The sequence below is a fragment of the Micropterus salmoides genome, unplaced genomic scaffold (genome assembly GCF_014851395.1).
Source record: "Micropterus salmoides isolate LMB-PRFRI ecotype aquatic unplaced genomic scaffold, ASM1485139v1 Ms_hic_scaffold_14, whole genome shotgun sequence".
Lineage (NCBI taxonomy): Eukaryota > Metazoa > Chordata > Actinopteri > Centrarchiformes > Centrarchidae > Micropterus > Micropterus salmoides.
The window spans coordinates 28368962-28612754 of NW_024040485.1; the positions used below are offsets into that span (position 1 = coordinate 28368962).

General features: G+C 39.8%; 5 protein-coding genes and 1 long non-coding RNA gene across 15 annotated transcripts; 3 read left to right on the forward strand and 3 right to left on the reverse strand.

The window, feature by feature from the left end:
* Positions 1–17334: 17334 nt before the first annotated feature.
* On the reverse strand, positions 17335–88918 carry pappa2 (pappalysin 2). Its single transcript, XM_038718850.1, has 27 exons — positions 86846–88918; positions 82198–82430; positions 81493–81720; positions 80711–81309; positions 73295–73443; positions 70588–70727; positions 70103–70256; positions 68973–69165; positions 67656–67789; positions 59941–60123; positions 58944–59247; positions 55094–55222; positions 54899–54984; positions 49151–49347; positions 47266–47379; positions 44882–45017; positions 44552–44726; positions 43455–43520; positions 43268–43364; positions 42279–42456; positions 39681–39894; positions 37266–37434; positions 36784–36916; positions 35428–35549; positions 30538–30609; positions 22457–22555; positions 17335–18932 (listed from the first exon to the last, which is right to left on the reverse strand). The coding sequence occupies exons 1-27, from the start codon at positions 87804–87806 to the stop codon at positions 18798–18800; spliced, it is 5400 nt and encodes a 1799-aa protein (XP_038574778.1). The 5' UTR covers positions 87807–88918; the 3' UTR covers positions 17335–18797.
* LOC119902570 lies at positions 59084–60317 on the forward strand. Its single transcript, XR_005444340.1, has 2 exons — positions 59084–59153; positions 60179–60317. It is a non-coding gene; the product is annotated as an uncharacterized LOC119902570 (long non-coding RNA).
* Positions 88919–94191: 5273 nt separating the features above from the next.
* cop1 (COP1 E3 ubiquitin ligase) lies at positions 94192–108945 on the forward strand. Of its 3 annotated transcripts, none has more exons than XM_038718852.1 (20): positions 94202–94900; positions 95019–95078; positions 95653–95750; positions 95930–95994; positions 96153–96254; positions 101332–101400; positions 101637–101696; positions 101877–101956; positions 102156–102219; positions 102399–102513; positions 103032–103167; positions 103386–103529; positions 103955–104063; positions 104239–104320; positions 104446–104562; positions 105415–105532; positions 105908–106032; positions 106175–106335; positions 106587–106631; positions 107783–108945. In XM_038718852.1, the coding sequence occupies exons 1-20, from the start codon at positions 94551–94553 to the stop codon at positions 107798–107800; spliced, it is 2118 nt and encodes a 705-aa protein (XP_038574780.1). In that variant the 5' UTR covers positions 94202–94550; the 3' UTR covers positions 107801–108945. The 3 variants fall into 3 exon arrangements, with proteins under 3 accessions (XP_038574781.1, XP_038574780.1, XP_038574779.1); XM_038718851.1 differs by having other exon boundaries at positions 94206–94900; positions 96135–96254; XM_038718853.1 differs by lacking the exons at positions 105415–105532; positions 105908–106032; positions 106175–106335; positions 106587–106631; positions 107783–108945 and adding an exon at positions 105127–105386 and having other exon boundaries at positions 94192–94900; positions 96135–96254.
* Positions 108946–112910: 3965 nt separating this feature from the next.
* On the forward strand, positions 112911–140156 carry xrn1 (5'-3' exoribonuclease 1). The gene is given in 42 exon segments (XM_038718854.1): positions 112911–113161; positions 114416–114648; positions 115161–115258; positions 117263–117372; positions 117527–117637; positions 117735–117820; positions 117939–118026; positions 118167–118335; positions 118598–118665; positions 120901–121038; positions 121188–121357; positions 121691–121780; positions 122117–122273; positions 122473–122592; positions 122700–122869; positions 123340–123457; positions 125377–125472; positions 126176–126279; positions 126777–126911; positions 127625–127787; positions 128311–128424; positions 128641–128739; positions 128881–128996; positions 129283–129429; positions 129527–129616; positions 130250–130385; positions 130533–130589; positions 131164–131296; positions 131429–131498; positions 131715–131910; positions 132066–132152; positions 132279–132362; positions 132766–132810; positions 133148–133228; positions 133405–133542; positions 134091–134226; positions 134353–134525; positions 134753–134866; positions 135603–135708; positions 135945–136126; positions 136307–136429; positions 136432–140156. Coding segments are annotated over 42 exon segments (5148 nt in total). The 5' UTR covers positions 112911–113086; the 3' UTR covers positions 136654–140156.
* A 272-nt stretch (positions 140157–140428) lies between these two features.
* col15a1b (collagen, type XV, alpha 1b) lies at positions 140429–195872 on the reverse strand. 7 transcript variants are annotated; one of them, XM_038718862.1, is made up of 45 exons: positions 195715–195872; positions 195361–195425; positions 171414–171601; positions 170886–171095; positions 170400–170552; positions 167066–167140; positions 166476–166571; positions 165593–165707; positions 165184–165224; positions 164924–165097; positions 164809–164835; positions 164659–164721; positions 164413–164490; positions 164146–164208; positions 163905–164057; positions 162882–163043; positions 160394–160447; positions 159926–159961; positions 159676–159804; positions 159414–159473; positions 159292–159327; positions 158960–159001; positions 158619–158681; positions 157930–157965; positions 156957–157040; positions 156551–156616; positions 156075–156110; positions 155705–155767; positions 155459–155548; positions 154708–154743; positions 154448–154501; positions 153200–153256; positions 152541–152600; positions 151924–151968; positions 149245–149326; positions 149087–149112; positions 148327–148425; positions 147960–148104; positions 147808–147866; positions 147345–147476; positions 146997–147095; positions 145244–145318; positions 144479–144676; positions 144131–144246; positions 140429–143161 (listed from the first exon to the last, which is right to left on the reverse strand). In XM_038718862.1, exons 1-45 carry the CDS (start codon positions 195732–195734, stop codon positions 142939–142941), a joined length of 3984 nt encoding a protein of 1327 aa, XP_038574790.1. In that variant the 5' UTR covers positions 195735–195872; the 3' UTR covers positions 140429–142938. The 7 variants fall into 7 exon arrangements, with proteins under 7 accessions (XP_038574790.1, XP_038574785.1, XP_038574783.1 ...); XM_038718857.1 differs by lacking the exons at positions 195361–195425; positions 195715–195872 and adding an exon at positions 175009–175794 and having other exon boundaries at positions 165593–165704; XM_038718855.1 differs by lacking the exons at positions 195361–195425; positions 195715–195872 and adding an exon at positions 175009–175794.
* Positions 195873–201038: 5166 nt separating this feature from the next.
* On the reverse strand, positions 201039–242474 carry LOC119902573 (solute carrier family 12 member 7-like). 2 transcript variants are annotated; one of them, XM_038718863.1, is made up of 26 exons: positions 241654–242474; positions 228542–228627; positions 227629–227760; positions 222950–223096; positions 220748–220802; positions 218977–219107; positions 218755–218879; positions 217986–218090; positions 217300–217511; positions 216996–217160; positions 216489–216587; positions 216203–216260; positions 215700–215874; positions 214090–214208; positions 213837–213935; positions 213592–213711; positions 213097–213201; positions 212208–212376; positions 211428–211623; positions 209753–209919; positions 209061–209192; positions 208765–208872; positions 205934–206103; positions 205502–205516; positions 205102–205235; positions 201039–203433 (listed from the first exon to the last, which is right to left on the reverse strand). In XM_038718863.1, the coding sequence occupies exons 1-26, from the start codon at positions 241799–241801 to the stop codon at positions 203342–203344; spliced, it is 3264 nt and encodes a 1087-aa protein (XP_038574791.1). In that variant the 5' UTR covers positions 241802–242474; the 3' UTR covers positions 201039–203341. The 2 variants fall into 2 exon arrangements, with proteins under 2 accessions (XP_038574791.1, XP_038574792.1); XM_038718864.1 differs by lacking the exon at positions 205502–205516.
* Between the last annotated feature and the right edge of the window lie 1319 nt (positions 242475–243793).

The following is a 243793-nucleotide window of genomic DNA, read 5'->3' on the forward strand; positions in this document are numbered from 1 at the left end:
GCCCACGTGAAACTGACTAGTGAAGGGATAGATCAAAGAGGCTGAAAAAGGTTTGCAAAGTGTAATGAAATACAAAAAAGTATTTTTTGTATTTTTGAAATACAAAAATACGGTAGTTTATTTGGAGTTTTTATGATATAAAATTAGGGTATTAGGTATCTTATTTTGATGTATCTTTGCCCATCACTGGCCAATATGATAATTTTTCCAGCACAATTGCAAACACATCCTACAGAGGCTCACACATCCGAATCTGCATGGTATCAGCCCATTCAAAGCTCGGCTGTGTCCTACTCTTGTTTTGATTCTCAAACGTGGGCAGATGTTTCGCTCCCAGCTTCCAAAGTGATTCTTGGCGGTTGTTTGTGTGAATTAGAATTATGGGGGAGATTCATTCAAACTGAAGCTGAGTGAGCTTAACCTCTGTGACATCACCAGGGCCATTTAGTAATGCACAACCAGGGAGGGCCCCAGATTTCCCCCCAAACTACGGATAAGTACCCATAACATAAAATTGTAGCTTAATGTTTTATAAACAGAGCCATGTGTCCGACGTAAAATCTACGTATAAATGGCAGTCTGTGGTACATGCTTGCACTTTGGCAGGTGAAACTGATTAGCCAAGGCTCCCTTAATTCTCTCTGTTTCTCTCTCTGTCTGTGGGTTCCCCCGCCCTAAATGAAAGGTTGTTTTTAATGGGGACCATGCTGGAAAGAGTTGATGTAATTGGGGGAGTTGCTTCTGAAGTGTTCCATTAAAATACACTTAGATTAACAGTCCCCCAATTTAGTTAAAGGGAGGGATGATTAACGTTAATAAAGGCACCTCAGAGCTGGAAAAGCAGTAGAGAAGTGCATTCAAGGTAAGGCCTAGCAACAGGAAGTATAAACATGTTTTGTTTAGCTAAGTCATCAAGTGAACATTAGACTTTCCTATGTATCTGGTTTGGTGTGAGGAAAGACTCTATAGTGAGCCTAGAGATTAGCTGTATGCTGTCTATTGTTACTTACAGCTCCACTGCTGTGTATCTAAGTGTGGTGATAACTTCCCCACGGTGTCATACACACTGTTCCGTTATTTATATGTTGGGAAAAACAAATGCAACATATTAATGGTTGCAGGACAAAAATACTACTGATACCATTTTTAGCACACCAAAATAAGAATTTACAACGTTTCTGACTTTACAAGCATCCACTATTGATGTTGGCCAGGTTCTGTAAAAGCACCTAAGATCATTTTGATCATTGTCATTCAGTTGGACATAGGTTGACTCCATCAGATGGGTCATGAATAGCATGAATAAACATTCTGGTCATCTTAGATAGTAGGATAAAGATTATATTCTTGGTTTGTTGGTATAAAGTATCACAGCATAGTCAGGTTGGTAGACTTTGTGGCAGTGCGGAGATGCTACTGTTCATTCAACCTACCAGATCACTAGGGGTCTAATCATTTAAACTAACAATTGAAACCTGGTTGTTTTTGTTGTGAGATGTTTTCATCTTCATCCACATCCAGCAGTGAATCCAAACCCGATTCAGGCAAAGATTTAGAAAAGTTACAGACTGAATATCATATTTATTATTTTTAATACATCATCACAGCCCTTAGACACTTCAAAATAACTTGTTCAAATGGTGACATCACAGGCCTGTGACATCATCAGCCAAATAATAATTGACTGCCAGCGTGCACACCTAGTATTTATTAGCAACTGATTCCTCTACCTGCCTCTTTTCTTTTTTTTTCTTCTTTTCTTTCTTTTTTGAAATGTTAATCTTTTTTGGAGATAACTTTACTGTTATTCTTTTAACAAAAGTTATGTTAACATTCAGTGTTAAGGCCTTTGCACACCAAATCCATGTTTTTCGTTTGCAGTTTTTAAATCTGTCACCCGATTTAAATTGCTACGCACAGTGACCCAGCACACTGTGTCCAATGCGATTGCTATTCACAATGTGAGACACAATGGAGTCGTCAAGCAGTGAGAATGATTTTGTGGACACCTCATCTGTCCGCAGCTCCTGATGCTTCTGCTTTTTTGTCTATCGCTCCTCTCTCATTTCCTCCCTCGCTTCTTTTAAACGTGTGACAGTTTTGGACGAAAAATACAGACTTTGTCTGCAAAGGGCTTTACTCATCAAAACATATTTTATGGATAGTGCTACTAGAGGTCTAAAATTTCACAAAGAACCTATAAAAACACCCACGACAGCAAAGTCTGCCCAAACACTAGACAGTTCTTCTCCATAACAGTTCCTCTTTAAGTCCCATTTGTTTGTGGTTTGTTCTTAAATCACCATCTCTTTGGCCACTTGAGAAGGAATATACCTTTCCTATACAAACAACACATCTGTGGTACCACCAACAGTAAACAACAGAGCAGACAGTCTCCCCTCTAGAACACACACACATACCACATACCGCACATGTACAGACCACAGACACACACATTTCATCTTCCCAAATCCTCTCAAGGTTTTATGAAGAATTCCCCAGTTTCCCTGTCACAAACACTGAGGACTGAATAAACTAGATTTTCATTAGCTAGTCAAAATATAGATAAGTCAGGCTCTGACTCAATGTAAACTCATAGCATCCAAGTAAGCAATATCTGGAAACAAATGAATGAACAAATGTGGCTTTATCGTTCTTGTGGCAGCAGATATTCAGATTTGCTGTTTTTAGAAACATATCAAGTCTCACTGACAAGACCGCTTGGCATCCTGTGGAGGACATTTTTGTTGCCTTTTTCAATCAACATTGCGTGACGTTTAAACTCGAACCATAAACTCACTCAAAGGCTGTCTCTCCAAAACTTGACACTTCTTTCCCGAGGGCCAGACCTTGTCATCGCCAGGGGAGTACCCATCATATAAGGCACGCCGCTTGGTTGTTATAAACGCTAGATGTTTTGGCTGGGCTGAAAGAAAATCCTTCGTCCTGGCCATTTCAGTCCTGACCATGTCCTTGGTTGGACTCCATGCCCTTTGATGAACTGAATAATATTTGATTTTTCTTTCATATTTTCTTTCTGTTTTTACATGACCGTCTCTCTAATCAGACGAGTGCTTGTGATAATAAGTATTGTTATGGTTGGAATTTCTCTCAGGAAATCTTAATCATAATCACAGCAGACTGTTTACTTTGCTCTCTGACTTTTTATAGTTGAGAGGACAAAAATACACACAGTGAAAAGTCGATCACATGATCCGTTTATAATCATCACAAGAGAAAAATGTTTTTGTTGAAGCGAGGCTGTGAAGTGACATGCATTGCTATTCTTTTTGACCGTGGCTGCTTGTTAATTGACAGCACATAATGCTGCTGCCAGTGTTTGTGTTTCATGTTTTAATATGCCAGTGGGGACTAACCTCAATGCACACTCACTGATGAAAATTTAGCTCCCCAAAAGTAGAGACTGCTTTTGAGGGTAAAGACTTGGTGTTAGGGTTCAGGTTATAATTGAGTTAAGGTTAGGGGTAGGATAAGGGTTGAGGTTAGGCATGTATTTGTGATGGTTAAGGCTAGGGTAAGGGGCTAGAGAATGCATTATGTCAATGAGATGGCCCCACAGGGATAGAAGAACAAACGTGTGTGTTCTCTCTCTTTTTGAATCCGGTCTAATTATTCTCATGTTTTTTCGGATTTTTATTTTTGAAAATAATATAGAGTTTGGGTGGGTTTGCCTCAAGTCTGTTTCAGATCAGAATGAAGCCATCTGATGTGTGTTCATTGTTTGAAGTAATAATCTACAGCATTTCTATTGAAACGCTGTTCTAACACCAGAATTTCTGGCTCACTTAAAATCAACCAGAGACAATTAATCAATCTACTCAAGCATATGAAGGAAAATGAAGTATTTTTAGTAGTTGTAAAGTAAGTGTGTTTACGTTTATTCATTTAGCAGACACTTTTATCCAAAGCGACTTACAATTGCTATACATGTCAGAGGTCGCACGCCTCTGGAGCAACTAGGGGTTAAGTGTCTTGCTCAGGGACACAATGGTGGACGGTTACAGTGGGGAGTTGAAACCAGGTCTCTCACAACAAAGGCATAGTCTTATCCACTGCGCCGTCACCAACACAGGTGTGTGTATTCACTTTGCCATGTGTGTATGTATATATATATATTCATGTGTATCACATATGACAGTGCACATGCGATTACATACCTGCTTCCATGAGCACAATCAAAGCTACACAAACGTTTGGGGTGGGTTTTTTTTAAGGAGCACTCACCTTGTACCTTGGAAACCATTTTCCACTCCTATACATGCACGAGGTGTTATGGTGACAACCGTTGCTTTTTGGAACCTGTTAAACGTTCTGCTCCCCTAAAAAATGAAAGCATAAGAAACCAAATTTTTTTATTTATTTATGGCAAATAAATATCACAATTTCCTCAAACCAATAAAATATGGTGCAAAATATTGAGTACATAAAGAGGTTTCAGAAAAATGATATGATCGGCATTATGGCAGCACGTTACCAGTACCAGCAAGAGTGTTTGCAAACAGGCTGGCTGACACGACTGGCATCATTAAAATTATTTCTTTCTCCATGCAGTTTTCAGAGTTGAAAACATTACTGAGGCTGTAAGTTGCCGTTATGGATCTGTCATTATGCAGTTGCAATAGGGATGTTGTCCTGCTGAGCATCCATATGTACATGCAACATTCAAAATATACTCCAATTCCAAAAACAGTTCAGTAGGATTCAATAGGACTACTTCAACCAGCCAGGTAAATGCTACGAGGATGTTGCATCTCATCTCTATATGTAAAATGGTTTGCAAATTAGAGAGGAATGCCATAAAATGTATTAACACATAGCAGGAAATATGGTGATATGCTATACTTTTACAGAAAAGCAGTTGATTTGGAGTGAAAATGAGACACTATTATTACAGTGCGTTGGTCAATGCCAACTTTAAGTTCAAAACACTGAAGAACTGCAGTTTATCAACACAATCAAAAAGGTCTTGTGGGTCATCATTTGAATGGGTGTTTGACAAGAGGATATTAGTTTGCCACAAAGACTGGAATTCACACATTAAAAATAAAAAGCATATTTTCTCGCTCCTAATGGTTGGTTTTAACAGGACCATGGTCCAGAACCAGAACAAACTGTAAATCAATGTCTTCTCTAGAGAAATTGAGAGAAATAATTTAGATTTGTTCTCCTGCAGTCGGGTAGGTTGGTAGGTTGGTTGTTAATGTTGTGGTCAAGGCATATGTCTCTAAGATTGCATGTTTTCTAAGTGGTGCAGTGATAGTTTCAAATCGTCTATGTGCTAAATGGTTCATGTTGGTAGGTAAGTAGGTAGGTAGATGTTATTTTGTCACAATATAACAGGTTATATAGTGAAACTGAGTTTGTAACTTCCTTCTGCTACATAGCAGACAATATACATTAATTAAGAAGACAGAAATAAACTATATTCAGTGGAGTAGCGCTGAGGATGAATTTGAGCTTAAGAGTCCCTCTCTCTGTCAGTGTCTCTTACAAATCATCTATCTAGAATATCTAGAATACCATACAACACACAGGGGTGGACAGTGGCTCAGTGCTCACCTCAGATCAAGAAGGACCTGTGTTTGATTCCTGGCTTGTTGTGCTGTGTATGATTGTATAGGATGCTAAACTTGATTTGATTTTAGCATGAATTTAGCATTGTCCTAGGAACAGAAAAATGTAATCGCAAAAAGTTTTTAGTCTGTTATTTTCTAAAAGTCTAATGTTCACTTTCTATACACTTCTGTCCTTTATGTCTACATTGGTGATGTATGTATTGTATTGTTAGAGCAATTCCATCTGTACTGATTAATTCCACCAGCCTAGCCGTGTTGTAATAAAAACTTATTTCTAAGTGTGTACTTTGGTGTGTTTTGTAAGGAGAAGGAAAAGGAAGTGATGTGGTCAGGGTTCCCACAGACCAATGAGCCAATCAACAACAAGGAGCCGTGGGCAGTTCTGTCTAGCCGCATGCCATGATGTTTCACATTGCAGCACGCACTAGGTCCAGTGTCGCCTGCAAGAAGCATGCAGCCAGCTTCAGTTTGCTGACTAGTGCCACAGTGGAAGTTTGAATATGCCCCTGTCATAGAGCAAAGCCCCCTGTTGTTTGCTAGAAAGTAGTTCCTATGAAAATGGGTGACAATGAGTTCTGTGGATTATCCAAAGTAGTCATGAGGCAGATGTGATGAAGATATCTGCATTACATCTGCATCATTACTATAGGGTGAGTCCATGATGATTAGTGGAAGTATAATTGTATTATATATATATATGCATATATTCTCTGTGGTTTGCTGAATATTTTGCATTCTACATAAACTTACATTGATCATGCAGGAGGGAAACCTCATAGCTGCAGGTGGGCTATGTAAAGTAATCTCCTGAAACTGGTCTGCATGTGAAAAGGGAATCTAGAGAATTAGAGATGTGGATAGGTAAAAACACTTAGAAGCAGAGAAATTTTTTGTTGCTTTTTTTTCTTTCTATTAGTATGGTCATTAATTTCATTTTACTGGTGCATATTGAATGTTTAGCCTGGGGGCTCTGATGTGTCATCAGTTCATCAGTTTAATGGCCTGTGGCTCTGGTGACTCTGCTGCATCCAGCAGACTTGTGGCTTGGCAGACTGGGGGCTCTGTGCTGTAGAAGTGCTGGTTTGGCTGTGTGTATATGGAATGAATGAAATCTTTGCTACTGCCATTTTCTGACTTTAGATAAACACTTGACAGAGTTTCACTACAAAGGCCAAGTGGGCTGCATCAGGCTTAATTATTATTTCTGCACTCAGTGTCCCCTTGAGATGTATTTATATGAATGTGCATCATGTTACTAATGGAGATGATTTTTCAGCTGTTCAAGTTTTCCTCCACAGGACTAGCTCTGTATGTGCCACGGCCATTTATTTTTCCACTGTTTTACTTTTACCATTCTTACCCAGACCTTCAGCAGCCACTAGGTGCTTTGGGTGAAATTTGGAATGTGTTAGTAAGAGTTCACCTTACCCTGTGAGCGCCCTCAGACAGGAAGCAGTGGCGGATGGTAGGTTTTAGGTTCTGTCATACAGTGATGTCACTCTAAAACAACAGCACAGCCACTGTGTGATTTATGGGCTGTAGACGGTCAAGTATATCTCAAGGCTTACGTGCATCAAAACTGAGATTCCACCTTCCTTCAGATACTTGACAATAAGTGTTTCCCACAGTTCATTGCATTTCCTGTTTGCTGACTGCCTGCTTGACTTTTGTGATATGAATTACTTTAAAGTAGTTCATATCACAAAATTTCAAAGCCACAGAACAACCAATGTAGAGGACTCAACAGTGTTGGGGGAGATATGGTTACTAGCTTTAATAGAAGCTAGTAAGTTGTACCTTTTTGTTAAAAACAACTTATTGTCACAATTATGCAAGCAGGGTAGCAGGAACACAAGGGACTGGACCCAAATGCAGACACCGGAGGCAGAGCAGGTGCAGTTCAAAGATTTAATGACAAAGTCAAAATACAAAAACGCTCACAGGAGGGCAAAGCATGCACAGATTAAAACCAAATAGACAAACAAATCCAATAGGGAGGTCCAGGGAAATAAATATCCAAAAACCACAGAGAACAAACACTAGAAATGGCTGGAACCTTTGACACAGGGATTAAGACAAGCTGGGACTGAAACAAAGGAACACACAAACTAAATACTCTAGTGAGGTGAGGCTAACTAGAGACAGGTGACACAGGCCCGGGCAGACATTGAAAACTGTTGGGAAAACACATAAAGTAATGTAATCTAAGACACATGAGGAAGGATTCTTACAAATAAGACAACAATTATGGCTGTGCACCACAACATACGCACAAGTAGACATTGAAATGAGATATTTATTTGAAGTGTAGCAATGTTTTTTCTCCACTTGCTCCCCTGGTACACTTGGATGACTTCCTATGTGCCAAAGTAATAGAGGAGCTGCCCAGTAGTGCAGTGCAATGTGGTGTCAAGGAAGACAGTTTACACCATGTACCGGCTGCTGTACAGACCAGGGCCCAATACCCAAATATGAAATAAACAAACACACAACGCTATTGGGGCGGCTGTGGCTCAGGGGGTGCTTTGAGTGGTCAAGAAGATTAGAAAGGCGCTATACGGAACATTTACGTTATTCCAGCCAATCCAGCAGTGATGTGTCTCAGGTAACGCTACAGTAAATGACTTGCCTACAGACATTCAGCTTGCTTTCTGCGTGGCCAATAAATGCTGTTGCTGTGATGTTAGCAGGAGAGTTGTGAGTTTCGTTGTCTGGAGCTGGAGTGCTGGCTCTGGGACCGTCTCATCCCCTCTGCATGTTAGCTTTGCAGCCGCAACCGTAGCATCAATTTTCTGACCCATGACTTACTGCTAATATGCTCTATATTATGGTATTTGTCATAGTATTGGAAACCCACATTTAAGATGCTTTTTTAGAAAAGGGGTCACAAGTTCAGTCAGAGACACTCAACATTTTCAGACTTTTTCAAAAATGGTTACACAGTTAGTCTCTGCTGTTTGGGGAAACTTAAATTAACCCCACCAAAAATACCACACGAGGAGGACGTCAGGGTGGTGGAGGGAACTGCGGTAGCAAAAGGGGGTAGAATACTACACTTTAAAAAATACTCTGTTACAAGTAAAAGTCTTGCACTGGAAATGTTTGTACTGTATGTATAATCAGGAAAATGTACTGTATTAAATATAAAAGCTCTCAATGTAGAACAATGATATTGTATCTTAAAGTGTCAGAAAATTGTAGTGAAGTAGAAATATAAAGAGGCATTATGTATCTACTTCCCTACTAAGAGACAGAGAGAGAGAAAAATTTAAATATATTTGGCTGTTTTGTTGACTTTAAAAAGGCATTTGATTCACTTTGGTATGATGGACTCTATTATAGCATCCTCCAATGTGGTATAGGAGGAAAGGTATACGACACAATCAAATCCATGTACACAGAAAACAAAATTAAATTGGTAACAAACACCAATTTTTTTACTCGGAGGAGAGGTGTTTGCCTAGGCTGTAATTTGAGTCCTACACTGTTCTACATAAACCAATTAGCAGTGCAATTGGACCAATATATAGCACCACGATTCCAACTCCAGAATAGTGTAGTGAAGTTTTATGCAGATGACCTGGTGCTGCTGTCGCCCACAAAAAAGGGACTACAGCAGCAGCTAGACCTCCTACAACAATACTGCCAGTCTCCTGGCAATTGTCTCCTGGCAGTAAACCCCTCAAAAAACTCAGATCATGATCTTTCAAAAAAATGCCACAAAAACAGACACCATTTAATTTCTAGGAAGTATCCCAATCAAAATCTGGTGTAAAATATGTGACAGTGTTATTAAGCCGATTGTGCTATATGGAAGAGAAGTTTGGGGTCCACTCAGTCATCATAAGTACAACAGATAGGAGAAGCATCCCATTAAGACCCTAAATGCAGAATTAGGGCAGTTTCCACTGATAATACATCCCTAAAAAAGAGCACTAAACCTTCTGATGCACATCAGCTCAAGTCCCCAAGTCCTCTCCAATTCAAAGCTCTTAAAAACCAAGAGCTGAACCCGGTGAAGACTAACTTACTAACACCAATTAGAGGAAACCAAATGATCACGCAAAGCAAAAATGCTTCTTTGGAACATTGGGAGGAAGAGACAAAAAACCAACACAAACTAGAATCTTATCTGACTCTAAACAAAGATTATGAAATGGCTGGATATCGCTCTACTATCAGATATCAAGCAGAGGCAGCTTCTTACCAAGTACAGACTCATTGACCCTTGCAATTGAAAAAGGGAGACATAAAAAGTCCTGGTTACCAAAAGAATACAGAGAATGTGAGCACAGTATGACAGGTGAGGTGAAGACAATGACGCATTTTCTCCTGAAATGTGATAAATATAGTAAATAAATATATATACATTCTCCATAGTCAGTCAGATATTAAAAGGTCAGCTCTGGGACATAAAGGGTTACACATCACATCCTTTGTGCCTGTTTAAATCCAATCTTAGTCATATCTTTAGACATTTTGGAAAGAAATTACAAATGGAAACTCTTAATGTGGCCAAAACTGATAGGGATTGTGACTTCATAAGAGAGCAATAGTTTGAGAAATTCCATTTCAAAGAACTTGATGATAACAGTAAATTAAGAATAATCCTAGCAGAGGGACAAACGGCAAACTTTGCCGCCAAGTATGTGTCCCTGTGTCACAACCTGAGGGACAGCGAGTGACTCAGCCAACTGTTGCACTCAGTGTGCGTTGCATGGCAGGTTATATCGTGTTCACTTTTATTTGTAGTTTGCGTTCTATCTATATTTGTTATTTTAGTTTTTGTAATGTATAACTGCTAAATTGAATGGTCTTGATTTGATTAATCTTGTTTGTCAAATGTAAACTATTTTTGATTTTCTTGCAAACCGCTTTGGACATTCATGCCAATGAAGCACACCGAACTGAACTGACACAGTACTGTAAATAAAGGGCAAAACTGCATATATGATATGAGAAAGCGCTACCTGAACTTACTGGCAGAGCAACTGTTTTTCAGAAGTTTGCATGCCAGAATATAAAGCACAGTAAGACATTTTAAAATCAATTACAACCAGTCCTGCCTGTGTCACTTTTGTCATCCTAGTGAGAAAGGCTGGGAGTGTCTTTTTCAGAGAAACAATATACTTACTTACATTTATCAAAACCTACCTTGATGTAGACTGAGAAAGGGCTGGAATTGGATGGGAAATGTTTTCATGTTTACCAGCTGAAGAAAAATGGGTGTATTTCTGTTGAAAGTCTTTCTATTTTGTCGTAATGAAAAAGATTTGCCAAATATTATCTTTGACATCAGTGACTTCATTATATTAACCATAGACTTTGTATAAGAAGTTGACGTAGTCATCGTGACATCACCGGTTGGTTTGTGAACTGCCATTTTGAAGCCTCGAGTTTGGCCGATAGGGCGCTGCCATGTTGAGTTTTTGCAACCAGCGGCACCGGACGTGACCATATTTGGACGAGACGTTGTAGCTAACGGCCATGTGTGGAGCTAGCTAGCTTGCTTAGCTAGGTGCATCTGTAATTCACCTTAACTGTCATTTTAACAGGGCTGACAATTTTGTTACTTTTGTTTGTAAACCTAATGTACTCACCAGAGAAATTCCTGCCCTGAAGCATACTCTGCTTTATGGTCCATTTTCCTCTAAATGGGACCATTATTTAGCAAATAAACATCATGTTCTATTGAAGATGACATGAAACTAATGATTGACACCATAAACTCATTAGGAAAGTGTTTACTGAGGTAATAAATACCATTATTTCTAATGTAACCAGACTTCTTTTTGCAACCAGAAGTGACGCCTCCTGCTCGCCGTTCAAGAGAATGCAGGTTTAAGGGACTTCCGCATTGGAATTACATCTCAGACCGGAAGCTTGATATTAACATATAACAATCATCACCACACACACACACATAGGTGTAATTAGAGTTAATTGTATTGTACAGGTTGTTTTTGTTGAGTCTACCCACTCTACTAAGAAAGGTTTCATTTATATTTTTAGTGTTTGTTTATGAATGACAATCACTCTCACTCTCATTCTCAACAGCTTTATGGGTGTTATCAAGTTCTTGAAAACCAACAAAAACACACGTTAACTATTTCTTCCCTTTGTTCCAACAGGAAGGCCGGCCTCATTCTCTCCCAGTTAGATGAACTCTCCCCATGGTGTAAGGGTCTTCTTCAGGAGCCAAAGATTGGCCTCCGCAGGATGTCCCTCAAGTTCCTGTCCTGCCGTTACACTGACACAAAGGCCTTTGGGCTGAACTGGCCGGACATGGGCCAGGACGTACACAAGGCCTGTGATGAGCAGACGCTCACTGTCATGTATAATGACTATGGAGAGCCCAAGGAGCTGTAAAATTATTCGGTTTCAGTTTGGATGTCTGCAGGAATATGAGATTTGTCAAACCCAACAAAGAAACAGATAAAATGCAGGATTCACATTTTAGTTTCTATAATAGTTTCTATAAGATGTATGCATATATGGTGTCATAAGCGAATTCGTAATAGTATTTGAAATGACATTTACTCTATTTAGCCACACAACATTATTGGTAAATGTATTCAAATTCTGATAATCATCTAATAAGCACGGGCTTTGTTGATCCATACCTCTTTGCTGTGCTTTATTTGCGCCAAGCTGAAGTCCACTCCTCCCTTGCAATAAGTGAAAATGAACAAAAGGGACACATTCAACAGATGCTTCACAATAAAAGCCCTCTCATTGGTCCGTCTTCATTGCTGACAGACTGCATAACAATGATACATATTTTCACTGTTATGCATCTGAAGGACCATTGGAAGCCTGAGGAAAGACGGGAAGCAAATAAAGCCTTACTTTACTCATCACAGGGTTGGCAGTTTGATCACAGGTCTACTGAGTGTTTGTGTCAATAGGAAAATGAGAGGCAAATTGAGCAGTGCTTTGGATAAAAGTGCACTATAAATGCAGCCATTTACCATTTACTGTGATGCAGCTGCAGGCACAAGATAAACTTGTTTACTCAGCCACAAAGGCTTACTTTGAGCTTTTTGATTAAAAGTTGGTATGTTTCTCAATTTGGATATTTTTAGTTTAGTTAGTATAGGTGTGAAATATTGCAAGGCAGGAATGGATGAACCTAATAAGCATGGAAAACCGAAATTAATCAGATATCAGCTTTTCAAAAACTCGGAGCACCTTTTGCAGTTCATATTTTTATTATTTAAATGTCATGAAAGAAATCCATCTTACAGTGAAAAGTAACACAATTGGGGAAAAAAGCTAAAAATATGTTATTTTACATCTTGTTTTATATTTGATGACATTAAATGAAATTAACAGAAATTTGTCAAATTAACAATATCTTAGTTGAACTAAACATAAGACCATGCATTTTATTTCTTTGTTGGATTCAACAATAATTGTTTTAACATTGATACATGAAGAGCCTATTGCGAAAGCACTGACATCTTTGTAGTGTAGCATCTAGATGGGAAAGCGCAATTTAATTTGCCTTCTTCTATAGTCAGTCGGATATTAAAAGGTCAGCTCTGGGGCATAAATGGTTACACATCACATCCTTTGTGCCTGTTTAGATCCAAACTTTGTCATATCTTTTGGTGAGAAATTACAAATGGGAACTCTTGATGTCAAACAAGTGGCCAAAGCTGATAGTGATTGTGACTTTTTATGCCTGGATACAGTTGCTATAGTTGAGTTCTTACGCCTGACTTTTCTTGTTAAGATTTAACTGTTAAAACCCATTGTAGCTTCATGTTCACTGGTACATTCCAACCATTGCTTAATATTTTACAGCTTCTGATGCTTGTTGTACGTATTTCTGAATAACTGCAGCACACGCAGCAGGTGAACTTCATGGGCTAAAACATCTCTGCAGCTATGATTTGGTATTGGCTGCTGTCTTGTTCGCAGCTGCTTATACATCAAGTCTTATCAAGAGTTGCAGCTTTAGAAGTTATCACATCTTGTTTTACATTTTTAAATGAAGTGCTCCTTGTGAACTAGAACATTCAAACATGTTGAAACATTTAATCCAGTGTAACATATTCAAGGAAATGTCATGTAGCGACTGGGGAAAAAGCCAGTATTTTACAGTTATCCATGTTTCTGTGAGAAAGGTGAGGTAGCATGTAAGCAGTTGAAGCTAAAGAGATTTTACGAAAAAGGTAAAACAAAGATTAGAGAGGGTGGCCTGCTGGGAGGTATTTTAGTAGAATAGAAATTCAAAAAACATTGTACATAGCATTATCATAAAGTTTTAGCTATATAACCTGCTGAATGTAGTATTGATAGTTGCATTTAAAACTGTTTTACTAAGTAACAGGTATCACAGAGGAAGGAAGGAAGTAGACACCTTGGTTCATTTTCTCTACTTTCAGTAAAACCTGCCAAACGATTTGACAATATTTGCTTTTATCATTTAACCGTTTTGACATCATTCACAATCCAACTAATGAACGCTGTTAAAAGTGAAAATTTTGTATTGAAACTGCAAATTAACAGTGTCTTAATGTTTTCATCTGCTTCTCTGTATGTTTAAACTTAATTCCACAATGTAGGTCTTTGGAAAGACTTTTCTGACATTTCCACTAATACTGTGGTTATTGTGAGTATTTTTTAAACTTTTATTTTACTTCAATTTGTTATCTTTATTATTATGTTATCTCTGTGCAGTGGGCATGTTGGAGATTGATGTCAAAGAAATGCCAATGTATATTAGTTGTTGGTTTTTAACAAAGCTCATATGTGAATACTAAAATGGACACTTGTAGATTTTTGTATAGGCAGCAAAGTATTTCATAAATGCATCACATTATAGCACAGTACAGTGTTTTTCTTCTGTATATAAATGTATAACAGGTGATATTTTACAATGTTATTTTACATGTGCTTTAGTAGATACAATATTGTACTGTAATATCTGCTGTGTAGCTTAGTCTAGCAATTGGATTAATCTGCTGATAGCAGTTCTGATGTAAAGAGCAGAGGGTTATCTTTACCTTCTTTGATCTGATGTTATCCAATATCTGAGAGTGGACTGGACCTTTGTCAGAAACTGTAAGTGATTGGTTGATTTAAATACTAAATGACAAACTAATTCAGTGGAACTGAACATAAAATAAATAAGATGGAGACCTTTTGACCATTGAGAGAAATGTGAACCAACCATCTACTATCTGCATGATATTATTGTGTCTATACTGTATGTGGCTATCATAAACTTTTTCACTTTGATCTTTGCTACTTCAAAGAACAATAAAGAATATATTGTGAAATGTGGCTGCATAGATATTCTTCAGCTGAGTCCAACAGAGCCTACAGAGAGACCAACAGATGTCAGTGTGCACTATTTAGTTTTCCATGCTCTTCAGTTAATTTTTTGTAGCAGTCTGTATGTACACTGAACAAAATTATAAACGCAAGACTTTTGTTTTTGCCCCCATTCATCATGAGCTGAACTCAAAGATCTAAGACTTTCTCTGTGTACACAAAAGGCCTATTTCTCTCAAATATTGTTCACAAATCTGTCAAAATCTGTGTTAGTGAGCACTTCTCCTTTTCCGAGATAATCCATCCATCCACCTCACAGGTGTGGCATATCAAGATGCTGATCAGACAGCATGCGTATTGCCTTAGGCTGGCCACAATAAAAGGCCACTCAAAAATTTTGTAAACTTAAAATGTCTGCCATCACTGCTGGATGCACAAAATACATTCTGGGTACTTGGGTGTGGCGAGATCTCTTGCCACAATATTTTACAAAACTCAGAATAGTAGTGGCAGGTGTGTCAAAATAGTGAATTAATTCTCTTATATTAATATAAACTGGCAGCTGTTTTGTTTTTTTTAGTTTCTTTTATTGTAATTTTGGTGAATTGACCCATATTCACTTTATATCATCTTATATGTGAATGTATTATAGTGGTATTTGCCCTCTGTACAGATACAGATCTGTAATCAGACCCAATCTAAAATCTTGGCTATACTGTAAACATTCTGTTTATATTAGACCAAGTAAATGCATTTTCACATCTAAACTACTCATTGGCATTGCTCGGCCATACTCCATTCAAATAAATGGACCCTACATGTGATAGCTGTCTAAAGCTAGTAATGGAGCCTGAAGCCACAAAAATAAGATTTGTCTCCTCTTTCAAAAACAATTTGATCTTCAATTCTCTACTAACACACAAACAATATAGAGTATGTACGTATGGATGGATCCATTAGCAATTCAGCAGGGGCGTAGGTATAGACAGTGCAGCTGCACTGGGGCCCATGACGGGAGCGGCCGTTGAGTTATGAGCTAGACTTTGTCAGTTACATGGTAAAAATGCATGAAGACTCTTATGTCATCACTAAACACCCATATACATCTGCTTGTTTTTAACAAAGTGATCAAGTAGTATTATATATACAGGTGCATTTCCCCATTTGTCGTAGTGTCAGACTTACACTACAGACACAAAAGTCTGTAGCAAGCAGTAGGCTATAAGGTATACAGTGAAATATGAAAAATTGATTCTACGGAATGAATTTAGTCTTATTTGCTTTGCTATTTGTTTCACATAGCCCACATATCCAGTGATGATTGCTGGGTAATATGTATATAACCCAGTCTTAAGTTTCTATTTGGTCATGTGACAAGACTCCAGAAACCGGGTGAAACGCAAAATCTGCCAAGTAGACTAGCAGAGCACACGTGCAAGCAAGCTAAGATTGTTTTGGATTACTGAGGATATTATCAAAGATTTCGCTCAATGCAGGCTCGTCGGATACCTTTCAAATAGGTGAGTAACTTTACAAGTGGTTTTTCAGTGAATTTGGTGTGGCTGATATCATTTCAGGGACAGGTCGCTGCTGAGCACCTGTTTTTGTGGTTGTGCTTGTGGGTCTTAAACTGTGTGTGCGCCTTAGCGGCCTGTTTTCGGGACATGGTATTGTGTTATGAGTAAGGTTAGGCCTCTTTTCTGTCTTATTCACGATAATGAATGCCTCTCTCTCCAAGGGGCATGTGGTTGTCGTGATTCGGGAGGTTATTGTACTGAAATGTCAGCACTGTGGACACCTCCTGAATTGAGCTGTTTGTAGTGACGTGTCAGGATTATGACAATGACAGCACTAGCCATGCTCCGTTATAATTTTCTTTTTGACTTTGCAAATACAAAAATCTAGGTGACACAGTCCAACTTTAAAATCCATCACATGATGGTGCTTTAGACTGCTGCGTCCAGGCGCACGCAACATAGCTGCTGCAACAGCGTGTGTTGGAGAGAGATGCACAAAAAGAGAACTGTTGAATGTTAATATGGAAAGAAATCGATTTAAGGAGCTTTAAATTAGGTATTTACTGCATCTTATCTTATCAGTTGTTAAACCGTGCAAAACAAGGAAACGAGGCACACAAATAGACAGATATGGACACAAACGTAGTGTGTGTGTGTGTGTGTGTGTGTGACTTCGTAAAGGTGTAGCCTAAGGGCCCATCTTAACAGCCTGCACTGGTGCCCATTGTTACTACCTTATGCCACTGCAATTCAGCAATCCACAGCAATTTGACAGTAATGTCAAAATAACACAGCACCTTTTTAGTCTTCATGAGGTTCAAATATCTGTTTGAAAGATAGCAATTAGGATATTTTGAAATTATTTTGGAAATTGAGCCTGTGATGAAAGTTTAAAACACTTCTTTAAAAAAATGGAAATCAAGACAGACATCATAAGGGTCGATATAAAGTTGCTATTTATTTCATATAGAGTATAAAGTACTGTAAAATAAAGAAGAACATGATTACACTCATATAGATACAACATTTGCATGGGGTACTTCATCATTGCTGGCAACTGGACACCAGAACCTTTCTGATATGCAAGCATGCAAGCGGGAAAAGTCTGTGTTGATGCCCAGGCTTCCCAAAAGTATTGTCTTTTTTTATTTCAGTGTTTGCTTTCTCCACTTAACCTTTCTGCAACATGACAATTTATGTGCATCTTTGTTTCAGTGGAAATCCATTCTGGTTTAGAACAATAATTCTGACATTAGTGTTGCACACTGTACAGTCAAAATTGGATTGGATTGGTTACTGAAATAATTTATATATTTGAGTGTTTTGTGTAAATACAACTGATCACACTTACAGAAAAATGACTTTTAGGAAGCCCTATGCACATGCTGTATGATACAGATAAATGTTTGTATCACTGGATTTGTGATATAAATAGTGTTGACTTGTGTGACTAATACTTGATGTAATACATGTGTCAGGTGATCCAAATATATTAGTCTATACATGTTAGTCTTTATGGATACAGTATGTTTCCCTTTACATTCCTAACAAGCTACATGTCAGAAGTGTATGTTGAAGGATCTGATGCACAGTAATGAAGAATGTAACAAATCTTAGTATTTTGGTCTGCAGGGAAGTAATGTTTCTGCATGGTGCAACATAAATCTATAAACTATTTGCCTTTGCCCACTTGACTTAAATTTGATTTGACTAGTCCTCATTTGGTTTTGAGTAGCCATCAGACAAGTTACAAGTGTTTTGGCTTCAGTATTATTTAAATACATTAGTATATAATTATATAGAATGCTAATGTTTCTCTAACTGGATGCCACAGTTAGTAGCAGTAGCCCTTACTTTAAGTTATGTGCATGTACTGAACAGTTTTCACAGGCAAAGACTGTTCTTTTGGATTCTTTAGCCTGAAACTAATCATGTCCACAAAAGTACTTGAATCCATATGCAATAGGGATTTGATCCAATTATGATGACTTTATTATTATTTACAGGAGTGGATAAACTGCTTTTTAACACTGTTTGAACTAGACCTCAAGGTTTTCTCAGTTTGAGTTTCAATTTCAAAATATAATTTTCTGGAATCTAGCAGTAAAGATAACCCTTAATTTGTTAACAGGCAAAGAAGACAATATATTCCGGTGTGGATGTTTGCCTGGAGTGGTGCAGGAACATATAAATAAAATTTTCAAACAAACATGACTCATATGTGATGGATTTTAACAGGAAGATCGTTTATGATAAAATAAAAATGGCCTTTTATTGTATGAAGCACATTCTTCGCCTTACAATGTTAAAAACGTGTATTTTTTTTTTGTTTGTTGTGGTGTGTAGTCTGTTGTTTGACTCTGTTTAATACAAGTTCAGCCTCTTTCTTTCCTCTATCTTACTGCATTCCTCCTACAGCTCCAGCTCCACCTCCTCCTCCTTCCAAGTGCTTGGCTTTACTTTTATTCTCCTCTGCGTCCGGATCACGGCAAGTGCACTCATCCTGGTTGCAGTCCGCCCCAAACTGAATGACCTGTAGGTAAACAAGCAAAACATTTAGCGCTCGACTTCCCAAAGCCATTATAGGTCACTGGATTCAAACAAAAGTGCAAGACATGACTTTCCAGACTTGTCTGTTGCAGATGTGATTTTTTTTATCAATACTAAACTGACAATACACACATTGCATTTGGTTTGATTCCCTGTTTGAGTCTGCCTGACATGGTCTTAGATCAAATCTGATCAAAACCTGTGCATATATATTGCCTATTCCTGTGTAAGTAGATGGAACAAAAGCCTAGGAAAAAGGCATGAATTAGAGTAGGGTAAAAGGAAATATTACATCAGGACTTTCAGTAAAAGCAGAGTCACTGAAAAATGCACTAGTTGAGGAGGCTTCCCAATAGGGTTGTAATATTTCAACTGTAGCAAAGAGCACAGCTTTGAATGGCAAAAACAGACAATAAAAAATAAATTTGCTTGAACTGCCCTAGCAGCTAGTGAACAGTTTTGCCCCCATTTCTACAATGTGCTGAAAGATAAGTACCGCTTAGCAACTCGAGCGTGGTCTTAGTAGACTTGGTGTATTTCCTCACAGTTTCAAAGAGGTCTCCAATGGCCCCTCGGAGGCCGATAAAGCGCATGATGTCAAATGGTTCAACGTGGCCTTTGAACGGCGAGAAACCTTGAGGGTCTTGGGTGCGGGGGGGGGGGGGGGGACGCACTGCCGTGGAGGTGAACGGATGAACACATGTTAAGAATCAACAACAAGAGGCTGCCAGCTCTTGTCTAGGAAGCGAGCCATCACCACAGGTTGCAAAATAAACACTGGTGCCCCGCGAAGCAGTCTGTTGCAAGAAATGTAAACATTCGCTCCTGGAGAGAAGGAGTGAGAGGAAGATTGAGGGAAAGAAAGCGAGAGGGAGAAAGGAGAGTGGGAGGCAGAGAAAGAAAATAAGGATGACGGCAAGCAAGACGAGAAGGAGTGTGGGAGGTAGCAGCTTGTCGGCCTTCACTGCTGATTGCACTTTTTAGAGAGGGAGACGGGGTTGATGGCAGGGTAATAGTCTCACTGATGGCTCTCAACAAGCTGCAGAAGGCCCAGATTCAATTAAAATGCCAGCAGTCCCATTTAAGACGAATTGGCGCGGCCGTTAAATGTTTCCTTAACAGCTTCATCTTGATTCATTATGCAGGCGCAGAACAAGCCAAGCAATGATCCACCTTTGATGCCTTCTAACAACCTTTGGAAGGAAAGAAAAAGCTTGTTTTTGCCTCATCATAAGTCTTCTTGGCTGTTTCTGAGTGTTCAGATTACTTGCCTCCCTGCTGTTTACCACAGCATATTCATGAACACAAGCCCTGTGACAAAAGGTTTCAGAAGCAATTAATTCAACCTCGCATGCAATCGAAACCAAACGTCAAGTCTAATCTAAAAAAAATCATGTCCTCTTTGTCCTCCTTCTGTTTGCTCTTTGCTGCTTTTACTACTTTGGCCCTTTGTCAGATTAAAACACAGACTCCAGTTAACAAATCAAAGGAAGATTGTATGTTTCCATAGATGGTGTGGCAGCTCAGATCTTTTCTTCTGGAGCTTTTCTCTGTTGGCTAATCACTGAATCCCACCTGAATCATCTCTCATGTATCTCTCCTCCCTTGTCATCGCTACTACTACCCCTTTAAATAAAACCAATACTGCCTGAGCTCCATAAAAAGGAGGCAGCTGGCCCCGTTAGACTGATCCAGATACAAATAGATTTGATTATCGATTCAAATATTTGATGTAGTTCAGATGCGGGTGACTCATCCTGCCAGATACTGGAACAATCTGTGAAGTGGTCATGTTACTTGCAGAATAAGGTAAAAATCAAACTCACCTCATGGTCACAAGTTTTTTTTCTTGTGTGGCAGCAGAGGAAATATGTGATGCGGGTCATGCTGTGTAAAAAAACCCTGTAATTTCCTACACCTGCACAAGTCGAATCCAAAGACATAGAGTTCTGTAAACAAAACCCTCCATCCACTGCTCGTCATTACCCCACTCTGCTCCATCGCTCTGCTGGAGCCGCGGTGGCACTAAGGATGCTGACTCTCACGGCAGTTTAGTTCACTTCCTCAGAACGACCCCCGCTCGCTGCTGTTTTACAGCGTCCGAGTAAACCGCAGACCATCAAACACCTCGCTGCTCCCACCCTCATACCCCCACCTCCCCCCACATAAAAAAGCAGTTAGTGGCAGTCTGGCAGCTCATTTATTATGATGGCAGCTACAGACTCGCTGAACTCCTTCTCCATTTAGGAAGGAGTTGCCGGTGAGTCATGGCGTGCTGCGGACATGAAGGAGACAGCCAAGGCTCGGCCAACTGTAGGCCATAGGAATTAATAGGCAGGGCCCCTTGAATGAGTGTCATGAATGTGTGGCTGTACAGTAGCCAAATAGGGTATAGTGAGAGGGATGGTGGTGGGGCGGGGGACTACTTCCCAAATGTCCACATGGGAGAGAAATTCTCATGAAAGCACAGAAAAATAGGGGGAAAAAAGACGTGTTTATGCAGAAGCAGTTGGGGGAATCAGCGGCCCGGTTTCTGCCACTGGCCCGACGTGCTCATTATTATTCATACCATTCCTCTTAGCCACCCAATATATACAGCAATCATTTAGAGCAATTAGTGTAATGTGATGCATTTGCATTTTGTAGCAAGCACGAATAAGCTATCACCAGGGGGAGTTTGTTAGGATGGATAAACACAAAGATATCCAACATATTTGTCAAACTCATTAGCCCTGCATTACAAGCTTTATTTTAAAATGCAATTAGATTTTAGGCCAATATCAGTGTAGAGGTGCAATACAAACAAAATTCTCATCTCCACTACAGAAGCTTTAAAGTTGATGTTTTGGGGACCCCCACCAAAATAATACCGTGGGGGTTTTCATTGTTGTAATAGAAGAAAATCTCATCAGGAATTATTATGCTTTGTTATTAGCTATGCGTTGTCCTGAACCCTGAATAGTTCCTTCTGCAATGGAGCGATAGCTTGATATGAGAGGTGAGAAAGTGTAAAGCAGCGTAGGGTGGTGAAAACCTGCTTATTTACCATTTGAGTGGAAAAGCTGGAGGGCACAAGGTTGTTTTAAGTACAGATGAGCGAGACTAAATAGGAGCAGTCGTTAAAAGGGAGAGAGGGGAAACTAGCAGGGATCTGTGTTTGTTTGCTTAGTAGAAGTCTCCTGCGTAGCGGCACAGCGCTTGTGCCAAAAGAGACGGATTTCTACTACTGTAAACAGGAAGAATCTGGCTTTGAATCCAGCTTCAGCATCTAAGCTCCATCTTGATTGCAAGATGTGAGCGTGGACCAAGTCAAACAACATGTTGCCACCTTTTAAACAAAGCAAATTGTAGGCTATTTTATTTGTTAAAAGAATACCCCAAAATAGTTATTATTAAAACAAAAACAGATAAAGAACAGAGAGCAGAAAAGTGATGAAAATCAATCTTTCTCTTCATATGTATATATCGCAGACAGGAGGTGCAGAACTGGAATGTCTGTTTGTGTACCTTTCTGGTTGAGAGTGTGGATGGGCAGCAGTCTCCTCCATCATACTTGCAGTAGGCCCGGTTGTTGATAGTGTCACACCAGCCATCCCCTCCAAAAGGCTAAAAACAAGTTATAAACAAGAAACAATATTAATGTTCTCCCCAAAATTACTATGATACATCACACAGCATGGAAGGCCAAGAGGGCCAAAAAAAACCCCATCTTCCCAGAAAACAGATTTTCAGTAAGTGGCAGACATTGTCATATAATTACATTGTTTGGAACAAATGACCATTAAACAAATCATAATAAACACTTGTGCAGCCTAATCCAAGTTCAATCCAAGTTGTACGCTCAGTCATAAAAGGGAGTGAGTTGCATGCTCATTGGCAGCTCTGACAAACCACTTACAGAGGGCGACGTCTGTCCATAGAACAAGCTTCAATTCAACGCATGTACTGTAATTTTGGGTGGGGTACACCAAAACTTTCCCAAGTAGGTGGAGTTATAATAAAACATAAAACATAAAACAGCACCACATGTGCCTGTTGAGCTGCATGCCAATTGCACCCTGCAAGGACAGTTAAAGATAACTTCCTAGATTAAAAATCAAATAAACTGAATCTGTGATTATCCAACGCAGCTGATGACATAAGTGTTACTGTGAAATGTACAACTAAAAATGATAGTTTTTATTTTTAGATGAATGATTTCTTTGCATGCCACTGTTTGCTGTGGAGCATGCGGCCCGGTGCTTTTTGCTCTGTATTTTAGTAGCTACGTGCACTCAGCCTTTGCTGCAGATGTTAAACCTGCAAGACCTCGGGGGTGAACAGGTTCAGAAAGAATGGCCCCAACTGATAAATCCAATGATGTATCCACAGCCGTTCACCTTGAAAGCTAAAGGGCTACGGTACTAAAGAAGTATGACTTTGTAGGCTGATATTTGCTATGGTAGCCATTTGGATGGTGGAAGATCATTTGTTTAAAGTCTGAACTGCATTATGGCACAGGTGATAGAAACATATTAAATGTACTGATAAAAGATCCGAGACCAGCCGCACAAGTAGAAATGGCTTTCACTTTTAGAGTCATTAAGAAGACATGGAGGGAAAATTGTTTCTTTTGGCATTTTAGGATAAACAACATGCCAATTTGATGTAGAATCAACACAATTAAGCAAGAAATGTTCTCGTTTAGCTAGAGTAGAGATAGAGTAGACAGACAGATGCCATTTAATGACTGTTCAGGTACAGCACGGTTCACCTTACTTAGAATATCTATTAATGACAATTCCTAAAACAGTTTTTTGCAATGCTCTGGCCAGCGTGGGAGTCCTTCTGGAGAAACACTGAAGTGGCACGCAAATTTGTGGAATTTAAGTTACATAGAATCTCAAACTGATGAAAGCCTTTTTAGTGTTTTCAACTAAACCTTTAGGGCTTCCCTGAAGTGCCAACAACATGAAAATGTGTGCTGAGTGCCAAAGATACTTTTGGCTTTCTCCGATGGGCTGATGGAGTCATTTCAAAGACTTAGGATTCTACCTAACCTGCGCAGGGGGAGAGAGCAGCTGCTGAGAAGATTTCTGCAGTTTTCTCTTCACATCAAAGAGCTCCCTACTTGACGAATCCCCTTGCCTTTCCCAACTAAACCGCTATGGCATAAATAAATCTATTTAATCGTTCTGTTTCTGAGTAAATACTTTACCAGCAAGTGCACCAGATGCCTAACCCAAATCACTACTAGTATGTAAATCTTTGTATTACCTTTATAGCAGTACAGCTTAGCCTGCTGTCAGTTTTATTAAAATTTTAAAGATCTCCATAGATGAGCTTTAATGTGGGTTTGATCTCCATTACCCATGCATCTATTTATTTTCTTAAGATTGTTAAAATTAATGGACCCCACACTTTGCCAACACGAGGTTAATTTTGAGGTCGGGGCTCATGTTGAGGTTAATTATTATTTACATTCCCCTCCACGCAGCATAGACCTTACTTATGCACAGACCCATGAAGAGTATTCAGCGAGCTTTGGTTGGCTACGTAGCTTAGTCCCCTGTGGGTAATTAAAAGGTCACCTGGTTTGTGTATTACCATTACACAGTAACTCCCGTCAAATCAGTGTTAAAGAGACATACAAAGCAGCAGCAGCCAACCCCACCTCTTAGCCTTGGCTGTTTGAGGAGCATGTGCTCTCATCAGCACCAGTCAAGCTCTTTATCAGAACTTTATAAAACACAGATATGAATTCTAGTGGACACCTTCCTGTCAAGCAGCAATATATTGGTGTATATTTCCTACCAAGTATCTCTATCATTCTTTTAAAAACAGATATTTTATCATCTCTCTGTTCACCCTCTCTTGCCCAGCGCTCTCTGAAAACAGTTGAGGCAGTGTGAGGTTTGCCCCTTTTTTTTCTTCTCCATGTGACTCAAAGTGCTTTTCCTTTTGATAGGGAAGACAGTTCAGGGAGTTCAAGGGAGGTCTGTGCATTTGTCTCATCGTTTACCCTGTTTTTGAACCATAATTGGCATATTTTATTGTAAGTTTATTTTAAGTTAATGTGTTATAGACTATTAGAAAGCATGTTAAGTGGTGAAACCTGCTCAGTAATATGACACTGCCTCTTTTTATGTGTGTGTGTGTGTGTGTGTGTGAGTGAGAATGGGATTACTTCCTGTTTCCTTTCTGGTTAGCAGTTGGCACCTTGCATGGCAGCCACTGCCATCAGTGTATGAAAGTGTGTGTGAATGGGTGAGTGTGACATGCAGTGTGAGGATCTTTAAGTGGTGCGAAGACTAGAAAGGCGCTTTTTAAGTACAATCCATTTACCATTTGGCCACATCTATTACATCTATTTTCTTGATCAAAAAGAAAAATACAACCGTACACCTTCTGAATTCTCTGAGTTTCGCTTTTTCAGTGAACTAACTGTAACTCATTGTAAAACAAAACCTCCTTCAAACTGGCCCGTTTCCCCCCTCAACCCATCTGGACCAAGCAGTTGGCTGCCCAGTCTAGCCTCTGTTTCTACCTGTTATAAGATATTACAAAGAGTACGGTCTAGACCTGCTCTATATGAAAAGTGCAATGAGATAACTTCTGTTATGGAATGGCGCCATTTAAATAAAATTTCATTGAAAATTTAATTGAAATTGGAAATTTCTGTCTCATCACGCCAATGCTGCCTCTCCAGTCGGTGTCGGAGGCTTTGTTTGGTTCACAGGGAGGCTGCTGAGCCTCATTCCGTTGCCGTCTCACCCGGCTTGGTTTTGGAGCCAATTCGAATTCAGTCAGCTCCTTGGAGAGTTCGCTGCACGGATAAGTGAGCTACCTAGCTAATGTCAGTGAGCAGCAGCTATGACTATGATATGTGATATGCTTCCCCATTATTTATGGTGGGGAGAAGTCTTAATTCTTACACATTGTACCTCTGAGGTGATTCTTAAGCCTCCTAAAACACATTAAGGTAAGCAGCACAGTTAATCATGCCATTCTGTTGTATGGAAATACAAGCATGCAGATGTCTAACCTGTGTGAAAATTCAACATCAGATTCATGACTTCACACAAAACCATTGGTGTGGGTAGCAGCTGGTAGATTAGTTAGAAACGGTATGAAAATTTCATATCACGATTATAGTGACCAAAATTATCACGGTTATCAGTATTATCACGGTATTGTAAAAGTGTGCCAAAAAATATTAAAATGTACTGATACAGACACTGAAACCATTTCACCAAGTTGTATATTGAAAACTACAAATACAATTGCCATTTTGTTTGCATAAAAAATAAAATAACAGCAAATACCTTTTGTAAACATATGAAAATCATCTAAGTGTGCATTATCAAGATTTTATATTTTATAGGTAATACAATGACCCCGTGCACAATTATTTAGAAGACAGTGATAGTGACCGCAATGAGCCCAAAAACTGACATAAATACAGAGGAGTCTGTAGCGTTTCTAGATATGCTGGTTGGTTGACTAAACTGCGTAACGTGTTCTCATGTGCAGTGGACAAACACAGCAACAGAACAACATGTAGCGTTTTTACAAGAGCAGCAACACTGAGAGCTTCAGTTTACAAGCTGTTAGCAAGTCAGAGAGACAAGCCAAAGCTATATATACCCTGCGTTCACTGTAAAGTCATTTACTTCAATCAGGTTTCCCTCAGCGCTCTCATAAAAACTAAAATACGACCGGATTTCAGAGTGAGTGAAAAATCTCTGCAGCGTTGTCTTCTGCAGTGTTGTCACTGACCCAAACAAACCCACGTTGCATTCTGCGCATGCGCGCCTGCTTCTGGGAGACGCTGGACAGTGTTTGTCATGAGACTATAACAACGTGATTAACCGTACCCGGTTGTCATAGTAATTAAAATGTGTACGGTAATAACTGTCTTTTACCATGGTTTACCGTTAAACCGGTAATCGTTTCATCCCTAGTAGATTGTTCCAGTGGTTACCTTCTGAGTAACTCAGTAAGTCGAACTGGAAGATTAAATGGAGATCCCAAGGAAACGCCAGAACATGCCGAAGAGATATTGTAAACTAAATAGCCTGTGGAGTAGGACTGTCCCCGACTAAGGATTTACATAGTTGAATCAGAATCGTCAAGTCCTGCCTATAGTCGAATCATGTGTATTTTTGTGTGCGGTGATTGTGAAGAGTTTTGCGTGCATGCCATGCTGCCAAGAACTGCATGCACGTCACGGTTCCTCCAGACATTGAGCACCCCCATATCACAAAAATGGCACTATCCTCGTTTCGCTGCGAAGCTTCGACTGTAAGATTGACAGTCAGATTAGGCTCCGCCCATCGAAGCATCGAATCTTCGACTATTCGGAGTCAGCCCTACTGCGGACACAACAGGATTCTGTTGGAACCACTGGAAGATGTGGCAGAGGCAATCCACATTTTGCCTGTTCTGTTTAGTCTGTTGCCACGGTAAACTGGATCCAGGGAAGTTACTGAGAAGTAATGGATGGTAAGCAGGGAAAGAATTCACCCAAAAGTGAATCATTTTAATGTAAAGTGTGTTCTGTCAGGAACAGCAGGAAACTTTGCTCAAAGTACAGTGAGGGAACAATAGTCCTACTAGGGAACATACAGTAGCTAACAAACATGCTAGCTAATGAGGCAAAGTACAGCTTAGTAAAATCAATCTAATCAATCCAAGGGGCAGAATCTGAAGATGGTGCAATCACACGTTTCCAACAATCCATGACTCTTGATAAACAAGCTTTGTTTTTAGAAAGCTAAGAAATGTACCAAATGATTTGCTCTATAAAGAGACCTTTGTTTTTTACTCAACTGGACTGCTTTTATTTCTATTATTGAAAATTCAGCAAAAAATCATTAGTCTTGAGTTGAGTTGAATTTACGTTTGGTCCACTTTGTCTTCAATTCATGTCAAACCCTAATCTCCCATCTAAAGCAAAAAGCAAATGGTCACCCACTTTGAGCCAGTGGAGAACTTCAGGTGTCAGATGTGTGGCTGAGGTTAGAATCTGAAATGTTCTTTGTGGATATCCAGCCTTGTGCAGAACTATTGTGACATAAACACAACTATCCCTAATCCTCAAGGTGTAACTTGTTCTTACTCGTTTCAGACTGGAAAGCTACGATACAGTGCTTCATGATGTGATCAAGGGGATTAACACAGCATCCACCAAACCAAATGGTTAACATAGATGGATTCTATTCTCTTTGTCTAAATGCCTTATATTAAATGAAGCATGAGTCAATGCATTTAATTGGCTTGCTGTTACACACACTTATCACATTCTTTGTCCTTATTGGTCCAGCAAATCTTTTATTCATTGAGAACATTATAAGAAAATGTGAGGACACTTCTAGAAGGACACAGCAGGTATTTTGTCACTGATATAACTATTTCTGCAGTTAAAGAGTGGATACAACCACTACAGAACGGCCTCAGCCTGGCAGTTGTACAGGGGCTGCTGTGCTGATAAGACGCCTGAGCTGACTTTGGCGCTAATTGTCAACCGGGTTTGAGAAAAGAATGGAAAGAGAGGCTGGGTAGGAGAAAGAGAGGGAGCAATGGCATCTGGATGAAATCTGGCATAGAGCATTTGCAGCACATGTGGTCTGGTATAATTTACAGTGTTGTCATGGAGGAGCGGGTTATAAGCAACTGTTTTGCCTAGCAACATTCACGGGAAGGTGGAAGGGGAAAATGTAGTGCTGGCAGGTAGGAAGAATATTTTAATACCGTGAGACATCAACAGTTTATGTGTTCCATCGGTAGTTCCAGCCTTTTCTGAACCCAACAGATGAATGCCAAATAAAAGCTATCTGGGTTTATGATTTTAGATGATTTACTGTCACTGCTAAAATATTACTGAGCAGAGCTAGACATTAACTTGCAAATTAAACTTACTCATTTATGATACAGCACATAAAATATGATGAAATTGAACAAGCCTATAAGTCGGACGTTGTGCTACAGCGGCCTCTCTACAGGCTGCAATTTTCATTATAGCCCACAATACAACGGTGTTAGAACAAACAACATACTGACCCCTTTGCTATTCCTGTCAGCAGTTATAGTTAGAGTAATGGGGAGCTTATCTTGAAGTTGCTAGGGGGAAGCCCATGAGGTTATCAAAATCTGTGGAATTTATAACCCTGGGGAGCTTGAATGCGCTATGGCAAATGCATGGCAATCGGTCAGTGAGTTTTGATATTACATCTGTAAAAACGGAAGTTTTGGCCTGATGGTGGCATGAGATGAACAGTCAGGGGTCCCCTCAAGCAATAAAATTCATGAGTGTTCATTCTTAACCTTGGAAATAGTTTGACAAAATAATAACAACTCTACTTACAAGCTTTTTTTTCCTGGCGCTTTCTACATAATCCCACGGTTTTGCTCGGTTGTTGTGGAGATGGCTCACTTGTCTAAAGAGTATCTTTAAACACCAGTTCCATACTATCTCCATGACAGCTGAGGAAACTTTAGCTGTTATTGGAGAGCATTAGATGAAGTTACACTGGAATAAAGCTCGGAAGTGGACCTTAAGTTTTGTTTTTTTTAAGAATTTATCCTCTGGGAACCATCAATATCAAAATACTACTTCACAGAAACCAAATTTACTGTAATATATGACATAAACTTAAGTTACCTTGTCACTAAGTAGGAAACCTTATCTGGCTCCCTATGTTAAACAATAAGAGTTCAAGCACACACTAGGTAGGCTGTTTTTAAACTAGGCAGAAGATTTAAAAGCCTTGTGTCAGCCTAAATAATTAATCTAAATCTAACATAATCCAGTGATTAATTTATTTTCCTTCCTATCAGATAATCTATTAGGCTTGGCAGGCTTAACAACATTTGGCAATGCCAGGATCCCTGGAAAAAAAGGTTCTTTGGACAGATTTAAAAAGAATTCTTGTAAAGTTTGAAGTGTGAGGATATCAATTTCTGAGATTTGTCGTCATGAAATGTGAAGCACATTGCACACTGGCTCTGGTATCTTGAGTAGTGATGACAACAGGGATACAGCATGTTATGCTTCATGTTTAATATTATTGGAAAGGTCTGGCTAGGGCAGTAAATTTAATGCGGTTATGCCCAGAAATGTTGTAATTGTTTTAAGTATCCCCTATCTCAACGTTAATAAAATATCTTTTGATAGTAACAGAACGAAAGCCAAACTGAGATCCTCCTGACCTTGAGGCTTTAAAAGCACACATAAGTACATACTAGACATGTTATGTAACGACAGAATTACACTTTCATCTAAGCAAGCACTGTATCAAACACTATGTACACAAAGCGCCTTGGTGCTCATTTACACTAAGTGGAAAAAGGTACAATCGCTTCTTTGAACTTGTTCCTCTCACCACACAAAAAACATCAGATCTTTGACATACAGAAGCGATAACTAGGCACTCTCTCTCAAATCCTTTTTTGTAGACCATGGCCAGATACTGTATCAGTCATAACTACAATAGATATTCACTCTTTTAACAGCTTCAGAGACCTGGGTGAGACTGATATCTGGATGAAAAGTATTTGTATATACTCCTGTATTTGATGCAGGACCTCTTGGCTGGTTGGACTCTTACCTCACATGACTGGATGCAATGGATGTGTTGAGGGTCAGGGTACCACTTCATCATCCCTGTGCAGACTATGCTCTGGAAAACAAAGCACGTAAGAAACGGTTGAGAAACACAGTCATAGGAAATGGATAACCACTGTGTTTGCCATGAAAAAACATATTACACTCGGTCACAAAATCATTTTCATTTTTGTGTCGTTGAGGCTCCAAAGTAGTACTAGTTGAGAATAATTTAATTAAAGTGAACATAAGTAGCCATACTGTAGATGGAGGATAATGCCAATCTGCTCGCAGACCACACTAGTGTGTTTCCGTATTAAGATTAAACAGCTTCTAACTAAATGCTTATGCAAGTTTCACGGGATTCTGCCCATAATTTCTGTAAAATTTACACTGTAAACACAAGAACAGAGGTCAGCGAGATCACCAAAGGCACAAATTCTCAGGAACCATGAATATCTACAGCAAGGTTCATGGAAATCTGAGTATTATTATTATTATTATTATTGTAAATATAGGGATGTTTACAATAAAGGGGAAACATCATAGTGCAGAAATGGAAAGGAGTCAACATGAAATGCAACCAGCATGTATACAATGAATAAACACTGTGCCTCGTGCATGCTTATAGTTTATTGTATTTTAATGATAAAACAATGAGTAACATTTGTAATAGTGTTGACAAAATCCTTTTTGTCAATGATCCACTCAGATTTGGCCTCCTTTACCATGAATTATTACATAAAAATGCACATATTGCACTCATTTTGATGCAAACTTTATGTCCTACTGTTTTCATGGACATATGCAAAACATTGTAACAGCTTTTGCTGCCTTTTTGTAGTATTTGTTTGTGCATGCTTTAAAAACTTTGTGATGGAAGAATAATAATTGCTTTATACAACTTAAAAATCAAAATTCTGAGTTCTAGATACTGAGTGAGGCTGTGGGTCTTCTCTCATTTATTTGACCCCAGAAATTTGGAAGGTGGTTAGCAGATAGCTGATTGACTAACAAATATGGACAGCGAAAGTGGATCCTCCCCTGTGATTTCTTGGAGACCTGATTCTGAAGTATTTGAGATAACACAATGCCTTGAAATCACAAGGCAGTGTCAGAGATATGGCGTAAGTAACCAGACCTCCATCCAACTATTTGACCTTGGCAAGGGCGGATTAACTGGCTGGCTGGCTGGCTGGCTGGCTGACTGACCACCCAAAAGTAAGGTGAAACTGGAGCAGTGTTTGCGACAGCGTTAACGTAGAAGCGATTCCTGAGATATGATATTGGGTAACATGACCCACCTTTAAAGCAAAACAAAAGCGCTCTAACTCCGACCCAAGATCTGACATTCCTACGAGTGTGTTCACTGTGAACTGTATACACTGTGTGTGTGAGAGATGTGTGTATTTCCTAAACGGCTTGACGTCAACTGGAACCTTTACTCTTGCTATCTGCCTGGGATTTCCAGTAATTCTAAAACGCTTGAATGATAACGAATGCACATTCACATACACATGAGACAGCATTGGCAGCATTTTTAAGTACTTAGAGAGACTTTTGAAGCCATTTGAGATGATTTTTATTAAAAAATAAATTCTGCAATTTATGTGTTTTTTATTTACTACACTCACTGCAAAATTTATTTTAAGTGCTTTGGTTTAAAATATTACTAGAAAGGTATTGTTTACTTTTTAAAAAAATGCAAATAGTAATGATATATAAGTCCAATTTTCACTGCAGTTGTGTGGCTGGTCACTTCTGTAGACTAAAAAAACATGACACCTGAATCCTGAAAAGAGTAATTAAGGATATTAGAAAAAGCTGGAAATGATCTCACAACATTGACGGATAGACTTGCTAAATGTAAATAGACTGTACTTGTTAATCGCCTTTCTAGTTTTCTGACTAATCAGAGTTCTTATAGCTACATGTTACATTCACACATTCATACAGCAATGGCAGAGGACCCCGTGCAAGGTGCCAACTGTTCATCAGAAACACACTGATGGCATAGCCTTCAGGAGAAATTCAGGGTTCATCGTCTTGCCCAAGAACACTTTGACATGCAGACTAGAAGAGCCAGGGATCGAACCACCCATATTCCGTTTAGAGTCTACAGTTGTCCCTCTTCTACTGTCTAGAGAACTATTAATTGATTATCAACTATTAAATTAATCTCCAACTATTTTGATAATGGATTAATCGGTTTGAGTAATTTTTTAAGAAGAAAGTCAATATTTTTTGATTCACGCTTATGTGATTACTTAAATGTGATTATTTCCTGGTTTCTTTACTCTTATGAAAGTAATCTGAATATCTTATGGACTAAACAAGGCATCTGAGTACGTCACCTTGGGCTTTGGGAAACATTGATCGAAATGTTTCATAATTTTCTGACATTTTATAGACCAAACAACTAATGGATTAATCGAGAAAGTAACATAACACTGTATATGCAGTATATCTTTTTTTTGTTTGATTTGCGTGATTTTATTTTTATACATATTGTTTGAGCATTTTATTGCCAGTGACTGCTTCACTTTAATTATTGTGCACATGACAATTAAGAACTTGAACTTACCATACATTTGTTAAAACTCAAAAGGAATTTCTTTTCCCAACTTTGGCTCCTTTTGAAATTTGAATGTGGTAATCATTTATTTCTAATGTAAAAAGAGGTATTAAGGTGGAATGAATCTACAGGGAGTTGTTGTGTTGCAGCTAATGACCATGTAGTTCATTTCCATTCAAGCTAAACTGAAAGTTTCAAGTCACCATCTCCTTTTATCCATCCTATCACTATCACTAAACTAACAAATTACAAACCCTTTGTGTTGTCCTTTTGTAGTCCTTTTTCACAGGAGTAGCACTTTTTGCTCATTTTAAAACAAAGCTTGAAATTCTTCGCAATCAAGCAAAGAACACCTCTCTCAGGGGATTTAAGACATAAAGACATACGCAGTCAGAGATATAAATATTAATTCTGAACCTAACTGGGAGGTGGTGGGGGCAAAGTCTGGGGTGGACAGTTGGTCGTCAGTCATGACGCCCAAGTTTCACATGATGTTGTGATGGATTAAAAATAAAAAAAGAGGAGATGTGTCTGATGAAGTCTGATGCAAATATGTATGGTAGCAAATTGTCAGCTGTCCAAATTAGTTGTCTGTCTTTAACTGTAATAACTTGGCTGTGTACTTATCAGTAAAGGTGAGTCAGGCTGGAGCAGTAGCTCGGTGTACTTCATGCTGTTATTCAGACCACCAGATGTTTGGATGCATTATTCATTCGGATGGGTGTTTTTGTGTAAAAATCCCAGCGCTGTTTGTCAGTGGATCGGCTTTCACCGCGCCATGGACTGGTCGCATAGCAGCAAAGCGAGCAAAACATCAACTGTTCTACAAAACCCGCCAAGAGTTTCCAAATGGTAGCAAAACCATAGTGCCTTGCTCAGTTGCGATTATTTAAACCAATCAAGCTCTCTCATTTTTCACCTCGTTACGCCTCATCATGCAATATGAAACAGCTTAGCAACAGATGCAACCAGTTCTGCAAGATGATCTGTACAGCCCCTCCTATATTTCACTGCTCTGTATTTATTGAAATGGACACTGACTGTAGCCCATTACTATTTTACGAGTTTAAGTCTAATTTTGACATATATGGATTCATTTAAAATGCACTTTAGCTGCCAATAGTAGATATTGTCAATTATGAGATATCCAATATCAGCACAATGTTCATGCCAGAAAGCCAAAATTACAAGGATTTGATGTTTCTTCAAAAATTATGTACTTGGAAAATTGTCTGAGCATTTAGAACATGATGGGATGGAAATATTTAAAGTAATAGTCATCCAAGGTTCTGAAGGTTGAAATTTAAGGGAGTACTCCACTAATTTCATATGTGAAAGTCAATATATTAGTCACAGGGAGTACCGCGTAGTTATGTATGTACTTTTTGCCAAGTGTGAGAAAATTACTCAAGTGACATCATATGAGTAATGTCAGGGTGCACTTGATCATTACACATTTTTAGCAGAAAGCATGCATTTCATTTACAAGAGGGTCTATTAAAAGACATTATGGAAAAAATCCTGTGTTTTTAGAGCTTGAGCCATACTAGAGGTGAACAACGTCATGACATCGCAGCCTCTGCAGCTTCAAATTTGACAATCATTTTTTTAACCTCTATTAAGCTTCCCAACACATCACCAAATTGCTGGAATTACAACAGTGGTTATGAGGGAGGCAGCAGACGAATGTAAAGTAAGACGTAAAGTAGATAAAACATCAGTATGAACCTTTAAAGCAGAGAGGCAGGCTTCATTCAAAGTTTTAGAGACTGACCGCATTTAGGCCGCTGTCGTAAAAGAGAAAAATGTAATGTAAAATGTTATGTAAGCAAGCAATCGGTCAAGGCCAGCATGAAGAGGGAGAGAGCAGAAGATTTGTTGCTACAGTACATGTCTCCTGTCCATGTTCATGCACATGTGGCAATGTTACTAGTGAAAATATAATAGAAAACATTCCCCTTGGCTGGCTGCTGTTTTTTATTTTTCAATTTGTGGAATGTTTAGTTTTGCTTAACTTTAATTTATTAAATAGAAGTTAACTAAAGTTTACATAATATATTTTGGTTAAATCGCTGTGTATATACATATACATAGATGATTTGAACTATGCATATTAAAAAAGTACTTTGTTGTTTTTGAGATATTTAGTATTTGATTAGTGATGGTACAGAACAATAGAATTGAACTGATCTTCAATTAACTTAAATAGAATCATTAGAGAAACAAGACTCAGGGACAGACTTTCGCATTTATAGGACTGGCCAGGCTTTTCGGCGGTCTAGCCAAAAACTTAAGCAACTGACTCCTCAGGTGTCTCACCTGGACTTTGGTGGCCAGCATCCAGTGCTTTAAAGAGTCAGCTGTAGTGCCATTGGGAAGGACCACAGGGTCACGCAGATCCATGTCCAGAGCCACAATGCATGTTGGGTAGCAAACAGCACCTGCAAGGAAAAGGAAGGGGGGGGGGCAGTTATCAAAAGCTAGAAGGGCACTCAGAGAGCCCCATCATTCAGATCCTCTCCAAACCGAATGGGTTCTTTCTTGGCCCAACTTCCACCAAGTTCCATAAAAATCAGCCAGTAGTTTTTCCATGACCTTGCTGACAAACTAACAAACAAACAGCACTGAAAGCATAACCTTCTTGGCGGAGGTAATAACATCGCTAACCCTCACTAGCATCAGTTGAATTTATTCATGTTCAAACACTGAGGAAGAAACTTATAACTAACTAATAACGTTAGACCATGCTGTCATCTGTAGTCCACACTCTTGGTAACCGTCACTGTAGGAGGGTTTCTACTGTTTGTGTGTGCTGTGAGCCCGTCCATTGGTTCAAGTCCTCAGTCAGTAGAATTCAACTACAGCTTGACAAACTCCCATAACACATTTTTATCTACTTGCCAGCATGTAATGTTATGACTTCCTTATGAGTTTGATGCTGTTAAGCTACTATAGCTGTATATATGTGTTTAACAAACATAAACAAACATTAAATGCAAAGTAATTTAAATACTTTTGATTTAAAAGAAACAGGCAGCCAGTGCAAGGATGCTAAAACAGGGGTGATATGGACACAAAATAATATATATTTAGTTAAAAGCTGACCTGCAGCCTTTTATCCAAGGCAGTGGATTGATTTCCGACTCAGACAGGTATATAGAGACAGTCACAGTACTAGAGGCAGGAGGAGGTAAAAGAATGGATGAATTTCTCCAAAATTGCACTGTGGTGCAAATAGCCAGTTACACTTTAATACCACCATTACTCTGTGGTATCTGTGCCCTAGTTACCCTCTCTTGTTTAATATAGGCTCTTCATTTTTTATCAGGTGAGAGAAGAAGCTTTGCTGTTGTCGTGGCTGGGTAAATAAGACATTAGTATTTGACACTTTAACCGTAGAAGGTAATAAATCAAGCGACTGTATCAGACCTGGTTTGAGATTCAAATGATGGTGTTATATATCCACTAATATCTGGACAGGATTTAAGTATTGTATATAATGTGAGCTAGTCAATGGCTCAAATCTAAGTCAAGGAATACCAATAGAAAATGAGGAATGAGTGTGAGAGGGGAAAAGGCATGAGCGATGCTCTACCGCCATTGTCCATTTAGTGGAGTGTTGTGTAACAAGACAAGCTAAAGACACTCTCATCCCTGAAAGAAGGTTACACTCACCGATATCCATCCCCTGGTCACAGCTGTACTCAACAGAGTTGAGATCAGGGGGAGGAGAGCATGAGCCCTGGAGCCTGGAGCACATGGTGAACGTCGTCGTCCACTCGCCATCCTTAGTGCAGCGAATCTCACTCTGGAAACAAACGCATATTAAAATCGTAGTGGTTCAGAGAGGAATGTCTTTTGTTTATCATGTCTGCCATCAAACAAAATTGTATTACATATATTGTGATAGTGTCTATATTCATCAGTCTTGAGATGTGAAGTTTGGTTTAAGATACATTTTCAAAGTGATGACACCTTTTACATCCTCTTAGACTTTTGCATCTTTTTTACTACATCATGACCTAGAAACATTCAATATGGAGGATTCAAGTGTCTTATTGTGTCCAGCTGATCTAAAATTGACTTGATGGTCACACCACTGTGTTGATAATGATCAAAAGTACTGTGGAATAAATGGACAGCGGCTGAAATCCTACATTTTCTTTTGCATCTGGGCACTTCAGGGTGCAGAGGGTGTCATAGTACAGGCCATTGGTGCAGGTATACATGCCCTGGAATACATCAGGTAGGGCTGGGCAGGATATCGGCTCACAGCTAGTTTCCTCCCACTGCCCTCCCTCCAGGCACACCAACTTGAAGTACTTCCTAGAGACAACAGGAGCATATGAAAACATCTTTATCTTAATTTTAGACAACACAAAGTTAAAATTACTTTTAAAGACTTAAAAAAAGTTTTAGTTGTCTGCAATAATAGGGATTTTTGTCAAAAAATGTCCAAAATGTCTTGTTTGCTGAATTCTGTTGTATCATTCTGTACCAAAGTGGACATTTATTTATCAAAAGTTGGAAGTGTATTGAGGTTTAACATAACAAACTCCCTCTAGAACCACATGCACTCTATACCCCTGCTCACCTTCTCTATTGTCCCATTTTACTTTTACTGTTTCAATAACAAAAAACATACTGAGTGCAAAGGACTGCCCATTCTACAGTAAAACAAGATCTCCAGTGTGGTGTATGTAGTGTGTAAATGCAACAGTATGTGTTGCAGTATAAATTTATGTGGGTACATGTGTCAAAAGCAAGAGTAAAAAGCCTGTTTAAAGCTATTTAATAGCTGCTGCTGTTCACTTGAACATGTTGGACTAATAAAGCATCAGGGGTTATTAAAATGTTTACACATATGTTTGAGAAAGCGTAACTCATAAAGATACCCAGCTGCAAATGGATCATTACATAAAATAGTTTTTCACCGTATTGGATGGAAATTTAATGTAATGCAAAACTATTAAATGGTTTTTTTTTACTTGCCTAATGTGACAGTACAAGTCAGCATGTTCGATATTTGATACACTGCATTTTAATTACAATTCAAGACAATACACCAAGGAAATATAGCATATCTATACTGTATATTGTACATGAACTTAACAATTTGATTACTACTAATACAGACTGAAAAGTGTGAAATAGCTGACTCCATGTAGGATATAAATTCACCCCAGAGGCTGTCTCCTCCTATTAGAAAACCCTCATCTCATTAACAACATGTGAACTGTGTTCAGTAATGAGCAAGTTACCCAATGAATAAAATTGGCAAAGTAATGACGAGGCCCAGTTAGGAGCGGTAAATATTTTATTGGAACCTAATGTGAGCTTGTTCCGAAACAGAGTATCGTTTTACAGATGATGGACCAAAAAATGCCTCTTTAAACTTGATCGATATTTAAAACGTTGCCCTTGGGTCTTGAATGTTCATGTGATGCACTGTTATACTGTTGCATAAAATAGCTAAATCAAAGATCCTGATTTTATTAACAAGTGCGTAAAGGGAATCTTGTAAAATAAAGGAAAAGAAGGAATTTACTCCATTACGCAGGGAGGCATGCGTGATAAAACACTGCATTTACTTTGGTCTGCTGTCTACGCAGGCTTGCTAGTATTTAAAGGGAGAGTAAGTGATTCTGCAGAAGGATTGTTGATATTTGAACTCTGCTGCCAAACAAACACACCCCTCCCTTCAGTGCTCCCTCAGAAGCTCCACCCCCCACATTTTGCCCTTGCTTGGTCATATAACTTTCTTCTCAGTTTATACTCTGCAGACCTTTTCCTCTTTGGCTGTTTCTCGGCCATCTCTCGTCTTCACAGTGTCTGGAGCCCAGCATATTTGATTGTGCCGGTGTATAGAACTCTCTCTCCCACTGCCCCCCTCCACCCATCACTCCTGTGCACGAGCATTAACACCACCTGTTGCTGATTGGCTGTAACAATGTTAAGTGGACCTTGTCCTCGGGCCTTTCTCAATCTGTGTTCAAAAAACAAGTTTGCATTTTGGTAAGAACGGTTAAAATTTCCGGAAGTATTCTTGACACGCCCATTTTACTGAGGATGCATTGGTTGGTAACTTGTGTGAACTTGACGGCAGAGATATCCCAGCATTCATTTCGGCATTCAAGCGAGGGACGGAAAGAAGCTGAGACAGAGGTCAACTTCTGAGAAGTTTAGAGGCGATAAATCAACTGTGTAGATCATTTCAAACCATCAGCAGCGTTTTGTGTGCTTGTGACATTAAAAGTTCCTTCTTCCAAGAACAACTAGCAAGAACGTTCTCCCCAAGAACACAAGTCCGTTCTTTACATTCTTGATTTTGAGAAACACTTCCGGTCTTTGTTTTTTCATTTACAGAGCCAGGTCGGTGTAGGAAAACCGAGAGAACACACAAAACAGAGAGCTAGCAAACCGTGATGAAATATTTGCTGAATTTACAATTACTCCCTATCCCTGTAATACATACATTTTTCATATGAGTGATGCTAGTCTATACTGCAAGCCCTGGGAGCTGTAGCACTATTCCCTGACCTCTGAGCTGCCAACTGCTTTAAAACACTTACCTCTTTATCTTCTTTTTGAGGCTCCCTATTACATAGAAGCCTGGGTTGCATTTGTAACGGCAGACAGAGCCTACATCCTGCCCTGAGGCCAGACAGTCTGCTGTTAACAGCTTGGCATTGGGTATGTTTGGAACCTCTGGACACTCTATCTTGCAATAAGCCTCTGGGAAAGACCACAGACCGTCCTCCAAACACACCAACCTGTCACTGTCACCTGAGGAGGGGAGAGGGGAATTTTAAGTTAAAAATTTTGTATTTTTTTGTGTGTTTTGTTTTCTCTATTCTTTTTATTTCTATCTCTATTATTCTAAACCTGCATAAACTACAACTTGCAACTTCAGTTAAGTCAGAGTTTTTTTTATTTTCACTTCTGGACAGATTTGACTTCACCTCTACACCATTTTGAAAACTGCAGATTGTATTGGACACATTATAAGATTTGCAGTAACCACTCTGACTACATGTGGTAATTACAGGTTAATGGCACTTAAATTACCAAGATTCTCTTTAGCAAAGTGTTTAAAGAGCTGACATGGGAAAGAGTGTAATGGGAATACAAGCAAACATGTCTCTTGGTGTGGTAAAAAATAAAAATAATAATTTATAAAACCGCAGAAATGTCTGTGACATGCAGTGTAGTGTACCTGTAGCACAAGTATAGAGGTGAGTCATAAAGTCAACTAACTGACTTTGTAATCTTCAGTGATGTCATTTACCAAGTAACATTTATCTGTAGTTTGCAAACAGTAGCTAACATTAGCCACTAAGCCACTAGTCATACCAGATCAAGTGATGTTTTAGCAGCAAACCCCATGAGTGTATTGAATTGAGCTACAGTTTATTTAATTGCTTATGTATCCAACTTTTCATTTAAAAGAGGAAGATTGTGTGATTTTGTCTTTCAAAAGCTACATTGCCTTGCTTTGAAACATACATTTTAGAGTTATATATTCGGCACTATACAACTAAAAAACAAAGAAGTACATTGGAGAAGCACAAGTAGGTCAACATCGTGGATTCATTTCAGTCCCACCAAACATTCTGGTTTTGTTTCATGGCTCTGTCTTCTTCAGTTATGAGGAGAAGGAGACTATGGCTTCAACATTGCCCAAAGCTAATATTTTCTATGCCTGTATGGTCCCACGTGAAGCATGAGTGTTGGTATGCGTGCAGAATCATAACAACCTAAACCTTTCACAATTTTTAATTTTTATTAGATCTATAAAATGTAATGAATCTTTAACATGGCATCACATTTTTTATAAGCCATTTAAACATTGTGCTGGTGTTGTGATTATCAAAATCCATTACAGCTGGACTGGTGTGAATTGAACATATTCTTGTGAACTACACAGTGTGCTTTCACTGCTCTGTGAGGCATGATGGCCTTCAAACATACTTCCCTAAACCAAAAGCCACAAATGGAATTATTTCTGCACAATCTGTATTTACATCATGAGTACATGGGCCTTACTGCTGACTCTACTGCGACATTTGAACATTAACTGTGGCTTTTCAACCGCAAACACATGTGAGTGGACATCATACTTGTTCCATCTAATCACTTCAAGACGCATCTACTACAATGCATAACTTACCAAATACACAACTTTATTAACATTATCAAATAGGGGTAAAGCTTTCTTACTTTTGTGTGTAACTAAGAATTTGTGTGCGTGATGGTACTAATTATGGGTGCCACAGGCAATATTTGTTCTGACTCGTTATGGTGAAAGTCTTTTAAAAAACATTGACGACATCTGAGTAGAGGTAAATTGTGGTGTGTGTGCGTGTGAGAAACGAAAAGGAACATGGCGTGTAGATGTTTCTATCAGTGGTCCTCCTGAATTTCAATTACTGTTATCCACTCTAATTTTAAAGGCCATGAAGCCCGCAAAAGCACTATGAGGAGCAAGCCTCATTGAGAGAAGACATGGTTGTGATTTTGAAAATGGTATTTCCACTGTGATTTTATTGCAACACTGTGGATTAGTTCCCCTTGTCTTTTCTGTTTTTTCAGACAAATTTGTTTTAAATAAACACTGTCAGTAACTATAACAGGATGCGCCCAGTAAAAAAACAGGGCTCCAATTTCTAAACTTTAATTTAATTAAATCAAGGATTAATGTCCATTTTATTTTATGGACTGTAGCTAGTGAAAGCATCTTGCTGTGGTTTGTCTGTTCACCAGACTGTAAAGGAGGAGGAAGCGGGTTGTAAGGTAGCTGCTGAGTTGTTGATTGAAAGCGATATTTTATTGAGAAAGTGTGGACCCTATCATTCAGCAAAATGAAATATTTTGAGAAATTAAAAAAGTGTGTTCATTAAATGAGGTTCCTCAAATCCTAAATGACTCTTTGATTGAAACTCATTGAATGTCAGTTTATCTAATTGGGAACAGCAGCCAATAAGAAATAACAAGTTCTGAAAAATAAGTATGGTTTGCATGGTTAACCTGAAAGTGGCACTATGAAGTGTGACCAAGTGTGACCTTAATATACACTCAGTATGTTCAGTATCCATTCCTGTCTAACAAAGAATATGCTAATAGACTCGACTGCACTAAAATAGAACAGAATAGACAAATCCATGACGTACCTTGAAGTATAGCTGGTGATCCGCAGGTGAAGGAGCATTGTTTGCCGAATGTGGTTCCCCAGGGGCAACTGAATATGGCGTGGTAGACATGAGACTGATCAGGCAGGCCGCAGTCTGCAGGCTGACAACTAACCACACGATCCCATGAACCATGAAAACATTCCAGGTGTGTTTCTCTCTGGGAGAAGAAAGACAAAGGAAGTGAGGGGAAAGAGATGGAATGGAAATGGGTGGTGGGGGGGGGGGGGGGGTTTTAGCTGTTTGAAATGTAAAACTTTTAGTGTCTGATACAGAAAACCACACTGTCTCTCTTTTGAATCATCTTATTAATTATACAGTATATCACTGAGGGTATTGATGTATTCTTGTAGTTAACCACTAAAAATGTTACCACAAATTACCAAATAAATTCATTGTAATCTAAAGAATGGTGTGATGTCAAGCCAGGACCTTAAGAATCAGTTCAATACAGGTCCTTGTTGACTCCATCCCTATTTTTTTAAGCTTTTGAGTCAACGCCATCTAATTCCTAAATTTTCTCCCTGAATTATGTAGACAGTTGCTTGGACTCCTCATTTGACATGCTGTGTCATCTGTGAAAGTGAAAACATTAGACAAAAAATGTTTGGTTTCCCCCATCATTCATAGGAGATGTAATTGCGTTACCCCAGCTTTTGGAGGCAAAAGAGGATGCAACCACAAATGCTGAGTTAGTAAAAGAACAACTCACTGTACTACTTACTCCTCTAGAATTTGTAGGAATGAAATACTGCAAGCCCTTTGTGTGTCAAGGCCTTACCCGTGAGACCTTGGTGCTACCCCTCTTACATCTCTGTTCAATCTCAACACACACCCAATGAATGTAAAATGACAACTCTCTGGCATAATATACTTCATTGGATATCAATATGTAACTGGAGGATAAAACACTGAAGGCCATTCGTGATGTTATTTCAACAGGACAACACATCTTACAGTATTCAGTGTACCTGATGGGGTGGGGTTTCCCTGCCGTTGAGGACGGTGATAGTGAAACCACGGTGACACTGAACAGAGCACTGAGAGGCCTCCCCTCCTCCTGTACACCTACAGAGACACACTGATATATAGATATAGTTCTTTTCGTTTGCTGCTTCAGCTCTCTGATTGGTCATTGTGTCCTTCCAAAGGGCCTACCTGACAGAGGCGTGCTCTAACTGGGGAGGACTGCAGCTTTCCATCTGACACGGCTGCCGCAAACAGCTATTGCAGGAATAGAGGGAGGAAAGGAGAGGGAGAAGGAGACAGATGAGAGGCAGGGAGGGACAGAGCAAGCAACGTGGATTTCTAAACTGCACTATTTCTGGTTAAGCAAATTCAGTCAGATTAAAGGAATAAGTCAAGGTTTGGAGAGGGTGTCATTTTGGGAATTTACCTGTTTGTAACAGAAATGCCAAGACTGAACATCTATCTTTTATGCATGCTTATGTTTAAAGGTCTAGTGTGTAATATTTAAAAGGGTTCTATTGACAGAAATGCAATATAATTTACATAACTGTGTTTTCAGTGGTGTATCAAGACTTTACATAATGAACCGTTATATTTTTATTACCTTGGAATGAGCCATTTCTATCTACATACAGCACGGGTCCCCTTACATGGACGTCACCATGTTGTGCTGCCATGTTTCTACAGTAGCTCAAATGGCCAAACTGCTCTACAGAGTGCATTTCGTCACTACGTTGAATACATACAAAGATGAACATGAAGAACAAGTGAGAAATTTGGACAAATGGAGGCCCACTTGTATTATTTAGCACAAGGGCCGACAAAGCGTGTCGGCCACCGTAGCTTCTCATGCGAGGTTGGAAAGGGAGGGCTCCTTAAATCTTTATTGCAATAACAGAAATAAAATGCTAATGGAACATAAAGAAGTATACAGAACTTTGACTTGTGTAAAATCATGTATTGCATATACATATTTCGCAAACATGTAATTTGCAATAGAGAGTGAACTAGATCCTCTGATAATGCTAATCCAACAAATTTGTAGTAGCATCCATCCGACTTCAGAGCAAATGAACATACACTGCAGTCAGAACAACTACTTCACAATCATCCAAGGAGAACGTGAATGCACCGTGAGCCGCTAGTCGCAATTTGCAACCCTCGCCACTTTATGAAACACTTACTGACATGCGGTGTGTGTGTGTGTGTGTGTGTGTGTGTGTGTGAAAGCATGCGTGTGTGTGGCAAGTAGGTAGTTGTGGGAGAGCCCACCCGCTGATGCGCACCCGGTCAGGGCGAAGGTGCTGAAGTGGCAGGAGGTTCTCAATGCCACGCCTGCCACTGCCACAGAGGGGGAGGAGAAGAGGAAAACAACAGCGGCGGTGACGAAGAATGGTTGAGAGAGGTCATGGGTCACATTCACCACCAATGGGTTCCGATGGCATGAGAGGTCATGTGTGCCTAGTTAGATGAAAGGGTTTGAAGCAGTCTTTTAACTTCTCACCTTGCCAAGTGTTTGTTAATACTTTGTAGTCTACTCTAATTGTCATTATCATATAGCATTATCTTACTTTAAAACAATCAAATACAAATAAATCAATACAAGTAAAAAGTACCCAATGAGTGGTTCTTGCCAGTAGTATCAGACAGGAGGATGGTGGCTGTCCTCTGACACTGCTCCCCGGACCATGACCCATCTGAAGCCAGGTACACCATCACAGAGGCTGCCACTCCAGGGTGGGCAAATCCCACCTGGAAAGAAAGAAAGAATCACAGTTCTTGTGGTCTGCATCACCGTGACGTGTAATTACATTTTTGGGGAGGTGCGCATCAGGCTACGGCATGGGCTAATGGGGTAATTACCGTCCATCCATCATCCATACCTGCTTATCCCACTTACAAAGGAGCCGATCCCAGCTGACGCTGGGCAAAAGGCGATGTAAACCCTGGAGAGGTTGCCAGTCCATCACACGGCACACAGAAACGAACAACCACTTAACACCCACAGTCACACCTCAGGGTGAATTAGAGTGACCAATTAACTTAGCCTGCATGTCTTTGGACGGTGGGAGGAAGCTGGAGCACCCAGAGAGAACCAACACAGACACGGGGAGAACATGCAAACTCCACACAGAAAGGTCTGGGACGACCAAGGTTCAAACCCAAGACCTTCTTGCTGTGAGGCGACATTGCTAACGACTGCACCGCTGTGATAATTGGGCATTACAAATTAAGAAAACAGGAAATTACACACAAATAAATAAATAGAAATAATAACAATAATAATAATAAATCAAACCAGGTGTAGGTTTGTCAGAGTGTGCGCTGAGTGGCTCTTAACATAGAAATAGCAGGAGGTAGGTACTGTAAAATGTCCAAACTAATACCTGTATTTGTTCATTATGCTGCAGGACAGGTATGATAATTGTGTGGAAGTGGAATCCAATATATAACTGCTGTGATTCCAAGTAGACCCCGGCCTCTGTTCTCTGTGACCAAACTTCAACTTTTTACAGTCACCTGTCAAGCCTACAGACTTGAGTGTTTCAAACTCACAAGAACATTTGGATAGTGTATCACTTTAAGGCCTAAAAAGGGCTTCCAAATAAAGACGCAGAACTGTTAAATGAGACGGACGCCTTTTAGAGAGCTGGCAGAGATTGATATGATAGGATGGCTGAGGAACGCTTTTCAGATAAAGCGAGACCAGATATTTAAGTCAAGGGAGGCCTTTCAGAGCCCGAAAGAACACTTCAAGGAAAAAGAGGTGTTTCAGGGAGAGCTGGCAGATATGGCTGTTATCATGAAGGCTTTTCAGACAGTGAAAGAGTCTTTAGGGAGAAGGCGGCCTTCCAGAGAGGTTGCAGAGATGTGCCTGATAAAGAGAGCATCCATAAAAGAAGCAGTGGATGGAAATATGAGTCATTCCACAAAGAAGTGGAAATGATGAGGGAGAAAGCAAAAAAGTTTAAGTATATGCAGGAAAAGAAAGAGGCAAGCTCATGACTTTAAAGGGCCCTGTAATCTAGAGCATGGCGAACAAGGTTGTGAGGCTAACAAATCAACAGCTAGCCTATGCTTTCTCTGGACCTGCAGTGTTGATTGAGGGAATTTTAGCTGTGGAAAGATTAAATATTACCAAACTATTAATTATGAGAAGCAGACACAGGTGTGGAATGGACGGCCAGGACCAAATACAGTGTAGTACACAAACCAGGACATCTGGTAGCATATACAAGCAAATACAAATCAATTCTAAACATTACTTTTTAAGCGCAAAGAAACAATTAGTTAATGATATGTAATGTTTGAGAACACAGGACGTAATTAATGTTTTTGTTGCTCTGTATTTTCTGGAGCCATAATAAATTATAATTATAAATGATATGTTCATGATGACTAAGAGATCTATTTATGATTACAAAATTATTATTCCTTCAGATGCCAGTATTTTAATAACTTATGAACCTTTTAAGTATTTAATTATGAATGATGAGTTAATTATATAACACTTGGTCTTCCACGATTAGTAAACTGGTAATGATAATTACTGAATGATTTTGATGATAAGTACCCACTGGGTAAAAATAACACAAAATGTAAACAAAGAATAAGTAGGTTAGTCACGATTTGGTAATCATCTACAGATCATTAGTACCCATAATTCACAGTTGACCTGGAAAATGTATAATTATAGTAACCAATGCATTGTATGAATCATATAATTGTTAGAAAGTTATGTAGGAATGTGTGTCCGTGTGGAGGTTTGAGTAGCAGTCTGTGTGAGAGGCCCTTGAAGCCCATTTAAAAAATTAAAGTGCTGGAAGCCGAAGACAGAGTAGCCACCCACAATCATTCAGTGGAGGAGAAAACAGATAGAGTATGTGCATACATACACACGCACACACACACACACACACACACACACACACACACACACACACACACACACATACATACATACATACATACATACATACATACATACATACATACATACCTTCAGCCAAAATGAATGTTCCAGGTCATTATTTGTATCAGACTGGGCTGTGCAAGGGAACCAGGCATCGGTGGGCACTTTCTCACTCACCTCCAGGTGCTGGTACCTGCAAAGCTTCACACAGAACAAGGGAAATAAACAATGCTAATTATGGAATAAATCATTTTAAGTAATCACCATAATCTTAATTGATTTTGTTTTATTGTCCAAAAGGTAACATTGTCTGTTTATCCCAATGGTAATTTTTTCGTTCTAATGTCATAAATTCTATTAGATTCTTTTGTGCCTTGCGAAGAGCCCGAATTCTCTGGCAGTGAAGCATCTGACAGGCCATGCTGGCTTTATTCATGACACTGACAATGATTTGTTTTGTTTATTGCACCTTTCCTCATACAGACATTGTAGCGTGAAAAATCCCAGGAGGTTTGCCAGTTCTAAGATGCTGGAACCAGTGTGTCTGACACCAGCTATCCTCCCATGATAAAAGTGGCTTAAATTATGTTCTTTGCCTAGCTGCAGAACTTTCTTAACTCTGCACCTTTTTTTGCTTTACTTCATTTGTATGTGACCTACTGTGTAGAAGAGCAAGGCTGATGTGCTCCCATTTCTAAAAACGTGACACAAGTTAGAAGCAATGATGGACCTGAGAGCCCTCATGTGATTGTAGACATTTTATGGGAGATGTCAGAGCTGGAAAATGATTGATGTATTTTGTAGTTAAGTTGTTAAGAGAAAAAAGGGAGCTATGCCATATTCAAAGTTGCTGTGCTATCACAAAGTGTTCTGCCAAAATGTCCTCCAAAGCTATGAGCAAAGCCCTGTCTCTTCAGGCTTTTCCTTACCATTCGCTGGTCTGCTGTGTCACTGTGACCTGAAAAGTTTTGTTACCCCTTAAAAAAACCTTTTTTTTTTGTCTCGAGTGTGTAAAAAGAAGGCTCTTCTGATAGAATCCACCGTTCAGGATGTTATAATAAAGTGAGTAAAGGGAGAGTGAGAGAACAATTGAGAGAGAGAGAGTGTGAGTTAGCAAAAGAGAGCAATGGGTGGACAGGGAGAAAGACAGGAATAGTGGTCTGTGTGTGTATTTTTGGGAAATTTCTACTTAGGTGGAACTAATGAGGTCTCATGTAAAACTGCTGTTTGTTTAACCACTGGCTGTAAGAAAAATGGATTTGAAAGTAGAGGCTATTGTAATATAGCTTCCAGCCACCAGTGGCAGCACTAAACAATGTTGCTAAGCAAAACTCTGGTCAGTTAGTGAGGACAAAATTATGCTCATGCTTGAATTTTACATGGGTTGTGTTCATTTAATTGGAATTTACTGTATCTGCACTGCATTAGAAGTTTTGTTTCTGTTACTTTATACCTGAAAATAATATGAATTCTGTGGAACTGATGCAAGAAACTTAACCTTATGTATAGTGTATTTGGTTTTCAACACTTTAGACTTTATTAGCACCAAATGACTGAAATGATTGCTTCACAGTAGTATAATGGCCCTGCATCTGGGTCAGCACTGCTCTGCAATGTATACATGAAGACACACCCACACACAGGTGCACCAGTAATGATGTGAATTAATTTACTGTGTTGGTAGAAAATAAAGTGCAACATAAGAAAGAGAGAATTTTTATATGGTCCATCTCCTTCAGGTTCTGGAAATTCACTTCTTTGAGGATTTAGCTGGTTGGTTAATGTTTTGCTGTCGGGCGCAGACAGGAGCCAAAATAAATTAGGCCAGACTAAGGAAAATAATACCGAGATTAATACATTGTTGAAGACAGCTGCAAACATTGTTGCCCCAGCGTTGAGGATTTCCACAATGTCCTCCACAAGATTTTTTTTGTCATCTGGAAGTCTTTTATGTGCCCTGTGTACTTCATACCTTGGTAAGTAATGGCTCCCCAGTGGCAGCATAGGCGGGACAGTGATTGGGGTCCTGGTGAGAAGCAGTGGCGGTGGATGCCCATTGGTCTGTGTAGCCCAAAGGTGTGTGGTAACCACAGTCCTGAACACTGGAGCCCCGTTCAAACTCCTCACACACACCGTCACCGTCAAAAACATAACACTGACTAGGTTCACCTTGGGAGATGGAGAGAAGAATGAGAGGAGGAGGATTTATGAAAGAATATACAGCCTGGTTTCTTAATTTGGCAGGGTATTCTCATCCCCCACTGTTAGACTTCCATCCAAATCTATTTGTCAGTGAACCAAATCTGAGCAAATCTATTTTGTATTTTTATTGGCCACTTTTAATGTTAGCCACATCAACTCAACCCTATCTGACTCTCTGTGCTGTCAACAGACTGTAAATTATGGTAAGAAATGAACTTTGACTTCAATTAATTATTGAAGTTCACAATAATTTTATAATACTAATAGGCCGACCAGTGGTTAATATACCTAATATGCAACTTGGCCAGTTAGTTTAATCCCAAAAGCATCTCAATGGGCCATGGGTATCTATAAGTCACAAAGTAACAACAGGAGCATTATGTGTTACAAAGAACTGTCAAAGTTGTTCCGAGTTTAGTAGAAAACAAAAATACAGACATGAAGATATTGCTTTCGATTTTATTGTCTGCTAATAAATTTAGAATTTTGTTTATTATCAACTCAACTTTTATCAGCTGTCAAAAATGCAATAACACTAAGCAAGGTCTGGCATTTTGATACTGCTGGACAGTTGACTAGAGAGTGACAGGAAACTACAGCTTTTTATTTTACTCCTGCTCAGTCTGTAAATCAATCAATAAATGTGCAAACAAGCAGTTTTAATTTGGCTCCCTTCTTGACGCCATGGAGAAATCTGTATAACATAGAACCGTCTCCAGCCCTTCAGCGCAGTAGACCCTCTGAACACGTACTGAATACACTGCTCTCAGCCATGCTCCCAACCTCCTACGTGTTTTTCTAACACAACACCAAGCGGTCATTCCATCGCTGAGCTAGAGCTGGAGGTTGTTCAGTATGTTCACAGAAAGTGTTTTCATGGTTATGATGAAGGAATTCCAATTTTTACTTGTTGCTAATGCTACAGTAAGCTTTAGTGACTGCCAACTGTAGTTGCTGCTATCAGCTGCCTCTGTCCGAACTTGGTGCTCCCAGCGGTCCAAAGCTCCTGTACTACCGTTACCTCAGAGCACCAAGCTTCCAGTTTTGGGCAGAGTCAGCTAATAGGACGGCTAGCTGCACAGCTAACTGAGCTAACTAGCTAGTGGCAGCTTCCATTAGTAGTAGTTAGCAGCTAAAGTACCGCAACAAGTAAAGCTATGTGTTCATCAGGAAACTCTGTAAGGGAAAACCAGAAAAAAATATTGTCTCTATAAAATATAATACAGTTTCACCAGAGTCACTGAATAAAGTTACAAGTTGTGTTTTTGTGAGGCCAAATAGTGTGTCTCAGTTTGCACCTTTCCATACTTACACTGACTTTTTTAGTGCGTAAGTGCGTTTACACTGAGAAGCATGGTAAAATGCAGTGCACTATGAGTACCCGGATGGTACACTCATAATGGCTATAAAGTTGTGGAACACTGGACTCTTCTCACTCTCAACAGCTGCCATCTTGGCTACGTAGCTTAATGGGAGGAACCACCAACCTATTTTCAATCTTGTGAAAATGGCGGCAGAGGAAGCTGCAGCGGTTACAAAAGTAAAAGTACATTTAACATCCAAATTGAGACACACTGTTAATCTTGCATACCCAGACCTATCGCCACTTCGATTCAGCAGTGCATAAACACAAATCATTGTTCTTGAAAAACTGGTTTGTCCATGGAATTTATCTGGTTAATATAGGTCCGGTTAAGGTCCAGTTGCCTGATGGGAAACGCTAATGTGTTGTTTTTGGAGTCATGGACAAACAACCTTTTTGTCGTTTAGGTTGAAGAATTTATTGTCCTGATTGATTTTTTTTTTTTGCAACTGCATCCTGGTGCTGTTGGCCAGATCTGCTTTTCCTCTAACATGAGGGAAAAAAAATCTGTAATATATGTGCTCTGTTTCCAAAACAGTTAGTTTCTGTTTCAAACGTTGTTCCTTACTGGAATAACCTTACTTCAGGCCTGGAGTGGAAGAAAATTTCATTGATTATTACCCCTACAAAGTATTTCTACGAAGATAGAGGACATTGATGTGGACTGCTCATTTTGTCAGACTGCTCAGGAAGACCTATATCATTTATTTTGGTCTTATCAGTCTGACTTTTAGTGATGTGTCATGTAAAAAGCTAAACAGACGCTTTAAGTCTTTGATAAAAGGTTAAAGAAATACTATAATCTAAAAACTCACTAATGATTACAGTAAAGTGATAAAGGAATTTTAGACTTTACTAAGGATGTAATTGATGTTATTTCAATAATATTAGGAAATAAAAATTCACGTAATACAGCTGCCCCTGAGGTATGAGCAATGAATATACGAGCGATAGAGTAAGGGTACTGGCATACGTGCTACAGCAGTGTAACAGAAAAAAGGTGGGAAGCATGAACTGAACAGCTTGTAATGCAGCAGCTATTGATAAAAAGGAAGGAAAACATCAGACACTTAGACACAAATTTTACCTCATTAACATCTGGACAGCTGCAGAAGTTACACAGACAGTGCTGTCAGAGTCAGTCCTGCATTGGCTTCAATTAGTCAACGGAAACATGTTTCTGATAAAAAGCAAATTAAGTCGATACAATTCAATGACATATTGTCATCCTGAGTTCATTTGGCAATACGCTAAGTGAACTCACCAAACACTCCACCCCTGCTTTGACAACACCTGTGAAAATTATTAAGTCTTTTCTATTCCAAGTCTGTGTACTTATCAAGGCTCACAAAAGAGGACTACTTGACAATCTTTAACTTAATTATTAAGACCATGTGTTTTTTATTTAGGTCTGCATGCTGTAATCATATTGTGCAATTTAACCTTTTATTTAATGTGGCAGTTAAAAATATTAAATTTAAAAAATCTGTGCAATCTATTAAAAATAACTTTAAAGCAGTACTTGCAGCTTGTCCATGGCTTGTTTGTAGCAAGATGGCTATAAATGTAGCTGGTGTGGTTACTGCAGAACTTTGTTAAATTATATGAACACAACTAAACGGAGCAAGAGCAAAAGCACTTGGCATATTTGGAGTTAACTGGGTCAAGCTAATGTGGCAAGAAAACCCAAACAAATATTCTGTCTATGACTAAGAAGTACAACTGAATAATTGGTTTTAAGTGTTGCAATTTGTAAAAACCTGTTTTTGCCAAATTGTTTCCCTTCCTAGTCATGATGTCTTTTATTGTAAAACAAGAGATGTAATAGCTTCAGTCACGACATGGCAAGCCCTCATTGTTGAGGAGGGGGAATGGGCTCGTTTCCCCCTGACAAATAAATTGACTGGATGATGGAAATTTTAGCCCTGTAACAACTTCTCATAACACAAGTCCTAACACCACACATTATTCATGGGACATTCTACCACCCAGCTGCTAATAGAAACAATACATGGCCTAAAAAGGAAGCAACTAACGTACTGTCTCATCGTCTTAGCAATTTAATGGAATATTTATGAAATAACCAAAAAGTTGGATATACATACTTATTGGACTTAGCTTGTGGCAACTGAGGAGCATTTGGGTGAACATTCTGTTATCCAGATGATGCGTGTTAAGGCTGGAGGAACACCACATACCACAACAGTATAGCTGATTTCATTGTGGTTAATGCCTGCTCTCCTCCAGCATGTCTTTCAATGAGAAACAGAGACACTAGGAGACGCACGGACGTGTTAGACGTGACAGGTAAGCGATGTGTATGAGGCTATTAGGGGAGGCGTCACAGCATAACATAATATTCAGTGTGTGTTGGTGAATATGCAAGCATGCGCAAGCAAGTATACATGAGTAAAGAGCTAATTATGACGATGTGAAATCATGGATAATGTTCGTGTTGGCAATGCTCTCTCTCTGGCTTTACTCTACCACATTGCGTTTTTTGAACGTTGTTTACCTAATACAAAGGTCAAAAAACACATGTTGACAGAGGCAGAGTCTTAAGTCTTCTGCTTACAATGGAGTGTTTTGGGTAAACTCCCTTCAATGTTGTGTTGTGAGGCTTCTGTTGTGGCGTGTCTGCATGCTTCAGACTGGGCGAGGGTGCAGACACAAAGTATTGTTGTCCTGTGGTGGAATCACAAACGATGAGTTCACTCACTGTGGCTTCTTTGTTTGTCTTTTGCCATGTTATGCTGCATGTTTTTGGTGCTTTTGACTGCCTTTACCACTTTTATCCACCTGTCCCAGGGTTAAATGAGCAACATTTGGCCCTGGTCTCATAGGTCACTATTGTACATGGATTCATATCAAACAGGTTACAATCTTATATATAACACTGCATCTATGACCAATGATTTGGATACAGACTGGAGTGAAAAAAAATAAACTACAACAAAATCATAACATATAACCGAACCTGAGGGTCAGAGTTTAATTGTTAGAGAGCATTAACAGGTAAATTGTTTTTCCGTCACAAAATCTTGAACACCCACCAAGTTCTTTTCTGGCAGCCACATGACTCACAGAGCCACAAATGAACGGTTTCTTAATGTTTTTCGTCTTACCATAAATCTTTGGTTGTTGATTCTAAGAAACCCCAACCTCACCAAAAGTTAACCTGGCCTAAAACCTAACCACAGTTGCTCTTTCCTAATTCTAAGCTTCCAGTTGGTTTAAAAAAAAAAAACACTGCCATGAAAGGTCGCAAAATAATGTAACCCCCCCCCCACCCCCACCCCTTAAAGATTTGATTCTGGCAGTCGGAACTACAAGGTGGCCTCCAATCACTTAACTATGGGGTCATTGTATAACAATTGTCAGAAGCAAAGGCTTTTACAGCTGGTTATGATCTATCTCACTGGGGAGAGCTGGCCGACTGTTGCACATGTGATTTGATAATAAAAAACTTATTACTTACTTTAGTTAAAGCATATCAAACAAAATGAAATATGGCAACAATGTCTAAAACACAACTGTTGTTGTAAGTTTATTTTTACAATTGTCTGATCCAAAATCCACAATATGATCTTTGATGAAAAATCCATAAAGTTATTTTATCAATATTCCTAAGCCTGTCTCGATTGCTCTTATAAAGGCCAACACTTATTCAATAAAGGAAACATGCCTGACATGTTTTGAGACCGAACAGTGTGCTTTACTGCTGAAAAGTGTTTTTCTAGTGTTTCTCTGCCAGCCTAATGTCAAAATGCTTCAGAAGACTTGTGACTTAGCAAACCAAAAACTTACTCTTTACCCTTCAGCTCATCTGTTTTCCCTTATGTTGCGGTGATGCTACATTAATGGTTTGTGGATTCGGTTCAAGCCAGAAGCTTTTATGTCTTTTAAATTAAATTTGATTGGCTTGATTTTTTTCTTTTATTGTAATACTGCTGCCTGCACAAATGAGAGATTTCTGGCAATTTAGCAAGTGCTCTTTTACACTAAAAGTTGATATGGTGGATATGGTGTTGCCGTTCTTTTGAGAGAAAACCCACTGCTCAAAAAGCTTTCTGTTTTAAAGTGTGTGTGTGTGTGTGTAACTGAGATGGACCAGAACGTTTTTTTTCTGCGCTGAAGTGAATCGGACTCACTCACCATTACAGTTGAAGCCCATCTCCTTGTGGCATTTCTTAGAGCAGCCATCACCGTCCAACAGATTACGGTCGTCACACTCTTCTGTCCTACAGAGAGAGAGCCATCATCATCACCTACATTTCAGTGTGTAATTATTCACCATCTTTAACAACAGTCATATTACTGTGTATACTATATCCACTTAAGTGCACAGACCCCTGTACAAGGCCATCTCCACAGTAGGGCTGCCCATGGGTGTAAAGGAGAGGTGGGGAGGGAACGCTTAACAGGCCACCTGCTTCCACCTGGATCGTGTACTGGTACTGGTCTCCTTGCACCACAGAGCTAGAGAAGAGAAGAGGAGAAATGGTTTTGTGCTTGCTTAAAATAATTTTATTGTTTAGGGTTTTTTTGGCATTATAAAGTTATTAAATAAAAGTCTAAAGTTTGTAATGTTCTTCTGAGAAGCTGTAAGATATGATTTTTACTGTTCGGTTGTACAAACATGAGCATACAATCTTTAGAGGCTTATTGTTTGATACCAATGACTCATTCAATATTTGACAAAATAAGAAAGAATTATAGTGGTTAAAGTTGCAGGATGACACTTTTGTTTTTGCCCCCATTCACCATGAGCTGAACTCAAAGATCTAAGACTTTCTCTATGTACACAAAATGTCTATTTCTTAATATTGTTCACAAATCCGTCAAAATCTGTGTTAGTGAGCACTTAACTGGCCAGCCTAAGGGACACCTGTGCAATCCCCATTCTGTCTGATCAGCATCTTGATATGTCACACCTGTGAGGTGGATGGATTATCTCGGGAAAAGGAGAAGTGCTCACCAAAACAGATTTTGACAGATCTGTGAACAATATTTGAGAGAAATTGGCCTTTTGTGTACATAGAGAAAGTCTTAGATCTTTGAGCTCAGCTCATGATGAATGGGGGCAAAAACAAAAGTTTTGTGTTTATAATTTTGTTCAGTATAATAACATGTGATTGCAGCAACAAAAATGGATTTACAGTGGCGTCTATCTGTAACCTTGCAGTATGACCTTAAAGCCCAGCAGGAAGTGTGTGTGTTATGATACCTTGGCTCCAGTGTCGGGGCTATTGATCTGTTTTGGTGGGCTGTGTCTATAAAAAGAGCCCCCTCCCTGTTATCGCAGCACAGATCTACTGCTTCTGTATCCACCTGACACAAGTTAACCAGGAGAAGTACAAATCAGTCAGTATCTGAGGTCTGTCCGGATTCTCCAGACACAAATTTCCTTTATTAATTATGGATTAGAGAAGAACTCCCCTCTTCTCTATTTATCTGTACTATCTCTACATTTTGATATCCATAACCTTTTGTCACAGCTCTTTCCCTCTCTGCTCTCAGAGGCTTTTTCATTAATTCTTGATAAATATGGTGATGTTTGGGTCTTCGTTTCCCCTTTCCCTTGTGGTACTTTTTAAGGTGGGTGCTGTCAAAGAGAGGGGAAAGAATCTACAATCTACAAATGTAGATAATAATCTTTCTTCAAAGGCATTCATGGTGTTGCACTTAGTTGTGCACAAAAAAAGCTACGGAAACAGTTGTGGAACGAATGAAAAAGTTCAAATGCTGCATACTTTCTCTCCTCCCCACACCTGGTTAATGCTGCATGAAGTGGGCGTGATTGTTCGCTTAGGAAAGTGACAAAAATTGTCAGACGCAGCCCGTTCCAATGTCAGAAAGATGTGGGTCAGGGGGTTTCAGAGGCTGTTTAACCATTTGACAAGCACTTGAATGGTCACATTGGATAGTCAGTAGCTTCGGAAACCCCCTACCCCCACACCTTTCCAACATCAGATTTGTTTGACCATTTCTCTAACTTTCCGAAAGCATCAGCATGACATTCACACCCACCTCACTACGTGATTGTCCAGCTGTGTGAAGGTAAGAGTAAGCTAGGGTTTGAGATTCTCTCTGATTTGTGACACTGTCATGCAAACAAATAAGTGCGACAATGTGAATGTCTTCCTGTCTGAAAATCGGTACCGTTATCCCCATATTTTAACATTACTGCATCTGTAAAGTCTGTTCCCCCTTCAAATAGCGTGTCCCTCCCGTAAAAATGGTGTTTCCAGTCACACCCCAAGGTTGGGGTTAGGGCATCGGTTGGGGTCAGGTAAGGGAGAAAAGACTTTGACTTCCAGTGTGGCCATCTGGACCAAATGTAAACACGTGAGATTTCCTTCTGGACTAGTTCTTAACGAGCAGAACCCGATTCTAACCTTCCTCACTGAAGCCAAAAGATTGATTTCCCTTCTCAGCTTTGTTTTATTTCTACAGCAAAGTTCATTCAGTGGGTCAAAAATGACTTCAATGTACAATCCCTGGATACCTGATTAACAATGATGTCTGAAACACTTTTCAGACAACAAGATGTAATCTCACTGCATAGTAACATTTTAACATGAAATCTTTTGATTAATTGAGCAGTCCTACTTGTCCCCACTCCTTTTGCTGTCTGTGTTCTTCTGCGTCAGCCTGTGCTAACCATGGTGCAAGTTCAGCAGCAGGAAACGGCTAAGGACCAGATCCAAGCGGTCACTGGTGTTTATGGCCTCTGCTGCTCACATTTGGTTCATAGTCAAAAAAAGGAAAAAATATGCCTCTGCTTGCTTTGCAGTTATGCTGTGCTGTTGTCTCCCTCTGTCCTCTCACCCTTCTGCACCCCCCGCTTCTTCTTCCCTCACCTTCAGTATCTTCAGCTTTATGTTTAATTTCTCTTCCTCCCACACCTTGTTTATTTTTCTCTCGCGTGTATGCTTATCAACATCTTTTCCAATTCCCTTTGACGCTCTCTTCTTTTTAGTCTCTTCTCTCCATTATCCCGTCCTCCCTTGCTCCCTCTCCCTTCTTTTCCAAACTCATTGCACTGAAACACTCTCTTCTCCTCACATCAACCCCTCTCTGCCCTACGCAGTCCCACATACCTCAATCCCCACTGGTTCTTACATCTTTTTGCACTTAGACACAGCTTGTGTAACATAGAAGACGTGTTCCCTGAAAAATAAACTGTTTTTGAAGCTGTGTCCACCTAACATCCGCTGTGTTCTGTAAAACAGCAACAGCTTCTCAGAAATTCAGTGTGTCACTGCCACAGCATTTGAAATCGGCCCCAAATGATCTGCAATCATGTGACACAACTGTCGTATTCTGGCTGGTTCTCAGAAAAGTTATATCAGAAAAGAACAAGAGTAGAGAGATTTAGGGTATTTTTTTGGAGGGCTGCTATTTGGTGAGATAGAAATACTGGCTTGTGGGTTTACAGTTGGATTCCAGTAATCATTTGGACACCCCACAGTACAAGACAAACTGATTCAACTTAGCCCCAAAACTTCAGCATGCTTTTGATTGAGTATATGCTTGTTGAAACAGATTTGGATCAGTAGCCACAGCTCGGCATCCCCATGCTGGAAACATTTGTGTTCTGAGCTTTTCAAGCAGATCCAGACACAAACACTTTTGAGAGACAGATATCTGTGGATTAGCAGATCTGAGGACACACACAGAGACAGAGGTATGCTGTGGAACTTATGTTGGCCCTATCTACTTTTGTCTAACAAGGCAGTGTGGATATGTGTGTTTGTGTGTGCGGGCCCAGCATTACTAGTTGGCACAGCCTCCATGTTGTAAATATTCATCTGCACCTGGGAGAAAACCAAACTCAGGAACTTGCCACAGGTGGAGTTCTGGGTATTTTAAGGTGGTTTAGAAGGAAAAACAACACACCTGTCAATTCCCATTTCACAGCACGGATACCTCCTGTAAAGCAAATCTTTGCCTGATGAAGAACGTCTCTATAAACACATTACGGGTTGATGCGGCACTTTGTACCACACATAATATAGCACAAAATTGTTGCCTGTTGACCCAGTTCCCGTTTTGAGTTCATTCTTCAGATGGACCTTAGTGGTCTGAGAGTAAATTGATGGAATTCTTATTGCAAAATAACACTTAAAACATGTCTATAGGGTAATCTTAGCTAAAACTTAAATGAAGCAAATGCCTCTACAAACACAACGTCTACCTGTCAGTGAATGTCTGCAGGGTCTGAGGTGACGGAGATTTGCTGGCGAAGGGAGGCTGCCGATGAATCCTGTAAAGCAGAGGTTGGCAGCCGGCGCACAGAGGGCTGCCGGGGCCTGACGACAACATGGCAGCATCGATCTCCATCTTCTCGTCGAAGGTGCAGAGTTTTATGGCGGTGATGGCAGCGTTGTTGGTGTCAATGTGCAAGGTGAGGGGCATGTCGCAGAAGACATGCTGGGGTCCAAGGTTAATGATTTTCCCCTTATCTGTTGTCAGCTCTATGTTGGCTATAGCTGGGTTGTCTGTGACAGGGAAATACAGATAGGCTAAATATTTCAACTCTTATTTCTGCCAATATTTTTCTACTTCACTGTCCAAATGTAATTTACAATTAACAGAGTAGCAAGGGTTGTTTCTGGTGGCAATGCTTTTGGAAGAAAACTTGTTTCTGTATTCATAAACAATGGTGCGTGGCTGGTTGAATTTCAGTACAATAAGCAACTGCCTTGAAATGGTTCAGGACTGCATACATAAGAACTTTAGGACATCTGTCAGATGTGAGGCCAAAGGATCATATTTAGCTTAAGGAACATCTAATCACAAAACTTAAAATTCCTACACTTGCTGGATACATTCATCAGTTTAAATCTTCTCACTTTTGCTAACTAAGCCAGAATTCAGATTTTGTGATTATGGCTGGATCTTCATAGCACAGAAGGATCCCCAAGTACCTGTTGCTGGATTTAAAAGCAGCCTACTTAGATTAATTTACAGCAGAACCTCTTTCTATTTCAAGAGTTTGGGGCAAAGGTTTGATCAATTCCTATTACGGTTCTCAAAGCGAGGTTTGGATGGAGACAAGTTTTGTCCCTGTTTGTCTATGCATTGCTTAATAAGCCTCACCACACATTGTCTATACTTCCAGTCTCACATCGTTTCGCATATCTGACAGACTAAACTGATGATAAAATAAAATGTTATAGATTGACACTTACTGGAGGAGATGTAGGTAACCCAAATGGTAAGTGTGTGTGGAACGACAGGGTGGAGGAACCTCAGTGTGAGGGTGCAGCCCTCCGTGTCGGGACATGGTGAGGTCACATTTGTGTCATAAAGACTGAGCTCCGGACTCCAGGCCTGGAGACTGGGTTCACAGGGCTGCTCCACATCAGGTGGGCCTGGGGTTCAGTTAAATCACACAGACACACACAAGTTTGTCTTTTTGTATTTCAGGGACCATCAATGACTACATCCATTCCATAACCCTAAGGCTGGGAACACGCCGTGTATTGTCCAATCATAATCCTGAATCAGTCATGACAATGATTATTAAGTGTGAGGAGCTGCAGCAAAATAAAAAAATAATGCCAGTGATAGTGTCATTGACTGATATTTCATTTATCCAGACATTAAGATGAACCCCTCTCACACCTAATTGGTTGTACACACTGGACTTGGCTTTGCTTCTGAACCTGCTGCGTAAGTCTGGGAAGAATATGTGAGGAACACTGTCACCTCTTTTAACATCTACTGTTGTTATCTCGAGTGGAGCTGCTCATTGTCCAGCAGTAAAGGGCTGTTGCTGAACTGTACAGGCTAAGGCACGAGTGTATACCTTTGTCACTGGCAGGACACATGCACACACATACAACACTATATCGGCTAATGGCTTGGTCTTAAGCACCAGCTGTCATTTGCACCTTCTGTGAGTGTGTGCATGTTTTTCCATGTGTGTGTACGGTGAAAAAGAGGCAAGCCAAGCCCGGCTGTTGAACTGAACAGGTCATATGCATATACAGGCTCTGTGTCTAAATGTGTGTGGCAGTCTAACATTAACCCGTGTATCAGATTTTAGTGATAACTCTACCACTTGCTACCTATCTAATGGATATTTCATTAAATGTTCTGATAAATTTATAAGCACATTGTCTATGTCAAAATATGTTATCACATTGCATGGCCCTGGAAACATGTTGTCCCAATCAGCTTCTTACTATAAAATATTTTGCAATATTTGAATATGATTACAGCTGTGGGATGGTTTCCTTATGTTGCCAGGGAAATGACACTACCAATCAAATCTGAGTTGAGTTTTAGTCCTAATAAATAAAACCTACAGTCGGGATGTTTTTCTGAAATAGATTTTTGTGGTGTCCTTGTCCTCAATGTGTCTTGTCCACTATATAGTAGTGACCAATTTCACAAATTTCTCAGTAATTCTTTAAACAACTAAACAACTATCAGCAAACTCACGCTCGTTGGTAACAAGAGGGAGCAGAATTTTCCAGTTGAGAAAGTTACGAGTCACCCCCCTTACTGAAAACATGGCCCACATTCAAAAATGCAGTAGTAACTCCTTTACACCAGACAAAATTAGTTGTTAATTGTTACAGTGTTAGTGATTAGCACAACTGAATCACATTATGGTAGCGTTATTATCAGTGTCCCAGGTGAAAGCCAAAAAAAAATCAGGATGTTAATGAGGTGTTACATATTTCACACCCACTATGTTCAGCCATGTGTGGAAGCACAGCGGATCGCCAAGCTGTCAGAAAGACAAAGAAGGCCAGGTAAGTGACGTCAAGATTGGCCTAAATAGGCCAATTTACTGTAAATGAACCAGAACTGTAAACAGTAAATTCTGTAGGCTGTTGCCATTTCGTAGCTTCTTACATTTTCTCAAGTATTGAAGTACTAGATATTTGAATACAATCTTCTAGATTCAAACTTTTGTCTAATATACTAATTATTAGCTGAAGAATCTCAAATATGAAGTATCTCCAATGCTGAAAGAGAACGTCTCGGGTTACGTATGTAACCCTTGTTCCCCAAGAAGGGGAACGAGACACTGCGTCGGTGACAACACTGCCTCTGGGTGTGGCAGGGCCGAATTATGAATGAAACTACTCCAATCCTATTAGTGTTGCTAGAATGGTAGCGTGTGACGGCGTAACCGGAGGCGTATATAAGCACGCCGGCACACAGGACACATTAGCCCTTTTTATATGAAGCAAGACACTCCAGGCGGGGTGAGGTGTGGCGGACCGACGCAGTGTCTCGTTCCCCTTCTCGGGGAACAAGGGTTACATACGTAACCCGAGACGTTCCCCTTCGAGGGGATACCCACTTAGGCCGCGCCAAAACCCCACCTGCCCCCAGCGTGCAGAATCTGACGGCACGACTAGGGGGAAAGCGCACGGGTGCCGGGTGCAGAAGGAAGGTCCTAGACTGCCTCGAGTAGAGTGCGCCGTTACAGCCATAGGTGAAGGCAAACCGCGCACCTGATAGGCCAGGGAAATAGTCTGATCCAGTTGCTGATGGTGTGTTTAGAAGCGGGGAGCCCAGCCTCGGGGGACCTGGAACACACCAGCAACTGGTCTGCTTTCCTCCACCGGGAAGACCTCAGAGTGTAAATACTCAGCACTCTGACAGGGCAGAGCAGATGAAATCTCCTGTCCTCCGCCGTCACATGAGGTGGGGGATGAAACGCCTGCAGCACTGTGGACCCTGCCAAACTGGACGGAACATTAGGGACATAGCCTGGACAAGGGTGCAGGATGGCCCTGACCCTCCCCGGGGCAAACTCCAGGCATCGGGGAGAAACCGAAAGTGCCTGGAGATCCCCTTGCCGACTCCAGGGGTTCGAAGGGGGCCTCAGCCAGCGCTTCGAGAACCACTGCCAGGTCCCAGGTAGGAACCCTTGAATGAGTCACGGGTTTCATCCTCCGGGCTCCACAGAGGAAGCGCACGACCAGTGGAAGCCAAGGGCCCATCACTCAGAGGTGCGTAGAATGCTGCAATGGCAGCCACATAGACTTTGAGCGTGGACGAGAAGAGGCCCGCAGAGAAACGGTGCTGGAGAAACTCAAGTATCATAATTACCGAGCACGTAACTGGGTCCACCGCCCGTTCTCTACACCAGGTGGTGAACACATTCCACTTCAGGCCGTACATCCCTCTCGTGGATGGGGCTCTAGAGCTGAGTAGTGTCTCGACCTCTCCTGCCGTTAGGCCCGCCTCCAGGAACTGCGCCCCCTCAGGGGCCAGACCCACAGCTGCCACAGGGCGGGGTGCGGATGAAAGATCCGGCCCTCCGCCTGGGACAGCAGGTCTCTCCTCAGAGGGACCTGCCAGGGCGGGCCCTCCAGGAGCGATATTAAATCCGAGAACCACACTCATGCCAGCCAAAATGGGGCTACTAGATGTAGGCTGACGCCGTCCTGACATACCCGCTCCAGAACCCCCGGGAATAGAGCGACTGGGGGAAAAGTGTACAAACGTGGCCTCGGCCACGTCTGCACCATGGCATCCAGCCCTAGTGGGGCTATGAGAGGGAGAACTTGTGGTTCTCCCTCTCACTGTCCCCAGTGCGTAGTCTCTCGAGACGCAAACAAGTCCACTTCTATGGGCCAAACTTTTCGTATAATAACTCCACCACCTTGGGGTGGAGTCTCCATTCCTCGGGCCTCAGCCCCTGTCTCGACAGTAGGTCTGCTCCCTGATTCTGGGTCCCAGGGACATACATCGCTCCTCAGAATCAGACTGTGCAAGCCTCTCCAGACTCATACCTCGGGCGGCAGAAGCCGAGAAACGGGCTCCCGAATGGGGGAAGAGAGGAGGCGGAGTCAGCAGACGAGGACCGGAAAAAGGCCTCAGCCGTCCCGACGCTCTCGGAGATATCACGCTGCGATCCCCATGACTGTAGCCGCCGCGACCATCTTCCGAAAAGAGAGCCGCACGAGACCTCAGCACCCTTAGGGACCGGGCCTCGCCACGCAGGCAGCCCCCTCGAGAACTGCCTGGGCGTGCGACATACCCAGACAGGAAACATACATCTCATGAGTCTTCCCAGCCACGATGTAGCGTGGGCATGGAAAAACACATAGTCGGAAATGATTACCAGACATGGTCTCTACTGCTTCGTCAGGACTTCGAGGTAAGACAACAACTTTCTCGATAGTGGAGCTTCCAAACATACTCAGAGTGCCTGCTGAATAGAAAGAAGCTAATGTGTCTTGTGTGCCGGCGTGCTTATATACGCCTCCGGTTACGCCGTCACACGCTACCGTTCTAGCAACACCAATAGGATTGGAGTAGTTTCATTCATAATTTAGCCCTGCCAGCCCAGAGGCGTTCCCATAGTGTCGTCACCGACGCAGTTAGAGTTCCCTCAAAGGGGAACTAGAACTACTGCCCACTGCAGGTGGAATTGATTGTGGAGGTATGGTCATATAAACAGCTTATGGGATATACAGTAAGATCAGAGGTGAAACTTGGCACCACAACTATTGAGTCGCAGTCATGAGTCTGAAAATACATTACTTATAGCCAATTCTGCCACACTTGACTTAAATGACTTTGTGCAATGTGAAAGATGTCGCTCATACTGACAAAGCCACAGAGAATCACCCCCCCACCTCTGCAGCTCCGTGCAGCTCTACAGAGGGCTTTGTACTATGCTGGATTGATCTTTTAGTTTCCTGCACACAACCCTACTCTATTGTGTCAGGTTGACACAAACATTGCTTCAACGGGATGATGATGTTGTCTGCAAGATGTTTAAATATGCAACTGTTTGCTAACATGTTTGCCACAACACTTTAGCAGATGATTATTTGTTAATGTTGTTTTGTTTCTTGTCCTACTACCCCCAAGTGGCCAAAAATTATATTATTGCAGCTTTAAGATTAGACAAATGGATGATCAAGTATGTGGATAATTGCTTACATCCCTGAATCATTAGAAACAAAGTATTTTGATACTTTTATGAAAAAAGGTTGTTGACTCACACAACAGAATAGTCATGGATCTAATTATTGTTTTAATAATTATTATTGTCTAATTATTATATTAATATATCACCAACATTAGACTGTATATATCAACTGTCCCAGACATCTTTTTATGGGCTTCTTGTACATCTTATCTACAAAAATAGCAGTTTTCTCTTTATCAGTTAATGTTTATGACACACAGTTCTATGTGCCATATAATAATAAAATATAATGAGCAAGGACAACACTTTTCACATGGTGAAGTACAAGAAATGTAAATCTTCACAACCTTTACAAATAATATGTTTCCTGTAAACTGTATACAGTATAACAGTACTGTATAAAACAAAAAGTGTGCATACGTGAACACTTCCTGTATATCCTCTTTTGGCCCTGAAGCAAATATGCACTATATAAATATAAATTCTGCATTGTTATCACATTTTTTATTCTTGTCCAGATGTTTTCTTTATGCTATTATATTATTTTTATATTCGTATAACTAGTGGTTTATATAATTTCTGTACATATTTGAAGTTAAGTGTAAGCATTGTCAATTTTTGTTATGTTTAATGCTTCGTTAAACAATATGGTCAATATCTTTGTTGTTCATTCTTTCTCTATACTACTACATATATTATTATTTCTGCTCTGCAGCCACAACTCTTATACTCCACAAGTATTGTACATTTCCATCTTCATCCATCAGTCGGCTTAGAAAGGGATATTGGATTTTCATTCACCTGCACGGGTATGGACTTTTCTACCCCCCATCATTAATTGCGGTAAAATAAACAACACGATGCACCTACTTTAAATGTTCTCATTTAATATATTAAACCACTTTAATGCTTAATGCAGCTTAAAATACTTTAATCCTTCTCAACAGGAGTTCAGGCTCATGAAGCTGTTTGGTGTTTTCCCTCCGCCTGAAAATTTAAACCATTCAAGATTGTGGCATAGGCATTAGTTTGAGGAGATGTAAAATGACAATTTTGCTAGCCAGTGTTTTGCCATTAAATATATGTTTTGTGTTGCCAGCTGTGATATCCACATTGAATTAGTCCAATTTCCCCTCTCCCTTTCCCTGCTGAAGGCGATATTGCCCATCTCCGTTGGCTGACAAAGTGACCCTGTGCATCATCATCTTTAGAAGTGGGAAAGAGTGAAAAGGGAGCCAAGGAAGCCAGCAGACTGGCTGTCTCCTCAGCTGTGTGCATACCACTGTTTAGAGTAAGACTGTAATTGACTCTTTATCATCATTATGATCCCACAGCGAAAGAGAGGGAGCCGTAATCCCCCCTGTTCCTCATTGCCGCTTGTTTTCAAAGCATAAATTCCAGCATAGGATTTCCACATATTTGGATAGAGTTTCCACTGAAGAGAAGGAAAGCGTTACTGTGTTCAGACAGTATGTCATTCTTTTTTTCTGTATAACTCTTTCTTTCTCTTTGCTTCCTTGTGTTCATTTTTTCTTTCTTGATTCTTTCCCTTGTAGGGTACATGTCATGATAGCATCTAGAAGATAGAAGACATCTGCCAAGGCCATTTAGTCCAGTCTTCTATGATGTGCAAATCTGCAAGAGCGACCGCTATATATGTGTGGACATATTTCCAAAACTAATAAAATTACAGGCGTTAAAATATGGTTGTGCCTACCTGAAACCTCATCATCTCAGCTGTGCATTTATTATGTATTTCATGAAGATAAAAGATTGCTTATTTATCAACTGCATTTGTTTTTAGAGTGATGCTGTTGTGTTTTGTTGTTGTTGTGTAGATGCGGTACAGCATTCATTTTAATTACGCATGCACGACAAATTCAATTAATTTCGCCCTAGATACAAGTGTTACAAGTGACCTATCTCACAATGTTAACAAAATTAAAAATAATTTGTGTATCCGCCCAGTGATTCGGATCTGCTCCAAAATGTAATGGAGTCTCTCTTGGCTCATGCTAAATTAAAATCGGGTCAGTTGTTTTTCCGTTATCCTGCTGACAGACAAACAAACAAACGGCACTGAAAACATAACTTCCTTGGCGGGGTTAATAACAAGGACCATGTGCTTACAAAGTACAGTGCTACAATCTACACTTTTTTGGCTTTTTTGTTTATGACGGCGTTTCAATGTTTGAACAGCATCCAAACATTACCCAGAGTAGACGCTTTGCCTAATAATCCTTGTTCTCGCTTTGGCTAAAACAAGACAGAGACAGAGAGAGGTCTGTAGTGAGGGCAATTATCATTTAATGATTTTCTGCTTTTTCCTCTTCCAGGAGCCATTAGCCTTGCACGCACCTGAAATTTACAGGGAAGAGATGTGTATGTGTGTGGGGGTGTGTGTGTGTGTGTGTGTGTGTGTGGGTGTGTGTGTGTGTTTCGAGGGGAGGGGGTTGTGGAAACAAGAGGAGAACTCAAGGACACAAACTCAGACCTGAAACCGCTACTCACTGTCAATAACTGTTGACAGAGAAGAGTGTAGCGGGAGAACTAAACTTAGTCAACGCTCAGTTTTAGGAGGAAGAAAAATTTGCCTCCTTACTACTACTGATTTTCAGTTCAACTTGGCCATTATTTATTTAAATAAAATAAATTTATTTAAATAAATTCCCATAGTAGAAACCTATTTAACCTATTTTGACCAAGGAATTAATCACTAAAAAAACACTGTCATGGTGAAAAAGTGTGAAAAATTGTGTCGCAGCTTTACATGTAGCTCCAACAATCTCTCTTATTCAGTTCTGTTAATATTGACACTGATTTGAGAAAGGGGTGCATTTAGAAGGGGACTATATATGTTGTAACAAGTAAAAGGTTAGTATTCTGAAAAACTAGTCTTATTTTTGTTAGTAAAAATATATAAATATTCATCATTCTTTTAGACGCACATATGCAACACACGCACACACACACACACAGTGATTTCTGACTGACCAACTGCCTCTTCAGGTGTCCAGTAGCCTGACGTGTCACAGATGCGAGGTGAGGTAGCCTCGTGGGCGTACTGGTGGAAAACACTGTCTTTCTCACAGTCTCCACAGTCGACACCGGGCACATGGACGGAGGAGCTGGCGGGAAAAGGAAACACAGTTCCTGATTATGAAATACACACTCTGTGTTTCGTTTGTCACAACAAGGTAAATATGTCTCTATTAAGACCAGATCTACAGTAATGTTGGACAAACTTGCTTTGCTTTTCAGTCTAGATGCACAAAGCAAGGAAGCTGACAAAGTCCAAGAACACGGGCAGACACACAGGAAAAGTCTATAGAAACCAGTTGCAGTTGGTAGTCAAAAGATGACCTTCAATTTGATCAGGAGTTTATTTGAGGCTACAGTCCCAACAGTACCTGAATACATTACAATGGTGAACCATGTCTATATCATTTCAAACACTCCAAATTAGGCCAAGAAATGCAGCCGTCTTTGTCCAAAAGTTTTAGGTACAACCAGGTGTTTATGTTGAGAATCCCGTAATCCATCATTGCACACCTGTCGGTTGTTTTTTGTTAAGGTAATGTTTAAACTCATTAAGTCAGTAAGTATTACGTGACCATTTTTCATTGTTCATGTGGTCATCATGTACTGATAAATACAAAACACAAACAGGACCAATTAAAAAGATACTGGAGGGTATAGCCAGGCAATAACTCCACTCACTGCTCTCGTTAGCAGCCTGAATATGTTTTTAATCACCAGGCGTTATACGTCATAATTTATATAGTAAAGTCTGCCCACAAATCTTTAACTTTACATGTTGACAAGGAACCACTTAATGCGACATTGTCTCAGCAGACTCAGGTCTAGCCTGGCTTCATTTGGAAAAGCAGTGCATATGTGGCAACATGTACCTTGTCATTCATTTGTCTGCTTGCATCAGGGTAAAGAGACAAACATGCAACACATTGCTGGTAATGTTGTCACGCATGTCAAGTGCATTAATTAATCATTAATTAAGCACTGCGTGTCTGATTGATGCTATAAATGCCATTTATCCCCATCTTGTCATTACTAAAGCAGTCATAGGACCAGGTGAACATATTTTTGATCTTTTGGGTTCATATGGGTTTTTAAAATCTTTAAATGTATTTGAGCAGTTTAGTTATGCATTCTTTCTCCATAGTTAGGGTCAAGATTGTGGGAAAATTACCTTTTAAACAAGGAGACAAGTGCAGACAACAGGACTAATCTCAAGCTGGTGTTTTCCTTTATCCCATAAATAATTAAGAGTAAGAACCCATGCAACTGTACCTCTGATAAAGTGGTCCTCTTATAGGTGGCAGCCAATAGATAGAAACAGAATCCGGCTTATGGCCTGTCACAATGGGGGCCAGAGGGATAGGGGCAGGCTGCCAATCCGTCAGCCACTTCTGGTAGACCAAGTCAAGATAACAGTGCATCCGGGCCACTTGGTTGGGAGTGAAATGGTTGGTGCAGTTGTCATCTGATGTGGTGCAATGAAAAGAAAAAGCCCAGTTAATTATCATGGCTGAGGTTTAAACACTCCATCTACCTTCAAATCGAATCCCATGGTTGGAAATAATTCAGTTTACTGCAAACATCTGACGACAGGAGGTGAGATAACACCCAGTGAACCCAACAGCAATGTGTTCTTAATGAACATTTTCAGATTGCATGAATCTAAATATGGGTATATCAGGCAGCTTTCAGGACTTACAGAATTATTTTGAATAAAAATGACTAAAACAGTCACACCATTCTGCTATAAAGATACAGTGACACACAGGTCACGTGGTGAACATCGTGCATGTTGTCATTCAGATGCGAAAATAAGGCATTCCCTCATTGATCTGATTTAAAGCATGATAACACCGAATAGTAAACACACTGACCTCTGAAATATTTAAATTTACACATTGTGAGAAAAAAAATCATACTATTATTAATGTTATTATTTATGGAAAGCACATTATAAATGCTGAAATTAGCTCAAATTAGCCACATAAAACAAATTTTAAAAGTAATGTAAACTATTTGTATGTACATGTAGCGTAAGCCTTGCTTGTGTGGCTGTGTATTAGAAATGTCAGGAGGTAGATTACTTTTTCAGAAGTACCTCTGCCCCTTTTTAAAATTAACAACTTGCGGATTAATGACTAATGACCGGCTGTTGTAACCATGTGTTTGTATTCCCGCTGTCTTACTCACAAAAACTCTTTTTTTAATTATGCAGTAGGATGTTACACAGTATGTCTTTTTTAATGCCCTCTATCATCTCTATTTGAATAATGCACAGTAGATATTCTACAAGGCTAAGTAATTGACTTGTCCAGTAGGTCATTCGTTCTTTTCAACATGTCTCACAATATGTCTGCTGTTAATTACAAGTAAGCAAAGTAAAGAATGTTTCCTCACTGCACCTGTGTAACTCATGTAATTGCTATAAGGTGTGTCCTGGTATGTGGTGACTCCACAGGTATCATTGACCGCTCCGGGATCGTGGCAGGCTTTAGATTTGGGTGTCGGTGCCGTGTCAGCGCACAGATCTCCTGTCTCCATGGATGGGGTGGTCTCCTGCAAGTGCACATGACAGAGCTACTGGAAGAGAAGAAGGAAGACAGGCTCTTCCCAGGTAGGCATGTCTACACTTCACAGACAGCAGAAGAAGAAGTACACAGACCTCCTCTTATTCTTTTCTTAACATAAATATTTTAAAGATTTAAAAATATCAAAATATTCATGTAAAATACATTGCAAGCATAGACTTAATGGTTGAAGAAATACACTCATAAAGTATATTGTATGATGCACAACAATAAACATTAATACATTTTTTCATCAGAAACCTTGTGACACAAAAAGTTGCATTAAGTATCATTACAAGGGAAAGATTTAACAGTCCCACCTGACATGGGTCATCACAGGAGTCCCGCTCGCTCACCCCCTTGAAGACATGGTACAGTCCCAAGATGTGGCCCATCTCATGGATCATGGTGTTGTGGTGGCCCATGGTACCAAAGTAGGATGGGTTCAGCACCATGCCACCTGAGGGCAAAATATAAACAGTATGTGTCATGTAATTTTACTATCTAGATTGTTATCTTTTGATAAGACAGTGAGTCAAGGTAAATATATTTGTGCTCTCTTTCAAGACTGTAACACCTCATTCCACCACTTTGACAAGATTTAAATGACTAAACTTTCCTTCAACAGGTGATTGTTTAGTGACCTTTGGCAAGACAATAAATAACAGGAAACCGCTAGATTCAGCTGCTGTTCTGTATGTAAAAAAAATGAAACCGTGTTCAGATCTATTACCCAGGTAAAATAGTTTTTTGATAAGATTTTAGAAGCACCCATCAAAACAACTGCGCTACCAGTTTTGTGTTTGTTCATGTCTAGTTTTACTCTCTGCTACGACAGAAAGCTGGCATTTCCAAAAGAGCAACAGACCATGTTAGTAAAAACTGTGACATTTAAAACCAGTTAGAAATTAAGTAAAACTTTAGGACAAAAAACAGATTGATATGGGCCATTTTTGCTTGCTTTGAATATATGAGAATGCTTTGCAAAAACTGTTTATTTTTACCATTTTGGCCCACTTTCCCAATTAAATAACACATAATATAAATAATATAAAAATGTCATTCAACTCATTGAATTATTACTAGCTAACTACTAGACTACATGAGCGTGCAGAATGTAAGCAAAGTGTAAATGGCAGGCTGGATGCAGACAGAAAGATCATAATTAGAGAACAGAAGGAAAATCAAGTCTGCCATCTGATCACGAATCCTTCATAGAACGTGGAAAAGTTGCTTTCTATATAAATTTTTTTAGCGGGCCGACAAAAGGACTGAATGTATTGGAAAAGTACCATCTCTACGTGTCCATAAACACACTCAATTACTTTTCTAATAATGCAGATAATTCTATAAGTCTGACTGTGTACTAATATGCTGAAAGCTCTTCTTCAGTGTTTGATGTCGATCTGGATGCAGGATTGTTTTCAATGGTTTCTTAATGTATTTTTGCCCATGTACATCCTTTTTTATTTTAAATGTAGATTCATTTGTGGATTTAATTAAACAAATTTAATTACAAAATGAAAGACTAAAATGTATTAAAATACAAATCATCATCAGTGATTCAAAGACAGCAATTTTAAAATCAGCTACGGTTTTGGGGCTATGGTGAATTCTTCCTAAAAAGGCCTTAAAGTGGAGATGCAGATTCTGCAGCATGCTGATAATCGTAGAATCATGGACAGACATTACAGTTATTGGTTTTCTAATTAGAAACAGTGTGTTCATTGGTGAAGACATTGAACAATGAAGACATTAAATACAAAGACACTAAACAACAGGGCCTCCGGAGACGAGTTGTCATCCACTAACTTGTTTTTAAAGAGGGACAGATGCTGAGCAACTGAAACAAATGTCATGTGGGAGACATTTAGTCGTCAACTAACTTAAACAGATTAATTCAAAAGTGACTATGACTGGTCGTGTCAAAGTAAAGTTCCCTATTTGAATCATCATCATTTGAATCACTTATATTTTAAATGTTGACTGCATGGAAATTCAATTCAAAAAACAAATGGCAGAAAGGTCTGTTTAATGTGAATGCATCCATTTTTAATAATCAATGGTGTCTTATTCCAATTATCTGCTAAATGCTGGTCCATCCATCCATCCATCCATCCATCGTCAACCGCTTATCCTGCGTACAGGGTCGTGGGGCAAAATGCTGGTGCAAATATAAACTTTTATGCAGTTGTTGTTTTTTGATTTTGCTGTCTGAGCACTTTGGCACAATCTCATGCTAATGTTTTAGATATAAATGACAGCTGAAATAATTTGTGACAGCTAATTTGATGTCTATATTGTAGACATAAAACTTAACTCTTGCTTTGAAGGCGACAGCTAACAATTATTTTCATTGAATCAATCTGTTATGATTTGAATTACGGCATTATCAATTGAGTTGTGTTGTTAAAGCTACAGAGTATTATTGTTGATGATAAAGGCAGAGAAGAGGAGAAGCAGAAGTATGTCTTTGAACTTCTATTTCCTCTGCTCTTAATTAGGATGTGCCACCACCTCCAGCGCTCCTCTAAAAAAGCATTAAGTCTATGAAGTAGCAGCAGCATTTCACACGGACATGTGGATTCTGTGTCTCCTACTTTTCAGTCCATGCACTACTTTGTACCAGCACAAGAAGAAAAAAAGTGCATAAATAAATAAAGAACAGCTGGCAAGTGGGCATGGGTGGCAACAATGGTACAGAGCCCACACTGCCCTTTGTTTGTTTGGTTGCTGTTGGGTTGATTAGCCTGTTCCAGTGGAAAGGGGCCTAATGATTGGAAGCGGAAAGAGGCAATGTGCCGGGAATCTCTGCCAGCTCCAATTGCAAAGGATGGAGGGGCAATGGAAGAGATGGAGGGATGAATAAAAGGAAAAATAGAGAAACAGGATAAAAGAAAGAAGAAAAACAAAACTGGTAAAGGGGAGAGAAGAAAAAGGAAGAAACCTAAGAAAATTGGGAATAAAGATGCAGCAACAGACATGGAGAGATGGCATTTATATATATTTAAGAGTAACTTGACTTACCTTGGTGGGTAAGAGCCTCTTTTGCCCATGGCCAGGTTGCAGCTCCTGCCAGCTCTTCACGGACTGAGTTGCTGGCAAAGAAAACATTGAGTGCGTCAGTGCCGCTCAGGTGCAGCTCCTCCTTTAACTCTTTCACACTCATATAGGCCCTGAAGAAAAGGAAAAAGAGAAAACATGAAAATATTACCACATTAATATAATCATTATAAGTTGTAGTAAATGTAAAGGTCTGGTAGACCTTACAGTTAAAACTGAATTTGAATGTAATTTATAAATTATCTATGCCATTAGCATTCATGAAAGTAAACTGAGCTAAAAAAGTGAATCCAAAATCATACGTTGCACATTGCAAGAGTACATCCTTGTAGAAGCTCTGAACTTTGAGTAATATTGAACCTACTCTTTTGAGCTAAACACAACTATTTTCCTTGTTTCCTTGGTAAATGAAGATAGTGGGCTAACTGGAAAGCCAGAACTTGCAGAGCAGATGAATATGTGGTTACTGTTATGGTGTGTTTAGACGCAAAGATGCAAATTCACTCTGGGCGTCACAAATACATAAAGAACTGAAAATGTTTCAAATACATTCTGTGGACGCTGTGTTGCAAAAGTCTTTACCGTACAGAGAGAGAACAAAAAAAAAAAGAAGTAACTTGCCAATAATTAGCAGGGGAAAACAAGCTACAAACAAACCTCTAATATTACTGGATGCAAAGACGTTAACTGTGTGTATCTGTGTGCATGCACTTCCTTCTATCTGCTTTATGTACAGGGTAATATCAACGCTGCTAAGTCTTCCACTGGTGCATTAGTATTGAGTCAAATCAGCAATACATTTTGTTTGTGAAGTCTTGTTTTCCTTTTCTTCTTGCACAGGCAAAGCTTTGGATTTCAGTGTGTTTTGATGGTTATAACGTAATGGATAATTGTTTCATGTTGTATTTCTCAAGCAGGGAGTTAAGGTTTTATGTGATTGAAGTTCAGCTGAGGGGCTGTTAAAATTATATAAAGACATGCTTTAATCTTTACCTACATCACTATGTACATTTCTTAAAAAGAAGTTAAGGGTTATGGTTTCGATTAAGCTCAGCTGTAGGGATACATTTAGTAACATTACTTAATCATGCTTTAATCTTAAAAGGTTTAAAGTGCTCATTTTCTTTCCATCAGTGATATAATTTATATAATTTCTCATTAAAAATACTCTTTAGCTTTGGCTCAGTGCTGCTTATATTGTTCCAAGAGCCTGGAGGATAGACAGGTGAGCTTTTGACCGTAACATCTCAGCTTTCAGCTGGGAAAAATATAGATGGATGAAATAAGAAAGCAGTAATCCCTATCCTCCCATACACTACTGTGAGAGTACCATTAAGTGAGGCACTTCACCAGCAAATTGGTCCAAAGGTGTTGCTCAGCAGCCAAGAGCCCTGCATGTGTGTAATCCTCCCCCTAATGCAATCCCTCCCTGAGTGCATGTGTTGCACTGTAAATAAGAATGTGTTTTCTCAGGCACTTTGCCTGACTAAATGAGGTTTAAGATTTAAGATGCTTAAGGGAAACCCTCCTCTCACTACATAACTGAAGCTGAGTTCAGCCGAGGCTGCATGCAGTATCCCATCACCTTAGGCTGCGCAATTACAAGTGACAGAAAGTTGACCACTAAAGAGTTGACTCTTCAACTTCTGAGACTCAGAGGATGCCTCAATGGAAGCCTAATGCCAACCTGGCAATAAATAAATGACTCTACATGATTGAAGTGAAAACCATGGTTATGAATTAACAAAATTACCATTTGTGGGCAAGTTCACTGTGTGAATCAACAGCAGAGTCAGCACTAGCACTGTCACCATATAAAACTGTAGATGTGTGTCTACTTTAAATATTATTGTTGACAAGTTAGCTACTTTGAACCTTCAAGAATCAGAAGACACACACCAACGGCAGTGAAACACAAAATATATTTTACTGAGCACCTCACTTGCTTTTGTACAATGTTACGTGCTGAAATAAAGTAAATACGCAGCAACTTCTATCCAAACAGTTGATCTACAGGTCTTGATGAATACAGTGCTAGGAGAAGACACCAGCACTCAGGTAATGTATTAAAAGTTACTTTCATTGCATGAGCACAGAGTGCTTCAGTGCAGGAGCCAGCACATACCGAGAACCACTCACCCACAACAAAGTAGTTGCGTTGCATGCAACCGAGTTTTAAATTTGGAGAGCCGGGTCAACGCCAAACCAACAGAACAGCACCTGTCCAATTCTAGCTTAGCAACCGTAACTAGGCATGGCAGGCCTGTCAAGCTTTCTCAGTAACTTCAAGCAGTGTGCATTGGGCTGTAGTGAGTGTAGTAAGAGTGATACTCTGTATCTAAAGAGTTTGGTGGACGGTCATTGTTTTTGCCTTTTCACAACCAAAAACATAAAACCAAAATTAAAGGTATGGATTGAACATTGTGGTCTGTCAGTAACCTAACCTAGCATTACTTCGACACCCAAGGAGCATTTCATACTACATTATTTTGTGGGGTCACAGATCTTCTTTGTAAAAAAGAATAAAGAAAGCCTTGTTCATGATAGCTGATGCACAGTATTTCCTCACTGTGAGGAAGCCGATCCTAGCCGTTATCAGCATTAACAGTAACGTTAGCTCACTATCGTATTCAGGGAATTTTACACTCTAGCAAGCTACTTTCCTATGTCTCTGAGCTTTTATCCCCCTATGAGCCTGGGACACAGACTAAGACCCTCTGATAGAGCATTGCTAGCCATTCCTAGACCTAGGCAAAAAACCAAAGGAGACAGGGCCTTAGCTGTCAGGGCCCCCACACTCTGGAACAATCTACCAGAGTCTGTCCCCAGTTTTATTTTACTTCTTAAGACACATTTTTATTTTAAGAAAATGCTTTTACTGTGTGATGTTTATTTTTCCTTTATTTGTATATGGCCTTGTTTATGTTTCATATATTGCTGTAAACTCATGTATAATGGGAATTGATGGAAAGCATTTTGTTAACTGTATTGAAAAGTGTTAAAGTGCTAAAGTGTTAAGAGCTATTTTTTTTTCTTATTATTATTATATTCATATGTACAGTGTATGTTCATATCATATTTAATACCTTTTAACTGTGTTCATGTTTGAAAGCGATCAAATCAGCTGGCAAAATCAGTAGGATCTGAGAAGCTGCTTTTGGCTTTTGTTTGAAATCAAAGACCCGTTATTTCAAAAATGAGTAAGGCCTGTGATGATAATTGTACCACTGCTATCCTTGTAAACTGAATATGTGCCATCCCAACAGAAAGCTAGACAGGCATAACGACAGTAACTAAGGGAGTGGGGTTTAGAGAAGGGTCAGTTATAATATTTTGGCCTTGCAAGTGGACATGCTGTGGCACACGCTCACTAGCATAGAAAGCATAAGGCTGGAAACATCGGTGGATCACATGTGAGACAGAATCAACAATCTCATTCAGATGTAGAGCTGCTTTCACTGTTCTGGGAAACACTGCCTGCTATGTTTTTATTACTGAATAAAACATGACCACAATAAAATTTGACCAGAATAAAACTTGAGATCCACGTGCACGTAAAGCATCATGGTTGGAAAAGGACTGTTCTTCCAGGGGAGTTACCTGGCACGCTTTGCACACAAGTGCACTGTCCAGGATGTATTAACCAAAAAACGCTAGCCAATGTGTCTCAGCATTAATGGACATGATGTCCCCCACCACCCCATCACTCCCTCTCCACCCTTGCCTCTCTCTCTCTCTGTTCGTATTTCCCCTTCCCACTCCCTTTTCTTTATTGTAATGCCAGAATCTCCAGTGTACCTGGCCATTGCTCTAGAACTGGCTCTCAACAACAAATTTGTGTCGTGACAGCAGCTGGCTGAAAAACCCTCTGGTCCTGGATTGGCCAGCAGCAGCTGCACACATATAGGGTCGCACAATCTGAATACCTGGCCAAGAGCTCAAGAGCTTGGGGGGAGGGGGATATCAAAAACCCAGATCCCAAACATAAAAAAGTTCTGTGCTCCACAAATGCCAGAAAAATGTCATCCTCACATTAATTCTCTGAGCAAGTTGCAAGTTGGGATCCAGGGACACACGTACACACATGCATGCCAGCATGTCGAAGCACTCACACACATAAGCAATTTCAACAAGCTGGGGTCAGGACCTTTCCAGAAGACCTACACTTGTGTTAGTCCTCTGTGTCCAGTTTTTACGACACTCTGGTCTCCTGTGTATTGGCTGTTCATGTTGTTTTTAGTGGAGGGTCAGGGGCTTTATAGACAGGAACTCTGGCGGGCGTTACATCATTGGGTAGAAGTGCGCACATACTGTGACTTTTGAGTTTTACTTTCAGAATCCGAACAGCAGAGGCCTTATTTATGAACGTCTCTCATTCAAAAAAAATTCTGCACAAAACCAGATCAAATCCAGAGCCGTGATTTGAAAAAGCATGTTCATATCAACACCAAGACATTACATTGATCTCTCCAATTCACTCTGATATACCACACTAAAACAGATTCCAATTATCAGGTAAATATGGTGGATATCATTTGGGAGATGCTTTGCAATAACCATCAAATGAAATCTAAAATAAATCACTGAGCATTTTATATAATTGAGGCCAAAGGACCAGTCCCCTGTTTGTGCAAAACAACAGAGCAGAGGGCTGTCTGCTGTCCAACTTTTTCATTAGTGTCCATCTCCTCTCTGCGGGGTAGAGAACTCAAACTGAGAAGAGGGAACATCTGACCATAACAACTACCAAACCATATTTTTTCCTGTCTGCCTCACAGTGTCCACCCCATCAAGCTCTTCGACAGGGCAACATAAATTAACATTTACTCATGAAACACTTAAAGAACCTCCTGCATATGGCCAAGCAATGAGACCACACACATGCAAGCCAAGTTTAAAAAAAAAAAAAAGCTTTTACCTAACTTTACCTGCGTCTTCCAGGGAGAGTCAACCAAGCACCATGTTCTTTTTTAGCAACAGCCTGTTTCATATTCACACAGCTGCACAAATTCACACCCGAGATCTGCACAGTACACAGTCTCCTACTGTTGGAGCTGTCCAGTTCACCTTGTCTTTGTGTGTTGGCCACACACACAAACCATGTGTCGTGTTAAGTGCCTTGCTCAAGGGCACCTTATTTTCAAAGGAAAGTGAAGAAGCAACAAACTCTGGAAAATGTAGTTAAATCAGTAGAAACACTTACATTGGCACCAGGTTCTAATTGGTCAGTATGAAAATATCAATAACCTTCTGTAACTTATTTTATCATGTATTCACTTAACACTATTTTCATCCTGTTAAATAAACGTTTCCCCTGTCTGTCCTTTAATCATAGTCCATCATTCATAGTATGTTGTATGCCTTCTCATACCCTTTTTTATGCTTGTTACCACAGTGTTTCCTTCAGTTTCTTTTGTTTGCTAATAATAAACACAATTTGAAACTAGAGGAATCAGGTGTTTGTCTTTAATAAAATGCCAAAGTCATTGTGCTTTGTGATTTTGAATCAACCGTTTACCATTTACCATTCATTTTGTTTCTGACCTAGACTATAACTTCATATTTTACATTATATTATTCTTTTATTCCAAAAGAAGCCATACATATGTATGGTGTCAATGATTACTTTAATACATAGTGCACTTTTTTATTAAGCTGGCTTTTAATCTGAATAAGTGTTAAATCATAGAGAGATATGAAGATGGAAATTTTGTATCTTTGCTTTAGTTATATGGTTGGGACTTGGAACGAGGAGTTGTAATAACAGATATTGTAAATTGCTAAAGGGAGGTTCATTTGACCGAAATATAAATGGAAAAAATAGCTATTCTTCTGATTTATAAAAAACATTAATACATCCCCGTGTTAAGCCGTCACACTGCCTATTCCAGACATCAAGCGCTAAATCTATCACTTTAAAAAATAGCTGCAGTTCACATGTTTCCCAGTGGCCCAGTGTAAAGCTTGTGGTTTATATTTGGATTAAGGATCAGGTCTTTAAGAACCTGGGCCGACGACTTCATGGCGAGACTTCATGCAAGCTATTTGGAACTCTGCATGAGCCTGTCTGTCAGACCAAATGGAAGGCCGCGGGCTGCCGCTCGAGTTGTTTAGTAAAAATAAGTGTGTACTTTGGCCTCTTAACCCACCATCCCTGCTTCTCAGAGCTCTCTCTAAAACCACTGGGGAAAGTGAGAGTACCAATTTGTACACGGAGCATGTTGAGCTGTTTGCTACACAGCCCTGCAGAAGCACTGCAGCGTGTTAAGGCAGATATTCACCTCATGGGGAGAAATAGTCTTATTAGTGGCCATTTATGCTCAGAGACTTCTTGCCTCTGGAAAAACATGTTGTCCTCACTGAATGAAATATTTATCCCCCTGGTGCTTTCTCTACTGTGTCTCTCCTACCATGTAGCATTTTATATTTTCCTCCTGTCTTAATATAAATCGATCAGGATATCCACTATACACTATATATTTAATAAAATGTTGTGACTAGCAACAACCTTCTAGTGAAAGCAATTTACTAAAATAATAATGTGTCTTTTTCATTCATGTTTTAATTTCACTATTGACACTGCAATATATAATATAATAATAACTACAATTTGGATGACCATAAATTACCATAAATCTCAAATAGAGGATTAAGTCCCTTATTTATTGTTTTTAGTGTCTTTGAGTATCCTGAAAACGTGTTGTTATTATTACTTATCTCAAGTGGAAAGTAAACTAGGCCTTTGTTTCTAATTTACCCTCTCATAAATGCAACTTAACTTTTATTATCCATGTTGCCATTTTTTGAGATCACAGTTAAGCTACAGTACTGCTACTGAAACCCAACACTTCCTGCACATGTGCCACATTAAAAGTCTTCCATTGGCTCCATCTTCATTCACAGTATCTTAACAGCAAGAGAGCAAGAGCACAATTGTCCACTTATATCTTGATGTTGAATTTCAAAGAGAACTTATTCTATTAATAATTATATAACTATACTAATGATCTTTTAACTCCCCCTGCTCTTTCATTCATTCCTATTTGTGAGACGTCTCTTGTTTTTTTATGACCTACTCTGTCTGGAGTGTTTTGTCAGGGTGATTGTTATTTGGGATGCTTTATCTGTGCGCTCTCCCTCATGCCTCACATGCAGAACAGTTTTACACCTACTCTGCTCTTTGCTGGACTGTTATAGTTCGTAACAACTGACTCCGTTTCTCACAGCAGTAGGTTTTCAGATTCATTTCGTCAAGGTCAACATCAGGTATTGTACTGTCTCCATGCCGTCTCTGGGCTGGCCCCCCTTTTGCTCTGGTCCAGCCAAATATAGAAACTCAGAACAGCCGAGTGGTGAGAATGACATGACTTTTAACCTCACCTGTCAGGGGACTCAGGATCGAAGCAGGTCTTGAGGACGTCAGTGACCTCTGGGTCGCAGCAGTCTCCATCATCGTAGTCATAGTGTATACTGTTGCACTCCATGTTACAAACTCCATCCTGTCTCTTCCAGTTGTAGCAGGGCCCCAGTCTCAGGCAGTCCCCTCCATCATGGCCTGTCCTTGGGTGGTCGCACTCAGGGTCACACTGGCGGTTCCCAATTTTCCCAATCCGACAGTTGCTTAGGATAAACCGCTGTTGGAGGCTGGAGTTTCTGACGTTGTGCACGCTCACATCAAGGGTGATGTTGTAAGGTTGGAAGGCCTCTGTCAGAGCCCGGTGCTGGAGCTGGATCTGGGCCTGTGACACGGTGGGGTTTTTACCATCGTCATCCGAGAGGTTGACAATACGGTAGCGGATTCGCTTTGGGGTACGGAGCTGCCAGTTACTGTTGTAGCCAAAGATGATGTCGGTGTTGTCGCAGGGTGTCAAGCCACAAGGTGGTGGCAGGAACGAGGAGACAATTTCTTGTTCAGGGACAGGAGTGGTGATGATGGTTGGATGGAGGCCAACTCTGTATGGAGTCCATAGCTGTTCCACCTCAAAGTTAGAAGCAAAATCCAACAATATTTCAATCAACTTTTATACTTTTTCCAATCCAATTTCAATTTATAACAATTAAACAAGTAATGCTGCTAATCAATACTTTATAATTAGCCTAATATAATGACTGCTAAAACAACTAATTTGCAGACACTGTAGAAATTAAATATAGCCGGTTACATTGGTGAAGTCAGCCCACATCGCCAAGAGTGGCTCGCTTTTGTCAATTTGAAGCGGTCGCTTCAGCAGGTCCTCATGAGAGCGGGCATATGCCCACAAGACCACACCCCCTATATGGCCCCTGAAGCTGTGTCCTTGATCTGATTGGTTTGTGCCGAGGAAGAGGGTTCTGCACGTCTTCATGAAGGCACTATAGAGATTACCGGACTGGAGACTGCTCTCTCCCACCTGAGAGGAAAAGAAAGGGAGAAATGACAGCCAAGAAGAGAGGAGGGGCAGAAACAAATGTCCTTCCCTTTTTATTGTGTTATGAACATAATAAATGCTTGATGGTCTAATTTGATTAAGTCTCCCAAGTGTTAGAGCTGCTCATAATGAAGCAATGTCACCTGAGAAGAAACTCTCCATGTGGTTGTCACCAAAATTAAGGCATATTACATATTCACTCATTTTCCGAAATGATCTGATTGGCTGACACTATCATAGCCAGTACATTGATCAGATGTCCTGTCCTTTGTCAAAAGACAAAAAAAAATCCAACTTCTTGTATGTGAAATTTATTTTTCAAACACTAGATATCTAACCCAAAAATTTTATTTAAAAAAAACTAGTAACTGGAACTTCAGTTGGGATTGCTTTTTCAGAGGACTGTTACTGTTTTTCAGTGATCAACAAGTTGAAAGTGAAGACCACAAAACCACACACCTTAGCTCCATCAACATACAGGGTCATGTTGTGGCCATTGTAAGTGGCCATCAGGTGAGTCCAGGCATTGGCTCGGTACCGCTGGTGACTATACACAGTGGTGGATTTTAGAGCTCGGTCTGTGCGAAGCGTGAAGTAGAACCGTGCGTCTTTGGCTCTGCCAGGTTCCACAGTACGGATGCCTACCGACCAGCCCTTCTCACTCAGTGAATGGGAGCAGTTGTCAAATACACCTATGGCAAAAGGGAAATAGGGGAAAGATTTGGAAAGAATACTGGTGGAAAAAACATACAATATTCTCAGCAAATGCCCTCATGAAAATGAATAAATAAACACACAAACAGGCAATGTTTCCAAGTGATTGCAGTCCTGTGGACAAAGACCAACAGGGAGAGAGAGCGGGCAGAGAGAGGTGGAGAAACACAGAAAGGGAGAGAAAGACAGAAGAGAGTATAGACAGAGCCAGAGACAGCGGGAGGGAACAGAAAGGGGAAGAAGGACGGAGGTATTTCCCTCAGCCAAGGCAAGGCCCTGATGTTTCCATCTGCTGTTGCAACAGACACACACAGATCCACATATGCTCCCCAGATGTCTTACACTGGGACAGGGAAGGGTCAGGGAACCCCTTCACCCTCCTTAACACCATATGTGTGTGCGCATGTGTATACGCTTACATGCATATGTGTGTAAAGTGGGCAGTTGTAGCAAAATATCCCCAAGGAGGTGAGCCAGTTTGATGGTTAAGCATTTAATTCAATTTAAGAAAGCAGCGGTTAGGAAGCTGTGGCTTTGCCAAGTGAACATGATAACACTGTACTACCAAATGTAAACAATACATTAGTATCAATCTATACATAACTACAGTAACACGTGAAATGCTAAACATACTATATATTGTACTTCATCCTCAATAAATCAACTCATACGTCTGATGACAAAACGTCACCCTTTACATTTACTGCATTAGCAAATCTGTATCACAAGGTCATTTCCGGGGAAATCTGCTAGATTGCTCTACAGCGTACGTTATGCTGTAGGTACATTATTTAACGGCACACAACAGGAGGACGTTGTTTGAGTCAAACTTGAATTGAACTAGAGTTTTCAGTGTCTCGTGCAACAGCAGACGGTCATGGTGGAAAAGTACTGCCAAAGAAATGACAACATTTTGTTTGCACTGGTTTATGGGAAATGTGGTCTTGGTGCTGTGAGACATAGGAGCTACCACACACATTATCCAAGGTTACCATTCATCTCCGCCGTGGTCTAACCTGTTAACCATAATTACAATATTGAATTCAATTAAGTACTGATGTTTTAAAGCTGCATTTGTTTGGGCCACTTGGGGGCAGCTGAATTAGCGCGAAAACACAACATTGACACAATATCACCTTCTAAAGTTGTTATGGTGAATATGTAAGCAAACAATTAGGTATTTACACAGCAGACACGCAGCAGCATTAGCATTCACTTGGCGTCATGTTTCTGGCAATGTAAGTCCAATATTCACTTTCCTTTTAACTCCACCAACTCCTGAGGGAATTATCTGGCTCTTTAGCAGCTAACTGCTCCACTACGTTCACCACCTAGTTGCTCATTTTGTTTCTCTGCTATTTCATGCTGGGCAGGTAGCTTACAGTAACAGAGCTTCTTTGCTCAAAAGACTGTCCGCTGCATTTGGAAACAAGGTTGATGAGAGGGGTGAGAGTAAACCAAAATAGCTAAGTTGTGGGCCATAAACCAAATCAGTGAGCTAAAAGATGCTAAAATGCTATGTAGAGCTGAGGAGAAGTGCAGAGTTGGGTGATAATATGAGTCACTATGAGGGACGAGGTGCTCTACAGTTAACAAGGAAGGCAGTCAGAGAATTAACTTTTTTACTTTTTTATCTCCTATATTTGAAAATTAAATCCTGTTTTTAGACCCAAGCCATTATTATCTCAGCATGTGTGGCCCTCTTTTAACCTGTTTTAAACATGCTATTTTAACCTTGTACAGTATTGTGTGCTTACCATTACCAGTATATTGTCCAATATTGGTCATTATTATCAGCCAGTACTTTAACCCATGAGTATTCCCACAAATGTTGTTAAAATGCCATAATAATGCAGCACCTAAGAAAATGTAGAATAAGTGCAGTGTCAGTGGCAGCGTACCCTCAACTCTAAATATTCACATATTAAACACATAAGTCAAATAACAATAAAGGATGAAATGCACAAACAACTAGATTTATAAGATCATCACTGACCATTAAAAGTCCAACCAATGTCAATATCATGTCTAGCAGAAACAATAGGAGTTTGTTTTTCACCGTATTTGTCAGATTCCTTCAGGACACTACAAAGAGAAAGGCCTATGCCACAAAATGCCGCCCTCACATAAGGAAGCAATGAGGGGGAAAAAGTTGAGTAATGGAGTCGGATCTTTGATCAGAGTAAATGTGAGTGGACGTAACAGTTTGTGGTCTCTCTCACTATCTGGACAGCTGTGGTGCTGCACCATAGCGTTCTTATCCTCTTCAATTTGTTTGATGTATGAGTTGTTCAGTCAAATGTGCAGTTTTTTCAAATGTAACCTCCTTGATACTGGCTTGTTGGGAAAAAAATGATCTTCATCTTCATGTGAACAGTCTGGTTAAAAGAAGGCTTCATAAGATCAGCGTGTCTGCAGTCCCCGCTTAGAATCAATGGAAACAGTGAAGCTAAGTATGAGAAAGGAGCTAAATGAAACACACCCTGGGAATTTTAATAATGTGTATAATAAATGAGTGAATTATTCACTATAGATTATCGTGAAAATGATCAGCTTAGCCTCAGAACTTGTTTAACAGAATCACCAGTATTTATGTAGCGTTTTTGTATACAACAAAATAAAGAACAGGCATTAAACATCACCATTATCCTTAATAATGGAATAATAATAATGAGTGTCTTCATCATGACCATCTTTCAAACATTACTTTGGCCATTGTGATCAACCATTATCATCATGACTACCAGCCATCAATGTGCTTACCCTTTTCATAATAATCACATTCATCATCACTCCACTATGATTATCGTACAACATTGTCATCAAAACATTATCACGTTATCTTTATCAGTAACATTATCCCATCATACTCCTTATAATTGCATATTATTGTCAGTATTATTATCCCATTATAGTCATTATAATTATTAGTATTGTCAGCAGGGGTGGAACCCGAAGCCAAAAAATGCAATGGTCAAGAGGTAGGGTTAGTTAGGTTAGGGGATCGAGCCACAAGGGCATGCGTTTTTGTTGTTGTGGTAATTATGGTTTTGGCTTTAACTTGTTCATTTGAGCGTTTGGTTGTAAAGAATGTATGTATAAATAATTAGGCTTAAATTTGAGGAAAAACCTAAATGCCACTCATTGCCGTTCATGCCTAGTAAATGGAAATGGTCACTGAAAGATTATAACAACGTGAGTCATAAACTGGGGCAAAACACACACACAAAATCTCCATACTAAAGCCTCGGTTTACCATTTTATTTCTTATGCTGACACAATTTGGCAAACAAACAAGCCTTAATCCAAGTTCTACAAAAGTGGTATTCTAGTGGTATTTACAGAGAATAAGTTATCATCCCCAGGTGCGCAGGGGAGGTACTAACTTATATAACCACAGTGAATAGTGTTTTTTGGAGTGCATATATGGACATGCCATTTTATTAACATCCCTTAGATTTTTTATAATTGTGACCAAGACAGCACTAGACATAGCACTACTCGGAAGCGCACCTGTCTTGCATTTGATATACCAGCTCTATGCCATCTTGCTGACCATTGTGACAATTTCTCATTATGGATTCATGAGAGAGGAAAATGTCCATCACAATTTCCCAGAGCTCAATGCATCTTCCTGTTCTTTGTTCTGTCCACCATACAGTCCAAAACGCAAACATATTTTATTTACAATCAAATAAATCCATCATATAAAATTAAGTAAACCCTCACATTTGAGAAGCTGGCACAAGAGATTTTCATCATTTTGCCTGATAAATACCTTGAATGATTAATTAATTATATTACTTTTATGTCAATCAATTCAAATCCTCTAACTATTTCAGCACTAAATGTCATTAGAACAATGTCATCATGTATTGCTGTATCTCTTTCTTGGAAATTTACCAAGTGAATTTCACACAGCACAAGAGAGTGCTGTTTAAAGGGCAAACTCACATGATGTTAGGGATATAGTGTAGCTGTCACAGGCTATTTGCAACAACCATAAGCCTTGTGTATCAAAGTGAAATCTAGGCTACTTAAACAGAGTGGGAGAGAACAAGTAATAGCAGGCAAGAAGAAAGAAGAATTCGGAGACTGACCCGCCTTAATGCAATTCAAGAGACTGACTGATGCTGGATAGACATGACAAGAAGAAGGATGATAAAATAAATTTATGACACATAAATACACCAACAGAAGAAGAAGTCTACAGTAGAGTTTGAGACCAGTAAGTTGGGTCAGTGCTTGACAAAAATGAATGTATTACCCTACTACTGCAATGTGGCATCTAACACCAACTTAGTGTGTGGCCAGGAGGGGAAGTTTTGTGAAATGCCAGCGATGGGTATTCCTTATACATGAGTGATGCAGACATTGATCAGTTTTCACCCACCTGCTATGACTGCGGGGTTGCTCTGTCCTCCCTCAGGCTTCACCCAAAGCTCCAGGCTGAACTTCGCCCTCGGTAGCTCCACCCCTGCAGCCGGCTTCACCTTCAGCTGCTCCCGACGCCCGCTGAAGTACAGGGCTGTCATCCAGGAAAGGGGCACCCTAGGCAGGGGGCTCCCCCAGGGAGAGGAGCTGCTCACCGGCGCATCCGCCTCCTCCACCTCCCCGGAGTAGTCCTCGCTACCGTCCTCCAGGGTCCCGGTCGACTGCTGGTCTCCTTCCTGCTTAAGCCCGTAGAGGACTTGAAGTCCCCCGGAATCCGTTGAGCTGTCTGGGAAAACTTTCTCCCGACTAGAGTTGCCCTCGTCCTCGTAAGGAATCGTCCCGCCCAGGTTGCGAGTGAACCTGGAGCGGGAGCCGCGTGGGGACCGCGCGTGGTCCGAGGAGGAGACGGTCTGGCGGGCATCTTTATGCAAAGACGTCCCGTCCAGCTGTGTGACATAGTTTGTGTCTCTACCGTCATTTGTGGAGCGTTTCTCATAGGACCGTGCAGGGGATGTAACATATTGGTCCCCCGCTCCCACTACCACATTGTCTGTGTCGCCCCCGCTTCCCTTATCCTCCCCGGCCGGAGCGACCCGGTGCGCCCCGGTGTCGAACCTGCACCCTCCTGCACAAACCGCAGCAGCGCTCTTGGCAGTGGACAGCTCTCTCCGGCTCGTGTGCGTCCTCGGACGGGCCGCTGGAGGGCGGTGTTGGGACGGGGAAAGGGAGCGGGGTTGCCGCCGGGACTTCCAGACGCCGGAGACGGTGCAGGGTTCACCTGCTAGCCTGGAGAGCTCACCGTCTGCCCGCCGGGCCATGGCGCGTTTGTGCCGGCTGAGTGTGTCGGAGCGAACCGGGCTGAGCAGCAACGTGTTTGTGATGAGGACGAGGAAGATAGCCAATAGTCTGATTAACAACATTTTCTCAGGTTAGAGAAGGTATTTGGCGCGGTTTTGATGAAGATAAAGGGGAGGGGGGGTTGGCTTTTAAAAGTCTGCCTCTGGTTTCCAGGTCAGCAGCAGGAGCTCTTATACCAGATTTATTTGCGAACATTTATCCAGAAATAAAGAAATGGTGGTTTTGGCTGCCTGGTTTGGAATTTAAAATTCACCTATTGATAAACTAATCTGGAGGGCAACCTAATCAAGTGCACTCCAAAGGGATCAAACTGATAAAGAGGATGCCATTCAAAGGTTTCCACATAAACTCATTGCATATTGAGGTTAGTATCGGCTATATTTAGGATTGATTTTGAATAAAGGAGACGTTTTGCACTCTTGAATCACAGAAAGCAACCAGATCTACAGCTGAGTTCATCCAAAATCCTTTCTTGGCGCAGCTGCAGCTGCACACTCCTGCACTTTGCGCGAACCTTTAGAGGCGACGTTTTGCCTCCTTTCCATTCATATAACCTGTAAAACTGCCTCTGGCACTTGTTTCTGTTTACAGGTTTAAAAACTTCAACTAGCCTATTTCCGTCTGCGTTTCAGTAAGCCCATGAGGGAAAGAAAGACTTTTTAAACGTCACCAGGCTGATTTCAAATTTGAAAAAAAAAAAAATAAATCATTACTGAGGAAAATGTTGATGAAGTGTCCTTTGTTTTTGTTTTTTGAAAAAAAAAATTATTTGCATGAATAAATCAGGTGAAATCCGATTATTTCACTCCTAAGTGACTTTGCACAAAGCCTTTAATTTATTTTTACCTGACCATTGCGGCATCATTTAGTGCGTCCTGTTCCAAAATACAGCTGCAAGGTGGAATCAGAGTAATAATAAAGAAAAATACAAAGTCACTCCAGAGGCAAATTGAAGTGCAGTGCAAAGTGCCAGCCCTATATAATAGCTATCGTATGCGTTGAGCAGAAGCTTTCCTGTGATTTCTGAGAGAGGATAAAAATATTAGTCCGTTAAATCATGGTTCGCGTCTGCGCGTCAGCTCGTCTTGGTTTTGTTGTGCGTCTGTGTGCGCTTCAGAGAGTGACTTGCTGCTCCTCTGCACCGGTCCATGCAGTAGTAATATCCTCCTCCATTCACTCCTCTCTCTCTCTCTCTCTCTCTCTCACTCTCTCTCTCTCATTCTCTCCAGAAGATTTTCTTTTCAGGGAGCCCCTGTCCGCCCTGACATCACCGGTAGGAGAAGTGTGGTGGAGGTGGTGGGAGGTGGGGGGCGTCCTTCCCTTGCCTCACACTCGTGTTTTACAAGGGAAATCCTCTTCTCTCCTCATTGCCTGCCCAGTCCTCTGCTGTGCATCCCTCTGATGCAGAGATGCAACAGGAAAGGGGTTGTAAAGTGTATTTATGTATTTATTTTTCTTGTCCTGCCCTCCTCTATCTATGATCCATCTCCAGGGGTGGAAGAATCATTCAGATCCTCTACTTGAGTCAAATACCAGAATGTAAAAATATTCAGTTACATGTCGGTCTACTTTACTTGAGAGTGCTTTTTCCTCTACCACATTTATTTGACAGCTTTAGTTACCAATTTCTTTGCAGATTAAGAGAGAAACTAACCAATAAACAGGATCTTAAAAAGTCAAAATGAGTTCCACCTCACCAACTGCAACTTTAATATGCAACTTACACACTACTGCATCAGTAATAATAATAATAATAATTACTAATTAAAGTATATCTGAATTGTGAGTACTTTTACTTTTGATACTTTAAGTGCGTTTTAATAATACATACTTACTTTTACTTAATTGATAGTTTCATTGCAGTACTTTTTAGTTTAGTAGGCTAAAAGATTTAAAGGCTTCCTCTACCACACGCAATTGTACATTTAATATTGTAAGTTATGTAAGTATTAAAAGTAGAAAATTGCTGGATTATTTATACTGATGCATTTATGCGTAAATAGCATTTTACTGTTGTATGGGTCAAGTTGGAGTTACTTTATATTAGTTTATACACTGTGTGGTACTGTAGACCACTGTCAATGTCATCTTAATAGGAGGCTCTACTGTCAGCCTGGCAATGCATGAATGATGGAGGTGGATGAGCCGGGGGTGGAGGGCTCCTGCTACAGTAACATAAGTTTGTTTGATCTCTCCCCCTCCTTCCTTCTCCCCTCTTCCACCTCATTTCTCTTTTTCTCTTTCCCACTGATCTATCTCACTCACTCATGCTCTGGCTCTCTTCAGTGGTACAACACTGACAGGCACAACATCTGTCTTGCACATGAAAAGGGGTTTTTGTGAGCTTTTATCACCCAAATATGCTACCTGCATTGTGCCAAACTCTTGTGCTTGTGTGGACCGAGCGAGGGCTGAAAAAACAGGGACAGGAAGCATCGGGTGAGAGGAGGGAATAAAAACAGGGGACATGTAAGGAGAAATATATGGAGGGATATTATATAAGAATGGCACAACTGAAAATGAAAATCCACACATTTAATTATTCTATTTTATTGATTGAGCTGTATAAATGAAATGATATCATTGGCAAATCATACAAAAACCCAATAAAACTTATTATGCTCACTCTGAACAAACTCCTCCCACTAACGAGGACTGCGAGAAGTGGTTGGAAGCTCCCAAAAAAGCAAATAAGAGGACCTTTTCTTTTGTCAAACTAACAATCACCAAGGTCTTAATATTGTATCCTGTTTTTCTGTAATCAGTAACAGTCTGTATGGTCACTTATGACCATACAATATCTAAAATGTTCCTTTTATTCCTGTTTAGACTGCAGAAGAGGTGAGTCTGTAGAGCACTATGTAAGTGAATCTACCTTCAGTAATACCACACACTGTGCTTTGCACCAATTCTAATATTATTCACCTTTTCCTTGTGGTAAAAAAAAAAAATTGTTGCCGCCTAATGCCATTGTCTTGTGTATCTTCTAGTCAAACTGTGTTTTTTTTAACTTATCATATATAGATGAATATTCTCACTCATCAGAAATACTTTGCAAATGGAAAAATAGCTTTTGGCATCTTGTACAAGCCCTAACTCAAATGACAGGTGTACTTATTGACATGTTTCCAGACCCTGCAAACAAAATCTATATTGATCTTGAAAATGCTATGAAACTTTATTCACACAGTACTGCCAGCTGTTTGTAGACTTTAGTTTTTTGCCACTTGAGGATTTTAAAGCGTCCGACTTTTTGTAGGACTGATTGATGCAATTGTGTTTATGCTTAGGACATGGACACAAATTAATTTGTGCATTTAATTATAATGCTCGCTGATTGTTTACCCTCTATGCCATCATTTAGAAAAGAGTGGTCTCCATAGACAGCTGCTGCTGTACCCCACCTTCTGAAACATTGCCCCTTTTTTCTCCCCCCCAGATCACACTATTTTTTGTCAGGCTCAATTTGCAAACAGGGCCCTGGCTTGAGGCTGGAGATGGAGATGGAGGAGGAGGCCGCTGGCAGTTATGGCAGGGGCCCCCGAAGGGGCAAAAACGGTTCCTAAAGAGTGGGAGGCAGGAATTCCACAATCCCAGCCTGCCTGACTGAGGGATCTGCCTGCTAGACATTCAGCTTTTTCTGCTGGCAAAATGCCCTTTGAAATCCAGCTGCAACTGTGTTGGGGAAAAAAGAAACAAGAGAAATGGGAGGGGTGGGTTTTAGAGAAAGCAACAAAAAAGGAGGGGAAAGGGAGGATGAAGGAGAAGAGACAGAAGAGGAAGAGAGCAATAGAGGGGTGTGCAGCAGTGTGTGGTAGAGTGAGTATGGGAGAGTCTGAATGGGCGTGCTCCACCGGGGCCTCACCCCCCGCTGTAAGGGACCTCCACAGATTATCCTTCATCTGAGCTTGTCGGTCTTGACCCCACCGACCCTGAGGCCCACTCTCTGTCTTCCCCTCTCTCTTTCTCTTTCACACACACACACACACACACACACACTTTTCCTCAGTCACTCACTCTCTCCACACACCCTCATTATTTTCCCCATGTCACTCACTCTTTCTCTGTTACCTCTCTGCCACTCACTAACCTCAAACGCACCAATGCTGGTGACCCACCAACTCCACCCCGCCACCACCGCACACATTCCCCTGAACGCATACACCCACACAACCTGGTTTGCTCGTGCAAAAAAGGGGGACCCAATAGGAGAAAATCCAGGCTGATGTGCAGGACAAATGAGGAGGGATGAAAGAAAAGGGGTGGAAGAAAGAAGGCAAGCTTTTCACCACCGCTGGTAGAAAATGGAAAGAGGGGAGGGAGAGGGGTTCAGGGGGACAAATGCAACATGGTGTTTATACAGTACTGTAGGTGTTTGGCTTAAAATATTTTATTCAGAGTCAGTTGCTGCATATGTAGAGTATTTAAGGTGTCCAAATTAAACTAAAACTAATCTTTGTGTCTGATGTTATATGCTCATATTTTAATCATTTTATTGTCTTTCTTTTGTTCTCTCTCCAGTGTTCTTTTGATTAATCTGTATTTTATGTTATATTACGAAATTGTATGCAGTGTCAAAATGTAAAAACATATTTTCCAATTTGTAGCTTTAATAAGTATTTATACAATTCATCTTTTGACATATTTTGAAGACTGAAAATTGTATAAATAATGAGTATTGTTGATATTAGCACACTCACTATCCATACCTCCTTTAAAATCACACATTAAATTGAACCCAGCATGACTGACCTATGCTGGACAAAGAAAGACATTTTGCTGTACACGGTGGTCCTTTTCAGGGAAATTAATTTACTTTTCGATGTATCCAGTAATTTTCCTCTTGCTGAAAAACTTATTACACATCCTAACTGAGCTCCGTAATGATACATATAAACTTCTTCCGCAAACAAAAACATGGGAAAATCCATGTTGTGTGTGACTTCATGGAGGACCCCTTATTTGCCCACGTGGAGGTAAAAATGGAAAAGCAAGTAGCAGACTGGATAAACTGTGAGCGTGAATATGTTAGTGCTCCTTAGGTTTTATTTGCAAAGCTGCAGGTGGATGTTTGAATGACATGACACTGTTTTTCTTGGCTCGGTCGCTGGCTTCACTTTGTGGATGTGACCTACCTGCTTGTTTTTGATGTAAAGGCAAAATCATCTGGAAAACAAATTACAAACATGAGGAGACTATGGTAGAATGCAATCATATTGGCCTTTTGTTACCCTTAATTTGCTTTAATTTAATGTTCAGTTTTACATAGTTTTGTTTTGGCTGTTGCTGTTGTTATATTTCCTGTGTTAACTAAGAGTTTTGGTGTAATGAGAGGGAATTAAGTAGCATGCACATGGCAAAATGTAAAGAAACTGAACATGGCTATACATTTGGTTTAAGTCCAAAACTATTATTCTAGCCTGTGCACGGCGTGATCATAAAATGAGATACATGCAATGCAAAATGATTTTATACACACGATGCACTGCAGATTAACGTATGACAACAGTTCTACATGTTTGTGTGTTGACTCAGCTTCGGTGTATTGGATTTTTTTATTTGTGACAAAATAATCTCAAGACAGAGGTCTATTTATTTACTTTTCACTTATCATCCTCATCAGATGCAGATGATAAGTGGACCTTTGAGGTGTGAGATAATTCTGTCACACATGCTGTTTCCAACGTCAAGAATAAATGTCCCTGTTCAATATGTAATTATTCAGTTAAGCTACATAAATGGAGAAGGAAGAAATACTTTTTTTTAACCGTTATTGAACCTTAAACATCTAAAAAGGCACATGACATTCATATAATGACATCCATACAAAATTAACTGAGCGAGGTAGACAATATGACAGTTTCAATAAATAACATAGGAGGAAAGAAAGGAAATTAAAATAGAATAAAATTAAATTAAATTAAATGAAGGGACACAGAAATGGTCATTCAGGAATTAGATCACATTGGTAGGTTATTCATAGAAATGTAGGGCTTTTTTCATTTAGCAACACTTCAATTTTTGTTTATATAGTACTATTTAATTTAGAAAGGGATTAAAATGGGGGATGTCTTTATCGACATTTGTGGAGAAGAAATTGCCAACTAAAACTGCCACACAATATAATGGAACCCAGTACAAAAACATCACAAACTACAGCCTTTAAATTCCCACAGAGATGAATAAACACGTGTCAAATTCTCAGTTTCACAAAAATAGGATTTATTAAAGCACTGTTGTATTGGATAACAATAAATAGGGGTTTTATTTTCTGGTCACTGGGTACAAGGCTGTATCGTGTGTTAATTTTATTTTAATAATGAACTCGGCCAGGTGTTATGGTGATTTAGAAACACATAATAAAAGTCAAATTGACAGCTGTTGCGTTTCCATCAGCGCAGTTAAACTCCTTCTCGCTAGGGGGCGGTAGTCGAATGAGGGGCGCAGCCTGGGTACCTGGGTAATCGAGGAACTCAAGAGATTCCTCCTCGTAGCTAACAGTAGCTACCCGGCTATTCTCCTGGACAACGCAGTTGTGGTTGTTTTAGTTTCCGTTTCAGTGACCGTGCCCCTTTTTCCTCCTTTATATTTCAGCGATTTTCTAAAAAGCCGTCAGTGACAAACGTTAGTCGCGGCGCCAGCGGACACGTTTAAATAACGTTACGCTGGGTGTTTTCTCCCCAGGATGCTAGCGCAGAAGCAAGCCAGCTAGTTAGCCAACCTGCTAAAGTAGCCAAATAGCAGCACTGCCCGGATGCTTTGAACAGCAACGCAGCGGATTTTGGGGAGTTTCTCGTCGGCCTTCCATGATGTCAAACAACCGGCCACAGCAGAGCGCCGGTGGGGCGAGTTCCGTGCCAAGCACAAGCAGCAGCAGCAGCAGCACGGGGAACACAAACGGTGGCGGTGGGAGCAACGCCGTAACAAGTAATGGTAACAATTCTGGAAATGTTGTACCCTCCCGGACCCTGGCAGCAGCCGGCGAGGGCGGCTCGTCGGTGCCAACTTTGGCCGCCGTGCCGTCGTCCCGTGGCGGGTTTGCTTCTCTGAGCAGACCCTCTGCGTCCCCGGGCAGCAGAAAGAAATCCCTCCATCAAACACCCCTGTACAACGGTCTCCTGAATTCATACGAAGATAAAAGCAACGATTTTGTTTGGTTAGTTTTCTCTGAAGTGAACCCACCCCTACCCCACCCCACCCTTTAAAAAGTTTTTCAGAAGTTTGAAAGCTAAAATGTGCCCTGCGTTTAACACTGCTTTACTCTTCTCTTCCAGCCCCATCTGCTTCGAAATGATAGAAGAGGCACACATGACAAAGTGTGGGCACAGTTTTTGGTAAGTGTTCAGTCGCAGGTGAGGCTGTGGAAGAGTTGTTTGACAGTTTGTTTGAGAACAATGACACACGTTGAAAGGATGTTTAAACGCCCAGCAGAGCATAATGCATAAAATAATGCAGGATCTCATGTAGGAGCTTGTCAGAAATAACATTTATGTTAAGTAACCATACACATTTTGTCTATTTGTGATGCATACAGGCAGGCACAGAAGGAAGACAAAACTTTGTATTAAAAAGAGAACTTTTGGTTTCCTACTTACCAAAACCTTTTTTTCTTTGAATCACCCTTGCAAATAACTTCACAGTATTTGTTAGATGATTTGTACTGAAAATATGGCATTTTTTTGTTTGTTTTTATATTAATGAAAATAGTGGAATCATTTAAAGAAAAAAACAGTCCAACAAAAGGGTAAAACATTTACTAAAATGTACAGAAGCAGCGTGAGAAGTCACGCTTGTCTTCGCTTGGCATGGTTTTACACGAACATTTAAGCACCTTTGCTATGAGGACAGAAGGAGAGACTTACGGTGTGAGTTATTTCCATAGTGTTCAGTTATTTCTCCCTCCCGCAGTTTCAAGTGTATCCGCCAGAGTCTGGAGGACAGCAACAGATGTCCCAAATGTAACTATATTGTCGATAACGTGGATCAGCTTTACCCAAACTTTCTTGGTAAGTATTTGTAAATCAGAAGGTTAGGGTTTGTTTTTGTCTAAGGTGTTGCTCTGTATTCTTTTCTGCTTTTACTAATGATAAGAAAACAATTCTGAAATATTTACATATTTGCAAGACAGTTATCTATATATGTTAGTTATAATGAAGTAACCCCACCCCCTTTCCACATTTTCTAGTGAACGAACTGATCCTTAAACAGAAACAAAGATCAGAGGAGAAGAGGCTAAAATTAGATCATCCTGTAAGTACAACATAGACATCCTATAAGTTCTTTCTTTCCCTCTCTCTTTCTGTGCATCCTGTGGAAGTCTCACACACTTAGTTTCCACTTTCACATTGTTTAAAAAAAGACTGTTGGTAATAAATGTCTCTGACCCCCAGAATGGGTCTCGGTGGCAGGTGTTCCAGGACGTGTTGAGTCCTGACCAGGAGAACTTGGACCTGGCAAATGTCAATCTGATGCTGGAGCTCCTGGTCCAGAAGAAAAAGCAGCTGGAGGCGGTGAGTAGGAGTCTAAGGGTGATCAGACATGCATTTAAATTTCTTTTGTGCCAAACATTTCTTGCATTTTGCATTTTGGCTGCTTAAATTCACATAGGGCTTTTATTTCATGATTAAAAAATGTTATTATTATTGTTATTATTATTTGAGTCGCAGATGACTCATTACTTCATAATTCCATGTTAAAGAAGGAAGAAAAATGAACAGTTTGTCACTTAACAAAGGCAAGATTCACACAGAATGATGGAGGTTAACCATGCACAATAGTTAAGTTTGACCACATGATTATGACAGATTAATGCTAATAGGTTACACTGAAAAATGGAGTGCAAAGTGAATCCAGGGTATCAACAGGTCTTCGTTTTGAAAAGTGTTGAATTCAGTTCTGTAGGTATTTAAATTTCATTTTCAACTGTTTCACTGATGCAAACGTTCCGTGTGCATGCACGAGGCTGTTCGGTCCTTTTTGTGAAGTTTCAGTCCGCATCAGACCCGTAGCAGCTACTTGATGCAGTAGCTAGGAAACTCATCATCTCATAATGGGGAAGTCTCATTTTGAGCAAAAACAAAGTAATCGTTTTTTAATCCGTCTATCAATAGATTAATAAAGAAATATAACATTATATTACTAGGGGTAATATGTTATATACAGCTGGGGAGAGCTAACAAAGGTGATAAAAATGTCAATAACTTCATGTTCTTAATAAATAATTTGGCCTTATTGTCTCTACTGGTTTTCCGTCGTTCCTTCACCGGTATGACAGAAAAAAAAGTATCTGAGTTTCATATAACGGTTTTCTGAGCATGATATGGGGCACAATACTAGCTTTTATACAGTATGCAGGTGGTTTAGTAGTTGCTCATAAACATTTTGCTCTTCCGTCTTCTGTTTCCATCATACTTCTCCTTTTCCCTTACAGTTTTTTTTAGTTTGTTCATTTTGAGAGAATTGCAAAGGCTGCGATTACACTCTGGTCACATGACACGCGAGTGTAAACCAGTCTGCAGAGGAAGCATCAACTCTGCACGTTACGCTGTACTTGTTGACGTGTTGTTGTGCAACGGGCTTAAGCTTGACAGAAGCTGACACTACAGAAACTTTAGTGTCACACAGGAAACGAAAGTAGCATTTGCCACTCGCAGGTAACTTGGTGGTGGTGAAATCTTCAGGCCATCCCCCGAGAATTGCTACGATTGACTGTTAAACACGAGAGGCATCACTTGGTTTTATTTTTGTTGGTCAACTTTTGAATTGAACCTCAAACTGAGTGTTTTTTTTTTTTTGTTGTTTGCTTACTGGGATATAGAAAAGGAGGTTTTTGATGAGAGATGGTCTCCTAGGAGATTGGAACTGAGCTAAGGACTCATTAATAGGTGGTTGAACTGTGGGTTTTGAATTGAGCGCTTACTGTAGCCTATAACACACTATGGTGAACTTGTTGTCTGTAGGTAGGCCTACCGGGTGATATTATATCATATTATTTTATGCCATGACTTGACTCTCAAATTAACTTTCTCATATTATTAAAATTAGAAAAATAAACCCATCTGCTCCAATTTCTCCATCAGCAGTATGTTTTATACAGTCGCCTAAAAGACTGATCCTTTATCACAGCAGCAGGTGAGCCACACGTCTGCTTATTAATGACGTAGGCTATCAAACAACTGAAACCAACATCTGCGCCCAGTGTGTTCACTTTACCTGCTGCATGCCTAAAATATCCACCGCAACTCGTAACATAAGTTAATTGTCTACCAATTTTTTTTACCGAGTGAAGTGCGTGCCAGAACATGCACACAAGACGACTGCTGCCCCTCCCACGCCCCCGCGCACCCGATGACATCGTCCATCCGGATGTTTCATTGTAGACATCGCCCAACCCTAACCTTAAGATGATGATACGCAGAGTAACTTTTAGAGCAATGGTGCTGTGCAATGTTGCCGTCAGTGGTAATGAGTAAAGATTACTACCGTAATCCCCTTCCCCCGTCACTCCGACACCCTCCCCGCACCACCGCTATCTTTTCGAAACATTATCCTACTCATTATACCCCGTTTAAGAAAAAGTTGTTTCTGAGCTATCTTAAAATGGATGTGCGATGTCCATGACGGGTTCTCTGTGATGCTGATTCCCAGGAACGTAAAACTGTTCAGCTGTTATAGACAGTAATTTATACGAATGACAATATTCAGCAATGCTTGACATGGTCCACGTGTGTTTCACACTGAGTAATTACAGGCTATTCTGTCAGAATAAACATCCCGTTTATTTGTTTTTTTTCCTCTTGTTTTTGACAATCTATGTGAGATGAAAACTAGTCACAGGAAAAGAGAAGTAGGAGCCGCAGCCTATCCTGTTGACTTATGTTCTGTCACATCAGCACTCAGAGTGTTAAAATCCTAACCGGTTTTAATATTGATTTGCCTCACATGCGAGGAGAAATGTCATCATCTGTTTGTGAATCGCAAACGTTCACTACAAGATTAGCAAGGAACAGTGCGTTGTTCATTGCCAAGAAATCCCTTCCAAACCACCTTTTTAGCTTTCTCTCTCTCTCTCTAATATTTACTTATATTTTGTCTCTCACACTTGGTGTCTGTGTGTAAGTAACAGAGATGACTCTGTTACTTACACATTAGCTTGCAGTTCTTGACAATATCCTCCCTCATAGTTGTTCATCAAACCTTTAGGCTACACTAGCCTGTTGTTTCTTTTAATGGTTTTAAACTTTTTGCAGATGTCAAACGGGTATGAAATTCTCACAGCCCTGTTGAATCTGCGAGCAGCTCAGGAGAGTGCAGATTGTGCCTGTAGACTATACATTAAACCTCTTGTAATCTGCCTTGAGGTGGGTACACAACAAACACAATAATGGTCATGGTCAGCCATGATATTCCCTTGTAGAAACATTATCACTCCAGTTTTGAAAAGGCATCAGGCTATGGCTGTGCACATCACAGCATGATTATTTTAGTGTCTTCTTGGATGGTAAAATCCACAGTGCACCAAAATGATCTTTAGTAAGCATGCATAAATAACAACCGTCTTTTTCATAGCCTCAGCAGAGCTGTCCTGGTCATCCACTTCATCTTGTTGATGGAACCGATCATCTAGCCAATTGGCTTATTTCTTTCGCAGGACATATTCTTGGTACATTTTTGTTTGTGTGTTCCTATTTAAGCCAAATGATTAGCCTCTGGATAAGTTGAGTTTTTATCTGATCTGGCCTGTCCGTTGTGGTCATTCATTTTATTTTATCACTTGTGAACAAGAAATGTTAGATCTACATTTAGATATTACATTTTGTGTCTGTATCAAATTCACATTTTCTAAGGGAATGTAGGTGTTTTTCCAGATGTTGGTTTGAACATGTGAATTGTAGTAGATGATAGGAACGCTTGCCTTTTATTACTTATGTATTTACAGATGTAAAGAAACCTTTACCAGCGTCAGAAAACATACAAAACGGCTCGCATTTTAGTTTTCTAATCTTACTCAGTATTAAACAACTTGTAAATCAATTTGTGAGGTTCATATCCTGTGTTTTGAATTTTGTTAATGGGGTTTGGTCAAGCATTGGGCCTTGTAAGCAAACACAGATAGAAATATTTGCAGTGGATGTTGTGGCTTACCTTCTCTGGTTAGTTCAGGCCACATAAAGAAATGGCCAAATAAGTGCGTCGGCCCAAAATATGACATGACTTCCTGTTCTCGGTTCGTTTTGTTATGTGAGACATTTGAAGCATGAGAAACTTCTTGCCACAGTTGTCAAATCATCTTCCAACACCCATAAACTCTTGGGTTCGGAATTGTTTCCTGTAGTTGAATTGAAAAACATACTTGCTCCTAATAATCTGTCCCTCATTTTGATAACTCTTTTCTTCACAACAGAGCAGTTTGCAATGCCTTATGTTTGGAACCAGGGACAAAGAGTACTAGGGTATTTTATTCCACCAAAAGTATAACTGTTTAAAAGAAAATTTAGTCAGTGAGAAATAAAATTATTTGGATAAAAGTATACAGTTGGTCTATTAAAATGTACTGCGGGTAAACATTTTATTAATAATGGTGGGTGTATTATTAAGCTTCATAAATTAAATAGACAATAGAATAAAGCATCACCAAGACAGGCAATACAGAGATGTATAGACAATATAAACTCTGTAGCAGCTGCTGCCCACAAAAACACATTAAAGCAAAAAACAAAACAAAAACAGAGCCTGCACAGTTCTTTACTCAAAGTGTAGCACACATACACACAGTGCTACTTTGCTAGACAACACAGTGATTGTTGAATTTGCCTCCAGAGAGTGAGTTACAGCCATCAGTATGTTTGTTTTCACCTGTCTGAATGCCCTTCAAAGTTCTCCACCATCTGCTCTATGTTAAACTTCTTTGCTCATTCATTTTCAGTGTGTAGGAATATAAAACTGGTCTACTCAAGGTCTCTTGTCCTACTGCGCTCCTCACATATTGAGCTGAATGAGCACTTTGAGGTCACCACTGTGACGGGATCAACAGTCAAAAACAGTGGAAAACTTGTGCACACCACAAGTTCTAAGGCGATTTTAGAAGTTGCTGTTGGAGCATGCACCATGAGCATTAGCTAGGCTCATCGCTCCTGTGAGTCATGCAACATTGTGGGTGTGTATTGATTTGGGCCGTGCTCACCGAGTGGTGCAGTAAATCAGTGGTTAATTCAGGGTAAATGCAACCTTGTTCACAAATCGCTGGGCCGGGCCCGTATACATTTAGAACATCTGTGACCCTGTAGCTTCTTCTCTGCTGCAGCTGTTCACTTGGCTCCTTTCTTCTGTTCCATTCTCACACAGTTTATCAGGACTTTTTCATGTGTCTTTTGTTTTTACTCTGCAACTTTAAATGTTTGAAATACAATACGTGAAATAAGTAGTAAATTAAATTACAGATTTATTATAAAAATATTCAAATATACAACAACACCCACTGGTGACTAAATGTTTTTTAAAAATATGATCTTATTGTCTCTTTAGAGGATAAGTAAAGGTATTCTTTGACTTCACTTGCAGTTGACATTACATATGTCTCTCCACTAGGAATCCCAAGCAGCTCAGAGACAGATCCTCATGGAGTTTCTTAAAGAAGCCAGGAGAAACAAGAGAGAGGTACTGTTGTTTTTATACTCACAATGTTATAATTGTACTGAATGATGGTAAAAGACTGGTCTGCTGCCAACGCAATGCTTTTCACAAGAATAATTGAAAATAATAAACAAAGTACATAGAAAGTTTGTGTGTGTTAAAAAAAATAAAAAAAATAAAATGAACATTATGTCATGAAATAGTTTTTAAAAATGTCCACAAGCAGGAATATTTATTTGTTTTTCTGGCTTTGTTGACAGCAACTAGAGCAACTACAAAAAGAGCTCAGCTTTCTCGAAGAGGACATTAAGCGTGTTGAGGTAAAGTAACAGAGAACCTATCACCCTCCTGCATGTGTTACCAAACTCTTTACGGTATGGAAAGGTAGATGAGCCGTACACAGGATTGTGAAATTCTATTATATTGTGAAATGGCAACAACTGGAGACGCTCATCACAGCGTGAGATAGACAAACATGTTATTTCTGTGTACTTTTCCAGGAAATGAGCGGGCTGTACTCTCCAATGATGGAGGCAGAGTGTACAGTGCCTAATGTTGAAGCTCCCTCACCAGCACCCAGGTACATCTGTTCTCTGTGTTCTAACAATTTATATTTACAGCCAATCATCTATCATGATCACCACAGTACAATCAACCACTTTCAGCTTCTTTGTTACTAAAACAGAACACAGATGGTTCTTACTGATGAAAATGTTTTATAAAGGAGCTGCTTGGCTAATCGTGTGTGCCTTATGTGTATTTATTTGTGTGTTGAGTAGCTGCAGTAGTATTATTGAGGCAGCAGACTACAGCCACCCTCCAGGATTTGGTGGAACAACACAGGTAAGTCAGAGAAACACGCATGCTATTTGACTGAATGCTTTTAAAAACATCCTCTATTTTCAGTACTTTGTTGTTACAAGTAATTATTTCATATCCTTTATTTGAATGTGTATATAATATCTTTTGATTTAGATGCAGCCGTTTTTAGCGCTGACTTGATTGTCTTATTGTTTTGTCAGGGGAAGAGACAGACCTGGTACAACAGTACCCTGGCGTCAAGGAGGAAGAGGCTGACGGCTCATTTTGAGGATCTGGAGCAGTGCTACTTCTCCAACAAAATGTCACGCATCACAGGTACTAATCTTGCAGAGAAAGCTGTGGCATCATTCTCTCACAGTTGTTGACAATACAACAACAATTTGTCTAGAAACATCTGCATTCAGATAAGCATCTGTTGCTGTGGATTGGAGAAAATAGTTGCATGAAGGAAGGAGATTGGTGGATAGTAGTGTCCGCCTCGCCCCACTGTTACTGTAAAATGAAGACCACATTTACCACAAACATCATTGCTTGCTGTCACAGAGTTGGTGTTTCTGATGAAAAGTCTCTGTTCTTAGCAGGGCGCATTGCGTGCAGGATTCCAAAGAAACCCAACATGGTGGCACATAGTACAAAATCCTCTTTATTTTTTGTTGTTATATTAATGTGATGAGACGTAATTGCTGTTAAAATGTGGCATGAAGCTCTGTCAACATTCAGTGTGGTTATATTTTTCCTTTTCCCGCCATAACATACTTTTTTTTTTTTTAAAGTTCATGTCCCCATTGCTGCCTCTGAACAGTATTTTGATGATATTTGTCTGTTATGTCCAGATGAAGGGAGGAACCTGAACCAGCTGGATGATTTTATGGAGTGCCTGTCTAAGTTCACCCGCTACAACTCTGTGCGGCCGCTCGCTACCCTCTCATACGCCAGTGACCTCTATAATGGCTCCAGTATTGTCTCCAGGTACACAAAGAAAAGGATTGATCTTGTATATTTGTGTTTTACACTTTCTGGCAATGATCTGAATGAAGGCTTGGTGTGTAATTATAAGCATTTTTATATAGAATACTATACTATTAATGCTATTACTATCCATTGTAATTAGTAGTAGCACAGAAACGTTTTCTGTCAGTGCTGTCTTATTCAACCCACTAATGACTGTATTCTCACATATGTTTCAGTATTGAGTTTGACCGTGACTGTGACTACTTTGCCATCGCTGGTGTTACCAAGAAGATCAAGGTGTTTGAGTACGGCACAGTGATCCAGGATGCAGTGGACATCCACTACCCTGTTAATGAAATGACCTGCAATTCTAAAATCAGGTGGGGGAAATAAGTTCTTCCCAGAAGAGCTGCGACATGCAGGAGTTTTTCAGATCCTACATTGCTGTGTTTGCAGCGGTTCTGATCTCTTTATGAGACATGTCAGAAACAAAGATCGAAAATGATTATGAGTGCAAAATCTGCGGACCCATACAGCAGCTGGTTTCTTCATTTACAAAATTAAATTTACTTTTAATAGTATTTGGTGTGACAGAAGTCATCAGACATTATATGATGTCCAAATGTTTTACTGCCCATATTAGTACTTTCTAAGAAGTAAAAATAATGTACCCATATTCCTGTTTTACTGGGGCGTGAGCTGCGTATAAATGGAAAAACATGTTTCATAAAATGCTCTTTCCACGGCATAGATTTGTAAAAACTTGAGGCTTTAAGTGAAAATAATCCACTCTTCTTTGTTGTAGCTGTATCAGCTGGAGCAGTTATCACAAGAATCTTCTGGCCAGCAGTGACTATGAGGGTACTGTCATCCTGTGGGATGGGTTCACTGGCCAGAGGTCTAAAGTCTACCAGGTATGATACTGAGGCTTTAGAGCATCACTTTATCGTGAAAATGGGTCAGTTATCATTCTTAAGTGGAATTATCAGTACAGTTCAGTTGCACGTTTGACTACATGGATCACTTGGTTTAAACTATCCACATTTTGTCTTGTCACAACTTTTAAGGTTTCCTCTGCTTTATTTTCAGGAACATGAAAAACGGTGTTGGAGTGTTGACTTCAATCTGATGGACCCCAAGCTGTTAGCCTCTGGTTCTGATGATGCTAAAGGTAATACTATTATCCAACAGGTTTTCAGACATAAACTACCTATAATCTGCCTTTCCAGTTTCTGTTACACCCTGCAGTACTTTTACACATGGTGAAATGTTCACACGTCCGTTTTTGTGTTTCAGTGAAGTTATGGTCAACCAATCTTGACAACTCAGTGGCCAGCATCGAGGCCAAGGCCAATGTCTGCTGTGTTAAATTCAGTCCAACCTCCAGGTATCACCTGGCCTTTGGCTGCGCAGGTAAGATCATGACTGGGTTTAGGTTGTCTTTGTCCTGTAGAGATAATGGTTGCAGAGGACAAAACCATGTACTTATTGTAATAGATTTGGATATGTCCAAAAGTAGCAGCAATGTCTAGCCTACATGTTTTGTGTTATATCCCTAACAGTGTTTATCCAGGTCTTGCAATCAGTTCAGTTTATTATAAAACTCCGTAAATGGAGAAAAAAGACATGAGAATTTGTCTCCCTTTTAAAATTGCATGCAAAGAAAATAGTTTCTCTCTCACTGTGGTGTGTTATTATTGTTGAACTCTGACAGGGCGCACACACACCTCAGACCGCTGCAGTTTTTTCTCAGACACTGCTGAATTTATTTTGTAATCACACAGACTCTAGTGGTCCAGACAAACTTCTGCAAACTTAATTTATTGCGCTCCCAAAAGAGAAATAAGAATTAGAAATATTCTCTTATACACAGAAACAATCCTTTAGTACACTGGATGAACATAGCAGCACAGAAACTCTGTGTTATCCAGCGGTGAATTGCCCTGGCTTATTTACCCCATTCCCTGTGTCTCTAAGGTCCAAGTCCACTAAGCCTGGAAAAGGAAACCCCTCCTTGACCTTGGAGTTGTTGGTTTACCGTCTAGAGTGAAGCTAGGACACTGGAATAAAAGCCAGCAGGCATAGTGTTCATTCACAAACAGAACCGATGGAGAAACACTTTTACAAATGTCAACAAATGCATTGCACGATCATTTCACCATGGCTGGCTGCCTTTGTGGTAACTGGATATGACTGACACGTGAATGGTCTTTCATCCCTCCCATCTGAATGCAATACCATCTTTTGGGGGTTTTTTGCTTGCAGACCACTGTGTCCACTACTATGACCTACGCAACACTAAGCAGCCAATCATGGTATTCAAAGGCCACAGGAAGGCAGTGTCCTACGCCAAGTTTGTCAACGGAGAAGAAATAGTTTCTGCGTAAGTCAGTTTAACCTTATTTTTAGCGATACTGTATTGAAATTCATGAATAACATCTTTTATATTTACAATTTGTATTCCTTCTACAAATACACTCTTACACCATGTGATAAATATATAGACATTGTAAGCTTATAATATTTTTTATCACTATACGACCTGCTTTACATTGCAGTGCTGACTGCAAAAATATGTAGGTTGACACACATTTATGGCTAATAGTGTTGTTTTCTTTACTGACGTCGCAAAAAAAGTCAGATTTACAGGCTGGCAATTGATTGTTCAAACACAGAGTAGAGAAAAGCACTTTTATCAATATTGTCACCAAATACCGTACAGTTCTTCACTCTATGTATTTACACCCTTTAATTGCAGTTCAACAGACAGTCAGCTGAAGCTGTGGAATGTCAATAAACCCCACTGCCTGCGCTCCTTCAAGGGTCACATCAATGAAAAGAACTTTGTGGGCCTGGCATCCAATGGAGACTATGTTGCCTGTGGTAAGCATTGGTTCTAACAAACATAGCAACACTCCCACCATTCTTGGACAACATCACCAGTTTTATTACTGATCCCCCGGGGGAGTAACAATTATTATAATCTTAATCAAACACCGCCCTTTATGTGTTTGTGCTTGTACAGGCAGTGAAAACAACTCCCTGTACCTATACTACAAAGGACTTTCCAAGACACTGTTAACATTCAAGTTTGACACAGTGAAGAGCGTCCTGGACAAGGACAAGAAGGAAGAAGACACCAATGAGTTTGTCAGTGCAGTCTGCTGGAGAGCCCTGCCTGATGGAGTGAGTTCACCTCATTGTTATACTGTTGCTGTTCATTTAACATATTCTCTACCAAATGGGAAGATCAGACCAGCTGGTTTATTAACAGAACATGTTAATTCACACCATCTCTTGTCGAGATGAAATTGAACAATTCATAGTTCACAAGAGTCCTATTTTTACATCTCATATTGTTGTCCTGATAGGTGATTAAATATCCATGAGTAACTTACACTATGTTGTGTTTTATTAATAATGATTTTGTTTTTCAGGAGTCAAATGTACTGATTGCTGCAAACAGTCAAGGAACAATCAAGGTTTGTGTTTTTAAAACTTATACATAAATCATGGTGATAAGCAGAGCCCCAGTGCATCAGGTGCTAGATGGTTGTATCGTGCCTAGTTAGAGCTGAATCAGTTGGTCAACTGACAGAAAAATAGCATTGAATAAACTAGCAGAATGTTAGTCGATTAGTCAGATCTAATATAATAGCAACCTGCTTTTTGCAGGGTAACTTTTATGATGTTTCAAAGGTACATCTATAATCCAAATGTAAAGCCTTTCATATATTTGTTCTGTCAAAATACATAGAAAATAGTCAGTATGTAAACTAAACTTTCTGGATGCTTTGTGCACAAAAAAGGAAATGCCATTTACCTTCGTCGTACAGATCGGCAGCAGAAGTCTCAGTGGCAGAAAATTCAAAACCTCACTACATCAAATTAAAATGATCTGCATGGCTAGATACCCCAAGGGATGAGTGGGGAAAAATATTTTTGTCACCAGACTGTGTGGTGAAACAGTGGTTGTGGGCAACATAGTATACAGAGCAAAGCTGATTTTCCAGCTGTTTGTGTCCACTTAGTCTATATTATTCGACTTAAAAATGTTCTTCATGTGGCTTTAGCGTGTATTAAAACTGGCATTTTATACCTTCAACAATGCAGATACAGCTTTTGTTTATTGTTACGTATCAAATAGGGGTGAGATGATATTAAAACGTGACAATATCTCGCGAGACTGATGCAGCTGACACTTTTCAGACGCTCTCACGTCACACATCAATTATCCCACTTAGTGGAAAAACAAATGTATAACTTATAACGTCAACTTGCTTCTCAAATCATCTCTACCCAGCTGATGTGACACCAGAATTCAGTTCGTCTACAGGAGAAAATGCCTGAGAGCCTCATTGCATTATATTCCATTATATTTTGAATTGTCACCTCCCGAATTTTTGTGTCTCCCTTTACAGGTCTAAAAACATAACTTGGTGCAAAAAATCACCAGGAAATTAAGTGTTTAATGCTCAAAAGCGTTAACATCTTAGCTCGTCTCGTTCTCGTGAGCTAAGTGTCTTGTCACACCCCTACTATCAAAGACTGTGCTCATCTTATTGTCTCAACTCTTGGACGGTGACAGCGAGCTACAGATGGCGTAACTGGTCTGCATTTTCTGTCCACACAGGTACTTGAGCTCGTCTGAAGGACCACCATATCTCCAGTGGATGATGGAACCACCATCAGCCTCTGTTTTGTTAAGTAGAGGATCTGTCTGATGCGGGGAGAGCCCTGGCTGCCCGCTGAACTGAGATTCTCGACAGCACGGGGAGAGATGAAATGAACTGAAGCCGTCTTATTTCAATGAGCTACAAATTACAGACAGCAGTAAAGACTTTGGACCAGTACATCAGTATAGCAGGAAAAGATGTGCTGTCACTTTACAGCAGAAAACCGAGGACCTAGCTTGGGCACAAATGGAACAAGAAACTTTAGAAAGCATTTTTGTTTCTTTTCGGTAAAGTTATATCAGCTACAGTAAAACACAACTTTATGGTTTTAGGTCAAATCAAAACTTGTACCTTTTTTTTTTTTTAAATTAAGATGTTGCTCTCAAGGGTACATTCAGCCAAAAGCCACTAGTGTGATGCGTTTTCCCTTTTAAAGGCCAAAGCACAAGACAGAATGACATGCAAAAATGATGTCTTCACATGAAGCTTTTAATCCCCCTCTCATTGTTTGTCAGTCCTCTGTTTTCCCCTTTATGTGTAGTTTTTTGTGTTTTTGAGATTGAGAGAAATCAGTTTTAATAAATATGACTTGAATTTCATTCTGTCAAGCGTATCGTCAGTTCCTTTTCTGGCTTAAGAGCGTACAATGTGAGGTGGTGTACAGAAATCAAGCGAGACCAGTGGATTATGGAAAAGTTGTTAAACTTCTTATATTTCTGTTACTATCGGGGCAAAATGAGATTTGACATGTTCGTCTGTGATCACAGCGATTCTCATGTAACTTAAGGCATCGATCTGCAATAGCACATCAAACCGGATTATTTTTCCACGTTGTGTGAGCTGTTTTATTGCTTGTTGAAAAATGAGAACCTCACAGAATCAGATAGTTCTCTTAATGTAGCAATGGAATTTTTCTTCACATACTGTAGGTTAAAACACCTCATCTGAACTGAGCTGCATTGTAACTTCAGGCAAACTGCTGTCAGTTTCTGTGGAGTGGTGATCGTTGACATGGAGAGGATTTGGTAAACACCACCAAGACCTACCTATTTTATGATAGTGAGAGTGAGTGAGAGAGGTGTTTTGTATTTGTATAACTGAATAAATTATTTCGAAACAATATAGTCATGTTTGGTCATATTTTATTACATATTTTTGGCATTTCAAGCATTCTCTTGACTAAAATTGTATGACTAAGTTATGTTTACTGTTGGTAATGTCTCATAAGCTTGTGTGAAATGGTAATCTTTTAAATCTTCAATCTCCCAGAAATCATCTGTTTCACAGAAATGTTGAACAAATAAATGAGATACTGCTGTCATTTTGGTCCTTGACTTGTTCTAGGGTACCCCACAGTAAAGGCTTTGAATTGGCAGATCTGTATTTGCCTGTGATTGTGTCAACAGTTTCACCAGGTATTATTTGTTAATTAATGGCGCATTAAGATGTGTATTAGTAAAGAAATTGAGATGGTTAAGTACCAGTAATGAATATAATATTTGCCATATATTGTAGACCTAAGTAGCATTTGATTTTTTTTAAAGTACCTCTTCTAAATCATTTCCAAAAAATGGAGGATTATTACGATATGTTAATAATTTATAGCCTCTTGGTTTACAATTGAGTTGTTTCCGAACTTAAATATTACGTGGTTACACACACACACCTCAAAAAAATAAAGGGAACACTAAAATAACACATCCTAGATCTGAATGAATGAAATAATCTCATTAAATACTCCTTTCTTTACATAGTTGAATGTGCTGACAACAAAATCACACAAAAATTATCAATGGAAATTAAATTTATCAACCCATGGAGGTCTGGATTTGGAGTCCCACTCAAAATCAAAGTGGAAAACGACACTACAGGCCGATCCAACTTTGATGTAATGTCCTTAAAACAAGTCAAAATGAGGCTCAGTAGTGTGTGTGGCCTCCACATGCCTGTATGACCTCCCTACAACGCCTGGGCTCCTGATGAGGCGGCGGATAGTCTCCTGAGGGATCTCCTCCCAGACCTGGACTAAAGCATCCGCCGACTCCTGGACAGTCTGTGGTGCGACGTGGTGTTGGTGGATGGAGCGAGACATGATGTCCCAGATGTGCTCAATTGGATTCGGGTCTGGGGAACGGGCGGGCCAGTCCATAGCATCAATGCCTTCCTCTTGCAGGAACTGCTGACACACTCCAGCCACATGAGGTCTAGCATTGTCTTGCATTAGGAGGAACCCAGGGCCAACCGCACCAGCATATGGTCTCACAAGGGGTCTGAGGATCTCATCTCGGTACCTAATGGCAGTCAGGCTACCTCTGGCGAGCACATGTAGGGCTGTGCGGCCCCCCAAAGAAATGCCACCCCACACCATTACTGACCCACCGCCAAACCGGTCATGCTGGAGGATGTTGCAGGCAGCAGAACGTTCTCCACGGCGTCTCCAGACTCTGTCACGTCTGTCACGTGTGCTCAGTGTGAACCTGCTTTCATCTGTGAAGAGCACAGGGCGCCAGTGGCGAATTTGCCAATCTTGGTGTTCTCTGGCAAATGCCAAACGTCCTGCACGGTGTTGGGCTGTAAGCACAACCCCCACCTGTGGACGTCGGGCCCTCATACCACCCTCATGGAGTCTGTTTCTGATCGTTTGAGCAGACACATGCACATTTGTGGCCTGCTGGAGGTCATTTTGCAGGGCTCTGACAGTGCTCCTCCTGCTCCTCCTTGCACAAAGGCGGAGGTAGCGGTCCTGCTGCTGGGTTGTTGCCCTCCTACGGCCTCCTCCACGTCTCCTGATGTACTGGCCTGTCTCCTGGTAGCGCCTCCGTGCTCTGGACACTACGCTGACAGACACAGCAAACCTTCTTGCCACACCTCGCATTGATGTGCCATCCTGGATGAGCTGCACTACCTGAGCCACTAGTGTGGGTTGTAGACTCCGTCTCATGCTGCCACTAGAGTGAAAGCACCGCCAGCATCCAAAGTGACCAAAACATCAGCCAGGAAGCATAGGAACTGAGAAGTGGTCTGTGGTCACCACCTGCAGAACCACTCCTTTATTGGGGGTGTCTTGCTAATTGTCTATAATTTCTACCTGTTGTCTATTCCATTTGCACAATAGCATGTGAAATTGATTGTCAATCAGACCACAGGAGTGTGATTGACTTGGAGTTACATTGTGTTGTTTAAGTGTTCCCTTTATGTTTTTGAGCAGTGTATATACATAAACCATACCTTAATATATAATATAATACATAAACCAGACTTACGCATTGTAAAAAGAGCAAATAAATATCTGCACAGGTTTGAGTTGGATGGAAGATTTTGACTTGTCATGGTAGGAAAAGCAGGTATTACTAATAATGACATTAAAAACTGTCCCAGGAAGACATGATAGTGTGAGCCAACATTCACAATACCATGTGCCTGAAACCAAAATATCAATTGAACTGAAATGAAATTCATCATTAATGATTTACTTTATTATTTACATCTGTGCTTTTCCTACGGTGACATGTCAATATGTCTTCTCTGAAAAGGCTTATAACTGAGCCTTTACAATTAGAGTGAGAGAGATGCTGGTCAATAAGCATGTACATTTAAATGTCTCGGAAATTAACAGTTTTTGATCACTGATACCTACAACACAGTGGCATCCTGGTTTGTTTATTCATGCAGCCACATGCTTATTAAACTGACAGCCTTGAACACGCCAGTGCTTGAAGTGGAAGAAAATAGATGCCAGTACTCTGCATTCATGTTCATGTTGGCGTGTGTATTAGCTCACAAGTCAACAAGGGCGTCACTTGGTGTAGAAAAGTGGTTGGGACATAAGGGCTTGGATTAGGGGTGTGACAACACTTGGGTCACGCGAATTAGAGGAGAAGAAATTTCAACACAATTTTGATTAAATATACGAGTGGGAAGATTTTTAGGCATTAAACTCCTAAATTACTGCATTCAAGAAGGGAGGTCAGACCAGCTGGTTTATTAACAGAGCATGTCTTCTTCCTTCTTGCCCATTTTCTGCACCAACTTATGTTGAAAATGTCTTTATTTATATTAAGGAAAAACAAAATATAACAACATAATAAAATATAATGCAGTAATCAGTAACTATTTTTATCTTAAGTTACTTTTTTTGAATCATGTACATTTGTTTGTTCTTTTAAATGGCATTGCATGTTTTCTTATTGTGCAAATAAAACTTTCTCAAGGCAGTTTCATTTGTTATTTTACATTTCTATTTGCAAGCTATTTTTCAGAACATTTTTAACAAATACTTTCAAAAATTGACTGGGACATTCTGATTTAGGGGACAGAGATTAGCAGGCAGGCAGGCGAGAACGGGAACAGGTGAGAGTCACATAGTGCCTAGGGAACCTGATATAGAGAGGGCAGCCAAGAGTACCGGCAACTTGGGAGAAGTGCCGGTACACTTCAAGCACTCCTCTTAACACATAAACAGTCAACAACTTGCTGAATGTGTGATCTCAGCAGGATGTCCTTCTTAAAGTCCTTCAGCCATCACTCCTGTTTTGTATTTTGTTTCGCACTGACTAAGGAAAACCGGTCTGTCATAGGCTCAGACATATTCTCCTGGGATTATGTCTGGAGCATAGACTGTACATAAAAAGGTCAGGAGTTAGTTCCTAGAGTTCCAGTAAAAGGAATGGCTTAAGGACTGTGTCCTTATGGAAGGGACCAACAGGTCATGATCTCCTCAGAGCTGACCCAGGCAGCGTCTTAAGAAAATAACCAAAATCAAATGAGATAGCAAATGAGCTTTTTTACTTAGATCAAAATGATTGTATTGATTTAATGATATTTATTAAGTCAACTGATTAGGTTTAAGTGTTTATTCAAAACAATGAGATAGAGAGTAAAAGCAATGCCATGGTTATGACTTCTAAATAGTGTAACGTTTTTGGCGTAGAATTTCATGATTTTCTGTTTAAGAGTTGGACTTTTTTTCTTGCGGGAATGAGTTTCCATATTGACAACTGTAGAGAGGGAGGAGTCCGAGTAAACCATGTAAACACGATCAATAGGAAACAAAAAAAAAAAATGGAACGATTGTTTCCCGAGTGGCAACGGAAGATTTTAACAGTCGGACCACGGACAACTAGCTAGGTAGCGGCCGTTGGAAACAAAACCGGACTGAAGTTTTCATGTTAACCTTAAACCTCGACCGTGTTTAATTACCAACATAGCTAGTTTTGACTGTTACCTTATTTTATCCAGACGTTGAGACTTTCGAGGTGAAGATGGGAGTACCGAAATTTTACCGATGGATTTCAGAGCGCTATCCTTGTCTCAGTGAAGTTGTCAAGGAACATCAGGTAGGAAACCAGTGATGTGATTAGCATTAGCTTCACAATCCACTGGCGCTCATTGACGCAGCGTTAGCTCAGCTAGCTCTTGGCTATTAGCGAGCTAAGTAAAGCGGGCCGTTAAACTTTTAGTCCGCGTAGCTTAATTTACCTGCGTTTTTGCCCGGCGACAGGACAGCTCTCTTGTGGCCCACAACACTTTTATCTCCATTATTTAACGTTAACGTTATTTCCCAAATTCCAAGACTAACGTAGCTTGATAGATGTTGGTCTTCTAAGTTACCTATAACAGCTGAACATGTTAACGTTAAACAAGTCAAAGTGCATATAACTTAACTTAACGTAAATGTGTTAACACTGGGTAGTTTAGGTCTTTGTCTGGCAAGAACATTCTGAACAACAATAAACCCTCACAGTCAGCTAAGTAAAGTTAACAAGAGATGAATAGAGGCTGCTGCTAGTTAACGTTATTGTTGCCAGCTAACCTACAACCGCCTTACTTTACAATGTTTGTGAAATTGTTTAAAATACCGCGATTATGTGGTCAGTCTTAGTTGATATCAACATGAGCATCTTTTGTTAACCGTAACGCTACATTACTTAGTTATTTGGGCTACTGGAATTGACATTAGTGACCTACTTCCCCGTGTTGGTAAAGAAGGTCGTATTTCAGCGCTTGAGCAGCAACAGTTTCATCAGCTGGACTTTGTGTCACACTCGTTGCGTAAGACAGCTTTTGATATGCGTGTTAAGACAATAAAAAAAAGACATTTTATGCTAGCTGATAACATTGAATAACGTTTCAAAAAAAACAACAACATATTGCTCTCCCCTTTTTCTAAACCTAAATGAGTAAACCTGGTTGCAGTTGCCCTTGACTTAACCCTTCTTTGGATAAATATGACCTGGATGACTGAGAATCTTCACAGACATAATCTTATGTAGATGTGAATGTTATGGGAGACGGTTATGAAGTTCTGTGGATTAGGCTGAATGAGCCCATTAGAAAGCTTTTGGTAAATAACAAAGATGATTTGAACCTTTCACTTGTTGCTCCCAAAATTTGTCATGAGAAGGATACCTCCTTGCAGCAGACACAACAAAGCATGTTAAAACATAAATGTTTTTTTTGTTGAGAGTATGTATGTATTCCAGACAGTCGAGGAATTGAAAATCAATTGATTTGACTAATTGGCCACAGGAATATTGCAGGATATACATTCATGCCGTTGCATTTGTTTTGTTGTTTCTTTCTCTCTTCAGATTCCAGAATTTGACAATCTCTATCTGGACATGAATGGGATTATCCACCAATGTTCCCACCCGAACGACGAAGATGTCCACTTTCGCATTTCTGAGGAAAAGATTTTTGCAGACATCTTCCATTACCTGGAGGTGCTATTCCGGATCATCAAGCCTCGCAAGGTCTTCTTCATGGCGGTGGACGGTGTGGCACCAAGGGCAAAAATGAACCAGCAGAGAGGACGGAGATTCAGGTAGAGATGGATATAAGATGACAGGAAACATGTTTGTTTATAGGGTGCTACACAGAATGGGTCAATTTGAGTCATCTGACCTGGGTTCTCCTCTGAATATCAAAGACAGTAGAACATGATTGTTAAATTTAGGTTGTTGCAGTAGCTTTTCTTGAGGTGACCAAATAAAGAAATGGAATTTTATGAACATGTCCGCACCATGATGTTGAATCTCAAGAGTAAATAATGCCACATTCTCTTTCAGTTATCTAATCAAGATGACAACTCTGTTCTCAAAAATATTTATACAGTGTCTGGTATAATTCTTTGGTTTAGCAGTGATGTTTGTGGTTATAAACCTGGACCTTACATGAACTTCCTAATAAGGCAGAATGAACAGACTAGAACCAAATGCAATATTTGCTTTGGTAAAGACTGAAGAAACAACACTACAAGCAAGGTAACAGCCTGAGACTGAGTTTGACCCGCTCTCTCTTATATCTGCCTGTGTGGGTGGGTGTCTGCGTGTCTAGGTCCGCCAAAGAAGCAGAGGACAAGATAAAAAAAGCTTTGGATAAAGGAGAGGTGCTTCCCACAGAGGCTCGCTTTGACTCCAACTGTATCACTCCTGGTAGGAATGCTCTCAATTTTTTACACAAAGGAACATCTCACTAAATCATTAAAAATGATGAAAAGTAGCTGTAGCAGAGCTAGTAAAGATACCTGTTCATTTCAGGGTACATAAATCAGTCTATTCTAACATTCAGTTAACGGGAAGATCTTGCCAAATCTGAAAAAGTGATCATGTTGAATTTCAGATTTAATTTTGAATCACTTGTGTTTGATAATTATAAAAGTTTTTCTTTCTATCTTTTCACAGTTTGACACTTAAGCATGCCCTTACCAGGTTGCCACAGACATGTTAACTTGCTGGTGCCATGTGGGACACTTCCTAACAATTTAGCATGTTGCAGGCAGTCATGCTAAACACATCAGTCGGACCTAACAAGTCCTGCTTAACTTTAGCTCAGCATTTTTTTTTTTTTTTAGTCTGGGTGCTTTCACACCTAACCTGTTTGGTGTGGTTCACATGACCTGTGTTGGGTTTGCTTGTTTGGTTTAGTTCATTTTGGCTGGTGTGAAAGCCGTCAATCTAAAGGCGCTCTTGGTCTACTTCCATGTGGAAGTTGTTGAGCACCATTTGTGGTGTGAAAACAAAGCGGACCAACCACAGGAATTTGTGATTGTAGATATGTATTTTTAGCATCAAATCAAAAGCTAGACTAGTTCTAAATCTATCTGCTGATCGTGAATTTTCAAGGAAGAGATCCTGTAACCAGTGTTGGGCAAGTTACTTCCAAAATGTAATACATTAGAGATTACTAGTCATATACATAGCCTATAGAAATCTATTTAGAAATGATCCATCAGGGGAGCTACCGTCTTGTTAAGAGGAGCCGAGCTTCCCCGTAGTTTGCACCCTGACTACAATCTCGACCATCGGATTCCAGCACCAGGAAATAACGTTACTCTTTAATTAAATTTTATTATTAAATAAACAAAACACCACTGAATTTCGACTTAAAATGTGTTGTTACACGGGTTACTGAGACTTTAACGGGTACAATATTACAGAATTTTTTAAAGTAATGTTATATTACTGCGTTACAGCTAAAAGCAATACATTACTGTAATTGCGTTACTTTTGTAATGCGTTACTCCCAACACTGCAGTGCATATAGTTTTCCAAGATAATTTCTTAACCATGGTAACAAACTGTATACAAGTCACTCTTTAATGTGTGTCTATGAAGGTTCTCAGTCATCCAGGTCATAGTTATTTAACAAAGGTTGAGGCTTCTGAAGAGACTTCTTCAGTTCTGAACCAAGTCCAGTTGCCCTTGACCTCAACCTTCGTTGGATACTTTTTAGTGTGTGGCATTTCCCAAGAGGAAAATCTCCTTTTTATTTTTGCAGTGCCTCATTTAAAAATGACTGGAACATAGCAGCCATGCAGTAACAATCAATGCACTTTTGTTATCTCGCATAAAGATTGTATGCATGCTATACAGATTTGAATTTTTGGGGGGGAAGGAGAGCACTGGTATTGGATCTGTACTACATATCCTGACTTGAGTTAAAGAATCCCAAACTGAGAACCTGTTGTTTAGTCCGTACCGGAGTTTGATTGACAGCTTTAACACCAACTCAAATGAACCGACTCAGATATGCAAACACACAAGAGTCTGAATGAAACGATCAAAACAGTTTAGGTGTGAAAGCATCCTAAGACAGTTTCAGCGTCATTGTTTATGTTTCTTGTAGAATGTCTTTTTATAATCTGTATTTTATTTTCTTTTACTGCTATTGCATCTCCGCATTCTGTGATAGAGGGAAAGGAAGTTCACAATACTCTTCCTCTATTTAGACACAGACACTATAGTGGAATTTAGGCAGTGTGGGTTGAGGTTATTCTGTTGAACTTTGGTGCAACTGCATTTTTCTCATTTGACTGCAACTATTACAGTAAAATGATATTGTTTTTAGCACTGACACATTTTATACTAACATATCAGATGTTTCTGTTCTGAGAAAGTTGGCAGCAACTCCTTTTTAATCACACATCCGTCTTCCAGGCACTGACTTCATGGCAAGACTACAGGAGCAGCTCAAGTATTTTGTCCACAACAAGCTCTCCACCGACAAGCTATGGCAGAATGTCAAAGTGTACCTGTCTGGTCATGAGGTGTGTTAACAGCTGTTTTAAAGAAAATGGCCACTGCAGTTTTAGTGGCAGTTTGTTGGCACCAATGTCCATGCCACTGTTCAGCTACTGGGATTCTTTTTCAGCCAAAGTCAATGTTGCTTGTACTATGTGTGTGTGTTTCTTTTCCTTACAGACCCCAGGCGAGGGAGAACATAAGATCATGGAGTTTATTCGCTCTGAAAACACCAACCCGGATCACGACCCCAACACCCGACACTGCCTGTATGGCCTGGATGCTGACCTGGTAGGGGTTGTGTGCACATGGTACTTCGATGAGGATGTACATAATTGCGCAAACACTCTTTGGATGCTTACACTGTCTTAATCTTTGTGTGTTTTAGATAATGTTGGGTTTAACCAGCCATGAGCCAAACTTCTCCTTGCTCAGAGAGGAGGTCCGCTTTGGAGGAAAGAAATCCCAGAAAAGGTTCTTATCCTTCTGATTTTTGTTTGAATAGTAGTTTATTTTAAGTTTTTCCAGACTTATTTACATGTCATTTCTGTTCTTCTTCTAATGTAAACCATGCTCTTTTCTTTTCTTCCAGGATAACGGCTCCAGAGGAGACAACTTTTCACTTGCTTCACTTGTCTCTGATGAGGGAGTACATTGACTATGAGTTCTCCGAGCTCAGGGTGAGGCACATAATATAGAAAGAACAGCACAATTAGTTTAATCATGCAAAGATGATTTATGGAAACAAAGTTTTTGTGTCTTAGTGTATTTCACATCAATATGCTATGTAATCTGTATTCTGTTTATGGGTGTTTTTCAGAATCATCTTGGTTCTGAATATGACTTGGAGCGAATAATAGATGACTGGATTCTAATGGGCTTCCTTGTGGGAAACGATTTCATCCCTCACCTCCCTCATCTTCACATCAGTCACGATGCTTTGCCGTTACTGTACAAGACCTACATCAGTGTTCTTCCCAGCCTGGGTGGTGAGAGACACACACACACAATCATTGCTACATCATTTACTTTTATGACAAAATGTTGCATATATAAATATCAAGCATTTGCAAGATGCTGAGTTTCCCAAGTTCTTGATAATATACTTATGCTCAAGTGAGTTGTTAGTTTCACGTATTGTTTGCACTGGTCAAAATGTTTGGCACATGTCAGCCATTTTAATATAGAAATATGAAATGCTTATTTCATTTACTTGAAAAAACAAACCTGAATCCTGTTTTTCCAACTCAGGTTATCTGAATGAGAACGGCCATCTAAACCTCAGAAACTTTGAGAAATACCTGGAGAAGCTTGCTGAGGTGAGACAACACTAAAATAGGGGTGTAATGGTAGACAAAATTCACGGTTTAGTATGTACCTTGGTTTTGCATTTTCGGTACTGCGGGGGAAAACAAAAGAAAGTAGTATGATAGAATTTCTGTCATTTAATTTGAAAAATTTAAACATTCACCAGTTTCTAATTGGACTCAATTCTTACTGTAACAGTTAATGTACTCAAATACTGGTATATTGTCATTTAAGAAAAAATGTTCCATCTTAAGACTCTAAAACACACAACTTTTATAACTTTGAACAATGATTTTGGAGAAACTGTATCATATTCTGTTCAGTTTCTACAGCTTTGGTCTCTCATTTGTGTTTGCCATTTGGATGCAACAGCACTAAATAGGGCTGGACGATATGGCCAAAAATGTTATCACGATAAAAAGTTTCATATCTTTTGATATTGATAATTATCACAATAAGTATCAAATGTTTTTTTCATTCGAGTTTAAAGGCTGATTTTTGCTCCTGAGTGAAAGTTGAAAAAATATGATGCTTAATGCTTAACTTAATGGTTTAAACTCTTCTTTATGTTCAACACTTGATTTTCCAAACAGTGGATCACTCAACAAATCTGAGGTAGAACATTCAAAAAAATTATGAGAAAATCTCAAAATAAATATTTTAGGGCTGAAACGATTCATCCATTAAATAGATAAAATCGATTCATAAAATGCTTAGACGCAAATTCTTTGAGTCGATGCTTCGTTTAATCCATGTAACTATACAGCACAGTGTTTCGCAGGGACATTTATTACTGTCGCACATCGCGTTTATGCTGTGAACAACAGCACGACGGCAGCTTATCAGAAAGCAGCCGGTGTTCTGCCAGCCGACCACAGACAGTAACAGCAACTTTAGCATTTAACTGAAATCATGATTGATTGTTGAGTTGAAGCCAAAGTAAGCCGCAGACCTCAGCTGAAAATGTCCACATGTGCGTTTGTTGTTCTTTTTGGGCCGTGAGTTGTGACCTCACAGTCAGGAGTTATCTGGGTGTCGGGGAGCTGCACCTTTTAACTCAACTCCAGCTCTCTCTGTAGCTCAGACGATCCCTGCTACCTGCGTGTGCTAATCCATCCTTTCACCCAGATTATTTGTCTTTTATAATTGCCATAGTTATAATAACAAACAGCTGTTTCATGTGCAGGATCGCTCATTTCACGTGTGTTTTCTTGATAAAAGTGGTTTGGAAACCAGCGTCGGGTGCCATAGCTGTTGTCAGCTCCTGTAGTGGGTGTGACTCCCTGCCGCCGCCGCCAAGCAAAAGTACTTCTTAAACGACGCATCGATGAATCGTTGAAATAATTCAATAGAAGCTTCGAATACTAAAATCATCATTAGCTGCAGCCCTAAAATTAATTAAAAGCTTAAAGCAAAATAAACATCTTAATAAAAAAAAAAAAAGAAGCCCTAATTCGTGGATGACTCAAGTGAATAAAATCAAATTTTTGTTGAACATTTGTTATATTGTTATTGGAAAAAAAATCGCAATAAATATTGTTATCAGAATCATTGTTGTTGTTTTATTGTCCAGCCCCAGCACTAAATGAGCTTGACTAACTAAGCTGACTAGCATGCTACCATGGATACAACATCAGAGGTGGTGACTTTTCATTCCTAATGAGTAGATTTGGCTATTAGTGAATTTTACAACTATTAGGACAATGATTAAGGGCTGTTAAAGTGTACATGTACCCCCTAAAAATTATCCGCTGATTTACATATGTCTCTTTCACATTGTAAGTCTATGGGAAGCATATTCTACATAAATAAACAATTATGATATGATAATTGTTTGAGTCACGAGGTGTACCAAACTGAGAAATTTGCTGTCTGAACCCATCATCCTGTACCGAACAGTTGAATACACGAACTGTTGCAGCCTTAACTGTAAAGATTAGCGTAATCACGTTAAAGGATTTAGTCAAAACACAATAACATAACTGTTAGTATCAAATGTAAGAACAAATGATGCCTTATACAATAAATTCATTTGGTTTGGTAAGTGAAGTCAACTAAATAAAATTTACATTTTAAAAATGTTAAATACTGTTAATACTAACCAACTTGGAACTTTTAAATGAAATAAAGTTGGTTTCTTAATTAATTATTACTTGATTGCTTATATTTATAAACCACCATAAATAATAATTTAAATCTGTGACACTATTCTTTTCTTTCTTTGCTCTTTTTCTTCTTCCCTCCAGTTTGACCGGGAACATTTTAGTGAAGTGTTTGTGGACCTGAAGTGGTTTGAGAGTAAAGTTGGCAACAAGTATCTGAATGAGGCGGCCGGATTGGCTGCAGAAAAGGAGGCTGCCAGCAAAGACACAAAGAAGAATGAGGTTTAACAACAATAATATACATATATAAACACAAACACGAACAGAGATGCAGCAACTGCACATTCATTCATTCATTATTTTCATGTACAGATTCAGTCACAGTCCCTGCAATTAATTAACAAACTTAATTCAATTCATCACGTGTGTAGGATAATGCCCTCTGTCTGGCAGCTCTGACCTCATCAGAAAGAGTGGTTGGAGAAGGAAAAGGAGCACTTGGAGACGATGAGGACGAGGAGGACGATATGTTTGAAACAGAGTTCAGACAGTACAAGCGCACCTACTATATGACCAAGATTGGGGTGGATGTGGTATCTGAGTAAGTATATAGACGCACACGCAAACATACAATGCAAAGCGAAAAATACTTACTACAGGAGGTGGGGCTCCCTAATACGTTTATTATATATGTACTGCTCAAAAATTAAGGGAACACTTAAATCACACATCAGATCTCCAAAATCCAAAATCTTTACATAGTACACATAGTATAATTTGTTGAGAACAAAATGACGTAACGACTAATACATTTTTTTTTACTTAATCGACAATGGTCAAACATGTATGTGAAAATTGAAGTAGTTTATGCTAAATACACCAGTTTGTAATTTGCAGGTGACCCTAAAATGTATTATTAATCTCTCGTTTGCAGTGAGTTCCTAGCCAAGCAGGCCAAGTGTTATGTGGAAGGTATCCAGTGGATTCTCCATTACTATTACCACGGGGTTCAATCCTGGAGCTGGTAAGAACTTCTTTCTCATATGTGAATTACTCTGTACTCTTTGTTTCTTCTCACTCTAGCAACCTGGGGACGTCATCATCATCATTTATTAAATTTTCTCTCAGAAATGAGGGAGTATCAGGTGATTTCTCAAATGGGTATCTACTGTACATCAAGCCCAGCTTTAGTGAAAGCTTTTAGCACCATGCCTTTGAATCAAAAAAACAACTAGCAATGTAAAAACTATTGCTTTTTATTTGAGGAACACTGTTTTCCCCTTTTCTCATGTCCATTCTATTTGTGCTCTTCAGTTTGTTCATTTTTTAAAGTCTTTGAATGATGTATGTATGTCTCTAGGTACTACCCCTACCACTACGCTCCCTTCCTGTCTGACATCAGGAATATATCTGGGTTAAAGCTGACCTTTGACCTTGGGAAACCCTTCATGCCCTTTCAGCAGCTGTTGGCAGTCCTGCCTGCTGCTAGCAAGGAGCTGCTGCCTGAGGCTTACAGGGTAACACACTTTCATCCAATCACATGTTCTCACAAACATAATATATATTACAGTATATACACATACCTAATCTTGGAATTTCATGTGGTACAAGTATCACAAATTAGTCTACATGTAAACGATATTTATAAAGTAGCAACAACTGAAAAGTGTGGGGTTTATGAACACATGAAAAAATGTATTGTTTTTGATGTTTCAGCACCTGATGATGAGTGAAAATTCACCCATAATTGAGTACTACCCTCTTGACTTTAAAACGGACCTCAATGGCAAGCAGCAGGAATGGGAGGCTGTGGTTCTCATTCCCTTCATAGATGAGGTACACACACACACACACACACACACACTGAGGAAAATGAATTGCACGACTGTAAAAAAGACATACGCATTAACAGTATATGTGTGTATTGTGTATTTATTGAACAGAGGTGCTTACTAGCAGCCATGGAGCCCTGTAATCACAAGCTGACTAAAGAAGAGAAGGCCAGGAATTGTCACACAGAGTGTGCAGTCTACTCATATGACCACGAAATAGACTACACATACAACTCCACCGTGCCTCACCTGTTCCCTGACATCATCCACTGCCATGTCCGGTAGGTGCACATTCTCCCCTAGAGATTTAACAACAAGTTGATTTGTCTTTCTCAAATGATCTTTTATATCACCATTTCAGTCCACTGGATTCACTAGGATACACGCGATTACAAGGAGTAATATTCAAGAACATTTATGCAGATTATTATTATTATCATCAAATTGGACAGCTAAAAGCATTAAGATATTACAATTTCTGATGGATTCTATAAGAAAGCTGCAATTTACGTGAAGATAACAAGCAGAAAATTTTTAAAGAGTGAAAGCTAGTGAGGAATTTATTAGGATTTTTGCTGCATTTCATTAGTTATGGTTTTACTGTCACATGGCTTTGTCAAGAAATAGATTTATTTGTCCATGCTTTAAGAAACAAATGGAACCAAAGATAGCCATTTCAGCCATTATACCCACTTAGTTGACATGTAGCTTGATGTTCACAGATTGATTGTATTGTATTTGTGTGTTACAGGAAAGCAAACATCCCTATGGATGCCTGGCATGTACCGTTGGACCACGCTAGAAGACCAGTCGACCGCTCAGCTCTGTACTTCTGTGGTTTCCCCACACTGCAACACATAAAACACAAGGTAGATGTTTGTGTGTGTGTGTGTGTGCGCGCGTGCATGGAGTATACACACAGGGTGTCTTAAAAAGTTGTAAAAGGTAATAAATCAATTTTGTTGAGGCCATTAAAAAGTCTTAATCGCCATTTAACAAGGTATTCAATTTTTAAGAGATTTTTTTCAATGTGAAAATCCTGTTTGTCCAAAAGTTTCTTTGCTAAAAGTGTAGATGAACATATGTATATATAATGCATAGCCAAAAATTCTAGACAGGCAGTGAGTAGCGACTGTGTGATTTGTCTCTGTAACGTTAGGTGCAGGTATCTTCCGTGCGCCTATTTCACTCTTAAACACAAATAGATCAGTGCGAACCGGAAAATGAGTTACGAGTACAACCAACCGTAACCCTCAATGCTAATCGTCCAAAACATAGTCAGAGTGGTGATCAGGAGTAACAGGATTAACCCGATTGGCCGGTCGCTCTGTGGCCAGTTGAAAAGCCTCGTTCCTCGAAAACAAGAGCGAGATGCGCCCCCAGCAGCTGTATCGGCAAGACAGAAGACAACAGAGAACATTCATGGAGCATGTGGGTTTGGCTAACGTTAGCTGGCTATTTAGCTTAATCTGTGCCCTTTTTATTGAAACACATTCAACTTTTCATAAAGCTGATATTCTCGTCAATGTCACTTTGAACAGATAAATCACAGCCTGGATGGAGCAGGATTTTAAAAAAAAATTTGTGCTGCAACAAACTTTAGAAATGTTGAACTCAGTGTTCTGCATAAATGGGTATGATTATTGACGAGTTAGTAGCCTGCCCAAAATCAAGGTTGGAGGCTATCATGTAGCGTAGAGCATTTTTCTTGCACAAAGTTATTGAATAAAAAACAACCCCAATCTGAAACGGCTGTAATTTGAATTAATATTGTACTAGTGGTAAGTTATATACTATTGAATATAGTAACATAATGAATATATTAATATCAAACTTACAGTTTACTATTAAGTTAACAATGTACTTTTAACTTAATGTTATAATATTATACTAAGACAGTCATTTAGACTAGTTCCTCCTCCAGGTTGTGCCTGTGCTATACCGCCTACACTACTTACGTTATTCCTCACTCAGTTTATTCTCTTCATCTTTGTTTCCTCCTTGTTGTATTGATCGAGTGGTCGATGAAAGATATCACACATATCATTGCAGGCAAGCTCACATTATCTAGTTTAAACCAACTAAAACACAAAATTACACTGTGTTTCACATGATTTGCTGCAATGTTGCGTACATAAACGTCATAGCTTATGTAAGACGGTGGCTTTGAAAACTGTTGGCCCATAGAGGCTGTTATAGGCAACTGAGAAAGTTGGTGAATGCCTCAATCTTTGGTGGCGTTACTTCCTGATGACATATAGGTAATAAATATGTTATAAATATATTTAAATTCCTTTTTAAAAACTCAAAAATTTTCATTTGAAAGGTGTGTGACTGACTTAATCGGTTACAGCTTAAAGTGGCGCGGCAGTCTTAAAATATGTTGAAAAAGTCTTGAAAAGGTCTTAAAAAGGTATTAAATTTTACTTTAAGATTCCTGTATATACCCTGAATCAGTATATTTGTTTTGGATGGCTAGCTTACATTGAAAGGATCCAAGCCCCAATACAGGGTTTGATGAATTTAGCCTAAACTGTTATATGAAGCCCTCACTTGAAAGAGTGCAAACATAAAAACATTTGTCCCAGTCTGCATAAGTTCCTCAGTAAAAGCTTGTGTTAGTTTATTGAAGACTATTTGAAAGTAGAATACTTCAAAAGTATAGAAACTTTAATGAAAGCTGCAACTTTATGGTCTCTCTCTCTCTCACCCCACTGTCTTTGTCTGACTCTTTTTTTTGTTTTGTTTTGTTTTTTGTTTTTTTGTTCATGGACTCGCTCGCTTTTAGTTTTTTAAGAAGAAGAGTGGCGTGGTCGTGTTTCAGCAGAGCAGCAGAGGGGAGAACACAATACTGGAGATCCTCCCCAGCGAGGAAGGAGAAGCGGTGAGCGTTTATTTGTTAATTTTATTTCTTAATTAATTAAAGAGTTGCTCAAAATATTTCTTAATTAGAATCTATCTCTCTCTCTATCTAAAATTAACAGAATATAAGGCATTCATTATTTTATTATAATTAATAATAGCATACATTTATTTATACTGTTACATTGGCAAAGGCCAGGTACTAATTTTGGCATCTCCATATAACATGGCAGTGATGTGAGCTTCCTTTAGATCGGGCTCAAGAAAAGTCACAGGATCTCTAAAATAATTAGTTTTTTACTCGGTTTTATATCAAACTACACATCAACCTACTTTTATTTAAACACCCCTAAATAACAGCAGTAGTAGTCCATGTCAGTAGGTACTAGAATTTTGAATGTGAGGAAACATAATAATTTTATCCTGCTTTGAATTCTTAAAGCACAAAAACATTTGTGTGCCCTTGCTTGATGAAGAAGACACACTTTATTAATCCCACTGAAGGAAATAAATTTTTTTTTTTGTTGTTGTTGTTGTTGTTGTTATTATACACACAGTTAGTGGTTCAGGTTATTGCCACTACATATCACTGGTCTGTGCTGGATTCAACCCAGCGACCCTCGGGTTTCGAAGCCAAGTCCCTACGGACTTAGCTAATGTCTGTTACACACTTTTATGTATAAATCAAATTTCCGCTCACTTGTGTATTTTTTTTCTTTTTTTAGGTATGTGATGATGTTGCTGTACTGGTACTGGGGAAGTCGGTGTTTGTCAACTGGCCGCATCTAGAGGAAGCTCGCATCATTGCTGTGTCAGATGGAGAAGTCAAGTAAGAATTAATACTGGGCCTTTGCCAATAATGGTGTGTCTGGTGGAAGTTTGTTTTAGATTTTCAGATGAGTCAAAATGTTGCTACTGCTGCATCGTTCTGTAGACATGCAGGTTTTGCACCCTCTGGATATATTTTACACAGAAAATGATCAGTGTATTAAGTAAAATAAAGTTATTGTCATATCTTATATTTGAGATCCTGTGATTTTTATGGAAAGCTTTTTATCAGTCAGAAAGTGCTGAAGTAAAAATATTATGTTGATGAGGAAAACAGACACCGTGATAACTCTGTTGATGCAGAGAAGGCAGATCATTTGAGGTACTACCACTGGGGGGTGCCAAATTCTACACAAAGTGGCTTTAAAATATAAGATGGCAAACCCATGCCCACAATCAGGAAATGTAGCATGCATGTCTGTTTGGCTTCGGCTAGCACAGAGTTTTAGTTTAAGCATGAATCAGCTGTTGCAAATGAAGCTTCGCCCTGTTCTGCAGTTTTTGTTTAGATGAACCACCTGGTGTCCAAAGAGTGTATGATCAACCCTCCACTCCCCCTCCCACCAAAGTAACCTCTCTGTCTGACAAGGAGCAGAAGGATTGGGTGAAGGATGTCCAGGGAATCACTGAACAGTAAGGCGCAAAAACAAACAAAAGGAGATACTTTGTTTTAGGAATAAATAGAGAATACACAGCTGTTTTAAAACATATTGTAAAGGTCCCATATTATGCTAATTTTCAACAACAGCTACAGTTAGGAGTATCTATCTATCACGAAACTAAATCACAGACTTAAGGCAGAGCAGGTAGAAGACATCAGACGGAAAACCAGAAAATATTTACCTTTCCTTTATAACCGTAAAAGCACTTTCCTGAATGTTCACTTGGTGTTATGTTGATGTAGAAGGTTGGACGGTGGGGGAATGGTTGAGAGAGGTGTATTTAGTTTGTGTTCAGTGGAAAAAGGTATGTCAACTGCGCCCTCCAGCCAAATTCGGCGTGTTCGCACACACATTTACAGATTGACTGAGCAGGAGAAAAAGAGAGGATGTTTTTTTTTCTTGTAGTTTGGGGATCCACCAGGGGTACACATTTAGGTTGAAAAGACATGAAAATTTTGCAAACATATGGGACCTTTTAATAGTAATAATGTTTCTTATGTCTTTGTGGTTAAGAGACCTTTAAAGCAGTTGTGACATTGTACACTTGAAACTTTTTGTTTGTATGCTGCGTTCACAATTGTAAGGCCTCTTCTTTCCTAAAATTATGAAATGAAGCATAACCTCTCCTGTCTTATTTCCCATGTTTATGATTCCTTTTATCAAAGTGATATTTCTATCTTGCAGTTTCATGAAGAGGAAAGGCATCGTGGTGAATGAGACATCTGTGGTTTTGTACGGCCAGTTGCTGACGGGAAGAAAGTACGTCCCCAAAGCCAATGGGGTGGTGGAACTAGAGAAACAGTGGTCGAAGCAGGTCCTCCCTTTCGCCTACCAGACCGTGGTTAAGGTACATGCATACAAGAAAGGAAATCACAAAAAAAAAGTCATGGAAGACTGTGACTCGCTAAGCTCCATGAATGCAGTACGTTTGAGCCAAAGGGAAAGGGCTAGGGAAATATTGTTGTCATATATATAGTCCTTTATAGGTTTTATTAAGTTACTCACCCACTTAGATAGATACATACACACACACACACACACACACACACATCCTCCATCTGACACACACTTAGGTTAAGTACTACTCAGGTACAGATTTTGTGCTAAGATGTGGTGTTTTCCAGCAGGGCCATGAGGCTGCAGAAAAAACTGCCTGAGCTGAGGAGTACAGACAATCAGTCTAAACTTACAAATAAACCTTGCAAATGCCAACAATATGTGTCTGTTAATTATGTGCGCAGTGTTTTCCTGTTAACTGATAAGCCTGAAGGCGCTATACCTATTCACCCTGTTTCAATTCCTCACTCTCTCTCTCCCTCCCTCACTCACTCATTACTCCCCATATTCCACTTTTCCCTTCATCTTCTCAGGATATCAAGGCCTTTTACTCATCTCTGACCAGCTTTAAGAGCTTAGACGAGCTCTTTCCTCCAGCAACCAATGTCTTCATGGTGGGGAACCCTTACTACGGTGCCATGGGCGAGGTATGTGACCAGTAACATATTATAAATAACTATATTGATTGTACATCTGAAAGCTGGAGTAACTGCCATCTATGGACAAGGGCTTGGATGTGCTCTCTCTCCTATAATGACATCACAACATGATGTTTTAAAAGCTCCTCCTATCACAGCGCTTTTTATCTAGCAATGTTTCACAAGGGTTCTTTAATTATTCTTGGCTTTTTGAAATATTAACAGGTGCAGGATTCTAGTGATGTCATTAAAGACGGTCGGGTACGGGTGGTCTTCAGCGTGCCACAAGAACCACAGCTTGAGACCTTAATCCAGAATCAGCATGTAAGAGACACAAACACACACACACACACACTTGTGACTGTGTTAACTGAGAAATTGTGTTGCTTATGAGAGTACTTTCCATGCAGAGCCATGCATGCCTCACATATGTACTGTATGCCTGCATGTTTTTGTATTTTGTAGAAGTACTGTGTGAAGTACAGTCCTGGATACGTTCTGGCATCTCGACTCGGCATCAGCAGCTACCTTGTCTCCCGCTTCTCAGGAAGCATCTTCATTGGCAGAGGCTCTAAGAAGAAGTAAGTGTTCAGTCACCTTTCAGATACAGGTTAAAGCTAACACATACCATATTTATTTTAAAACATGTTAAGATGTTGAGATGATTCTACATTAAAGATGTAGACACACATTACACTACATTCATCCCAACCTGAAAACTTGTTGGTTTAAAAAACAAAAAACCTCCTTGTACTATTCTATATTTTTAGTATAGAACATTAAATTATTATATTAAAATATTTAGTTTGTTCCACTGATCAGAATCTTTCCTAATGTCTCCTTCTCCACACCAATGTGTGTCTGCAGTCCTTGTGGGGAGCAAAGAGCTAACGTTGGCCTGAACCTGAAGTTCAACAAGAAGAATGAGGAGGTTCCTGGATACACAAAGAGAACGGAAAAGGAGTGGCTCTACTCTGTTGCTGTGGAGGAATTGCTAGCTGAATACCTGGACAGGTAAAAAAAAAAAAACTGAAAACTTGAGCGCTGCACCCTCTGTATTCATCTTCCACCAGGCTTTTGATTTTAAATGATCTTTTTTATGCTTTGATAGATTTTCTGAAGTGTTCGAATTAGTGTCCAGAAACAGTCATGATGATGTTTTCTATGAAGATGACATTTGGCCTGGATTTGACCAGAATGGGTAAAACACACACACATGTACATAGATGGTATTTAATATCTTGTGATTTCAGCAGTCTGTTTGAAATAATTGTCTTCTGGATTAATTGAGATAAAGGATAATTTTGGTATTTTTAAACCAGGGCCCTATTTTCACATATTTTGGTGTTGAAATGACTGGTAGATACAGAAAGTTTTGGAATCTGTACAGTAGTGCCCTTCAGAATTACGTCAACAAAAAGCGCTTCTCTGTGCCACAGACAAACTGTTACACCAGGTGTCACAGCTGTGACAACATCATGGAAAGGATCCCTATGAGCGACACCCTTTGCTTTTAACAGGACCCTAAAGTCTCGCTCAAGGACAATTCTCGCTCTGAAATCTCGTGAGAGGCGAGTTTTTTTGCAGGAAACACCGGTGGAAATGAGGGAGAGGAGTTTGTTGTGTACATAGAGGAACTGTTAGCACTGATGGGTCTTCCTGCAAAAACTCAACTCTCACCACATCTACTGCATGGATTTCTAAACCTTTTGTACCAACTAGTCATTTTGACCCCAAAATGAGTTTTAAAAAGGGCCCATGTTTAAGAAATACCAAAACTACCCTTTAATTGTGTATTTATTAATGATCTCTGATATTGATGGACACCCTAAAGGGCGGAGAAGGTTGCAGAAATCACTTCATGGTTGAAAAGTCACCCAGTAAGCTCCATCAGCAGGGCGTCATGTGACCTACAAGTGCTAGACTCTGCCATCGTGGAGAGGATTGAGGAGGCAGTGGAGAAAACCAAGGTGACTCCAAACATACAGCTTCAAACTGAAGCATATTTCCTCTACTTACCATCATAAGAAGCTCTTTCTGTGTGAACTTAGGTCCCCCAATTCATACCCCTCTCTTTATATCCTCTCTGTGTCTCACTCTCACCATCCTTCTCTTAGGTGAAGAAGAGCACGAAGAAAGTCCGTGTCACAGTCAAGCCTCACCTCCTCTTCAGGGTGAGTACGTTTTTCCTGCATGTGTGATTATGAAGATGTGTCTTTGGCAGACTTTTTGCACACTTCATGATAGTAAATCAGAATGTGTTCACAACGCTTTGAGATCTGAAAGGTCTAGGGACAGATTTCATGCACATCACACTTTCTTTTTATTCTAAAAATCATTGTTACAGTGAAGGCGTAGCTAAGAAGATAATTGATTATTAGTTATATGTAAATTAACAGCAAACACGAAAAATATAGAAATTCATATAAAGACGTCACTTTTTTTGGGCTTTTGGAAATTTTTATGAGAATTGTGACATATTATTTACCAAACAATCAATTAAGTGAAATGATAAATGGCAGATTAGTCAGTCATGAAAATAACTGTTAGTTGAGCTGTACATATAGAACTGTGCAAAAGTTTGAGGCAGGTGTGGAAAAACTGCTCTAAAGTATGCTTTCAAAAACGTTAAGTCAAGTTAGTCAACAAAGTGCAAAAATCTAAATCAAATCAATATTGGACGTGACCACCCTTTGCCTTCAACGTATTGATTACTGGCATTATGGATATGTGAATGCCTGTGTGTAGCCCTTGGAGCAGCAGCAGGGAGTGGTTCCAGACCCGGAAGCAGAGTATCGCCTGTTTGACAGAGTGGTCAACATCAGGGAGAGCTTCACCGTCCCACTGGGACTCAGAGGAACTATCATCGGCATTAAAGGGGGTGAGGACACACTGTTTGATTTCTTTCATTCTGATTTCTTCACACAGCCTCAGCACTTTTTATAAATGAGAAAAAGTACATGCAAGATATAATTTTCACACTTTTATATTGTGTCTGTCTTTGTGCCTTCAGCGGAGCGGGAGGCAGAGGTTCTCTACGAAGTGCTTTTTGATGAAGAATTTGCTGGAGGTCTTAACATCAGGTGACCACACTAAGTGAATCTGCAGTGTTGAGTTGAGTCTCAGTTAGAAACTCCTCTAGAGGAGAAACTGTATAACAGAACAGGACAGAGTAGAAAACAGAACTGTAGCATATTATTATAATAATTATGCAAACAAAACACTAAATGTGTTAGTTGTTGGCACCCCCTCAAATCCACACCAGACCATGTGACTGTATTATTGGCCTGTGTCCTCAGGTGTTCATCACCTCGCGGTTACCGCCTCCCTCCCTGCGCTCTCATTAACTTCTCCCACGGAGCCCGAATGGATCTGTCATTTCACAAACTCACTGCCGTCGTCAAACCTCAGCCCTCCGCAGCCGCAAACTTCAGCTCTCAGCGCCAGCTGTCCGGCCTGAACCACTCTCCACGTTCACCCTTCATACCGATGCAGGTGAGAGGGCGGCTGCACAGTCTTTTTATTTATTTTATTTTTTCCCTGTTAGAATTTTAAAAACGATGAGAAATGTTGTGTCTCGGACGGCTCACTGCGCCATCTTCTCACTCAAACCTCTTTCTCCATTCTACCTCTCCACTCCTCATCTGTAGCATAACAACAAACACGGCGGGGTGAAAGCAGCCTCCCAGGGCAACAGGAACTCTCCCACTAAAGGAATCCAGAAACAACCGGCAAAGGTCAGGGTCTTCTGTATTTAGACCCCTCTCACTTTTATAGCCCTTAAACTGTGTGATCTGTCAAATATACATGACACATTTTCCAATTCATTAGCTGTTTATCTGTCTCACCGCTTCTTTATCCAGGGTAAAGAGGAGTACAGTAACGTGTGGCAGTCTCTGCAGAACTCGGCTGCTCCTCACAAACCTCCGGCTCACTGGCATTCTAATGTAAGTGTGTGTGTGTGTGTGTGTGTGTTCAGGGGCCTTTTCAATTATTAATACTGAGAAATATAATAATAATATAGCTCCATGGTGTTGGTCCTTTCCGGAACCTGTTTTATGTCTAGATATTATAACCAAAAGATCCCGTATTAGTTTTTCGATGTGTTCGGGGCCCCGTTTCACCAAATTTGCTGCATTAATCAAATTAAGTTAAATGCAATTTATGAGAAAGAATCACTTGTGAAACGTAATGCTGCTATTATTCAAGCAGTGACCAACCTTTATTTGCCTCAACATTGCCTGTGACACAGTGTCAGTGGAATGTGGGATATTTTCCTCTTAATAACTCATAAAGATCTTACTGTGTATTAAAAATAAAATAAAATAAAAATTATGTTTTCAATTCTAGGATGGAAATCCCCAGCAGGGTGGAAACCAGCACTTCAATAAAGCTGTAAGGACACACATGCACAGAACAGAACTGCGTGTTCTCCCAGCACTCAGACAGCCTCATCCTGCTCTTGAGTTGATTTTAAATGCTGACTGTTTCAAACATGACCCAAAAAAGCAGTTTATAAACTTGAGATGCATGTGTGGGGGAAAATATATATTTATGCATGTCAGTTGTACAGTAATATATAAAGCATGTGGGTTAAAGAAAGAGAGATTCTTTGACGTTTTACTTTTTGTGTGTGTGTGTGTGCATTGAGTTGTGTTGGTGTGACTTTGGATGCAGACCGTTGCTGTAATGTATATGCTTGATGTTAGATGTGTTTGTGTGTGCTCTGCAGGCCCCAGTTGGTGGCATCAGACTGTTGAAGAAAAATGAAGACGCCAACTCCCTTTTCCCCACAGCCAACACAGCCAATAAGGTACAAACGCATTTAATCTCCTCACAAGGGTCAAAGGTTTGCATCCAGTTGCTTGTTTTAAACCACAATGCTCAGAATCTTGTTTGGCCGTTATTAAATTTGACCACAGCAGTATGTGTAAAATAAAGTCTCCTCGCTTCAAATCTTCTGTCTCTTCACACATTTCTCTCACTTAGACTACAACTGAGTTTGAGGACCTGATAGCCAGTCTCAAGATCTCCAAAGGTAGCCAGCAGACCCCACCGCCTCCTGCTCCTCCACAAGTGCCCACCAGCCAGTCAGATGGCCCGTTGTCTCCACAGTCCTTCGCCATGGTGAGTATCGGAGGCAACGAGTGGTTAAGATGGCAGGGGTCTTCTTGTAATGCATAATAGAGCCTGACAGATATGGGATTATTAAATTTGAGATATCGGCCTATATTAATTAATTTTTTCTTGTGTGTGTGTGTGTGTGTGTGTGTGTGTGTGGTTATGAGACATCACCAAGATATGCATAACATAACGCAGTTTAAAAATAAACTTTTTTATTGTTATAAATAATTTTGGTTCCAAACACGCTTGTTGCCATCAGGGGAGTTGCTGAGTGCCCAAGGTGACAAACTATGAAACAACAACCCTCATAACATGATTAAAGGATCCGTGTTTCGTCTCTGTGTTGCTCCATTTATCAGCTGTTATGAACACTGATACGGATTAATCTGCAGTTAGCTTATATCTGCTCTAATGCATAAGTAAGGTACATGAAGAAGATTTGAGAGGAGTAAGAACATTTTCAAATTACAGCCTTTTATGTTAAAGAAGATTTAACACATCACTGTTCAGGTCAGGATAATTGAACTGGGTTTGTGATCTGTCTGTTGTAGAAGGGTACCCTGATGTTGAAGGAAATGCTAAAGATTGACAGTCCAGGAACAGGAAGTCCCACGTCCCAGGAGACTCTTAACAGCGCTTCCTCCGGTGGCCGGCAGCAGAACAGGAGACGATCGTCCAAGAAACTAGGTATGTAACTGCTGATCACCACACCACAAGCAAGTTCACTGCAACCAGCTATACAAACCAAGTGAGGGGGGCAACTGTCCGTATACAACCTCAGCCATGTCTTCCATCCCATTTTCTCACCTCCAGCCGCAGCAATGAACGCCCCCCACGGCGAAACAGCTGTATTAGCTCCTCCCACATTGACCGCCTCTGCCAACCTCTCCAACACAATGCTGACAAGTAAGGTGTCCGAGCTGGCGTGCGTCTGTGTGGGGTTAGGAATGGCACCACCCGAGTTCAGCTTCATAGGCAACAGACAGGTAACACAGTGCGATGCATGTTTGTTTTTTGCAACACACAATGTTTTCGTCATGCCTTCCACAAATACCTAACTATTACAGAAATCATTGTGTTTTGCATTTGGCAGAAAACTTGAATGTTCCGCTCTCAGGTCTGCCTTTATGTGCCTGTGTGTCGATATATGCTTTTCTCTGTTTGTGTTTGTGTTTGTGTGTGGTTACACTGAAGTTGTCTTCTGTCCCCACAGGGTGTAGTAGTATGTCAGGTGAAGCTGTCCAATGGGTTGATGGTTCATGGTCCACAGTGCCAATCGGAAAATGATGCCAAGGAGAAAGCTGCCTTCTTTGCCCTCCAAAGACTGGTACAACACACACACACACACACACCTCTTGAACAAAGTAGTGTTTAAATGTGTGGGAGTGAGTATGAGAATGTCTGCTTGTGATGGTTAGTGGGGTGTGGAAGCCATCTTATTTTAGTCTGAAGAAATCAGAAATGATGCAGGGGGACACAAGAGATGGGGCTTTCTCAATAGTCACTCTTAAATCAGAGCTGTCACCTAGGATTGATGATATGGGCCTATTATAAATCGATCACAAGTACAATATCTTTGTAACAAAGTATCCTCTAAAAATAGTTTTTCCTCCAGTCCCTGACTTTGTGGCCGCTCAGACCACTACCATAGTTGCATTACAACAACGCTTCAGGATCCAGGAAGTCCAGATCCATGAGTTTGAGGGTTTTCAAAATACCTCACAGTGGTTTTAATACTCACAGGACAAAGGATTTTACAACTCTGGTTAAAACCCAGCGTTCTTCAGTCAAAGCAGCACAGATATTTTCATATTTTTGTGATTAACTTCTCTCTTATCTCTGCTGTAAGGCCATTTTCTCTTTGAGAAAGAAATATAATTCAGTCTGGAAATGATAGGGACTCGAAAAGGTGTGGTACAAAGTTTTCACTGAATACCAGTTTATACTGCAAAATATAACAGTTCCAGACAGAAAGAAATGTTACCAGTTGAAGAGGTAGACAAACACAATTAGCACCTGCTAAAACATAGTTTCTCTGTCTGTGTCCCCTTGCTTCTCTGTAGAACTCAGTGGGGTCGAGCTTCTCCCTCCCACCTCCTTTATACCCAGGAGTGGGTCAGATACGACCCCCACCCATCAGAGGTATGACCCCTGTCTTCAACCAACAAGGTCAGTACATTTTGCAGGACTTTGGTAATGAGTTACTTTGTGGTAATTAGTTAATTTGTGCAGTGTTTCAATCAAAACCTTCTTTTTGTCTCACTTTTCTGTTCTCTGTACCTATTGTTATGCCTTTTTATTTTTTGTCTCAGATGTCATTTGAGACCTGACTTGTGAAAAAGATAAATTAATTAATTAGAATCTTTTATCAGCTGTTACCTCACATGTATGCTCTTTTTCTCCAGGTGGATTGATGTTACCTCCCCAGGGTTACGCCCCTCCCCCTCTGTGGGGAATGACGCTTTCCCCCCACCACCACCAAAACCAACCATTCTTCAGCGCACCGGGAACCTTTCCCGGTGCTGCCCGCCCACCGCCTTCAACAACACTGCCCATTGGCTCACACAACCAGTTTATCCCATTACAGGTGAACTTAAATGTTTGAACGTTGGCAGTCAGAATAGAAATACTTTGCTGTATTTCTTTTTAATTGCTTTGATGGTGTGTTTTTTTTTTTTTTTTTTTTTTTTTTTTGCTTTTGCTGTTTTTTATGCCGACATCACAATCATGGTAACCCAGTTTACCGTTTGTCCTCTGACCTTGGCAGGTGACTAAGAAGCGAGTCTCAGCCAACAAGAAGAACCAGGAAACTCGAGAGTTTTACAGCGCTGCCCACACTGTGTCCAGAAACCAATCACAGAAAGCCCAGAACCAACTCTCTGGCCAATCACAGGCCAGAGCCGTAAAGTCGAGCAGCCACACCAACACATTACCAACAGCAACCCCTCCTCTTCCAGCCCTGGTTTCGTAGACGGCGTTTCCACAACAACAGCTGGCCCGCACACGCCCCCTCGACAAAACCAGCCAGCAACAGGCCACACCCCCGGCTCCGCCTCCAAGAGGAAGCACAGAAAGCTGGCTGTCAACTTCGAGGCGGCTAAAGTCTCTGAGTGATGAGCTGCTGTGTGTGTGTGTGTGTGTGTGTGTGTGTGTGTGTGTGTGTGTGTGTGTGTGTGTGACAGAGAGGGGTGTTAGAGTCGTACTTTGTTTAAGCTGCTGTTTTAAGCCTGACTCAGCATCTCTGATCAAACCCCTCATCAACGTGAAAGTTTCTTTTCACTCAACGTTTCAGGGTTGAAGCAGCTTCAGCTGGGGCAAGGGAACTTTTTTTTGTTGTTTTGTCTAATGTTACGCATTAGGCAACTCAAAACACAACTCTATATCAGTCATCATCAATCACACGACAGAGTTCCACTGTCCCTACACCTCTTCGCTGTCAGTGTAACAAAGTCTGCCAAACCTGGCTGTTGTAGTACAGTCCCCTGGAGATGCTGCCTTCTTGCTCTTGTTTGTGGCCAGTGTGAGCCTACAGGTTTGCTGTACAGGTTGCGGCCATAGCTTCTTCTTTCTTTTTTCTTCCTTGTGTATTTCTTAGAAGAGGTTCATTTCGTGAATTCCTCTTCCTAACAGAATTGAGTCATGTCTTATTTCTTTGAATCATAATGTTGGCGCTCCAGTCCGCAAACTTAAAGGAAGTTTATTACAGCTTGCCTATTATTTTTGTAGCTCTGGCTGTTCATTCTGTCAGCTGTGTTAACTGGTTGCTGTGATCACGGAATTGGGGTAACATTGGTCCAGCGGGGCAACAGATACGAGCAGTTTGACGATCATATTAAAGAAATTCCACGTTAGTCAAATGTATCTGAAGGAGAAAACAAAATGATTACCCAAACTCTTTTATATACCTCCATCCACAACCTTTTTGCTGTAGTGAGTGAGGGATTATGAGCGAAATATCAGAAGCGGTAGCCGGTCTGGTGGAACTGAGTTTGTGCACGGCCTGACTGCTTGTGTTTGTTGCCTCCTTTGAACTATTTTCTGTGATGTTGCTGTGTTCCATGATCTTATCAGATACTTGATTACAAAGTTATCATAGCTGACAGAACCACTGGCCCGATCAACAAAAATCAAACCCACGTTGTAATGCAGTTTTCCTTCAACTGCGTGAGCAGCGAACTAAGTACAAATTGGGAAAAACAATCTTCTGACAAAATGTTCTTACAAAAACATAATTCTATCCTTTGGTTCACATGTTCAATGAGCTTGGTCCTAGCAGTGAAGAAGGTCTGGGGAAGTGAAACACTGCCATTAAAATATGCATTTTGAGGGAAAATCTATGTGGAAGAAAAATAAATGGATACAGTAGCTACATACTAGTGCCACCAAATCAAATAGTAGCTGAGCGGAAAACACAAAGACGTTTTTACAAAATTTTCTGTTTGGGCATTAATGAAGCATGTAATAATAATTAGTAATGTGTGTTATTTCTCCCTGCCCCCCCTGTCAGTCTTAGCACCGTCCATCTATACTTCTTTAAAAATGTTGCTTTGTATGTTTACAGCCCAGAGGCAGGAGAGTTTTCACTGACATTAGCTTCTGCTGTTGCCTTCGCTTTGGGAAGCACAGGAGGGCTCACGGCAACGTAGACTGAGAAAATACCGGAGGGTGGATGTGCTTAACGTTTTGGAAAACCTCCTCAGTTACATTTGGATCTTGGTTCTCCGAGACATGCATCCATGGTAGAAGCCCTCCTCATAGTCTAGCCTCAGATTTGCACTGCAGTGGCAGTTACTCCCTGCTTTTCCTAGTAAACGTAACACTAAGTCATTTACATACATCTTTAGAAAGCTAGTTTGAATTCATATGATGCTGTGTTGTCCTTGCTTTGTTTTTTAGGGGGTTTTACTGTATTAATTATGCATAAAAACGGGCCTTCTATAATGACAAACTAATACAGCCGCGTCGTCAGGTTTGGATCAGTGGTGTTAATCAGGCCAACATTGATTATCTGTTTTAATGTTTTCCTGTGTGTTGTGGTCTTTAAATCCCATCAATATTTATAGCCTTTTTATTTCTTTCAGACGTTTGATGCCTTGCTGCATTTTTATACTTTTTGTAGAGTTTAACAACACAGCCAAAGTAAAAAGTTGCCCCCAGCAACACACACACACACACACACACACACACACACACACACACACACACACACACACACACACACACACACACACACACACCGACCGCACTTGATGATATTGCCAGTGCATGCAGAGCTGGTTCACACCAGCACAGAACCCAGAATCAAATAGTGTTCAAATGACCAGATTTGTCAATTTTTATTTTTGTAAACTGGAACTTGTGAAAATGTCCATTTTAATTTGATTGATGCAGTCAAATACTAATCAGTCATATTTGTTGAGTTCTGTTGGACCTTACAGGTTACCCTTACACTGCCAGATTCCAAAAGCAACTTGATTTTTAATTGAACAGTGCCAGTAGATTGTGGTTGATTTTTACACGGGTGCAAAAAAAATATAGCTTTTTTTCATTTCTATTTTTTTTTGCTTTAAAAAAAAAAAAAAAAAACTATTAAGATTAGACTTTTTTTTTCTCCTTATGAATATGGTCACTCACACAGTTTATAATACTATGCACTTTTGACATCTTAAATTGAAATACAAACCAATCAATTAGGACTTTATTTAGAAAAGAGTTCTGACACATGACTGATGTCACATACAGTATAGTTTCTGTTTGTCCGAAGTTTTCATTTCTATGTGAAATGTGGTGTTAACAGTACTCTTCAGGGGTGCACAGCTGATAATTATGAGCTTCCTTTGCAACTTAATCATTATCATCAGTTATCTGAAGTGCAAATATCATTAACGTACAGAGGTGACATACGTACATAACGGTTGAAAATAGGCTATTTTTGTATCTGTGTAAATGCAACCCTAACAGCATAGTAACTGTGTTGTATGGTGAGTACTCATATATTTAAAACACTATATTTACGTTATGTGCCCACTAAATTGAGTCTCTCTTACATGCTTATGAGGAGGTTCTTCCAATTTTCTGTTGGTGGATTTCTCAAGCTGTTTGGCTATTTTAAGTTCGCTTTATTGTACTACTCTATACACATCTGGAATTAACTCACACAAGAACACATACAGATGTCTCCATTTTAAGGAACTTTTTTTTTTTTTTCTTTTTCAAGCCATGGATTTTATGGAAACCCTTTTTATATAGACTTTGTCTTGGGGTCATTTCTAAGCAATCTGAATAATGATTGTTTCAATAATGTTTGTTGTGGAGCTCCATTGATGGAAGCAGCTGTAGCGACTAGTAAAGTGTATTTGTTTTGAGGGAGACATGCATACAGTGTTTGTTGTTTTAAGGCTCATATCCTTATGCCGGCCTCGGGACTCAAGTCTGTAAGGCTCTGGTGCAATAAGGGGAGGTTTCTGGACATTTAAGCACACCTGTTGTGTATCCGTTTGGTTTTTGGATATGAAACGAAGTAGAGAATTCTCGATAATAAGACATAATGACTTGCTGTTTTGATTCAGGAATGTGCTGTACATATCAATTTAATTAAAGTGCATCTTTTGTTACAACATGGTTGTTTCTTTTGGCCATCAGAAACTGTATTTGGTGCCAGGTTTTCATTGATTTTGACTGTTGCTAAATTCATAGACGCGCACAAAAAAATCGAATTTCATTCTAAGATTTTGTAGAGCAGAAAACTGCAGAAACATAAGTGGGGTCTTCATATATGTCATATTTCAACATGTGTCCTTTTTATACCACAAATTAAAAACAAAACTTGGGAATAAAATGTCTAGGTTTGAATGGACATACTTTAAAGGACACTGAAGGAGTCACCACATTAAAAAAAAACACAAAATAAGACATTTATTCAGTGAGCGTCAGTCAGTACAGTTTGTTTTTTTTGTTTTTTTTCAGAAGCTCAGGTTTTGTTTGAACAGTAACATCATGATCACACATCAGGAAAACTAAAATCAAAACATTTCAACCAGGCCTATGTCGTGTTTACAGGCAGAACACTGGAACTACATCTCAATTAACGCTTGGTGAGAGCAAATCATTTAGTGTGCATCATACAAAATCTACCTCTACAAAGTAGTGAGTAAAAAAAAAACAAAAAAACATTTGGACAACACATATATATATATACATGTTCCAACTTCATCAAATTCTGAAACTGAACTTGCTAGATTTTCACATACATCCTGCTGTATAAATTAATGAAAATCACATATTGATTAAAACTAAACTAAAGCACTGATGTTGGTGTTGAGGCTAGTTCAAATCGCTTTGTTGCAAGCAACAGGTCTGAAGTTCAACAGAAAACAGGGGGAATAAATGCTCATTTGGACTTAAATTTGTAAAGACAATCCATATTCAATATTGGATTATGGGATGCCAGTTAGTAATGCATTAAACTGAGAAACAAAATGCAACACAATGTAAACAAAGCTAGTGAGCCAACAGCTTTTCAGTGGGGAGTGCAACACTCCAATTACAAATGAACATTACATTTGTAGCCTAAGCAAGTGAAGCCTCTTTATAAACACGCCTTGGTTCATTTAATTTATCTTGCACGACTAATGTCATTTTGTTTCATATCTGTCGATTAAACAATGAGAGAGCAAATCTTAGTGGTAAAATGTTTTTGGTAAAAATCCAGCCAGTTTTTTTTTTTTTATTTTGGAGGGGGGCGTTTCAGTGGCCTGAAAAAAAAAATAATGCTGGAAACAGAAGTGACGCTGTGATAGATTGACTTTGAGGAAGTAATTTACATACAGTTTGTTTCCATCTTAGAAATGTTTGACATTAGAGTGTAAGACTCAAATTAAAAGGTCTGACAAAAGAAATATCTGTTGTCAACAAATCAGACCAAACAACCATGAACTGATCTGTCCGTCTGTGCGTGCGTGTGTGCGTAATATGCCATAGAGCTCCATTGTCGTCTCACAACTTTTAAAACGCATCGGTGAAGCCACATTGCTCCACTGGGTGACATGTTCCTTCATCACCATGAACACACACATGTTTATTTTAACTCAGTCCCACACACCTTCCTGCTTCCCAAAATACTCACTAGAGCACCAAATGTGGATTAATCCACAGCTGAAAATAGTCTCCCAATAAATTTGGTAAAGACTTCAGTTACCCGCTGTTTTACGAAATGACTGCACCTTTTCAAAAAAGAAAGAGTATATTTGTGACCTGTTTTTAAAGATTTACATCTTCATAAGAAACCGAAGGTCTTGTGACTGAGAGCCACAGACAGGGTGTGTAATACATTAGTTGTCTTCGTTCTTTCCACGGGGCTTTTTGAGAAGGTTGCCAGCCTTATCTCCAGTGTATTTTTAGCCTGTCTTCAAAAACAACTAGCTTTGATATGCAAGACTTAAGTCTAAACTACAACACTATCATGTTTAGAAATGAGGTTTAAAATCTGTAAATAGACCATGTTTACCCAAAATTCAGTAATGCACCTATGTACTGTTATAGACAGCCAATAGTTTTCATCCCATTAGCAATATGAAAATCATTTGGCAGATTTATTTAAGGTGTTTAATCCATCAAGGTGAACATCAAGTCGACCTAACATGCTAGTGTTGTGAGGTAATGCACACTTCTAAAACCAATCTACACCTGAACCGCATCATCAAATAATAGAAACATGACACTGAAAAAGAATTATAACGCAGAATTGATGTTCACAGTGTTGGACCACACAACTAAAACAAGATTTAAGTTGTCTGGTAGTTCATTTTCATACTGTAGGGAAATAGACGGGAACCAATGGCTGCATAAACCTCTGAGAAAAATACTCCAAAAAATCTAAACCTATGAAAACGCATTTGAAAATGTAAAGTATAAAGGATTTTTAGTTAAGAAGATAAAACACTGTTATGGTCTGTTAAGGTATTCAGTTCTACTGATATCTTTCACTTCAGCAACACACACTGTATCACAGTGTCCTGTGTGATGACATGCTATGCTGTTACAGGTTCATAGTGAATATAAATACTTTTAATCTAGACTGGGACGGACGTGTGAAGTGTCGGATTACATATTTGGCACTAAAGATGAAACTAAACAAAGTGAAACTTTGCTTGTGTGTAGGCGCCTGCTTCTACATGTTAACGTGTATTTTTTCTGTATGTATGAACACACAAGTGCCTGTTGTCTGTGTACTTTAATGTAATTTTTACGCAATGATATGTCAACATAACGTGTGTATGTGCCTGTATGTGTTTCCCATTCAAATTACAATGTATGTGCACTGTCACATTTTCTACTCTGCACGTTAAGCATGCCTGCATGTGTGTCTGTGTGAGCGTGTGCTTCCTCCGTCTTGTCTCTTCAGGTCCTCTTTTGATGTGTGTTCCCCACGTATGTGTTCTCTATACACAGCACTATGTAGTGGTTGGAGCAGGAGCGGGTGTGTTGTCCTAACAGTCGTCCTGTCTGCAGCAGCGCAGCCTGGCCCGTCACCGCCATGTCAGCCGTCCTCCACGCCTCGCAGTAGTTAGTGGTCAGACGGATGCCCACAGCACTGGAGCCGTGCCAGACCAACTTCTCTGGCCTGAGGGAAGAGGGAGAGAGACGTGGTGAGTGGAGGTTACATGGTTAACTTTCAGTCAAGAGGGGGAAGAAAGGATGAGAAGAGATTGAAAGAAGGAAACAAAAGATAAAAAGAGACACATTTCAAGTCAAGTGCAAGTGATGAAGTCCAGAATGTGAAGTGTGGAGCCGTGTTGTTCCTGCTTCCCCAGTGATTAAGACGGTGCTGCAAACTAAGAAGAGCCTTTCTCTGCACACATTCTGGTCTCCTCCCACAGTCCAAGGACATGCAGGTTAGGTAACTGCAAACTCTTTAAATGCCCATAAGTCTTTAGAGTTCTGCAAAGGACTAAACATGACAGCAGAACCTGGTGCATGATTTTTTTTTCTTTATGCCACACATTACTGACTGTTAGCTTGGCAGGCAAATGTAGCACATTACCAACACTGTCTATTTCCTCCCTCCTCTTCACTTGGTCACGTGTACCTACTTACATGGAGGTACACGATTGGGACAGTCAGAGAGAAACATTTTACAAATTTGAAAAAAAAAAAAAGATGATTAAAAACTTTGAATTACTAATTAGAACACAGGCTAGAATTGCATTAATCAATCAAATTGCTAATTTGAAAATGACAAACCCCCAACCTGAGAGGTTGAGCAGCAGAAACTTAATGAGTGTTAAATTCAAAAGTCTTTTCAGACCTGTAACAGACCAAATGTCACCAAATGCATGCTGGGATGGACTTTGGCCCCTGCAACCCTGACCAGGAAAAGGTGAAGACCATATGCACGTACTGGCATTAAAGCTTTATATCACCTACAGTCTTGCTGCTGCCTGTTACGTCGTATTTAGTAGTTTTTTCACATTGATCACTATGGCAGGTATATGGCATTTACTACTGGCCATTTCAGTGACAGTTGGTGTCCATGTGTCTCATAAAATTATCAATTTGGATGATCGGCTTTCTCACAGACACTCTCACTCACCATGCTGGGTCAGTCATCACGTTGCGTCCATCAAAGGAGTAGATGGGAGTGGATGGGTTAAATATGCCTCCATTCCCAGAGAAGATGGACATCCAACTATTGAACAACACTTCACCCTGAGAGGAGAGATGAATAAAACTAAACTTTATTCTCAAAAGAAGATGTCAGCATATCATCTATTATGATTTCTTAGTGTAACTTTAAAATGTATAGGAACACAGTGGGTGACAGTGTTTAACCCCAAATGAAAAATGAAAAATCTACCAAAAGGTCAGAAATAATGTAAGAAGAAAATAAGAAATAAGAAAACAGCTAACACAACAGCATCAAATATTCATTTCTTCTCACCCTGAGATTAACCACAGGCATGTTAATGCGGTCTGCCTTCCTCACGATAGTCGCCAGGTCCTGGAGGTGTGAGGACAGGAAGGCCCTGTAGGTGGCTGTCAGCCCCATTGAGCGTGCCTGCTGGTAGCACTGGAAGTCTGCCCCGCGGATGCCACGCATATCCCCTTTCAGCGGTGTGTTCAGTGCTACCAGATGGAGCTAGGATAAGAGAAAACCACAGGATGATGTTAAAATATACTTGGTCCTAATTATTTATCACAGATCTGGCATCGGTCAGAGTCAGGCTGGTGTGGAGTAATTTTACGTACCTGGATCTGGTAAAGAGTTTATGTACAGTATACTGTTAGGCCCTCTATTCTGGCTTTGTGGGAGCTGCTGTGTTTTCTCTCTCCTTTTCCTGTTGTGTGGGTGTGTTTGTGCTTTGATCAACTCTGTTTCATATACCTGGTTCCTGATTTACCTCATCGCCAGATCCTAGACTATGTGTCACAGTCAAACACGCTCCAGTTACTACATTGTTACTTATCCGTTAGCAACCTTCTTTAATCACTGTCTCCTGTATCACATAATATCACCGTCTGGACCTGACCCCTGCCTCTGTTCCACTCCTGCCTATGTGGACTCTGGATCTCTACCTGCGGATAACTAGACGCCTAGTCAGCCTGGAATCTCCACCCCAGAATATATACTAGCCATAACAGTATACATGTATGTATGTATGCGTCAGTAGGTCTGTGTAAGGGTGTATGCGTTTGTTACACTCACCCCAGGTACAGCGTTGAAGATCTGTGGTAGTATGTTATAGCTGGGCTGATATCCTCTACTGCCCTCTTGAAGCTCCTGTCCAACAAGAATTTGTATTAGTAAGTTGTTGTTGTTTTGTGTTTTTTAAGATTTCTAAATAATGTAAGGTGTTTCCAAATTATTTATATATATATATATATATATATATATATATATATATAAATACAGTTTACACAGTCACATTGTGGGGACTCGCCAAAATGCAAGTTACACCCAGTAATGTAATGTATGTAAATCTTTTAAGGTTATGGTCAGGCTAGGTTTAGGTTAAATTGAGGTTAAAAAAGTGGCGCTCTACATCCTGAGGGTGTAGCTTGTGGTGCCCAGCCGGTGGGGACTCCGCACACCGCTACCGGCAATATTTCTCTGTGCAACAAACTGGACGAACTTCAGCTTCTGGTGGGGGAAAACAGAGACTTTTATTCATCTTCTGTTCTGTGCTTCACAGAGAGGTCAAAAAAATGGACCAGTGAAGCTGTAGAGGATCTTCAGGCATGCTTGGACTGCACTGAGTGGGATGTTTTCAGGACTGCTACCAACAATCTGGATGAGTTTACAGAGGCTGTGACGTCCTACATCAGCTTCTGTGAGGACACCTGTATACCAACACGCACCAGGGTGAGTTATAACAATGACAGACCCTGGTTCACAGCTAAGTTCAGACAGCTGAGGTTGGAAAAGCAAAAGGCGTTTAGGAGTGGGGACCGAGCCAGGTTTAAGGAGTCAAAGTACAGGTTTAGCAAGGCGGTGCGAGATGCTAAACAGCTGGACTCTGTCTCCCAATCCAACCTGAAGCACTGTGCGGATCAGCTGTCTCCGGTGTTTACAGAAATTTTTTGCCATGTGCCAGCCTGCTTCAAAGCCTCCACCATCATCCCTGTCCCCAAAATACCAAGGACCACGGGGACTAAATGACTACAGGCCCGTCACCCTGACCTCTGTGGTAATGAAGTCTTTTGAACGCCTTGTGTTGTCCCACCTAAAATCCATTACAGAACCACTCCTGGACCCCCTGCAGTTCGCCTACAGAGCCAACAGGTCTGTAGATGATGCAGTAAACATGGCCCTTCACTACATCCTTCAGCACCTGGACTCCCCAGGAACCTACGCCAGGATCCTGTTTGTGGATTTCAGCTCTGCTCTCCCAGCTGAATGTGCCTGACTCCACCTGCAGGTGGATCACAGACTTCCTGATGGACAACAAGCAGCACGTGAAGCTGGGACAAAAATTTGTCTCTGATTCCAGGACCATCAGCACCGGATCCCCTGAAGGCTGCGTTCTTTCCCCTCTGCTCTTCTCCCTGTACACCAACAGCTGCACCTGCAGTCACCAGTCCGTCAAACTCCTTAAGTTTGCGGACGACACCACCCTCATTGGGCTCATCTCCGGTGGGGATGAGTCCGCCTACAGGTGGGAAATTGACCATCTGGTGACCTGGTGTGGCCAGAACAGTCTCTGAAGACTGTGGAGATGGTCGTGGACTTCAGAAAGAGCCCAGCCCCACCCTCCCCCATCACCACTGTGGACTCCTTCCGCAGATTGTAGCTGACACCAATCATCCCGGTCACAAACTGTTTCAGACTCTCCCCGTGTGTGTGTGTGTGTGTGTGTGTGTGTGTGTGTGTGTGTGTGTGTGTGTGTGTGTGTGTGTGTGTGTGTGTGTGTGTGTGTGTGTGTGTGTGTGTGTGTGTGTGTGTGTGTGTGTGAGAGAACCTGGCTGTGGCTCCTGTGTGGTTTGCTCCATTCTCCAGGTCTGCTGAGGGCCTGAGACGCTGCAGAGGTGGAAGGTCCATCCTGGATCGTCTCTCCAAGCTGAAAGGACACACACATACAGAAACTGTTTAAAAGCTCAAATCCTATTTTATTAGGGTGAAAGGCACCTTAGATGATTGGAGACAATCTTAGTTACTGTACTGTAGGAATAGCTCTTTGTATTCAGAGCTTGTAAAGCTTGTGACGGGTGACAGGTGTATTTTATCCTCAATATAAGACATATGATCAGACAGTCCACACATTGACCAAACAAACAAACAACAACATGTGCAAACATGAAATACACACCTGGATTTTGCGCCAGCCATTGTTTACTCTGAAGTACAGCTCTCCTCCCCTCTCAGACACGTAGGCAAAGGTTCCTTCTGCAGCTCGCTGAGTCTCTCTGCTCAGAGCATTGATTGTCTTATAGATGGTCACCTGAATGTAAGCAACATCACAGCATCATACTAGCATTATTTACTAGTAAGAGTATTTTTTTCAATATCTTTCCACTACAGATACATTTGCTCTGGGCAACCCTGTACGCAGGATAAGCGGTTGACGATGATGGATGGTTGGATGGATTTCTTATAACAAGTGTCAGTATTAATCATGGTAAAATAAATTAAAAGACAATGTACTCGATTCACAAAAATTAAGTGAGAGCACTGGAACTTAATAAAGGTAAGTATATACTGTATATTTCATGTAGCGTACAAGACAGCCATAGACAAGTGAAACTACAGCAGATCAGGGGCAGGTATCTTACCGGGTTGGCATATCCTGGAGAACCTGGTGGGCCGGGAGGACCAGGAGGGCCGGGGACAGCTGATGATGATGCATCAGAAATACAATTCACCCACATGCGAATACTTAAGGACTATAACTTCTGGTCTAAAACACAAACGGATGTAGACGTACCCGGTTTATATGCAGGTACAGGTCCTGGGGCTCCAGCAGGGCCAGGAGGCCCACGGGGACCAGGTCGTCCGATCCCAGGGGCTCCAGGCTGGCCTACAGGACCAACAGGTCCTGGGGGACCCACAATGGACTCACCTTTTGGACCCTACAAGAAGTTATCTTTTAATTCCTCACTGCATTTTCAAAGTAATGTGTCATTTGATCTGAACATTTTCACCCTCTGGAAAATGCAACCTCAACAGAATATCCAACAGCAGTAAACTCTCAACATAAGGGAGCTGCAGTGATCAGCAGCATTAATCACAATTACTCATTCCAACAGTTACTAACTAATTTGAATAGTATTTTTGTAAATATTAGAACTCACCACGAGTCCTGACCTCCCAGGCAGTCCTGGAGGACCAGGCAGACCAGAGTCACCCTTCTCTCCCTTCTGCCCTTGGTATCCCTGATCACCTCTAGCACCCTGAGAGATCCAGAGACAATGGTGGAGAAGATCAACGCCTTTTAAAGACAAGTTCATTAGTATAGAAAAGCTTATTTCATTTTCAATATTGAGACCAGTCTTGGATTTGTTTTTTCTATGAAACTACTTTTTGGATTATAAAATCCCAGTTAGCGAGAGGGAACAACAATTAAACTATTATGATTAAATTCTAAATTAAATTAATATGAACTCTCTTTTAGCTCTGTTTTGGTCACCACCAGCTCCTGAGGGAAATATCTGGCTCTTTAGCTGCTAAATGCTCCACTATGTTCACCAGCTAGTCGCTAACTTTGTCTGTCTGTCGTTTGCCACGGGGCAGGTAGCGCTCATGTATCTGAAAGAAGCTGCCTGCTGCTGGAGATGAAGTTGATGAGAGCAGTGCGAGGGAACCGAAACAGCAAAGCTGAGGGCCATAAAACCAAACCGAGTTGAAAGACACTGAAACGCTGAGTGAGGTAATAATCACCTGTGGGGGTGTCACTGCTAGCGTCCCCCCTTCACACAACACATATAAAACATATAAAACATTTATCAGTGCTCCTTTAACATGACATGAATCCTCACGCCGGGATAATATGTTGATAAAAAATGAGCAAGGCCTTTTATTAAGCCTTGTATGAAATGATAAATCAGTACTCACCACGATTCCATCTGGAAATCCAGGTGCTGAGAAGATAAAATGAGGCGATATAAATGCTACAAGTTCCTGCAGTCATTTAGCATTTAAAAAACGATTTTTTAAGCAAATCAGTTTAAAAAGTAATCGGGACCCAGGATGTGTCTGTGTCAAAGTCTTACCAGGTGTGCCTGGCTCTCCAGGTATTCCCTCGTCTCCTTTGTCTCCTTTAACTCCAACTGAATCTCGCCCTGTCACTGACTCCTACACACACACACATATTAACATGACATGGACACCAGCACATTTGTGACAACAGGCACAAAAAGTCAACACAAATGTACAGACTCCTGACTGCATAGAATTAATAATTTTTTTAGGCATCTGTAGAAGAACTTGTTAAAAATGGGGTTATGATAAAAAAAAAAAAGACAGATGTCAATAGTTAGACCATGGCTGTCAGCACAGCAAAAAAACACCTGTTAAATACAAGGGATGCACGACAGCAGCTTGTACAACCCTCGTTTTGCTGTGGAGGTTAAAATACAAAAGGGTTAAAACAGGCTGTTCCAAATGTTCTTACTAAACAGACGTTCACAAATGAGAGTGAATTTAAACTATTTTTTTCATGGGGGAATGTGTTTTACAGTAAATTAAGTCTATGACTTTCTGTAGGCTCCTGTCTTCACAGTAATAACTGTCTATAGAATCATACAGCTCAAAAGAAAAATGGCCTTCCAATCAAATAATCATAAGAGAAAGACCAGATAGCCCTCCACACTCTTGTCATCAGCATGACGTTTGACTATAGTCAAATCACTTTCGACTATCAGCTTGAGATGATTTGTACATATCACAAAAGATTCACTATCACCACTATCACTACCCCTCCCATTTTTTAGGGCCTTGGCAAAATTTGTATGAAACTGTAACAAAGTCACTAAAATGTGTCCCTAATTAGATTATTAATACAAAATCCTAATAATACAATATTGATCAATTTACTGTAAACTCTGGGAACACTTTCCCTTTTTACCTAGGAATTCTGGCAGTGGTGGGAAGTGAGAGTGCAGTAGTTAAATATGTGGTTGCTCACATATTTATGTTAGTTTCTTTGAAAAATTCAACAATTAACCAGGCAATAAAAGTCATAATAAGATTCAAAATGTATCTTTAAAATGTATAAATCAGCCATATGATACAAGCTTTTTCAGCTTTAAAAAAAAACAAACTAGGCGGGACCACAAGATTCAGACTCCTAATTACACTCATCAGTCAGGGGAAAGTTTAGACATTTATTTTCATACATTCATGGAGGATCCCTTCACCACACCTAAAGCATAAAAAGGTAAATTTTAAGAAAAAGGAGCCAAATTTCAATCAGAATACCAGAACCTTTAGGGTCCAATCTTCATAAAATTCTATATTTCCATTAAATTTCACATTCATTTAGGAATCAGCTGTCACAATTTGATCTATATGTAACTTGCTACTACTAGAATGTGTGTGTAATCCCTCATGGAGCCATCCACCAGCATCACCAGAGCCCACAGATGACACTTGAAACAGAAGCCCAGCACCATGAGAGTAGACTGTACATTTCATTTTATCTACAGTGGTGGAAGAAGTATTCAGATCTTTTACTTAAGTGAAAGTAGCAATACTACAGTGTAAAATTAATCTGTTAGGAGTAGAAGTCTAGCATTCAGAATTGTATTTAATTAAAAGTTCAAAAACTTTAGCATTAAAATTTACTTAAAGTACCAAATGTAAATGAACTCATTATACAAAATGGCCCAATTCAGAATAATGTATATTATATTATTGGATTATAATTATTATTATATTATTATAATTATTCATAGAATAATGTGCATAAAGGTGGGGATAATTTTAATTACTTTTTAATACTACTGTGTAACTTAATCTATAATAATATGTCAGATTTTATTTGTTTATTTTAATATTTTGGATTAATAATCTGAAAAGTAACTTCATAAAGTAAACGTGGAAAAAATAGTTCAGTATTTCCCTCTGAATTGTAGTGGTGTAAAAGTATAATTTACTCAAGTAGAGTACAAATATCTCAAAACTGCGCTTGAGTAAATGTACTTTCCAGCACTGTTTATCTAGCTGATGAAAGGCAGGACAGAGTTTGATATATCTCACTTTAAATACAATCAATTAAGGAAGGAGCTTCAGCAATATAGCTTCCTTTTTTTAATTGATTGAACTGAAAAGTGATTTGGCACCAACTCTGATGTACATAAAGTATAAGGATGAGTATCAACAATGATTCTTTAAACTCCTCGCCGTCAAAGGTTCACCCAGCTTCCGTTTCCCTGAGATGACGAGGACGTTAAGAACAGACAAGGCAAGCGACACACTTTAAACAACCGGCATTAACATTCGTCCTGGGTGCTCAGGTTGGATTTTGCAAACACACACACTAAACAATGATTTCAATGAACCCAAGATGCACTGAAGATCGGACCAGCCACATCACATTTACAGGTGGCTAATGCGTCCTTAATCTATATCTAACATCTACTTACAACACATTTTGCGTATAGATCAATTTACAGGTATGTGTCAGGTGGGTAATAAGGAATACATGTCTAGATACAACCTGTACACAAGAGGAATGTTAATGTCTGATAAAATGAGACCAGACCCACAGATCAGAGCCAAGAGGGAGGAGAGGAGTAAATGAAGGGCGATAACAGACGGGGGAGATGGGTTACTGTTTGTAGCCCAGACCAGAGAGCTGCCATGCTGCTACACCCACACACCAACAGAACCACCGGATGGTCCAATTTCAAACTGAAACAGACCAGTCAGATGGTCCGACTCAGACTTACTCGTCCCTTTTTGCAGTGCGGTCTGGGGCGCACCGGAAACACTGTCTTTAAAATTCAAAGAAGTGAAGAAGTAGCGTAATCAGTCTAAATTATTCCAACTATTATCTGGAATGAGGCAGGTCAAACACTGAACTGTAGATGATCTTTACAGACACACACACACACAAAAAAACACACTCACAAACTGGCTTCCAAATATACTGGTGCTCCACAGACTGATACAGATCTATAAACATGTTTGTATGTGATTCATGTAATTGATATCGATAGCTTTTAGAAACATTTGACAATCCGTGTGAAAACTTCTAGTACACATTGGCACTACTAAATACTGTATGTATAACTGATGTTCATTGATGGTCTATGAAAGCCAAATCTGTTATAATAATGCAGACTGTCAATAAAAATACTGGATTCTGGATTTCTGCCATTAAAATGCATTTTGCATTTATAGACTTGACTTAAGCTATGCCCAACATACGTCTCTGAAACAAGCCTTTTAAGTAATCCACTGTAAAGTGTTGACTGTTTATCATCATCATCATCATCATCCCTGTCCAACAACCTGAAAATGGCAAATAAGGGAACTTAAAAGGCGTCCCCAGGCAGAAACTTACTCCGTTCAGCCCAAGAATTCTTCCTGGAAGTCCAGGTGGACCTGGAGGACCTGGAGGTCCCTGGGGGAGAGAGAGTAATACAGAGAAAAAGAATATTATCACATTAGTGTCAGTGGCCCAGTTTCAAAGTGAAGTAAAAACTAATTTAAGGGACAATAATGTAATCTAAAGGGTTACCCCACCACCAAAATTCATAACGCAAATACTCACAGCCTGCTTTCAAAGATGTGTTTATATCATTAATGCTTGTAAAAACTTTTGTCTTATGTATAGGAATGGTTAAAATACATTTGTCATGGTCCTGCCGTGCGTCTTCCTCATTCCTGGTGTTTTCAGCTGTTCTTCGCGTTTCTTGTTGGTCTGACCCTGTTGTTCCCTGTGCCTCAGGTTCATTCCTTGCTGGAGACCTTAGCTTATGCCTGTTTTATCTCATCTGTTTCCTAGCCAAGCTCACTCTGCCTGCCTTGCTCCACCATTGAAACTACAATCAAGATTTCCAACTTGCATCTCTGACACTGAGATTAAATCTATATTTGAACCTTTGCCATAATCCCTTGTATGTGTTCTGCTTTTTGGTCTATAGGATTGCAAAACCTAACAACATTATTGTTTAGGGCTTTAACAACAAGAAAATCCCAGATCTTTCCTTTTCCTCTTACCGGTTGGCCAACAGAGTCTCCTTTGTCACCTTTCTTCCCGGGCATACCAGGCCGTCCCTGCAGTAAGAGAAAGAATGACACACATCAGACAAAAAGGCCTTGTGCACAGTGTGAACTGCAAAGCATGATATGCTGACGTCCTCTAGCTTTGAATACTTCCTTTAGTTGCTTTGTATAACAATTCCACACCTGGAGACGGATTGATGATGTTTATATTGATTACTTATAAAAATGTAAATAATTAGACAAACTGGTGTGTTCTCTTTCAGCTCTTGTCCTAACAAAACTTCTCATGAGCCAGGCGAAGCATCGAGCGACACATTGGTGCTCTTGCCCGTGTTTAGGAAAAAAAAAGTTAATAAAAATCCTTGATCATAAGCTTGATTAATGCATGATATGATCAACACTGTAAGTGTTGCATGCTCAAATAGTAATCTAGATTAAAAGGCAGGATAAACCCGACAAAAAACCCGACAACTTTACTTTGTAAAGTCTGGGCTGTGCCGTCTCATAGACGTGGCTCTCATCAAATAACATTAACCCTGTCCAGCTGCCTCTCCACATCCTGTCATACCTGAAAAATAATTTCCACCAGTTAATGCGATAACTTTAAATAGTTAATAGATAGATAGATGAATAGTTAATTTGTTTGCTTCTGCGCTATTAGTAAAGAACTTATTTTTTGCTTTCCATTTAAAGCATAGAATGGCTGGCTAGGCGAGTGTGTGTGTTGATTTCCTGCAGCATCTTCCTGGTCTTTGTGAATGCCCCCCATTTTTACAGTCAGTTCTCTGGACATTTCTAGGAAGAAGGAAAGTTTTCATCCTTTCCCCTTCACTCCTGTCTTTGCTCTGACTGCTTCTAGCACTTTCTTTCTCGCTGAGTAGCGCAGAAATCGGATCAGCACCAGTCCGGGAGGCTGGTCCTTGTCAATTGGAACCTCGCTCATATGATCATTTACTCAGACATGTTCACGTGTGCTTGTGTCTACCATTAAATGCATTTTTGGTTTTTGAGAGATCTAGATTTGAGAATCAAACATAGGTAATGAGTCTCCCCGCTGAGAAGTTATTTGAAATGAATGAGTTAATGATTAAAAATCAATAAAATTGAATGAATAAATACGATGTCACTTGGCACCAAGAAATTTATTTTAAAGAATATATCCAGGTCATGCATTTATCAGACTCTGTGCCTACAAAGAGGATGTTCATTTTCTGACATACACAACAAATACAAGCTACTCACTGAGCGACCAGGGAAGCCATATTCTCCTTTTTGTCCAGATGGCCCTATTGGGCCCTGAAATAAACAGAAAAACAGTGATGAACATGTCAATTATATGTCTTCACTAAACTCTTTTCCCCAGTATTTCATAACAATAAGAATAAAGAGATTTGTATATCGTGTCCACATGAACAAATGAGAGTTTATAAAAAATAATGATGATGATGATGATGATGATAAAACGTTTGTAGATATTAATGTTCTATTTAATCTGGACTCACCATAAGTCCGGCAGGTCCAGGGAACCCACGTTCACCCTATGTAATTACAAAGCAGTACATCAAAATGTGAGATGAGAATGCAATGAGGATGTGGCATGGGATTTATAATATTGGCAGTGATAAACATAACACACAGTATGAGTCAACTTGTTTTAAACTACTTCTGTCTCTACAATAATAGAGGGAATACCCCAGAGTTGATCCCAATTCAAGTCTCCAAAACGTTGCATTTGTTAGTCCTTAGGATCTAGAGTGAGACATATCTTGGGTGTTTTGGCCCTTGTGCCACCCTTGTTACTGTGTTACAATCAGCACATCATCACTAAATGCTGCTGCAATACCTAGAAATTTAGAAACAAGGTCCATTATGAGGACTAATAAAAGTAGTTGGTAGATATTTTTGACCTTGACTTCTGTATGGCAGGAGGGGTAACAGGAGTTTAATATTGTAATTTAGCTGTGGAATTGTATGAAATTACAATATAAACACTAACTAGCCTAGTTATTTTGTACTACTGATAAAATAATGACACCCAATCAAATTCTCCTCTTCCTTTTGTCTGCTAATATGTGTCTTTGACAGACACGCGTAGTGCACATTAATTGGAGCGTTGATATACTGCTGCTCAACTCTTTATTAAGGGGCCTAGCATGAAGGGGCTAGACCATGAAAATGACTGTGCAGGTGTTACTTTATTAGATGTATAGTCTTGCTGTCATTTGCCACAGTAGCATCAGGATTTTCTGGTACCTTGTTGCCTTTGGGCCCCTGAGGGCCTCTTGGCGCTGATAAGATGGATCCGTCAGCAGCAATGGTCACCCCCGGCTCTCCCTTCTCTCCCTGAAAGAAAGAGAAATGTTTATATTTTCTACATATACAGTCGGGCCTCTTTGTCTCATGCTACAACATTTTCAAAATGTATTTTGAGACATGATTTTTGTAATAATCCAAATTCTGTTTTGCAGCTCTGTTAAAATCTTGGGGCCAAAATCTCACCTTGAACCCTGCTGGCCCCTTGCTACCTGGAGGGCCTATATCTCCCTTTGGTCCCCTGGGGCCCTGCAGAGGGATGAAAGGATAGTGAGGCAGAGTTGGGAGGTTTAGCGAGCATTTTTAAAGGAATGCTTTGGAGCTTCGTAAATTCCACAGATTAAGTAACCTAAAGGAAAAAACACCAAAGAAATGGCAACACTTCAGGTACCTACCCTATTTAGCCCAAAGACAGCAAAATTGGAATAAAAATATAAATGTTACATTGCTTTTAATTAACTGTTGCTCTCTTTGTTCATAAACTGAAAAATGCCCATGCACTCAATTTTCAATCAGCAACTGATACAAATGCTCAGAATAAGGTAAATGCTCTTACAGGAAATCCAGCTCTGCCAGGCAAGCCTTCAGGGCCCTGCAACACGCAAATAAAACACACACATACATACGCACGCATGCATGCATGTGCAGACATTAACACAGATGTAAGCAAAAGCAGTAAGGCTGGGTTAATGATCTTTTAGCCAGAAATTACATTCTCATACACAGCACCATCAAACACACCTACATTCAAAGCACTACAAAAATGCAGTAATGATGCTAAAGTAAAGTATATCATAGAGTGATACAAGGGTTGAATTGCTATATTGTATGTAATATTACAGTTTATTGTAGGTCAAATGTATATGTTAGTAACAGCTGTATCTTTTTGCACTGTCACAGATGTGAGTAGTGGTAAGCTATGTGTCACCCTCCTTCTGTCCTTAATATTAGCTGTTAGCTGTAAAACATTTGCGGAAGGAGGCAGCTAACATCTTCGAAGACATTGTCACACAATAGCTTTGTGTTACGCACCATGGGCCCTGGTGGTCCTCTGATCTCTGTGAAGTTTAAGATACCATTTGTAACGTTGAGCAGCAGCTGTGGACAGAAAATGCAATGAGTAAGTTTGGGCACTGGCAGCATTTTTTACAGACTTGAAAATGCATTATATAGTATAAATGAAGTTCACTGATTAACTTAGGTACGGGAGCGGGGCCACGCCTCAACCACACCTCCAATCACCTGTCAAGGCTACATACACCGCTCCGCTCAGCCTGCCCCGCTTGTTTCAGATTGCTCAATGCAAGACGGACAACGATCCACGCTCAGCAGCACACGCTTAACAGCACGCTTGTTTCAGATCGCTCGACCCACCCTCTCTCTGCTTCAACTAAATTAAACTTTGTGTGTGTGTGCGTGTGTGTGTGTGCGTGCTTACATCCTGCAGACTACTGATAGATCCAGGAGGTCCAGGAGGCCCAGGTGGTCCTGGGATACTGCGTCCATCAACACCTCGATCACCCTTCAGAACACAAAACATAGAATTATTAGTCCTTTATTGATAAATCATGTAAATGAAGAGTAGACCATCTGGCTTGGAAGGCAGAGGAGACAGAAGCAAACAGGCTGAAGAAACCAGTTGTGCACAAAAAGTAAAAAAAATTATTCACGCTTTAAGTTCATGTAGAAATTGTTGGCAAAGTGTTGCTTAGTTACACTTCCAGCTGTTCCGATGATCTATTTTCAATGTCTGATCTAAATAGTTTTCTCTCCTGTATTTATGACTTACGCATTTGTGAAAACAGGTGATAAAAAAGGTTTTGGCAAATAATTTTTTTTTAAGTGAACGCCAATTAGAATACATTTCTAGCCAAAATAAACACATGTCAATAATGTTACATCACTTGCTTAACACACAATATATGTACCTGTTTAGAGAGCATGAAGAAATTAAAACTCGCCTGATGGACAACCAATAAGGTTTCAGAACAGTGATTCACAAACCAATGGGTGACGTCAAGGTGGCTACATCCACTTCTTTTATACAGTGTATGTTTAGGACATGGGGTAGTGGTCCTGACAAAAACAATTTACCTGCCAAGACTTTTTTTCTCCCCTCCTTTCACATATGAACAAATAAAGTAACTAAGAAAGTTTTTCCTTGCAAAACTTGTATTTTCACCTACCAATTACATTTTCCCACCTTTTTCACAAATGAAAACAAAGCCAAACAGCTAAACAGTGAGCTGAAACTCAGTAAAGCCAAGGGATTCTCTGTAGGTTTATCACTACAAGCGATCCATTTCAGATTGTTTTCATATTGTAATTTGGTGTCAAGAAGTTAGAACAAACTGAGAGACTCTTAATATCTACTTAATGCCCACGCATTATGTTTTGTACAGCAATCCTACCTTGGGTCCTGGACTTCCTTTTTCTCCTTTGGCCCCCTGTTTTTAGAATAAAAATAAATTAAAATGTCATTAATGTGTTGTTACCATTATCTAGAAACCATATTATGATTAAGGGTGATCTGAAAAGACAGTTTATATAAATGTTTTTGGGTTTTTTTTTGCATTATCACAGTTTACCTGGCAGGATCCAGCATGCAAACATTTACCTGTTCAATGTTCATTAAAACATTCACACATTGTCAGCAATTTGTTGGGAGAATTTCAAGCTACAAGCGACCAAACTAGCCAGCTGGCTACTACTTGCACCATGAACTGCAAGTGTGAACTTTTTTTGGCTTTGACATTAGCCTAACACAAATGAATCACATCACTAACTTTACCCAACACTGATTGGTACAGTTGTTGATTGGTAAAGTTTTTGCTAATGCTAAGATGAAAATTACTGTCTCAACTGCGACCTTTGTGAAGTGCCACAACCACTGATTGGGAAGTGCTCAGCGTGTTTAGTGGATTAATTACCTATCCACAATTACCTGTCCACATTATCTGCTTATTTTTAGCCTTTGGTCGACCTTGAACAGAGCCTTTTCACTTCTATGAGTGACCAAACTACTTTGCAACCAGTCACTGCAAATGTAATGTAACCAAGAATCATCAACACATTTGTTGTGTAAACACCCGCTACTTACCCTAGCGCCTGGTAGTCCAGCAAGACCCTGACGACCCTCTGGTCCTGGGTCCCCTGGATCACCCTGCAATCACACACCGCATAGACAGAGTTGGCACAAAGGCAGAACAGAGCAGAAGTGATTTCACTGTTACGTGTTAACCTAATTCATACAGTAAATAAGGAGAATTGCTTTGTGTTTGTGTCAGTACACTCAGATCATAAAAAGACCTCTAAATTTAACAGCTACTGAAAACCATATATTAACAATAAAGACTGAGAATAACAGAAATGAGAGAAGATAATATACTATAATATATACTATAAGAAATCTGAAGCAGTGCCACTTCAGAATCAGCTTACCTTGACAGAGAGCCCTGGAGCACCTGTGGCTCCATCCTCACCCTACAAAAGACATGAGAAAGCATCTTCAGCTACAAGAACAAGAAATACAACATGTATGCAAGGCCACACTACTATTATTTCTAAGAGTACAGTCTAGACCTGGTCTATATGACCTGGTCTATATGAAAAATGCAGAGAGATAAATACTGTATTGAATTGGTGCTATAAAATAAATAATAAATAAATAGAACTACTTACAGAGAGATATATACGGTATATTAGCTATTAAAAATAGAATACTTTCTGTAAGCCTAAAGCATTCATTTAATGCATTTTCATAAATGGATTACCTTAGGTCCGGATGGGCCAGGTAGGCCAGGGGGACCCTGAAAAAAAACAAAACAGAAATAACTTGCTGTATATGAAATAAAATATACTGTCTACATAAAAACACACACACTCTGGCAATTACCTGTGGGCCTCTGACTCCGCCTCCAATAAGCAAGTCACTCTTCCCAGATCCCTCCATGTCCTGAAAACAAGAAAACAGTCTGATGTTACACATTGACCTGAAACCTTTTAGACCCACGAGGTCAGGAAGATGCCATCAGTTGCTCCTCTCTGCTCTAAAGTAACCTGTTATTCCATCTTGGCTTACTGATTAAAATAGTTCTGTATGGGTTTGTCAACAGCAGAGACTTGTGTGTTGATGTGCATAGATGAAATGGGGTCACCTCTACAAAGAATTTGGTTCCTGGAGGTCCGGGGGGGCCAGGGGGTCCTGGGGGACCTGACGGCCCTGTCTTCCCCTGTGGACCAGTAGGCCCTGGTGGCCCTGCCGTACCCACAGACCCACATTCACCCTGCAGAGATAAAGGAAAATGGGAAACTCCTATTGCTAATAAACAAAAAAAAACAGACAAAAATATACACCAGCACATGGTGCAGTAGATTTTTATGGCTTACTGTTGAGTAGTATATTACCTTTGGTCCTGCTGGCCCAGGTAACCCTTGGTCACCCTAAGAATGTAAAGAAGGAAGGAAGAAAGACGTATTACTTTTATAGTGATTGCTTAATTACTATTATTTACTATAGCAGTGGGGAAACTGAGACTATATAAGATCAATATTCTAAAGGCAGTCCATACATGATGGAACATGGACATCAAACAAGGTTAGATATGTGTATAGTATAAAAGATTATGAGAAAGCTGCTTGTAACCAGTATATAATCACAAAGCCATGGTCACTTGAGTTAGTCCAGTGGTGCCTAAATATGGCAATTCAAGAACTGTCCAGAAAATTGATGAGTAGGGACAGCTTTACGTTCTGTCCTGTTGATATCAGCTTCCCCCTCTGTGCTGAATCACAAAAAAAGCAAGAAGGGGATGGTCTATGTGAATTTCATGTATCCCACTCAAGCCAGGACACAATCCATGTTGATGATAATACCTTCCTTCCCACAGCTCCTTGTAGACCTGGATCCCCATCTTTTCCTGCTATACCCTGGACATACAAATACAGACAGACACAAGTAGAGGTAGAAAAATAAAACATCAAAATCAAAAGTCACAGAAAATATGCTAGTATATTAAAACAGAGCAACTGGATGTTAAGCTGTAATGTTGACCCTTTAGCCATTCCAACAGGGACCAACGTCAAATCCAAAGGTGCCAGTCACTTTAAAGGAATACTCAAATTCTTTGGGAAACTGGGTCAGCAGTCAGTTTCCTTAAGTGACAGGATCATCCATGCCAACATTTTTCTGACCGCACCACATACTAACACTTTAGTATAGATAGTGTTGAGTGATGGTTGACTAGCATCACGGTCAAGAAAGATCAACTTTATTGATCTTAATTTTACCACCTGATGGACGCAGAGCTGACAGAATTGGCTGCATTAATTAACAAATGAATTCAACGTTAATTTAAATGTATCTCCCATTTAGCCCCTTGTGCTGGAGATTGAGACTGTTCTGACAGCCTGCTGTCGTTCAGCAGTGGAGTCAGCAACCTTGGAGGCACGGATGATTTTGTCATCTGTTTTCTCATCACTTAAGAGGAAAGTTGAAGTTATTAAACATTCAGTGTATTCCTTGTATAACTTTGCAGCATCAGACCAAAGTACAGCAATGTTTATGTACAACTGTTTTGTACAAACTGACAACATAGTGTACCAGAGGCCTGTACCAAGGCATACTGAATTATTAATTGCTGACGCGAGGCTCATTAAGTTACTGGCTCCTAAAATTCTATACTTATACCCAACTACTGGCAGAGCCGGTTGATCCTTTGAGTACTTAAATCCAATACAGGATATCTTGACTACTGCTACTCAACTACTGACCAACCTGCCATTAAATCATCTGCTTATATTTATGTGTAAAGGATGAATCCCTTGGTGACCCCATGACCTCTTCTCCAGTGGCACTGTCATGTCAAAATCTTTACTCGTCCAACAGTTGGTCAAACATTACACTATATTCAGGCCACAATGTCAGCAGGCAGGTTATGATAACATTTGTTAAGCACATTCATGAGAATAATCTGTTTAATGGGCTTTCCTCTTGTGCCACTGTTAGGATGTTACATTTTTAGTTTCAGTACTGGTAAGGCTCACACTGTGCTTTCAGACCAAAGGCAAATTGAGGGTTGGAAGTTGAACTACCTGCCGATTTCTGAATATGCGTCTGTTACTTTATTCCAGCCATCGTTATACTTTACCGTGAACAAGTTAGCATAGCATAGCCCTGATCGATCTGAACCCCATTCAGAAAACAAACATTTTAAAAGTTGTTGTCCTGCTGTCTCACTGACAGACCTGACAAAGCATGAATTCATATGTTTAACAAATCTGCATCATGCTGTAGTTATTTCGGCATCAGTTTGATCCATTTATTTCAACTAAATCACAGCAAATTGTTTACTTTAGGTTCATACAGTTTTAGTAATCACGGGTTGTGTTCATTCGCATTATTGTGTTGTGTGTGAACACTTGGCAGTAGTCCAGTGATAAAACGCGAGGATTAAACCTGCGTTTGGTCTGAATGCGCAATGCAAATTGTCATTATGTTATTAGCCTGTAGGAACATTGTAGTCTTGTTATCATATCATAATGGGAAATTCAGAGGCTGCTCAAGGATATTTTTAAAAATTAAGCTAGGTATCAGTTATAAATAAAGTTTTTCTGATAAATGTAATAACTCAGTTTTAGATCACATCAGAGCACATCAGTATGCCTTGGTACTGTGCATTGACTGAGAACATCCAATATAAAGCAAGATACAAAAAAAAGTGAAACAGATGAAAAGGCAGATTTGTTCCTTTACCATGTTGTGTGAAAAATGCAAAAAAGGCAGCTAAAATTTAAGTTATTGAGCAAGTTTGTGGTCAGTTCCCTTCAGTTCATTCACCTTGTCATGAAAAGTGAACTTCACACTGAAATGTTTCATTTGGTAATGACAACATTTGAACTGAGAGTAAATGAACCAAAACTAAAATTCCAAGCAGGTCATACAGTATAGTTAACGTATGTAAGCAATGACACTGGCTGCCAGGGGGATTATCAAGGGGCAAAGAAAGCAGCGATACCTACCACACACTCACATACACAGAGCACTTCAGTCAGCCAGGTAAAAAGAGCTTCAGTTTAGCCAGCTGCCAGCCCGCAATAAAGACAACATGGTTGGAAACAATCTACAATCATCAGCCTGAGCAATGGGGCAATGTGGGGCAAAGTTAGTCTTTATCACGGATGTCACTGTTATAACAAGAAAAGAGCGCAACTGAGTGGAATAAAACACTACAATGGTCTCAGATTGGCATTTAATATTGTTCAGTATTGTAGATGAGTGTTGCTTCCTCAATACTCAGGCTTCTGACTGTAATTCTGCCTTCTGATAGTTTGCTGGTTTACCAAGCAAACCAGGACAATGTACCTCGCCTGAACCCCAAGCAGAACCAAAGTCGAGCCCAGAACCAGATGCAAAACTGGATTCAGAGCGGACCCCGGAACTGAAACCAGAGCCGAGGTCAGAGGACAACTCTGAACTCAAACCTGAACCATCAGGCCCAGAACCACTAAACCAATCCTCAAACATCTGAAACAAAGTGGGGAGAAAGACGAGGTGGCAGGAGGGGAGCAGAAATACAGGTAGAGGGAGGATAAAAGACAGACTGGTCATTGGCCGTGACACACATACATATTGATCACTACAATATGATTTAAGAAGAAACTTGAAAATTGAATTGGAAATAGAGAGAAGATTTAACTAGATTTGGATAAAAGCGTGTAACATTATAAGAGACTAAATGGGGAAACTAAAAAAGACAGACAGTACACAATGATAACAGAGACAGGAACACAACAACACAGCAAGTAAAACGTGAATGGAAAGTATTAAATGAGTAAATATGTACACATAAATAATGTCATTAAACAAACTAAACAAATCTAGCAAAGAATGCTATAACATATTTTACATTATTCTGGCATTAAATTATTATTTTTTTTATTATTAGTTTTTGTGTTGCTTTCTCTGTGCCGGAGTTATTTTAAGAACTTTATGGCTTTATCCAGTTTGTTATTAAATTTGTAACAAACTTTATCGTGCGTCTCTCCGTTATACTCCCGCACAAAAAAAAACTGTTTTCAATTGTCAAGCATAGCCTATAGTTTTTCATTATATTCCAGTCAAATCTGATGTTCGTTTATAAATTTTGCTCATGGATCGTGGTTGCTGAATAATGATGCCTGCGCTATAGGCCTACGTCAGCTGGTTAATTTGCCTAACCTTTACAGGTGGAAATGCACATAACAGTGGACTGAAGATCCAGAGATCCAGGGACTTACAATCCCCGGTACTTTTCAGTACAAAGACAGGTTTGCAGGTCTTTCTTATGTTTGTAATACCATTAAACTGAAAGTTGAACGCTGTACGTCTTTCAGCCGGGTAACTTACAGGTATTCCAGGTTTGCCTGGGAGCCCGTCTCTGCCAGGAGCACCGGGTGGTCCAACAAGCACTGGATGTAGGCCATCGGCTGTGTCAGACGATGACATGTTATGTCCAGGGGGACCAGGAGGTCCTGGAGGCCCTGGTAGACCGGGAGGACCCTAGTGGAAAGATAGTATTTACTTTTATCCTTTTTTGAAACTTTTAAATGATCAACTATCCCATCTGTCGCTGGAGCCTTTCTCTTACCCTGATGAGTTCAGTGTCGCTATCCAGGTCTTCAAACCCAGAACCCAGGGCATCTGCTCCATACTACAACACAGATAAACAAAGAGTCTGTTTGTGATGCTTCAAACATCTTGCCTTTGCTCTGGTTGCCAACTAGGCTTGACTTTCATCTACATTTACTGCGTGATGACATCATCCCTAAAAAACCACAGGACTTATGGTTTATGAGTGCATGTAATGTGTACAAACAGAAAGACACATTGTAAAACCATACAGTGTGATACTCACAGGTACACTGCGTGATCTGGGGGGTCCAGGAGGCCCAGGGAGGCCGGGAGGGCCTGGTAAACCAACTCCTATGTCTCCCTGTAAAGAAGGAAGGCACGGGGAAGAGAGCAGGAGAAAAAGATCTGTATTTTAAAGTACACTTGGTGACATATGATAAAAGTAAGAAGAGTATTTTGAAAAAAGAGTCAACACCATAGTCAGTCCCACAGTAATACAGTTTGTAATTAATTGCTACTTGTGCCGCACCTTCTCTCCTTTAGCTCCAAATTCTCCATTCCAACCTGGAAATCCTTGAGATCCTTTCTGACCCTGGACATAAAAACACAGTTAAGCTATTACAGGTAATATAAAGTATATCAAAAGACAGAAGAGGAAGTGAAGAGATAAATAACTTACTGGATCTCCTTTATCACCTTTGTTTCCCTGTGAAGACAGAGGAATTTAGGATTAGTACTAAAGTCAGAAGTTGATAAACACACACACATGCTTGCAATCCTTTTGGGACACCCACCTTCTGGCCATCTCTCCCTGGCAGTCCTGGGGATCCAGGGGTTCCTGGTGGTCCTTGTGTCCCTCTTGGTCCAGGCTGAGCTTTTTCGGGTACAGAGGTGGGGCCAGGGGGACCAGGTGGTCCTCTGGGTCCAGGATCTCCACGCTCTCCTTTTAACCCATGCCTGACATGACCCTTGAAATAAAAAAAAAACCTCTCATATCTTTAATTTGTCTAAGGAACGCCGAATATCGATTAAAAGAGCAATATTTACAACTTACATCTCCTGATCTCTCTCCTGGCTCCTCTGTCTGCTGTGGATCTGTACACAGTATATAACATCATCAACAGGTTTGACCAATCAGATTCTTTGAGAGTTGTAATATGCCTTGCTTAAATGCACCTCAGAAGAGGCAAAGGAGGAGAGCTAACAGCTACCAGACCCAAATTTATCATGCAAGTCCCGGTCACAAGCCCGATCCTCTAAGCTTTAGACCCTGTGTAAGTGTTTATTACAGAATCTTACTAAAGTTCCAGAAATGGACACAGCCAAGAGGCTGTAAGAACCTCACAATGTGTTTTGTATCCATAAAATCACCAGGCACTTTCACCACACAAGTCAAGACCAGATTGATAAAATCAAAGATGTTCAATAAAATAAGACAAACACAGAAAATATGAGGTTCTGACCTCTGACCACCATTTCTTCATTGGTCTCTGTTGGGGTCTGGTGACCTGAGTACTCATCGATCTCCACCTCTGGAGCCGCAGTGGGTGGAGCACCAACAGGAACACTGGCCTCCTCCTCAAAGAAATCATGAATAGGGTATAGGTCAATAGGTCACCCAAATTAAAGTGATTCTTCCTGAGAGGAGTTTTTTTTTTTCTGAGCAAATGTTGTATAATGGCTCACATCCAACCGTCAACTTTAGCCTAAGCTCGCTGCTGAAAGATACAACAGCGTATTATTATGAGATTTTGTAATCTCAGAATATTTGATTTTTGTTTTTTTCTTTTTGCTTTCATTGATCAGGAAAGAAAATATTACATAGTCTTGTGCTGTGTGTCGACACTGTTGCTGATGAACGTCTTCAGACCGGACAAGAAAGCATCCACCACTACTTTAATATGTGAAGGACAGTTTCCTTTGAAACTTCAATGTCACTGTTTCCTGATGGGATGTTTAGGGTCAAATTGACTTCTGACCGGAACAGAGGAGGAACACGCACACATGTACACAAGCAGTGCTCTTTTAGGGTCCTGATGATAAGAAGAGGGGTGTGCATCATACACAGCAGCAGCTACAACAAGCTGACACACACACATGCACACACACACATAGCCTAATAGACAAAATGCATGTATCTACTAAACTTATTTTTCAGGAGCAGCATATTTTCATAAAAAACTATTTTCTTGCTTTTGCTGTTCAAACCTACAGGACATTGTTTTTCACTCCTGTGTTAATCCAAAACTGGCTGAATTTAAAACAATGTTTCCATTTGATATAATAATGCAGCCCACCAAAACAAGCGCAGATACTTGCTCCCAACATTTCATCCAGCCAACTTACCTGCGCTGTGCCGTGTTTTCTCTCCTGTGTGTTCTTCGTTTCCACCTCTTTCTCTCTGTCATCCAGAGCATCGTCGCCACTGCTGTATCCTGAGGCCTTTATCAAATGTCACAGTGTGTGTTGGGTTTGAGAAAACAAGCTAATAGCAAAAATTACACCAACCAATAATGATGCCATGTCCGACAGTTTGCCAGTTATCAGTACTATTACCAACGAAATAACTAAAAAAAGAAAGCAATACAGAGATAGAATGAGAGATGGAAATCTAGTTGCTTGATTTACACTCCTGTAGGAATTAGATACATTATATAATGTATGGCACTTACAGAAGGCACAAAAGGCAAACAGTTATCAGACTATTGCTTAAGGTTAGTAATTTTACTGAGTTACTCAGAAGACTACCAATCCAAATCAAAGTAACTTGGTATTTTTATTAAGTGAAGTTATTTGACCACTAGGGGGTGCTGTTGGTTGACCTGTATGTTATTTGTGCAGCATTTTAAACCATTACTTGCAGAAACTTTGTCTTAAACAGTGGGTTCCTGTGTGTCAACCACCCTTTACTTTGTTTATGTGTGTGTGTTTCTCACATAAGGATCATCATCTTCACACTGCTCCTCAGCTGCTCTGGGATCACCTTTTATCACCAGCTGCTGAATCGATCCCTGGAGAGAGAGGACAAATTAGGAAATCAGTTTTTAAATACTTTAACTTGGTTATACATGTATAATGACTCAGATAACATATTTGGAAAAAGACATATTAAATCTCCCAAGCTAATGTATCCACTGAACTATCATCTTAATTGTGGTATTCACACTAAATGAGTTATGGGAGTGCATTTAAACAGAGTGAGAAAGACTTTAAGGAGTAGTCATTTCCTACAAAGTTTTTCAGTCATAACAAGAGTCATGTCTCTAAATGTTATGTTGCCTCTGTCAGTGGAGTAAGTTGTATGTTTTTTATCTTTAGGGACGGATTTCTTTGCATAAATCTGCACGATATTCAAACCAGAGTGTCATGTTTCAGGTGAAAGGTAAGACTGACTTGTAGCCCTTTTCTCTCTCTCTCTGAAGTACAGTCCACTTGCGGATATCACCGGATATCCAAAGATATCACGTGCACTCAAACATCATGGTAGTAATAGCGCTGGTTTATATACAGTAGTTCTATTGGAGCATTGCAAGAGATGTCAATCCCTTTGGTCAACATTCATACACAAACACATGCTGATTAAAAAGGGCCCCATGCCATAACTGTTTCCTTTGAAGCCCAAGACAACAAACCAAGGACACACACACACACACACACACACACACAGAGTGACCCAGATATTTCAGACATGACTGCTGCTGAGCCGAAAATATTCTGTCGTCATGCTTCAGATAACCCGTTCAGAAGTCAGGCTACACTAAACAAAGCAGAATAAAGAGGGAATGACCGCATCCACTCACCACAGCAAGAACAAGTGACTAGCAGCCTATTTTAGTTTTGTGTGAGCATCATTGAATTGAAAATGACAGCGATTCAGTCTTTGCTCTGTTTTAAATATACAGTATGCTGTCACTCCTATTAACCAAAGAACATTTATTCAACGTAAGAGACACTCATTTCACACACATTTCCTTTTTTTCCCTAATTGGAGTAGTTCATCATGTTACCTTACTACATTTTAATGACATGGCAGCACACTCAAAAGCCTGAGTCAAGCCCTTGATCAGACCACAACTAAGGCTTGTTGACATCTCTGACTTCCTCATCTGCCATCGACTTACTCCCCCATCCTCTCCTCCCTTCCACATCTCACCCCTCTCCCTTCCTTCATCGTCTCCATCCATTCCTCCCTTCTTACCTCCTCTCCCTCTGATCTTCATAGTTTTGTCCAGTTACGAGTCTGGTGCAGAGAGAGCTCAGGAAGTAGTACAAGAGGTGGTCATGACATTTTGACCCTGTTCAGACCTGGCTGTACCCTGATGCAGACGGCGTCAGAGGTAGATTAACCTTGTAAAACCATCATCGTCGTCAAATTTCCCTTTGCTCATTATGGTGGTTTGGTGATGTTCAGTAAGCATGTGCTTGAGTTAGAGGCATGATCAGTGGTATTACAGTGGTAATCCAGCAAATGATGTGGGCTTTGTAGATCATTGGCAGCTCTCATTTCTGGCCAAGTTTATTAGTGGACCAAATCCATGACAACTCAGAGTTGAGACCAGGAGGCAGAGTCGCAGTCTAACACACTTCTCTGCTCCTCCATTTCAGGAGTTACTTAGTGAAAAGTGTCTGCCCCCCGACCATTGAAATTATTTAAAAAGGTAAACAGAAGAGGAGCTGTGCATTATCTTGGCTCCATCCAAGATAATGTTTTTCATAAATGAATAACATAATGTGTTTCCCAGTTAATATGAGCTGAATAATGTAGTTGCAGAGTCATGATTCATATTACATTGACAAGTTGAGGCACTGTAGATGTCATCATCATGATGATAAACCACCGCCTGTAGTCTGCTGATTAGTCCAGCTTTCAGCAGTCAGATCAATTTATTGTCTGTAAATGTCACCTTTCTCCAGTTTAATGTTTTTAAAGTCAACTTTACAATAGTGAAAAGAAAGGGAAAAAAGCCTTTGTTTTTTCCCCAAAGCCATGTCCATGGTAGTGAGTTGGCCTTTGATTACATCATTGCAAGATCAAAATATAGGCTGTATAATGTATATCTTTCTGCTTATTGACAGAGATGGGCAGCATTTCTGTTACTTGTATTTGAATTACATATTTCAATTATGATATATAACTATAAAGTATTTTGTAATTGGTATTTGACAGGGCTGAAAAAGATAAGAACAAGATACTTTAGAGAGGAGTCATTTTGTATGCATGAAACCCAAGATCAGGTCAAAATGTAGCGTATGGCTGGACCACGTATGAAACCCTTTTGCTCGATTTAACACAACTCTCCCCTCCCCTGGAATAATATTCAACCCTCACAGGAGGCGGTTAACACCAGAAAAGTTTAAAATGTTAACTAAAAAGGCTAATAATTTTAGTGGTTGGGTCTTCACCAGCCATGTCTTTGAATTGGACAGAGAGCAGGTTTCTACATACTATACAAGCCTTTCTCTTTATTTTTGTTGTTACTGTTTACAGTTTTGCTTCACTACAGTATCATTTAACTTTCTCTTCTTTATTCCAGTAGAGTTCAAACTCTCAACAGAGCCTTGATACTTTATAAAAATATGACCATACCATTTTGTACAAATTCAGAAGGTCCAACGTTACAAATGTACTTTGAAAACACAAAATAAGTAATGTATTTTATCTTGATATATTTTTCTGGCTCCAATGTTTTGTATTTTATTTTGATACACTTATTTGAGGGCTATTTTGTATTTTGTAAATCAATACATTTTGTTGGATCTTTGCTATCTCTGCTAATCCACATAACAAATGTCCATGACCACTTCTTAATGCTATTTGGGTGATTTGACTCTTATTGTTGTAGTCTGGCATTTCAGTATTTACAATCCTATACATTCAAAATGGGTAACTTTTATATGTGGCTTTTCTGGTAGCTTTCATTTGTAATTTTCTAGGTTCAAAACAAATTTTCTGTTTTTTTATGTTCTGCTTGTTGCATCCACAAAAAGATACTCAGTAGTTTGTGCATGCATTTGGTCACAACAGAGAAACTGTAGCACTTTTACATGGTAATAAGAGGACAGAACACACCTACTAACACATGCAAAGAAATGTAATCTTGAGGCCAACTGAACATATAAACTGCACAATGATGTTGACACACTGGCAGCCGGTCTCATTCCTTCTAATACTTTTTTGCCCTTTTCACAGAAAAAACACTCCTTGTCTTTTCCTAAAAGATACAAAGACACCCACAGACACACCTACATTTAAAAGATTTCTTCACTTACCACAAACTTGTCCAGCCCTGTGCTTCCCGCATTAGCTACGAAAATGCCTGAATTGTGTGAGAAAGTGAGTCTTTCTGCCCTCCGGTGGAAAGTTGTCCTCTCTGCCTCTCCACAGTCCATGTAGAGACGCACCTCTTCATGCTCCACCACCACCTGTTAAGACAGATCAAATACAGCCATTTAATGTAGTGGTTTATCATGGATTTTCTCATTATTGTCAATATAATGGCCTTTACTCTTATTTTTGAAGAACTGATTAGTAAAGATGCAAAGATTTAGGTTGATATGATGCCGCGTTGTGTGTATCATTTTACAACAAAGAAATGTTCCTTCCAGTATAGAAATTCTCCTATCTTGATAGAGTAGAAACTCAAGGTTCAATCCCTATTCCTATTTAACTGTAAAAATAAATAAATAAATAAAAAATTAAAAATTATAGGTCTGTATCAGCTGAATCATTTGTCATACACAGCATGTAATGCTCACCGTGAATCGTGTCCACTGGGCGGTCATATCTGGGACACTAAAGGCAGCAGCTTTGTGGCTGTGGGAAGCTTGCTTTCCGTCGGTATAGTACAGTAAGATGCTCTGGAGGCCTCCACGCACCGGAGTGAGGGCCAAACCCAGCTCCACTACCTTCTGACGGGCATCTGTGATGGCAAAGAGCACGCCTCCGTTCTGAGTTTCTGGCCGCACCTGGAATAAGGGCCAGGCAGACGACATTGGCGGTCACTAAAGCTTATTGATTTGGCATTTGGCCTCCATTATATTAATATTACAGTCATAGCATAAGATAGAATTATCCACATAGAATAAAAGTTATGCAATATACAGATATTTCACAGAGCAATATACAGCACTTTAAAGTATTATACAGAACAATATACAGTACGTTATAGTATAAAGCATCAAATTTGACGATTGAGTCTTGACCACTGTTTGCCCTGGTGACCCCTTTAAAAGACAGAATGACGTTGGTTTGAAGGGTTGGAGGGTTCAATTCTCAAGCATTACCGTGACAATGATGGCAAAGTCCCTGTAGAATGACCCAGGCACGAAAGTCTTAGTGAGCCGGCCGATGTTGGCTTCAGGGCCAAAGTTGTAGGCTGGAAAACCCTCATAGCCAGGACTGAAGGAGACCGAGGGAGGGAGGGGGACGCCAATTAACTCTGTCAGGTCCAGATGGCCTCCTGAGACTCGCTCTGACAGAGACGGAGACAATGCAAAAGTGTGTAAATGTAACCAAAGAAGGAGTAACATAACGACCATCAATACAAAAGCGGTCACAGCGCTCAAAACGCAAGAGATATCTAACTTAGCCAGATGTTTACTATCCAACATAGTGTTTTTAAAGTATTTATAAGCATATACAATCACTTCCCAGGCAGCGTTTCATTGTTCAAGAAGTTCAAACACAAGTTTCTTCTTTTCAAAATATTTCTTCAATTGCTTGTTATTTCCCCAATGCAAACTTGCTTTTCTTGACAGTGACATAATTTGACTGAAACATCCACCTTAGGAATAAAGGGAACCGGAATCATCTTGACACAGCTTTAATTTGACATGATTTGATCCAGACCCTGCTCACGCCTCACTGCTCTGCATAGACATAATCCTCCGAAACAGATATGCAGACACAATGGCTGGCAATTAGAGTATTTAGCATGTTTGTGAAGAGATGGCTTCACATTCCCTTGATTCCCCCCTCTCTGGAGCCTGTCTCCTGTAGCGACCGACTCTCACCTCGGCATTCCAGCCAGACTCACCCCTGCTACCTATATCTCTGTCATGCACGTACACACACACAAACAGAAATTCGTCTGCATACACACATCAAACACACATCTCACCCACGTGAACACACAAACCCCAGACCAGACGAGACAAGCCAACATTTGGGGGTCTCTAATTCATCAGCCTGACCAACTGGAAACATGCCTGATTAGAGGGTTTAAGGAGTGTGTGTGTGTGTGTTTGTGTGCGCGTGTGGAGCTCTGCACATTTATTGTTGCAAATACATGTGGTGAGGTGGGCAATCAAGATGTGCAAACAAAGTACACACACACAAACACACCAAAGCCCTTACACCTCCAGTCCAGCTGTGAGGTCATTAGTGCTCTGTAATGGCTGAAAAGGACAGACAAAACGCTGCTCTGAGACGACTCATGCTAAAACCAGCGTGCTGTCCAGCGACCACTGACTGAAGAGGTTTAATGTTTCATTCCTGCTCTGTGAGACACACATTTGAAAATAATGGCTGATATAAGTGGTCTTAGAATGTCTTGGCAGCAGCGACCTTGTGGTGATTATAATTCATGACTTGGATGGCAGCCATTTCAAGATACAGAAGGACCATGATCACGCTGTTGCTGCTTCAAAAAAGAAGGGAGGCGGGGGGATACATGGGTTTGTGAGAAAGGGCAAAAGTACTAGAAATCTCTTTTTAGTTTTGGGGAGTAATCCCACTGTTGAAAATAGACTTGACGACGATACGCTCTCCTTGTTTTACATTTCATCATCAAACTGACTTTTACTAAACACCTTATTAAAACGCTAAAACTTAAAGCCTTTTTTTTGTTGACATAGAACATAGATAGGGCCAAAACATGTTTCAGCTTTCCAACTTTCATTTGTTATATTCACCTAGAAAATAATGATAATATATTATATACACAATATACACTTTCCTGCGCCAAACAGCAGTAAGGACAAAATTTAACAGCTTAAAAGTCATATATTTCCCCCAGGAGTTAAAGGAGACCAGAGCTAAAAAGAGAGTGAATATTGGACTTAGTTATCAGGGCCCTCATTACAAGCCTGAAATCCTATTTTATCTCAGTTTAGGACGACACTTAGGATTTTTAGTAGTAGTTATTACAGAACTGTCCTAACTGAAGAATTTCCTAAGTTAGGAATCCTAAATTATGATGGTATAGACCCTGTCCTGAATTCACCATCGCTGTTAGGTCTGTATGACAAATAAAATGAAGATGGGGAACAACATGAACACCTAAATATCATGATTGAAAGGCTACTCGAACTGTAAGATGATGCCTTTAATTTTCAGGAACATTAATTTTGTATAAATCAACCGCCAAGAAGATTCATTTTGAATTTGACTGACGTGCTAGGTCTGTTCAAATATTTATCCTGGGCTGATCATTTGGAAGAAAACTTCCTAAAAAGTTGGGGTTTCTTCTTCTCCATTGACACGATTAAAGCCTCCTACTCATGGAAGCTAAAACTGAACGCCCGTCTGTTCTTATCCATTATAGCAAGCTAGCTAGCCAGTGACAAGTGAAGTGAGTCAGCCATTGTCAATAATGCAGGCAGCCTCATGTACGTTCTAAACACAGATACAGGCATAACAGGACGAGTAATGATTGAAGAATCGAGCTTACAGTTCTGGTTAGGATTTCTCAAATTAAGATAAGATACGAGGTCTGAGACAGGACACGACATAGCCATTAGCTAGTTTAGTTTAAGTTAAGATAAGACAGAAAGAATTTCTTTCTTTAATGATGCCCTTTGTGTCCAGAAACACAACAACAAACTCCAAATAAATGTAAGTTGTCGGAGTAGAAGTATAAAGTAAAGAACAATGTCTCAAAACTGTAGACAAGTACAGTGTTTGAGTAAATGTCCTAAGTCACCACTAGTTTTTTCACACAAACACACACACACTCACACATAAGCCTATAGAAATGAGCAACCATCATGTGCCATGGATTTACAAGTAGATATTTGGACATAATTTACATTGACACAAATGTATTCTATAAGCACTTATATTTGATTATATATTCCATGTGCAAACACTCCCATAAATCCTTCATTAATTGCCTTATTCTATAAGCACACAATCAATAAGACAGTTAGGGCGTCGGTCAGTTCATCAGTTTTCATTCATTGCATTCATGTCAACACCAAATCAAACAGCCTGTCAGTCATTTTGCACCACATTTTTTCCCCCTCCTCCTCAACCTAATCCTCGTCATGTTGGCCACATGGATTCTTGATCAGCTTGTGGAGACTTATAAAACCAATATTAACAACCATCCCCCCGAGCCTTGCTGCCTATGACCATTTAAACCCACCTTGACCCTGTGGCTGGGCCACACAAAGGCTTCCCGCTGCTTGGCCTACTCTCTCTAGATATTTCAGACTTAACGCAGAGCACATCAGTACAACTGTGTCGCATAACAGCACGCTACAGAAAAAAAAAATTAAAAAAGGCTCTGTTCTGATTCGTGAGATACGCCAGGACATGACCGGATAACATTTACGGATTACCCAGTGTAAATAAGGCACTGACCCATCAGCAAGACCTATTGAACCAATGATAGGCAATTTTAGGCTACTAAGTGTGTGGGGCATCTACGGTGTCTTGCTTAAGGTGGCACTAATCAATATTTTCAGATTAACAATGGATTAATTCATTATGTATACTGTCAAAAGGGGTCGCTCATGGTGACTTGCTGCATCTTTTAGTTAACTGTTTTAGAGCCAACAACTTTTCTGTTTTGGTTCACTCTCATCAACCTTGTTCCCACCAGCAACAGGCTGTTGATTTTAATTTAAAAACTTGTTGTAACACTGTAACACTCACCACTCTTCCAGTGTTTCAGTGGTTTATAATGGGGCTTGGCTTTGCTGCCTCCACCTGCATTCTCCTCTGGAGGTAAGGTCCCAGGTTCTACAGTGCTGTGGCCAAAGATTGACACTCCTGGGTTGGGCGTAGGGGCCAGCACTGGCCCCTCTGTCTGGATGCTATGCTCCAGAGCTTTCTCTGTCACCCCGTCCTCCTTTACGTCCCATTCTGTTATCCCTGGGTTGACAGAAGGGCCCAGGGGTGTGACGGAGGCAGGAATGGAGGGAGGAGAAGGCCAGGTCCTAGTTTTAGGTCTCCTCCAGATTAAACTCCACCACTGGGCTTGTACAGGAGAGGAGAGGAGGAGGAAGAGAGCAAGAGAGAGGCGAAAGGCTCCCATGCTCTTACTATGTCTTGCATGAATGTACAAACACACCAATCCTGTTAAATGTGTCTAAAAATCACTACACACGTGCACACAAGCTATTGGCAAGACACAGTGCTAAGTCTCCAGCTATGAAAGGATGCACACAGCCCTACCTGCCCATGCAGAGTCCTGTAGAGTGTGTGAAAGTTAATCTCAGTAATCCAGGAAACCCAGTGGCACAAAAAATTGCCAATGAACCACCATGCAGGTTGTTACAGTCCTCTGCTGTTCCTTCTCCTTTCTTGTTATTTTGTCTCCTCTCTCGTCATGTGCTCCTTTTCTCCATGCGCCTCTGTCTCTTGTTCTGTTTGCAACTCCCTGACATCTCTCTCTTTTGCCCCCGTCCTCTCTCCCTGTGTAATTACAAACGCCCCCTCCTCTGGTACTCTACAACACAGCAGACTTGATTTTCTCACCCCTTTTCTTTCAGACAGGCAGATTAGAGAGTAAGTTTGTTCACTGCTCCCTCCTCCATCTCCTCCTCCTCCTTTCCCCTCACTCCCATCCTCCCGTCTCTGTGTTCTCTAGATCATACTTTTGGTCTCTCGGTCTGCCACTCACGCCACATGTACAGTGTGTCAAGTCTAACACGCCCAGACACTCAGGTTTTGAATAAGGCCCATTAGTTACAATGCTGCAGGTGCAGCTAATACAGAGGGAATGTCAAAAGGAAAACACCTTAAGGAACACACCATGAGTCATTAAAACAAGGCCATTTAATATTGGCATAGGGATATACTAATGATGAGGCATGAGGTGAGGTTTCTTTATAAGGACATGGGGGCAAAGCAAACCTTCCACATCTCCTGTGGGACAAAAAAACTTTTTTCAGCTAAATGGCACATTTAGAAAAGTGTGTTCTGAAGAGAAATGTAAAAAAAAAAAATAAAGCCCAGTCAAACGATGATGACAACAACTGACATCCACTCTAACTTGAAGATGTTCACAAGTTATATGATTAATGTCCATCAACCCCAGAATAAGCCTACACTAACATCTTTAACGACAGTGCTTGATATCTGTAAACTAATGTCTGCTGATTGAAATAAATCAAATTCAAGTCTACTGAACTGAATTAAAATGACGCAGATGTATAAGAACATACTTTTATATTACTGAAATGCTTAAATTCGGCTATTAAAAGCAGATAATTCATCAAAAATGGCTTTGCAGTGAACGTTTGTGAGGCACCTAACTAAAAGTAAAAATTATAAAAACAGAAGGTTGAATGCAAGCTTTTGTAAAGTGTGGACGTTCTCTCTGCTGCAGCTCACTGATCAGAGAGAGAGGCCCCGTGTTAGTGATGACAAAGAGATGTCTGTTCTGTTGTGTCGAGCTTCTCTAAATGTTTGGTGAGGTCCAGGATGAGGGCTGGAGTACTGCAGAGGATCACTGGATGAACACACAGGGGCAAGGTCACACTGACCATGTCTTGGTGCACTTCAGGAAAACCTCAGTGGCAAGATGAATAAAAATATGAGTCTGTCTTGTCCCACAAGAAGTTAAGTTAAGTTTGTTTGGGGTTAAAATGCAACCTGAACTGAATACAGGAAACAACTCCAACATGCAAGGGTTTATGGGTGTAAAGTGACTATTTGCATAACATAAGAGAGGGAAAGGAAGTGTTATGGAAATAAAGTCAGCCAGGTTCGGGTGTGATGAAGAAGTTTAGGAGACTGATGAAGGCTTACACAGCATTGTTTATTGAGATCCATTGCCAGCATACAATGTGTGAACACATGCAATGCCAACAACTTGCTTCCTGTCTGGGAATATTTATCCATCCCAGACCTACATAGATTCACTAAGTGTCCAAATAAGACTATTTTCCACCCCTCTATACATGTGTGAAGATTAACTAATTTAACCAAAGGTCATATTGTGTGTCTTTCAAGGCACATGCAACACTTCCTCTATAGAGCTGGTCAGTCTGTCTGTAATGAAACAAAATAAAGATCATCTCAACTTTGGGTTACCGAATAAATGCAGTGCATCGTTATAAAGGCAGCTGTGTCAGTCAGTCGACCAAGCAGGCAGAGAGTAGAGACAGACTCTGACCTACTGTTTTGGAGAGTCCCTGGCTGTTACCTTTGGCTCACTTTAGCTCAGCAAGTGACCCTAACATGACCTGGGGAAACCTCTATCATAGTATCACTAAAATTCCATCACAGGTAGACCAAACAAATGTATTTATTTATTTTTGCTTGGTGGACAAGTTGATGTATTGATGAAAGCAAAATAAGTGCAATGGAAGCAGACTTGGCAAATAAATCCTGATATTTATGAAGCATGTGACTTCAGTGACGCTTTCACTCCACTTAAGAGATGGGGTGGCCCTGCTCAGGAAGTAAAGCAGGTCATTCATTAATCAGAAGGTCGGTGGGTCGATCTCGAGCACCTCCATTTACCAAACATCAGGTCTGTGTGGAGTGTTGCAAAGACTATAACCTTCCTAAAATGACAACATGAAACAAATATTAATCTTGTTGCTCCGTTTTCTGCTGCAGTGGTTTAATTGGACCTGACTACAGTTTGTGCCACCAACTATTCACTTAGTTGAACCTTACTACTAATGCTCGGATTATGGTAGTGGATGAAAACACTCATTAATTCACATTGTCTTGTCCATTTTCTGGAAAGTCAGTTAAAATTTGGCTACATTTGATAGAGACTTGACAACTGTTGTTGAAATTCTGAGTTTTAGTTAAACCCATTATCCTTCATGGTAAGCAAGTTTTAAAAAAGTATTTTTGGGGTTGCATCAACCGTGTTTCTAATAATATTAACAATGTCTGCATTTTATTAAAGTGACAGTGAACCAGCATGCACAATACCAGGATCCTGAAACCAAAGCAGCGAAATGGAATTCAGCCATCTTTAACTCTATTATTTATATGTGTGGACTGGATTAAGAAATCATATGTTTAGAAAGAGAAAAAAGAAATGTAGAAATTCTTCAACTTAAGTAAAATATTTTATATTAACATTAAATCAAATGACTGTGTCAAGTAAAAGGGGTTGCTCCTACAGCAAACCCACAGAGATTATCGCCGAGATCTGCAGCTCTTGGAAGCTTATCCGCCTCTTATACTGCAGGTCATTGTTTTGGCTTTATGGCCTACACATTTACTGTATGTATGGCTCAGTCTTACCCGCTTTCATCAAACACCAATAGGTTGTTTCCACCTAACAAAGCACCATAAACCCACTTAGACGACATGCCCAGCAGCAAACAGCAGGCAGAGCAGACAAGATTAGCTGCTAGCTGGTGAAAGAAATCAAACATTTTACACGCTAAAGAGACAGATACTTTAGGTTTCCTTTAGGAGTTGGTGGAGAGTACACCAAACCAGACTTAAAAAGAGAGTTACACTCGTCATATGGCATGAAGCACGACTCCAAATTAAAGTTAATGTTGCTCTGAGTCTGCTACATCCAGTTTGCTGCATGTCATTAAGCTTATTTTGATGTTTTTCTGTCCCCTAATTCATTCGTGTAGCTTAAAACAAGCTCACTTCAAACCAAATTAACTTTAACTAATTCCTTTCAAAAGAAAGACACATCTAGTAGAATGGCTTGACACCAGCAGTTGTTGAGGTCAGTCAGTAAACAGTTAGGAATCTAGCTTGGAGCATGTTTGCACCGTAGAATATAAATTTATCAAGTATCATAGCTATGCATACATTATATCTATCAATGCTATCAAAACTTAACATCACGTTTAAACATCAGAAACAGCCACCGAGAGTGGAACAGCGGCAGGTCCCTCATTTGTTACCTCACCAGAAAAATGGCTGTAGGCTATAAGTTAATTGTTCAAGCAACTTTTTAAAACCCATAATTACACTTATTGTTGTAAACAATTGGCCTATTCAAACAAGACAATTTCATTTAAAAAGATATCAGAATACCTTGTTGTTTTTTCACTTTGTTGCCTACTGGTGCATTCTGGTCTGAAGTTAGGCACGATATGAGATGAATAAATCCTAGTTTTTGTAATCTTTGTTGTAAGAGAGACCAATTGTTGAGTGAGATTTAACTCTTCTTTATTTGGGAAGGAAGAGATAGCACATCTTGATATATTTGATCAGACCATGAGAGCCTTGCTGATCACCACACACTAACGGATAAACGGTCTCTAACGGAGCAGATGATAGGTTTAAGTTTTAAAGAGAGGGTGAGGGAGGAAGCCCACCAGGGGAATAAGCTTGATTAGTCATGGATTAGGGGGGATGGAATGGGATGGGGTGAGGATGGGTTAGAGGTGGTCAGGAAAGGATGGGGTGCAACTTTGACTCTCGTCACAGTGAAACCTGGCATGACATACCAACACACACACACACACACACACACACCCTCAACCACAGACCCTCAACCCCTGAACCTTCTCTGGGCCCTTTTACGCTAAAGCGATTTGAGAGGGTCTTTTCTAGATATAACAGTTAGCAATTATAAAGGTTATATAAGATGATGTCTTTAATGTAGTATTAATGGGTTTTTTTCAAAGCAGAACAAGCTGTAATTTTAACATTAAAGGTACAATGTTTAAGATGTTTGGCCTCTACGGCGCCACCATGTTGAGTTTTTGCAACCAGCAGCCCCGGGGGCGTGACCATATTTGGAAGATACTGTGGAGCCAACAGCTCCATGTGGAGCTAGCTTAGCTAGGTGCATCTGTAATTCACGTTAACTGTCATTTTAACATGGATGATAACTTTTTCTAGCGAACAACAGTCTTAAAACTAAACGTGCTCACCTGAGACAGTGAACAGCCGACTCCTAATAAGCTTTTTCAACAGCGCTGGTTAAATTTACACAGTGCCGAGAGTACGAGTCGCCTCTAGCCTGATTGACAGGTCGCCATGGTAACGACCTGTCAATCATAGATAATCCCTCCCTGAAGCATACTGTGGTTTATGGCCTATTTTAAAATAAATGGGACCATAATTTACTAAATAAACATAATTTTGTAATTGAAGAAGACGTGAAACTAGCAAATGAGACCATAAACTCATCGGGAAAGTGTTTACTGAGGTAATTATTCAGCTGAGAAGTAGCCTAGAGGCAACTCCACCTATAGGGGGCAGTATATCACATCTGCCAGTAGCAGCATTGTTAGCCGTGCAACTAACTTTGCAGTCCTATTAGCTGACTGAGTCCGGAATGAGCACCAGAACCAGAGCCTGGCGAGTTGAGTACAGAACCAGCCTCAGCAGCCTCACAGTGATTACGGCCAGACCAGAACCAGACTCAGCCACAGAGACCGACGGAGGCCAGTTTGATGACTGGGAATGACTGGGATCTTCTTTGACACGACTGTTACTTCTTCACATTCTGTTGATAATGTTACCAGTGCACCTTCATCACTCAATAAAGACACAAATAACCCTATAAAGTTGCTGTGGAAAGCTTGTTAGCGCACAGTTGACTCTTAACACATCCAGCTGACAGGGAGCAACATCGTAATTCATTTTTTATGTACTTTAAGCGGTGGTGGCAATACCAGAATATCAGGGGCAGAAAAGGTAGGAGGTTACTAAGCCATTATCTACTACACTGACCAATGGCCTCTGCCCATGGACAAAAAAAAGTGGCCACTTTCATGTGCAATAGCTGGTCAAAAAGCTGCCACAGTCTTATAATAATAATAATAATCCTTATTTGTAGAGCACTTTTCAAAAACAAGTTACAAAGTGCTTTAACAAGTGTAAAAAATAATACAAATAAACAAGTATGTGTATTTTCAGACCCTCTTCTCTCTGTACATGGTGACCCCATTTAGGGCCTCTGGATTCCAGGAAGAGTAACCCCTTCACCCTTCACCTCTCACTCACTTCCCGCTCTACCTAGCAACCTCACCAACAATAAAGTCTAATTGGTTTACTGTCACAGCCTATCACACGGAGATCATGTGAATTTATTCACAGAAATAACCATATAAGTGGCTTCAGGAGACAGACGGGAAATCACAGGACCAGCAGATGTGTGTCCATATGACATTATGAGTCAGACTATGTGAATTCTTGATCTGTTTTAATTGGTTGTTTGATGCTTCGGACACTGTAATATGTCACATTATTATCTGAAATATATCTTAGAGTCAGGCTGAATGGTAATTTTTAGTTCGTGTTCCATGCAGTTATTAAATTGTCAGCACCTTTATGCAGAAACGTAATTGCAGATTATTTCTTTTGTCAGTCACTTCAAAATAAGAGAAGACACAATTAAGTGCACACATAAACACAGGGCAATGAAAAAAGGACTTGTAACACATACTAGCACTCTGGCACTACCTAGTGGTCATAAACAGTAATGCATGCAGACTACAGTGGAAAAAAAGCCAAAATGGTCATGTTACCTTAACAGAAACTACCAAAGAACTGGAACCGTCTGTTTCTAGGTCCATGTAGTGAAAACATTTACCAGACTGTTTAGTTTTGAATTTCACAACATTTACATTGAATAAAATTTGGTTTAAATGATACTTCAAGTGATTAATTAACTTTAAAGGAAGTCTAACTCCTCATGCTCCCTGATGCTGGGCTACATGGAAAGACATATGTAGTATATATATATATATATATATATATATATATATATATATATATATATATATATATATGATTAGGTATATCAACATTTTTGTCTTTGGTATATTTATTGCCACAATAACCAATAAAATACCAGCTACGATAGGCTGATTGCATAGGACACACCTCCCTAATAGGTTCGTAAGGATACAACAAAAAAGGCCTGAAAATATTTCACTTGTTTAAAATAGTCCCATAGAATTTACCCATAAGGTTTCTGTGCTAAATTAAAGGACTACGTTAAATACAATAAACTCTGGGGGATTAAAGAAGCAATGGCTCGCAACTCTTCTGACTGGCTGTCCAGTCAAAAGATGCTCATGATGGTCAAAGCTGTCACATGAGAGTGTGTTTATTCTTGTTTTTGTGTGTTTATAAGTCCTACGTGTGTGTTAGGGTGTACAAGTTGGTCCTCTCCTGCCAATTAGAGCGAAAGAGGTTTTGGCTCACCGGCTAGTCTTTTTGTGCCAGAACAAGACAATAACTCATATAATAGGCACTAAAAGGCACTACACGTTTTTTAAGAAAATAATTACTATTTAAAGCTACTATTTTCTGATACTTTTTCTCCTTTTTCTCCTGATTCTGTTAAACAAGCTAAAGACCATCTGTGACACTCAAAGGGGCTTTTTGTGCTGTTTTTCTTTTGTATATGTGGGTGTGACAGAAGAGTATATTTTACTATTCCTAAGGAGGTTTGATTGACACATCCTCTTAACCAACCCTAAAGCAGACATTTGGGTGGGGAGGCTGCAAAGGTCAACAGAGAGGACCTGTTCTCAGGTAATGGTATACCACACATGCACACTTTCAGACGCTCGACAAACATGCACACTGTAGCCAGTAGGCAAGTAATCAATGAAGCCTGTGTTTTTCTCATGCACCTCCCCCTCCCTCCCTTTCTCCCCCCTCTTCCGCTCCTCCTATGATGTGTTTTCATTTCATATTTCTAGGTCATGTTCCGTCAGGAAATGTTGGAGTACATTTATAAGCTTTTGTTGGAAAGACCAGCCAAGAAGGGCTGTTCAGCCACTAAAAACCAACATTATCATCATGTTGTGAGTCATTCTCCACATTTAGTCTAAAGCAGTGGCTTTATTCAGTCAGTAAAGCCACTGACTTGCATCAATAACGTCACTACAAATACCAGTATATTGGCCAAAAACAGAATAAAGTAAGTTTGTCGTTTTAGAGGTGGTACATTATAAACAAACGGCTTCAGGAAAATGCTGCATATACGTGTCTATGATGTAGATGTGATCAGTGACTGATGATAAAAGGAATAAATGATTGACTGAGGAAAGAAGTTAACAACAGACAATAAACAAAATAAAAAATCCTGAACTTGTGACAGAACAAAGAAAGAAGAAGGAAGATATCAGCAGCTAAAAACTGAGTAGAGCATGGATGTAGGGGATGGTGTACCAACCAAAACTTAATTAAAACAGTTTTTTCCACTGACAAATAATTGTGAGGTAAATTATTAAATTATAGGAAAAACTAACTCAGTATCATATATTTTTAATTACTTATCTAAGTTGTCTAAAAGGGTTAATAAATCACAATAACTGATATCTGATGTTAGTTTGCACCGTGTTGTTACAGGTTAATAGGATTTGTTAAATAGATATCAAAATGTTTCCCAACTTGTAATTTACAACTACATCACTGAGGGGCAGCAACACTTTCTAGCTGTGGCTCTGGACACAGTCAAGGTTGAGCGGTGATCGCATGAGCGGGACCGGACCTGTCTGTCTGATGGAATCCCCTTTGTGTTCAGGGCAGCAGGTGGGAGACAAAAAAAAATTCGAGGAATGTCAGAGATGAGGTTAGACGTGCACACGCGCAGACATACACAACGACACACTCACAAAGGCACTCTCAGACTCTTTGAACCTCTAGCTCAACCTCCAACCTCAGAGAAGACAAAGGGACTACCTGTGGGCAAAAGGGCCTGGGGTGGCCTGGGAGTGAGTTACCACCTATCAGTCTCTATCAGTTCCCCTCTAAGTACAAACAACAGATTGCAACTGGCCACAAACATAACAGTCTGTGGGAATAAAACCACTAAATTCTGAATGTAGGAATATCTGACATTACTAATATCTCCATACACATGTGTTGTTGTCAGGTAGTTTAATTAGTGGTGGTAATGGTAGCAGAAATATCAGTAGGATGTATCAGGTGTTAATCATCATCGTTATCATGCCTGTCATTTCTGTGGTTATAATTAGTAGTGGTATTGGTAGTAGTAGCCCTGGTATATCGTTTTTAAATATGCCTAATGAAATCTTCTGAGACAAATTCATCTTAAGCGTGGGAAAAGAGGGGGAGGATGGGCAGAGCAAGGGAGGGACAGAGGAAGAGAAAGAAAGCATACACAGACAGACAGGGCTTCTTGAGAGCAGAGGACAGGAAAAGAAAACAGGAGAAAAGTGGGAGTCAGAGAGGTTATCAGAAGGAGAGTTTGACCCTAACATAGGATTAACCTCAACAACTGACGCGCCCACACCGCCCCCAAACACACAAAGAGTAACCAAAGACATGGTTCCAATGGAGCAAAACGGTGATTGATACCTGATCTCTCGCTAGACAGGATCTTGTCTTGTGTTTGAGGAGTGTGTGCCACTGTCAGTCAGCGCTCCCATTTAAAGCCTGTGCAGGTTGAATTTAGATTGCATCATGCTGGACGACACATGTCACACTGAGCACTGGCTTGATCATTTGCACAGATACAGTCGAACAGAAATATCTTTAAGTCTTTTTAACTTTTACTTACATACAGAATATAGTTGTAAATGTGTTTTCTTTATATTTTTTAACCTACCTCATGCTTGTTTTTGTTGAGCTGTCTTGTAACTGTTAAAAAACTGATAAAAAAAGTTATTTCATTCTATCTAGTTAGCTAGAAAGCAAGCTTGAGCTTACTTACAACTCTTGTTCTCTACTACAGAAGCCATTTATACATATACAGTTTTATCTGCTTGTACATGTAATATTGGCAGGGGATCATTCAAAAGCATCAGGAATTTAAAGTGGTACTAACAAAAGCCCCTGTTTAACTTTTAAATCAATTTCAGACCTGTGTGCTCATCATGAAAGCCTGCATATCTGACATTACGGTCCATTTAGATGGGGAATGCATCCAGCCAATTACATTAGAGAAGTCATGGGGTCAACATAAGCCCTCAGATAGAAACACCGCCGACTAGAGAAGACAGAAATGTGGTCTAGAGTAAATTCAGGTGACCTAACTTTCATTATCTTTACGGGTTTCCTTCATTCTTAAGGTAATCTATACTGAGTGGACAGACTATGCTTTAACTGATTGAATGCAATGATTCTAAGGTTAAAACGACCTGTGTGGTCAACTATCCATCTTGCTAAAGTGGGCTTTAGCAGGAATCCCTACAAGCTCCAGGTTTTGTCCTGTATGTGACCTCTGACCTCCCTCTGCAAAAAGGTTCTCCACATGCATCATCATACACGCAGAGTGCTAGTTATGCTACTATAAATGCCCAGATTATTGAATCAAATCATATAAACAATGAAAAGAAATGACTGTGTGTAAGGTGAGGAGTTGCCTATAGGCAGAAACCCAAAGAGAATTATGACCCAGCCCTGCAGTTGGCAGCGCATCTTTCAGCTCAGTGTTTTGATTGAAGGGCCTGAAACATTACCATGGTTCTTTCTAGGCGGTATAGCCACCTGTTTTCAGCAAAGTCCAATAAATCCACTGTATGCACTAAACAGCCAATTCAGTTTTTCCCTGCGTCGGGTTGATGTGCAAATAGGCATCTGTTTGTTAATATTTTGGCAACTTTATAGAGTGGTTGTATGTTAATGTTGTGTTACCAGCTTGTTCCACTCTCCCAAGTGGTTATTTTCTTTCAAGTCAATTAATACAGCTGTGACTTTTGCTGACTCAAGGCCACAATTGACATTTACGGGATCATTGTGAAAGTGAGATAACTTCAGATTTGTCTCTATATAAATAAAATCTAATTGATTTGAATTCTAAAACACAGCGTAGCTGACCCAGTAAAGTCAGCTATGAAGCAATATGTAGCTAACGTTGGCTATGATAAGCTAACAATAGCCTGCGCTACTGGTCATACCCATAGACTGTATATAAGAAATGGACGTAGTCATCATGACGTCACCGACTGTGGACTGCCGTTTTGAAGCCTCGAGTTTGGCCGATAGGGCGCCGCCATGTTGACTTTTTGCAACCAGGAAGTGCCCGGAAGTGACGATACGCTGGAGCTAGCTAGCTTGCATAGCTAGGTGCATCTGTAACTCACGTTAACTGTCATTTTAACACGGCTGATAACTCTGTCTAGCAAACAACGGTCTTAAAACTGAATGTAATCATCAGAGAAGTGAGCCGACTCCTCATAAGCTTTTTCAGTGGCTTTTTCATACTCTGCTTTGTGGTCTATTTTAAAATAAACAGGACCATAATTTACTAAATGAACATCATTTTGTGTTGATGAAGACTTGAAACTAGCGACTGAGACTATAAACTCATCAGGAAAGTGTTTACTGAGGGAATAAATCAGCTGAAAAGTAGCCGGACTTCTTTTTGCAACCAGAAGAGTCGCCCCCTGCTGGATGTTCAGTAGAATGCAGGTTTCAGGGACTTCCGCATAAGCTTCATGTTGTAAGTAAGTACTAAGTAAGGCTGTAGTAGCAAAACATCTGATTGTATTGGATTGAGCGACAGGGTCTTTTATTACTTATGGATTTAAGTTTGTTCATTTGTAAAAGGAAGATTTTGTTATCCTCTTTTAAATTAAGCTGCCAGCTGTTATGACTTGGTGGTTTGGTGGCTGTTAGGCAATGCAAAAATGAGTGTTATGGTAAACATCTTGAGATTGCAGTATGTGTACAGACTGCCTGTTGATCCACAGGTTACTAAGACAATAACCAACTGACTAATGCTGTAGCTGAACTTCTGACTTCGAACACACACACACACACACACACACACAAAACCAGTTCACTCAATGCCATACTGTAAAGCCTACAACATTTTCAGATGAAAGAATGCATTGTTTGGAGATGTTAGGAGTTCAGAGGTGGACATCTGCAGAGGGACAGTTTCCATTACATCAAGTGTCCCTGGCTTTCACCCCGTTACCCCCCCCTACCCCCTGCCTGCCATCCTCTCACTTCACCCCCTGAAATACACAATCATAGAGACAGACAAAAAGAGGTCTTCCAGTATACAGCTCAGTGATTTCTTCCCAAGAACTAGTGCCTGCTGAGATAAGTGGGACAGCTGGACACAGAGGGACAGTGCAAAGAGCTAGACAGGCAGCCGGCACACAGACAGACAGGTAGACTGAACTGGTCTCATTTGGTGCCCAGTCCCTTCTCTAACCTCATTTCCTCCCGTGTTTGTTTGATCATTTTATAAACAGGGAATGAGTCAGTTTGATAATTAATTCAATTAACATAACTGGAGACTGTGTTAAGAATATTGTTGAATTATAACATATTTTGCAGCATTAGGAGACGGTTTGAGGTTTTGAAGAACTTTGGTTGATTTGATTAAAGAATATGAAAACTAGAACATGTGTCAACATTTTCTAGAAAAGAAGAAAGGCTTCTACCAATACTGTAAACTTTATTACATACAATGTCTTCAAATAAGCTTACTTTACATACGTGTTAGGCCACATGTATTATAAACATTTCCTTTGTGATTACAGTCCTTTCTAATTAGGCTGTTATACAGTGAGGGCATAGACAGATAATCTGAACCAACCAAGCCAGTCAATTCATCAATTTCTCCAAATATGTGGTAACATAGATACAAGTTGCTGGACTATTTACATCGTGTATGTCCTGATTATGCATGTATATGGCACAGGACAGTGAATGTGAGAAATCTCAGTGTGTGTGTGTGTGCTTGCTTGTGTGTACATGCTGGGTGCTGGCGGTGTTTGCTCAGCTGCAAGCGTTGTTCTCAGAGCAAACAATCTCTTAGAGATTCCCTCATCGGCTCATCTCCTCCTCCAATACGAATGTTAATGAAACAGAAGGGAGGCGCAGTGATGGGGAATTCTTTTACACATGCGATCCTGTAGAAAGTGCCTGTTACTGCCATTGTGTAAGGTGTGATAAACCAAAGCATTCACGGCACTGTAAGGAGTTTTGGCCCATGTCTGTAAGCACAGTGAAGCAGGTCAATGATGTCATTAATGTTTGTAATTTGGAAGTGCTCGACATTGTGTATTGTGACAGACATTTGATGTGAACTGCTCGGAATGAAAAACATCCTTCAGAGAAATGTGACAGGAAAATATTATGCCATGTTTGCTCCATAGTCCCTCTGGCAGAGAATCCTCTGACATCCACCCACTGAAGTCGCACCACAAAAATCACTATTGTTTAGAACTGCAGAAGATGTGCAGTGCAGTATTTTTCCATTTGTGTATTTGCTGAGACAATTTGTTAGGGCAGTGCAGGTATGTAGTAGTGCATTTAACAGCAGACTGCAGAAAGAAATGAGAGTATTCCTGTTGTATGGGGTTAGGTCATTCATTTACATGTGTTGGTGGCGGATTTCACCAAAAGCTTAGTTTTAGATTTTCCCTCTAACCCTTAAATGGATCATTTATCATCATCGTCCTAGAAGTAAAAATATTTCACCAACTTTCTTAACCAAGAAAAGTCATCCAATCTGCACCAGGATTTCTGAAAGCGGCAGAGCTGTCTTACCCTGCGAGGAGTTCCTAGAGAAGGTTATATTTTATACATAAAATAACACATTTCTTCAAAGATATAGTAGTGAAAGGAGATGGACTCAAAACTTTCAGTTTGAAATTGAAAGGTAAAATTGACTTGATGTTTTATGAATACTGTCCATGATCTGACAATTCCATGATAAGTGGTTTTGCTGCACTCTCCCGTTTACTTCCCTTTCCATACCTTTTTGTAGCTGTGATATACTGAGAGTCGTTAGGAGCATCGACAACCAAAACAGAGACTTAAGAGCTGGCACTCAGTGGCACATCCACAACGCCTCAGGGAAGGACAGAGGCTGAGTGAAGGAGAAGGATTTGAGCTGCCGTGTTTAATCCAAAGGTAAATAATGAAAGCGCAGCTGTGGCACAGAATGTCAAAACAAAGAACCTGTGGAGGAGCAGATGTGTAGAGGACTTCTATCAAGATATCTGTCAGTAATTTAAAGCTGGACAGACAAAACGGAGGGTATAATCTGGTTTAATATTTAAGAAAAATAAACCTAACTTGAGGTAATTCGGTAGAGTAGTGTTGTAGTTTCAACAAAATGAGAATATGCTAATATGCTGTTGGTGTATTATTCCTTAAAACTCTACATAGAGGACAGAGCCAAGGTCAAAACATCTGTTATGATGAAGATGATAGACGCACTGTTAGCTATTTAATGTTTAAAAAGACAGATTTGTCCTCAAATAGGGAGAGTGTTGGTGTATGTGTGTGTAAATGTGTATGTGTGTTTGTGTAGTACCCTCCGTCTGCAAACAGCCAAACAGCCAAACAGCCATAATTTCAGTAGCCACAGAGTCAGACCCAAATATGCAAAAGCATACCTGAGCATACACACAGAAGAACAGTGTACTTTCCACCTTTCCCTTAAAACGTAGGCAGTTATTGAAGGTTACTTCAAACTGAGTAAAGTGCACATGATGTTGTACATGCTGTACTGCATGTCAGAGTAGTTATTCACACAAAATCAGGAACCTTAAAAACTACGTAGCATAATTCAGACACATTGTTAGTATGTGAGCCCTGCGATGGACTGGCGGCCTGTCCAGGGTGTACCCCGCCTTTCGCCCTATGTCAGCTGGGATTGGCTCCAGCCCCCTGCGACCCTGTACGCAGGATAAGCGGTTGACGATGGATGGATGGATGGATGTGATTTGGGTGAGTTATCTGGATAATAAGTGGTATTTTAAAATCAGTCCATGGTTCAGATTAGCCTGGTTGCAGACTTCTATATCGTTGCCCAAGTCTCAGATTTTGGTTCAGTGATTCAAATAGATAATTGACTAATAATACAGTATTTAAGTCAAATGGCAGTTCGGACTGATTACAAGGCTACGTCCTGATTTGAGGAGGTTTTGGTTTTGTGAATCTTTGAGAATCTTACTCTCTGGCACTGTATGAACAGTTGTTTTTCTTCCCAATTTCACATATTAAAATGATATCCAAATATTTGCTATGTACTTTGTGGCTTACAAATGTATCCAATCCATCACTGAGATGAAAGGATAGCTCACTGAGTCAAGTAGGCTCTGCATGTCCCATGAGATTGCATCCTGCACAGGTGATGAGGATTATTGTAACCTCTCTATGTGAAACTTCCCCTAAAGGCTCGTGCAGAGTCGTGCTCGTGCAGAGTCGTGCAGAGTGTAGATGCTGTAAATGATCATGCAGCATGTCGCCACTGATGATGTGTGTAGATAAGTGTGTGTGTGAGTTTAGCCAAAACACTCAATGGATGAAGCAGCAGTGCAAGACAAGATATAATCCAACTGAGGTAGATCTCTTTCTTCTTCTGTCAACTGTGAAAGTGAACAGTGCAGTTGTCCTAAGAAGACACACAAGAGAAGTTACTCTGCTTAAACACTACTTTACATACGTTGTTTGCTTCAGGCTGCATCAAACATTTAGGCTTCAAAAATATAACTTATAAAACGTAAAGCTTAAAATTCCCTTGATTATTGCTAATCTTGAAATACCATAATCACTTGATATGACTGGTGGTTACTGAGTAGATTAATTGATTGACATAATATCAAATACAAAAATATCAAATCTTTATCAGGTCTAATCTGAAAGTATCCTAAAAAACTTTGGTTTGGAGACAAAGACACTAGAAGTGATAATGGCATCATTTGGGCTCTTGGAGAGAACGTTTTAATTGACTAATCAATTAATTAATTTTAGTGTTATGTATTTGGGAAACTTGCCAACTGTGTTAATATTACAGCACGGATATTTATTACAAATACCACTAAAATGGCTGAATAAGGAGCCTAAAGCAGTCCTTGAATGGATAGAAGGAAGGGCATTTATGTTAAAGAAAAAATTACTTTCTCACTAAAAAATGTGACTCAAATCTCACTTTAATAGTTTAATTGTGTTACTTTTGTGAGAGCTTTGTCCGATTTCCTTTTATATTTAGGCCAATGGACTGGACTCTTGAATGAGTAGACCTTTTCACCCTTGCAAATACCTCGGCTGTGCCCGAGCTAAAGCCACAGATCAAAAGAACCTATGACTTCAACCTTTACATCTCAATGTTTTTTTTAAATATCCTCTCAAGCATTTCATCTCACCTATGATTCCCTGTTTGTTTAAATAAAAGAATAACATAACCAACAGATGAAGTGATAATGAAAATAATTAGTTGCAGCTGTAAATTAAACATCCAAAGGTTTGATTTGACAGCATGTATTAAGACTTTTTTACTAAGTAGTTCTGTATATTCACATGTAGAGCGGGCAGTAACAATGCGTGTAACTATCTCATAAACGGCAATAAAGTGTTTGAAAGTAAATAAAGATTCTCTCACTTCGTAAAAAGACTTTCTCTGTATGTTTCTTGCCCAGAAGCATAGCTCTAGCGGAACAGAAACACAATGATATTGATTCATGGTCAACTTTTGAAACAGTAACTATGGAAACTGTGAACCCAAACATCAACAGAAAACCAGTGACATTTCAATGTTTCCTTTGTAAAAACCATTACAGTAATAGCTGTAAATCTGGGTTTTTATCTTAAAAAATCATCAGGTCGATCAAATTAATGCGTCTGATGTTAGTTTAACTTCCTCTGCAACAACAGTAGCCTTTTCTCTCCTCACTTCCCACAGTCTCTTTTGGGAACCAACGTAAAGAAGGCTACATCATCTCAGTGAGCATCACATCATGGAAAGTATAAGACCATTTTCAACGGAAAGTCGTAAGACCCTAAAAGAAACAGCCATTCTTATTTTCAAGTTTCCAGTGACTGATTTCTTTCCCATTAAAATCCCATAGAGCTGACCGTTAGACACATACAGCAATGACACCTTTTACAGTTGGCCTATTGTGCCCAACTGTGTTCAAATCAAAGTCACTCTGGCTGAATGAGCACATTCCAGACAGGACGCCGCGGCAGTGAGGGCGTTCAGTACTCTAATATAAGACATTTAGGTAGAGGCTCCTTCATACAACTCTATGACATGCTTGCTTGCCAGGTTTCTAGACTCATAAAACACTATAGGGAGCGTGATGGGAGTTTTATTCCAGTAACATCAGAGACCAAATAGGTTCAAGAGTGGACGCAGTGAAAAGACTTATAGGTAAAACTTAAAAAATGTGGGTTGGGGGCAACTGAAGCAAACTAAAATGTGTTTTTGACAGCAGTTTTCTAGAGGTGTGTTGATGTGTCTGGTGGTCAAACATTCAACAACTGATGGAACCATAATATGACTGAAATTGTCAACAGCAACATAATATGATTAGGTTTTTCTGTACAGAGGAAAGTCTGGTCCAAAATAGACTCCTGCTGGGATCGGCTCACAATCATTTATATTGGCTAAACATGGAACTCTTTCAGAGCAACTCAACCAGCTGTAAATGGAAAGTGAAGGTTCTTGGAGGCAGGAATAAGAGTGTTTTTCAGGGGGACGAGGCGAAGTTTCAAAATGTCCTTTCTCAGCTGTAGTGTGTCTGGAAATGTAGATGCCAATAATGATGCTCTGCTCTCTGAAACTGTCCACACGAAGCCAACTAAATCCAAAAGAAGATGCTTAAAATCTAATGTGCATTTTCAAATTTACTCCGCTGAGTGTCGACACAGTCTGAGGGTCACCCTACAACTGGGCTCACAACAACTGTTGTCCCAGGATAGCCAATGAGATAGGATTTCACACAGCAACCTGTTCTCAACCCAAATCGCCACATGTGGATGCTCAAGAGCCCTTGGCGTCGGCCTGGGTACCCTTTAGCTTCTTTTTTACACGTGTAGGGCTCAGCGATCAAGTTGCATGAATAAATATGCATATATGGTTAGACTTTCATAATAAAACTAGTAGTTAAAGTTTAGTAATATCGCAATTTGGTTAGGTTTAGGCACCAAATATACTTTTTTAGGTTTATACGTAGTTTACATACGGGATGACACCGGGATGACCAAAACATATGTGACATATATCAAGGTGTCTCATACAGACGGGCCCATTTATTTCTGAGGTGTTTGAGTCGGAGATTTAATTCATGCACAGTCTAAACATTGTCATGTGTAAAAGTTAGTTACATAGTTACAACTACTAAATATCAACAGGTAATGTGAAGGCTGTCAGTATAAATGAATATTTGGCATAGTATTGTGTTCCAAGAATATGGGATGGAGTAAAAGATCGTGTTTTGCTCAAAGGTACACTTTGAACACTTTTGGTTTTGAGATTTGAACATTAACATGATTTTCTGGTCACAAGACTCTCTCTAGCCATCAGCAGTCCACAATGTGATGAGCTGTGTTCAGTCAGTGAATAATAAATAACTCTAGCATGCACAGCATCCTGCAGAAACACCGGATCCTGGATTCGTTTTTTCTGACTTTCTGGAATTGTTTACAATGGATAATTATTTTCGTCACCCATTGTCAAAAATCAGTCCAACCACATAGCTACACATGCTGACATTAAACTGGCACCCGGACAAGTGTGTTCTCAACATCCCACTTCAAAGCTCCGTACGAACCAACCCTCCGTACCGTCCTCTCTGATTTTCTCACAACATTACCATATAAACTAAACACTTCATTTCTCACCCTGGTGCGGCGTTTGACTCGTCCGCCACTTCCCCCTAACTCAATGTACACACACACAGATACACACAGGATAAAGAGGGCAGAGGAAGCCAGGTCGATTGCCAAACAAACAAACTATCTCTTTCCTACAGAGCTGTATAAGAAGAGCCTCACAGCAGGGAGTAACTAAATGAAAACCACAGCAGCAGACAGAGGTGTGAAAATGGAAATGCAAAGGGGGACTGACCCATATAATGTGTCTCGTAATGGGCCTGTTAGGGAGGTGTGGATGACTGATGAAATTTAAGTCTAGCCATTGTCATTGGAGACCGGCTAACGTTTTACCTTGTTCTTTGGCATGTTGCATTTTACTGCAGGTATCAAAGCCCAAACGGAGCAGCTCTTTAGCCGTTCACCCACATAAACATCATACTGGAGGTCTGCTCAGTAGTCTAACGTCAAACCTGATCACTTATTTCATGCTTAGTGCTGAAATAATGTGTTTAAGTTAAGATGACAGGAGACAGTAGGTGGGTTTGTCAACATTATAGTACATGCATGTAGTCATCCAAGTCCACTCAGTCAAATGGGTCTTCAGTAGAGTAGTCTGTTTCTCAAATACGGCCACGTTATTAGACCCAAAAGGGGACTTTGCACCTCCCCACACAAAAATTCACTGTCTTCAAATTCATTTAAAAGACAGAGACTTCAAAGCAGCCTTGATAACAGATAAAGATTGAAAAAAAATATAAATAAAAATAAATTAGGCTATAATAAAATAGGAAATGTAATAAGGAACTAAACCTTTGGTAAGCCACGCCCCCTTACTTAGTTCTTAATTGACTTGAGTTGGTTGAAAATACCATTTCCAGCTGACTTTTTAATCTTTTAAGCAGACTCCTTAAAGGAGAGCTTTGTAAAGACATCTTAAAATAATGTAGTTTGAAATGCCCCTGGCCTTGGGTGGCTTTAGTTACTGTAGGCAGCAAGATGATGAATAAATAAGTAATACTGTTGGTGTTAAGGTTGATGCAGTAATCGTACTTTATAGTTTATAGATTTTTTTAATGAACTATAAAGTCATTTCAAGACAGGTTCAGACCTCTCTCCTAGGATCAAATCTAATCACAGCAACCAGAAAGGGCCTTGTGCTTTGTGCAATAACTATAACAGGAACTATAACATATGAATTATTAGATTTTAGTAGTCTGATGATTCTATATGGTCAACAATTTAGCCTTCACCTTTAAATCTGGCATTTACTGCAACAAGATGACAAACATTCTTAACTTTACTAGGTTACATTAGTGACCACTAAGATGATACATGGCCAGTACTGTCAAAGAAACGTTAAAATGTATTACTTGATGATCAATAACACAGACTAAATTGCTTTCCATGGGACTGCACCATCAACATGATGAAGAAACCCATTTCATGCCTTTAATAAAGACATCAAACTGTTTTAGCCTTCCTATCCTGCTCTTAAGGATCCATCTCAGCTATTTATGGTTTTACAGTTGCATTTTCAGTACAAAGCTGAAGCAGCATAAATCTTACCTTCTATAACTTGCAAGGCAGCGGTCAGGCAGCACAGCAGGACGAGATGCAGGGCAGCAGACCACCTGAGGCGACACACCAGGCACATAATGTTAAGTGCTGAACTTTAAGCTAAACTTCAAAAAATAAAACAAATGCTATTCAAAAAGGTCGCGACGTTAAATAAAAATAGCGTAGGCTGTGCATGTGACATGTGTCCCAATGTAGAGCAGGAAAATGCTTCTCACAGAAGACATGGAGCTACATCACAGGTCTGCACTGAGGTGTAGCCTACTGAAGACTGTGCGGCAGAGTTGATTAAAATTAACTTTCTTTACACGCAGAAAACCTTGTGGTAATATTTGATTGCCTTACCCTTGAAACATTTTAGCCATAAATGAATAAAGATCCAGGTTCGGCTGTGAACTCCAAGAGCATGTGTGTGATGAAATTGCGTCAAAGTCCGCGATCCCTCTGTTTCTCACTGTGCAGACCTGAAGTCACACTGCGCTCTCTCTCTCTCTCTCTCAGTACAAAGCCTCCCTCAGTTCTGAGCTGACTGACTCTCAAACCCACGGAGATGGGAAATTTGACTCTTTCTTGAAGGAAAAAAAAAAAAAAAACTCCCCCCTTACTCACTCAGTGGACCCTCTCTCCCAACCTGCTGCTTCAAGTCAAGTCAAGTTTCTTTCACCAATGATAATATGCCTGTTTACATTTATAGCCATCATGTAGCCTAAGTTAAATCTATCCATCTATGAATCTATCTTAAATGTGTTTAAACCTTTCCAATTGCAATTATTAGACTGAGAATAAATCAACTGACAGGGAAGGAATTCGAAAAGCACCTGTTAATTAATTAATTGAGTGTTAATTAATTAATGAACTGTGTGAATTAATGAATAAGGATAGCAAATAGTATTTTTGAATTAACCTGTGAGGTGGGCTTAGAGCAAAAATGTACTGTTGTGTCCCTATTGACACTCAGTATGCACCCTGTGTATAGCCTCTAAACTCCCATTATAGAGGGCACTCTGCACCTCGCCTGTTGGCAACACAGGTGTTTGGTACACAATAAACCACTAAACCCACTATAAAACACAGCAATCAGCTGTAGCCTGTTCAAAGCACTATTTATAACAATAGAAAAGTTTATTTTTTGTGTTTTGTCATGTCATCTTGGTAAGGTATCATAACACACCAAAGAAAAAAAGAATATTGGCCAATATATCAGATTTAAAAAAAATCCCATATCAACTCTACGCCCTGGTAATTTGGACAAACATAACTTTATTTAGGAGGATGTGCCATGCGAGTCAAGTCAATTTTATTTACAGTATATAGCCCAATACCACGAATCATAGTGTAAACACAGCCTAAGGGAGAGTAATAGAGGAGTTCTAAGACTGACAGATGCAGTAAATGTTGTGTGGATAGAAACAGACCATAATAGCAACCTTTCTAAAAATAAAAAAATCAGATGACAATAACATAGATGGATTGTAAACATATTTGAAGAATATGGAACAGAGAGGGTGTCGAGCAACTTCCAAGTGCTGTCCAGTATAAGTTGCAGTAAAATAACTGAAGCCTTAAAGCGAGACTGCATAACGGCAAGTGGCAAATGCACAAAATGGTCTGCTGTATTTATGTCTTGTTTTACTTTTATGATAAAACCATTGAAATATTCATCTGCTACATGCAACATAAAACACATTGTAACACTGGCTAAAGCAGAGTCTTCATCAGTCAACTGACAAAGGAATTGTTTTCAAATTGTGTTCATTCTTCTTTTAAAATTTCCATAGTTTTGTTTTCAAACTAGATTTTGTAGATTTTGACACTGGGCCATTTTACAAGACAGGGCCACATCATCAGGTAATGATACAGGACCCACCTTATTTACAATTGAACAAATAAACAAATTGATGGCCAGGTGCCCACTTTGACTAGTGAGGATCCCAACCTGCCTGTCTTGACATTTAAAAAGTCAAAATTTTGGAGATACAAGGTTTTTATATGCAAGTGCCTTGTCGAAAAGCAAAACAATAATTGTGGCTGAAGGCGGCGATGAAAGCTTCACAAACACACGTTCAACAGTTTACCAGTCACAGTATCTCTCTTAAAATGTTGCCTTTGCTTAAACTGACTCCCTGACCCCCGCAAGTGAATTATAGTACTGCTGTGAACAGGAAGGGGTTGCCTTTGGCTAACTGGTAAATGTTTGGTTTCCAAAACTGAAAAGGAATTCATACTTTCAAAAGAGACCATTCATGTGTTACACAAAGACCATTTGCCCCGGAAAAGGCAGTTTTATGCATCACCTATTGTTGTCTGGTTGCTCTCAGTCAGGGCTTTAATCAGTCAGACAAGAAAAGTGTCTGTTATGTCTGTTATTTAGTCTTTTACCAGAAAAAAAAAAAGAAAATGAAAATGAAAATGGGATTGGGAGTTTAGTCCAGTTTCATGGACGTGGAACACGTATAGAATTTGAATTTTATTCGTTTTTGTAAGACTCGGATTAACCTGACCTGACTGTCAGTGGCTGCCTGCAGTTTAATAATCATTTTATCCTACATTGGGCGTTATATGCAGATCTCTGTTTTCAGCAGTGAGCAGAAATACACTTGAAGGCTAACAGCTACCGGTTAACAATCATGAGATCCAGTCTGTGTGGCCTCAAGCTAACTGAGTTTAACTTCTTCTAAAAAAATGTTCAAAAAAGAGGTCCCTTTGTTCTTGAATCAATACAAAGTCAAATCCTGCAAACATGAAGCATTTCAACAATTTTAGTAGTTTGTTGTGGGAACCTTGAAAGTTCCAGGTGTAGAATTAGAAAGAATTGGAAATCAACATACATAATTGGATTTCATTTAATATTTCACAGCAGACACAGTCAGTGTTGGACTTCGAAGCTGACGGAGACAAAGCTTCAGGGGTCAATGAGGTCACAGGGAGTCTCAGTGAAATTGCCCATGTTGTGATGTTAACACTCCACTATTAGCAGATGCTGGAATGATAATGACTCGGAGAGAAAGGAAGGTACCCTCCCTTTTCACCTCTGCCCCTCTCACCGTCTCTGTCTTTACAGACTACATTCCCATCCTAAGCCACTTGTGTTTTCCCTGTTTAGCTCGTCTTACAGATTTAACTCCCAGATAGGCAGCTTGTCCCCCCCCATCAGTGGAAGCTGTGGGAAGAAGATGACGTCTGATGGATACCTTAATCATAAAGATGCTTTTTGTAGGAGAACCTGAGACTAAAGAATAGTGGGCTACTGACAAATAAACAAAACCTGTATACATTTACAAGGTAGGTATATTTATGATTTTACAACACAGAGTTGGTTTAACGAGATTACGTTTGTAGTTTCCTTTAAGCTACTTACAAAAATGTATATACACTAGATGGTTGGATAAATAAAAAAGTCAAAGATATAAAACTATTTTACATGGTGGATTCTCCATACAGTCTCCATATTTCACGTTATGGTGGACGTGACCCCACAAAACTAACCAACTTTAATTCTCATGCACAATTCAGTTGCTGATGTTACGGGTGATAATGCATTTGATGGCCTTGTTAAAAGGTGCTATACAAAAAAACCCTCTCTTTTCCATGCCTCCAACTCCTACAACTATAGGCTTCTTAACATGTTAGATAGCCAATGGATCTGCATTTTATATGTTAACACCTGATAGAAATGTGAAACATGACTTATTATACGCCACTGTATTTTTACAGTGAAGTGTGACATTAATTTAAGCTGTTGTGACTTAATGCTGGTCTGTGACAAAACAAGCATTGTATGACCTGACTGCAACTGTAAATTACACATATTAGAGGCTCGTCTCAAGTTTTGTACACTGCTCAAAAAAAGCAAGGGAACACTTAATCATCACAGTATAACATCAAGGCAATTAAACTTCAGGTATATCAATCTGTCCAGGTAGGAAGCACATGCGATTGTGAATCAGTGTCACCTGTTTTGGTGCAAATGAAAGTGACAACAGGTGCACTGGAGAGGCAACAGCAAGACAACCCCCTAAAGAGAATAGTTTTGCAGGTGCTGGTTTTTTTCCTTCCTGACTGATTGTTCTCTACTGCATGCTGCATTTGAGGGACCAAGCTGTCAGGCATGTGCAGTCAGAAAGTAAGTTTCCAAAAAATATATTTTTTTATTTAAAAAGCACAAAAAAAATATTTTACAAAACAAAATAAAAAGTTCCGGGCCCATAAAAGAGGTCAACTAAACAGACCTTAACTCAGGTAAGATAAGCTGAACCAAACAGACCTAACAAGACTGAGACATGGTGGAAACTTATATAGTGGCTGATCAGGCCATTCTGACACAAAGGGGATTGACAAACACACAATATAAAAACAAACCACAATAACTACAACATGTTAAACCAACGCTACCTAATATGAACTAATGGTAAATCAATCAAATAATCATAACAAGTATAACTAGCAAAGAAAAAAACACAACTCAAAAGTGGAATACTCTGCCACCCCCATGATATGGGAAAACATGGTGCAGTCTAATTATCCATTCCCCTACTTAAACAGCTTAGAGGCAGTTGGAAGTCCTTTCCTCTGTCAGACGGCCAGCGACCTCCAGCAGCAACTCAAAAAGAAAGGTATAAATTTCACAGAACTTAAAGATGATGAACCTGAAATTAGCTAAATTGACAAAGTTAACTAAATGTGTGCACCCAAATAGAAAACTGTTTTTAAAACTAAAATGTGTGTCCAGTTATTTATTTTGTATATGTAACGTGCTCAAAACAAAAGAGTTACCACCATGAGGTATTGTTTCCATGTGTGGCTGCTAGTGCGGCCATCACACTGCACTTCTGTGCATCATCAACTGAATGTACACAACAGAAGCAAGAAGTTGTAGACGGCAAAAATCTTGCAAATCTTTGGATGATAAAACCTCCCACATTTGCAGAAAGCTCGCCCCAGTGAACCCATCATTTTCCCCTATTGTGTTTTTTATGAGCCCTGTGAATTTTTTTTTTTTAAACAGGGACACTTGTGGTCATTGTCTTTTTTATGTGGGTCCTGGCCACAAGACAAAATTCCCACTGGGGGAAAAAATAAAGTGTCAACTTAGGTTAACTGTCCTGAATTCTAGCAAAAGACAGCATGTGCTTTAAACTGAGCGGAGAGTAAGGATTACAGACAGCACAGAATGCAGCAGAGTTGTAGTTCAGACAGTGATCAGAGCATCAGACCGAGATTAGGGTTGTTGTTCTGTGCGTGCTGACCCAGCTAACCACAAACAGGAAGCCATTTATCCGAGGCCAAGTTCCCCTGAAAGCTTCCTACTGCAGATCCAAGATTGTCTTTGTTCTTTTGCAAACTAAGAGACAATGATGATTTTAGGATTAAATAGATTTTTGGGAAACTGAGCCCGGGCCAGTTACGTAAAAGGTGACCACAATCCAGCTCAACTCTGATGTGGGTCAGACAGGAACGGATTCCATCTGACAAGAATATCACCTTCAGGGTGTTTGTTACAGCATAGGCACAAATGGTCCCTAAAGCTCTGATGGACGTGAACATACTGTATTATCTTAATATTCACCTCAGTGTTTAAAATTAGCTGCAGTAACTCTGTTAAAAAACGATGTTGTTTACAACAATGCATCTATTGATTTGTAATATCATACATGACACAACACTTTGACCTGTCTTCAATACTTGATTTATTGTTGTCAAGATGTATTGTTTATGCCGTTATTTTTGTTGAATAACCGATAGCAGAAATGTATATCAGGTGAATTACTGCTAATTAATTTTTAGCAGTCTGGTTTTAGTCTCTAGTGAAAGACAACGCTCTCTAACTTGTTTGCGATTCACAAAATATTACGAAACAAATCATTTGTGCTCACAAAAAGAAAAGTAAAACTCCCTCCACTAGGAACACTATCTAGTATACAACTGAATTATAATTTCTAACAATATGCCAAATCATACTTTCTGGATTAGCTTCTTGAACGCATTGCTATCGTACATAATTATAAAAGTATTACTCAACCCACGTGAAGACATCCTAAAGTATAGTGGAGAAATTAAGAAATATGTTTTAAGACTGTCCCCAGTACCTGGAAACAAAGTGCAGGACTTTCTAATTTGGCTCTACAAGACACAACTGTGAGAATTTTCAAAGGATTTTAAATAACTGATGTTTACCCTTTTTCTCACAAGAAAACTCTGGTGGTGCAAATGAAGAAGTATTTATTTTATTAGATGTGCTGCAAAACATGCAGCGAATAGGATGGAATACATAGAGGGTAGGTTTGAAGATCTGAATTTGTATTGTTTCCTACAACTGTCTTATTTATGCTGTTGTGGACATGCTCTCTACATGATAACACTTAGCAAAGTACTTTTTTATTATTAATTTCTCAAATGAACCAAAACTATAATTTTACACTAATCAACGCTAATCATATCACACATATGATGTAATTAAAGACAACAGGCTTTTGTGTTAAATCCAAAGCATTTACAATTTCTCAGGCCATTTGTTCCTCTCCGTATCTGCACGATAAGTCCTTCTACCGGGACAAACGCCACACGTAAGTACTCCTGTATGTTGCAAACTGAAGACTCAGAGTTCCAGATGTAATCTTTGGTTTGTTTATTTTGTGTGGTTCTTACACATGGCACATTGTAGGTAAACCTATGTGTGCTGGCTTTTTAAAAAATGAAGTAATACTACAAGATAATACTACTATACAGGCTGCATGTTGTTCGGTTTTCCTTATCGAGGCACACTGGCTGGTTAAGAACTGAGCCCACAAATGCACTGGAGCATTTTACTCAAATGCAAAAAAGTATATAAAATAAATCATCAACTCAATTACTAAAATCACAAAAGTTGTATTTCCTCTGTTGCATTTTCATAATCTCTTACGTTTTGATCACACTAATTGTGGTCTAGTTGATAAGCAATGATATAGACAATCTTGAGACTACAATCAGTGCTGCCACACTTCCCTTAAACTATCCTGATAGTAATCAATGGGGCTTCGGCTTTAACTTCTGACACAGTGATATGAGACAAACATGATATTACTTAAAATATATTGTCTTAAAAACATGTGCAACTCATCCCATATTACCAATGTCAATGCATCACATATATCAATAAGAAGTGTCATCAGAGGCACTGAATAAATAAAAATGCCGTCAGCTATGTTAGCATTCATTGTTAAAACCAATGAGCTTCCGGCTTCAGTTTCCAGCTTACACAATCAGTGAAAACGTGTTCTTTCTGGCTTTCTTGCTGGTGAAGCAATGTAACGTGTTAAAGGTGGGGTATGCGATTCAAATCCAACACACGAATTTTGGTCAAATTCAGCTAACATCTTGTCACGGTATGCTAGCTGTTTGTTCTGTGTGTGTGCTGAAAAAAAAATCCGGTGTTCCCATTTTCACAGCACCAGGCTCTGAAAATGGGAAACAAACAAAGTTGGCCACACAACATTATTCCAGCCTTTGATTTGTGCATCAGGTAATGTCGAATGACTTGTCCACAGAGCTAACATTAGTTACATTACTTGCTGTGACATTTTATGCTCTACATCATTTAATAACAGCTCTTTCAGAAAACAGTTAAAGTGCAGCCACACAGTTGTGATCTCTCTCAGTGTTCAGATGTGGCAAAGTTACGCAGCCTTGGGGGTGAGGTGTCGGGTGCAAAAAGCCCTCTATGCACCCAGACAACGCACTGAGCTCAGGCTGTGCTGCAGGTAGGCCTCCCCATCCCCTCCCAGCAACCATGGTCCTCCAAAAAGCAAGTGGCAATGTTGCTTTTTTGTCTCCTGACAGTTTGAGAGGGGGTGACACAACTGTGTCTGACATCTTTGTCTATGTCCCATCTCAAAGTCACGCCCTCCTGTCAACCCCCCCTGATTTTTGGGGTCCTACTGCTAAAAAATGTTTCCTTCCAGTGCCCTTCCAAACAATTAGGAACCTTTTGGTGCTAGGAGTAGATGGTAATGACCTCCCGACCTCCTCCACGAACCAACAGGACACGGTCTAGGCGATCCATCAGGACCTCCAGGAACTCCATATCTGAGAGACACGTTCTGGTTAAGGACATACATTACATTAGAGCAACACATTGACATATCAAGGCTATAAAACCTTGGCCCAAGAGGCAGCAGCACACACATTCTCCACTGTGACGGCCGGTAACAAAGCCCAGGAAGAAGCTACACTCTTAGCTGTCCCAGCTACTGTCTGGGATCCGTAACAAATAAACAAGAGCTCCATAACGCCTTACTGCGCTCCAAAAAGATGGAGACAAGGCATGTAACCTTCCATTCTCCTTTGACTTAAAAAGGAGCCTCACTGAGCTGCATAAAAATCTTGCAGTTTCTTGCGGTAGGAATACGTTCCTTTGCTCTCCCAGGCACAAAGGCTGAGAGTGAGTCGGGGGAAAGTTGACTATGGGCAGGGGTAGCCGGCTCCAAAACGGCAGCTCTCTCCCTACACAGGGTGTCCCTGCTCCAGGCGCCGGACATGGCAGGTTCGGGAGACCCTTCTCATCACCGCAGTCGTTCCATGGCTAGCCAACACTTTTCTTTGATTAAGTTAATGTAGCTAGCTAGCTTGATGTTTGTAAAGGCCTGCTGCCCAGTGGTGAGCTGAATCGGGGGGGCCCAATCACAGCCTGTCATGGCCAAGGGCAGACTTGGTTGGGTGGAAAGGGCTTTTGCTTTATGTGTGAAAGCAAAGGCATTAGTACGAACTAAAGTTGGAAATGAAGTAAAACCTCTATTTCTAGGTGTGGAGAATACTTCAGTGAGTGGTGGAATGTAACTAAGTACATTCACTCAAGTACAAAGTTTATGTACTTGTACTCTACTTGAGTATTTCTATTTGCTGTTACTTTAAACTTGTGCAAACATACTGAGGTGAAAAATACTGGGATCAGTATGAAAAACATCATGTGAGTTTTATTGTACAATGTAGCTACAGCTCATACTTCACCACTCAGAGACAATATTTCCTTATTGGGTAGTTTTATTTAGATTCTAATCGAATAGATAATTTTGCTAATAGTACTTTTACTTAATTACGTCATAATAATATAATAACCTGAATTTATCTTAATGGATTATTTTTACGGTGCAGAAGGCAGAAACAAAGACAAAAAGACTAGATTACATTTCTGTAATCTCTTTACATTAGAAGACTTTGTGAAACCAGCAACACATGAAACAGTTTAACACATTTTAGTATTAATTTATTCACAGTTAACCTCAATGAAATAGCTTGTCATCTTTGGGAATTACACACAAGATGAAAAGACCAATTCAATTCTAATATATGTTAAAAATATGACGCCAGCGACCAGTTAGCTCAGTTTAGCATTAAGACTGGAAGCAGGGAGAAAGCTGGCTCTGTTCAAAGTGAGACAAGAGACGCCTTCCTCATGACTGCTTGCTACTCAATTAGCTTAGCATAGCAATAAAGACTAAGAACAGGGAGGAAAAGTTTGTCTAAATGGAACAATATGCTTTCTTCTTTATGCTAAGCTATGCTAACTGCCTGCTGCCTCTAGCTGGAAACTGACAGAGTGGTATTAATTTTCTCATCTTAGTCTTGGCAAGAGAGCGAATAAGCGTGTTTACCAAAATGTTGAATTATTCCTTTAATATAACAAAAGTTCTCTGACTGACTTAATTATTTGTTGACTAAAAGAATGACAGATGAGCTGAAAATTGAAAAGGATACAGTTCTCATCCCCCTTCTTGTTCTTCGGTGGGCCTGGCATGTTGAGCAAGACAAGCTGTGAATTCTGGGATTTCTTGACCACCACGTCATTCAGCTTCACAGCTGTGTGCATCCTCCGCACGTTGGTCTGGTTGCTACGTTAGACCACAAAGAGTAATAAGAAGAATCAGTTATCCTGCCATTAATTGCAGAGGGTTGTTCCAATAAATCATAAATCTACAGGAAGCACAGTATGAGGGATTGGGACTCAGATCATCTACATCACACAGACACATGCAGCCTCCATATTTGCACCCTGACACTCATGCAAACCCGTGATACTGTGATCTACTTTAACCCAAGCATGCCAACACAGAGAAAGATCATGCACATGTAAATAAAAACAGAAAAAGTGACTTACAGATTTTCCCACTCACTAGACGAAGGGAGCATAAAACAACATATTCAACATTAACACAATAATAAGGGCTGCTCCTCTCTGACTTTATCAGCTACTTAGGTTATGTAGATGCAGTAGGGGTTAGGTCTTGGCGCTCCTCTGCCATCAAACAGTATTAACAAATGACATACAAATCTGCAGGCCAATAGCAAAATGATTGAAAGCCCTTGAATAAAACAATAGGATGTGACCAATTCAGTGCTGAAATGTGCTGAAAGATAGAGCAAATCAATTGGTTTTTAGCCACAGCAACTACAACGGCAGATCTGTCACAAATAGTGCTTGTAGTTAAGTGCAGTGCAACAGCAGCATATATAAATACACACAACAAAGATTATAGCAAAAATAATAAAAGTAAAATATAGAAAATAATCTATTTATGGATCTACTTACGGTTTCATATTAAACATATCTTTAACTCCCATGCCTTCTCTTTGTTTGTTCCTCTCGTTGATGAGTTTCTCTTTGGTCCAGGTCATGTGGACACGATCTGGTGTGGCACCTGCAGCTGTGTCATTCATTGCAGAATGAGAGGCCGTGTTTCGGTCATGGATCATCTGGGCCTAATATACAAAGGACAGGTCAGACCGTTTGTTTGTTGCAGTTTTCAGCCATGTTGCATCATGGTTCTTCTCTAATTTGTAATTTCTATTATAAAAGCATTGGGTTTCCACTGCAATAAATTTCAAGGACACACTAATACAATTTTACTAGAAAAAAGATGGATATCGTTGCAAATATGTTATTGCTAAACAGCGAAAAGGGACATTACAACATGATCAGCAGAGGATATGAAGATAAATTGCGTAGATGCAGTTATTTTTAGGATAGTTAGTGGTAGACATGTTTATCGTGATGAAAAGAACACAGACAGGCAGGTTGTTTTTTCTGTTTGTCTGTTAGTAAACCTCCTGGTCTGTGTATGTAATCTACTTTAAATACACATACATAAAAACAACATTTTCCCTGTTCTAATTCTGTCTTATTGTGTTAACTGTGCAGTTATCTCTTGTTATATGCCAAAAATATGTTTAAAAAACATTATATGTCCTCTCGTTTCTCTTCCTGTAAAACATTACAATATTTAAGAATGTTATTTTGGCAGACTAGCTCAACCTATAACAGTTGCAGTAGTTAGCAGAGCAGTAGGAGGTATGTGTTTGGTTGGCAAAAACTTTGTTTACATTTTCACAAGAGCGAGATTATATTATCTAATTTATTAATCTCTCTCATTCTCCTGATCTAACAACACAGGTGAAGGAGGTGTGGGTGAAGTGATCTATATACTCCAGAACTCACAAGAGCTAAATATCACACCGTATTTGCTAAACCAGGCCTACTTATAAGCAATCCAATCAAATGTTAAAGATCTGATTTTAAATTCCCTGCCCACATCATCCGTTTCACTCAGAAATGTCTCACAATACTGAAGCTGAAGACGCTCCAACTTTCCCTTTACCGTGATTTTAAATCGGTGATTGAACAGCGATAATGCTGTTATGGAAATTAACACACATGCCTAAATCACTGATGTTTCATCAAGGCGAGACGTCACCTTCCACAGTCAAACCTTTATGACAATTAAAAGTAACATGAAAATTCAAATCTCAGAGAGAATGTGCTTCATAAACACTGAAATGTAGCATGGAATTCACTCTGAAGTGCCTTTGTAAAAACAATAGCATATGAGCTTCATCCAGGCACCTGCACACTTCTGCTGCATTTGGTGATTCAGCTGCCTGATGCAAACTAAAAATATGATAATTAAAAAAACAAAACTTATTAGAACCTTTTGTATAATGCAAATAAATGCCACATTACTCCTCACTATAATCAAGAAAAATGTCAACTAAATCACCAAATAAATTAGCAAGGGCTACATCACATACTGTAGTAAGTTGTGGGCAAAAACCTTGCTCCGTGTCAGCAACTGCACTGCTTATTCTTCAACACAAAAGGCCAAATTTGTTGACATAAAAAGCAAAAGGGGAAACAAGGCGCTGCAGTACATGCCGTCCAAACAAAAGTATAGGTCTGCACATCTTGAAGTCTAAAATCTGCTTGAAGAGATGTCAGAGAGCTGAAACACAGGGGGAATAAAAGTGCAAACAAAACAAACCATACTTACATACTATCTAAAATGGCTAGTAACAACAGGATGTGGATCCTGCAGGATCCCAACAAAACTCTTTTGTTATGAACTGTAAACATGCATCCATAAAGTTTTTGTCCATTTTTAGTTTCTACTGCCTACTAATGCTGTTGCAGGTGGGAGTGTTAAAAACTTTGAGGGAGTGACTGTAAAGGTTAGTAATCCTGCAGCGGTAGGTTGATTGACAATAACTGGATTGAGTCTCACGTAGACCTCCCCTACAGCTCAGTAAGGAACGTGTCTCCCTCTAGTGGCTGCTTTGTCTCTCAGACGGCATCTCCAGTACAGTGAATGAAGGAAGACAGCAAACATTATCTCCACGAGTTCAGCTTCTTTGGGTGGAGGTCAGCTGCATCAGTGTTGTTTACACTGCTGTTTACAGTTCATTATAGGATTTTCTACATCATTATTGTATTGTAAGAATAATGCATGTACCCAAATCTGAATATGTTATTTGTGAAAGCACAAATAATGCGATAGAAATGGATTTCTTCTACCCAAATTGCTCATGATTACTCAGGGGAAAAAAAGTCTTTCTAGTCTTCTGACCACTCAATCTTGCCTGAGGATACTTACAACATGCGGGAAGCAGGGGATCGAACCGCCTATAATTAGTGGTATGCACAGGCTGCAAATTCTGTCTATACAAATGGAATTTATTGTTGGTTTGGACATCAGGGCTCGGTGGTGTGATGGTGTTCCACTAGTGTTGTTTGATTTACATTCACTGCAATAGAAGCCTATTGGAATTTAAGATTATATATATGAGAGAGAGAGAGAGTTTTGCAGTGTTGTGGACCATGCCTTCAACTGAATTAAACTTAATTGTAATAATAGTTGCATACAACAATCCAGTTTGGTCACTCCTAGACAGACTCCTAGTACATCTTGCTATTACTTATTATTATTACTTCTCATATATGTACACAATTTATATTTTATTTTATTTTAAAAGCATTAGAAAATGTCAAAGGCCTTAAAATGTTTGTAACAACATCTGAGTCATAAGGAAGTTTTTACTTGATTTACAGAGCATGATTTTTACATGATTATAATGGAAGTGCCACAGTACCTCTCTCTCCCTCTCAGTGCGGGACAGACGCATCTGTTTAAGCATCTGAGACCTCTGCTCCATCACCAGCGTCTTCTCATAGGTGAAGGCTGAGATGTCACTGTCATGCTAGAGGGACACACAGGACATTTACAATTTCAGACTTCTACAAATGCAGTGCTTATCCACAGATCTGCTGTAGCTAATGGTCTGATTTAGAGAAGTTCAAAGCAAACAGATAGCTTTTCAGTATCTAGCTCTAGAGCAGTTAAGACACAGACTACAACCTGTATCAACTATCATGAAAAAAGCCTCACCATCTCCACCACCTCCACCTTTGCATCCAGGCGTAAATGGTAGAGAAACATCTGGAGGTCTTTCTTCATCTGGATAGAGTTGTCGTTCATCTGTGCCACCGTGAAAATACGCATTTTACACTTCCTCCACACCTACAGAGATAAAAGATGTATCCTTATCAGCTGCTGGTTATAGGAGGCACGTGAGCAAGATACATTTCCTATAATGCACTGAGCATTACAGTTGTTATTACGAGTGAAGACTGGCAGCCTCTGGCAGCTACACTCAAATTAAATGACACCATGCTGCATTTGGTAGAATATCCATTGGATTATAGTGTAAACAGAAGTTGCTTTATAGAACAAAACAACGTTGAAATGAATCACGACTAACATGTTAAACCCTTTTAAACACTAATACCATTAGGATTAGAAAAGGAGGCTTGGCCTAACTATGGTCCTATTTGGTAATTATAAAAAAGCAACTGGGTTTGTATAGTTTCATAAAATAATCTTAAAGTCAAGTTTTAAGTAAAGTATCTGTTCTTTAGTTTTTACATGATTGTTGACAATTTTCTTGCTTAGGTCATATTCTTGATATTGAACCACGATGCTTGATATAAAATATGTTGTCTTTGACAATATAATTTAGTTAATAAAAAACCATTAAATAATATAAAAGGAAAAAGGAAACGACGATTTGGTCAACACACCTTGTGTTGACTTAGTAAAAATGGCAGCAGCATGAGCAGTCCACCATCATGTACGATCCACCATACATCAATGGTTCCCTCCAGACGCTCCTGGTTACCAGGAAAATGGTCAATGTTCTTAGCAACCAGCAATGCCTGATGAGCTTCTGTCGTCTCTCTCACTGTTTCTGCAGAGAGAGAGAAAGAGAGAGAGAGTAATGGCAGGCCATTTCAAATGTTTCTATTGGCTGCTTCTCAAGTCTCTTAATTGCATCCACGTTTCCCTCATTTGCATCTTTCCCTTGCGTCTTATTCCCGCCTACTGGGGATGCATGGAGAGACGCCAAGCCAGTAGAGGAGGATCGAGGAAATATGTTTTTAGAGACATGAGACGTCCTTTCCTTCGAAGCGTCACATGAAGCGACATCCGTTTCTGACAAACACCTGCACATGAATAGGCCTAATTATAGGATACTGTATGTCCTGTTCAGAGGCACAGGGTCATATCTACTGGCACAATACTTATATTATCTGCATTTATATTTATTGATTGTGACCGTAAATTTGTTATTGAATAACCCAGAATATGATCATTTTGTCTTGGGATTTATTGGCTCTATGTTTATGGGAAATTGAAATGATGTAACTCTAAGTCGACGCTCAGTTTAAGGCTTTCAGTTTATTCCCTCTTCAGATATCCTTTAACACTAGTCTACTGCATACATTTCATCACTGCGTTCCATCATAGCAATCCGATGCTTTCTTTTTAGCGCAGCGGCTCTCATTCAAACTTTAATCAGCTGATTTTACTCGCAGAGCCTCCGGCTGCTTTCATCAGATGCAGTCGGTGAGATCGGCTGGATGAGCGGATTTATTTTCCTTTGCTTGCTTCATTAGAGACTTTAGTGCAGTTTAGTGACTTGTCTGGCCCCTAACTTGTTTACTATGTTTTATTGTCGTCTATTGGACTAAATACAGGAATGACCAGCCTCACATGTGACTGAATAGAAGATGATAAATGATGTAAAACGTGTTTCTTGCTGACAGAATCTCTGACTCTCTGACTTTAATTGTCTCCATAATAAAAGTTGATGGGAGAAATAAAAGAAAAATAAAATCATTCAATTAGGCTAGTCTAAATGAAGAAAGTTCTGTATGGGGCTTTTTTGTCTTTTGTTCAGACCTACAATGAACTCAAATTTTAACTGGACAGTGAATCATAAAACAAATGAAATATAGCCTTTGCACTGATGCACTTGAGTTTAATGTTATCTGTGGTGATGCATCAGATCAGTCCGATATTGTCCGCTGCAGCGTCCAATCAATAATGGCTACCCAGTAAGGGGGCGTGTCGTTCAGTAAAAGACTTCCGCGAAGTATGGACTGATGTATCCTTGCTCATAACTCCTCAGAGATCGCTCCTCGTTCCTCGAAACGCAAATAAGAGCTTTGGGACATCCTGCAAGATGGCAGAGCAGAACACCTTCCGGTTCAAGCGAGGAGCGAGGAAACAACAAATAAGAGACTTGAGAAGCACCCTATGTCAGGGCTGTGGGATACAGCTACATCAGTTTTGTGTGTCCCCCTGCTGCCCCCAGTCTTTCCCTTTACATTTCAACATTGTTACGTGTGATTTTCTTAATCCTGGAGACTTGTCTGCTTTTATCTTAGTTTAAGACACTCCTGTGCAGTTTACCTATGAAGTTCCTCCTTGCAGAGGAGTCGTGGGCTTGTTTCCAACCTGCCGGCCAGCCCATCAGGACAGTGTTGTGTTTCATTCCCCCCAGTCCTGCTGACTGGATGAGCACCGAGAAACCATCTCGCAGGTTGGACGACACCACCACGTGGGAGAAACCCTTCATCCGCTCGGCAGCCATGGCTGCTTTCAAACGCTGCAGGTATCAAGTGGAACAAGAAATTATAACACCACTCAATATAATTTAGTCCAGTACAACACCACCTTTTAACTGTGACTTCAAAAATAAAAACATAATTGAATTTATACATTTCCGACAATGACACCAAAAACTGATTATTAACTTTGTAAAGGTAGAATTCATGGCTGAGCTAATTAATATAACTTTATCTGTTTTGCACGGGAAGTAGCCTTTAACCCTTCGTTAAAAAAAACAAAAAAACAACTAAAATAAAAACTTATCTCTACTCCAGCAAGTTTTTTTTCTGGACACTGAACCAAATCCTGAGGCTGAGTGGAATGCAGCTGCAATGCTACTCCAAATCATTGTTTTCAGTCTCAATTTAGTGTAACGTTTAAATGTCCTCCCAAGTATTTCCTCCAACAGTCTGCTGTGCTGAATATTTGGAACTACCTGTATTGAAGAATTGAGTGGGACAGACTGCCTATCTATCTGTGCTACCTCTATGTCTGACGTCTGTGCTGGAATACTGGAAGTGGGACCTGAACACTGGAAAACCATGCAGAGGACTAAACAGGCAGAGCAATAAATTGACAAACCTGCTCTCCAGTCTTGGCATCCTTACACCGGTTCATGTAAGTTCCCTCCAGGGCTGAACAGACGATAGTCAGTCCCTTTCCTGCTTTGAGCTGCGTAGTGAAGGACAGGAGACGAGGGTGTTTCACCGCCAGGTCTGAGTCCAACTTACACAAAACCAACAGTTGAGGTCTGAAAAAGGAGAAAACACATCAACAAGTAGCGGAATACAAGCAAAACAGGTACTGCAAAACAATCATTAAGAATAAAATACAACTTGTGATATAAATCCATGTTAAGCAGATTGTATGAGGGAAAATCGTAGTAATTTGAAAGCATAATGAGTAAAATAAGGGAAGTGCATCAATTTTACGCACATCCGTCTTTTTTTCCCCAGGTATTGGGGAGCTCTACTACATTTCTAAAAAAAAGTTTTATAAAGTCTTTTGTGGCTCCAGAGAAAGCAAATACATTGCCTCCAGTCATGTCAGTTGAGTCAGTGTTGGTTGTAGCTGAAGACAAGTTTTGAACATGAAATAAAAAACTGGGTTAGAAACAAATGAGCTTATCAGACCTCAGTAGCACACCTCTCATCTCTGCTGGAGGCGACATTAACTGCTACTAGCATAGCACATCTGAATCTCCACCAGGTTTTGGTGGAAGGACGAAGACTGAGTGGAATACAAAAGACCATATCGCTGTTTCTACTGCATCAGTTTTGATGCTTTTCTTTTCTGTTTTACATCCATTTGCCCCAAAGCACAAATTTATTTTATTCCAGTGAAAAAAGCAGAGACTTATAACAAGGCATAACAAGAAATAAAGACCCCAAAATTGCACTTTGTGTGTGTGTGTATGACTTCCATGGCTTTATTATGATTAAAGCAAATCACAACATACACACAAGCTCACCTCCAGTTTTTGGTGTGTAGTGGTGCTTCCTCCAGCCGGATCAGAGCGTAGCGTGCTGCGTTCAAGGACAGACCTCTGATCCCGTCTCCCCATTCCTTCACTGCTCTGCAACCAAATAGTCCAAACAGGAAAATTTCACTTCTTTTCCAAATGTTTTCCAAACTAAAAGTTTAAATGATTCTAGTCTCAGTTGGGTGTAATTGTAATGATAAAAATATTTGATATTTTACCGACATCTCCGAGCACACAATTCATGGATTTTAAAAGACTTTCAATTGTCGATATCAGCATTATATATCGGCCATCGGCCACTATGCTCTATAAATAGCAACCGCCACTGAAAAACCCACATCGGTTGACCACTAAACAAACACAACTTTAGAGCTTTTTCACAGTACAAATCAACACTGGCTACGTTTGCTTGGATACTACCAGTAATGTAGAGTTTAAAGCAGTTTTGATTTGATCTCATGACCAGAAACCCCCAAAACTCACCCTCTGTACTCAATGTACTTGTAGATACAGCCAGCTATCACCATGGCAACTAGGGCGTAGTACCAGGAAGAGATGAACATGAGAGAGACGCACAGACTCATTCCTAAGAAGGACAGAGACCTACAGGACACCCACACATATAGCACATAATATTAATATTGTTAATATTGTATTGGAAGAATTCATCTTGCATAATATTTGCAGGATTTACTTTGTGGCAGAGTTTGCTTGGAAGCTGTTCTTACCAGTGATAGAACTTGAAGCGAGGTCTCCAGTTCGGGGTACGGAGCAAAGTCTGAACAGCACAGGCCAGGTTAACAAACAGATAGCACATGAGGAAAAACCTGAGCAAATACACAGATGGAAAAGATCATTACAGAGAGAAAGGAATGTAAATATATGCACATCACCATGGCAAGAAAAGTAACACAGACTGAAAGCAAGTAGGACAGAAAGTGGATCAGTTTGATGTATATTCTACAGTGTCAAACCACGTACATGGAGAGGATGGGGGCCACAGCATCCAGAGAAGCAATGAGGATTCCTATCTCGCAGATCCCAACTGTCAGCAACAGTGCCCATGTGGGCTCACCGTTGGCCTTCCCATGACCAAAAACCTGAGATAGATGCATAGATAGATGGATGGATAGAAAGAAAATAGAGAGAGAAGGTGAAATATAATACTCCATTAATTGGCAGAAAAATAAAACAATAAACAAACACATCAATGTCTAACAGTACAGTAGCTGCCAGATCCAGTTCCAGTTCCATCTTTTTATTTGATCTAATTTATGAAGCATTATAAAATGTGTCATTATTTTACCAGTGATTATATTTTGGCTTTTTGGTTTAGAGGGATTAATTATTTCCGTCATGTGTCAATCAAAAATACCAGAGAGATCAAGAAATCTGTATTGGACATATTTACTATGTTTTTACATTATAAATAATAAACAACAGATTCTAAATTATTCTAGGGAAATGCATTCAATGCAACTGTTAGACGTCAAGGATGATTTAGGCCTAATGCAAGAACATTTTCAGATCCTTATTTTAAATCTTTCTTCCTTTTTTCTGTAAGGCCTGTTCGCATGAGTGTTTCACCAAACTCTCTTAACCGAACAAACATTTGTTTTCAATTCGGCCCGATGAATACCACCTGTGTATGAGGAGGTGTGCATTTTTGAAATTTCATCATTAGCATTATCAACGCCCTTAAAATTGCCAAATGAAGGCTCAAATATACTCTGGAGCGGACATGCACACAGACAGCTGCGGACGTGGACTACTTCTGTTTATACTACTTTCTGGAGTCAGCTTGGCGGACACGTTCCATACATGCGACATAGATCGGTTGGTGTCCTGGTAGCGTATTCAAAAACGGGAGGCATGCAGACCCGGACCCTTGCGTACTCACGGACGCGGAAAGTATAATCCGTCCTTGACCCTGCTTGTTTCACTCCATTTCAAGTTTCATTCTCAAACATGTTACAAACGAAATAAAGAGGTAATGTTTTTGTATAAAGATAAATGCTAAATAACAAACACAAGAGGCGGTCATGTGTCAGTCACAGAGATATTTGACATGATAAAATTACAGCCTACCGCAGGTGGTGTTGCACTGTTGAGTACAAGAGAGGATGAAACAGAGGCCTGAGTGAATACACTTCAGACAGCTGTCGGATAGAGAGAACTTTCCTACTGTACTACTTCTACTGTAATGTAGAATTATTATTATTATATTATTATATTGGCAAAAATATGCCAATTTGTAAGAGCTGTTTGTACAAGTGGTTCTTAAATCAGGCCCACTGTAATTTGTTTACAGGAAAACTCCAAAGGGCACAGGAGTTAAGTAAGAAAAATCAACCCTCCAGCACACATAATAAAAAGGTAAGTGAAGCCTTTGAAGCTGCCATTGCAGTTACTGCCTTAACCTCATTTTGAGCAAATCCTTATTAAACTAAACTGGCCCAGTAAACCAGTAGACAAAATAAAAAACGTAATACAAACCAACAGTCGTTTTGCATTTGGGTGATGCTCGTTTGTAAAAGCACAAACAAGCATCACCCAAACTTATGAAAAACAAAGATCTCTCTGACACTGACCTGTAAGAACGGGATGATACCATCCCGAGCGATGGCCTGTAACAGCCGGGGGGCGCCAGTGAGGCTCTGAAGCCCAGCCCCGCAGCAGGAAAAAAACGAGCCAATGACAATCACCCAGGGAGACGGCCAGGCTAGAACACCAATTACCGGGTTCTTCTCTACTGAGTAACCAAACCTGAAACACACACAAGCACGCATAAAGTTTATTAGGTGTATTCTGGCTCAGTATATAAATAATTGACTAGACAATGACTGGATATATGTTTTTCATTTTCCCTGTGAATGCCCAGAAGAACTGGAAAAACAGAACAATTTACACTGCAATTCACTGTGAAACACTTTACCAAACTTATTATTTCAACATCAATGATTCTGTCTCAAAAAACAGCAATTTTTTTAAAAATAAACTAATCACTTACAATAAGCTGTAAAATCCCAGTGTGCCACAATTTGACTGTCTATGGAGTTTCAATGAGTAGGAAGTCAATTAAAAATACACTTACTTGTCTCTCAGCACCACTCCTTCAATACAGGCTCCAAACAAGACCACACACGAGATGTCTGAGCATGAAGTTAAGATGGAAATACCTGCACTGTGTATTTACTTTTCTGTAACAGCCTAATCTGTGACATTAAATACAAATACAACTCGCCAAATCAGCCTTGCTACTCTCATCAACAGTTATACCTCCCCACACATGCACATGCTAGTGTGCACATTCAGAAATAATTTTATGTTGTACTGTATCAGCTGCACACACAAACACCTAAAAAAGGTATAGAGGATACAGATGAAAGAGGTGGTGAGAATAGCCATTATGGTTCCTATCGGGATGGACCTCTGGGCATCTCTGAGATCACCGGACCTATTTGAACCAGCCATTATACCTGAAGGAACACACACAAACAATTAAAAGATCAGTGGTAGAAGAAACATAAATCTTCGTATTAGTATTAATACCACAGTGTGAAAATACTCCAATACAACTAAAAGTCCTGAATTTAAAGTTTTACTTCAGAAGAATTAATTATAGTAATTAATGTCGCAAAAGTGCAGTCCTGATTATGCAGGACGGCTCTACTAGAGTGTTTTAAATGGTTGACTTCTATTAAAAAAAGGTATGTGGGATGGTAAATTGCTTCACTTGTTTAAGAAAAATAATACTTCAACAATGATAGATGAACATTTTGGCAGAAGAAAATTGAGTACCTGTCTATTATACTTAAGTACTCGAGTAAACGTGGTTAGTTACTATCCACCACAGGTTATAGTAATTCAAAAGGTAAATCATCTACCTGTGACAGAGGGGAAGTATATTCCCACCAGCAGAGTGAAGCAGGTGGTGATGTCATTGAAGACGTAGGCCTTATTGTCTTTGGGCGTGTCCAGGGCTTCTACTGAAGGCTGGCTTTTCTTCTCTATGAACGTACCAGCGTCACCGTACTCGCTCCACAGGTTGTCTAACAGGAAGATAGGGTACATTAGGATTGATTCTGTGGGGCAATAAATATCTTGTGTACAGAGTTGATCATTTAGCCTGAAGATGGCACAAGATGATACAAGCTGGAAGAGAGATTCCTTCTTCTACTTCTTTCTCACCTTTGATTACTCCGCTCAGGAGCCCAGGTACGGCCCGTATCTCTGTCAGGTTGTTTAAGGTGAAGTATTCATCACAGGTTGCGTTGGTATATTCACTGTCGCAGAAGGCGCTCCATAGCTTGGTGGTCAGAGTGTTGTTTTTTACCGTCTCCGTCTTTGCACATATTTTAATCTCTTCATTGTTCAGAGATCGGTTCCCCAAAAGACAGACACTGTAGAGGAGAGAGAAGAGTACAGTGTAGTTATATGGAAGCTGCTGTATCTGTTGTGATAGATGGAGCTCTGGTTCTCTGAGAAACAGATGCCTTAGAACATTTTGCAATGGTTGATAAAACATCCTGAAGCCCCGCAGTGTTTATCAGATGCAATACAACACAGGAGTTCAATATTACAGTAGCTCCAATACAATGCTGAGCCAACACAACCATGTCAATTCACTGTGCATACACAAACCCTGCATGTAGTTACTGTTACACATATAATAAACTAATGTGTCACAGCCATAATCATAACAACCAAAGCACAGACACAATCACAGCAACAGCCAAAGAGCTGTCCTTCCATGGCATATTCGGTGTCATCACAGCGACGGCCTGTCTGAAGGAATTCAATGTTGCATTTTGTTGAAAACAATATTTCAGTCTTGAAAACATGTCAGTGCTTTATGAGAATTGTTAGTAACTCACTTAAACTCTGGTGGTTCAATCAACGTCTTGATAACGCCTGCATAAGTGGCCATGATCGAGAGAATCACACAAGCCAGAAACACCAAAGCCAGTTTGTTCACATACCTGCAGGAAGAAGGGGAATAAATGTGAGTCCACATGCTGGTGTGTATATGTTCAGTATTCATATTGTGGGGACACACAGTATCTCACAAAGTAGTGTTTGTTACCAGAGGTTTAGCCATTAATGGCTGTGTGATGTTTCATTTTGAGGGGACAGACAATGTACACTGTCACACAAGCTGTACACTCACTACTTTGCATTGTAGCAAAGTGTCATTTCTTCAGTGTTGTCAAATGAAAAGATGTAATCAAATATTTACATAAATGTCAGGGGTGTACTCACTTTTGTGAGATACTGTACATTTGTTTACAGTCACATTGTGGCGACTTGCCTTATTTTTGGGGACAACATGTCCCTATAATGTAAATCATTCAATTTAAGAGTGAAGACTTGGTTTAAGTTAGTGATGTTAGCTTTAGGTGAGGTTAGAAGAGACATGAACTACATTCCAAGGATAAAGTCTGTGGCGCATAGGCACAACTAAATATCAATATAAAACTCTTATACTCTGATATCACCTATCCTCACTGGTCCTAGGAGTTAGGGTTAGATAAGTAGTGGTTATGGTTAGATCTCCAGGAAAAGAATGTAAGTCAATGAAATGTCCTCTGAAGTGATGGAAACATGACTGTGTGTGTGTGTGTGTGTGTGTGTGTGTGTACTTACTTCACCCCTACAAACACTACCAGTGCCATCAGGAGCAGGCAGCAGGTGCCATAGACACGCATATTGTTGGGCATTGGTGCATTTCCATCTTCTTCAAACAGTTTTGCTGTTGGAACAATGTACATCTGGCAGAGGGGAGGCAAAAAGAGAGTGTCAGTGTCAATATACAGCGGAAGAGACACTGATGAGGGTGACCTCTTGTCTGTCAGTGTGGTAACATACCAGCAGAATCTCTATGGTGCCCAGTATGTACATGGATCCTGCAAAGGTGGTTCCGAGGTAGAAACAGAGACCCACTGCTCCTCCAAACTCTGGACCCAATGATCTGGAGATCATGTAGTATGAGCCACCAGCTTTTGAGAAATTAAATCCTGGTTAGACTACTACCAAATGTATTTCTTAGTATTCAAAACACTTTATTTTACATTTTTCCAAGCTTGTAAAATCCTCTTTTTGCACTCCACAGTTTCATTAATTTACTAAAATACCTCAAAACTGAATCCTGTTATTGTCTAACCGCCAAAATCCAAATGGAAGAACTTCTGAGTTTATCAAAATGTTAATATGCTCGTCTGATTTGCATTCAGTTATGCTCATAGTAATGAACCTTCAGAGTGGAGGTTGCTGTGGCTATATGCTGCCTGTGAAAAAGACTGCAGATGCTACTCTGGGCTAAAGAAAGTATCCCCAACTTGTCTGCATTTTTAGGTCCAAAGGTAATTTCATGTTTTTATTTCTGATATTTTCTGATAATTCCCCCAAAAAAGGCAAAAGGACTGATCATCAGTCACCGATAATGCAGTAAAAGACAATGCTCTTTGCAGTAAAATGGAAATAAAACATTATTTACTGAGTTTAAAGGTTCATTGCAGATATTTTAAATGGTATTTAGAATTTTTTGTTTATTTTTATTTTACATCATAACATTACCTACCAAAAAGTATCAGGTCTTTATCAAGGAAATTAGTGAGGGCATTTTAGGTTCAATTGATAAAAGCAGCTATTTATTTGGCATCTTTGGGTATACTACCATTATTACTGAAAGCATGATGAACAATTTAATAATAATTTGCATTATGTGTTATTTACTAAATTATATACATTTTTTGTCATTATCTCTCTAAAAAGGCAGGAGTTAGTGGGGGTGTGCGAGTGTGTCTGTCTGTGTGTCCCTATTTCAATTATGTTGAGAACATTTCATCCAATTTGGACACGTTCAGAAATAATAAACTATGAATAAACTACAGTACTGCATGAGCTGCTTTGCTCTGCAACAGAGTGGGCGGGGCTTATATGCTCCAATGTGGTAGTGAAATGCTGAAACGGAGTTTTGGTCATCACGCAAGTTTTATATACAAATCACAGCTGCATATAAACCCATTTTATTTGACTTGTGACCCCTCAAAAATAAAGCTGTCTATTTGCGACTGCAGCGTTTTAAATACTTTCAGAGACCTGACTATCAACCATCAACAAAGCAAACATTAGAAGAAAGCTTGAAAAATAATTTTCTGTAGCACAAAATGTGTTTTCATCTGCTCTCTTACCTTGTTAATCATCTCACATACACATGATTAATCTTGTGGCCTCAGGTTTAGAACCACTACTCTACACTACAATGTAACTACCATGTCATTTCCTGCTTCTTTTGTAAATAGTTAATAAATGAATGAGTACTTACAGTCGTAAATGTACTGTCACAGAACATTACCTCTATTTTTCCTATTCATTTTTTCCAGGAAACTTCCTTTTAAGAAATTACAGGGCCATAAAATAAAGAATCAGCAACTGTTTGTTCATCATACATTAGCTGTTGATCAAAGAGTGAAATGTATTTCTTTATTTTGCAGTGTTTGTTGTGTCATGATGACTAATGCACGATCATAACTGATGTCTCTGAGTATAAATAATAAAACTACAGTTGCAAGCCATTGCGTTTAAAAACTGCTGGAGGAATAGAAAATAATTATGAATACAACATTTCACAATGTACCTGGGACAACTCCATTGGTTGCTATGGCACTCATTGATATGGCTGTGAGCAAGGTCTGCGTGGAGAGAAAGAGCACAGATGTTAAGTTCTGGATGGAAGAAAAGAGGTGAGAAGTTGTGTTTCACATCATATACTGTAATTTCATACTGTCAGCGTTTTAATCAACCTTGCACATCTTAAAAAGTGTATTATAATCACTCATTAATGTATGTGGCTGGGTATAATTTGAAATGCTGTGTGAGCAGATTCTTGAGTTTTGTTACTGACACAATAGAGGAGGACATTTTATCAAAGTCCACGGCAATCTGCTACAATCAGTTAGTCCACCCAGTCCTCCATTTATTGTCAGTGTCAGAAAAGAAAGGGGTTAAAACTGTAGAACTGAAATAGCTTCTACTTTAAGAAAAAGCTTAAGGCCTCCAATCTATGTATTATTATTTAAAATGATTTATAATTTTATATTGTATTTCAGTGGTTTTATTAGTAACTACATATCCAACTAACTCTGCCCACATCATATCCCAGTCATCTAATAATGGAAGACCCTAAATCCTCTTCCCACAATTCCTTAGTCCTCTCTGACAGCGCTTTGTAGAATCTGGTTGTTAGTTTGGAGAAACTTTGTTTGATGTTTGCATTTCTTTCTCCAAGGGGGAGGAGGGATGGAATAGACCTTATGGGTTCTCTTTAAGGATAAATGAGATAAAGCTTTATGTCTGGAGATATCCAAAATTACAGTTGTGACAGCCCCTCTGCAGGGTTCATACTGATGTTTAATGCTTTCTGTCTCCAGGGCTGCAGACCTGATTGGCAGGTAATCAACGGCATGGGACACACCTGGGCCCAGTTTGCCCCATGCATATGAGCCAGAGCAGCAGTCAGTTTTGGTTGGACCTCCTCATCTCACGACTTGCTTTGTTGTGTTTGGTTTCCTGGTACTTGTTATTGCAGCACAACATCCACTCCCTACACTACTGACTTTACAGATTCTTCCCACTCATTGGTTTTTCACATTTTCTTAATATAAATAAATAATAAATCACTTTGTTTTTTCACTTTGTCTCCCGTTTTTTTTGGAGTCCAAGAGCCAGGAGCGACACAGCCTTATCTTTAACAATATTAAAGGTTATCAGAGTGTCATTTCTTAGATCGCCCACTACATTAATCTCTCTATCTGCCCATGGGGAAAAGGATCAGGGTTTAAGGCCAGGTGGGAAATCAGGATTCAGGAACAGAGGTGTGAGAGGAGAGACCTACTAAAGTAGTCCTTTATTACCGTTGACCTTTGGTAAGAGATGAGAGTGGTAACGGAGAGACAAAGTTGCTGTGGGAGAACTGTTTCAATAAAATCTTTTTAGGGCTGATGAAAATAAGTAAGTAGTTCTAGAAAACTTTATTTATAGAACACTTTTCAAAACCAGGGTTTCATTGTGCTTGATAGTTACACAAAAAGACAATAAAAAGAACTTGAATATATATTTAAATCAAATGTATATTCAACTGTTCAACCTTTGAAGATAAATTTGTGTTAATGTATCAAAGAATAATCTTACACGACAAGGAATCTCGCCAGATGTTAGATCACACTGGGATACCCAGTGCCATTAAAACACTTTTGGCATAACATGATATGAATGATTGCGGTTTAATACCCAACCCTACTAATTACATGTGACCTTGTGAAATGCCAAATCCAAAACTACCAGTCTCCTAAACAGCACCACCACATCATATCTTCAGCCTCTGTCATCTCTTTGGTCTAAAGCATCAGATGGGGTGGGTATATATTGGAGGAGGATGTTGTGTACCCCACATCACATGAGTTTTAAGCAATTAAGTTCAAACTTTTCAAACAGTCAGCTCTCTGTTTGGCCATGTGGATCTACTGACGTATGAGCCGCGGTTGTAAATAAGATGAATTTTCTGCTTGTTATGAGGACTCTCCTCCGAGCTTAGGCATTGAGATTAATTCTGTCATTAAGCAACAAACCATCAATTCAGAGGAGGGTGTATTGATTGTCCTCCAGTTTGTCTGCCATGTCGTAAATCTCAGGCAAGCTCAGGCATGTTACTGTTCCGTTTTGTTTGTCTATCCTTTATTCACAGTATCATTGATGCCATTACTCACATTTGGACAAAACGCATTTGTTTTTAAAACTGTACTTTTTTTACACTTTATTTTTAAATATATAATAAACTTACACAGATGCAGCACATGGAGACGATGGCAAAGGATTCCAGGATTCCTGCTGTGCCAACGATCCAGGTGAGACGCAGAAAGAGAATCACACCCAGGATGTTCTGCATGCAGGGCAGGTAAACTCCAATGAACGTTCCCATGTGGGGCACCTGGAGATAGATGAAACACACACACACACACGCACACCGATGAGAATCAACAGGTAAGACAGATGATTCGAACGAGACCCAAAATGTGAATAATTAAACTATGCTGTACCTCATATCCTTGATTATCCCTTTGTGATCTGTAAGAAGTGTGCTAATGTAAGTAAAACCTATAATACGACATGTTTTATGTGTATGGGCGGAGGAAAGGTAGCACGCAACAAAAACACTGTCTGACTGGAACCCAGGATGTTTCAGTAAGAGCACAAGGCACCAGACCACTAGACTGCCAGGACACCTAAAATACAGCCTTCAAAAAAGTACGTGACCTCTGAATCTTTGTATTCCTTTTCTGTAGGACAGCTGTAAAACACAGAGGGTTAAAAACAAATCCAGCATGATTGGAGCATTTTATATTACTAAAGACTGTTCATCAGTGCTTTTCACATGATATGAGGTAGGGAGTAATTGTTCCTTCCTTACATGTGTTTATCATATTTAATATTAATTAATTTAATAAAACTTATTAAATATTGCAACTTAGTTTAATGTGTAACAATTTAAGGCTGCTGTAACACCTAACTTCATTCAATCACCTGGTAAAACAAATCTTCAACTTCTTCTCCCACATGGAAAAATCCTGTAAACATGCATTTTAAAAGGTTTAACCGATGAACACAAGGTGTTTCCTACTTCTATTAAAAGTCCATTCTGAGCTGGAGATTACAAATTCCCACATTGAAAATCAGCTAATATGTGCACATATTAAACTCAGATTTGAGGTGAGCAGAGAGAAACTTTCAGCGGATTAATGTGAAAACAGGCTTCTAGTGTCAAAAACTGAATATGCATCATTCTGCACAGTGAAGCTCAAACATCCAGGTGACAATACGCAAAACACATTTTCAAGTGGACGGGGACTTTAAGGTTTATAGACCTTGGCACAACACAGCAGTAGGCTTGTCATTTCTGGCCGTGCTGCACCTTACAGATTGAACTGACAGTCTATGGGGTTGCTTTCTAAGCTTACTGGAATAAAAAAGGAATAAATAAGGATTGTCAAAAATGCACACAGTTTTTCAGTTTACGTGGATGTGCCTGAAAACAGTCCAAATAGAAAGAGATCAAAAATGCCAAGAAGAAAGAGGGAAAAAAGTTCAAATGAAACTCTTGGTGTAATTAGAAAATTAATAAATTATCTGACCATTATTTGGTCATTACAGACACAGGATTTCTCACAGTATTAGTTATGATAATATGCTACGTCTTTTTATTAGAACATGTTAAATCTCAAAGATCCTCACTGAGTATCTTTGAAGTGTCATGTGAGACTGTGGGAAAATCACATTGGATATTTTATCTTCTTTCCAAAAGCATAAGAAAAAGATTCTTAAATAAATCACAGAATACCAAAAGAGCCAGGTCCTTCAAATTTTTTATGTGGTGCAGGATACTGAGGTCAAATACTGTCCTACATTTTGTGCTTAAGCTCCTACAGTTTAACTAACACCATCCCTATATTCTATAATATTTACTGTGTGCATCACAAGTCACAAATATGTACATATATACCTCTCCTACTCCCTACCCAGAACGTAAAGTAAAAGTGTACGTACCATTTTTTGAGTTACAAACACTTTGTCTTGTGCTTTCTCCATTGCCCTCAGTTGTCTAGTCTAAATGCTGTGAAGTGTCTGATGCTCATTTCCAGATGTCCCACATCTCCTCACGTGTTGTCTTTCTCTCTTCACAATTTTTTCTCTCCCTCACTCCCTCAATATTGTCTGTCTTGTCCTTTTCAGTGTCAAGCTTCAGATCTATTTCTGTGCACTCTTAAAGAAAAAACACAACTCATTCAGAGGGCGTGTTTCAGTGCCAGCGAGACAACTCTCACTCTTGAGCATATTATGAAGGTTTTAATATAACTGCACTCATTTATATTACTGTTGTCTGCAGTATTTACAGTTATTACCACCTGTGACAGCAATGCGGTTTCAAAACAGGATTGGGTATTTTCCCAGCAGAATTTTATTCCTAGCAGTGTGGAGAAGACAGCGTGTAGACTTTCATATATACTCAATAGACAGATATGAGAGTTGGGCCACTCTTTTCATTTAACCCTCATTTAACTGTTTTTCATTCTTATTTTTCATGACTGAGTTTGCTGAGTTCTCTGACTGTGATGATACATGGAGACCATTTATTCCCACATACAACAGACCAGATGATGTTTAACTTCTACACAAGTCACACAGAATCCTTCCATACATAAACTTTGCACATCATCCCAGATTGGGTCTGTCATTAGTGGCCTGATGTGTACATGAGCAGCAGCTTTATCTTCGTCAGGTTTAACACCCTCAGCAGAAGGTGCTCCAGTTGCCACAAAATGAACAAAACACCTCCACTCTCCACCTCCAGCTGGAGCACAAACCCAACCTCCCACACCACAGACATAGTTATCTTTATAAGGGAATGGGGGGAAGTTTACAGGCTCACGGATTTTTAATCTAGCCAACCAGTAGTTAGAAGGTGAGTGGTGTAGGAGAGTTCACAGCTGGGCTTTAAAAGTATTTAAACAAGTGTCCCGTCTGACCTTTACCTTAATATGAATGTTAGTAGTCGAGTGTTTGTGATTTCATGGATTTTTCCCACGCGAAGCAGGCTATTTACACCACACACTAGGCTAAGAACAAAGGAGATGTGATTGATCTTGTGACTTTGTTCAAAGCTTGATAACTACAGTTATCAAGGTACTATCAAAGAAACAATATTAAGTTGTTTGAACACTGTTCTACACTGCAGACAGAAGGGACTACGTCACTAATCAATTAACAGGTGTTTGGTTTGGCTGTACCAAACGTTATTTCTTTTACATTCGAAGCTTCTATTGAGGTTTTGTAACGAAGCTTTGAATATCTGTTATATATTTTATGATGTCATCAGAAAGAAGGGGGGGGGGGAAGAAATCCTGGAACAAAATCCTTTACTTTAGTCTGTTTTTATTAAATCAACTTTCTTGAATGAATATAACTAGTCAGTGTCGTCGACATAAATACATGTAGGCAGCAGGCTAATCCCAAAATGAGAGTCCATCTGGTACAGAAGTTCGGTGGGATGGACACTCATTCGTTGTGCAAAGAAAAGGGGCCTTATATATAACCTTAGTAACAAATAAACTACTAGAGCCGAAATAGATTTTTTATATAAATGTAATTTAGCAAAATTTAGTGAAATTTGGAAATGATTACTTCCATCTTTTTCCAATACATTTTGATGGGGCAGCTGTGGCTTAAGCTTGTTTCATACTTCTGCGTCGAATCTACGCCATAGCCTACGTCGTAGCCTTCGCTGTAGCCTGACGCACACCTCTCCAAAAATGTGACTATTTGTTGCAGAGACCAAGATCGCAAGAACTGTGATTGGCTGGGTAGCATCGCATTTCATTCAAGCCCACAGAAGGTGCTCAGTGCTTTGAAGTAAATTTTACAATTGTGGCCATTCCAGCCGCTATAACATGGTGGATGAATTTATTTGAGCGTCACAATCCCCGCGAAATGACTCGTTTCACTGTCAGAGTTTGAAGCATTTGGTCGATAACATTTGAAAAGTCTCCAAGGGATGCACGATTATAATTTTGCGCCCACTGAAGTTAGTGTAGGGCTAATGAGGAGGTTAGTTGGCTTGGCCAGCGGAAGTCAAGACAGTGGATGCTATGACGCTACCGCCAATTAGTGTTTTGGCGGAGTAATTACAGTATGAAGTGTGTGGCTACGTGCGTAGATTAGTTTGAGCAACACGCTGACAATGGTAGTTGTCATAAGTGACAATCCGAGCTAATGCAGGTCGAGTAGCTGGAATTGTGACTTCAGACACAGGTTTCAGAGAGATAAGGTTTAAAAAATGACTCTTGCTTTTGAGTTTTTTGAGTCTATCAAGCATTAAATACAATTTACTGTAGACTTTGACCTTTGGGATGAAATCACGAGGCGCTAAAGCAGCTCATAAGCATATCTAAAGAATGGGCTGTATTGTGTTGTGTGAAAGAGATGTGTCATTTCCTAAAAGACTTTCATCTTATGAGATTTATTGTGAACTAATTGGTAGATTTAAGTTTTATTGCCTGTAGTACAAAAGCCGTACAGTAAACTGCTAGCTACAAAAAGGGGTTTGTGAATATCTCACTGGGTAATCTTTATGGTTCAGATGTTAGTTTCAGACACTGGTCCTGTGTCAATGCTGAACGACAAATACACACAAACTGTGATTAAACGTTACAATGGGGAATCCTAGAAAAGAAAAGAAAATGAAACCAGCAGGGCCAGATCAGCTCTCTGCTGTTATGCTTAACTCTCCACTTCACTTCAGGTGAGACAATAAAATGCAATCCAGGAAGTAAAAGAAGGCATTTAAAGGCTTAACAAAACACTGCAGTCGGACTGAATGCATTCATTCTTATGCACAATAAAGATCCCACTGCCAATGCAGGACTTCATTGTCTATGCTCAAAAAAAAAAAAAAAAAGAGGTCCGTACCGTGACAGCGACCCTCCTGACCCCATCCTCACTGTCGGCCTCCTCATGCTCTCGAACACCCTGGGTCAGGTTGGTGTAGTTGGCCAGCTTGTTAAGAAGAGATGATACCATGGGGGTACTATCCATTTCCTCCTGCAGAGAGACAGAGTAAAATGCATGAATTGTTAGCATTCCACTGCAAGCAGGTGCACATACACACTTTAATAATAATTGTCAAGCTTTTAACCAGAACCAAGAGGTGTGACCACATCATTCCTGTTTTAGCCTCCTTACAATGGCCCCCAGTATTTTACCAATTACTTTTAAGACTCTTCATGGTTTTGCTCCTCCTTACTTCTCACTATATTTCTGACCTCTTAGTACCTTAGTAGGCTGTTCATACTTTTAGGTCCACATGCAGGTCTTGTATCTGTTAAGTACCAGCATAAAAATATAGGCAACAGAGCCTTTGCAGTCAGGGCTCTGCAAACTACTTACTTAGTTTCATCAGGGCAACTATTTTGATTTTACTTTGATTGTCTTTTATTTTTTACTTAATAATGTAACTGGTTTTATCAATTTTTTTTAATGAAACCTAATGTTTTTATAAAATAATCTGTTGATTTAAATTTGCTGCCTTGTGTGAAACAGAATATTTTTATTATCATTACTATTATAACCCACACGTTTCCATCTGGAGGTAATGTAACCAGCAACCGTCTGATCATATACTGTACCTGTGTTTAACTTTTGTGTGAGAAACTTTAAATAACATACATGTTATTAGTTATTCATATATTTTATATCACACAAAATAATTATGTGTTATTCCTCTACCATAGATCTTATGCAACAATGAATTTGCTTTAGATACACCAGCTTAGTGGACAATCATAAACAGTGTACATTTGGAAAAATATCTGTTTTGTCTTACCTCAAATAGGGCCATGTTCTTGCCTTCATAATAGTGTTCTCTGTCACTGTCTGAGTTGATGAATGACTCTCTTAGACTTTCATCTCCTGGTGGGAAATACAGAAAATAAAAACACAATGTAAGCTGCAAACACTAATGAGCTGGTAACCGCTGTAGCACCGTTAGTTGTACTGTAGTAGCAGTGATGTACTGTAGTCGTAGTCCTAGTAGTATGATAGTAATTAGTTACAGTAGTGGCAGTGGACAGGACGGGTTCACAAACACCAACAGAGTGATCTGTAACTTAGCGGCTAGCCAGGCAGTTAACTTACTTATTATTTCAAAAGCAAATGACTACCAGTAGACGTCATTAGTTGGTTTGTGTCAGACATGACTTGTGATTTGTCAGTATTATAAAAACAGTAGTTATCAGTAAAATGCCACATTTAGGTTTGATGATTCACTTTATCTGTTTTGAGGAATGTTAGATCAAACTGGCTCATCTGGTGGTTCCCTCGCCGTCATATTCCTCCTTATATTAGCCATATTTTTGATACATGCTGCTGTCTGGAATTTACTTATGGAGAACACAACTTAATAAGTATGTTATAACACAGTTTTTTTATTTTATTTCATCTTTAACAGAATACTGAGCTTAGGGAACCTGGATACTGCTTACCAGAACCAGTGATAATGTTTTGACATTGGTTTTCTTGGCAACTTTTTAACAAGTCATCTTGTTAACAGTGGGGATTTTGTGAATAAACGGGGCTTCTACTTCGCCTGTGTAAAAGCAGCATCGGGCCAGTGAACCATCTAACATCTGGCTACACCTGTATCTGTGAGAGCGCTCAACACAAAACACTTTATAATAGAGTCCAATACTGATTCAGGGTAAACGAATTCATTATCTTTGAGACAAATTAAAGCTCTGCTACAGTTTAGATTTTTGCTACAATTAGCTTTTGAATACACTGCAGCACAGAGTAACATTAAAATGTGCCTTTAAAGCTGCTTCTCAATTTGGTTTCTCTTGCCTCTGGTTGTCATGCAGTGGTCGCAGTTTATTAGGTTTGGTATGTTATCACACTACATCACACTGTTGTCTTTATCGCCTTGAAGAACCCAAGGCCTAACACCGGTTCACAGCTCAGTGAAGACCACTTAATAAGGACAGTGTTCTGTGGGTGCACATGACATGAACTGGGAAGACTATTTAAGTATGACGGCTGGTTTTTCTAATATTCACGCCTGCAGCAGGCTCTGTGTCAGAACCTCAGTCCTTTAAACAAACTGAAAGGGTCTATCTGGAAAATCTAAAGCCACAGTATGTAAAGGTTAAGCTCAGGGTTAGATCTGTTATCAGTCTTAGCTTTGCAGAATTCTGCAGCCACTCTGTATCCATACTAAGCTGTTTATTGTTTTGTGAATATGAACGATGCAAAGGGATACACAAGACTGAAAAAGGGAAATACGAATGTAGGTTGACTTCTCTGCCTTCTTTTGCAAAGGGAATGGATGAATATTTATCTCAGACTATATCACAGATAGTTTGTGACACACCATGATGTAAGTGCCATCTGAAAGAACAAGATACAGCACCTCTGATCACAGTGTCAGGAACATGGCAGTAAACCTTGTGTGACTGTCTGCATATTCAGGGGAATATGCAATATGGGGGAAGCGGGACCTTTTAACAATAATGTAAGACTTCACACAACAGGCTAACTCACTAATATGGTTAAGCACTGCAGTGTGTCATAGGACTGATGCACACACACACACTCACATAAAACCTTATATCAATGGACATGTGCATACTGGTGCACACACACACACACACACACACATATACTGTATACTGCATTTCTTTAGGCAAAGTGTACAATCAATTGAACATTTTAGAGACACATCCAGTCACTCAAATAGTCAAACTCACCAGAATATTGCCAGATCTCCTCCATGGTATTATTATTATTATTTATTTATTTGTGTTATTGTTTTATTTGTTCAATATGAAGATCTGACCGTTAGACATACTAACACGCCGCTAATCTGCTGTGTCACAGGAGACACATGTTTACAATAAATCTCTGCTGGAAATACCGTCTCCTCTCTTTTTATTTTTCTAATAAACACGGTGTGTGTTCATGTTTAGCACTTAAAGGAAGTACAGTAAAGTGCACACACAGTGTCACAGTATTGCTGAGCTGTGGAGTCAGACTAATACACATTACTGTATGCTATTGAACATTGATTCACCTTCAAAACAAACTCCTTAACCTAAACTCTCTTACTTTAACAAAATCTCAGAGAGAGGTCAGGTGTGCAGAGAAAGCCTCGTTTGTGATAACCAGAAAAAGATGTCTTCCTATGTCACTGAAAACCCAATACTGTTTTCTAATATTTTTTATTTTATTGTTAGATAAAAACTCCGGAATCTGCACTTCTCGCAAGTCAAATTAGAGGGGGTGCATTCACCCAAAAGGGGGCGGCGGCATGAGGCAGGATGTGCAGCTTCCATCAATGCTAATCATGTAACAACATATTTTCAAGCAAACACAAACACTCAGCGGGAAGAAGCTCGGCTACAAGCTCATGCTATCCACCAAAACGAAACAAGTCAAACATCAAGCATCTGACTGAGCATGCAGCAATAAGCAGAGCTAACTTAACTAAACAAGGTTGCATGGCCGCAGTAATGTCTCATTTCAATCTAACCACACAAACGACCCCTCAAATGTGTTATGAGAAGTCACAGCACTGAAATATTTTATCAATGTTATTTAGGTAGCTTGTTACAGTAAACAATCTCTCAAACTCATCTCCCCTACCCAGAAGTTATTCAGCAAAAGAAATGTGAAAACATTTGGAAATATAGCCTACACATTTTGAGGGTTAACGGTATAAACGTATATTTATCACTTGTTTTTAATAAAATGGCCATCCTTTTAATTAACTCAAAAGTGCAGCTGAGGGTTTAACTGTGCATCAACCTGCCAAAGAAACACAAGTTTGTCACTGTCAGCCATGTTTATTGTTTACATTTGGCGTCATGCACCATCACGTACCTGAAACGCTTTGAGGTCCGGTATTTTAACTTGGAAATTCCCAAGTTCGACCGGTCTGGGCACATATGTATTTTTGAAGCCAGGAGTATTGTATTTTTTTTTGCCATCTTCCTTTTTATGGGGAACAAGTGGGTTAAGCTAACCAGCTCGGTTAGTAATGTGTATCCATTTTTAACTGTGATATTCATTGGGATGCTAATTTTGGCTAGCAAGAAACGGGCTCAAAACAAAATGTAAGTTACTTATTGTAAAAAAAAATATTAACATCCGACTTTTTTTTAGAACAACCGACCACTGAATAAGACATTTCTAGGCGACCAAAATGCTACAGTTTAACTTACTTTTACCGTCAAAACAAGCTCACGGACAAGTTAACGTTAACGTTAAATTGACAGGTCGCCTTGTTAGCAACTTTTCAGTCTCAAGGTAAAGCACAACCTGCTGTATCGTCTATTTTACTCACAAATGGGACCATTTTTAAACTTTTACCTTTGCTGTTTTTGTAGCTCGGGTCCATGTGTGGTTGTTGTTGCGGTACAGTCTATAGTAAAACCCCTAGTAATCGTGGTGCGTTCGAGACACCTCGGAACTCGGGAATTTCCACTGTTCAACTACAAAAAGTGCAACGCCACTCAAAGTCGGGGTTGCTGCTTGTGTACAGGGAGCAGAATGATTTCACACAACAATAACAGCTCCCATGGAAGCTCGCGTTGTAATTGTTAAAACCATAAACTAAAAGGCAACGTGAAAAATATGTGCTTGTATTTAAAAGGCTACATACTATCATGTAGTAAAATCTGTTGTAACTGTATGTAAATTTATTTCAACATATATATCGCCAATGTTATTAGGTAGCTGATTACTGTAAACAATCTCTTAAAGTTATCTTCTTTGCACAGAATTTATTAAACATTTACTGACATTTGCAAATTACCAATTTATGTAGCTAGATGACAAAATAGTTAATGAGTAAGGTATATTTATGTCACTTGTTTTCATTAAAACGACTCTTTTTAAATAACTACTAGAGCACTACTAATGGTTCAGTTGTTTGCACACAGGTATTCCATTTACTCTGCAATGGTAATAGAAATAGGTTTACATACAGTGGATTCATATTCCTTAGCTTCTGACCTATCAAAAGGAGAAATATGCATAGTTATGGTTGATGAGTTATACCCGATTTATTTTGGGTATGTTATTTTAGGTGTTTTAGGCCAGGTTTTTTCCTGTGGATAGGGCTTAGGTTTAGTTCATCAAGTAGGCTATATATAAAAAAGGCTATGTACAATATAGAATTGTATATCATGCTGCTAAATGATTAACACACGTCAACACATCAAATTCATCTTGGTATCCTGTGCAAGATAAATTCTAATGATGTGTATTTTATCACTGAATGTTTCTTCCCTATTGAGATTCTGCAGATTGGTCATATTTGCCCAGAGAGATACATTTAGACATCTTTCTGCCTGCACAAAGTGATGAATCTAATATTATATTATTCTATAATTGCTGTTTTTCTCAAGGGAGTTTGGTGGCTAAACAAAAAAGGTCTATCTCTATAGAGATAATTTCCATAATATTGTCAGACACTTGTAATAAGAATCTCAGTCAGTCGGTGTCAAAAGCAAGCACTTTATTGGACATACTTTGACGTGGCAATATTGCCCACACGGATTACAATGCAGCCCTGTTATGCTGCTGCAGCACGCTCACTCAATACTGGACCAGTTTTAAAAAATGTTGTCCCTAATGTTCACTTAGACACAAAAACATGGTAAAATAGGGTCCAGGTTGAAATATACCAAAATTACCCTTTGACTGTAATATCCTAGTGATGTGCTAAAAGCAGTGAAGTTGTTTTCTCTCCAGAGAAAGCTGACTCATTAAGGTTTGGTATTATGTATCTCTTGTACATTTTGGTTTCGTTTGGTACAAAGCACGAAAAACCAGCTGGTCTGGTAAACGTGATCAGTCTATTGAAGACACCTTATAGGATTTCTGGGTGTTGAAGTAAGTCTAAGTTGTATAATGAATCTAAAAGAAGTGATAGAATGATCCCAAACAGTTAACGTACCTTGTGACCAACGTTTAACCCTAATCCGACCGTGCACACTCTACAATTTAGTGTGTCAAACTGGCTTGTTGAGGCTAACTAAACTAATCACTGGCCATGAGAGGTTTTTAAGCATGATGGCATCCTCTGTTGGCACTTTGCCCACCCCACCAGTCTAACACATGGGAAACAATGCTAAACAATCTTTGTACTACATTTGCTAGAAGTGCCTGGTAGTGTTCAGGGTTAAAAGCCCAATGATTGAGCAGTGAAACTGACAGCTCTTAACAGCTCTGATCTTTCTGGTTTTTGCTTTCAGTGTATATAAAATAACATCACTGGCTTTTAAAGGAGACCTATTATACTGCTTTTATGGTCCTATATTGTAGTTCTGTGATTCCTATGTCAGTTTTGCATGATTCAAAGTTAAAAAAAATAATTCTCTGTTTTATACTGACTCTTCACGTAGGCCTTCATTTCAGCCTCTGTCTGAAACAAGCTGTAGAAGCTCCTGTCTCTTTAAGGCCCCCCCTCTCAAAGCCCACTGTCTTCTGATTGGCTAAGACCTGAAGCATGTTACCAGGCTGTTGTTGTCGCTGAGCTATGTCGAAAAGCATAATAGCTCTCCTTTAAGCTTAATTGAATGATTGGTTTGAGTGTCAAAATACTATTATTAATATCCAGAAATCTTGAGATTTGTTGGGGGAATAAATGTTACGCACATTTTTGTAATGCACTCAATCTGGGGAGAACACATTTATATTGGAGAAGCCATGTTGTTTCCCAATGAATAATTAAAAAAAAAAATGGGTGTTCTATACAAATGTCCCCTGTGGAATAATTTTCCTTTTTGTAGATGAATAATTTCTTATATGTTTATTAGTATATTTGTGCCCTGAAAGTTATGTGGGTGTGCTAAAGTTTAACGACAAGGTTGTTATGGCTGTACTCTTCAGCCATTTCAATAGAGGCAGAACTTCATTACTACATTTTTAATACTCCATTTCACTCTCTAGTCACTCTAATAGATCTCTGGCTAAAGAAAAAGTTAACAGAATAGTTTGACATTTTGGGAAATACGCTTATTTGCTTTCTGTAGGATGATGGTGGTTGTTAGATGAAAAGACCAATGCCACTCTCGTGTCTGTATAGTGAATATGAAGCTACCGCAAGCAGCCAGGTAGCTGTCATTTATAAATTGGATAGACTCACAATACTTTCGGAATTCTGTTCTAAATAATTCGAATGATGGTCGGGATCTTGAGAACTTGATCTGGTACTTACCTAATAAGATGAGTAAGTTAACAATTTTACAGATTCTAGTTTGATTAAATGATTAGTTTGAGTTACAAAGTAATCCAAATTTTCAGAATTGTCTAGTCTTCATCTTTGCAGAACTCACATTTTTGACAACATTTGGTTAGTAGGGTATATGTTAGGCGTGATTTTGTAATGCATTTCTTTCACTTTATTGGGTATAACAAATTTAAAGGGAAGTTGTCAGTTACAAGCGCCATGTTTGCTCTCCTGATCACAGCAGAAGTGACGTAGATAGTGACGTGTGCAAAACTGTCCCAATTCTGCTCTTCACAGCTTCGGGCCCTTGCGCACTTACTCCGCTAAGTGCACTTTAAACAAGTGTCCACTTCGAGGAAGACCTTAGGGCGTAGTGTGGGTATTGGGACAGGGCCTAAGATAAAGCTTTTAATCATAAAAATCTTCAGCCATTCAGTCTTCAGACAGTTTTACCCAAAGTTTTGTATGCATGTTTGATCTCAGATGATCAACCATTATTTATTAACACATGTGGAAACTCTCTTGTACAGCTAACACGTTCCAAGACAACAATCTTTAGGTAAGAAACCTGTTTGTAACTTCAAATCTTTGCTTAGTAAGTGAGTGTAATCCAATAGGCCTACACTTTTTGTTTAATTCAGCAAATATTTAGTCACAGTTCGCTAGCCCTCCCTTTTGTGTGTACTCTGGCTTTCCTACACTCTGTAAATGAAAATCAAAGAAAGTGGTGTGGGTCTTCCCCACAACATTGTTCCAGCCAATCAGCAACAGGTGGCGTTATTGCTCGTGCACATGAACGGTAGCAGAGACAGTTTAAGAGGGGAGGTGTCTAGTTGTTCGGCAGTTTTGTTCAAATATCAACAATCTTTCCACAGAATCACTTACTCTCGAATATATAAATAAATAAATAATTCTTCAAGATACTTTCTACCACTAGCAGAAAGTAGAACAATATGAAACATGACACTGGTCATGGGACACTGTTTTGGAAAATGATGACACTGAGATGTTGTTTATACAGATTGCATCTTGTCTAATCAGCGCTGCATATTATGTGTGTGCGCTGCATGTTCTGTGACTTCTGCCTTTACAATAAAAGACTTAACGAGTACTGCCATTAACACGGGAATTTATGATAGTATACAGCACTCGCATTAAATGGATAGTTTGGTCTGTCACTCACAATGTGGAAATTTTTGTCTGTATATTTATTTTTCACATCAAGTTCAGTTTACTCATGATAAACTGAGCTACTGAGCCTGTGTAAACAGTTGTATCTCTTCTGCAGTTCCGGAGGAGATTGTCCTGATGGAAAAAAAATCTGGGGAATTTAGAAAGTTGGCCCACACTGCTTATCTCCACCTGTGCGTGACAGCTACTATGCTGCCAGCCCTGTCTTTGTACACTAAGTTGATGAATACAACACAATTAAAGCCTTCATGGGCACAGTAATTCAGGCTGGGAATTTGACTCCATCAACTACATCCCAGGCCACCTTGTTCATGCAAACCACCAGACCGCTAATTTTGCAGATTAATCCTATCTGTTTATGTAACAGGTACCAAAGTAGGAATAGATTTCGCCACTATGTTCATCTGGGAAGAAAGTTATCCACATTACAAAATACAAACATTTGGGACTGACCAACAAGTAGGCGAACACTGAGTTTTCACACCGTAGCACACTGTAGTCTGCCTTGGTTGCGGTGGCAGCAGCGTACCAGATAGTGATGGAGGAGATGAGGTGTCTGGGTGATAATAGTGCCCAGGAAGCAGAGTCATACAGGGTGATGGGGTGGGTTCTGAAGTCCAGTACCATCCCCATTGTCGTAAGAGACCTGAGCTCCAGGTTGTTCTGGCTGCACCAGGACACCAGATGGTCAATAAACCATCTTGGTACCAGCTGGAAGGACTGGTGGCTGGGGGTGCAACTGTGGGTGTACAGGGTGAATAGCAGAGGGAAAAGGAAATCTGAGAGACAGAGACGTGTTTTCCCATCTTCACATGCTTCCTCTTGTTGGAAAGGAAGTCTGTGATCCACCTGCAGGTGGAGTCAGGCATGCTGAGCTTGTCCTGCGGCAGAGCCGGGATGATGGTTTTGAAGGCGGAGCTAAAATCCACAAACAGGATCCTGGCATAGGTTCCTGAGGAATCCAGGTGCTGGAAGATGAGGTGAAGGGCCATGTTTACTGCATTGTCTCTAGACCTGTTGGCTCTGTGGGGCTGATCGGTGGAGTCATGGGGGATGGTGTCGGGACTGTGTCATTGTCTTTCAAAGAGACAGTAAAACTGGTTCAGCTTGTTGACCAGTCATGTCGTTAATGGGCTGGGGGACTTTTTATCATTATCTGAAGCCTCTCCAGACAGGAGTGCTGTTGTTGGCAGGGAACTGGTATTGTAGTCTCTGAGTACAGTCGTTTAGCTTCTCGCACCGCCTTTCTAAACCTGTACTTTGACTCCATAAACCTGTCCCTGTCCCCACTGCTTACTGTAGTGTAACAGTGATCCAGAATGTTCTCCTCCCTGGTCAGACATTTAATAAACTGTCTGTAGCTAGTCAGTTCATGGCTGAGATTTTCTTTGTTGAAGTCGCCATGGACAATAACTGTAAGCATCAGTAAATTAAAGAGCTATGAGCAACCATAAATACCAGTAAGAGGAGGGAGCCTGGTTTTGTTTGTTCCACACACAGTATCTGGTCCCAGTATCATACACTGTGCGCTCTGCACGTTGGCCCAGTGGTGGAATGTAAACACAGACCAAAATGCATGACGCAGACTCAAGGGGGTGGGGGGTGGTGGGGTAAAACACTTTTCACACATACGCACACGCTGAAATCTATCAGCAATTACAACAAATGGGAACACCTCACTGCTGGAACCAAAGGTCTAGCCTGCAATATTCCTACAGGTTATAAACTCATATTGAAACTGCCTGAACACAGAACATACTGATTTACTGTTTGTCAACACTTGAATAGTAGGATATTGGAGTCACGAGAACAAGACAAGAATATGTTTTCATACTATTAAGAAAAATATTTGTTTTTTGCATTCTGGAGACATTTTCTGCACCAATTTATGGTGGAAATGTCTTTATTTATATTGAAGGAAACATTAAATTATTTAAAGAATATAATGCAGTAATCGGTGGCTTATTCTTATTTTCTTAGCTTAAATTACTTTTTTTGGACAACGCAGATGTTTCTTTTATATTTACATTGCATTGCAGGTTGTCTTATTGTGCAAATAAACCTTTCACAAAGCATTTTCATTTGTCAATTAACATTTCTTGTAGGTTTTTTTTTAGAACATTTTTAACAAATGCTTTCAAAAAGTCACGGGGACAACATCTGCCATTTCAAAAAGTGGTGGGAACATGTCCCCAGCGTCGCCAGTATAAATGACACCTATAGTAGGATCTGTCATTTCTTACCTCTTTCCTATCCTAGTATTTCATTCATTGTAAAATGGCGGGACTGCTTACTTGAATCTAATTTCTGGACATGGTTACTTTAAACCTTAAAGCTGCACTAACTAAAATTAAAGCTGCGGTAATCAGTATTTTTGTATTAATAATTAATTAAATGATTATGTGTAAGTGAAAGGGGTTGCCTGAAATAAACATATCACCTTTGGCATTTGTTTCTGTAAAATCTGTTGTGCGTGTGCTTTTTGAATGACATTCAAACTGTCTGGTGAGCCTCCAAACACTCCAAACACCCAAAATACAAAATACTCAACAAACATCCTGTATATAAATAAGGGCCGGACCCTGTTCTACCCATATCAGCTGCCACTGGAGGCTGGTTTGTTTTCCAACACTAGCAGACTAACACAAAGAATTTTCCAACCATAACACCTCTTCCCATGTTTTGCACTTCCTCATAGTTTTACATCTCTCGTTCATGCTTTATTTGTTAGTACTATCCTGACCCTTAACTATTGGTAGGTGTCATATTGGTCATATTCCGTCTTTCTGTCTCGGTCACCAACTTTCCCTGCTCAGAGGTGGATAAAATATGCTCCATACCTTTCATAAAGTGCAGCAAGCCGGCAGATTGGCGCAATACCCCCGTGAAATAAGGCAGCGTGAAAGCTGCTAGTTTGATGAGCTAATTACAAAATTCGTTGTACTAGGAGTGTTTTTAGCTTTTAGCTGGGTAGTTGGCACCCAGTCAGTGTCTGATATGCTGTCACATCTTCGAATGTTCTGCTGTCCTCCCCAGAGATCAAGGAGAATGATCCATAGGCTGTATAAAAAATGTTGATCCCACAAAACCTGTGATGCTGTGGCACCAGGACTCTGTCAGAACCAGGAGGCCAGAAGAGGGTGATTGTAGAAAATGATAAATCATGAGTCAGCAGTGATAAGAAGTTGAATGATCAATAAGCATCTTGTAAGTTTATAAAACAATTTACGTTATGTTTTTAGTACATTTAATATCAATAATGTAAATCAAAAGCTACATTTTGTGTGGCAGTGTGGCTGTGTTCAACCTGTCAGTCATTTTATGTTTTATCCCATGCTCTGACTGGAGATGGTTTGTGACAGAAGGGTAGAGAGTATCTGACCAACAAGCTCCATAAAGAGTATGAAGCAACAAAGAGCAACAAATTGAGGCAGAAAAAAAAAATCTCAAGCTGAAAAGTTGAGAGAGGATCAGGAGCTGATGCAGGGGCTGAGGGATTAGCAGGATGCCCTGCGTCATGAGTTGGAGGGCCTGAAAACAAGACTGAAGGAACTGACGACAGCCAACCTCAAGCTTGCCACCATGCATACGGCTGAGGAAGATGGCAGTCAAGCCAGTCAAACCCAGCCCAGCTAGAGGAGCAGGAGGAGGAGCCTGAAGTCTCGCTTCCAGAGAAAAAAACAGGCACTTGGGGCAGGAAAATAATTTGCCACTTCCTCAGTTAAAGGAAGAAGAATAAGGAGAAGTGAGAGAAGCAGTCCACATCCAACTCAGAGTCTACACCTCAGCTGCTCAGCACCTTCCACCATCGCCAGCTGTATACAACAGGGGTTTTAAAGTCTAAATGCTACTAGTGTGCCTCCCAATTCCTCCCAATTGAAGGGGGAAAAGTCAACTAAAATGACAACAATCCCAAAAGGTGTTGCATTTTATATTAAAGACACAAGAATTACTGCAACTCAACACCACAAATTATATTATAAATGATCTACATTTGTCATCGCAAAATGACGATGATTCGTTATTGTCTGAAATGTATATTTACTGCTCATTAGAATGAGTGTTTGTTATATAGGAAGTAGTGAATGAATGTACTAGAGAAGGTGCTTTTGGACAGCCTTTATTTCACTGTCCCATAGCACAAAATAACCATTAGATCTGCAAGGGTTCATCAGAAGTTTGAGTGATACCAGTGTTTGTAAAAAGTTGCCTCACAAGGTGCTAACTTTAAGTAGCACATATTTAAATGTATCGAACTGTTAATTAACTCATTATCTTCTAATTATAAATATTAATTGTAGACAGATAGACATGTAGAAAAACAGAGATAAGTGTAATTCATATAAGATAGTTTGTAGATAAACACCTTCAAATTTATTTTCTTAGGCAACCAAGTTAAAATTGACAAACCATACATGCATTTTAGATGTTATGTACAATAGGTTCTATTGCAATAATGTTTGAATGTAAAAGAATCAGCCTTGAAAAGTATGAAATTAAGATATTTTAACATTTCTACCTTGGTACCTGTGTCACATAGTTTGCCAGCCAAAACACTTACATCCCTGCACTCAGTGTTGGGGAGTAACTAGTTACATGTAATTTACATTTACAGTTACATTATTTAATAACAAAATAAATGTAACTGTAATTCATTACAGTTCCTTGGGGGAAAAAAAGTGTAATTAAATTACAGTTACATATGCATATGTTCCCGATTAGCCTACATTGTTGGTTCCATCTGAATATTTTCTGTAAAAAGCTCTGCTATGTGTTGACTAATATTCATTTTGTTGCTTTGCATGTTCTTCATGTGCACAAAGTCTTCCTTTTGCTATTTCCAGTCACAGCCATTAAGGAAAGTTTGATGCTGTTCTGATGCTTTTGATTGATTAATGTTTGAATTTGCAGCGCCACCCGTCTGACACTTAAATAGCCTCTCAAGCTGTCTTTTGCAAATGGTTAACAAGTAAAATAAATCATTAGAAATTTAGAAAAGTAATAAATAATTAAATGTAGGAAGTTACATTACTTTTAATTAATTGAAATACTTACTCTTCTATTACATTTTAAATAGGGTAACTTAAGTTGTAAGCCATTACATTTCCAAAGCAACCTTCCCAACACTGCCTGCAGCCATGATAAAGCAAACAGCCCCAACCATCAACCAGGATTGCACAGACTTAAATCCCACCTTCCTACCACACCATCAAGCTTCCCTGCAAGTTCTAGCTAGTTAAACAGCCTCACATTTTAAACACTGTGTTTGTGTGTGTGTGTGTGTGTGTGTGTGTGTGTGTTTGTACGTATGTGTGTACAGAATGTGCCTGCCATAACATGTATCTGACGCATACAGTTTATCAGAGTTAGACATTTTAACACCTAATGCATGTTGGTAAAGGCTCCTCATGACCTTAACAGTAATAAGAGGGAACTGAAAACGGACTTCCCTACATTTATGAATAGAGCATGTCTACAAGCCAAAGAAGAGGCTTTGTCCCGCTCCGTATTCCTACCTGAATGGTGTTCTTGTAAGTTGTCCTCATCATCTTCCTCCCCAAAAATGTTGCCCAAACTGGCAGGTTTGCTGCCTCCAGCTGCAGATGTACCAGTGCCGCCATCCTCTGCATCCTCCACTGGCACCACAGTGAAGTTGGTGGGCATCTTGGCTTTTCAATTATCCGGAAACAAAAGTATGAAGTGGTGATGACAGCCAGGAAGGCACTAGGTGAACTTTCAGACCCACAGGGAAGTGAAAGAAAAATCAAAGGTAGTCAAGTGAAAGACTGGAAAACCCCATTGAAGAAAACTAGGACTTCAGTTCATTCACAGCATAGCACTCACTACAACTCTTTTGTTTCCTCTCTCTTTGTAGTGTGATCCAGTATCCTCTAAACTCAGTGTGAAAGTCCTGCCTCCTGCACATGAAGCAGGCCAAAGTCCTGTAGTGTATCTCTTCACTCTCTCTCTCCTTGTTCCTTTCCCTCCCTTTTCCCCCCACTGCTCCAAGACTACTGCTCCATGTAACCCTCTATTTACCATATGAACAGAGTTGGAGTCCATACATGGAGAACACTGCAGCTCTTCCCATTACTTTGACCGTCCCACTTTTCTCACTCACACCTTGTTAATGCCAAAAGGTAGAGAAACAAACTCCAAAGTGTCCAAAGTATCTATAAAAATCCACGTTTACTGGGGAAAAAAACAACTGGCTCACGTCTAACGAGGACAATCGGCACCAACTCTCTTCTTTTCTGTTTTTTTGGCAGTGGATTTGTTTCCTCTCCTCTCTTCAGGCTGGTAGTTTTCCGTCTCTGGCTTTCTCCAAGTAAACAGAATGGGTGTTACCTTTTCCACAGTGCATTATGGGTAGCAGTGAAGAGCTCATGTTCAGTTCACAATGGCACCACATGCTCACATGCATTGTGCCAGCAAAGGAAACACCTTGAAAGCCTTGGACACTAACTTTCCTCTGTATTCAGAGCAACATAGATTACAAAGGACACTCACAGGGGGAAAGGACGGATCTTTAAATAAAAGTGGACACAAGTAAACATGAATTGTTTTCAGTTTGTGGGGATTTTATTGGCACTCTTATGCTACATTTTCTTAGAGTTGGGGCATTTATCTCAAAGTAGGCTATAGCACAGTAATATTTTTATTCATGTGTATTCCAATGTTGAGAGCAGTGTGTGAGAAAACATGCAATGTTTTATAGGCTACTGTGCTCATGGATGTTGCTGGAATCGGTACAGCCAGAAAGCCCTGGACACAAATGAAAATGCTTTGTTTATTTTCACAATAAGAAAACATGCAATGCAATTTAAATATAGAAGAAACAAATGTGCATTTTCCAAGAAAATTACTACTACAACAAAAAAAGCTACTGAATTTACTGCATTATATTCCATTTTATTGTTATATTTTGAGTTGTCACCTGCTGAATTTTGTGCTGCCATTCATATAAATAAAGATATTTACTCCATAAATTGGTGCAGAAAATGTCTCCAGAAGTGTTTAATGCTCACAATCTTCTGGGGGAGGACCCCCAGACCCCCCACTCATACATTTTATCATCAAATACTTATTCAAAATAGTGTTAAAATATCTTCTCGTCTTGTTCTCGTGACCGAAGTCTTTCATCACACCTATGTTCAGACCTTATGTCACCAGCTGTTTTCAACACAAAGTGACGCACTTGCTGTTGCATACAGTAGGCCTACTGCGTATATTATTTCACCATCTGTAAACAAATATAGCCTAAGTAGTGAATGTGTGTTCGTGGGGATACGTGGTAAAGTGGGCTGGCGTGGCTACAGTGCCAGGGCTGAATTTTTGTCCCAGTCCGCCCCTGTTCAGGCTTGTGTTAGTTAGGCGTTACTACACCTGGCCGACCAGATAACTAACGTGGAGAAAAAACAGTTCTCAGTGTCTCAGTCTCAGTGACTTCAACAGAGCAAACCTCAGCCATGAACTCCCAAAGTACAGACAGCATGGTAATTGTCCCAGCAGGGACACTAACACACTGGACCACTGCTACGCTACATTAAGGAACGCCCTGTTGTAAAGAGTGTGAAAAGATGGACCTACGAGTCAACTTGGGACTGCAGGGGGCTACGCTGAGGCTACTCCGTCAATTTGACGCAGATGTATACA

Bases quoted from the DNA above. Each gene is read 5' to 3' on its own strand.
- pappa2 (XM_038718850.1), bottom strand. From the start codon at position 87,806: ATGTTGTTAATCAGACTATTGGCTATCTTCCTCGTCCTCATCACAAAC. The intron at 55,223-58,943 runs GTAGACGTTGTG...TCTCTTCTCTAG, and splicing joins CTGCAGACATTCACTGACAG to CTCTGTGGTGCAAGGAGACC. The intron at 37,435-39,680 runs GTAAGTGTTTTA...TGTTGTCTCTAG, and splicing joins CTCAAAAAGAAGATAAAGAG to GAAGTACTTCAAGTTGGTGT.
- cop1 (XM_038718851.1), top strand. From the start codon at position 94,551: ATGATGTCAAACAACCGGCCACAGCAGAGCGCCGGTGGGGCGAGTTCC. The intron at 101,957-102,155 runs GTACATCTGTTC...TGTGTTGAGTAG, and splicing joins GCTCCCTCACCAGCACCCAG to CTGCAGTAGTATTATTGAGG. The intron at 106,033-106,174 runs GTAAGCATTGGT...GTGCTTGTACAG, and splicing joins TGGAGACTATGTTGCCTGTG to GCAGTGAAAACAACTCCCTG.
- col15a1b (XM_038718855.1), bottom strand. From the start codon at position 175,390: ATGGGAGCCTTTCGCCTCTCTCTTGCTCTCTTCCTCCTCCTCTCCTCT. The intron at 154,744-155,458 runs GTACCAGAAAAT...GTAATTACATAG, and splicing joins AGGGGCCCAAAGGCAACAAG to GGTGAACGTGGGTTCCCTGG. The intron at 143,162-144,130 runs GTGAGTGAGAGT...CTCTTCCCTCAG, and splicing joins GTGATGACTGACCCAGCATG to GCCAGAGAAGTTGGTCTGGC.
- LOC119902573 (XM_038718863.1), bottom strand. From the start codon at position 241,801: ATGCCCACCAACTTCACTGTGGTGCCAGTGGAGGATGCAGAGGATGGC. The intron at 213,202-213,591 runs GTGAGTTTTGGG...ATTTGGTTGCAG, and splicing joins AAGTACATTGAGTACAGAGG to AGCAGTGAAGGAATGGGGAG. The intron at 203,434-205,101 runs GTATCCTTTTCA...CGTGTCTCTCAG, and splicing joins CAAGAAGGGGGATGAGAACT to ATATGGAGTTCCTGGAGGTC.